Source organism: Monodelphis domestica, chromosome 2 (genome assembly GCF_027887165.1).
Source record: "Monodelphis domestica isolate mMonDom1 chromosome 2, mMonDom1.pri, whole genome shotgun sequence".
Taxonomy (NCBI): domain Eukaryota; kingdom Metazoa; phylum Chordata; class Mammalia; order Didelphimorphia; family Didelphidae; genus Monodelphis; species Monodelphis domestica.
The window spans coordinates 29273348-29549300 of record NC_077228.1 but is presented as its reverse complement, the minus strand read 5'-3'; the positions used below and the strand labels follow the sequence as shown (position 1 = coordinate 29549300).

At 42.4% G+C, this 275953-nt stretch overlaps 3 protein-coding genes across 3 annotated transcripts in view; 1 reads left to right on the top strand and 2 right to left on the bottom strand.

Annotated features, from left to right (window-relative positions):
- The window catches only part of SLC5A9 (solute carrier family 5 member 9), an 18387-nt gene extending 2129 nt beyond the window's left edge, over positions 1–16258 (top strand). Inside the window, 15 exon segments of the mRNA XM_056815179.1 lie at positions 960–1064; positions 1702–1722; positions 1724–1831; positions 1833–1868; positions 2262–2359; positions 3265–3322; positions 3324–3354; positions 3537–3742; positions 4416–4551; positions 7528–7635; positions 8886–9036; positions 10422–10590; positions 11228–11443; positions 11920–12085; positions 14433–16258. Of these exon segments, the coding sequence (XP_056671157.1) occupies positions 960–1064; positions 1702–1722; positions 1724–1831; positions 1833–1868; positions 2262–2359; positions 3265–3322; positions 3324–3354; positions 3537–3742; positions 4416–4551; positions 7528–7635; positions 8886–9036; positions 10422–10590; positions 11228–11443; positions 11920–12085; positions 14433–14641 (1818 nt within the window). The 3' untranslated portion in view covers positions 14642–16258.
- An 18437-nt stretch (positions 16259–34695) lies between these two features.
- On the bottom strand, positions 34696–175880 carry SPATA6 (spermatogenesis associated 6). Its single transcript, XM_007480209.3, has 14 exons — positions 175587–175880; positions 160959–161096; positions 159818–159866; positions 154785–154826; positions 152888–153012; positions 131545–131595; positions 108533–108616; positions 103689–103985; positions 93616–93703; positions 75408–75448; positions 61884–62065; positions 56378–56477; positions 46428–46519; positions 34696–34928 (listed from the first exon to the last, which is right to left on the bottom strand). Exons 1-14 carry the CDS (start codon positions 175635–175637, stop codon positions 34754–34756), a joined length of 1515 nt encoding a protein of 504 aa, XP_007480271.1. The 5' UTR covers positions 175638–175880; the 3' UTR covers positions 34696–34753.
- A 53414-nt stretch (positions 175881–229294) lies between these two features.
- The window catches only part of AGBL4 (AGBL carboxypeptidase 4), an 867059-nt gene continuing 820400 nt past the window's right edge, over positions 229295–275953 (bottom strand). The window contains 5 exon segments of the mRNA XM_056815178.1: positions 229295–231158; positions 234387–234483; positions 248577–248739; positions 252615–252767; positions 274172–274283. Of these exon segments, the coding sequence (XP_056671156.1) occupies positions 231044–231158; positions 234387–234483; positions 248577–248739; positions 252615–252767; positions 274172–274283 (640 nt within the window). The 3' untranslated portion in view covers positions 229295–231043.

Below are 275953 nucleotides of genomic sequence, written 5' to 3'. Positions count from 1 at the left end.
AAGAAAGAAAGGCGGAGACAGATAGATAGATAGATAATCAGATTTGTAAACTCAATTTTATCCATCTCTTCTCTTTTTAAAACTGAACACCTTTATTAGATTCATAAAACTCCCAGCAAAAACGTTTCCTCTGGCCTCTGGCTGGGTGTACCCCATCCCTTGCTAAGGGCATGCTACTCCTATATTTCAAGTTTAGGTTTTAACTTATATTTACTTGGTGTCCACTAATCGTGTCTAGACTCTGTGAGGGACATGAGGATGGACAAGAACCAGTCCCTACCCTCAAGATGCTTGTAGTCTGTCTAGTAAGAGAGAGAAAAAGGTTCACGATCTCTGACATAAGCCAGGATAGCCGTGTTATTATGAAAGTATAAACAGAAGGGTCTCAAGGGTGAGAGGATGGAGATTATTTCTAGTTGTGATATCAGACACCATCTTCTCAACCTCCCAAATCTTCTCTTCTGACACCCCTGCTTGTCGATGGGCAACAGTGATGAAAATGCCGCCTATGACCCCAATGGCTTCTGTTACTTGCCCAGGATGTCACAATCCTCAAGACAGAGGTGGCTCTCTGTTTCGGTCTTTCTCTTTGTGTCTCTCTGACTCTCTGTGTCTTTCTGTCTTTTTTTTTTAAACCCTCACCTTCCATCTTGGAGTCAATACTGTGTATTGACTAGGCAATGGGGGTTAAGTGACTTGCCCAGGTCACACAGCTGGGAAGTGTCTGAGGCCAGATTTGAACCTAGGACCCTCCCGTCTCTAGGCCTGGCTCTCAATCCACTGAGCCACCCAGCTGCCCCCTCTTTCTGTCTTTTTAAAGATCCTCGAACTCCTCTGTCCACAGGACTGACATGAGAACCCCTTACCTCCATTCCCTTTGGGCTCCCACCTCCCAAATCTAGTTACCCAGAAGCTCCAGCTTCAGTCCCTGTCCATGACCTGTCTCCTCTGCCTTTCAGATTGGTGCTTCTCTGATGTCCAGCAACGTGGGCAGCGGCTTATTCATTGGCCTGGCTGGGACAGGGGCAGCTGGAGGCCTGGCTGTAGGGGGCTTCGAATGGAATGTAAGTGGTCCATGGAGGAATTCCCACCCGAGGCTGGGAGCTCCTGATCTCCGGGGATCATGAATCTAGACGTTCTGAATTTAGTGAGTTGGGAAATGTTGGCCTGTGCCTGGGTTCCTCTCTAGAACTCACTACAAACTCTAGGCCACCTTAGAACGAAGGGTCCTCAGAATATGGATCCTGGAGCCAGGAAGACACCACCAAATCTGGCCTGAGATACGAGCTGGGTGACCCTGAGCAAGTCACCATTAGCCTCAGTTTCCACCTCTCTAAAATGAGCTGGAGAAGGAAATATCTCTGCCCAGAAAACCCCACACGGGATCAAGAAAATAACCTGAGTAAAACTTAAAAGACTATCAGGGCTATGAGGAAATTTAGAAACTGTCGGCTCTGCCTCCTTTTACTTGTGGGAAACTGAGGCACGGTAGGGAAGTAACTTCCCTGAGATCACAGAGAAGTTGGTGGCAGAAGCGAGGCTTGTGCTACACCCAGGACTCCTAACTTCTGAACCAAAGGACTCTTTCCAGCAGACCCTGATGCTTCCTCCCCACAGGCAGCCACCTCCTTCCCCTTTGTCTAGAGGTCAGCAAGAGAGAGAGCTCTGGCTTCACTGTTCCCCTCCCTCTGCCTTTGCCAGGCAACTTGGCTGCTCCTGGCCCCTTGGCTGGGTCTTTGTTCCTGTCTACATCGCAGCGGGGGTCGTCACGATGCCCGAGTACCTGAAGAAGCGGTTTGGAGGCCAGAGGATCCAAGTGTACATGTCCGTTTCTGTCCCTCATCCTGTACATCTTCACCAAGATTTCAGTGGGTACATGTTCTCCCTCGGGAGGCTGCCCTAGGGCATGCACAGCCCACTGCTAGGCACTCTGGGGGGAGGAGTACATACATACACTGGCCTTTCCATCATTTCTCTCATTTGGGCTTCACTCCTGATGAATTATGGCCCTCACTTTAAAAATGAGGGAACCGAGGTTCAGAGAAAGGATTTATCTACAGAAACATGGCAAGTTAGTGGTAAGTTCAGAATTGGAACCCAGGACCCCTTCTTGCTTTTTCTCTGCCTCCTTTCTCAAATCACCCGCAGACAAGCCAGGGCCCCTCTGAGTGGAGGAGGGGGGATCAGAGCTTGGGGTGCCTGAGCTGGGATGGAGTCCCCTCTTCCCTCAGGAGAGTTCTCTTCATCCTGTCTCACTGCAGACTGACATCTTCTCTGGAGCCCTGTTCATCCAGGTGTCCTTGGGCTGGGATCTCTACCTGTCCACCGTCATCCTCCTGGTTGTGACAGCCATCTACACCCATCGCTGGTAACGACCCTTGGAGCCAGGGATGGACACCCAGAGGGAGGCAGCGGGGGTGGGCGGAGAGGAAGAGAGGAGGAGAGAAAGAGGGGGAGAGAAAGGGGAGAGGAGAGAGGGGGAGAGAGACAGGGAGAGAGAAAGAGAAGGAGGGAGAGACAAAGAGAGGAGAGAGAGACAGAGAGACACATAGAGAGAGACAGAAACAGAGACAAAGAGAGGGAGGGAGAGACAGAGAGAGAACAAACAGAGACAAAGACAGAGAGACACAGAGAGACAGAGACAGAGACAGAGAGAAAGAGACAGAGAGACAGCAAAGAGAGACACAGTCAGAGAGACAGAGATAGACAGACAGAGAGAAAGAGACAGAGAGAGAGACAGAGACAGAGAGGGAGGGAGAGAGAGACAGAGAGAGATACAGACAGAGACAAAGACAGAGAGACACAGAGAGAGAGACAGAGACAGAGAGACAGCAAAGAGAGACACAGACAGACAGAGATAGACAGACAGAGACAGAGAGAGAGAGAGAAAGAGACAGAGACAGACGGAGACAGAGAGACAGAGACAGAGAGAGAGACAGCAAGACAGAGAGACAGAGACAGAGAGAGACAGAGACAGAGACAGAGACAGAGAGAGACAGACAGACAGAGAGACAGAGATTAGTAGAGAGCATGAAACAGTCAAGTGTGGAGATAGAGAGAATCAGAGATAGAACCAAATGGAGAAACAGAAAAGGACAGAGATGCATGGATCGGCAGAGACCGGAATGAAGAATGAGACACAGAGTCAGGTGGAGAGAGAGAGACAGAGATGGCGAGAGAACAAGTGCCAAGCATCCTCCACTGGACACACAGGGGCTTGGCCAGTCTTCTTGGTGGTAGAATTGATCCCTGCCCCCCCCTTGTATCCTCAGGGGGCCTGACAGCTGTGATCTACACGGATGCTCTGCAGACCCTCATCATGGGTGGGGGGAGCCCTGGTCCTCATGTTCTTGGGTAAGGTCTTGGGGGTGCTGGGGTAGGAGGTGGGGGGCAGGGGCCAAGCCTCCTCTTTCCTCAGTATCCCCACAGAGATTCCAGGGTGTCCCCCTGGCCCTCCCACCCTGCCAGTGGACATGGGGGGCATGCTCCGTTCCAGGGGCTCTGTCCCCCATGGAGTAGATGCTCTAAATTTGCAGGGTTTCAGGAAGTGGGCTGGTACCCAGGCCTGCAGGAGAAGTACAGCAGCGCCATCGCCAACGTCACTGTGCCCAACACCACCTGCCATCTGCCTCGGCCTGATGCCTTCCACCTGCTCCGGGACCCTGTCACTGGGGACATCCCGTGGCCTGGCCTCATCTTTGGGCTCACGGTGCTGGCCACGTGGTGCTGGTGCACAGACCAGGTACCCCAGCCCTCCCTGCCAGGGCTCCTGGCCAGACCCATCGCTTATGGGCCCTCTGAGAGATGCCAGCCTCACGGTGCCCACCTGCCAGGAGGCAGGCTGGTCTAGGGAAGCTTCGGATCAATGAAAGGTCTACTGCATGCCATCTCTTCAGAGATGGAGGTCAAGTAGCAGGACCTGGGTTCAAGTTCTGCCCCAACACTCATTGGCTGTATGACCTTGGGCAAGTCTCTCTCCCCCTTTATGCCCATGGCAGCTCCTTCTCTAAGAGTGACTGCCACCCACCCTGGTAGGAGAAGTTCCCTCACTGGGAGTGCCCTGCACCAATGAAATCACAGGCTCCTCCCTCCCTGCCCCTGTCCGGAGGGCAGCTCTCTGCCAACTCGTTTTGTGGCCTTGAATGAGGGACTTTAAGGCTGAGCCTCAGTTTGCCCATCTATAGGATGAGGATAGATGCTGCCCGGCCTCCTTCGCACGGCTGCTGTTGCACGTGTCAAATGAGACGGGAGCCGAGAGGCATCGAGAAGGGCTGCGTCTGTGCCCCGGGAGAAGGCTCAGGCTGGTCCAGGCCAGGAGACGGTGAATGGGAGCCGGCCCCATCCTGGCTGGAGTCTGTGCGGGCTGCCCAGTCCTTAGACCTCAATGACCGCTGCCCCCTCTGGTCCCCTCGCAGGTGATTGTGCAGAGATCCCTGTCAGCCAAGAACTTATCCCACGCCAAGGGGGGCTCGGTGTTTGGGGGCTACCTGAAAATCCTGCCCATGTTCTTCATTGTCATGCCAGGGATGATCAGCCGGGCTCTCTACCCAGGTATGGGCCCTCCTGGCTGGTCTCTGAGGGCGAGGAGGGATGGGGGGGGACGTACAATGACAAGCACAGATTCCGGGAGCTGACAGAACTCTGGGAGCCCTCTAGTCCCCCCACGGCTGAACAAAAGCCCCTTTATCCTCCCCTTACAAGAGACCGTCCTGCCTCCATTTAAAGACCTCGGAGAATGGGGAGCTCATTACCTCTTGGGGCAGCTCTCCTTGGGAGGATGCTTTTATTCTGACATCAAACCCAAATCTGTCTTTGCCTAGAGCTCTGACGCTGCCCCCGCCAGGTTTTGGCATCTCCCTCTGGTCCCAGCCTTGCCCATCTCTGTTGGAGGTCTTACCAGGAGAGAGAACCCAGATTCCCGTCATTAGCTGGTTTAGCAAACATTGATTAAGCCCCTTTCTGGGTGTCAAAGATCCATTTCCTGGGCTTGAGGGGGAGACACAAAGTTTGGATAAGACTCTTTCCCTGAATTCCTGGAGCTCCTGGTTTAGTGTGGACGAGGGGAGGGTTTAAGAGGCTTTAAAGACCACGGGGCTTCCAGGAAACCCTGGGCCGGACGAAGTTCGGCTACTAGCCACAGGCATCATGGGAGGACTCTCAGAGAGGGGAGACACTTGAAGGCCAGTCAGGAATTCTCCAAGGGAAGGGGCTGGCGGGGCTGGGCAGTGACCCGTTCTACCACCAACCCCCCAAGAGTCTAAGTCATGTCAATGGGCCTCAGCTCTGTTTCCTCAACTGTAAAATGGTTTCCAGAGTCCCTCGCAGGTCCCCAGGAAACACATGTTTTGTTTTTCATTCTGAAGTTCTATGTTCAGAGTTCCTTCTGACCACTGGTGTTCTGTGTTCTAAGGTTCCTCCAGTTCAGTTCTGACACCCTCTGTTTTAAGGTCTCTTTCAGCTCTGACATTATTTGGGCCAAGACTTCTCCCACTTCTTCTAAGCTCCCTCCTGCCCCTGACATTCCCTGTTCTGAGGTCCCTCCTGTCTCTGACAGTCTCTGTTCAAAGCTCCCTCCTGCCTCTGACATTCCCTGTTCTAAAGTCCCTCCTGCCTCTGACATTCCCTGTTCTAAGCTCCCTCCTGCCTCTGACATTCCCTGTTCTAAAGTCCCTCCTGCCTCTGACATTCCCTGTTCTAAAGTCCCTCCTGCCTCTGACATTCCCTATTCTAAGGTCCCTCCTGCCCCTGACATTGCCTGTTCAAAGCTCCCTCCTGCCCCTGACATTCCCTGTTCTGAGGTCCCTCCTGCCCCTGACATTCCCTGTTCTGAGGTCCCTCCTGCCTCTGACATTCCCTGTTCAAAGCTCCCTCCTGCCCCTGACATTCCCTGTTCTGAGGTCCCTCCTGCCTCTGACATTCCCTGTTCTGAGGTCCCTCCTATCTCTGACATTCCTGTTCTAAAGTCCCTCCTGCCTCTGACATTCCCTATTCTAAGGTCCCTCCTGCCCCTGACATTGCCTGTTCAAAGCTCCCTCCTGCCCCTGACATTCCCTGTTCTGAGGTCCCTCCTGCCTCTGACATTCCCTGTTCAAAGCTCCCTCCTGCCCCTGACATTCCCTGTTCTGAGGTCCCTCCTGTCTCTGATAGTCTCTGTTCAAAGCTCCCTCCTGCCTCTGACATTCCCTGTTCTAAAGTCCCTCCTGCCTCTGACATTCCCTATTCTAAGGTTCCTCCTGCCCCTGACATTGCCTGTTCAAAGCTCCCTCCTGCCCCTGACATTCCCTGTTCTGAGGTCCCTCCTGCCTCTGACATTCCCTGTTCGAAGCTTCCTCCTGTCTCTGACATTCCCTGTTCTAAAGTCCCTCCTGCCTCTGACATTCCCTATTCTAAGGTCCCTCCTGCCTCTGACATTCCCTGTTCTAAAGTCCCTCCTGCCTCTGACATTCCCTATTCTAAGGTCCCTCCTGCCTCTGACATTCCCTGTTCTGAGGTCCCTCCTGTCTCTGACATTCCCTGTTCAAAGCTCCCTCCTGCCTCTGACATTCCCTGTTCTAAAGTCCCTCCTGCCTCTGACATTCCCTGTTCTAAAGTCCCTCCTGCCTCTGACATTCCCTGTTCTAAGCTCCCTCCTGCCTCTGACATTCCCTGTTCTGAGGTCCCTCCTACCTCTGACATTCCCTGTTCTGAGGTCCCTCCTGCCTCTGACATTCCCTGTTCTGAGGTCCCTCCTGCCTCTGACATTCCCTGTTCTGAGGTCCCTCCTACCTCTGACATTCCCTGTTCTGAGGTCCCTCCTGCCCCTGACATTCCCTGTTCTGAGGTCCCTCCTGCCTCTGACATTCCCTGTTCGAAGCTTCCTCCTGTCTCTGACATTCCCTATTCTAAAGTCCCTCCTGCCTCTGACATTCCCTATTCTAAGGTCCCTCCTGCCTCTGACATTCCCTGTTCTGAGGTCCCTCCTGTCTCTGACATTCCCTGTTCAAAGCTCCCTCCTGCCTCTGACATTCCCTGTTCTAAAGTCCCTCCTGCCTCTGACATTCCCTGTTCTAAAGTCCCTCCTGCCTCTGACATTCCCTGTTCTAAAGTCCCTCCTGCCTCTGACATTCCCTGTTCTAAGCTCCCTCCTGCCTCTGACATTCCCTGTTCTGAGGTCCCTCCTACCTCTGACATTCCCTGTTCTGAGGTCCCTCCTGCCTCTGACATTCCCTGTTCTGAGGTCCCTCCTGTCTCTGACATTCCCTGTTCGAAGCTCCCTCCTATCTCTGACATTCCCTGTTCTAGCCCCCCACCTCTAGCTCTCACTATTTAGCCTCCAGAGCCTTCCCCAAACTGCTGATGACTACAAAGGGTTCAGTGGGGTTTGTTTCCCCAAAGGGCTGGTGTCTCCCACCAAAGCAGCAGGTTTCTGGGAATGGGAGGCTGGGCCTTGGGGGACCTGGAGAGGTAGGAGGTCTGCTTCTCCCCCTGTCCCCTGGCTCTGAGGTCCAGCCTCCCCTCAGCCTTGACTTTCTGCCTTTGCTTTTATAGATGTGGTGGGCTGTGTGGACCCTGACATCTGCCAGGCCATCTGCGGGGCTCGAGTGGGCTGTTCTAACATCGCTTACCCCAAACTGGTGATGGAGCTCATGCCTGTAGGTGAGGCCATTAGAGCTGGGCTCTGGGGGGATGCTGGAAGGGAGGCATTGGGAGAGGTGAGGAATTGCACCCTGGGACACCGGAGGGGAAGGAACTATTCCTCCAGGAGCAGGTGTGGGAAAGGGGGCTCAGGTGGATGAAGCTTGTGACGGCCTGGCAAGGGAAGCAGGCTTCCTGTCTTGGCTAGCTTCTGCCGCTGCCACCTATGAAGAGCCCCCCTTCCTCCTCACACATTGCCAGTACCCCTAAGTTCTTTACCCTGGGACACAGCGCCAGCCAACATCCCTAGTTATGCCCATGGTGGGATGGGCAGTGCCTGTGTTGTATCCCCAGCTCTTGGCACATTGTCTGGCACATAGTAGGTGCTTCTGACTGATTTGGGTCACTTTGTGACCTGAGGCAAATCCTGTCCCCTCTGTGGATCTGTCTTCCTCTTCTATAGAATGAGGGTGATGAGCGCCCAGGGCTCTCCCTGACATTGAGCGGCACGAGGAGTAGAGTGAGCCTCCCATTCACAGAGGGGGAAAGCTTATCCCCTGGCAGAGTGGAAACCTGGGCATGGGCGAGGGCCTTTCTCCACTCCTGGACCCGCTTCCTCCATTGTAGAGTGAATGAGGTTCTGAGCCTGAGACAGCATCTCACAGTGCCACAATGCTGAAAGGCCAGGCAGAGACTTGGAGGTCACCAATGCCAAGCCCTCATCTGGCAAGGGAGAAAACCAGCCCAGAGAGGCCCAGTATTCTCCTAGGGTCACACAGCTAGGAAGTAGCAAAGCTCTGGAACCCAAGAGTCTCTTCAGCCCAAATCCAGAACCCTTTCCCCTGCCTCTGGGCTACTTCCATTAAGGTCCCTTCCAGCAATTCAGGGAAGAGAAAGAGAAAGATTGCTGCCCTCCCTTGGCCAAATGCTAATGCTTGGGCCGCCCCCTAGCTTCTGTGCATTCCCATGAGGACATGGAGGTCTTCCCGTGAGCCCTGAGGTGGGGCAGGGATCGGTCCCCCCCTGAGACACCAGAGAGGGGAAGCGCCTTGTGGCAGAGACTCCCATATGGTTCTCCAGGCCTGGCAAGTCTCAGTGAGGAGATTAGGGCTCTGGGGGCTTTTCCCCACACATTAGGACCAAAGTAGGCCTTAGGTGAAGCCCCCAGACAGCGCCCACTGCTGCTCCCTTTGCTTTGCTGCTTGGCCCCTAGCTAGTCCCTGTTGGAGCCTGGGGTGCCACCATCCCAGAGGCTGCTTGTCTTCCCCCAGGGCTGCGGGGCCTGATGATCGCCGTTATCATGGCGGCCCTCATGAGCTCACTCACCTCCATCTTCAACAGTAGCAGCACCCTCTTCGCCATTGACATCTGGCAGCGCTTCCGCAGGAAGGCGACTGAGCAGGAGCTGATGGTGGTGGGCAGGTCTGGGCTCTCCCATTCCCCTTGGGGCTGGGGGCCCTCTCACCTCCCCTCCTCAAATGAGAGAGGGCTGGATCAGATCCCTCTCCTTAACGTCTGTGGGTACCAGCCCCACCGACTAACTCTATGAGACCTTGGACAAGTCACATCCCTTCTCTGTGCTTCAGAGTCTTCCTCTGTCAGTGAAGGGATGGGCCCGGGGGCTCCTCCTCTTTCTGACCTTTCTGGGCTCCAGGCCACCATGCAGGAGGCTGAGCTAACCCTGTAGCCACCAGAGCATCCTCAAGACTTGACCAGAGGCTTCTTCTCCTGGGTGGGATTTGGGCCATTAGGAAAGAGGGGGAAGAAGGACTGGCCTGGGCAAAAGGATCAAAGCCAGAAGGAGCTCTGTGTGTCCAGGGAAAGTGAAAAGAACAGCCTGGCCAAGGGCGGGTGTGGGGAGCAGGGACCCAGGGGGACCAGACACAGAGAGAACAGCTCCGGAATGAAGAGCGCAAAACCCCAGCAATTGTCAGGGACCTTCTGGGGCATCCCTGGCCTGGCCTCTCTTAGGCTGATTCCATCCTTGAGGCGGGAGGGATGCAGCCTCGTCCTGGGGCTCAAAGTCACAGAAGCAGGACAAGGTGGCAGTCAGGAGCGGGGAGCTCAGACTTCCTGAAGGAGCCTGGCTGTGTTCTGAGACTACTAGACAGCCACTGTCATCCTGGGGGACGGGGGCTCATGGAGCATGGAGCATGGGGTGGCAGAACTGGGAGGGAGCCTAGAACATGGGTGTCAGGGCTTGGAAGGGTCTTAGAATGGGGGTGTCAGAGCTAGGAGGGGCCTTAGAACAGGGGGTATAAGGGCTTGGTGGGGCCTAGAACAGGGGGTATCAGGGTTGGGAGGAAGCCTAGAACAGGAAATTTCAGGGCTGGGAGGGGCCTTAGAACAGGGGTGTGAGGGCTAGGAGGGAGACTAGAACAGGCCTGGGAGGAAGCCCAGAACAGGGGTGTCAGGGCTAGGAGGGAGACTAGAATAGGGGGTGTCAGGGCTGGGAGGGAGCCTAGAACAGGGGGTGTCAGGGCTGGGAGGGAGCCTAGAACAGGGGGTGTCAGGGCTGGGAGGGGCCTTAGAACATAGAACGCTCGTTGAGAAGGACCCTGGAGATCATCTGGTCTAAATCTCTCATTTTAAAGATAGGGAAATAGAGATTTGTTCAAGGACCCACAAGAAGTTAGTGGCAGAGCTGAACCCATTTCTTAACTCCCAGTCTGGGGCTCTTCCTGCTGGACTATATAACTTCCTGGCCAAGACAGAACACGTGGGGCCGAGGAAGCCTTTGCACCCAGGCCCACCTCTGCCCCTCAGTCTGGGCCTTGGCCTGACCTTCGCTGTCTCTTCCTCTCTAGGGTCTTCATTGTGTTCTTGGTGGTCATCAGCATAGTCTGGATCCCCATCATCCAGAGTGCCAACAGTGGCCAACTCTTTGACTACATCCAGTCAGTCACCAGCTACCTGGCGCCCCCCATCACTGCCCTCTTCCTCCTGGCCATCTTCTGCCACAGGATCACAGAGCCCGTGAGTGCTCGGTGCTAGGGAAGGGGAGGGAAGCCTCCCAAAGTCCTGCACGACCCCCGGCCTGCGAGGAACTGTCATTTCTATAAAATCCGGTCCGGTGGCCGAGGGGGTGACGCGTGGCTTGGTGTGGGAGGGAGTTGATCACCACCCTCAGGGTGGCTCCCAGTGGAAAAGGGCAGACGAGGAGGCAGAGGGCCTTGGATCCCATCCTGGCTTGGCTGCTGATCATTCTCTCCTCTTCTGGTCTCTGTAAAATGAGGAGGGGGTCCCCAGGGTTTTTCCAGGCACCGAGTCTGTGATCCCATGATTCTATAATGCATCATGAAAACACAAGCCCCTTCCCTCCTCCGGACGTCGGCTTTTCCTGCAAAATGAGAACAAATGTTGTGACAGTAAGATCTATCCAACAGGCTTGGAAGGTCCGGAGCTCCCTGTCCCTAGAGGCTGCCTGACCCCCTGTCAGAGCAGCTGGAAAGCACTGAGAGGGACACTGGAGGAGAAATGCTCTGGGGCTCCTCTGGAATAGAAGGACACTGGCTTAGCCTGAGGGCGGGGGTTCTAGGCAGCAGGTTTGGGTGCTTTGCACCTTGGACAGTGACCTGGGCACCTGCCAGTGGCTCCTGCCCTTTTTTTGCAGGGAGCCTTTTGGGGCCTCATGTTTGGCCTGGTGGTTGGTGCCCTGCGCATGATCCTGGAGTTCTCTTATGGGGCCCCCTCGTGTGGGGAGAAGGACCCCCGGCCGGCCATCCTGAGCAACGTGCACTATCTCTACTTCGCTCTGCTCCTCTTTGGCCTCACGACTGTCGTCATCCTCGCCATCAGCCTCTTCACACCTCCCATCCCGGAGGACAAGGCAGGTTCTGGCCCCGGCGGGCAGGACTGGAAGTCAGCCCAGGGTTCAGCTCCCAGCTCTGCCACATGTGGGGTGACCATGCCCAAGTGACTCAGCTTCTTGAGGCCTCTGTTTCCCCCTCTGTAAAATGAGAGGATCAGGTTGGATGATCTCAAAGATCCCTTTTAGCTCCAGACCTGTGACCTTTGAACATGGAACAACAGAGGGAAGGGGGCTGAAGACATGTCAGCTAGGGGCAACCTCAGAACTGAGAGTATCAGAGCTGGGACAGGGGCCTCAGAGGGGCCTTAGAACAGGGAACGTCAGGGCTTGGAGGGGCCTTTGGATGAACGACCAAATGAAGAAAAGACATTCATTAAGGATTTGTCAGTGTTTGAGCCAGTCTGGCTGTTTGGGTTCTCTGTCCTCACCCTTCCTCCCCATGAGGCTTTCCCCCATTGACCCCTGACTGGAACCCCTGGATTGTCTCCCTCCAGCTCATTCCCCTAACCTGGTGGACCCGAAACTCCAGAGCACCCGCCCTGGAAGGGCACTATCACACCCACCCACCAAGGGACAGGGACCCAGACCTGTCAGCCCAGGAGAGTCAGACAGAGGAGAGTTGGAAGGATGAGATTGACCTGCAAAAGGAAGAATCTCCAGGTAATCTGGGGCAGAGGGAAGAGGCAGGCCATCATCCCCACAGAAAGATGGCCTCAGAAGAAGTCAGCAAGATCTGAGAGTTGACCTCCATTCTAGGAGGTTCACATTTGTTTCTGTGTCCCTAGAATGCAATTCTGTTTCTTGTATACAGTCAGTGCTTACTAAGAGTTGGTTGCATTTAAATGGAGTCAGGAAGCCTTGGTTCCTCTATCCTGGCTTTGCTATTTAGCTGTCCTGGGATGTAGGCAAGTCATTGCCATATTTGAGCCTTAGAAATCTCCTTTAAAATGGGGAGAATAGCCCTTGGATGCCTACATGAAAGCATAGATGCCATAGAGAAATTAGAACTTTGGACAGCAAATTCACAGGAAACAAAAGCCAAGAAAAGAACTAATACTTAAAACAAAACCTAAACTGTCTATACATACATATGTAGTACCCTTTCTGGGCTATCTCCTCAAGTTACAAGTTTTCAGGTTGGATTGAGGGATGGGTTGCAACTATTTTCTCTGGTTCAAGAGATTCTATGGATCTACACTCCTAAACCCCTATCAGTGAGCTTATTTTTAATAGTCAGACAGTAGACACAATGAACTCAAAGCAAAAGTATTTATTAAGAAAAAATATTAGACAGGACCTATGAAACACTCCCTGATCCATAAACCTCAGGGCACAGTCTCCCACATATAAATATATATATATATATATATATATACATATATATATATTATCAGTGGAAACAGAGTATATTAGCAGCAAAGCATATACATAAGGAACACAGGTGGCCAACATAACTATTACTGCAGGACACAATATAATTTTTCTTCTTGAGGTAACTCTTGCTGGGCAATGACTGTATTGTGCAAATCACTTAAGTGCCTTAAGTCTCTGTTCCTCTCTGCAGCTCTACTCTCCACTGCCAAGGATAGTTTTCTCTTGAATTCACAATCAGCTCTCTTTTATTCTGCCATATGCCATGCTCTATAAAACTGCTTCCTGCTCCCAGCTTTTTGTGTCTGTCACTCTCTCTGTTCATTCCTAGCTAGATAGAGCAGTCCCATACTAAGCAAATAGTTTTGATGCATGTCAGGGAGTAAATAAAATCTTTCCTCCTCCATCTTCTCTTAGAGTCTCAGGGGCTATACTCCCCCTGAACTGCTTTCTGCTTTTTGTATCTTGATTGCCCATGGCATTGGCAAATTCAACTTTTTTAAAGGCCACCATAGGTGTAGCCAATCTTTGGTCAGTCAATGGCCAACTGTCTTCTTAATGCTATGAGAGAAAACCCCTTCACCCTTCATGAAAGGATAACCATTTAGAAACACATTTTTGTACTTCATTTTAACATTTTTGTAGCTCATTCCATTTTCTGCCTCCTTCATTGCTGTGATTACATCAACTATACCCAGAAGCACAAAGAGGGAACAACAAATGAAAAGAGCTAAGAAAGTGAAGAGAAAGACATCTTTTGATCTCATTTAGATCACCAGACTTGGTGGGGGGATATCCATGCCTAGACTCTATGAGCAATCACTAAGCACACTAACTCTGTGCCTCCTATGTGCCCAGAACCAGGCTGAATGCCAGGGATACATAGATCAAAGTAAAACAGCCCTTACCTTCAAGGGACTTTCATTCTAATGGGGAAGCCAAAAACGTAGACAGATAAGACAGATATAGACAGGCAGACAGACAGACAGACAGACAGATAGATAAATAGATAGATAGATAGATAGATAGATAGATAGATAGATAGATAGATAGATAGATAGATGGATAGATGGATGGATGGATAGATGGATGCATGGATGGATGGATGGATGGATGGATGGATGGATGGATGGATGGATGGAGGAAGGGAAGGAGGGAGGGAAGAAGAGAGATAGTACATGGGTGGGTGGGTGGATAGATAGACATAGACATAATGAATACAGAATGAAGATAGGGTAGTTTTGGAGAGTGGGGCATTGGTCATTGTAATGGGGGCCAGATATCAAATCAAAGAATCACAGATTATGAGAGTCAGAAAGAACTTTGTGTGGAAGGTGGTGCTTGAGTTGGGTCTTAAAGAAACCAGGGATTCTAAGAGGGGATCCAGTCCAGACCTGGGGAACTGAGGCACAGAGAAGAAAGATGGAACACCATGTATTTGGGACATTAGGACCAATATGCGTGTGTCTCAGAATGTGTGGAGGGGAGTAATGGATAAGAACTCTAGAATATATTCTGGGTGGGTATCTATGATTCCAATGGTCAGGGCTCAGCCTAGGGCCAGGAAACTAGGGGCAGCTGACTCTTCCCCATCTCTACTAACTCTGTTCTTCACCTTGGTGTCTCTCCTCCCCAGTTTCTACCCAGTCTTGTTGGCAGAAATTTTATTTCTGGTTCTGTGGGCTTTCCTCAACCCCCACACCTATCCTGAGCCCTGAAGAAAAGGCTGCAATGGAAAGAAGACTGACAAATATTGAGGAGACCCCTCTGTGGAGGCGCGTTTGTGACATCAATGCTATCCTTCTACTCACCATCAACATCTTCCTCTGGGGCTACTTTGCCTAAGTGACTGATGTGGCCCCCCATCAGTCTAGGAGGACTAGACACACTCATATCACCCTGCCTGAAAGGCTACCATTGGATTTCACAGAGGAAGATCTTGAATATGAACCATGATGATCACAGAAGACAAATGGTCAGTTGGAACTGGATAGGACTTGAGACCATCTCCGCCATTCATTTGCCTACCCACCCTTATCTCTGCTGATTGGTAGCCTACTAGACCAGCTCAAAGGACAGAGCATTAGACTTGGTACTTGAAGCCTCATCCATGTCTTCCTTGCTCAGATACCCACTAGTAGTATGACTAAAGGCAGAGTCATTTTCCCTCTCAGTCTGTTTCCCCATTTGTTCAGCCCTTGAAGGTTTACAAAGAGCTTTCCATCCAAGAGCCTTATAAGGTAGAGAGTACAGGATTACTATCCTCTTTACAGATGAGGAAATTAAATCTCAGAGAGGAAAAGTGACTTCCCCTCCCCAGGAGGACTGAGTGAACCAATGAGAAGGTTTCCAAACCACCCTTCTGCCACTCTGATCTGAGACAGCAGTCATGGACCTGTTCTAGGGAAGATATTTGCTTTTCTTCTTTAAACAGGGATTTCCTCATCATCTCTTAAGTACCCTCTCAGGAGGTCCCTATGGGCTGCCAGGGAGCCAGGAGAAGATGGAAAGGGTTGGGTAGAGGACTGTCAGACTAGTGAGGTTTGGCACTGTCTCACTCCCTTCTCACTTTCCCTTTTGACATTCCCCCTTCCATCCCTTCCTGGGGCCCTAATAGCAAAACCTTGCTAAGGTCCTACTATGACCATGCTGTTCTACTCTAGAACCATCAGTGGTTCCCTACTGCTGAAGACTCTTGGTCCTTCAATCTCCTCCTGCCCTATCTGTTCTCTGGGCTTTCATTCCTACTACCCTCCCCCATTCTTAGAAAGAACTCCTCCTCTCTCCCATGCCCATTTATACCTGTTGAAGTTCCTTCCATCCTCCAAGTCCTAATCAAGGGCTGCTACCTTCAGGTAGCCCCACCTGCTACCTCTGATAAAAGTAAACCCCCTTCCAAGTCTATATCATTTGGGGAATAGCTGAACAAGTTGTAGGAAATGGTTATAATGGCTTACTATTGCACCATAAAGAATAATGAATGATGAGTTCAGAAAAACCTGGACAGACATATGAACTGATGCAAAGTAAAGTGAGCAGAACCAGGAAAACACTATATACAATAACAGAAATATTATACAATGGTCAACTATGAAGGACTAAACTAGTATCAGCAAAACAGGATCCAAAGATGGTCCCAAGGCACTCATGATAAATGGAACTGTTAGAATCTGGTTGCAGATGAAAGCATGTCATCTTTCACTTTATTTCCTTCATGATTTTTTTATCATATGTGTGATACATGTCTTTTCTCACGTCATGGAGAATGTAGAAATATATATTTTATGGAAACACTAGTATAATCTATTTTGGATTATTCACCACCTCAGGGAAGAGAGGAGGGAGAGAGGGAGAGAATCAGAAGGGCAAAATGTCAGAAAACAATTGTCAAAAATTATTTCTGCATGTAATTGAAAAGAAAAGAAAGAAGAAAAAGTAAAGCTATTTCCTTAAACGTTTCAATGCTCTTTGTCTGGACCTTCCTCTCCATTCCCCCCTCCACTATATCATTTGTCATCTTAGAAGTCCTATTTTTGGGAAGCCCATACTCTGGATGGGGAAGAAGAAGAGGGTAGGGGCATATGGGGGAAAAGAAATCATTGAATTGAGAGCTCAGGTAAGAATTCAGTGGATGAGTTAAGGCTGAATTCAAAGTGGTGGGTGGGTGGAGGGCACAGAGACCTCAGGCTGCTAAGAACAAGGCTACTACTGATGATTGATGGGCCCTAAAGTCCACTTACTGCCCCATTCTTCTTCAACCCTTTATTTCACCTGAATTCTGGCAGGCAGAAGGCAGGACCACTCAAGAAAATGCAGGAAGGAGATAAAACTTAGTCATGAATGTCAGAACTGGGAGGAATACAAGAGAACATCTAATTCAACCCTCTCATTTTATAAAAGGGGAAACTGAGTACAAGAGAGGAGATATGGCTTGTACAGGCAAGTTCACATAGTGAGCTGCCGAGCAGGGATTTGAACTCATATCTTTGCTCCAAAATCAGCACTTATTCTACCTCATGGAATATTGGCATGAATCAATAACAGTGTCTATTTAAAATATTAGCATATATAAAATATTTAGTAGCTGCTTGAAAACTTCCAATGGCAGGAGCTCATTACCTTTTGAGACAGTCCATTTCATGGTTAGCCAATCAGGAGGGGGCAGCCAATACAAAAACAGAGGCAAGTGATGGAATGTCATATATGAGGAACTATAAGCATGTAACCCTTTACAGAGTATATGAAGGGTTATTAGGGTTTCAATTCCCTAAAGAAATGTAATGTTTCCCAAGAGAAAGGTTTATTAAATATTAAATAAATATTAAATATTTAAAATCTCCAGCCTCTGGGGTTGGAAATAATAAGTTTTTAGATACCCTAAATATATCGCTTGTATGTCCAGCTGATTTGGTCAAAGGGTTAACTTTAGTCAGAGGTCAATGCAAGCTTCTCCTGTAGGAGGCGGAGTCAAGAGGGCAGCCTAGACACAGCAAAAGTACAGACCTCTAAAACCTTTCCACACCAATCAAAAACAAAGTAGTTTGAGGGGACAGAAAACCAAATCTAACAACAGGACATAGCTGGGGGACCCTCCTGCTGGATTCACCTTAAAAGGGCAGATAAGAAGCCTTCAGAGGTCAGGCAAGCTCAAGCTCCAACACCCCTCCCCCTTAGACTGCGCTGATAGTAGCCGTAAGAATCCAGCTGACTCCAATCCTAGGGCAAAGGCTGAAAGCATAGCTCCCTTCAACTACACCTTCACCTACACTCTCAACTTCTGCTACCAGTTGGGGAAGATCTGACCTCAGAGCTCATCAATACCATAAGCCAAACCTTGTCAATCAACAGAGCAGTGAAGAGGCCATTCAGGGCAGAATAACCCAAATCCACAGATCCAGCAAATAATCAGAGGAGCAAGATTACAGTCAATTATGGGGGGGGGGGAGAGAGGGGAGAAGGAGAAAATATGAGTAAACATCAGAAAAAGAAATTACAATTAACAGCTTCTATCCAGGTAATGAACAAAGAGCAAATGGAACAGAGGAGGACCAAGGAACACCAAGCAAAAACCCAGAAACTCCAGCGAATTGGACACAGGCTTTGGAAGAATTCAAAACACAATTCAAAAAACAATTAAGAGAGGCTGAAGACAATCGGGAAAAGAACTTAAAAAGCAAAATAAGTCATCTGGAAACAGAAAATAGTGTCTTAAAAGCCAGAATTGACCAGCTTGAAAACAAGGCAAAGAAGATGAAAGATGACCTACAAAGAAAATCAGACCAGAAGGAGAAGGATGACCAAAAAGCCAGGGAAGAAATTCAATCTTTAAAAATTAGAATCCAACAACTAGAAATAAATGACTTTACAAGGTAGCAAGAATCTATAAAACAAAATCAAAAAAATGAAAAAATTGAGGAAAATATGAAACAACTCAATGACAAAAAATCAGACCTTGAAAACAGATCCAGGAGAAACAATTTAAGAATCATTAGACTGTTGGAAGATTGTGACAAAAGAAAAAGCCTGGACATCATTCTATAGGAAATTATCCAAGAAAACTTCCCCAACAATCTAGAGCAAGAGGGAAAAGTGGAGATTGAAAGAATCCACAGATCAACTCCTGTATTTAATTCCCAATTGACAATACCCAGGAATATTATGGTCAAATTCAAGAACTACCAGACCAAGGAAAACACAGGATCTGACTGCATCTACACTGAAGAACCAGAAATCATGGAATATGATATTCTGGAAAGCAAGGGAACAAGGTCTACAATCAAGAATCAACTACCCAGCAAAATGGACTATATTCTTGCAGGGGAACATATGGTCATTTAATAAAAACAAAAGACTTCCAAGGATTCATAAAGAAAAGACCGGACTTAAACAGAAAATTTGATGCCCAAACACAGAACTCAAGAGAATCACCAAAAGGTAATTAAGAAATGGGGGGAAAAAACCAACATGTTTTTTAAGGGACCCAATAAGCTTTTTTAAATTTGTATTCCTATAAGAAATGATGATATTGATAATGTTTAAAAATTGTTACTATCACTTGGGTAGCTAGAAGAATTATACTTAAAGGAAACAACAGAAAGTAGAACAGAATTATCTGACTGAAGGTAAGGGTTTTCCAAAAAAATGCTATTGGGGCAGCCAGGTAGCTCAGTGGATTGAGAACCAGGGTTCAAATCTGACCTCAGATACTTCCTCACTGCATGACCCTGGACAAGTCACTTAATCCCCCATTACCCAGCCCTTTCCACTCTTCTGCTTTTGAACCAATATATAGTATTGATTCTAAGATGGAAAGTAAGGGTTTTTTTTAAGTGCTATAACAAATATATTGTTATAGGGGCAGCTAGATGGATCAGTGGATTGAAAGCCTGGAGCAGAGACAGGAGGTCCTAGATTCAAAGATACTTTCTAGCTATGTGATTCCTGGGTAAGTCACTTAGCTCCCATTGCCTAGCCCTTACTGCCTTTTTGCCTTGGAATCAATACATAATATTGATTCTAAGACAGAAGGTAAGAGTTTAAGAAATCCAAATATAGTTGGAGGGGATGTGGCAAAGTAGGGACATTAATGCATGATGGAATTGATCCAACCATTCTGGAGGGCAATTTGGAACTATGCCCAAAGGGTGCTAAAAGACTGTCTGCCCTTTGACCTAGCACTGCTGGGTTTGTACCCCAAAGAGATCATAAGAGAAAAGACTTGTACAAGAATATTCATAGCTGCACTCTTTATGGTGGCAAAGAATTGGAAAATGAGGAGATGCTCTCCAATTGTGGAATGGCTGAACAAATTGTGGTATGTGTTGGTGATGGAATACTATTGTGCTCAAAGGAATAATGAACTGGAGGGATTCCATGTGAACTGGAAGGACCTCCAGGAATTGATGCAGAATAAAAGGAGCAGAACTAGGAGAACATTGTACACAGAGACTGATACATTGTGGCACAATTGAATGTAACAGACTTTTCCATTAGAGGCAAAGCAATGATTCTGAACAACTTCGAGGGATTTACAAGAAAAAACACTTTGCACATTCAGAGGAAAAACTATGGGAGCAGAAACACAGAAGAAAAACAACTGCTTGATTACATGGATCAATGGAGATATGATTGGGGATATAGATCCTAAATGATCATCCTAATGCAAATATCAACAACATGAAAATAGGATTTGATCAAGGACAAATGTAAAACCCAGTGGAATTGTTCTTTGGCTATGGGAGGGGGGTGGGAGGAGAGGAGGGAAAGAATATGATTCTTGTAACTAAGGAATAATGTTCTAAACTGACGTATTAAATAAATTTTTTTAAAAAGAAATCCAAATATATTGTAATATGAGGCTTTTCTGTCTGTTTGTGAACTATTTGAGTACTCTGCCTAGTAATGAATGGGGTTATTGGAACAAAAGATACGAACATTTTAGTGGTTTTTTCACACAGTTCCAAACTGTTTTCCAGAATGATTGAACCAGTTCCCAGTTCTAACAATGTATCATTGTACTTGCCCTCCGACATCCTTTCCAATGATGATTATTTCTTTCTTTGTCGTCTGAGACTCAATTTCCACATTGCTTTTGATATAGACTATGCTCAAGTCCAATGGTCTATATTTACAGATAAACCAAAGGCCAGAGAAAATTCTAAGACAAAATAAATAAAAGCCAAACATAGGCAAACCAGAGGAAAAACTACCCTTAATTGATTAGGACACAGTGGTTAACATGGAAAATCTCTGAGCATCAGAAAAGAAATGAGTCGAGGCAATTAATTGCTTCAATAAAGTAGTAGAATGCAAAATAAATCCGAGAAAAATCCGTAGCATATCTCTAGTAATAACAAAATCCAAGAGGACAAAACAGAAAGGAAAGTCTCATTTAAGATGACTACAAAATATAAAAATACCTTGTAGTCAATCTACCACGTCATATTACAGACTCCTACAGATACAAGGGCAAAACACTCTTTAAAGAAACAAGGAATGAATCAAATAACTAGAAGGGCATTCAGTGCTTGTGGCTGTGCTGTGCCAATGTAATAAAAATGGAAAGATTGCCCAAACTAATCTACACATTCCGTGGTATACCAATCAATGACCAAGATAAAATAATAACAAAATTTGTGAAATCCAAAGGTCTAGAATATGAAATGAAGTAGGAATGAAAGGAGAATTACATTTCAGGTCTTCAAATTATGCAAGAAGGGAGTAATCATTGTTAACTATTTGGTTTTGGTTCAAGAATAGAAGTCTATCAATTGAATAGAACAGGATGAATTTGAAACAACTCAATTCAATGACCCAGTTTTTTTTTTTTAATCTGGAAAATTTTATTTAATTAATTAATTTAGAATATTTTTCCATGGTTACAAGAATAATATTCTTTCCCTTCTCTCCTCCCACCCCTTCCCGTAGTCGACATGCAATCCCACCACAAAGAGCACAGCTATGAATATTTTTGTCCAAGTCTTTTTCCTTATTATCTCTCTGGGGTACAAACCCAGCAGTGCTTTGGCTGGATCAAAGGGCCGACAGTCTTTTAGCGCCCTTTGGACATAATTCCAAATTGCCTTCCAGAATGGTTGGGTCAGTTCACAACTCCACCAGCAATGCATTAATGTCCCAATTTTGCCACAACCTCCAGCATTCGTTACTTTTCTTTGCTGTCTCAAATGACCAAGTTTTGAATAAACTTGAGAACATAAATTACTGGAGGGATGTGTGTTGGAGCCAGCTCACAATGGTTCACAAGAGCCAATTGTTAAACTTTCAGTATGAGGGCTTACATCTTGGAAATCAGCAAATACTAAAAATCAGGTTTTGATTTATTAGTTTTTATTTTCTAAACTTAAGAAAGTGATAAAGAAAATGTTAATAATAAAGATTAAACTTAAAAGCATGTTATATGTTTTTGGAGAGCTGGTTGTTAAAACATTTCTGGCACACTCCAGGGAAGAACTGCTTATCTACGAAAACTAGAAAGATGTTTGGCAGAAATTAGACTCAGAGCAGCCTATCACACCATATACTACAATGAGGTCAAGATGAATATGCTTCCTGAATATTAAAGATAATATTCAACCTATAAGAAGTTAGAAAGGAAAGAAATCAGGTATTATTTTACAGATACAGTTACAGGAGACTTCTTAACCAAACAAGCTATAGAGAAAACCACAAAAATAAAATGGATTATTTCAATTAAATGAAATAGCAAGTGTTTGCATGATACAAAAAGAAAAAAAACCCCACACAACTTAGGATAAAAAGGGAAGCATTCCATTCAGATGGAAAAAAACATTTGAATAAATATCTCTGATAAGTGTCTGATATTCCAGATAAATAGAGAGCATACATTAATGTAAAACAACAAAAGCTATTCCCCAATGGGCAACTGGCCATCGAAGAATATAAACAAATATTCCTCAATCAAAAACCAGCAACCTGTTAAGAGGTATGTGAAAATTTATGGATCACTAATTATAAGAGAAATGTAAACTGAAACAAGCTTTCCATTCTGCTCCATTGCATGCCTCCTCCAAGTAGGCCATGAGTTCTACCTCCTCCCCAAGAGTAACTTGGATTTTGTTCTTGGGTTTCCTGACTCTGAGAGCTGAGTTTTATTTCACCTTTCTGGGGCTCAGGTCTCTACACCATCTCCTGGCCCAGTCTATGTCATATTACCACACAAATACCTCCTGACACTGGCTTTGTTTTCTATGTCCCATTTAACTGTTGCCATTAGAACATAAGCTTCTCAGGGGCAGCTGGGTGGCTCAGTGAATTGAGAGTTAGGCCTAGAGATGGAAGGTCCTAGATTCAAATCTGGCCTCAGAAACTTCCCAGCTGTGTGACCCTGGGCAAGTCACTTGACCCCCATTGCCTAGCCCTTACCACTCTTCTGCCTTGGAGTCAATACACAGTATTGACTCCAAGACAGAAGGTAAGGGTTAAAAAAAAAAGAACATAAGCTTCTTGAGGGCTCAAACTGTCTTGCTTGCCTCTCCTTATTTCCCCAGCACTTGATACAGTTCCTGGCATATAGGAAGTGCTCCATAGAAGCTCTATGTCTCTATCTCTGAAATGTTATCTTAGCAAGTAACTGAAATGTCTCTTCTTTGACTCAGAGATCCCACGACCAGGCATGCATGCAAAGGAATGAAAAGGCAGAAAGGGTCCATGTAGGCCAACATGTTTAGAGCAATGTTTTTATAGTAGCATAGCACCAAATGCCAAGTCCACAGTTATTTGGGAAGGCTAAACAAATTGTAGTGCACGGATATAATAGAATATTCCTGCTCTCAATAGAAAAGAAAGATTAAACCATGTAAAGCTGAACCATCAATCCTAGGTAATGTATGAGTCACAAGTAGGCAGATTTAGATGGTGGAAGAAGCCTTGGTAAGCACCTTCTTCCAAAGCAATTAGTCTTGGCTAATTATACTGTCCCCCCAGTCAGTTCTAATAACTTCAGCAACTTCTCAGTGTGGAACAGAGAACAGAGCTAAGAGAAAACCAGCGTCCTCTCCTTCTTCCCTCCTTGAATTAGTAGAGAAAGAGAGAAGAAAAGGAAGGAAGGAAGGAAGGAAGGAAGGAAGGAAGGAAGGAAGGAAGGAAGGAAGGAAGGAAGGAAGGAAGGAAGGAAGGAAGGAAGGAAGGAAGGAAGGAAGGAAGGAAGGAAGGAAGGAAGGAAGGAAGGAAGGAAGGAAGGAAGGAAGGAAGGAAGGAAGGAAGGAAGGAAGGAAGGAAGGAAGGAAGGAAGGAAGGAAGGAAGGAAGAAAGGGAGGGATGGAGGGAGGGAGGGAGGGAGGGAGGGAGGGAGGAAGGAAGGAAGGAAGGAAGGAAGGAAGGAAGGAAGGAAGGAAGGAAGGAAGGAAGGAAGGAAGGAAGGAAGGAAGGAGGGAGGGAGGGAGGAAAAGCTGGATTTGAAGTCATCAAGCTTGGATTTGGGAACTGGCTAGGCCATGGATTTGTGGTTATGGCTTTCTATAATTCCCTTTTCCCTCTCTGGGTTTCAGTCTCTGCATCTCTGTAACAGTGGAGTATGGCAGATCCTTCCTAGCTAGGTGGAGCCATGCTGGATAAGATGCTGGACCCGGAATCAGGAAGACTTGCATTTAAATATGGCCTTAGATACTAATAAGTTAACTCAGTGACCCTGGACAAATCTTTGCCTCTGTGTGCTTCAGTTTCCTTATATATAAAATGGGCATGATAATTGCTTCTGTTTCCCAGGTTGTTGTGAGGATTAAATGAGCAACCCTGCATGTGCCCTTTCCAGAGCCCCCTCCCCAGATGCGAGGAGAGCAGGTGCCCAGCCTGGGCACTGTATCCGCCTAGCAAGGCAGGAACATCTTGAAATGCACAAGCCACATATGTGTTTCCTGGGGAAGAGGGAGGTGTTTCACAATAAAAACAGGAATGCGTGGCTGGGGAGCGTGAGCTCCATTTGTCAGGAAAAGATGGTTTCCATCCTTCAATGGGAAGGAACAATATGGGTCCCAGATGGGTGCTGAGTGGCAGCATTAGCTGAAGGATGGAGTGGGAGATGAATGAAGCCTGAGACTAGTAGGAAACGGTGGAAATGTGGGCAAAAGGCCAAGGAGGCAGAGCTTGGGGAACGCTGGGACAGGAGGGGGCTCTGCTGTCACCCCACCATGGTTCATCCTCACTGGGCCCTCAGAGGGTGGCCTCCTCAGGGCTCATGCACCCCCCCCCCCGCCCCACGACAGGGGCTTTCCCTAGAGAAATATGTGCCCTCGGAGGTTGAAGTACAGCCCCGACACCTCTGGGGGCAAAGGCAAAGACTTCAGGTTGGGCAGCCCTTTGTCAGAGGTCTTAAAGCAGTGGCTGAGGGACCACTTGTTGGCAGTCCTGGTAGAGGAGATTACTATAGGTTGGATGAGATGCATCCCTTCTAGGCTGTGCATAAGAGCCCCTTCCCAGCCCTGACATCCCCCAGTCTAAGCCCTTCCATCTGTGATGTAACAAGCAGAGGGGACACTTGACTGCCAAGTTTCCTTCCAATTCTGGGACTCTGTGCCTTTCTCTCCAGGCCCCTCATTTCACTAGAAGGATGCATGTTGTGGGCAAGGCTATGGGGTGGGGGGAGCCACTGTAATAGCTGAGGACCTTTAAGATCCCTGAGGCTGTCCAGGATGTCAGGGGCCCTCAAAGAAAGCTGGAGCTAGAAGCCCTGAATCAGGTTTTCTCGGCTCTGTCCCTTATGAACAGTGGGGTTTCCAGCCACTTACCGGGTGACCATTAGCATGTCCCTTCCCTGAACATATATGGGGGGTGGAGTCAAGATGGCGGCTTAGAAGCAGCAAAAGTTCAGATCTCTGAAAACCCTTCCTTACTGATCACAAACTGAATGCTCCTAGGGGACAGAAATTCAAACTTAACAACAAGACAGAGGTGGGGAACCCTCCTTCTGGACTCAAATCAAAAGATATGCCCCCCAAAAGACAGAATCCGAGAACACTCGGGTTGAAGGGGAAGGCAGAAGGAAGATCCCAGGACCCTTCCCCCCAACCCAGAGTGCTGAGCCCCCAGCGGCAGCGGGAACCTCTGGGCAGGCAAAGGTGCTGGTCTGGAAGGTGTACCTTGAGAGCAACCTGGGCCAGGCTCAGAGCATCCAACACAGGCAGCAGGGAAGCAGCCAGAGAGAGAGACCGAAGAGCCTGCAGCCCAGTGGCTGGGTCCTTCCATCTGGCTTCAGTCTCCCTGGAGGTTTTTGCCTCGGGGCACATCCAGACCAACGCAGTTGAACCTAATCCCATCAGGAGTCCCCAGAGCTCAGGGAGGCCAGGACCCTCCCCCCCCCAAGTACAGGGCCTCCCACAAGGACAGGAACCTCTGGGCTGGCAAAGGCACTGGTGGACCTTGCGGACAGTGCTGTGCCAGACTCAGAGTGTGGAACGCTGACAGTGGAGAAGCAGCTGGAGAGAACCGGAGAGAGCCTGGGAGGCTCCAGCCTTCCAGGAGTCTTTGGCCTCAGAGCACATACAGCCCAACCCAGTTGAACATAATCTGATCAAAAGCCTCCAGAGGGCAGGGAAGCCAACATTCCTCCCCCAGAGACTGTACCAAGAGATCTGACAAAGCTCCAAGAGGGGAGACTGACAGCCCCAAAACAAAAAAAAATGAGAGGAGCAAGAGCACAGACAAATACGGGAAGCAAAGAAGGGGCAAACACAAGCAAACAACAGAAAAAGAAGAAAGAAATTACAATATACAGCTTCTGTACAGGTAAGGAGCAAAGAGCAAACGAAACAGAGCGGGAGGGATCAGCAAAGAAAAATCAGAAATCCCAGCGAATTGGATACAGGCCTTGGAAGAACTCAAAATGCAATTCAAAACACAATTAAGAGAGGCTGAAGAAAATTGGGAAAAGAACTTAAAAACTAAGATAAATCATCTGGAAACAGAAAATAGTGTCTTGAAAGCCAAAATCAACCAGCTGGAAAATGAGGCAAAAGAGATGAAAGATGAGGTGAAGAAGATGAAAGATGATAAAAAGGAGATAAAAGACAAGGTAAAGAGGATGAAAGATGACCTCCAAAGAAAATCAGACCAGAAGGAAAAGGATGACCAAAAAGCCAGGGATGAAATCCAGTCTTTAAGAACCAGAATACAACAACTAGAATTGAGTGACCTCACAAGGCAGCAGGACACTATAAAACAAAACCAAAAGAATGAAAACATTGAGGAAAATATGGAGCATCTCATTCACAAAACAGAGGATTTAGAAAATGGTTCAAGGAGAGACCATTTAAAATCATTAGTCTACCAGAAGATCATGACAAAAGCAAGTCCCTTCCCTTCTCCTGGCCCCAGCCTCCTCCTCTGCATAACAAAAGGATCACATAGTCCCCTTGGGGCAGCTAAGTAGCACCAAAGTGCATGGAGCCCTGGGCCTGGAATTAGGAAGACTCAGCTTTATAAGTGCAAATCCAGCCTCAGACACTTAATAGCTATGTGACCCTGGGCAAGTCACCTTACCCTGTTTGCCTCAGTTTCCTGATCTGTCAAATGAGCTGAAGAAGGAAATGACAAACCACTCCAGTATGTCTGCCAAAAAAATCCCAAGTGGGGTCATGTAGAGTCAGACATGACTAAAAATTAACTCCGTAACAACAAAGAGTCCCCTCCAGCTCTAATACTCTAATATTCAGCACAGCCTTCTTTCTAGCCTCTCCATCACCTAGAGGCTGCAAAGAAAAGCATTGTGTAAACCATGAGAACCCTGACTAATGGTAGTAGGGTCACGGGTCCCAATCCATCCCCTTCCACCAGTGACATCTTTCAGAAAAGAGGCAGCCTAAATGGATGCTGAGCCACATGGAGGTCTCCTGGCCCTGGAAGGATGCTACACAGACACACACACAAGAAACTGGAAAAATAGAATCTGGATTCCACCTTCCTGGTGCCAGTCTTCATTAAGACAAAAACAGAAAGCTGAAAGGAGGTCCCCTGAAGAACCTCTCCCTCTAACCAAAGCCTCAGCATTATTCCTGGAGGGGGCGATTTTCTCAAATCAGTGGCACCCACCTCCACACACAAACATACCCCCCAGGCCGGCTACACACACACACACATTAGGTTTAAAGGATTTACAGGGCATTCGAATCACAGCAGACAGAGCCATGGTTTTCCCGACTTGGGCAACCAGGTGGCACTGCTCTCTCCTGGCTCTCCTACCTGTCCAACGGCTCTTCTGTGGTCTTGTTTGCCGGATCATCTCCCATAATTCACCCTATACCCATGGATGTCCCCCAAAGCTCTAGCCCGTGCCTTCTCTCTTCAAGGACTATCCCTGGCCCTCTCCTCTTTCCTGAGGTTCAGGACCGCTGGTTAAGTACATCAAGAAGACTTTCCATATAGGGACCGGTTGGGCTAGATGCTCTCTGAAATCCTTTCGATAGCTGAGACTTTGTGACCAAATGACTCCTGGGCCCCTCAGGTCCCTTCAGGCTCTGGGTCTTCTGATCCTAAGTTCTACCATTCAGACATTTAACACCGAGACATTCTACCCATGATATGTGGAGGAAAACATCTGTTCTATTTGGGGATTCCAGATCCTCAGATCCCAACGGTTCTCCACCCAGAAACAGCCCTCCCGACTCAGAGGAGGTTTGGGAGCAAACTAATGATTTTTTTCAACCCTTTCTGTCTTAAAATCAATAGTATGTTTTGGTTCAAGGCAGAAGAGCAGTAAGGGCGAGGCATTAGGAGTTAAGTGACTTGCCCAGGGTCACACAGGACGTGTCTGAGGCCAGATGCAAATGAACTTAACCACATGAAGAGCCCAAAGTGGGGGGTCCGGAGGGTAGGCACAATTTCACTGGGTTAGAGAACGTTCCATAAGGTAGCCCCTGGGTCCTATGGAGTTGCCTCCAGGCCTGGAAAATTCTATGATTTGCTCAGGGTTGCCCAGCTAGCATGTTTCAGAGGCACAATCTAAATCTAAATCTAAATCTTCCGTGAAGGGAGGCTTCCTCTTTTTGGTAGTGACACAGGGCTGATGTCCAAGGAGGTCCCATTCTCAAAATGAGATAGAGGTCCACAATAAAAAAATGATGATGTGAAATGGCCATATTAAAAGAGATTCATTGTGCAAGTTAGCAAGCTTTGAATGTTTTTGTTATTGTTCAGTTGTTTCAGTTCTGTCTTTCTCTCCATGACTCCATTTGGGTTTTGGGGGGGCAAAGATACAGGAATGGTTTGCCATTTCCTTCTCCAGTTCATTTTACAGATGAGGAAACTAAGGCAAACAGGGTCAAGTGACTTGACCAAAGCCACACAGCTTCTAAGTGATTGAGCCACATTTGAACTCGGGCCTTCCTGGCTCCAGGCCCAGAGAACCTGTATCCACTGTACCATCTACCTCTTTGCATGTTTACACATTCAAATGAAGATGTTCTTATTTTCCTCATCACACCTCTCTGTCCCAGTCACCATTGCTCTCAGAGTGCCAGGGAAGGCTCTCACATCCCTACTAGACAGACTGCAGAGGGGCTGATGGATTTCCATGCAGACACGGACTCCATCCGGCTGTTTCATGGCTTCAGAAGCCGGAGAAGAATCAAAGAAGGGGCAGGACCCCACACGCTGCTCAGAGTGGGTGGGATGGTAGTGATGACAGTGAGAGGGCATCCACTCTTCAATCCCAGCCAAGCTCCCCTTTTCTCTGCCAAGGACAGTGACCGTCCCCCAGGGGAAGGGGAAACTGGTCTGCCATGCTGTCCCAGGCTCCTGAGAGAATGGATGGATGCGGTAACAGCGATATTGTCTGATGGTCACCTGTGAAAACCCGGCTACTCCCAGCACTGCAATGATCTGGGACAATCCTAAAAGACTCCTGACTAGGGAAGTCTCTCCACCTCCAGAGAGAGAACTGTTGGTGCCGCCTTCCACATTGGTGTATTTATGGCTTTATTGGGGAGGCTGGTTTTGTACGAGGCTGCTCCTACAACAATGACCAATATGGAAGTGAGCTTTGCATGATAATACACGTATGGCCCAGATCAAATTGCTTACCTCCTCCGAGTCGGAGAAGGGAAGGAGAAGGTTTGGACCTTATAATTTTGGAAAATGTACGTTGAAAATTATTACATGTAATTGAGAAAATCAAATATTTTTTAAAGGTAAAAAAAAATTAGGGGGCAGCTGGGTGGCTCAGTGAATTGAGAGCCAGGCTTGGAGATGGGAGGTCCTGGGTTCAAATCTGGCCTCAGACACTTCCCAGCTGTGTGACCCTGGGCAAGTCACTTAACCCCCATTGCCTAGCCCTTACCACTCTTCTGCCTTGGAACCAATACACAGTATGTGTATCCAAGACCAAAGGGGAGGGTTTAAAAAAAAAAGTAAAAAAAATTAAAATGAGAGAAAAAAGAATTGGTGGATGTGAAAGTGGATGGGGCAGCGACCTCCAAAAAGACTGCGGTGAATGGGAGCAGGGCCACAGGTCTGGAGGCCTTTAAATGCTCTAAATCTGGAGACAAGGAGAAAAAGGTAGAGTCTGCAAACTACAGCAAGTGTCGTTGGCTTGGATTTCTGGCAACATTCTAAAATGGATTAAAAGAGGTTTTACTGAACATCTGGAAAAGGAAAATAATCACACAGCCAGAATGTCTCCATCAAGTACAGACCATATTGTGCAGCAGCCTAGGGCTAATCCTAGTTGTTTGGGGAGGCTCTCCATTTGGAAAGAACTTCTAAGAAACCCAGAGAACTGTTTGGAGACTAGAAAAGGGTTTAGATGAACATCTGGGTCTTGTTTGGGTCCCAACCTGTCATTTCATCAATTTGGCAAATTCCCAATAGGTGAACTCCATCTGCTGATGCAGGTCAATCCTGAACTAGAGTGTTGGGCCATTGTTCAGAGGCACCAAGAGTTTAAATGTCATAACAATGACCACGTAACCAGCAGGTGCCTGATAGAGGACTCGACCTTAGCCTTTCCCAACTCCGAAGCTGGTTCTCTAGCCATTACACACATTGTCTCTCATTCTTCCTTACCCATCACAATAAATTTCAAACGAATGAACAATCTAAATATAAGGGTCGCATCATTACAAAAAAGAAATAAGAATGCAATGCCATTACCAAGATATTAGATGTATGTCTATATCTATTTATGTCTCTGAAAACTATGGAGAGGGAAGAAATCATGATACGATATAGAGGAAAATATAAAGAAGAAACAAAATAGATCATTGATTGTGCTCATGTAAGATTAAAAAGCTATGGAAGAGGGGGCAAATGTTGGCATCAAACAATTGTCCAGTCTGATATCTAACAGCAACATTGTATTAAAACAAATATAATACTTCATCCCCCAATAAAGAAGTGGTCAAAGACTGTCAAGTTTTCAAAAGAAGGAAAACAAACTTTATTATGAAAAAATGCTCCGGGTTATTAAGAGCAATGTAATCAAAACAATTCTGAGGTTATCATTTCATACCTCTTAAATAGGCAAAGTGGGAAAAGATGAAAATAGTGTTGCAGAGACAAAGTATCACCGTTGGTAGAGCTATGAATTGATCCAACCATGATGGAAAACTAGCTGGAGAAGGAAATGCAAACCATTCCAGTATCTTTGCCAAGAAAACCCCAAATGGGAGCACAAAGAGTCAGACCCAACTGAAGTGACTAAAGAAAAAAATTCCATTGGTCTGATTTTTAAAAATTTCTTTTCAAAGTTCTATTAAAACAGCCTGAAAGCTTGCATTTATTTTTTAAAATACAAGAAAAATTACTGAATTGTTTCTGCCTTTTGATCTTGTGATCTGGGTTTATAATCCCAGGAAGCAAAAAATAAAAAGATCCCACTTGTACCAAACAATTCATGACAGTTACTTGCAGGAGCAAAAAGCTAGAAATGGAATAGGTGCCTGATGACTGAAGAAAAGCTCAACACTTGTAATATGTGAATATGGTGGAAGAGTACTTTGCCCCAGAAAGAATGACAAAGGAAGAATTCAGAGTATTTGATTTGTCAGGATTTTGGCAAAGTAGAAAAGCAGAATTTACAAACAACTCCTCTGAAGACCAAAGGGATGGACCAAACCCAACAGCCAATGTTGCTTACGGAGGACTAAGATGAAAACCCACTTCTTTCTTTTCTGGGAACAGATAGAAGGCTCAATGGATACAGAGTCAGGCTTAGAGATGGAAGGTCCTGGATTCAAATCTGGCTTCAGATGTGTCCTAGCTGTGTGATCCTGGGCAAGCCATTTAACCCCCTTTGCCTAGTCTTTACCACTCTTCTGACTTGGAACCAATATAGAATATTGATTCTAAGATAGAAGGTAAGGGTTTAAAAAAAAACAAGAAATGGTCATCTCTGGGAACCGAAGGCATGTGGGCTATTAGTCACAATTGCTTGATTAGGCAGTTTGATGGGAAGGTACTATGGCAAGGGGCTGTTTATTGCGCTGTAAATCATGCATCAATTAGCTGTAAGAACAAATCATGGCAGACAAATTCCCTTTTTCTGGGGACAATGTTCTCAAGTTACTATGCCAATACCATTCCATAGCCATAGGAAGTGACTGGGATATGCTTGTATGAAGTATCCTTGTAGACAAGATGGACAAAAATGTGACTGATAATGGTAAGTGGCTTTGGAAATAGTTGAATGCCTGGACCCAGGAGTCAGCAAAAATGGGTCAGTGTTGACTTAGAGGTATGTCTCTAGTAGAGTGTTCCGCTGTTCTGTAATCTTCTCAGTGCTAGTCAATATTTTTATCACAGTGACAGAAATGGCATTCTCAACAAACTGGTACAATACAGGAAGTGAGGATGGATAACAAACATGATAACTGAGCCAAATCCCAAAAGATCTTGACAGGCTGGAATTTAATAAAGCAAAATTTAATGGGAATAAATGTAAAGACCTAAACTGGGGACCAAGAAGTCAATTGGAGAAGGGAAGCATGGCAGGACCACAATTACTATGAAAAAGATTAGAGATCCAAGTGGATTGAAAGCTCAAAAGGAGTCAACAGGAAGATAAGGCAATCCCAAAAGCTAAGATGATTCTAGGCTTAGACACAGTTTCCATACTGATGGAGGTGAGGGCCCCTCTATATTCTGTCTCAATTAGATAACATCTAGAGTCAGGTACCATATTGTTCTGGGTACCACATCTTAGGAAGGAATCTTATAAATAGAATAGTGTCTATGGGATGACAATCAGGATGGTAGGACATATAGAGATGCATTCTATATGATAAATGTATCCCAGCTATCAAGTTAGACTCCATTAAAAGAACCAAGGAGGATTTTCCTGTTTTGCATTCTACCTGCATATCTAAGCTCTTTTGTGTCATCTTCATTTTTTTTAATGGTCATTCTTTGATAACTTCACATCCAGGAAAGTTGTCTCAAAGTTTACACTAAAAAATTCATACTTTAGAAACATCCCTTGGCAGAAAGATGTAGGCCTGCATCATTTCATTATAGAATTTGAGTAATTTTAATTTGGCCTAATATTAAGCTGGGTAATGAGACTCCCCAAATGACACTGCTTTTACTATGTGTATATATATATATGTACAGTTACTGACTAGGAGTCCATCGGTATTCTCATTTAAATATGCTACCAAAATCTAAAAAATTGTCTTTGGTTAAAAAAATAAAGTCATTTCATTCATTATCATTTTTAAATTTTATAATATATGTTAAGACAAATGAAGTTATATGTAACAACAAGTAAAACCTCTATTATTTTTATCTTTAAAAATGGTGGGACAGCTTGCTGAGAATTTGTTGAAGAAAATGGTGATGTTTAGCCTGGACAAAAGAAGATTCAAGAGGCCATGATTGCTCCTTTGGGTATCTCATGGACTCATAAGAACAATGGAAATAAGTAGATGCTGAGAAACAGAAAGATATAATTTTGTTGTGTCTCACTCTTTATGACTCCATTTGGGATTTTCTTGGTAGATATTGGACTGGTTTGCCATTTCCTTCTCTAGCTCATTTTATAGATGAGGAAAGTGAGGCAAACAGGGTTAAGTGACTTGTCCAGGATCACATGGCTAGTTAAGTGTCAAATCCTCCTGACTTCAGGGCTGGCACTCTATTCACTGAGCCACCTTACTGCCCATATATATAAAAACTTAAAATAATAATTAGAACTTTCCACAAGTAAGATGGGCTGCACTGGCAGATAAGATTCCTTATCACTGCTGGTCTTTGAGAGGAAGTTGATCATCTATTTTCAGGACTAAATGACTTCTGGGATCTTTTCAGCTAAGATTCTGTTTTCCTAAAGGTTATGTGGAGAGGATTTGTTAGACATATGCTCCATCATAACTTTATTGACTTACAGTGAGGAAGAAGCTCCTGGAGGAGAACATGTCCATTGTCATTCCATTCAGGACTTACTGGAGAGGAGCTGTTGAGGAGTGTGGAAGGGGGGCAGCTTCCCCTTTGTGCTGACCCATCCCCTCTCCAGGGACCTGAACCTGTTCTCAGGTTTCTTATTTGTCCTCAGTTCTGGGGGAAGAACAAGGGGATATTCCCTTTAATAGGCTTAGTTTGAAGGAATGGCTCTGATCTCCAACAGCCTGAATGAATCAAGGCACCCCAAGAAGTTATGAATGGGCTGACCAATGGATGTGACCACATCTTCCACAGGGAATTCACTTCCATAGAACCTCATCTAGATGACCGAAGATCCACCTACAAAGTGCCCTAAGACACATGGAACCCTTAGAGATCATCCAGCCCGATTCCTTCACTTGGCAGATGAGCAAACTTTAGCCCAAGAGAGGAGGTGACTTGCCCAGGGTCACACAGAGAGCAGGCAGAATGGACTTTGATGGAGTTACTGGCTCACACGGATCCCATCAGGCTTTCTGAACCCTCGCTAATCCTGGACCCCAAACTCCAGCTTTTTCCACCATCCTTGTTGCTTCTCACTAGGAAATGGAAAAGCAGAGAGGGAGATAGATGCAAGGTTGGGCCAAGAGGTGGACACCATGTTTCCTAGGGATGCCCAGGGAATCGTGCAGGGCCAAAAAGACAAGAAGGGAGTCTGCAGGCCTGTGAGTGTGTCCTCGAGGGACGACAGATGCTAAGAGCCAGGAAGAGCAGAATGAGCCCCATGGAGGTAAGCTCAGATGCCTGACAAGACCCAGCCCTTCCTTCTTACCTGGAGGTCTTTTCCTGACAGTATCCAAGCAAAGGCAAGAGAGCTTTTTCACAGGCCTCTACACCCAGGCAGCCACACAGAGGAGGGCGCACCGGCCTCCCCCGTGATGGAGCACGACACCCTGGAGCTTGGCCCTGGCTTCACTGTCAGACCTCCCCCTCCACATGGGCTGCTGGGGGTGCCAGGAGGGATGGGGAGAGCAGAAAATAGACACAGAAAGTGATTCTATTAACAGATTTCATTGAGAAGCATGCCTGGGCAAGTACAGTTTGTCGTAGGTGTTATAAGCTTTCCTGTGTGCTGGAACCACAGGCTTTCCTGTACAAGTTCCTATAGATTTTGTCCATGCTGTTCTCAAAGTTGCCTCGATGGGACTTTCCTTTATAAGCTGCTGCTCGGTTGGACCAGTATTCACCGTTATCCAAGTGGACCAAGGGACGTGGCCTATATAAGGAACTGCTAAGAGAAAGGGGTGGGGGGAGACATTAAAAATGTTAACCCAAAGGTTTAAATCAATTATTATTATGATCAATAATCAACAATCTATGGTTATTAGCATTCATTTATTCATTCAGCCACCTGACCAAGGAATGTTTCTTTATTCAGCAGCTATGTGGTTCAATGGACTGTGATGGATCTGTAGGAAGACTGGAAAGCGAGGTACTGGTTGTGTGATTGTTGGGCGAGCCACTTAAATACTCCCAGCCTCAGTTTCCCCATCTGTAAAATGGGGACGATAATAATAGCCCCTCCCTACCAGGGTTATCATGGGGATTAAATGAGACAATATCTGTAATGTGCCTTGTAAACCTCAAAGTGTTATATAAATGCCATCACTATCATCATCATTATTATTAATTATTGGGTACCAAGCACTGGGCTGAATATATTGGGAGAGACAATGGTTGGGGGTACAAGCCCAGAGAACTCTCCTCCTAAGTAATCAATCACAGAGAAGCAAATCAAGGGCTAAAAGGAGGGTGGAAGTCCTTCCTGACCCTGAGGACTAGGGATGACTGACAGGAAGCTCAGGGACCAAGGCCTCCACCAAAGTCTTCCTTCGCATTTCTCTGTGACTCGCCCTAAGGGAGCCCAACAGGGGCAGGTGACTTCAACATGGCCTCACTGCCTTTGAGGGCCAGACACACGCTGAACCACATGTCTGCTGTCCACGGACGAGTGATCCAAATCGGGAGGCTCAGCCAAAGCCCCTAGGAAGGGTTACCTTTTTTAAAATCAATTTTTACTTAATGTTTCTATGTAGTTCCCCATTCATTCATTGTTAACTAAAATGTCTTTGCATTCGTACAACTGACTTTGCATCTTAAAAATGAAGCACCGTTTATTTTAGAATGAGGAATTTTCTGATTTAGCTTTTACTTATACCTTCACTGAACTCAGGACCCTGGACCATGACCCTGGTCTGATTCTGGGCCAAACAGGGAGAAGGTAGAAATAGTATAAGATTCACACACAAAAACTATTTTCAAAGAGAATGGATTTTGCAGCAGACCCATCTGAGCAAAATGATTCTTTGGTTCGGGTGGTTGAATTGGTAAAGGACCTTCAGAGGCGGGATGGAGGCCTCCCCTGAAACAGTCATGAATTTCTCTAAATAGTAAAGTGAGCCCAGATAAAGGAGCAGCTCAGAGAGAGGGGGCCAGTGTGGGCTGGGCTTGGAGAAGAAGGAGGGGATGAGGAGGGTCCCAGGACTGAGATCAAGGAGGCCTTTCTTCAACCCCCACATTCCACCCTCTTCTCTGACTGATCAGAAGGAATGTAAGTGGCTGCAGGTTACACAGGCAGGAAGCGGAGAAGCCTTTAGGAAAGGTTCCTGGACTCCAGCCCCATGAGTTAGTTCCTCATTGCTGAATGAGGAACTGAATGATGCTATTATCCACTCAACCCAATTGCCTTCGCTCAGTCCTAACCTCAGCCTTGGAAACTGTCTGTCCCCTCTCACCCTGGCTGCTCTTTTTTCCTTGCTTCTCCGGCCCTCTTTTTGATGGATCCTCATACTCCTTTGATGGACCATCCTCTGGTCCATTCCCCGCAGATCTCAAATACCGCTTCCTGCCTCGTCCCCCAGCTGCGAGAGCCCCCAGCCCTTTGCTTGCCGTTTCTTTTGCATTTACTTTTCTGCCATGTCTGTCATTTCCTCCAGCTGATTGTAATCTCCTTGAAGTCAGGCCTTTCAACTTCTGTCTAGTACGTAGCAGGGCCCTAATGAATGGTTGTTGAATGAATAACAAGAGAGAGCAGAGAGGAGTAGAAAAAACACAGTGACTGAGGTTGGACGAGGCCTTAAAAGCTGAGCAGTCTGGGCAGTGACAAACGCTGGACACCGATGAAGCCAGCTATACTTAGAGGACACACGTCTGCTCACAGATTTATAGCCAGTGGACACAAAAGCTCATGAATAAAAGTCTTACTAGGCCCAGTTTATAGATGAGAAAACTGAGGGGAAGTGACTAGTTAGGAGCTTGTCATAGGAGCTGCTGAGCTCCCAGATGAGGGGGTGGCTGGGCCAAGGGAGGGGCAACAGAGATCTAAAGGTTCAATAATACATTTTTGAGGCTTCAGGATTCAATTATGTAAAAATTCCTTGAGCTGGAAGCCCAGATGGGGAATCCTTTGGCCAGAGTGTGAAATGCGCCAGCGTGGGCTGGGTGGAATGAAAAATCACTGACTTAAAAGAATAAAAGGAGGGAGAGAGGACCCGGGGCCTTCCCCAACATCGCCTGGTCATCAGGAACCCCAAGGCTCTGGCTTCACACCCTTTAATCTTTACTCACAAAGGCAGACATAATTCTTTCTGGCCTGACACCCACAGCCACTGCAAGCTCTTTGCCATTAGCAGCAAGCACAGAAAAGAGGAGAACTCTAAAGAGGGTCAATCTGCTATTTGGCACGAGGACCATCTACCCAGGAGTTTAAAAGTCTTAGATCTTCCCCGGCTGTCATTAACGTCTTCTAAAACCTCTTTGCAATTTAATGGTCTAATTAAAAATTGACAGGGGCTGCAGTAGGTTCTCTATCTCAGGAGGCCATAATCAATGAGACTTCAAAGTTGGCTCCAGTTTTCCTTTGTGAAACTTTCACTAAGTAGGCTCAGAGGATCTGAGGGCTGGGAGCTGCGGAGACCTCGGGGATAATCAAGCCCAGGACCACCATCTCATTAAAGAGGCACCTGATGCCCATAGTGGTTAAGTGACTTCCCGAAGGTCACTCGGGCATCGAGGGACAGATTGGGCAGTTCTATGGAGGATTAGAAGAGTGATTCAGAATGGAAGGGACATCGGAGCTCATAGTCCAGGCCTTCAGAACCTCTTTGAGGCCCTGCATTCCTTTGCAGGCAGTCTGGGGAAGCCTATGGACCCTTACTCACACCTATTTTTAAATGCATTCAAGCCAAAGGAGCCCAAAGGAAACCAGGGATCGACATACAGAGATCCAACAACTCCATTTACGTCACAAGGCCCTCAATAAATGGCCCGATCCAGCCCAATGACCTTATTTGGGGAAGATGAGAAGCAGAGGAGAAGTCACAGAGGCAGAATTTCACCCCAGATTCAGGGTTGCTTCTTCTGCAATAGCTGGAGGGGTTCTTGAGACCATCTACTTCAATCTCTTCTCTTTATAGCTGAGCAAAGATAAGCAAGGTGGTAAGACGTGTGCCTCTCTGCCTTGGAGGAGTTCTGGCCACCTGGACCGCTGTTGGATGGATAAAAGTAACTCAAGTGATTGCTGAGCCATTCTTGGGGATCTCTGAAAAACTGCAGAAAGGGAGCGGAGTCCTCAGTGCGGAGAAGAGTCGGAAGAAGAGGCAGTCTGTGCTGAGGCTGGGAGCAGAGAAGGGTTGCTCGAGGTTCCGCCTGGGGAAAGGCCGCCCCTGGCTCAGGAGTCCCCTCTGAGTGCAGTGCAGCCGGTCAGTGTGCATTTAGTAATGACCTCTGAGGTGCCAGGTGCTGTGCCAGGCGCTGTGCCAAGGGCCTGGCCTCAAAGAGCGAGGAGGGTGTTGGGTGCCACACTATGGTGACGGGGGAGAGCTCAGGGAGGAAGATGTCCGGCTCTGGGGTAGACTTGGTTCGTTTAAGATGATGGCAGCTCAAGATCAGAGGTCAGCAGAGAGGTGGGGGTAGGACAGGAGATCTGCGGTTCCTCCAGGGAAGCCCAGGGGCCAAGGGAAGGAGCCTAGAGGCAGAAGAGAAGGCCCGGAGCAGGACCTCGAGGGGCACCCATGGTGAGAGGGTGTAATCTGGAGGATGATCCAGCTTCCGAGACTGAGAAGGAGCACCCAGAGAGGTAGGAGGAGAACAGGAGAGACCAAGAGAGGAGATGATGATCAACAGTATCCAAGGCTGCAGAAGAAGAGGAGGAGGGAGAAAAAGCCACTGGATTCAGGGACTGAGATCACTGCTACGTGACTCAGTGGAGACAGAGACAGGCCCAAAGACGGGAAGTCCTGGGTTCAAATGTGACCTCAGACTATGTGAGTTTGGGCAGCTGCCTCGCTATTGCCATTCTTCTACCTTAGAACCAACACTTACCATTGATTCTAAGACAGAAGGGAAGGGTTTCTTTAAAAAAATCAGTGTTACCTTTAGAGAGCAATCTGGCTGAATGACAGGCTCAGAAGCCAGACTGTAAGGGGCCAAGACGGCAGGGAGCGTAGGGAAAGTGGAGGTACCTGTTGTAGATGGACGGCCTGGTGAGGAGACGGCCTGGTGAGGTGGGGACGGAAGGATCGAGCGATGGTTTTTCAGGAGGGGGGAGGTGGGCATATTTGGAGGCGGCAGGGAAGGAGCCAGCTGGAAGGGAGTGACGGACGATCGGTGAGAGTGGGGATGGCAGAGGCGATGATCTGCTGGAGGAGAGGGGAGAGAACGGGGAGAGGGGTCAGCCCTGGTAAGGAGGGAGGCCCTGGGGGATGGAGGCGAAGGAGGACAGGAGGCCCCAGGGTGATGGGGGAGGAGAGGGAGCTCACAGCAAAGGGGAAGGGGGAGGCTATGGGAGGTTGGAGAAGGGACACAAAGGTCTGGAAGAGCCACTAGAGAATGGGACGGAGTCGATAAGAGTCTAGTAGGATGGCTAAACAGCAGCGAGGACCCGGGTGAGGTTGTGTACAAACTGGTAGAGGACCTAGGCAGAGCGGCTGAGTGATTTTCTCCAGTTTCCACGTGTGTAGGGGAGAGAAGAATGCTGGGAGTGAGCCAAGGCTGAGGCTTAGATGGGCACAACTGGTGATATGAAAAGGGTCTGGGGACTCAAGAGAGGAGGACAGCGGAGAGCTGAACTGACCCACCAAAGAGTCAAGATGGGGGGAAGAGGAGACAGTGGCTAATGGCTACATTTTCCCAGGGTCGCACAGCTACTACGTGTCTGGGGACTTAAAATTCACTCTTCCTGCCTTTTAGTTCTATCCACCAAACCACCTAGAAACACGGTGGCCAAAGACTGACAAGACTGGATAAATGACTGGACGGGGGGGAAGCGAGAGAGTGGAGACCTGGCTCTGCCCTCCTGGGCTCACAGTTTAGTAGGGAGAAGAACTCTGTCTACAGAAGACTAAATAAGATCCCACTAGACAGAACAACTGAAAGGCACCAGTGAAATGTGGAATGAGCTCGGAGGGAGAGCCAGTCCCAACGATGACTTGACTCTCCGTCCAAAAGGGTCCCCGGCTGAGGTACCCTTGGGTTTTTTGCTCAGTAGCCCACATGGGAAAGGTGCCAGCAGCCCAGAGGATGGCAAACAGAGCTGGGAAGGGCCTCAGCTCAGAGAGGAGGCGCCGCTTCTGCCCAAGGCTTCTGGGCTCAGCAGGCCAGGCCCTTGGACTCCCTCTCCATCGGATGCTCCTTCTATTGTTCCACACTTGTCCCCCTATTTGATTTAGAGCCAGAGGGATGTGATCCTGAAGGTATTGGAAGGATAGAGGTGGGATTTGAACTCAGAGTCCTTCTTCATGGAGCCTGGCTGCACATTCTTCTCCCTATCTCAGAGGATTGCTGGGGGGAGGGAGGGAGAATACCTTGGAAGCCTGACGAAACAGGGGTTTGGATCCCTTCTCTACATCAGCCTCATGACTCAAGGAGGGAGGCTGTGTGGGTGCGAGGGCCAGGCTCTGGCTCCAACCTCAGGGTGAGCCTCAGTGTCCTCTCCCCCCAAATGAAGGCGGTCGGCCCTCCTGGCCCCCAAAGTCTCCCTCCAGTTCCGCCGTTGGAGGGAGGGGAGGTAGTACGGCAGTCTGGCTAATGTCATTACTGCAGATGATTTGAGGGCGGCTCGGGAGGCAGCTTCCCTGTTCCAGCAGATGGCTGGCAGGAACAGGGCTCTGCTGATCCAGTTATGGCCACTGTGATTCAATAAAGCCTTCTGCAGCCCAGATGTCCCTGTGAGCTCTATCCAGGTAGGAGCGAGCGTCTGGATGAAGACATCACTTTGGGGGCTTATCGCCAGTCACAGAAGCCCAAAGGAAAACACAATAGAAGGTGTGCTTTTTGTAAAAGGTCACGTTGGTCTCTTCTAGCCAGGCTGGCACTGGGCAGCCCCCGGGAGGGCCTGATCAGACCTTGTGAGGGACCATCAAGTGGCTGAATGGTGGCTCGTGCACACAAGAATGATAAAGGCTCCGAGTCCTCGGGAGCCTCTGTCCAGTCTGCTGGGGCTTCACCCCTCTGGCCCGTTCCGGGCTCTCCTCTGTTCTTTCTTCACTACAGCCTCTCCCTGCTCAGATCCCCCAGAACCTCCAATTTAAGGCCAGCCGCCTCCTTATTCCTCTCCAGGCTCCCGCCTTGACCCTGGGGACTTTTTCTGCTCTGCCCTGTAGAGGGGGACCTTCTACTTCCCCCAGATTTTTAGCTTCCTTTTACATAGACTCTGAGGCTGGGACTGTCTTCCTTTGGTCAGTGTTCTCCACACTTAGCATGGAGACTGGCACGCAGTAAGCATCTGGTCCTGTTTGTTGGCCGATTACTAAAACGTCCCTGGTTTAGGGATCAGGGGATCTGGATTCGGGTCCTGGGCCAACTCTGCACCTCAGTTTCCTCATCCGCAGCACTGGCCTTCGTGGAGCCTCCAGGTCGGTCCTCTCTCTCGGGGTTCCTCACCTTCCCCTCACCACCGCAGACCTTCTGCAATGATTGTAGCATCCGCATTACTTCAGAAACAGCAGGAGGAGGCCAAATCGGATTCCAGTGACTGCCCGAGAGGTGGCTTTGGGCAAAGGGCCAGGAGCAGCCCGGGGGATGCCCCTGCTGCCACGATTCCCAAACACCATCTACGTCACTGGCAGCGAAGGGCGGACGTAACCCTAATGGAATCACAGATACCGCCAAGACCAGAGCATGTGAGCGAGCGGGAAGCGGGCTGGGTACAGAGCCCAAAGATCTGGGTGGGAGGCCTGGCTCACAGCCTCGAGAGGAGTGTGATCTGGAGAAGGTTCTTCACCTACTCTGGGCCTCCATCTCCTCATCTATAAAATGGGCAGGATGCTGTGGCCACCACCCTCCTCATAGTAATTCTAACAGCTGAGGGAAAAGGGGCTAAATTGGCCTCACAAGACATCCTTCGGGGTGCTCATGCCCACCCTGAGAGCTGGGCGGTCAAAAGACTGTTGCGCCCATTTTACAGGGTAGGAAGATGAGGCATAAGCAGGTCAAGTGGTTTCCTCAGAGGCACATGGCAGGCAACTGACAAAAATGTCTCTGGCTTAGGTATGTGGGAGCCTAGCAGCACTGGAGCTCAGAAGTCCACCAGCATCACGATGGGCACAGAAAACTACGTGCGCCATATCACAGAGACCTAAATTCTCCTGTGAGGCCCGGTCATTCCTGCTCCCTCTCTCCTGGTCTTTGCTCCCAATGAAGGCTGGCCTGTTGCCAACAGAACTCTCAGCCCAACTCCATGCCTCTTGCTGTCCCCCAAGCCCTGGTGGAGTGACTGCACAAGGGGCCTTCCTAGCACAGCGCGGATAGGTGAGCCCCCCAGCGTCACACACTAATGGAGGCCACCCCTGCCTAACTCTCCTCCAGCCTCCAGGAGCTGCTGCTGGAATCCCCGGGGCCATCTTGGAATTCACCATTCCTTTCAGCTCAAGCCCAACAGGATAGCTGTGGGGGCTCTTCCCTACCCACAGAGGCTCCCCACCTCTCACAAGGGCTCTCCACCCAAAGGGGCTCCCCATCCACAGAGGCTCCCCATCACCCGCAGGGGCTCCCCACCACCCGCAGGGACTCCCCACCCACGGAGACTCCCCGCCATCCACAAGGGCTCCCCATCCAGAGAGGCTCCCCACCACCTGCAGGGGCTCCCCACCACCCACAAGGACTCTACACCCATAGATGTTCCCCACCACCCACAGGGACTCCCTACCCACAGAGGCTCCCCACCACCCACAAGGACTCCCTACCCACAGAGGTTCCCCACCACCCACATAGGCTCCCCACCACCCACAGGGGCTCCCCATCCACAAAGGCTCCCCATCTATAGGGACTCCCTACCCACAGAGGCTCCCCACAACCCACAGGGGCTCCCCATCCACAGAGGCTCCCCATCTATAGGGACTCCCTACCCACAGAGGCTCCCCACAACCCACAGGGGCTCCCCAGCCATAGAGGCTCCCTACTACCCACAAGAGCTCTCTACCACCCACAGGGGTTCCCCACCCACAGAGGCTCCCCACCACCTGCAGGGGCTCCCCACCCACAGAGGCTCCCCACCTGTAGGTTCTGTCTGCTCTGAGGCCATTGGGGACTGGCTTGGATTCCTGGGCCCTGGGAGGCCCATCCCCAGTGCTGGAGGCCATTATTCAAAGACATTGAGTGCAGAGGGCCCAGCTTTCACCCAGAGTGGCCTACCTCACAACCACCCTCTGAATGTGGATACCAGAAACTGTGGCCGAGTCTCAAGTGTGGGCACAGTGGAAGGAATGCTGGGCCTGGAGTCAGGAGACCCCGAGTTCAAATCCTGCCTTAGACGCTAACTAGCTGTTTGATTCTGGGCAAGTCACTTAACCACTGTTTGTCTTGGTTTCCTCATGTGTAAAATGGGAATAATAGCCCTGACCTCCCAAGGCAGTCAGGAGGATCAAATGAGATAATAAGGGGACTGACTGTAAGAGGCTCCAGTGGAGAGCTGAACTGGTTCATCAAAGAATTAAGATGGAGAAGAGAAGGAGAGAGTGGCTGGGCTGGGGGTGATGGCCTGGGAGAGAGACCACGGTGGGGGGGTCGGTAAGAGGAGGCGCTGGGATAGGAGGAAAGCCATAGATGCCGGTCAGACCAGGACATTTCAGAGTTCTTGAACGTGGAGGCGGGACACGTGCCAAAGCTCTGGTAGCAGCCCTTTGTGTGGTGGTGTGAAAAGGGAATTTATCCTTTTCCCTTTTTCGAGCTGAACTTGGGCCAGAAGCAAAGACTGTGAGGAACATCATTGGATAAATTTAGTCACAAGGGCAGAACAACAGTCAGAAAAATGGAGCAAGGCAGCACACGAGGAGGCAGCCGAGCGGTTTCCCAGGCAAATTAGAAAACTAGGATTGGTTCTCGAGATGTGGTGAGGCGGAAGCAGGGTCTTGGCGCGCCTTGGAGGATCTGACTGGACCAGTGGCAAGTGTAGCGAGGAGGCCCAAGATGGCGGCCACAGATGAGCCAGTTAAGTATCTCATATCTTTTCCCTCTTTTCCTCCTCCTCCTTTTGATTTAATAAAACCATGATTCTAAGAACCAGTCTCTCAAGTTTAATTCTTGCAGTGGCAAACTGGGGAGTGGGTGGACAAATCCCAGCAGAAGAATGATGGCGTGCTGCTGCATTGTCGAGGAGACGGAAGTCCTGTAGGAAGTGATGCGGAGGGAAGGAGCCACAGGCCATATACTACAGCACGTTCTGGAGAACCTCTCAGGACAAAGAGGGGACGGGCTGGCCGTGGCCAGCAGAGGGCTCTACTTATTTGTTATGTGAATTTTGTATTATTTTCTCCCCTGGGGAGATGGAAGGGAGAAAAAATAAATGCTTCATAAGTGAAAAAAATAAATTTAAAAAAGATTTGGAAATCACAGACTTAGAATCTGATGGAATGGCTGGGCCAGAGGCTAAGAGGCCTGGTGGGAGGTCTGGGATCAAGGCTCGCCCCTGGACCACTGAGCATGTTTATCAATGGCTTTGATAAAGGCATGGCAGGCAGGCTTGTCAAATTCACAGATGACCTCCAAATAGAGGGGCAACTAACGCGGGATGACGGAGATCTCAGCAGGTTTGCTATTGGGCCAAATCCAATAAGACAGAAGCATAAAGTTCTCCAGGTGGGTTTGAGACCCTCACAAGGATGAGGTCGGGGCGGTCTGTCTGAAAACTACATGGAAGGGAACTCAATGGGAGGCAGGCTATGATCAGAGAGTTGGGCTGCTCTGAGACAAGGAAAACGTGTAGGAATAAGGAGGAGGCCCAGAACTGGCTGGGGAGGGCCATGGATACAGCTCTGGGCCTGGGGCCAGGGAGACCTGAGTTCAAATCTAGCCTCAGACACTCACTAATGGGGTGATCTTAAGCAAGTTGCTTAACTTCTGTCTGCCTCAGTTTCCTCAACTATAAAATGGAGATAGTAACAGCACCCCCCTCCCAAGGGTCAAATGAAGTGATACTGCGCTGAGCAGAGCCTGGCACATAGTCAGTGCCTAATAAATGTTTATATCCTTCCTTCCTTCCCTCTCTCTATTCCACCTTTGCTCTCCAGAGCCATTGGGCACATGCTGACATAGTAATTGACTGGCTCACTAATCCCCCCTCTCACAACTGCTCTGAATATCCAGCTGGGAAAAGCTCCACCATTCTGAGAGGTTGAGTTCTCTGCCCTCAGGTATAGATTCCATTATAGGATCTATATTGTATAGCCATGAGTTATACCCTATAAGAGTCATTGTCCCTGGACCAGGGAGGGATGCTGCAGAAAGAACAGACCTTTTGGGAAGAGGCTTCCCTCACTCTGGGGAGAAGTAAAGCCTTGGGCAGCCTGGGCTTCCACTTTATTTTTTTTTAATTAAGGAAAAAAAATTAAACCTTTACCTTCCCTCTTAGAATCACCAGTATACATTGGTTCCAAGGTAGAAAAGCAGTAAGGGCCAGGCAGTTGGGGTCAAGTGACTCACCCAGGGTCATACAGCTAAACAGTATCTGAGGCCAAATTTGAACCCAGGACTTCCCCTCTCCAGGCCTGGCTCTCAATCCACTGAGCTACCCCACTGCCCCTTTATCACTTCATGAATTCCCAGCAGACCCATCTCTGCCATCTCACCACTCAAACACCTCCATCATTCTAAATCAAGATCGGACTTAAAGGCCGAATGCTTGTCCCTCGAAGCCACAAAGCCCGGGAGGCCAGGCAGTTCTCAAGCCTTGATTATGTCTCCAAGGTGTAACAATTTACAAAACCTTTAACTCACAACAGCCCTGTAAAGCGGACAAGATGAACACTACTGTCCCCATTTTACAGATGAGCCAACGGAGGCTGCCCACGGTGAAGTAACTTGTACACAAGTCACAGAGAGTACAGGAGAGCCAGCACTCTTCACTACTCCCACAACACTAACGTGATTCTCCATCATATGAAAACATACTGCCTTGCCAGCTTCTCTTAAGCAGCAGCCACATTTCTGAGGTTTAGAGGTGGAGAAAGAGAAATGGCTTTTCTTTTTAGGAAACACATTTTTCTCCTGGGCTAAAATTCTGCCAATGGGGCTTCCGCCCATGAACATGTTCATGTCCCCAAAAGAAAGCTGTGCAGGGCGGCCACCCACGCTATGGACCACGGCAGCACGAAGGGAAGCTCCACAACCTATCGGTCGCCGTGTTTCCCTGCCCTACATCCCAGGGAGGAGCTCAGACGGGACACCCCCAGGGCTCCCCCCAAGCAGAGCCCAGCCTAAGGCCAGGGCTGCTTCTGGGCCCACAGGTGCATACCTGTACTCTGGATCACTGTCACAGAGGGAGTCTTTATATGCAAAACTTCTCTTCAGGTCCAGCTCCTCATCTTTTTCCTGGTCTCTCTCATCCTGAAAGGAGGAAAGAAATTAATACGTTGTTGGGGGGCGTCCCTCCTTCTGGAAACAGTTTTTATTTCATAAAATATGACTTAAATGTTCAAATGTCTTGACAAAGGAAAAGAAAAGGGTATAAGACCATTCACTGACCATTAGTTTTGTTTTGTTTTTAATACTCACCTATCTTATTATCAATTCTAAGACCGAAGAATAGCAAGGACTAATCCATTGGGGTTAGTGACTTGCCCAGAATCACACAGCTAGGAAGTGGCTGAGGCCAGAGTTGAACCCAAGACCTCCTGACTCCAGGCCTGGTGCTCTCCGCATTGCGCTACTATGGATACAGAGGCCTCTACTTACCAGGAGTTTTAATTTTAATGAAGTTTTCATCAATCTTGCTAACCATTTTTAGCCCATCAATTGGCAACAGTTTACTCAAGTTCTGGGATGCTACCCACCTGGGTGGAAGGGAGGTACACTAGGAAAAACAATGGATTTGGGGCCAGGAGACCTGAGTGCAAGTCCTAACTCTGTTACTTATTCCATGAGGGACTCCCCACTTTAGGATCCATTTTCCCATCTATAAAATGACACCAGGTGACCACGAAGGTGCCGCCAGCTTCCCCAGGCAAGAAGGCTCGAGTTCACCTGGGGATACCTAAACACAGGTAAACCTCAAGGATCCCACACATGTGCCACTGCCACTACCACGTTTCTGACTCTTGAACCTTGGCTTGAGCCTTAGATCCTTGCTTCCTAGGAGGAGGAGAGCCATTTGTGCTGTTAGTTAGGGGGAAATAACAGGGCCCAAGAGCGGGAGCTGAGAGTTAAAATGGAATTGTTCCACGGCGTCAGTAGAAATGTCGAGGAAAACAAGACACCGACAAGGTGACAAAACAGCACCCGCCTCCTGCTCCGTCTCCTTAGGCTTGAGCTGCCCTGATATGGGCTCTGATGCTTAGAGTCCAACCTGCTCTCCTCAGACCTTCTGGAACCTCATAGACTGGACACTTCAGGGGAGGCATGCTGGGAAGATCTTTGCCTGGGACTTCCTCTCACCTCCCTGAGTTTCGGGGCATCTTCCCTCTGGGCTCAGGGCACTCGTGGCACCCATCCAGAGGCCTCCTCCCTCAGGATCTTCTAGGCCCAGAAGGCCACTCCTGGGTCAAGGCAGCACTCCCCAGAGCCACAGAATATCTGGTCCTTGAACTTAAGCCATGGATAAGTTAAGAGTTGGGGTTTGCTTCAGCCAAACAGAATTCCCTGTCGGCCTGGGATCAGTCCTCACAAATACAACCATCTTATCACAGCTGAATAATAGGGAAAGAATACTGAATGGGGCATCCCAAGCCCAGCGCCTGAATCCTGGTTCTGCCATTCCCTGGCTATGCGGGCAGGGAGGCTTCAGGTTTGTAATTGGTAAAAATACTCCAAGGTTCATGCCACAGCGACATTCTGTGTGTCTGAACCAAAGAGAACAAAACAACACACCAGTGCCATTAGAAGGGCCTCGATTCCTCTTCTTACTTTCCCAATTAGTATGACACAAGTTTGTAAAGACAGGGAGAGCAAGGGATAATTGGTAGCTTGGCCATTGCTCTGGTACCTGAGAAAACCTGAGGAAGGTCCATGTGCTGGATGGATCTCTTTTGGAAGACTCATGGAAGCACATAAAGAAGAATTGCACAGAATGAGGAGGTTGCAAGGAGCACCAGTGGAGGGGTGCCTGAGGAGATCCTGGAGCTACTGCAGTATCATGATGAGATACCCAGCAGAGGTATCTTTCCTCCAATAGGAGACCTTTTTCAAGAGGATTTTACAGAGATGAAAAAGTATATATGTGGGTAGATAGTGGCTGACATTTCCATCATTTTTTTAACCCTTACCTTCTATCTTGGAATTGATACTAAGTACTAGTTCCAGAGCAGAAGAATGGTAAGGTCTAGGCAATTGGGGTTTGGTGACTTACCCAGGGTCATGCAGTTAGGAAAGTCAGATTTAAAGCCCAGGACCTCCCATCTCTAGATCTGTCTCTGTATCCACTGAGCTCTCTCGTTGTCCCATGTATTCTTTTTTAAAGTAAATTCTCATTGATGTCTTCTGTTTCTTACATCATCATAGTTATCCCCAGTATGCCTCTCCCTATCTCAAAAAAGTAATTTTTTCAAAAGGAAGAGAAGTTCACACAATTCATTACTGATCGATACTTTGAAGAAAGTAAAAACAAAAACAAAAACATGGGGTGTCTTCTCATCTCTTTCCATTCAAGTCTGACTTGATCTTTATAATCTTGTAATAGTAACTTTGGAATTTGGGGAGTGTTCTTTTTCTTTCCATTTATATTGTGGTGGTTACTGTGTATATATTGTTTCCTTGGCTCTGCTTTCTTCATTCTACATCAGTTCATACAGATCTCTCCATATTCTCTGTACTCAACACATTCAATATTTCTTACAGCATAATAATATTCCATATCATTCTTATCCCACAATTTGCTTATCCATACCCTGGTAGGTAAGCATCTACTTTGTTTCCAATTCTTTGCTATCATAAAAAGGGCAGCAATAAATATTTTGGTGTATATAAGGGTCTTTTTTCCCTTGGCACTCATATTTAATAGAAAAGGTTCTAGCATATCCCCATTGTATATGTTAACTTTTTATTTTTAATTGATGCTTTTCATGATATTAAACAAGATTCTTCTATGCCTGTACTTAACAGGGTTTTTAGTATAAAAGTTATGTACTTTGTCAAAGGCTTTTTATGCATCTATTAAGATGATCATGTGATTTTGGTTTTTAATGTGATTAATTTTATTGATTGTTTTCCTAATATTGAACTATCTTTGCATTCCAGGTATTAATTCCATTAATTCCATAATGAATGACTTCTTGAATAATATAGTTTCCTTGGTTGTTTCTATTTTTTTAAAACCCTTGTCTTCTATATTGGAACCAATGTTCCAAGACAGAAAAGTGGTAAGGGCTAGGCAATGGGGATTACATGACTTGCCCAGGGTTATATAGCTAAAAGTATCTGAATCCAGATTTGAACCGTGGTCTTAGACCACGGAAACAGCTGAAGTTGCTTTCTTTTTGGCATATGATTTCTGACTTGGAGAGGTCTGACAGGTCAAGGGAATCAGAGAAAATTTCCCATCCACCATCTTGTTGTCCCAGAAATCTGCTCTATCACCTATTCTTGCCAAGGACACTTTGGCCTGGCAGATTTGGGGGAATCTTTTTTCCCTCCAGAGAGATCTTGAAAATTGATTCTTATATGATGCCTTTAAAATTATGTTACCTCCAGCATATGTTTCTGCTGCAATCATCATCACAAGAGTCCATTTCTGTCTAAGTTCAATCTTGAGGTTCTGGGAAGATATGTACTTGGCAAACTGAATTCTGCCTTTGTGTCCCATGAGGGAATTAAATGATTGGCAATTTGATCTGGAACATAGGTAACTCAAGAGGCATCTGATTTTTCCCAAGCTATGGCAGTGATACTTAATCCTTGGATAAGAGGGTTCTTAAGACAAAAAAGAAGAAAAATATTGAAGATCCAGAAACAGACTCAGGGATTTGAAATATGGCACCTACTTGTTTGCTATTACTGAACATTTAGCATCTTTTTCATGTGTCAATAGAGGCCACAAGTGCCCTGAGCCCAGAGCCCTGCACAGAGAAAAGGCAAAAAAGAACATGGAGGCCTAACACCGAAGAGAGATAAAGAGGAAAAGATTCCTCGTGGGTGGGGGCTAGGGAAAAGGGAGGAGTGGAAGTGGTCAAGAAAAGCCTTCTGGAGAAGGTGGCTGCAGTCAAGCTGGTAAAAAAAAGAAAAGAATTTTATAGTTCTCTGGGGAGCTCAAAGCTTGACCACTCATATCCTAAGATGTATACATAGGGATACTGGGGCCATGATAAAGGTGTGAGGAAGAGGAATGAAAAAAAAAAACAAATGGAAAAGAAACTTATAAAAGATGGCAGCCTGCAGTATAGCAATGACAAGAATACTTGCCAAGCAGCAAGTGGCCCTTGCCCGAGGAAGATGGAACAGATTGAATGCCATTAAGTACAATCAATAATTATTACCTATATGATTAGTTCTCAGAATCTTAGTTTTAGAGGCCTTGGAGAGGCAGGGCCATTCCATTTGGGAGATTAAAGGAAAGGGCAGCCCCTAAGTCTGGAGAAGGGGTGGCAAGTTGAAAGGAGGGCCTTTGTCTCCAGAGGGCACAGATACAAAATTATGGGGAAGGAAAGCCCTTATTAGTCAGAAAACCCAAATACAACAAGTGCTTGGGAGCTAACTGTTTGGTCCTTCCTTATTCTCCAAAGCCGTGGTCTTTTCATTGTGGCTAATAAAGAATAGGAGAGAGAAGGAAAAGCTCAGAGATGACTTAAAATGTTTGTCTGGCTTTTTAAGCAAACAGAAAAGGAAGGAGTTAGGAGGAAAAAAAGGCTTTAGGGAAAACTGATGAATTCTATGCAGGGTTGTTGAGTTTGCCCAGCCAGTAGCACGCTAAGCAGCAAAGAGGGGCTGAATTATCTCACTCTTCTTCTGATTCATTCTCATCCAGAAGGAGAACATCTTTCGAGCTGAAAAGGGGAAAGCAGAACTACCTGAGAGGGTAACACTTGGGCCCTGGGTTGCCTGACGTGGATATATAACATTCCACAGACTGGGGAAATCATAAACAGGAGAAAGGATGCCAGTTAAGAGAAGCTGAGCAAATGAGATTCCACACTTCAACAACTCCAAGCAAGCAGATGGCCACAGCCAGAAGAATGTGGACAGGGCTAATGGCCAGCTTCTGCCTCCAGAGCAGATCCTATCACTTCAAAAGAAAGGTCTGTCCAGACAGAGAGAGCCAAGCCAAAGTCTTCTTTTTCGGATGAGGTACTCCAGAGACATCGTACATGGGTGTATATATGTGATAGTAACTGCAGGATCACCCCCATGAAGTCTCCATTGATTTCTCGGATGACTGGGATCTGAGAAACCGCCTCCTCACCCCAAGTCCTGTCACAAGCCAGGGCTCTGAGGCCAGGAGAGTTGGAGCAGATCAAATACTCAGTGAGGCTCAGAGCTGAAGCTCAAAGCCGGAATGTCAGGGTCTCCATGGCAAAAGCAGCTGGGCCATCTTGCCCAATAATTCAAGGTCACTCTTCCACAACGTCCCCATCAAGATTCATTCTGATCTTCCAGCCGTTGCTCAATGACCCCTCAGGGACAGCCTGTTCCATCCCTGAATGGATAGCTCTAATTATTGCAAGTTTTTCTTAAACACAGCCCCAATCTGCCTTTATGCATGTTCTTTGTATGGATCCTCCTTTGGGTCAGGCCCCACACAGCCAATGCCTCATTCGCACGTGCTGGCCCTCCAGTTCGGTGACTCCTCTCTTATCCATCTTTAATTGCCTGTCCTTTGGGCTAAACCCATTCAACCTACCAATCAACCAATCAAAAAGCAAGTATTAAGAGCCTACTTTAAGGACCAGACTGTGCCCAATTAGGAATGATGACATAAAGAATGAAAACTTTTTTTAATCCTTGTATCCCTGGTGCTTGGCACAACGCCTGGTACTGAGTGAGAGCTTAATAAATACTTTTCATTCATCCATTCAAGACCCATGATTTCATATATATGGGTCACTCCCCACAAAACACAGATCCAATTCCCTCCAAACCTTAGTAAACAGTCTTTATCCGTTCCTATAACAACCAGAGGTGGTCACTCTGGGGCCATGCTGCCTCGGCACTGAGCCAGGCTGTAGGTAACAGGCACACAATTCAACAGTCCGCCTTTACTACACACACGCAGTTCACCATTACTATCACCCTAAATCTGTTTTGCCACAAGAATAAATACGAGGCAGGAAAAAATCAGGATTTGATCTCCAACTCCAAAAGAGACATGTTTTATAACCCCTGAGGTTTAGCCTGGGATATCATCTGTAAACTAGAGCTTCTCCCATTCTTAAATCAATTAGGTTGTTGTGAAGATGGGATGGGGGTTAACTTAAGAAACCTGCTGCTCCCCTAGGAAAAGTCAATGCTGAACTACAGAATGAAGACTATTTCCTTGGTGGCGCAGTGAGACCTTGGGCCAGGACATTCACAGCTGGCTGACCTCTCCATGGGACCTCCCTCCACCCCAAACCTCAGCTCCCTTGTCTAGTCACAAAGGAGTAGAAGTAACACTAGCTCTGCCTTCCCTGACATACAGATCTGAAGAGATGACAATCTGGGTTTGTGTCCACATTCCAGCATCTAGTGGACTCCAGGAGCCCACACACAGCAAGGGCTTAACAAACATTGACTGAATTATACAGAATGGCTACAAGGTACTGGCTAAACATCCACTGAGCTCACCATTTTATAAACCCTTAACTTCTGTCTTAGTAACAATTCTAAGGCAGAAGAGTGGCAAGGGCTAGGCAACTGAGATCAAGTGACTTGCCCAGGGTCACACAGTTGGAAAGGCCTGAGGCCAGATTTGAACCCAGGACCTCCTGACTCTAGGTCTGGTGCTCCATAGTTGCCCCAAAACATGTATCTTCTAATGTCACTGATCTTTACCATAGATTTTACAAGTTAATAAAGTGGATTTTGAGAGATAAAAAAAACTGACGTGGAGACGTGGTCCAGATCTGGAGTCCAACTCTCCAGGCACACACGGGCCATAGAGAATCGATGAGAGATCAGCCACTCATGACCAGACAAGAGGTGTGGAACGAGGCCCACGTGTTCAAGTGTGGCCAATGTGTGGACTTGTTTGGTGTGACTACACTTACTTGTTACTAAGGCAGGTTTTTATTTTTCAATAGGGTGAGGGGAAGGTTGTGCCAAGAAATATAGGACAGTAATTGTGATACCTTAAAAAAGCAGAAAAATTAGCTCACTAATGAGTTACTAAAGAAAAATAAACCAAAGGAAGCAGAAAGGAGTTCAGAAAAGGACATGGACAAGTTGAGCAATATTGGTGCTGCCACGCTATCTCTGAAATATCAAAAAACAACACTGTGGCCTCATGAAGATAGGCACTTTTTCTATTCTTCATTGTACAGAGAAATGTTCATATTTATTGCTGTTCATAATGATAAAAATATATACTCAAGAACTTTAAAAAACATCATCAGACTCTACATGCCTGGATAGGGAAGTGAGCTAGTCACAGACCACTAGTACCCACAAGATGGACAATGATCCAATGGGGGCCTTGAATCAATTTGGCGTAAGATTTCTAGGACAGAATGCTTCCATTTCATTTGGTCTCAAAGGTTTGCTTCCCTGTGAGTTAGGGAATTCCACAGTGAATATTCTCATGTTACAGAGAAGGGCCCAGTGCATAGGGTGGTCCTTTAAGTCAGGCACCAGGATACCATATTAAGTGTGTCACACTCAAGGCTATCTGCTGGGTAATTTAAAGAAAGGCAAGAGTCAGGGCCCTGCCTTCAATAAGCTTCCATCATAATAGGGGCTGAAGGGTATGGAACGACATGCAACTAGGTGTATATCACCCAAGAGAAGGCCCTAGGAGGAAGGCCTCCTGTAGGAGATGGGGCTGGTGCTGGATCTTGAAGGAAACCAGGAGGTAGAGATGAAGAGGAGGGCATCCCAGGCATGGGACACAGCCAGGGCAGATGTACAGAGGCAGGAGATAAGCATCATGTGTAAGTAATAGCAAGGTCAACAGGGCTGGACTATAGAGTTCTTGGTGGAGAGGAAACTGTAAAAAGAATGGGAAGGTAGAATGGGGACAGGCTGTGAAGGGCTTTAATAGGCTTAATGATTTTATATTTGATCCTGGACATAAGAGGGAGCCAATAAAAATGCTCCTCTCTTCCTTCTTCACTAACTCTCCCATAATTCTTTCATCCCTTCCCTTTTTTCTCTCTTTTTTAAAATTTAGACTAGTTTTCCATGGTTACATGATTCACAATTCCCCCTCCCCCTTCCTGGAACTGATGAAAAATTCCACTGAGTTATACATGTATCATTGTTTCATGTTATTCATATCTGCAGCTGAGTGATCTTTTAACATCAAAACCCAAGTCATATCCCCATTGAGCCATGTGATCAAGCAGTTGTTTTTCTTCTGTGTTTCTGCTCCCACAGTTCTTTCTCTGGATGTGGATAGCATCTTTCTCATAAGACCCTCAGAATCATCCTGGATTACTGCATTGCTGCCAGTAGAGAAGTCCATTACATTCGATTGTACCACAGTGTATTAGTCTCTGTGTACAATTCACATGGAATCCCTCCAGTTCATTATTCCTTTGAGCACAATAGTATTCCATCACCAACATATACCACAATGTGTTCAGCCATTCCCCAACTGAAGGGCATCCTCTCATTCTCCAATGTTTTGCCACCACAAAGAGTGCAGCTATGAATATTCTTGTACAAGTCTTTTTCCTTATGATCTCTTTGGGGTACAAACCCAGCAGTGCTATGGCTGGATCAAAAGGCAGACAGTCTTTTAAAGCCCATTGGGTATAATTCCAAATTGCCCCCAGAATGGTTAAACCAATTCATAACTCCACCAGCAGTGTATTATGTCCCAATTTTGCCACATCCCCTCCAACACTTATTACTTTCTTTTGCTGTCATATTGGCCAGTCTGCTAGGTGTAAGGTGGTACCTAGAATTGTTTTGATTTGCATTTCTCTAATCAAGAGGGATTTAGAACACTTTTTCATGTGCTTATTGATAGTTTTGATTTCATCCTGTGAAAACTGCCTATTCATGTCCCTTGCCCATTTATCAATTAGGGAATGGCTTGATTTTTTGTAAATTTGATTTAGTTCTTTATAGATTTGGGAAATTAAACCTTTGTCAGAGAGTTTTGTTATAAAAATGTTGGCCCAGTTTGTTGCTTTCCTTCTAATTTTGGTTAAATTGGTTTTGTTTGTACAAAAACCTTTTAATTTGATATAATCAAAGTTATTCATTTTATATTTTGCAATGTTCTCTATCTCTTGCTTGATCTTAAATTCCTTCCTTTCCCACAGATCTGACAGGTATACTATTCTATGTTCACCTAATTTATGATTTCATTCTTTATATTTAAGTCATTTACCCATTTTAAATTTACGTTGGTATCGGGTGTAAGATGTTGATCTAAATCTAATTTTTCCCATACTGTTTTCCAATTTTCCCTGCAGTTTTTGTCAAATAGTGAATTCTTGCCTCAAAAGCTAGGATCTTTCCTCCTTCCTTTCTTTTCTCCTTCCCTTTCTTCTTTTACTCTTTCTTCCTCCTTTCCTTTCTCCCTTCCATCCTTCTTCCTCCCTTCTTTCCCTCTTTCCTTCCTTCTTCATAAGCACAGGGATAATATGGTCAGGCTTCAGAACAATCCGTTTGGCAGCTGAGTATAGTAGGTTGGACTAGAGATAAGATGTGAGGTGAAGCCAACCAGAAAGCTTTTGCCATTGTCCAGACTGGGAGGGTTGATGGTGGAGGCTATGTGAGTGGAGAAATATAGAAGAGACAGAAAGAGACAGAGAGAGATAGATGGATGGATGGAAAGAGAGAGATGGATGGATAGATGATAGAAGAATAAACAGATGACATATGACAGTAAACAGACAGATGGATAGATAGATGGATGGTTGACAGGTAGATAGATAGAATGACAGACAGATAGCTAGAAAGAAAGATAAATAGATAGACAGACGGATGATAAACATAGATGGATAGGGTGAGCAACTGAGCATTTATTAAACCTTTAATTTGTGCCAGTCCACAGATGTTGTGAAGGTAGAATGACATGAGAATAACATTTCAGAAAGAGAATTGCAGATTTTAGGCCTCTGTACCAGCTTTAACTCTGTGAATGTGCCCCAGGAAGCTTCATACACTTACATATAGACATCTTTGATGAGTCCCGTGTGATTTCAATACATTCTTTACCCGCTCGTGTATTTCATCTGAGTTTGAAGGTGAACACCAATCTGAATGATACCTGCAGACATAAATGACAGGGTGGTGATAGGGAGACAGGTGAGGAACCCTTTCCCATCCCCAAATGTCTGTTACAGACAGCTATTCCTTCCCAGCCCCTGTCCACAACTGATAATATAGTCAAGATTCACAAAGACTGCAAAAGCCTAGTATCTGTGCAAAAGATAAACTCTAATTTAGATCAATTTTCTACAATTGGATTATATAAAATCAAATGCAGCTAAGTATTTTGAGGGGGGACTAGCCTTGCTCCAACTCCCAAGGCAGCACATCCTCACAATTACAACTCCCTCCTATTGGCTTGACAGCCTCAGGAAGTAGGGGGCTCCCCAATGGGGACTCAGGTACAATTCAGAGCAGAATGCCATGGAGCTTCTGGGAGACAGTGGTCAATATGGAAAATATGGGCAAAGGAAGGGGCTGTGCATTAGAGTGTGCACAAGAGTGTGACATGGCAACCAAGGAACAGCCCTACACAGTGCTCAGAAGGGGAAGCTAGAGTCGCTGTCCTCTGGATGACTGTGTTCGGTTCTGGGAGCCACATTTTAGGAAAGAGAAGGACTAAGAAATAGGAGAGCAGCCAGGACAGGAAGGAACTTGAGCCCATGCAGTACAAACATTAGGTGAAAGACCCAGGAGAGTTTCCTCTGGAGAAGAAAAGGCCTAGACAACTGGCTTAGAGCTAGGCCCTGGGCTGGGCCTGCTCTGGGCTCCCAGAGGCTTCTGGTCCAGGACAAAACACATCCTGCCTCCTCTCCCTTGAGGTTTCCCAACCAGACAACAAAGCAAATGCCACAATAAGGCCAGCCTTGTACCAATGACAATACATGGGAGGGCCCAGCAGGCAGCAGAAGGCTGTTTGGGTATGAGTGGATGAATATGAACAAATCATCTGCTTTTATCTGCAATCCTTGCTCTGCTGTTGCCTGGCCCCATTCTCCAGTGGTCAGCACACTCCCATTCTCTCCTATTTCTCCATGCCTGGAACTCCAGCTTCCACAGAATAATAATAGTATCTAGCATTTGTAGAACACTGTGTGTTTATCTCCTTTGATCTACACAACAACTATGAAAGGTGGATACTCTTATTTACTTCTATTTTTACAGAAGAGGAGACTGGTGCCAAGAAATCTAGTAACTATTACCCAGCATCACATAGCTAGAAAGAGTCTGAGGAGGGTTTTGAATTCGGGTCCTCCTGACTCCCAACTCCAAAACTTAGCTCTACAACAGCCCATGCCCTCTGGAATGTTGCTCCACAAGGAGCACACTGACTTTCACACTCCTGCCATCTTCCTGCCCTTCTGAAACCTGAATCCCTCCCTCCAGATGGCACTGCTTCCCTTGTTTCCTCTTGGGTCCTGGTTCCATTTTCATTCATGCTATTGATGATCATGCTTTGCAGAGGAGGTTAAGCGATTTGCCCAGGGTCACACAGTTAGGAAATGTTCGAGTCCAAATTTGAACCCAGGTTCTCCTTCCTCCAAGCCTGAGGCTCTATCTAGAGCCATCTATCTGCCCCTAGTACTGGGGGCTTTTTACTGGAGAATACTTGGTATATTTCATTTAGGCCATGTTTCAACCACACATATTTGCATATAAGAAGGAAAGAGAAGAACAATCACAAATCATGAATCTTCTTGCCAGGGCAGTTGCCAGTAATTCATTTGTAAATGAGCCAAATTAATAATTGATTTCTAAAAGAGAACTTGGAGAAATCTAGCATCCACTGTGTGCTAGGTCCTTTGATGGACTCTAAAGACAGGCCAGGGTTTCCAACAGCCCCTCGATGTCACCCATCTGCATGGGGGAAGTAGGTGCTGGTGTATCTGTGGCCATGGCGCTCATATATTTGGGGAGGTTCTCCTGCAAAGCCCAGCACAGACCATGAGAGAAGCCACTAGTCTGCGCTGTGGGATAAGGGATGCTGGAAAAGGGTGTGAACCTTTCCCAAACCCCAAGTATGGCTGAGAAAAGTCTCGGCTCCTTTTTAATTCATTTTCCCAGTATCTTAGCTGTCTGATTTTTGTAATAACTATAAAGCCATTGCAAACTTTAAGTCATAATGTTAATATTTAAACCACTTCAGGGGATCTTGGGGAGAAAAATAGCTTCTGAAATTTGATCTCATGATGCTGAGAGCATCTAAGGTTGTATCTGCCCACACCTAGTGGAGAGATTTCCTAAAGCAGGATCGAAGAAGGGCATCTCATTTACAAGGGCATGTATTTCATTGGCCCAAACCCACTAAGTTATCTTTTAAAAGCAATCCCAGCCCCGGAGGTTTGTGCCTGATGAGTGTCAGCTATTTCCTGCAGCATTTCAGTAAAGCTCATTCAATTTCAGTCCCCGTGTGCCCAGATAAACAAAATAAACTTCTATCCCTGCATTCTTGGTCATACTTCCAATTTTCCTGGGGACACAGACACATTCGACAGTTACATCAGTTTAAATTGTTTATCGATTCCAATAGATTATATAAACACTTTGGAAGTATTGCTCAGTGACCCAGAAAAAGTCAGATTAATCAGAGAATAGCTTATAATTCATTTTAGAGATGCCAGCCATGTTGAGGCACGATCAATGGAACAAAACAATTTTTCCTTCCCTGGTAATACAACTAAAGGCATTCTTTTTTTTTTTGTTTACTGAGGATAGGGGGCGAAAAATTAAATTCTAGTCTAAAACATAGGCAGTCCACTGTGGATACACACACACACACACACTCATGTGGAGAGTCTACCATATGGTAGATAAATAAAACTCTGATAGCTCTCTCTGGTTATCACAGACTTTTAGAAATCCAGATAGGTGATGCCTCCATCTTTACGTTACTTCACAGTGCAGGAAGCCTGGAACTTTGCAAGGTGTTAGGGATTTGGAGACAAGGTGAGCCAGGCTGTGCCCTGAGGATGATGGAGGCAGCCCATCACAGCTCCCATGAGTCAGCATTAAGTCAGATTCCTAATATCAGAATCCGGAGCCAGAAACACAGGCATAGGTCACCGCACTCCTGCACCTACTCTTCCCCAAGATGCCCAGGGATCGTGGGCACCCAGCAGATCAATCGACCCACCAAGAAGCACTGACAGCTTACTCTGGGCCAGATTCTGTGGATACAAATCCCACATCCAACTGTCTCCATCCTCAGGGAGCTTTTGTAGTGGGGAGAGGAACATGGACAAACACACACACATATCTGATGTGTGTGTGGACATGGGAGGACTTTTGAGGAAGAAAGTGCCAGCACCTGGGGGGAGAGGGAGAAAGAGATGAGGGGCCTGAGAGCAGAGGTAGGAGGGTAGCCAGTAGGAAAGCCTGGAGGTGGGGAAGTGGTGAAAGGGTCAGTGTGGCTAGACTGTGCCATGAGGAATAGGGTGAAGCCCTTGGAATGGCCAGCACAGATAAGCTTCCCAAGTGGAGGCTCTAGGCCAAGGCCAAACTATACCAAGGACATGCTATCCCAGGCCCTGGATCTTTGGAATCTTGAGGAACATTCCCACCATCTGTGGCTCTGCACTTGGCTCTATAGCACCTACTGGGTTTACAAAATGGTACCTGTGAGTAAGTAACATGGACCTTACTTAACAGGTGAGGAAGCTTAGTGTCCCAGAGGGGACATGATCTGCCCAAGGTCACCTAGCCAGTCAGCATAGGCTGCAGGGGCTGTAGAGATCAACTCATGTGCCTCCGGCCCCTGGTAAGATAAGGACACTGAGGACCAGGGAGTACAGAGATGTGCCCAAGGGCCACAGAATGAGCAAAAGGCAGAGGGGTCACTTGAGGATGGGTCTCCACACTCCAAGTTGAGACTCAAGAAAAAAAAAAAACCACCTTTCCTCGAGAGATTTTCTTTGAGGATCAGTCTCCTAACTGGGGTCTGCAAAGTTAGTTTTCAAAAATGTTTTGATACCAATCATTTCCCTATTCTTGGTTTCCTCTGAGCAGGGGTCTGCGCTGAGGCTTCTTCCTCAGCATGCCAGCTGGCTGCCAACGTGGGAAGGGGCAGGGAAGGGCAGCACCAGAGTCCCTTCTCTAGGGTTGCACCAGGTAAGCTCTGCCTCAGAACAGAGATGCTTCATGTCCAAGGGGCAGGAGGCATAGAGTCCATTTGCAATCCTGTCCTTGGTGGTGTTTCCTCTCCTCTCCTGAAAACCCCTAAAGGGAAAGCAAGGTATGGCCTCTAGAGGGGCTTGGGTACAATACCTTAGTCCTGCATATCCTCTCCTGATGTGGCTGTAGCTTTTTCTTTTTTAAATCCTCACCTTCTGTCTTAGTATGAATTCGAAGACAGAAGAGTGGTGAGGACTGGGCAATGGGGGTTAAATGACTTGCCCAGGGACGCACAGCTAGGAAATGTCTGAGGCCAGATTTGAACAAAACGACTCTTTCAAAATATTCTCCACTGAAGGCAAATCAGAGCAAAAACAAAGCCCAAAGCACTCTCTTCCCACCCCACTCCCCAAGCACTCACACTGCTTTTCCCTTAAAGAGGTGAAAGCTGCGAGGGGCTACAGGACTGTGGGACAGACACATGAGGCCCATTCAAAGGAGGCCTCTGTCCGTGCGTCAGTCAGCTGAAAAAGTGGGATCCCACCCCCCACAGGGGGATTTTCTGACTTGCAGAGGTTCAAGGAGTCACACAACATGAAAGATGAATGCAGAGATTAGAAGAGGCTGGCCTAGCCTTCAGCTCTGATGGCGCTGATGGTACCCCCTTCCTAGAGGCTGCCTGTGCATTTGTGAGGCATTGTACAGGGGCTCCTGTGCAGAGGGGCTGGGGGAGGCCTCTGAGACTAAAAGGCCCGAGGTCCTCTATGGCAGCTGGATGGGACCTTAAACACAGGGAACACCAGTGCTTTACTGTTTGCACTCAGGACTCCCAGTGTGATGAGCCTTTCATCTCCCTGGCTCTGGCCCACCCTGCCATCTGCCATGAACTGGCCAACCCCCTCACACTCAGATGCCATCCACCAAATTCTTTTTCCCGTGAACTGTTACTAAGCCGGGTTTGCTAGAGAAGGCCTGTAGTAGAAATAATTACTGACCATTGTTGAGGTCCCTCCCTCACTCTAAGACCTTCAGCCCAAGTGCCACATTTTACTGAAAACAACAACTGGATTTTCTGAGCACCCTTAAATTCACAGAGCTCTTCCCCACTAATAATAATCCAGTGAGGCTGCCGGGGCCCCAGGAAATGGAGTGACTTATCTGGTCTCGTGGCTAAGTGGAAGGACTAGAACCCAAAATCAAGTATGCTAAACTGAAATCCATTGTCCCTACCATGGACTACCGTGGCTTCCCCAGAAACTACAAATGAGGTAAACTGAGGTTCCAAGAGTTGGGTGATTTTCCCAAGCTCCCCTTATGAAGCCTGCTCAGAAAGGGAGAACACAGGTAGCCTCACCTTTCCCTGAGAGATGAGTGATTGAGCACCGGGCTAGGAGAACGTTTCTGCATTGTGGAGGGTGCTGAATGGACCAAGAGATTCCTATCTGTGTTATGTGGCCTAGACTGCCTCGAGGCGAGATATTCTTCACACCGGTCGAGAGAATCTTCACGGTCTCTCCCATGAGAAGGCTTAGTAATCTGTTAAAAGACACATTAACAAAGCATTTAAGAACCCAAGGGTCAGAAAGCCCATGCCCCTGCTAGGACAGAAAGTCATGAGTTCCACTGGAGTGTCCTAGATGGTCAGTCCTTCAGCACTACAATCATTTGCACAACTTGACTAGGAGTTTTCTAAGATCATATTTGAAGAACAAAAGCCAAAACTCTTTCCTTAAGGACCCAATAGCTAGTGAGATGGAATGCCCACAGAGAAAAGACCCCAGCCTCAACAAACCCAGGAGGTCACCCAGAGAGAAAGGAGAGGGTGGCCCCAGAGAGAGTGAGTGTGCCAGAGATGAACCAGTGGTAAAATCTGGCCAAAAGAAGAGGATTTCTGAGATTCATTCTGGCTCCAAGATTCTACAATTCTGCAGTTCAGGGACTGGCCCTGACTCCATGGAACACAGTGTATTATAGATTCTCAGAGATCCTGTAGTATATGTGGTTGGGTCAAGGCTGCTTCTAACTTTAAATCTGTGATCCTAATTTGACAGAGCAGGAAACTGAGGTGGAGACTTCTACCAATGGGGAACACCTGCCTCCCCAAAAAGCCCTCCATTTCAATATAGGAAAGGCCCAATGTGGGTATTTCCTGGCTCTAAGACCTGCTATTTGTCAGGAGTGACTGAGGGCAGGCTGGCTGGGAGTGGATCCTACTTGGTGTCCAGCTTGTAGTTGGAGGGAACCAGTTGGTTGACAACCAGTGAAGCCAAAATCAATTGGAGTCAACAAGCAGGACAGAACGGCAAGAAGGAAACTATCTTAACTCTGTCTATAGAAAACACTACAGCAGGGGAGTAGGGACCATACATGTGGGCAGGAAGGGTCATTTTGCTTCAGCTTAGGAGCAATGGGAGAATGGGAGCAACGGGGGAAGCTTGATGAGACAGATTGCAGATCAGCATGGGAAGAGTATCTTAATAATGAAGGCTGGGCCTGGGGTAGTGAAGAGCTTCCCATCACTGAGCTCCCAACGGAGGCTGCTGGATGAGGACTGGTCATTCAGGAAAAGGCTGTCCTAGCTGACCTCAGGCCTCTCTCAGCTCTAAAGAGTCTGCTTTCACCCATCTGTACTCCGATTCCCAATCCCACCCAAGAGAACTTAGTGGAAGAAAGAAAAGAAAATCTTACTATGTGATTAACGTTTGATTCTCCCTACTGGGCACAGAGATATTACATTCATCCCTAAATTGCTTTTTAACAGGGAAAGAAAAAAAGAAAATAATTGGGACAATTAGGAATCAATAAAGGACCTGTACCAATTTGGGGGGGAAATGCAAACAACTGACTTAAACTCAATGAGAGTACAGAAAGGAAATGTCATCATTCTCCCTACACCCCCCCCAGGCTCTTTGTAATCCTGACTCCCCACATCCCATCAGGCCCCCAATGCTTGAGATTTTCTTCAGCTCCTTTTCTCCACTCCAGTTCTTCTAGCTCCAGGCTCTCATTACCTTTCACTCCAAGGAACTAGCTCAAGAACCGCCTCCCAGACAAGGCCTTTAGGGATCTCCCCAGTTGAGAGGAACTTCTCCAACCCAGAAATGACTTTGAATTCACTCTGGATAAATGTTGGGTTGATTTGTTTGCATACATAGTTTCCTCCCAAGCAGAATGTGAGGACCTTGAGGGCAGGCCTATTTCATTCCTCTCTTTGTAATCCCAGGACCTTGCATCCTCAGCAACTTCTCTGACTTGAGTTTCTCCCCTCTCCTAGACTTAAGTGGACTCAGTGAAGCAAACAGGTCCAGGTCTAAGGAGGGCATTCCCCTGCTCAAATCTCTGCAGATACCTGCTACTGGCTCAAGGAAAAATAAGAAGTACTGATCCCAGCACTTGATTCCCTCTGTAACCACCAAAATAAAAGTGTTTGGCATTGAAGGCTCTTTCGCAACCTGGCCTGGCCTCAATTTAAGTATATGTTCCTTCCATGAATGCATGCTAACCTCTAGCATATTGACCTCCCTATTTCAGACATCCATGAATCTCTCTCCATGCTTTTGCACTGACTGGTGTGCCCTGCCTGGCATGTTCTCTCTTCTCACTCCTGCCTCTTAAAATCTCTAGTTGCTTTTTAAAAATGAGCTCAAGATCATCATTTCTTATAGCACAAAAGTATTCCATCCCAATCATACATCACGACTTATAAAAGCCATTTCCCAATTGATTGGCATCCCCTCAATTTCTGATTCTTTGCCACTACAAAAAGCAGTGCTAGAATATTTCTGTATAGCTAAGTCCCTCTCCTTTTAAAAAATATCTTTGGGCTACATTCCTAGCAATGATATTGCTGGGTCAAAGAGAAGGCACAGTTTTAAAGGCCTCTGAGCATACTTCCAATGGCTCTCCAGAATGGTTGAATCAGTTCACAACTTCTCCAACAGTACATTAGGATTCAAATTTTCCTACACTCTCTACATCTGTTACATGAACGGATGCAAAATGAAATGAGCAGAACCAGGAGAACAGTATACCCAGCAACAGCAATATATGATAATTGTCTGCGAATGACTTAGTTATTCACAGCAATATGACTCAAGTCTGTTGCATGCTATGTGGGGAGAGAGACAGAGACAGAGAGATTTTTTTTTTTTTAACCCTTACCTTCCGTCTTGGAGTCAATACTTTGTATTGGTTCCAAGGCAGAAGAGTGGTCAGGGCTAGGCCATGGGGGTCAAGTGACTTGCCCAGGGTCACACAGCTGGGAAGTGTCTGAGGCCAGATTTGAGAGATTGATTATTTTTTATTGGAATTCAAGAACTAAAATAGCAGAAGAGGGAATAAAGGAAAACCTTTTGAAATGTTTTTTAAAAGTGTTACCTAAAACTACAGAATAATTTATCTGTGTTGTGTGCCAGAATTTTATTTTGGGACATAAGGCAGGATTTGACAAAAAAAAAAATGAAACTGATGGATTACCCACTAATGAATTGTTTAAATGAATAAAGAAAAAGAACTTGATTAAAAAAACCGAAACTCAGAGACTAAAATTCCCCCTCAGCTGCTCCCTCCTCTTTCACAGCCTTAGCAAAGAAGATAAGGGGAAGATCAAGCTCTGGCAGAAGTTTGTAAAGTAATAAAGAAAAGGATTTACTGACCACAAATAAATCTAATTATTTATTGGAAAGGGATTCCACTATTAGCTTTAATGTATGAGAATTCACATAAATTTAGAAATGGTCTCCCAATGATTTTATACAAGTAAATCTAAGCTATTAAAAATTGTTTTGGGGAGAGTAAAATTGTTTCATCACTCTCCCTCTTTATAATACATTGTAATAGGTAGGAATAAACTAATTTTAATAAGAATTTAAGACAGGGCAAATAAATAAATAAATGTGGCATAAATGAATATATAGAATTGGCATTTATTTTATAGAAAATTTTTTTTTATTAAAACCCTTACCTTCCGTCTTGGAGTCAATACTGTGTATTGGCTCCAAGGCAGAAGAGTGGTAAGGGCTAGGCAAAGGGGGTCAAGTGACTTGCCCAGGGTCACACAGCTGGGAAGTGTCTGAGGCCAGATTTGAACCCAGGACCTCCCGTCTCTAGGGCTGGCTCTCAATCCACTGAGCTACCCAGCTGCCCCTTATAGAAATTTTTAAGAGAAGTATATTCAATTTTTAGATAAACTTGAAGTAAGATTTTAAAGCCATTAGAATAAGTAAATAAATAAGTAGCTTATTTAAAATTTTAGATTTTGAAGAATGAAATTGAAATATTATTAATAATGTGTAGGAATATCTTAAAAAGCAAAAAGGGGGAATATGCTTAGATAACCCCCGAAGACAATGTCATATTCACACTCAATTTTTTAAATCTTTGATGAGAACTATCTAAATGCTGCTATGAGGCACTTTCATGACTCCAAAAGGAGTGAGAATTATGTTATATGGAAGGACCTCTTAACTAATCAATGGCAAGACCCTGATCCACTATTAAACTGGAGCAGAGGGGTCAACTGTAGTTTTCCAGAATCATCTGAGAAGCCAGTGTGGGCACCCCAGAGGAATGCCTGAGCCTGTACCTCATCTTACAGAAAGACTGAGGAGACTCAAGCTGAGAGACAGCAGCCAGTAAGAAGATGTCAGAGACCAGCAAGCAAGAGGATGAAAGAAGCAGATTCCCACCTGGGACCAAGGCAAAGCCCTAGCACACAGAGCTGTACATGTGGTACAAACTCAAGGACACAATGTGACACCTAAAATGGTGTTTGGGGCAATGGTGGTGCTGTTAAGCATGCCAGGGACACAAGTAGCTCTGCATTGGGCTTACCTACCTTTTCCACCTTGGGTGAGACCCCTGACATATTTTGACAATATTGGAAACATTAAGACTAATAATTCTTTACTACTATGAGGTATACAAATTAATACACTGTATAATAACTCAACTACTATGTTATATAATCTATCAGCTTTAGCCACCAAGATTTCCTATTTGATTAGCTGCACAAGAATATGTGCCAAAACCTTGTTTAAAGTGAAGCCCAGGGCAAAATGGGTCAGTGATAGAAGAACTGGAGCTGGAATATGGCGGATGGTTTATACGCTTCCTATTAGAGAGTATGGGTAGCCTTTGCTGCCATACTCCATTCTAGAACTATTGGAAAGATATTAAAGGCCATTTCAGTGGACATACAGATTTATTTGCAGTAATCCACTTTATTGAAGATAGTAAGGTTCTTAATGCAAACCGGAAAGCAATGGCAGATTCTCTGCTCAATACTTAGCCCTTTTGGAAACCTCTCTGTCTCTCCTCTGTCTCTGTCCCTGTCTCTCTTCCTTTTTCTCTCAGTATCAGAAGCCTGACACTCAACACATAACATGCAACACAAGCCAACTCCAAAGGACTCAAAATGAAAAATGCTATTCACTTCCAGAGAAAGAACTGATGGCATCTGAGTGCAAATCAAAGCATCCTGTTTTGTTTTTATTGTTTCAATCATGTGTAACTCTTCATGACCCCATTTGGAGTTTTCTTGGCAGATACTGGAGTGGTTTGCCATTTCCTTCTCTAGCTCATTTTACAGATGAAGAAACTGAGGCAGAGTAAAGTGACTTGCCCAAGGTCACACCTTTAGAAATTGTCTAAGGCCAGCTTTGAACTCATAAAAATGAGTCTCCCTTATTCAAAGGCCAGTGTTCTATCCTTTGGTGGTTTTTTGGCTGTGTTTTCTTTTATAACAATAACTAAAATGGAAATGCGTTCTGCATGACTAGGCACATGTAACTTCCATCAAATTGCCTGCCTTCTCTAAGGGGGGTTGGAGAGGAGGAGAGAATTTGGATTTCAAAATTGTAAAAAAAAACAAATGTTAACATTTTTCTTCCTTGTAATTGGAAAAAAAAGAAATTTGAAAAAAAGCAGCAGCAGCAGCAGCTCAAGCTTCCTATTAGAATACGAGGTCTCTCCTAGTCCCTTGGTCATTAGGGCCTCCTTTGTATGTGCTCAATGTATACTTTATGTTTCTTCACATACGTTCGTGGGTATGTCTCCTCTACTCAAACAGAAGCTCCAACAAGGCAGGGCTTCTCAAACGTCAGCACACAGTAGACACTTAATAAATGCTTTGCTGATCAGCTGAAGTGAAGGTGAATTCTTGCAGTTTGATTTGCCGGCTCTTCCTAAAGCACTCCTTAGCCTCAGAGATGGAAAGAGCCAGGAGACTAGCAGGTCCAACCGTGGCTCCGGGGCCGAACAAAGCTTTTCTTTTCCCACTTACAACGGCTTAAAGCCAGCTCGTCTGCCCTTTGTCCATGCCAAACACCCTCATTTCCTTCAGCGAGCCCCATGTGGCAGGCATGATCTCAGGGTCCCTCAGCCTCCAGGCTGCCTTCCTCTGCCCAATTTTCCATCTCAGTCTGTGGGGCCTGGAATGGAATTCAATCTTGCAGAGGCAGCCGGATGCATGGATTGTGGGTGCAAAGGCAAACACCAAGGGAAGGAAAAGAAGGTGTGGGGGTGGGGTGGGGGGTTGGTTAGGGTAGGGAGTCAGACACAGGTTCCAAACTGCAAAGAACCAAATAATCAGAGCTGGGCACCTGCGCATTCATCCAAGGAGCCTAAATAGCCATAAGATGCATTTTTCATCTGTGCCCGTCATTTCGCCTTCCCATGTCCTTCACCAGACAGAATCAGGCGGTCGTCTTCTTTTCTAACACTGGAGAGAGCAGAGTGAAGGGGAGACAGTCCAGGCTTTGGATCCAGAGGCCTCGGGTTCAAAGACTCACCGGGACATAAACCAGGAGAGGTCTAAGGGACCCTAGAGGTTAAGGCCAAACACCTCCACGTAAGAAAACAGAGGCCCAGAAAGGGGGTGACCTGTTCAAGGCTACACAGAGTTGATTCTCAATCTCTCTGTCTGGAAGAACAAACACTTACTTTGGCTGTGTTACACAGGCAAGCCACTGTCCTCTCTGACCTTTTGTTGACGTTCCTCTAAAATGAAGGCACTGTACAGCAAGATGCATTTGAAGGGCCTTCCTAGCCCTAAAGTCCACAGGAGAGGACACTATGAATGATCACAGGGTTTAGTTAGAGTGGGAGGGAAGTCTGGAAGCATCTCTCTGATTTTACAGAAAAGGACTCTGAAAGCCAGAGAAGGGAAGTGATTTACTTAAGGTCACACAGATGCTGGGCCAAAGACTGGAGTCAAGTTTTCAGCCTCCTGCTGCAGAGGATTTGTTTGAGAAATGTTTGCTGAATGCTAGCTCTTTTTGTATTTGGCCCAAGAGGGTAGAAGCAGACCCAATGGAGGACGAGGGGCCAGGAGAGAAGGAATGGAAAAAAGCAAATGTAGGCTTGGTGTCAGGAAAGACTTCCTAACAATAAGCATTATCCCAAAGTGGCCTGAGCATCCTGATAAGGAGGTGGGTCCCCTACCCTGCAGATCTCCAGGCTAAGGCTGGAAGTGATAAGTGAGGCTGCAGAATTGCCTTCCAACTCTCAGAGTCTCTAATCTCTAAATACAGTTTGCTAAAAAATAGTCATGCTTAAAGGTTTGGGGAATGACTAATTAATTAATTGTGGCTATACTACCTAGATAGCACAAACAAGAGTTTTCTCCAATAACTTTTTTTGTTTTTAGAAAAGAAATCAATTTTAATTAAAATGTCCAAGATAAAGAGTCTTTGCACCATGAACACACTTCAAGTTGGTGGCTCGCATGCACAGGAGCTCTCCAAGGAGACTCCAATATATTTCAATTGGCACAAATGTTGATATTTGTTAGGTTCAATGTCTAGGAACCATTGAGATGCCAATAGAAGTCATCTTGTACCCAAGTGGCTCAGTGCTTTAACAATAATGTTTCAGTCCCTTCCCAGCCCTGCCACCAATTCATTAATAGGAAAAGATGGTCCCTCCACAGTGAGTCGTCTACAGAGCATTTCTTCTTCTCAGAGTGAAGACTAGACACAATGATTTCTGGGTCCTGGAACCCTGACAGAATATCTTCCCTCTGAAGCCAGACCTTTTCATTTTCAGAGGAGAGGGAAAGGACTGGCTCAAGATCACTCAGGGTCTAAGTGGTAGAGCCTTCTGACTTTCTGTAAAGTCTTTTAACTATATCAGAAAGCAAAATGTTGGAACTGAACCTACCCAGGAGAATTTTCAGGGGAAAACACACAAAGGAGGGAGGGATAAGCTTGGATATCTCATCTAAGACCCTCCTCCCTTTCTAGAAGCCTCAAAACAATATGGATTCATTGGAAGTTGATGGGTCAAATCCCCCAGATCCTTACAAATAGCATAGGCAACCATTTCTTTTTGCCTGGGCCTGCATGCTCATATAAAAATTAAATAAGAAAGCTGGATTTAGTGACCACTAAGAACCCTTCTAGCTATACATTTGTGAAGGGGTTAGAGTAAAGAACTGTCCCATTAGACCCTAAACAGGACCTTTAGGCATAGTCCTTCCAGCCTTTCCATTAACCACCTCTGTAAATTCCAGGTTGCCCTTCCTCTAGGACTAACATGCACCTCCCACCTTTGGAAAAGCATAGACTCCATCTTCTAGGCCCATTGTTTTAAGCATAAAGCTCTCCCTCCTTTGAGGATACCCAACCTCCAATTCATCCTAGCTCTCCACCTGCTCTCTTCTTACCATATTCTTTGAAGGCTAGTGTCTGACCTCATCACTCAGCTCTTCTAAGTTACCCATGACCTTATCATGGCCCTATTTGATTATCCTTTCTCAAGCATCAATATTCCTGACCTCAGCACCACTTGACACTACTAGCCATCTCTTCCTATGGGGGCTTTCTCCTCTCTGAGCTCTTTTCACTCTGTTCTGTCTTGGTTCTGCTCCTCATTGGCTGACCACTCCTCCTCTGGGTCCTTTTCTGGATCCTTCTTTATGTCATTTCTGTACTGTACTGAATAGCTCTGTCCTAGGCCAATCTCTTAATTGGTGTGAAGCCTCTCCTTACTGCAATCCATCTTCCACATAGGTGCCCAGAGAATTCCCTAAAACACAGGTCCAGCCATGTCAATGCCCTTTTTATATATGCCCCAGTGACTTCCCACTACCTCTAAGAATAAATATAAACTCCTCCATTTGGCATTTCAAGCTATTTGCATCCTGGAACCTTGCTCCTTTTCCAGCCTTATTCTACACAAATCCCTTTCTCCTTTGCTATAGTCTAGCCAAAACTGGTCTACTTCCTTCCTCTCAGATGTGCCACTCCATCTCTTACCACCATGCCTCTGAAATGACTGTCCACCATCACTAAGATGCACTCTCTACTCAACTCTTCTTCTTAGAATTCCTAGTCTTCTTCAAGGCTCAGCTCAAAAACTGCCATTGGGGGCATGAAGCCTTTCCTCATCCACTTCCTACCCTGATGCTGGGGTTTTTCCCCCAAATCACCTTGAATCTCTTTGCCTATCTAGGTACACATCTTCTTTGGCTTGATGGGAAGTTCTTCAAGGACAGAGGCTGTTTCACTGTTGTCCTTTTACTTAAATTCAATCAAAATAAATTAATTTATTTTGAAGAGGCAACAGGATGGAAAGCCTTTGTATTCAGATTACCATTTTCCCTCCAAGCCTGACAATCTGGATTTCTTATTCCTTTGGAATGTACCTATTCAGAACTCAGCTCTCCAACAACTCTGCCTTTCAGGAACATGACTGAAAATCAGGAAGGAAATGAAAAATCTCCTGAGTGTTCCAAAAATTTGTCACAAAGTCTGTACCAAAACTGACACACTTAACTGATAGGGAAGCCAACCCCTTACCCTCATTTAGTCCCTATTAACTCTTACTTCACACAAAATGTAAGCAATTCAACACATTTATTAAGTATCTAAATACATATGTGGGTGCCCTCAGTATCCTTTCCACCTTCCCACTTTCCATTTTTTTAACCACTATGACCATTGCTCCTGGGAAAAATGTCTACTTGCCAATAGATTGCCTAGATGTTGTTCCCACCATTTTAAAGCCCCATGAGGGCAAGGGCTCTTCTAACCTCCAAAAATAATCTTCCCTCTTTCTCAACAGCCATCAAACAAGAGTTTCTCTCCACTCTTTCTGAATTCTATATAGATGCCTAGGTAATCTCCCAAAGCATAGGGGTATTCATGTCCCTGCGCTCTTTATATACACCTCAGTGATTCCCTAAAACCTCTAAGAGCAAATATAAACACCTCCATTTGGCATTTAAAATAATTTGCAACCTGGGTCCTTCTTTTCCAGCCTTATTATATACTATATGCACACAATAGCACCCAAATTCTTAAAAGAAAAGTTAAATGAGTTACAAGAGAAAATAAACAGTAAAATAATACTACCAGAGGACTTCAATTTTCACCTCGGGACTAGATTAACAAAAATGTAAAAGGAACCAAGACTTTTAGAAAAGTTAGATATGATAGACTTCTGGAGAAAATGAATGGAAATAGAAAGGAATATACTTTTTCTCAGTGGGACACAGCATCTATACAAAAACTGATCATGCATCAGGATGTAAAAATCTCAAAACCAAATTCATAAATAACAATGAGGAAAAATGGGATTCTTATAAATTGACTCACATGTATACACAGAGAATTCACCAAACAATTTAGCTTCTTAAAGGAAATGTAGAAAAAATGGAAGCAAAGGCAAGTGATGGAGGATGAATATAACCAAAAGGCACTAGACTAGATTGTGCCTGATGTGTTAAAATTCGGAATAAGTTAAAACTAAACAAGAATGGTGTGTGTGTGTATGCAAATTTTAAATATCAAATTGACCAATAGTTTTTTCATAAAACTAGATTTTAGTTTTATTTACTAGTTGAATAGTTTTCTTACTTTCAATTATATTAATCTATCCTTTGATTTTCAGGATTCCCAATTTTGTGTTTAATTGAGTATTTTTAATTTGTTCTTTTTCTAGTTTTTTTTTATTACATGCACAATTCATTGATCTGCTCTGCCACTTAATTTTTTGATGTAAGCATTTAAAGAGATAAATTTTCTCCTAAGTACTACTTTGGTAGCATCTTATATATTTTGTTTTCATTCTCTTTAATAATGAGATTATTGAATATTTCTATTATTTTTTCTTTGACCACTCCTTATTTAGGATTAGATTTAGTTTACAATGAATTAATTTATGTTTCCATGGTCCTTTAATAAATGCAATTTTGTTACATAATGATCTGAAAAGGGTGTATTTAATATTTCTGCTTTTCTGCATTTGGTTGTGAGGTTTATATGCCCTAAGTAAGACACAGTCAATTTTATATAAGTGCAATGTACTAATAGAAAAGGTATATTCATTTCTATTCCCATTCAATTTTTTCCAAAAGTCTATCATATCTCATTTTTCTAAAATTCTTAACTTTTTAATTTTTTTAATAATTATCTAGTTCTGAGAGGAAAACTTTGAAGTCCCCACTAGCATAATTTTACTGTCTACTTCCTCCTGTAACACATTTAACTTTTCATTCAAGAACGGATGTTATTGTATACACATTTTTTAAGCTACACTGGGGAAATAAGAGATTCCAAAAAAGGATAAGACCACTTCTTGCACTGGATGTGACAGTGATAACCAACAATACAGAAAGAAAAATTTTTGTAATTCTTTTCTCTAACAAGGAGTATTGGGAGCCAAGGGATTAAATCCTCCCAAAACACTTTTCTCCTTCCTTCCTGGGATTCTTGAGAAAGGCCAGAAGTAACCTTGGGAAAGAGATACTGAGGTAGGGAATTTGCCCCTCTCTTGTTTCAGATGTCCAAAGTGTAAGAAAACAGTTAAACAGTTTATAGTCAAAATTATCTTTTTTGACTATCTGACTCCCACAATGGGCTAGCTTGGTTCTCATGGTAGAAGGGATATATACACTTTACTTCTGGGTCTTCCAGAAGAAGAAGCCTGATGGAGAAGAAACATGATGGAATAAATCAAGACTGTTAAAAGTCTGTTGGCATTGTCTCTTTTTAACCCTTCATTATATTCCACCACTGTCTTATTTGAGACCCCTCACACAACACTCTGGCCCACAATAAAGGAGAATGACCAGGTAGTAAGGAGTCAAACAAGATTCTTGAACAAGGGAATGATATGGTCAAATTGATGCTTTAAGAATATAAAGGTGATGTTTGTATGGGAGGGGAAAGACTAGATGGCCATTGAGAGCGTACAGATTAGAGGTGAAAAGGGTTCCAATTAGGATGGTAATATGCATAGATAGAAAGGGATAGAGGTGGGATAGGATGAAGCCAACATGGTAACTCATTAGATAAAGGGGGTGAGAGTGAAAAACTGAGAAATGCTGAATGTCAAACCTAAATGAATGAAGAATGGTGGCTAGAAATGACCTTGACAGAGAGAACTTAGAGAAGGTGGTTATGGGAGGAAGATTAGTTCTATTGAAGAGACATGGAATCTGAGATGTCCAAGGGAAGGTTTTTTTTACAGGTAGGATGAGAGCTTTCAATCTTCTCTCACCCTTGACCCCCATAGCTACCCAGTTTCCAAGTCCTATTGACTCTGCCTCCCTGATTTCTTCTGAATCTGTCCCATCCTCTTGGTTCTTGCTTGCCACTATTGCAGGTGTAAGTCTCCACTGCCTCTCCATAGGAGTACCATAGCAGCTTTCTTCCTGGTCCTCCTGCCACCAGGCTTACCCTATCCAATCTGTGCTCTTGCACTAATCATCTCCCCAGACCAAAGTTCAAGTACTGACTTGGCTATTTACTACCTCTAAATGTGACCGTGGGCACATTCATTCCTCAAACTGAGCCTTAGCTTTCTCATCTGTTAGAGGAAGGGGTTAGACCAATGACTTCAAAGCTCCCTTCCAACTCAAAATCCTTTTGTCTTCTAATTCTCTACTCTCATCTTTGCAGCCCCAGCTAAGACCTCCAATGAAGGCTAACTTGATACTGCACTGTCTGAATACACCCTGTACACTGTCAACTCCTAGAAGTTCCCTTCTCTCTGGCTCCCTAACTACTCCTGGCTGTGCGGTTCATCAGCATTTCTCTGGCCCACTTATTCCAGCATTTACTTCCATACTAGAGGGTTAATAAAAATGAGAACAAAAAGAATCAAGTGATCAACAAATACTTTTGGAATGAATGAATAAAAGGCTAAAAATGTAGAGTGAAGTAGTGCAACTAGAAAGATGCAGGCTAGGCTGGGGATCAGAAGGTCTGAGTTCAAATTTGGCCCCAGAAACTTACTAGTCATGTGACTATACAAGCCATTTAACCTCCGTTTGATCAACTGTAAAATGGGGGAAACAATAGCACCTACCATGCAGGGTTATTGTGAGGATCAAATAAAAGAATATTTGTAAAGGGCTTGGCACAATGCCTGGCACAGAGGTGGCACTATGTGAAGGCCTATTCTCTTCCCATCTTCTACTCATGAAAAAAAATACAATGTCATTTGTATTTGAGAGGGCTTCATTTCAGTGCAGGTGGAACAAGGAGCTGAAATAATAAAGAAATATGCAAGGGCCACTGAACTGCTATCATCACTGCCAGTCACATACAGACACCTTTGAGCAGTAATTCAAGGAACCTAGAGAGAGCCCCACAGCCACTAGGGGACATCTCTAACAACTGTCACCAGCCTGCTCAAGGACAGGGCCAGAACCATGGCACATCATGGCTTCACAAAAAGTCTCTCTGGCTCTCCATGGTTGGTGGTCCTTAGAGCAGGTATTTTATGCATTTTTATGCATAATATGCATTTTATATTGATGCATTTTTGCATTATGCATAAATTATGCATTTTATTTGATGGGGCCACACATCCACATCCTCAAATTAGACACCCAACTTTCATTCTATCTTCTCTGACCTTTTCTACACACCTTATAATCCTTGGGTCGGTAGCTGCCAAGATGAGTGTGATCTGAAAAAGGATGTTACAAAAGAATTAAAATAAAAATATTTGATAACATAAAAGAAAAAGATCATCAATTTGGCTTTAGTTGTTATCTTTATTGCCATATTGTTAGACATTCCACTTCTAACTCAAAATTCCAAAAGAGCTCAGTACTCCTCAGGATGATGAAATGGTGCAGAGATCAAACCTATCCTGGACAGAAATGAATAGATAATCAACTTCATGTCCTCATGAAGAGTGGGGAAAGGGGAAAGGTCCTTGTCTTGACCTGAGAAGGTTTGAGACCTGGCTCTGTTGGTTCCACCATCCTTGGATTGCTTTCTTCCTCATCTCTGCCCTCTGGCCTCCCAGGCTTTCTTCAACCCAAATCCTGCCTTTCTATGGGAACTTTCTGATCCCTCATATTTCTAGTGCCTTTCCTCTGTTACTTATCTCCAATTTATCCTGCATACAGCTTGTGTGTACACAGTTGTTTTTACATGGTGGCCCGTCCCGCCATCAGATTGGGAACCCCTTGAGGGCAGAGACTATCCTTACCTTTCTCTTTTTTCCACAGTGCTGGCTTACAGTAGGTACTTAATAAATCTGTCCCCAATACCACTCCCTTTATGAACTGGAGAACCAAGTCAAGTGACTTCTCTTGATTTTCCTTATCTTAAAATGAGGGGATTGGAATACATACTAAATCTTCCCTCTACTGGGAATGTCCTACCCAGCCATCTGTCTAATGAATGTCTACTTCCCCCATCAGCATCCACCTTCTCCAATGCCTTTTCTGATTCCTCCTGCAGCAGAGTTAATAACAAAGCTCCCACTGCACACTTTTCTGTAATTTTCTAATATACTTACCAAGTGTGATTATATATGATAATTATCTATATCAGAGTCTTTCCCTTTATCAGACCATAAGGCCCATGAGGGCAGGGCCAAATCTTACGTAACTTTGTGTGTCTCCCAGTATCGAGTACAGTGCTAGGCACACTTTATATATTTCTTAAATGTTGTTGAATCTTCATAGTCCCTTTTAAGTCTAATATTTTGATTGTCTGGAGATCTTTAAACAAGCTGGATGACATTCTAGGGAATGTTGCAGAGAAGATATACAGGTTGGCCTAGATGTCCTTGGAAGCTTTTCCAGCTCTGAGATTTGAAGGGGGAAGAAGAGCAATCTGGAGAAGTATCTATGAAAATTATATCCAAAGCACTATTTGTGTGACTTAATCTGAGATGAGGAAATGTTTGCCATTTCTAATCATAATTCAGAGCAAGTTTGATTTCCCCCTATTAACTACCACCTGGTCTTTGGGTTGGTTATGACCACTCTGTCAAAAGCAGGCCAGTGCCATGACACTAACTAGAGAACCACTTCTAGCTGTTTCAAATGCCATCCAGCCAATCTCTACCAAAGCCAGCACTCTCTACACAGGACTTGATATATGGGCCTAAATCCCTAGGTTTTCTAGAATTTATGCCCTAGGCCCAAGTAAAGCTAATCAACTCACTTTTGGAACTCTAGACTAGGGCCTTGCCAGACTTACTGAGCCCATGATTAGACCAGAATATGTACAGGTTGGCCCCAGACACCAGACCATGCTTCATCTTTAAAGCCTGTCTTGTCTTCTTTATTCGCAATTCCTTCCTCAGCCCTAAAGCAAAGTTCTCAAAATGTTTGGTCTCAGGACCTCTCTAATCTCTTAAAAATTGCTGAGGACCCCACCTTTGAAGATGTTTTGTTTACATCTATTATATCTATCAATATTTATCATTTTTGAAAATTAAAACACCTGAGTATTTTTACAAAAATAGTTTTGACTTCTCAGACCCACTGAAAGGGTTTTAGGGACCCTCACAGGTCTATACAAAACACATTTGAAAGTTATTATCTGAAAGAGTCATGTAATTTTTGTGGAAAATCCATTTTCTTTCTTTGAGTTGCTGCAGTTGTTAGCCATTCTTTTTCTTCAGGGATTTCTAGGTTTTCCATGGTCTTTTGTACTAGTTGGTGTTTTCTTTTGTTTACTCATCTATCCAGCTATAGTTTCTGAATTAGGGCTTTGTACCAGGTTGTACCAGGTTCAGCCTTCTGTTGCATTTTTGCTGAACTTCTTGGTAGGGTACACAGGTCCAAGCACACCTGAGGTTCCCTTGGTTCTTGCATGAACTATTTCTCCAGAGGTTGCCTCACTCTAGCTCCAAGTTTCAAGATGTTGGATCTTCAGGGCTCTATCTTATATCAGCAGATAGGATATTGGGAACCTCAGAGATCCCAGACCTGTTCTGGTCTGAACAATGAGGAGCTTACTGACCACTGCAGTCTTAAGGTCTTCCAAGCTTCCAACCCTAAGGTTTTCTCATGGAAGCTCTTCTCTCTTGCTACTTTCTTGCTGCTTAAGACATAGATCCTTGCAGGTGGCATCTGTCCTTGGCTCATCTTTGGTTGTGCTGGGAGGCTAACCTGCACTGGGGCTAGCCTCGCTAAAGGATTCCCTTCCCTATTGCCTATGAGCTTCATGATGAATTTTTCTGCAGTTTTAGAATAGAAAAACGTCACTCACTAAGCTTCCTCAATGGATTTCTTGATTGTTATTCAGTTTGCTGCATGTAGACTTCCAGGCTTTGTTAGAGTAAGTATATTAGAACAGCCTGGTCATCTGAGGTGGTTATTTGGGTTGGAAGTCCAGAATTCCCAGGTTAACATTATTTATATTATCCATATTCCAGGGTTGTTTTATAATTTTTTAAAGTATTATATACCTCCTGATTAGAGAAATGCAAATCAAAACAACTCTTGAGGTACCACCTCACACCTAGCAGATTGGCCAATATGACAGTAAAGAAAAATAATAAATGTTGGCGGGTGTGTGGCAAAACTGGAACATTAATACACTGCTGGTAGAGTTGTGAATTGATCCAACCATTCTGGAAGGCAATTTGGAATTATGTCCAAAGGACTTTAAAAGACTGTCTGCCCTTTGATCCAACTATATCACTACCAGGTTTGTACCCCAAAGGGATAATAAGAAAAAATACTTGTACAAAACATTCATAGTTGTGCTCTTTGTGGTGTCAAAAAAAATGGAAAATGGGGAGCGTGTCATTGTGGTATCTGATGGTGATGGAATACTATTGTGCAATAAGGGACCATAAACTGCCCAATTTCTATATGAGCTGGAAAGACCTCTATAAATTGATGTGGAGCAAAATGAGCAGAACCAGGAAAACATTGTACACAGAAACTGAGATATTATGGGCTAATAATACATAATCAACTTTACTACTAATAGCAATGCAATGATCCAAGACAATCCTGAGGGACTTATGAGAAAGATGCTCTCCACATCCAGAGAAAGAACTGTGGGAGTGGAAACACAGAAGGAAAACATATGATTTTTCACTTGTATATATGGGTATAGAATTTGGGATTTGGGTTTTAAAAGATGACTATTACAAAAATGAATACTATGGAAATAGGTATTGTGACTGTTAATACATGTATAACCCAGTGGCATTGCTTGTCAACTCTGGAAGGGGGAGGGAAAAGGGGAGGGAAAGAACATGAATCATGTAACCATGGAAAAATACTTAAATTTAAAAAATAAACTAAAATAAAGTACTATGTAAATGTGAGCTATTATGATTAAGTGATTGGTTATAGATAACCTTTCAGTCCACTGGATGCTCCACCCAGAGTGCTCTTAATTCTCCTCATGTTAGCATTCAGCCAGTTCTACACATAGATGGTGAGGCTTACTCTAAATCAGGTGCTAGACCCCCTTTTTCTTGGGCCACTACTACAATAGTCAGAGAGCAGCAAGGGAGGATCTCCTTCCCCGTCAGTGACCCTAAATGGCCTCTATAACAGTATCTCTGGATGGCACACTTTATGGGGATGAGTTCATACATCAAGAACAGTCAATTGTTGGGCCCAGAGTGGAAGACTGGGAAGGCAGGGCTGCAACCCTAGCTTGAAGGACTAGGCAGAACCAATCTTAGCTATCTTTCTCTCCATATCACTAACAGCCTCTCACAAATCACTGTGGCCATAACAATGGTAAGTGGCAGGGCCCAAAAAACACATGATAAAAATGGGATGCAGCCACTAACAGGCCAGTTATCTCCGCAACCTCTTGCTCTATAACTATATAAGGATGAAGATACAGGAGGGAAGGACACAGGGAAAAAGTGAAGCAATCTCAAGGGCTAACCAGGGCCATTATTTCTAATTGCTACAGGGCTGGGCCTTTCCTTTCTCACTAAAAGTTGACTGATAGGGTATTATCTCTGAGTCATCAGAGCTAACCACAATGATAACAGCCTCTTCTCCACCAGAACCATTGAAACTCTTCATAACAATACTTAATTTTGTCACCTTCCTTCTAAGGTACTCTGAATGCTTGAGGAAACCTTTGGTATCCTTAATGTAACCCTTACAACATGGCTTCCTGGTAAACAAAGAAAAGTTATTATCTGTAGTTTGCAGGTGGAAGTGGTAAAGGACAGAGGGAAGAAATCCCTTGACCAGAGTGAAACAAGCCAAGATTAGAGTCAGGAATAACTATTATTATTTTAACAAATAATGTACCTGTATATATTTTTATAGAAATAAGTATAATGTAATTATATAAGCATAAAAATAAAAATTACATAAATATATATTACTACTACTAGCATTTCTATATTACTTTAAAGTTTACAAAGCACTGAATAAGCATTATCTCCTTTTATTTATCTTTAGAATACCCTTAGGAAGTAAATACTATTATAATTTCCATTTTACAGCTGAGAAAACTGAGACAGAAAGCAGTCAATGATTTGTCCAGCGTCTCATAGTTGCTAAGTGCCTGAGATGGGATTTGACTGAGTCTTCCTGAATCCAGGTCCAGCCATCTCCAGCACTGCTCCACCTTGCTGCCCTCACAAGAATGGATAGCATTTATATAGTGTTTTAAGGTTTTGGGGGTTTCCTCCTACAACTCTGAGGGGTAAATGTGATACTACTGTCTCCATTAACTCTAAGGAAACAGATTGACAGAGGTCAAGTGACTTGCCCAAAGTCACAAACTATTAAGCATCTGAGGCAGGATTTGAACTCAAGTCTCCCTGACGCCAACTCACGACTCCCCAAAGCATTGCTACCACCAGGACTGATGAATGAATTAGGGCTTATCCTACAAGTAGAGGAACGTGAACCCCATGTGCTCCCTCTCCCAGACTGACTGAACTCCCAGACTCCCATTTACCAAAGAATGGATTCAAATAGTTGCTCAGTGTCAAGCTCTGCCCAGAGTCTGTGGGAACAGACCAGATGGTGAATGTGCCTGATTATCTCAAAAGATACCTCTGAGAAGGAAATTCCATCTGCCCTGAACAGGAGCCTCTTTCTTTTTAATTTAATTTTTTAAAAATACCTTTACCTTCTGTCTTAAAATGGATACCAAGTAAGGGTTCCAAGGCAGAAGAGCCATAAGGACTAAGCAGTGAGCTGTAAAGGATGTGCCCAAGGTCCTACTGCTAGGAAGTAGCTGAGACCACATTTGAACCCAGGACCTCCCAACTCCAGGCCTGGCTCTCCATCCACTGAGCCACCAAACTGCCACATGGAGCCTCTTCAGGGAAAAGAACACCAGACCCAGGGCCTGGCACAGATATTCCTTCATGTAATGATCTCCTTTCAAGGCTTCTCCATCAGTAAAATGAGGTGCTGCTAATGGAAATGCATTATAGTTTTAAAAGTGGCAAAAATAATGACTATTAATGATAACGATATATATGTATACATATATAAAATCTTCAGGTTGCAGGTGGAAGTGATAAAAGACGGGGAAGACATCCCGTGGCCAGAATGAAACAAGCCAAGGAAAGAGTCAGGAATAATAGCTATTATTATTTTTATGTATGTGAGTAATACATGTGACTGTAGTTTATACAAATAAGTATGATGGAATTATACAAACATAGAAGTATAAATTACACATTGTCATTATATAAATGTAAAAATAAATATTATTGATTACTAGCATTTCTAGTTTTCATTACATAGTTATATATTAAATATGCTATATGTTATATAACATATTTCTATAATGAATTTCTTAAAATAATTAATATAAATTATTATTGATATTAATGACACAGAAGACGCTCTGGGGTCAGAGGACAGCTGGTCTCAAGACCCATTCTTTAATTATTACTTGGGTGGTATCGGAAGGTTGAGTAAGGCCTCTGGTGCTCAGTTTCTTTTTCTATAAAACAAGAGAAGGCTGGACTCAACCACTTCTGAGGTCCCTCTGGGTCTAGATTTAGGATCCCCTGAAGTTTTAGCAGGCCCCAGGCTTTCTGCCCAGCTCAACTCCTCCAAAGTGTCTGGAGGAATGGAAGAACCTATCCCTGTATGGGAAGGTCCATCACTATAAAGTTCACCAGGAGGCAACTGACTCTTTGGTCATGGTGTAGCATACCAGGCATCTTAGCATCTGGGAAGTATGATTGATGTGTTGATATTGTATCCCGTATATTCATTTACCAGACACATGGTGTGGAAAGGGACAGTCCAAAGGACTAGCAAAGGACGGGCAAATTCACAGGCTGGGCCTTGACAGTCACGCTGCCCTGGCTCGGAGTACATTCATTTGCAAAGCGTGGGTTGGATTAATCTCCACCTCTATGATCTTGTCATTGTCAAGTCAACCAATGTTAAGACCTATGCCATGTTACCTAGGCGTTGATCTCCTCCTAATCCACATTCCTAAAACCTCCAATAAATACTGGGGAACAAGAGCAAACTCCCTCTCTTACTTCCTCTTCTCTTACAGCTCGTAATTCCCGGTATCTTCTAAGTGCTCTGTCCTATCTTTTCCTGCTGATCCTTGCAACACTGTCACCCCAATGCTTCCTATGAATGCTCAGACTCTCTTGTCCATAGGAGGCATTAAGGAGTTGTGACTCCCCACGTATTTTCTTATTCCTCATATTTCCCTTTGCTCTCAGTGGGAAATACTATTGGAGTTCGCGTCACTCTCCATATCTTCTAACTTGTTGTCTCTGAGTCTTTATTATTCACCCATTTCCTTAGTCTCCCTTCTCCTTCTCAGGTTATTACCCACAGGTAAAAATCATATAGGGACTCCAGGCCGGGTCTCCATACATGGTAAGGTAATAGGGGTGCACTGGCCCAAGGGAGCACATTCCTTGCCTCATCTCAGTCTAAGCAACTCAGAAGCTGGTACTTTGGGATGATGAAGTGTTCTAATTGGCTACCGTTATGATAGGATTTTTGATAAGGCAAACACAAGAGGAAAAAAACATATAAAAATCTACTTTATTGTTTTGGAAGGGAAAGGAATAAGAGCCAGAAAACCTCATGACCTGGGTAGCTAAGCCAGAACTGTGTGCATATAAGAGGAATAACCAACCTATTGTTCAAACTTCTTTCCTTTGAATGAGATCAAATATTTGTAAAGCATTTAGCACCATGCCTAGTACACAGAAGGTGCTTAATAAATGCTTATTCCCTTCCCTTTCTCTTCCCTCCTTTGCGTTGCAAATAAGACAGGACTACTTGGAACTGATTCCAAGAGTCAGGCTGGGGTGCAACACCACGTCCATCCCTCTCCCTATCCCCTGGGAGCTTCAAGCAAGCACGTGGCCACTTCACGGTATGTTAGGTCTTTCCTGCTCAGAGATTAATGAATATCCAAGAGATCTCACCAGCAGAAGAGCTGAATGGAAGGAGCCACCAGATTAGGAGAGGCTGCAGCAGCATAGACTAAACTGGGCTGGCCCTGTCCAGCTCAGTAGCAAACAGACCCTTATTCAGCTGAAATGTTGTATAAGAGCCAATTCAGCTGGATTAGAAGGTAGTCCTTTGGCATTTGTGTGATCTACATCATGTGTCTCGTTACCACTATATTTTATGCTAGCATTCCCTTTCCCTATGGATTCTGTGTCTATTTGTGGAGAATGTTCCCAAGGGTTTATTATACCTTTGAAGAAATTTTTTTCTGAAAACTAAAGCATGAGGCAGCTAGGTGTCTCAGTAGATTGAGAGTCAGGCCTAGAACAAGAGCTCCTGGGTTCAAATCTCACCTCAGAAATTTTTCCTAGCTGTGTAACCCTGGGAAAGTCACTTTACCCCCATTGCCTAGCTCTTACTGCTCTTAATTGCAGCTAGGTATCTCAGTAGATTGAGAGTCAGGCCTAGAGCAAGAGCTCCTGGGTTCAAATCTCGCCTCAGAAATTTCCTAGCTGTGTAACCCTGGGAAAGTCACTTTACTCCCATTGCCTAGCCCTTATTGCTCTTAACTGCCTTGGAACTATGCAAGCACCTGTCTTATTATCCAATCTTCTAGGTGTAAAGTGGTACCTCAGAGTTGTTTTTATTTGCATTTTTTTATTGGGAGGGATTAAGAACACTTTTTCATGTGATTTTTGATAGTTTTTATTTCTTCATCTGAAAACGGCCTATTCATATCCTTTGACCATTTGTCAATTAGGGAATGGCTTGATTTCTTGTACATTTGACTTAGTTCATTATATATTTGGGAAATTAGACCTGTGTCAGAGAATTTTGTTATAGATTTTTTTTCCAGTTTGTTGCTTCCTTTCTAATTTCAGTTGCATTGGTTTTATTTGTACAAAAAACTAATTTAATATAATCAAAATTATTAATTTTACATTTTGTAATGTTCTCTATCTCTTGCATGGTCTTAAATTCTTTCCTTTCCCATATATCTGACATGTATACTATTCTATGTTTACCCCCATTTATTTGTGATTTCATTCTTTATATTTAAGTCAGTTAGCCATTTTGAATTTATTTTGGTATTGGGTATAAGATGCTGATCTAAACTTAATTTTTCTCATACTGTTTTCTAATTTTCCTAGCAGTCTTTGTCAAATAGTGAGTTCTTGTTCCAAAAGCTGGGGTCTTTGGGTTTATCAAACACTAGACTGCTGAGGTAATTTACCCCTACTCTATTCTACTGATCCACCCTATCTCTTAGCCAGTATCATATTATTTTGATGATGACTGCTCTGTAGTACAGTTTTAGATCTGGTACTGATAAGCCCACGCCCTTCATATTTTTTTCATTAGTTCCCTTGATATTCTTGGTCTTTGGTTCTTCCAGATAAACTTTGTTATAATTTTCCTAATTCTATCAAAAGTCTTTTGATAGTTTGATCAATATGGCACTGAATAATTAAATTAATTTAGGTAGGAATTCTTTTATTATATTAGCTCATCATACCCATGAACAAATTAATGGTTTTCCAATTGTTTAGATCTAGTTTTATTTGTGTGAAAAGTATTTTATGGTTGTGTTCATATAATTCCTGAGTTTGTCTTGGCAGATAGATTCCCAAATATTTTATTGTCTAGAGTGATTTTAAATGTAGTTTCCTTCTAACTCTTGCTGCTGAATTTTGTTGAGTAATATATAGACATGCTAATGATTTATGTAGGTTTATTTTGTATTCTGAAACTTTTTAGTTGAATTTCTAGGATTCTCTAAATATATCATCATATCATCTGCAAAGAATGATAGTTTAGTTTCTTAATTGCCTACTTTGATCCCTTCAATTTATTTTTCTTCTCTAATTGCTACTACTAGCATTTCTAGGAGAATATTAAATAAAAGAGGTGATAATGGGCATCCTTGCTTCACTCCTGATCTTATTGGGAAGACTTTTAATTTATTCCCATTGCAGATAATACTTGCTGATAGTTTTAGATATATTCTGTTTATCATTTTGAGGAAAGGCCATTCTATTCCTATACTTTCTAGTGTTTTTAGATAGGAAGGGGTGTTGTATTTTTGCCAAAGGCTTTTTCTGCATCTACTGAGACAATCATGTGATTTCTGTTTGTTTGATTATTGATATGGTCAATTATGTAAATGGTTTTCCTAATGTTAAACCAGCCTTGTATTCCTGGTATAAATCCCACCTTGTCATAGTGAATAATCCTTGTGATGACTTGCTGGAATTCCTTTGATAGTATTTTATTTAAGATTGTTGCACCTATGTTCATTAAGGAGATTGGTCTGTAGTTTTCTTTCTTGGTTTTGGTCTTCCTGCCTTAGGAATCAGGGCCATATTTGTGTCATAAAAAAGAATTTGGTAAGACTTCTTCTTTGCTTATTTTCTCAAATAGTTTATATAGTATTGGGATTAGTTGTTCTTTAAATGTTTGCTAGAATTCACTTGTGAATCCATCTGACCCTGGAGATTTTTTCTTAGGAAGTTCCTTGATGTATTGTTCAATTTTTTTTTTCTGAGATGGGATTTAAGTATTCTATTTCCTCTTTTGTTAATCTAGGCATTTTATATTTTTGTAAACATTCACCCATTTCACCTAGATTGTCATATTTACTGCCATATAACTGGGCAAAGTAGCTCTTAATAATTGTCTTAATTTTCTCTTCATTAGAGGTAAGATTGCCCTTTTCATTTCTTTTTTTTTTTAACTCTTAGCTTCCATCTTGGAATCAATACTAAGTACTGGCTCCAACGCAGAAAAGTGGTAAGGACTAGGCAATGGGGGTTAAGTGACTTGCCCAGGGTCCCACAGCTAGGAAGTGTCTGAGGCCAGATTTGAACCTAAGACCTCTCATTTCTAGGCCTGGCTCTCAATCCACTGAGCCACCCAGCTGCCCCTTGCCATTTTCATTTCTGATACTGTTAATTTGATTCTCTTCTCTTTTTTTAAATCAATTTACCAGTACTTAATCTATTTTGTTTTTTTCAAAGTGTCAGCTCCTAGTCTTATTTATTAGTTCAATAGTTCTTTGACTTTCAATTATATTAATTTTTCCTTTAATGTTTAATATTTCCAATTTAGTTTTTATCTGGGGATTTTTAATTTGTTCTCTTTCTAATTTTTTAAGTTTCAAGCCCAATCCATTGATCTCCTTCCTCTCTATTTTGTAGATGTAGGCACGCAAGATATAAATTTTCCCCTGAGTACTGCTTTGGATGCAACCCATAGATTTTGATATGTCATTTCCTCGTGAAATGAAATCATTGTTTCTAGGATTTGTTCTTTAAATCAACCAATTTTGTAAAATTGTATGATTTAATTTCCAATTAATTTTTGATTTGCCTCTCCATGTACCCTTACTAATTATATTTTTATTGCATTTTGATCTGAAAAGGTTGCATTTATTATTTCTTCTTTTTTGCATTCATTTGCAATGTTTTATGCCCTAGTACATGGTCAATCTTTGTATATATACCATGTACTGTTGAAAAGAAGGTATATTCCTTTTTATCCCCACTCAGTTTTCTCCATATATCTATCAACTCTAATTTTTCTAACATTTCATCACTTCCCTTACTTTCTTAATTATTTTTTAGTTCAATTTATCTAGTTCTGATAAGGGAAGTTGGAGTCCCCCACTAGTATGGTTTTACTATCTATTTGTTCTTTAGTTTCTCCTTTAGAAATCTGGCTGCTCTACCATTTGGTGCATAAATGTTTAGTATTGATATTACTTAATTGTTTATAGTACCTTTTAGCAAGATATAATTACCTTTATTATCTCTTTTAGTCAGATCAGTTTTTACTTTAGCTTTGTCTGTTATCATGATTCCTATTGCTTTTTTTTTACTTTAGATGATACATAATAAATTCTGCTCTTGCCTTTAACCTTGAATCTGTCACCCTGCCTCAAATGTGTTTCTTGTAAACAACATAAGAGTAGGATTCTGGTTTTTAATCCATTCTGCTATCTGCTTCCATTTTATGGGTGAGTTCATCCCATTCACATTCAGAGTTATGATTACTAACTGTGTATTGCCCTCCATCTTATTTTCCCCTTTGGATCCTACTCTATTCCCTTTCACTCTGTTATTCCTCACCAGTGTTTTGCTTTTTATCACCCCTCTACTTCCCTCCCCCTCCAATTACCTTCCCCTTCCCTTGTCTTATTCCCCTTCTACTTCTCTGTAGGGCAAGATAAAATTTTATACTCTAATGAGTATATTTGTTTTCTCCTCTCTGAGTCAGTTATGATGAGAGTAAAGCTTAAGCATTGCCTGTCACCACCCTTATCCTCCCCTCTTCATAATGATTTTCACACCTCTTTATGTTATATAATTACCCCATTCTATCTTTCCCTACCCTTTTCTCTCAGTGCCATCCTCTTTTTCACTCCTTGATTTTTTAAACATAGAATATCATATACATACATATCATTTCATATCATCACATATACATATACATCATATCATCATAATCAGCTTACTTCACCTCCTTCTTTATTCTCTACTACTAAGAGTAATTTTTGAGAATTACAGGTATCCTCTTTTCCATGTAGACATAAAAACATTTTACCTTGATTAGTCCCTCAAATTTTCTTTCTTATTTACCCTTTTGGGCTTCTCTCGTGCCTCATGTTTGGACTTCAAATTTTTTGTTTAGGTCTGACTTAGTATAACCTCAGGAATTCTTGGAAATCTTCTAGCTTATTGAGTGTCCATTTTTTTCCCCTGAAAGAATATACTCAGTTTTGCTGGATAGGTGACTCTGGGTTCTAAACCTAGATCTTTTACCTTCCTGAATATCATATTCCATGCCTTCCAATACTTTAATATAGAATCTGCTAGGTCCTGTGTGATCCTGATTATAGTTCCATGGTATTTGAACTGTTTCTTTCTGGCTGCATACAGTATTTTTTACTTGGCTTGGGAATTCTTGAATTGATGGATCTCTACTTCTCCTTGTTGCAAGATACTATTGTATGATCCACTGCACGCAACAGTCCTATCCCTTCTTCAATCTTTCTTTTCCTCAATTTACTCAAAAGCAACAAGAAGTCTTTGTGTCCTCAACAACCCCAGCTCATTCCTGAGCTTCTGAACTCTTAATTCTTCTACTAGAGACACAGTCATCTTACTGTGCTCATTCTCTGTGTTTATCTTTTAAAATTCATCACCCAATCCAGATCCTGGTGCCTATTATCTACCAAGACCTCTGTTAGCAAAGGCCAGGAAGGGCCAGCTCATGGCACAAGACCGGGACCAAAAGAAGAATGGAGGATGATGTTATAGTGAGATGAAATGTATAACTGGCTTATTATGGATGGCCTCAAGTTTTTCCATGAAGTACAAGATGATCCCCTCTGATGAGAATGTTGAGGATGGGGTGACTCAGGAGGCTTGAGAGAAGAAGAGGCACAGTGGCAAAGGAAACCTGAGTTCAAATTCTCTCTCAGATACCTACAAGTAAGGCACTTCGCCTATTTGTACCTGTTTCCCTCTCTGTAAAATTAAGGGTTTGAACTTAGGGTTCTCTCAAGTCCCTTCCACCTCTAAATTAGGATCTAATAAGCAGCTACATGGGGAGTAGAGGTGTCACAGGATAACCAATCACAAGGCCACAGGTCAATAAGGCTAGAAAAAGGTTTGGCAGGGAGTGACATAGATAACATAAATGTATAGTGGAGAATTAACCCATCGACACCTTCACATTGTCAAATCCAACTGATTTCCCCCATCTTTTACTTCTTCAGTATCATTTCTACCTCCTAAAGAAGCATCTTTTGGATGCTTCTTAGTAGCATCTGACTTGGAGAGTAAAACTGAGAGGTTCCATTGTACTTGATGGCTTAAAAAACAAAAGGGTTTTTGCTCTAAGAAATCTTACCTCACTTTCTCATTATTCTGTTTGCTACTCACTCTACTATGGTTCCCTTAAATGCCCTTAGGATGACTTTGTGGGATTTCTTTCCTATAGGATTTCTTTTTCTCCCTGCTTTGGGGACATAAGTGCTTCTTATGCTCTTCTCTCATCCCCTCTGAAAGATTTTACAAATGAGCAGACACTCTAAGCTGGTGCTGCCTTCAGCAGCTGTTATCCTTCTGGTTGGTAAATAGATCAAATGTTTGTTGACTGAAGTGTTTATGAGGTTCTTGGTCTCCATTTGATGACAATTTATATTAGTTAAACTCCTGTATAGAACTATAAATTTTGGTATTAAGATCTTTTCCCTCAACTATTTCCCATTAATCAAAATCAGTAACAAAGTCAGGTTGAATTATTTTAATTGCCTGAAATATTTTTCTTATTTCTTTTTTGTTATGTTTGCTCTTAATGCTGACCTTTTTCTCTAACAAAGGAGTGGTCTTTCTGTACATCAGCAGATGATTCAGGAATGACTCATACATCAAGACTGAATCATTTCTGGACAGTCATAACCAATTTTCTTTTGGAAGGATATTACTTGGTGCTATATCCAGCAACTCTCAAAACTTTTTTCAAAGAAAGCATCCATTATATTTAGAAATTATGCTTTCTTAACAAAAATTTAGCCTCTCTTCATTCCTCTCTACTAAGCTGTATTTTCTGACTTCTTTTTTGACTCCTCACCTATTCACAGCCCTTTTACTGATGTCATTGAGTATCAAAATATGTTCATTTGATTTGGAAGACTTCAAGTTTTTCATAGATGTCTAAATCTCTTTATCCTCTGGAACAGACTGGTATATACACGGTAATTATTTTCCATGTGATCCTTTTACAAATAACAAATTTCTTATGAAATGGTATTTTATAACATTGCTTAGCCCCTCATGTTCCTTCACCCCATAGAGCCAAGCAATTCCACCTTCACCACATCTCTCCCATCCAGAAAAGACTCATGAAGGGGGAACTCATCACCTCTAGAGGAAACATATTCCTCGCTGGGGCAGCTCTCTTGGTTTCTTTGCAACCTGAACCCATTATTCCTGGTTCTGCCCTCAAGCCAAACAGAACAAATTTAATCACTCCTTCACATGACAGTTCTTCAAACTCTCATGTCCCTTTTCCACTCTCAATTCTTTTCCTTCTACAGGCAAAACATGCCCAGTTCCTTCAAACTACCCCATGTGTCATGCACTCAAGGTCTTTCACAGGAGAAAACCCATGTTTGATTCTCTAGCAATTTCATTTTTGTCTTTCTATCCTCAGGCCTAGCATGGTACTTAATCAGAATTGGTTGATTTTTGATGTCTACAAATTCATGATAAGCCCAACACCACCAACTCCTTTTTGCTGCCTTTCCAAAGAAGAACTAGGAGCCATACTTTGATTTTTCTAAAATTTCCTTTTGGTCTTGGTCTCCTTGATAAAATGTCAAAAGATAATTATTCAGTTCTGCCAAGAGTACTGGAAAGTCCCTCTTCATAGAAATTTGAATACTGTCTGAGTCTTTATTAACTCTGCATCTGTTCAAACACTCTCCTCCAACTCTCACTGAAGAAAGAGTGGAGGCAGAGGAGCCTTTTGTCAACCGATAAGCATTTCTTAAGCACCTCATATGTGCCAAACACTGTGCTGAGCACAGAGAACAAAAACACAGGTAAATGTCAGTCCCTGCCCTCAAAGGGCTCACAGTCTAACAGGGGGGTACAATATGAAGATATCTATGTACAAACAAGCTAGAGAAAGGATAAACTGGAGATAATCATCAGAAGAAAGACACTACTATTAAGGGATAGCAGGAAAGCCTTGTTGGAAGCTAGGGTAGTTGGGAGGCAGAGAATACTCCAGGCATGGGAGACTGTCAGTGAAAATGCCTAACCTGGGAGATAGGGTATTGTCTGAGGCATAGCCAGGAGGCCAGTGATCTTGAATCAAAAAGTGTGTGGGTTAAGGAGTAAAGCATAAGAAAATAGGAAGATCAAGGTGGGCCAGGTGATGAAGGGCTTTCAATGTCTAAAGCATTGCAATCCAGTCTAACCAAGTATCCCATAAAATGACATTTCCTGTTGATCTAGACACAAAGTGGAACCAATTCCATCAACATGTTTTTCACATTCTTCCCAAGAACAAGTGATCTCTCCTTCCACTACCCTGTAACTCCCTTCTCTCTTCTGCCTTCATTCATACTGTGAATGTCAAGGCTGGTATGAGTTGGCTCCTCCAAGAGTATGGCTTTTCATTGGCCACTGGCCAAGGATTCAGTTAAAGTTTATCAATGGTCTAAACACTGTATCATCATTCTTTGACACTTTTCTGCCACTGCAATAGATGAGGAAAAGGTCTGTGAGACATTTGTCACTTGTATTTCTCTTTGACCAGAATGTGGTAATGGGCCTTTCTGAATCCACCTAGCTGCCACTAAGAAAAGTAGACATAATTTGTGGCTGAGTCCAATTCAGAGCTTTCTGAGCTCAGTAGAATCTAGCCATAGTTTTACTTGGCTGGCGTAGCCAATGAGATATAAAGTCCCCAATGAGATCACCAAAGACAAAAGTTACAGTTCCAAAGCATGGCTTTCAATGAAATTCAGGCATTCATTCATCATAAATAATTCAATCTCTACTAATCCTCCAGCCTTCTTCAATGATGTAGGGCAATATGTAAGACTCTTACTTTTTTTTAAACCCTCACTTTCTGTCTTAGTATCAGTTCTCGGTCAGAAGAGCAGCAAGGGCTAGACATTGGGGGTTAAATGATTTGCCCAGGGTCACACAACTAGGAAGTATCTGAGGCCAGATTTTGATGTCCCACAAACCCTGTCAAGTAGCTGTAAACAATCAAAAGAACATGGAAATAATAACTAGTTGATTAGAATGGGGCTAACCTTTCATATAAGACATATGAGTTGCTTAGATTTCCAGTTATGAAAGAACTACTGACTCAATCTTTAGACATAAGCTATGTCCTCAGTTGAGGTCTCTGGACCACAAGTATAGGTGGTTTGGCTTCCAAGGACTAGGTTCAAACAATGCTCAGTTTCCACATTCTGCACAGAATCAGGCAAAAGCAAACAGAATGAACTGTGGTTAAGCTACACAGACCAAGTGGGCTATGAATAAAGTGGCATCAGTTCCCTGGAGACACCGGGCAACAACTGCCCAAACAAATGATCCCTTCCTTAGTAATCAAGATGAAGAGCATTCCTGAGAGCCCCTACTTAGCACCCTTCACTCTTAGCTTTCATACTCTTTACTCTCTCACTACCTCTACTTACCTCTTTTCCTTACCCTAATTACTTACTTGCTATATTAACCATTCTGTTACTATATTCTCTTACAACAAAGCGTGTTTCCTGCCAATGGAGTCAGTTGAGTCATCAACCAGTTCTTTGAACGAGACCCAGTAAGCATTAGCCCCATCAATTTGAACTCAGGTCCTGCCGATTCTAGCCAGGCACTCTATCCACCGTGCTACCTCCTAGCTCCTTGACAGATGTGGTGATGGATATCAAGCTCTGGCATGTCCCAACCATTAGGAAAAGTTTGGTAACACATTATATGTCTCTCATCCTGGGCCCAAGTGAATTAAAAGGGAGGAGAGATGAAGTTTTTCAACCTCAATACCCAAGACCAAGCATTGATAAAGGGGTGGCACGTTTGCAGTATATGAAGTTATAGAGTCTGACAGAGGCCAATTTGGAGCCATGAGACTAGATGTGTGTTCAGGGCCTATCAGCTCTTCAAAGGATGACAGTGGGCCAATCATAGCTTCTCTGCATTTTAGTTCATTCCTTTATTACAAAAACTATATTGGAGTGTAGGAATAGCACCGAGTCTGAAGACAGAAGATCTTAATTTTGGAAGCTGGTTTTCCCACTGCCTATCTATGGGAATGGGCGAGGTCTCTATTTGGGTTCTGCCATTTGTAAAATGAAGAGGGTGGCTTAAATCTCCCTTCCAGCTCTGGGTGCTCTGAGAGCAGGGAGCTATGCAACAAGGATACTCAGACTTAAAGTAGTTTTCCCCACAAGTCAGTGGTGGGCAGAGGGTGTTCTAAGTGCTACAGACAGGGGAGCCCACAGCTATTAGCTATTTTATGTATAATGAGGGTTCTAGAGAAGACACCTGCTGGTCCTTGACCCCAGTTCTTAGTTCCTCCCTCCAGGTGGGTCCACATGATAAATGCACTAGAAACATTGGTCCCTGTGGCACAGAAACACTGGTCCTCCAGAACCAGGGAACAGGAAGGGAAGGAACCAGATAGCCACCGAAACAACCTCTCTTCCTAGTGATTCAGTGTGATGCAATGGTTAGTGCTGGACTTCAGGAAGACACAGGTTTGACACCTGCCTTTCATATAGCAGGCACTTGATAAATATCTGTTGGCCTGGCCTGAATTCCTAATTATGTGATCCTGGCCCAGGTAAGCATAACCACCCCCCTGCCCTCCAAAAGAAAAGGCACACACACATGCATGTGCCCCAGCTCACCGTTGTGCATTTTGCACCATCCTTCTCTTGAAGATTCCCTGCCAGAATATCCAAGAAGAGCCTCAAGCTTGGGGTTTGGGGTGTCAGCCTAAGGGGGACAGAACCCAGATGTTAGAACCAGGTGAGTAACAGTAGAACAGCAGTCATAAAAGTCATGTGGTATTGGTCAAAGACAGGGAGCCACGTTAAAAAGGGCATGCTAGGAAAGGGGGAGTCAGGAACACACGACTCAATAAAGTCAGCATGTAGTACACCAGGAAAGAACAAGGTCCTGAAAGCTGGGAAGCAGCCTAAAGAAACTAGGCTGAGACCAAGATCAGAGACCTTCTCCCACAACAAATTGAAATGGTTATGTGATCTTAATATTAAAGATAATACCACAAAAATTAAGCATGGCTTACACAAGTATGGGTAGGGGATAGATTCCTTACAAAATAACGTATGCAGGCAATTACAAAAGAAAATATATACCTCTGATTATATAAAACTAAACAGATTCTACACAAATAAAATTAATGTTGCCATGATAAGAAGGGAAGCAGTTAAACACAGGAGAAAAAAACATTTGTATCAAATTTATCATGTAAGGGTTTGGCATACAAAATATAAATACAAAATATATAAACAACTAATTGATACATACACACACAAAATAAAGTCATTTCCCCACAGATAAATGGTCAAAGACTACAAATGGATAGTTCTCAAGACAATTGCAAACTATTAATGGCCATATGAAAGAATGTCCCTCATAAGAGCAGTGTAAATATAAACAACTCTGAAGTTTTACCTCAAACTGAGGAATCTAGCAAAGAGGACAAAGGATAGGAATAGTCAGTGTTGGAGGATCTGTAAGAAGAAAGGCATCCTAGTGTAATTGTTGGTGGAGAAATGAATCAGTACAACCCTTTTGGAAAGAAATTTGGAATTCTGTAAATAAAGTGAATAAAATGTCCATATCCTTTGACAGAGGTTATACTTCTTGGCATATATCCTAAAGAGTTCACTGATAAGAATACACCCAAATATGTATGGCAGCACTTTGGGTGGTAGTGTAAAAACAAAGTAGATGCCCATCAATTAGGGAATGACTACAGAAATTAAGGTCCATGATGTAACAGAATATTACTGTGATACAAGAAATGATGAACACAGAGAAACATGGAAAGATTTACACAATCTGATGCAAAGTGAAGTAAGCAGAGGCAAGAAAAAATTACACATAATGGCAATATCAAGGGAGAAGGAAAGACTCACCACAAAATAATGCAAAGCAAAATGACAAAGAAAAGCCTGGACCCAAAGAATATGTAAAGAAGCATTCCCACCTGACTTCTTTGATAAGGTAAGAGGTGAGAGCATTTATTGGTTAATTTTGCTGAATTTTGTCCTTACAAATATTATCATTATATGATATGGCTCTCTGGGTAGGGACAAGGGAGAGATACTGGAATGAATTCTGTTGGAAATATAAAAAACAAAAGCTCCCATAAAAATGTTGGTAGTTCAAGGACCATAGCCCCATTGTGCAGATAAGAGATGCCTCCATACTAACTCCACTCAGGGGCTGGGGGGAGGAAGAGTACTGGAGCCAGAATTCTAGCCCAGATCTCAGAACCCCAAGTCCAGTGCCCTCTCCACCAGAACATGCTGTCTGGAAACTAAAGGTAAAAGTCCTTCTTTCTAGTGAGCTCTGGGGCAGTGTGTAGTGACAGAAAAATAATTATGGGTTCCAGGTCTGGAGGGTCAGATTTTGAATCCTCCTCTGATTCTGACTATCTATGTGACCCTGGGAAAGTCATAGAGCTTTCCTTGACTTTGATGTCTGCCCCTATAAAACAAGGAATCTGGATTCTGAGGGCTTTTATAACTTCAGATTCAGGGTCCCCATTAAATGGATATCTGTAGAACTGAATAGAAATGTAACAAGAAATAGGAATCAAAACTCATGGTTGAGGAACAATGGAATTGCAATTAAAAACAAAAAGGTTGATGGTCTTAAAAATCAGAAACCTTGAGTACCACCCCCAATTCTGCCATTTATTAATTGTGTATCACTGGATATTTTATCTCTCTATAGATCTGTTTCCTCCCCTGTGGCATAGGGATCATAATCTATACCCTATGGCAGGCACAATGGGAAGTGTTAGACTTGGGAGGCAGAAAGGCCTGGACCTGGGTTCTCTCTGACACTCATTAGCTATTTGGTCAGGTCTAAATTCCTAGCTTCTGAGCCTCAGTTTCCTCATCTGTAAAGTGAGACTAACAATATCCATAATACCTATCTCACAGAGTTAGTACAAAGACTCCTGTGAGATTACAGGAACCTAGATTCAGAGCTAGTAGTCAAGATGACTTAAGTCACCTACCATAAGCTTCTCCTTTTACACAGGCTATATTTAAAGCACTTTGCAAACTGTAAGGTCATAAAGGTTGGTTCTCATCACCACCAAAGCTACTCCCTCATTGAGTGGCTAACAGGAAAGTACTCAGTCTGACCTAAGGTCCCAGGGAAATGTGAGTTGTTGTTATTATTATTATAATAAAAATGTGTAGGAAAGCCCTCCATACTCAGACATAAAAGAATCCCTTTATAGGACTAGTGAAGGTTTAGTTGAGCTAACAAGTCTAAAGTCAATTGTAAACTGCTATAAAAAGTGAGCTTTTAAGATGATTATTTATGACATGGATTGAGAGTGGTTATATTATTGTCCAAGTGAGGTAGAAGGAAAAAAGGGTTGAGCCAAAATAACTTTTAAAACTGCCTTTAGTGAGCTAGGTTAAAATCATTTCATGTCAAGCAACAAAGTGAAATATTAGAAAATATTAAAGCAAAAGCACTTTAAAAGCCTTATTTCCCTGAACAATATTTAGGTGGCTAACACTTAATCAAAAACAATTCTGATGATTATTTTCCCCACTCAAGCATTTTAATTAAATGTGCTCCTATATTCTTTCCAATTAAAAGTCAGACTAGAGTCTGATCTCTATTTGCAATTTAATGTCAGACAGAAAATGTCCAACTGTGGACTGCCATTAAAGTTAAAGACATTTTAAAAGTGCCTGCCAGTCAAAGAAGCAGCTAAATACCACCCAGGAAATTTGACAGAGATGGGGCCAATGTAATCAGAGAAGCCCATAATCAATAATTAGCATTTTAAATGGTGGCAATTATGCATTATGTGCCCTTGTCCAAGCAGGACAATGCAAATGGAGGATGAGCACCTAAGACAAAGAAAGGGAAGAAAGAATGGTCGATGGATACTAGAGCAAACTATGTGATGCCTGTCCAAGAGATACAGAGGAAGAGGGCATCAAGAAACGAGTTCTAGATAATGGCACCAGTACCAGGTGAATAGTGACTTGCCTACATGAAGATCAGGAGAAGATGAACTGTAATTGATTCTCAATAAGGTGCCTCTGAACATAACTCTTTAAGGCCACCAGGAAAAACATGCTGTGAATGGAGCCATGATGACAGAGAAGATAAATTCACTCATGAAAAGAACTCTATAAAAAGGTAGGGTTGGCCAAATGGAAAAAAGATGTGAAAGCTCGTCAAAGAAAACAATTCTTGAAAAATTAGAATTGAGCAAGTAGAAACTAATGATTCCATGAGACATGAAGAATCAATAAAACAGGATAAAAAAATGAAAAAACTTAAATATCTCATTGGAAAAACAACTAACATGGAAAATAGATCCAGGAGAAACAACCTAAGAATTATTAGACTACCCTGAAAGCCATGATAAAAAAAAAGGGCCTAGACTTTATCTTTCAAGAAATTATCAAGGAAAGCTTCAGGCCTGATACCCTAGAACCAGAGGGTTAAGTAGAAATTGAAAGAATCCTCCAATCACTTCCAAAAGAGATCCCAAAAGGAAAACTCTCAGGAATATCAGAGCCAAATTCCCAAACTCCCATGTCAAGGAGAAAATATTATAAGCAGCCCCAAAAGAAAAGAAATAATTCAAATATTATGGAGCTACAATTAGGATAACACAAGACTTAGTGGCTTCTATATTAAAGGATCAGAGGGCCTAGAACATGATTTTCCAGAGGACAAAGAAGCTAGGGCCACAACCAAGAAACACTTACTCAGTAAAACCGAGTATAATCCCTCAGGGGAAAAAAAGTGAGTATTCAAAGAATTAGAGGACCTTCAAGCATTCTTGATTAAAAGACCAGAGCTCAAATATAAAACTCAAGAGAAGCATAAAAAGGTAAGAAGAAAAAAGGAATCATAAGAGATCCAATAAGGTTAAATTGTTAATATTGATACATGGGAAGATGAAAGTTGTAACTCTTAAGACCTTTATCATTATTAGGGCAGTTAGGAGTAGTATATATAAACAGAGAACAAGGGTATGAGTTAAATATGATGGAATGATACCTAAAAAAATAAAATTAAGGCATGAGAAAGAGGAATGCATTGGGAGAAGGGGAAAGGGAAAAATAGAATGGGGTGATTTATTTCATATAAAAGAGGCATGAAAGAGCTTTTACAGGGGAGGGGAATATGAGGGAGGTGGGAGGGAAAGCATAAGAATTGGCTCAAAGAGGAAATAACATACATAGCAGGGTTGGCTAACATTTTAGAGATTGTGTGCTCAAATTTCACCTTCAAGTCACCTATGAGCCCCCAGAATTACCCCACACAGTGGAGGAAGTACTTGCACTGGGCAGCTGGAAAGAAGGGTGGGACATCTGAACATTGTCCTCAGGTATACTAGAATAGCCCCCTCTGGCACACCAGGACACGTGTGCCACACCTTTGCCAACACAACTCTATAGCAGTGATGGCGAACCTTTTAGAGAACTAGTGCCCAAACTGCAACCCTTATGTGGCATGTGAAGCCCCCATCACCACCTTACCCCAGTTGGAGAAGGGAGGAAGTACTCCCATTGGGCTGCTGGGCAGAGGGGAGGGGAGCAGCCTGGCCCTGTGTCCCTCTGGCTTTCTAGTAACAAACTCTGTCAAACTCTGTGCTTGAGAGAGGCAACAGCATGTGTGCCCAAAGAGAGAGCTTTATTTCTCAAATACATGGAGAAATTAGTCAAATATAAAAGAATATAAATCATTCCCCAATTGATAGTCAAAGGATATGAACAGGTAGTCCTCAGACAAAGTTATTACAAAGTTATTAAAGCTTTCTATAGTCATGTGAGAAAATGCTCTAAATCACTATTAATTAGAGAAATTCAAATTAAAACAACTCTGAGGTACTCTGATCTTAACATCACTGATAACCATGATGGAGAGGTTACTGACCTAGAGCCAGATATCCTGGAGAATGAAGTCAAGTGGGCCTTAGGAAGCTTGTCTATAACAATAAGGCTAATAAGACTAATGGAGATGATGGAATTCTAGCTGAGCTACTTAAAATCCTAAAAGATGATGTTGTTAAAAGTGTTACACTCACAAACACACCAAAGGGTTATTCTGGAAGGCATTTGAACCTAAGCCCACAGAGCTACAAAAAGGTATATATCCTTCAACACACTACTAGGTCTATATCCCAAAGATATAAAAGAAAAGGGGAAAGAATCTATTTGTACAAAAATATCTATAGTAGCTTTTTATAGTAGTAGAGAATTGGACATCAAGAGGATGCTCATTATTTTGGGCAATTGTTGAACTGGTTGTGGTATATAATTGGAATGAAATACTGTTGTGTTATAAGAAATGATGAACAGGAGGATTTCAGAAAAACCTGGGAAGACTTACATGACTGATGCAGAGTGAAATAAGCAGAAGAAGAATACTGTACACAGTAACAGCAATACTATACAATGATCAACTGTGAATGACTTGGCAATTCTCAGCAATATAATGATCCAAGACAATTCTGAAGGATTCATGATGAAAAATGCTATGCACCTCCAGAGAAAGAATTGATGGAATCTGAATGCAGATCAAAGCATATTATTTTTCACTTAATTAAAAAAAAAATTTTTTTTGTCTTTTACAGCATGACTAATATGGAAATGTCTTACATGATTGCACATGCATAACCAATATCAAACTGCTTATTGTCTCAGGGAGAAGTAGGGAGAGAGAGAATTTGGAACTCAATTTTTTTTAAATGAATGCTAAAAATTGCTTCTACAAGCAATTGAGAAAAAAATTAAGTATTTTTTAAAAAATCAAAATCAAGTACTGCAGTAAGTATGCCAGAAAATTGGGAAAACTCAGTAATGGCCATTGGATTAGAAAAGACCAATTTATGTCCCAATTTCCCTAAAGAAGGGAAAGGCCAAAGAATGTTCAAATTATGAATCAATTGTGCTCATTTCACAGGCCAGCAAGATTATGCTTAAGATTCTGCAAGCTAGGCTTCAGGATTATTTGAAACTAGAATCACCAGAAGAGCAGGCCAGTTTTTGAAAAGGCAGAGGAACTAAAGACCAAATTATCAACATTTGTTGGATTAGAGAGAAAGCAAGATAATTCCAGAAAAAACATCTACTTCTGCTTCACTGCATACACTGAAGCCTCTGACTGTACAGATCATAACACAATGTGAAAAGTCCTCAAAGAGATGAAAGGATCAGATCATCTTTCTTGTCCACTGAGTAACCTGTATGTGGACCAAGAAGCAAGAGTAGGAACCAAACATGGAAGAAATAATTAGTTCAAGATGGGGAAAGGAGTATGGCAAGGACATATATTGTCACCTTATTTATTTAACTTATATACAGAATAAATCATGCAAAATGCCAGGATGGACAAATCAAAAGCTGGAATTAAGGTTGCCAGGAGAAATATCAACAATCTTATATGCAGATACCACTCTGTTGTCAGAAAGTGCAAAATTAAGCATCTTGAAAGAGGAAAGTATAAAAAAGCTGGCTTGAGGCTTACCATTAAAAAAATACATATATCATGGCAACTGATCACATCAGTTTCTGGCAAATGGAGAGAGAAGATATGGAAGCAGTGCCAGATTTTATATTCTTAAGCTCAAAGATCACCACAGATGGTGACTGTAGCCATAAAATTAAATGATGTGTGCTCTTTAGAAGGAAAGCTATGGCAAAATTGGGCAACATGCTAAAAAGCAGAGACATCACTTTGCTGACAAAGGTTTATATAGCTAAAGTTATGGTTTTTCTATTAGCAATGTGTGGCTATGAGAGTCAGACTGTAAGAAAAGCTAAACACTGCAAAACAGATTCTTTCAAATTGTGGTGCTGGAGAAGATTTTTGAGGGTCCCTTGGACAGCAAAGAGATCAAATCAGTCAATACTTAAAGAAATTAATTCATAACACTCACTGGAAAGTCAATACTAAAGCTGAAGTTTAAATACTTGGGCCACATAATGTGAAAAAAGGATTCACTGGAAAAGACCCTGTTGTAGGAAAAGATTAAAGGCAAAAGGAGAAGGGGATGGCAGAAATAAGATGGATAGTGTCATGGAAGCAACAAACATGAGCTTGGACAGACTTAGGATGATAGTAGAGGATAGAAGGATCTGGTGTGGTAGACACAAACAGACACAACTGAATGACTAAACCACAAGATCTCCATGGAAAGCTCTAAGATTAAGGTAGAATGGAAAAAGACTTCTTGCAGAAGGTGGCACTTTATCTGAGGCAACTTGAAGGAAATGAGTTAAGCCAGGAGGCAGGAATAAGCTGAGAACTACATTTATGGAGGGTAGTCAGTGAAAATACCCAGAGTCAGGAAATAGTGTCTTGTTGATGGAAAATCAGGGAGGCCAGTGTAACTGGATCCCAGAATATTTAGAGGGGAGTAAGGTGTAAGAAGCCTGGAAAGGTAGGGAGAGCAGTTAATAAAGAGATTTAAAATACAGAGGATTTTGTATTTCGTTCTAGCAGAGAGATAAAACAAATGGAACTGAATGAATGGGGAGGAGGGCCTGGTCAGACTTGCACTTAAGGAAAAGCAGTCTGACAACTGAGTAAAGGAAGGACCAGAATGGAAGGATTTGAGGCAGGACCGGGATCAGGAAGACCAAGTAGCAAGCAACTGCAATAGTCCAGGCATGAGGTATTGAGAGTCTGCACTTGGTGGCAATAATGTCAGAGGAAAGAAGCAGACACAAATGAGAGATAATGAGAAGGTAAAACAAGACGGGCCTTGGCAAGAGATTGGATATAGGGAGGTGAGTGAGAATGAAGAGTTGAAGACACTTGGGTTTTGAATCTGAGTGCCTGAAAATATGGTGTCACCCTTGACAATAATACAAAAATTTTAAAGAGGGGTGAATTTGAAAAAATTATGAGCTCCACTTTGGACATCTTGAGTTTAAGATGTCCAATAGGCAGCTGGAGATGTGAGTTTGGAGGTCAGGAGAGAAGTTAGGGCAGGATAAATAAATATGAGAATCATCAACATAGAGATGACAACTGAATCTATAGGAGCTAATGAGATCCCCGAGTGAAACTGTATAGAAGAAAAAGAGAAGAGGGCCTAAGTGGAGCAACACTCACCATTAGAAGGCAAGAGCTAGATGAACATCTAGCAAAGGAGACTGTAACAATCAGACAGGTAAGGGGAGAATCAGGAGAGAGGGATGTCAAGGATGTCAAGGAAACCCAGAGAGAAGTATCGAGTTGAAGAGGATGATCAAAAGTGTCAGAGGACAAGAAGAAAGAAAGTTGAGAAAAGGCCATTATAGCTTGCAATTGAGAGATCATTGGTAACTCTGGAGGGAGCAGTTTTGGTTAAATAATGAGCTTGGAAACTCTTAAAAATCAAGAAGTCTTTTTGAAGAGTTCAGCCAAAAGGAGAGATACGGGACATATAGAACAAGTATGGAATTTTTAAGAATGGGATTGGGTTGGGGAAGGTACAAGCAAATAAATGTGGGCAATAAATAAGGAAGCAGTCAGTAGACAAGGATGGAAGATTAAGTGAGAAAGGCAAAATGATAGAGAGGAATCTGCTGGGCAATATGGGATGGAATGGGATCACTTGTCCATGTGGAGGGGTTTGTCCTCACAAGGAGAAGGATCACCTCAGCAGGTAAGATAGGGTGGAGGAGAAGAGGGACCTCTTGGCAAACAGCCTCAATTTTTTTAATGAAATATAAGCCAAGGTTCTCAGAAGAAGGTTCTGGGGGGGCAGAGAAACCATGAGAGGTTTAAAAAGGGATGAAAAGGTTTGGCAAAAGCTCTGTGGTGAGTGGGAAAATGAACTTGATTAAAGGATAAAAGGATTACTTCACAAGATGGTTGTGAGGATCAAATGAATGGATATGAGGGGAGGGCTCCACCAATGCTGTGTGCATCACTCCTGGAGTCAGTCATGTCTGCCTTCTATGGCCTTTCCATCGGCCATCATTTCCACAGTCTGTAACCTCAGCAAGGTTGGGGACCTCTCTTTTCTATGCTTCACATCTTTCCCAACCCCCCACACCACAAGGTTTTGTGTCATTGAGAGAAGTATAAAAGAGCTGATTCTCTTGGCCTGGATCAAGGACTCCATCCACTAAAACATTCCCCAGAGACTAATAGCTAGGGAAAGGTGGAATGGAAAGAGCAATATAAGTATGACCCCAGCCTACAGAGCTGTTGGGAGGCATCCTTTCCTTCTCAATGTGCTGGTAGTGAAGACTGTTAGCTCCACTCTAACCTCAAGCCTTCTCCAAGGTCCTCCCATGCACCTCATGAATTCATTTTGTTTCAAAGATCCTCTATTCTTTCAGAGCTCACCCCAGGGACATATACTGTCAAAGGCAACTTACTTTCCATTATCCTTTCCTGAGGAGTCCTTAGTTTTCTATCCCCGTCCTTCTTAGCTCCTATGAATACTAATGTCATTACTCCAGAGATAGGGTAGGCTGCCCTCTGTCAGGAGGCAAGGAGTGGACACACAGAAGAGCTAAGCATGGCATTACTAATGGAGCTTGAATTCTGCCAGTTACAAAAGCAGACCAAAGGAGATGTGCTCACTCTAATGGCTTTCCACTGAGCATGGCTGGGCAGGGGAGCAGCCTACATAGACGGGGCAGAATACAGGATAAGCAGCTTAGGAACAACCTTTCAGAGAAAGATTCAGACCCAAGAGAGTGCAGGTGAGAAATGCTGTGCAGAGAACACATACATGTCTGATGACAAACGGAGGTTTGTCAGTGTCTTTTTTGAACTCGTAGGGTCCCAGGTTGAGATGAGCTAAGCGCCGCCTGGTGTCTTCCGACAGCTCGCACATCCGCCTCTTGGTGTATGGGGATGGAGAATGGCACTTGGATGAGATGGTGGGCTGCTCATAGTTCCGTGGGTTTACGCAATACTTGTGTCTCTCAGGGGACCTGGACTTCTTCTTGGAAGGTCTTGCTGCCCCCCTCATTTGCATTCGGCCATGGTTCCTTTCAGCAGGGTTGGCATGGCATAGCAGTTTATCCTGAGTCAGAAAAAGAAAACTGGGGTCACCTCACAATGGTGATGGAGAGTAGGAAAAAAAGTCCAAGGTACAGGAAGTCCTGGGGGTGGGTGGTATCCCTTCCCTCTTTTGTTACTTTGACCTCTGGGGAACTGAGGCAGAAGACAACCCTTGGACTTAATGGAGCACCTGAGAATCACTCAAGCTGTCAAGTTCATAAGCCTATGGCCAACTTTGTGAGGAACCTTCCTGAGACATAGGGTCCAGGAATCTCAAGATTCTTACTCAGAGTCTTTCCTTCTGGTCAGGACTTGCTAACAAAAGCTCTAGTGAGCCTGGAGTCACTTTTATCCAGTGCTTCCTTCCTCATCACATGGGGACATTGGTGTGGCTTATTCAATGTTCTATCTGTGGAAATCTCCCTTTTCATCCTTCCCCCCACTAGACAAGGAGTTCTGTCACTAGCTGGCTCATTTGTACTTATGCCTGCATCTTCAGTAACTGCCTAAGGCCACCCTTACTGAGATCAACAGAATTAGTGAAATGACTTGACTTGGAGTCTGGAGCCTTGGCTCTGAGGCCCACAGGAGGCAGCAGAAGCTAGCCACTCTGGTCTCTCCAACTATGGTTCCCCCTCCACAAAATGAAAATAATCCCAAGCCTTAGAGCATTCCAGACTGTGGGATTCTTTAATAGATTTCAAAACCTCCATAGATGTGTGGAAGCAACCAAAGGCTCTTGGAAGCTATGTGATCAAGGCACAAGCTCTAAGAGGTCCTCTATGAAGATGGAAGGCTTGGACTTTTGCCCAGCCACAAAATGAATATTTGGAAAAGGAAAACTTAGCCCAGCTCAGCTACAGGAAAAGCAGCTCCTCAACTAGCTATTCCCAGGGATGGAAGAATGTTTTAGGCTCCAGCAACAACTCCAAGTAGGAATTTCCAAATTTCCTAGCGGAAAAGACTTCGGGCCATATTGGCCAAAGGTAGCCTCACACCACATACCCTTAATGAACTTAAGGAATGCTGTCCCAACATCATTAATTTGTATAGATGTTTGCAGGCAAAATCTAGACATTTATAGACATATTCTATTCCCCCCCATTCATAATAATTCCCTTTTTGAACTTCCACACCTTAGGAAGAAGCCCCAGATAATGCCTCCACCTTCCATGCCACTACTCTCTCCTGGGTCTCCTACCTGAAGGACCACTACCTCAGTCTCTCTTCATTCAACTCACAACCAACGAAGGTGAGTATACCCCAGGACTCTGTGACTGGCCCTCTTCTCTTCTCCCTCTAGACCTGTGTGGGTGAAGATGTGGCATGTGTACCCCAGTGGCACAGAGGGGGCTGCTTTGTTCCCCTTCTCCACCGTGCCTAAGGACATCTTTGCATGCCCCAATTCTCTGCCCAGTCACCCAGTGCAAGCCCTTCCTCCCTCTGCTCTCTGGGGTAATTCGGGGAGGGGCTCACAGATGCCTGAAGGTGTAGTTTGAGCACATGATCTCTAGGTTTGCCAACACTGCTCTAGACTGTTTCAGTTCACTGGCACTTTCACTTTCACCAGAACCCCCATGCCTTCAATTATCATCTCAATGCCAATGGCTGCCAAATATACTTATCCAGCCCTTACCTCCCTTCTAAACTCCAGGTTCACATTTCCCATTGCCAATTGAACCGCTCAAACGGGATATTCCATAGACTTCTTAAACTCAACATGTTCAAAACTGAATTCATTCTCTTCCCCCCCCAGACAGTCCCCTCTTTGTAACTTCACTATTACTAGAGGACCTCCATCCTCCCAGTCCCCCAAGCTCCCAACCCAGGCATCGTCCTTTCTCATCTCCCATATCCTAACAGTTACCAAATCCTGTTGATTTTACCAGTTTCCTTCCTATGACACTTCCGCCACCCTGATTCAGGACCTTCTCATCTCCTGCCTGTTGCTCTTCTTATCACAAGTCTCTCTTTTTTCTTTTTAAATCTTTACTTCTGACTTAGAATTGATCTTAAATATTCATTCTAAGACAGAAGAGCAGCAACCGCTAGGCATCTGGGCTCAGTGACTTACTCAGGGTCACACAGCTAAGAAATATCTGAGACCAGGTCTTCCTGACTCTAGGCTATGCTCCCCAGCTGCCCCTACACAAGTTTCTTTCCCTTCCAATCCACCTTCACTCAGCTGTCAAAGTGACTTTCATAAAGCCCAGGTGGGACTATGTTACTTCTCACCATTCAGTAAACTCCACTGGCTCCCTAATATCTCCAGGATGGACTACAAAATGCTCTGTTTGGTCTTTAAGATCCTTTCTAGCCTGGCCCCTGCCTACCTTTCCAGTCTCATCACACCTTATTCTCTCTACCAGGGACACTGGCCCCCTGGTTCCCTCAAACAAGACTTTCTATCTCTCAATGATGGGCATTTCCCCTGGCCTTGCCCTTGTCTGAAATGTTCTCTCCTCATTTCTGCATCCTCACTTCCCTTGGCTTCCTTCAAGCCTCAGCCAAAATCCTATCTTCTCTGAAGAGAAGTCTTTTCTGCCACCCTCCCTCCCTGTGGTCCTGGCACCTTCCTTCTGATGATTGCCTCCAATGATCTTGTCTACATCTTGTTCATACCTACATGTCTGCGTGTTGCCTCTCATCAGATGGAACACCGTGAGAGCAGGACCTGATTTGGGCCTTTCTCTGCACCCTCCATGCTTCTCATTGTGCCTAGCACACAGTAAGTGCTTAATTAATGCCTAGTGATTGACTGATCTCCAAGAATGAAGGACTGTCTGCCTCCTGAGGCAGCTCCCTAAGCTTTGAAGAAGCTCAAGTTACTAGAAAGCTGAAATCTGTTTGAAATCTTTGCAGTTTTCCCTCACACTCTTTGTTCTGACCTCAGGGGCCAAGGAAACCAAAGCCTCCTCCACATGACAGCTAGTGAGGTCAAACTCAAATAGAAATAAATCCTACAGGTTCCATGTTGACTCGGAAAGCCACAAATTAACATCACCTATTTTGTATTGTATTTTTGTCAAACATTTCCCAAATCCCAGATCAGATTCTTCCCCTCTGGGATACCTTAGGGAAATTATTGTACCTCCTCTGGGCCTTACTTTCCTGATCTGGTTTTAAAAAAAAAAAGAAGAGAAAAAGGATATCATTAGGCAGTTGGAGGTACAGGGGAGAGAATATCAGGACTAGAGTCAGGAAAACCTGAGTTCAAATTTTACTTCAGACACTTACATCTGTGTGCCCTGAACAATCCACATAACCTATCTGCCTCAATATTCTCATTAGCAAAGTAGGGATAGTAACAGCACCTCAACTGAGATAATATTTGAAAACACTTTATAAGCCATGAAACATCCTCTAAAAGCTAGCTACTAACTATAATAATGAAGGGCTTGGACTCAACCATCCCCAGTGTCCCTTTAAGCTTTAAATCAGCGGTTCTCAACCCCGGCAGGGGTCGAACAACCAAAACACAGGGGTCACCTAAAGCCATCGGGAAATACCCACTGAGAAATCGCACTACTTTACAGCAAGATCTCAGAAAGAACGGGGACCCTGCTGCCTGCACATTGTACTAATATTAGTTACCTATCAGCAGCCCTCCCCCTATAAGGGGCGATGGATTTACCCTGTTGCCTGGAGACTGGACTCAAACAGAAACCCAGTGAGAGCACCCAGGTGCTAGCTCTGGAGGGGTTAAGAATGAGTCCTGGAGCTGATAACTCCTGGAGCGGATAACAGAGCCAAGTAACCCCAGCAAAGTGAAGCCTCAGCTCGAGCTGGAGGGAGGCGACAGGAAGAAGAAAGCAGCCTCTGCGGACCCCCTCTCCAGGCAGGACTTACCTCCTGCCCCAGCACTCAGGCTGCCTCCTGCTGGATTAATATTTCTCAACATATAATTAAATATTGTTTTTGTGATTAATCACTATGCTTAAATTATGTTTGATTTGTAGCAATGAGAATACATAATGCATATCAGGTATTTATATTCAGAATCATAACTGTAGCAAAATTACAGTTTTGAAGTAGCCACCAAAATAATTTTTTGGTTTGGGGTCACCACAACACAAGGAACTGTATTGCGGGATCATGGCATTAGAAAGGTTGAGAACCACTGCTTTAAATCCTCAGATCCTACCCCTGTGCTCCTGCATCCCACAGTTAAGAAGAAAGTATCTTCCAAACCTTAAAGCTCCAGGATTGAGCTCTTAGCCTTTCTTTGGAAAACCTGCTAGCTGCACATTGTAGGTTTCCAGTGGAGAAGAGGACCCCTTCCTCCTCCTATTACTTTTCCCTTCCATTACAGCAGTCACCAGATGATTCCTAAGAAAGAAACTTTCCAGCCCATCCCCTACTGAGTAGAAGATTTTATTCCAATCACGTTTGATTCAATTTAATCAAGCTGTCAGCCAACCCAACAAATGATTTATCCAACTAAATAACAGAAGTGGGACCATGCAAACGGATTAGGGGTGGGAGATTTGCCAGCAAGAGAAGCAAACCCCCCCAGTCAGAGGCATCAAGTCCCAGATGCTTTTAGAGTAACTATGCCCCATTCATTACCTGGACTCCTCGACACTTCCTTGAACTGATCAGACATTCTGTAATCACAGATGTAGTAGAAAATTCCAGTCTTGGGGCAAGTCCCTGAGAAGGGGAGAAAAGAGAAGGTCATTTCTCAACATCAGGATTTTTACCACATGATAAAGATATCAAAGCTATAAACTGGGGCCTAGATATAAACTACTTCCCTTTTTTTAACTCCAGCCTTTTCTGGAGATAGTTAGAAAGGCAGAACTTTGTCAAAATGTCAGCAAGACAGTACTGGCATAACTGCCTATTGGATTACAGATGATTCAAGTGCTTGTGGAAAACAGTAAGAGGTCTGTTTTGTTTGGCTTTCAATTCAATCCATTAAGCCATCATCCGTTTTCTTTTTTTAAAAACCCTTACTGTGTACTGGCTCCAAAGCAGAAGAGTGGTAAGGACTAGGCAATGGGGGTCAAGTGACTTACCCGGGGTCACATAGCTGAGAAGTGTCTGAGGCCAGATTTGAACCTAGGACCTCCCATCTCTAGGCCTAGCTCTCAATCCACTGAGCAACCCAGCTACCCAGCTACCTTCCCCCAATCATCCATTTTTAAGGTGTTTCCTTACAACTAAATATGAGGGGAGGTGTTTGAGGAATTTCAGATGTTTAGGTTCAGACAGCTGGAGGATTTATCCACAGAAGTCCAAGATAGCAGCTGTTTGGTGTTTCCATCACTTCCAGCCTAGCTAAAGTAGCTCCCAAGACAGCACAGAGGGGACTCTGACCATCCAATGATCTCCTCCCCAACTTGGCCTACTGACATCTTGCCCATCCTTGAAGATTCAACTCAAAGGCCACTTCCTCCAGGCAGCCATCCCTGATCCCCACCCCCCTCACCCTGGCCAAAAGACTGCCCATGTACAAACTGTTTCTATACTTCTAATGTACTTAAAAAACAAACAAACAAACACTTTTACCTTCCATCTCAGAAGCAAATCTGTGTATTGGTTCCAAGGCAGAAGAATGATAAGGCCTAGGCCCATGGTGGTGAACCTACAGTATGGGTGCCAGAAGGAGTACTCAGAGCCCCCTTTGTGGGCATGTGCACCATTGCTCTTGTCCCAGTACAGAATTTGCCAGAGTTCATGACAAGAAAATGATAATACCCAACAACAAAATATAAGAAATGGAGCTCATCCAAAAAATAGTCGAGGTGCCCTTTATCATGATGATAAAGAACGTTCTTTATCATTGGAAGTACCAGAGGAATCTTTAAATTTACTCCCTGTACTTCTCTCGGAAAACCAAGAGGCAAAAGAGCCTTTCACTTTTGAAATACCTAAGGATATACCAGAGTCTCTTTGGGCCACATCTTCTTCCAATGTAGGCTTACTTAAATCTGCTGTTCCTGTGCAGATAAAATCTAAATCTAGCCCACCTCCTTCCATCCCTCAGTATCCCCTCTCAAAGGAGGCAATTGAGGGTATTACACCAGTTATTAACTCATTAATAGAACAGGGAATAATCATCTCTTGCAAATCTGAATACAACACACCCATCCTGCCAGTTAAAAAAACAAAAAGAGGGCCCAATGGCAAGCTTGATTCGTACAGGATCTGAGGGCAGTGAATAATCACGTTATAAAGAGACACTCCATAGTTTCTAACATAAATACTATTATTTCCTCTATTCCTAGCACAGCTACATACTTTACAGTAGTAGACTTGTGTTCAGCTTTCTTTTCCATACCTATACATGAGAACTCCAGGCATAGTTTTGCTTTTACCTGGAAGGGCTCACAATATTCATGGAGTCGGCTACCACAGGGTTATGTGGAAAGTCCGAGTTTATTTGAGCAAATTTTGAGCCAAGACACAGACAATATAACATTTAAAAATAGTAAATTAATCAAATATGTAGATGATCTACTCTTGGCTTCAACAGATGCAAAAACATGTCAAGAAGATAGCAAACACCTTCTTTTGGAATTGTACAAAAGAGGACATAAAATCTCGAAGGATAAAGTTCAGTGGTGTCTCCCTAAAGTAGAATATTTGGGATTCATCCTGACTGCAGGTGCTCGTTATATTTCTCCAAAACAAATTGAGAATATTCAAAAATTGAGTGCTCCTACCACTAAGAAACAGCTGAGAGCAATTTTAGGAGCAACAGGGTTTTGCAGACAATGGATTCCTTGCTATGGGGAAATTACTAAACCCCTTACAGCATTAACAAAGGATTCGGTTCCTGAACCCCTCAAATTAGAGCCTGAACACCTGTCAGCTCTATCAGATCTAAAAAAGGCTATCATGTCTGCCCCTGCTCTAGGCATCCCAGATTACAACAAGCTATTTACTTTGTATGTGCATGAGCAAAGAGGAGTAGCTTCTGGCATGTTAACTCAGACTTTGGGACCTTCTCAGCGCCCAATTGCTTATTATTATGCTCAACTAGACCCAGTAGCAGCAGGAGCACCACGTCTTAGAGGAGTAGCTGCTACAGCCTTACTAGTTACAAAAACTGTTGATTTAGTATTGGTATGTCCATTAACAATAATGTGCCAACATGAGATAGAAGCATTATTGATAAAACATAGAACACAGGCATTCTCAGATCAGAGAATTGCAAGATATGAAATAACCTTATTAAATAGTGAAAACATTACTTTAAAACGTTGTACTACTCTTAACCTTGCCACCTTGCTTCCAGATTTACCAACTTCAGGAGAACCATTACACAATTGTGAAACATTAGTGTCCATGGCAGAAAAGCCTCGAGATAATCTCTTGGACACTCCCTTAGACAATGCAGATCTGATTTTATTTACCGATGGTTCCTCTTTTATGAGGGATGGCATACGTTACACTGGAGCTGCCGTAGTCTCAGAATTTGCCACTGAATGGTCAGCTTTACTACCTTCTAACATTAGTGCTCAAGGAGCAGAACTCATAGCTCTGAAGCAAGCTTGTATAATTGCCAAGGATAAAAAGGCAACAATTTATATGGATTCTAGATATGCTTTTGACATTTGTCACTCAGTCGGAATGTTATGGCTCCAGAGAGGATTCTTAACCTCAGCTGGAAAATCCATAGCTAATGCAGAAATTATTAATGAAGTTCTTTCTGCTCTCAAACTGCCTAAAGCCCTAGCTGTAGTTCATTGCTCTGCCCATACAGGTGGCTCTGACCCTGTCTCTAGAGGAAATGATCGAGCAGATGCCGCTGCAAAGCTAGCAGCCATAGAAGGTCCTGAATTAATTTTAACATTAACAACTATTAATGATTTAAATTTACCGCTTTCCTAAAGTGAAAAGGAAGTGGAAAAATGGAAACAAAAATTCAAAGCGAAACAGATTAATGGAGTGTGGGTGTCATCTGAAGGAAAACCCCTGCTCCCTAGAAGTTTCTATCACCAAATTTGCCAATCTATTCATTAAAATGGTCATTTTGGCACCCAGGGCATCATGGACTCTGTCAAGAGAGTATGGATAGCCCCTGGTATAACTACTATAGCCTCTAAAGTATGTTCAGCCTGCTCTACCTGCCAGGCATATAACCAACATGCCTTTTGTGGCAAAGCCTTTGGTGGATGTCCTCTGGCTTACACACCTTTTGAACATCTACAGATAGATTTCATAACAATGCCAAAGGCTGGACGTTATAAATTTTGTCTAGTAATTGTAGATCAACTAACCAGATGGCCGGAAGCATTTCCTGAGACCCGAGCCACGGCGGATTTTGTTGCAAAGATACTTTTACAGGAAATTATTCCTCCTTTTGGCCTGCCAGCACATATTGATTCCAATAGGGGGAGTCATTTTACTGATTCTGTTCTAAATCAGATATATTCTTGCTTGGGAATAACTCCCAAATTTCATGTTCCATATCATCCCCAGAGCTCAGGCCAAGTAGAGAGGATGAACAAAGAACTTAAAACTATGATTGGCAAATTATGCACTGAGACCCATTTAAAATGGCCTGAAATTCTCCCTCTGGTCCTATTTTATCTTAGAAGCAGGCCTAGAGGAGACTTACATATTTCACCATTTGAGATGCTTTTTGGACATCCACCTATATAGGCTAAGCCTTTCTCCCCGGCATATACCTCACTATTAGGGGGAGATATTACTATTGCTTCCTATATACAGGAGTTACAGCACAAACTACATGAACTTCATGAATCCGGAGCTGCAGTACAAGCTGGACCACTAGACTTTTCTCTGCATGACCTGAACCCAGGAGATAAAGTTTATATTAAGAATTTCAAGTGTACTGGAGCAACTCAGCCTTCGTGGGAAGGACCATTCCAAATATTGTTAACTACTCCAACATCCATAAAGATTGGAGAAAAGGACTCTTGGATTCACTGCTCACATGTGAAGAAAGCATCTTCTGCTGAGACTGATTGACTGAAACCTATCGCATGCATTGGAGATAATAATCCTTAGACAAGCGGATGCTGGGTTTTTTTTTTTGAGAACACATTGAATTACTGATTTTTTTCCTTATTTTTATTATTTATTTTCTTTATTTTGATTAGAATATTTGATTTTTTCTCATTTTTGTACTGAAGGTACACATAATATTAATATTTTTCCTGCAGTAATAGAAGTTAATATATATTCTTGCTATAATATCAATATATACCTAAAAGCTTTAAACTATGGGAACCTGCCATTTATTGATAAAATATTATAGGACTGGAATTAATGTTCGTGTCTGATTCCAGAAAATGGGATAAAAAATAAGGAGCACAGACTTAATCTGAATAGTGCCAAAAAAAGAGCACACAGGAAATACTAATGTGAGACTCGAGGTGCGACGCTTGACATACGTTAAGTCGTAGGACTTCCTTGTATCTACACTCTCTGTGAAGTACTCATACAAGTACAAAATTTGACTATCTTGCTAGCTCCTTATATCCCTGAGAATGAAGAAAAAAATCATACGAGGGAATGGCATTTCCCTATCAAAATAGAATTCTAATTCTTCTCTTCTTATATTATGGCAACTTCCTGTAGTCTTGGCTACGAATGGCTAAGTGAAATATTACTGCATTCTGTCCTACATACTTGTGGGATAGAAATTACTTTAAATTGGACCTATACAAGGACCTATTTTGAATTTTCCCTTATGTTTTTGATTGTTTTTCTCTTCTTTTGATAATTGACTCATACACCCCCATAACTCAACATTGCATTCTGAGTTGAACTAAATGTTTTTTAACACCTACTTCAGGGGAGATTGTATTTTAATTTAAAATCTAAGAATTTTTGAAGTTTGAATTTTTTGTTTGAGATTGTATTTTTATAAAAATTCAAGAATTTTGATTTTTTGTTTAAGATTGTACTTTTATAAAAATTCAAGATTTTGATTTTGTTCGAAAAAAGATCTTCAAGAAAGAAGCTTTAAACTTTTATATCCAGAGAATGAACTGTTGCAGAAAGATGCCGGAAAACCTACACTTCATCAAGAAGATCAAGAATGAACTTTGGATATGATTGATTGAACTGAACTTTGATTGAACATTTATTGTAAATGTACACATTTATGCCAAAAGGGACTGCCCCTAATTTGGTTTTCTGTCAATGCACCTAGCAAAACATTGGTTTTGCTTTCTTTTCTTTACTATTCCTCTCTCACTATTCTAATTCCTTTTAGAAATTTGAATATCGTGTATATCTATAGTTAGAAGTGCATTTAGGATTACAAATTAATTATGTTAAATGATCAATGGGGAGACTAGTCTCCCAATGATCATCAGGGGTGATTGTAAATCTTGAAATCTCTCAGACTTGTGAATGTTAAAAATTTCCCCATCAGGGAATTCTTAATTGGAACAAATTCCCTACTGAGAAACATTCCCCATTTTGATGTGAGGACTCGCCAGGGTCAGAAATGGGAGGACCTCTACTCCAACTGTACTTAAGACTGCTTTAGGAGAGAAAACTCCTTGCTATGGGAGGACCCCTACTCTACCCGTACTTAAGACTGCTTTAGGGGAGAAAACTCCTTGCTAAACAATGAAAGTTCTTGGACCCATGCTTATAATAAGGCAAGGAGTTCTTTGAGCCAGGCCTGTTTTTAGAATTGATACAATGGGATGCTAGGTACCTAAAAGGGTCAGGCAAGTATTCTCTTGATGAGATTAGTTGACTCGGCTGTGTTTTCTCTTGTTCAGACTTACTGAGGAGATTGGTCGACACAGCAGCATTTTTTCTGATTCAGACTTTCTGAGGAGATTGGTCGACTAAGCAGGAATTTAGATGGGCAGTCCTTTGGAAAGCATCTACAGTGATTGGTAGATGTAGGGACTTAGGGGAGGTGACATGGGAGAAAAATCCCTATATAAGAAAAAGCAGAATCTCTTGAGGAGATATCCTTTTGGAGGATCTCTGATGAGGACCGCTTGGGAAGAATCTCTTGAGAGAGGCTCTGGAGAAGGGAAGCTCTTGGAGGACAATCTCTAAGGAGGTCTCGCTGGAGCTCCTCTAAGGGGACTCTGTCCCTCTGGAGGCTCTGGAGAGAGGCCTTTTGGAACAGTCTCTGGCTGGAAGGCTCTCTGGTGAAGTCAGCTGAGATGGAGCTGGCCTGGTGTCACTAGAATCCTTGTTTAGGCAGACCTTGTGGTGAGTGTTAAAAGACTGACTGACTGATTCTCTCTCTTAAGACTCAGGTCTAGGCCATATTGGCTTGAGGCCCTTCATAATTATTCCTTTCCTACTCTTTCTCTAATTCCTCATTATATTATTAATTAGAAATCTCTATAAAACCCAGTTGACTTGGGTATTTGTATAATTGAGAATATTTCCCTGGCGACCACCTTATATTTGATTTAAAACCAAGACACTGTAGTGAAACATATTTTCTGCAGTCAAATTTACTCACCCTCTCTTATATCTATCACAATTTATATCTTCCACCATTTTAACTCACTACAGTTTAAGACCTCAACCATTTTAATTATAACATCACCCAAGTTCAGGCCTTCATCATCACCAGCTTAGATTATCTGAGCAGCCCCAGTTTGGGTTCCCTGCCCCACATCTCTCCCCACCACAGTACATCCTACACTGCAGCATAAATCTGACTGGGTTTCTCCCATACTTGGACAACTCCAGTGTTTTGTCCAGGATCAGCTAGAAACATCTCTATTTTGTTTTTAAAGCCCTTCACAACCTGGTTCAAATCTACACTGTCCAACACAGCTACCCTGGACTGCTTGCTATTCCACACATCTAATACTTCATCTCCCACCTCTATGCCTATGTATTGGCCCTACCTTCCCATTCTCTTATCTCTGCCTCAAAGAATTCATCTCTCCAAGACAAAGCTTAAGCACTATAAGATTAAAATTAATATCCAATAACTCCAAGTATATTTTATAAGATTTATTAATAATCACTTGAAGTAGAAAAAATAAAAGGACAAAAGTAAAAGCCTGAGTAAAGAAAACTTTCCTGACCACATTGGAAGGAAAAGAAAGAGGGGAGGAGGTCACACACAAACTTTATCTCCAAAACCCTGAGAAGGAACATGGGAAGCTGGGATTTAGGGTCCTGGGGTTCAAATTCTATTATACAGCACCATCTTCTACCTGTAGCCTTTCCTAATGCCCCTACCCCAATTGCTAAGCCTTCCTCCCAAATGGCCATCTATTTAGGCTCTTTATATTCATTTTGGGCTTTGTTTGTATTTTTCTCACTCATTAGAAACTCCTAGAGAGGAAGGATCATTTTGTTCTATTTGTACTGGCACTTCTGAGCACAGTGTCTGGCACACAACAGGCACTTAGTAAATTTAACTTGTGGTAGTTGTTGCTGATGAGTTACCTAAGTAAAAATGAGCCCATTATACATAGCTGCCTCCAGCCTATCTCAGGTGGAGGAGTCAATCTATCACAGCAGACCTCATGCCTCTCTCTAGAAGAAGAAAAATACATTTCCTTCAAGTGCCAGTTCCCCACTGTCAGGAAAAAGGCCAATCACTCATGTGTTCCTTTCTCCAACTACAGTCTATTCTCCCTCCATCTCTCCCTCTGCTTTGCAACCATAAATCATGTTCTTTCACAGTCCAATCTTTCAAGCCTCCAATCCCTGAGTTCTTTCGGGGCTAAGGCCCTTGCCCCTATTCCTCATCTAGGGCCAACCAGTTGAACACTCTATACTGTGCTCCTTACTTAAGTCCATTCCTCCCTTATTATACTTCCGATTTTGCCCTGCCTACCATGAGCCTGGAATCACTTCCACCATACATCATCTTTGTTCTAACACATATGCTGCTGAATGAAGCTGGAGAAAATCACAAAGCCACATGGAACACCTGGGTCCATGAGCCATTTGTCCTATTATTTCAGCTGGGTCCTCAGTTCAGCAAGGCAAAGGTTTTCTGTCTCACTAAGTGACTTGGTCTCACTCATCATGAAGGCTTTTCCACACCACCCTCTCAGCTGACAACCCTGCCTCACATTTCACTATAAGCCACCTTCTTCCCACCTCCTCATCTCCTATCCCTCAGATACCACCTTCTACCACGATCTCCTCTTCACCTCTTATCTCCTTGCCAAGGCAAACACTTTTCTTAATGTTCTGCACTTTTCATTACACTAAAATGGCTCTCTCCAAAGTCACTGATCATCTCATTTGCCAGATCTCATAGCCTTTGCTCCATCCTCCTTCATGACCTCTGAAGTCTTTGACACTCTTGGTCACTCCTCTGTGATACTGTTTCCACTCTAGGTTTTTGCAATACTCCTCTCTCTTGTTCTCCTCCTAACTGTCTGACTGCTCCTTCTTCTCAGCCTGATTTGCTACTCTTCCTCCAGGTGACTCCTGCTAAATGTTGATGTCCCATAGGGTTCTGTCCTAGGCTCTCTTTACTTCTCCCTTTATATCATTTCCCTTGATAAACTTTTTAGCTCCCATGGACTGATTATCTCTGTGCTAGTCAGTTCTATTTGTCCAACCCTCACTTCTTCCCTGATCTCCAGTCTTGTATCTCTATTAGACATTTCAAACTGGTTGTTCAACAGAGATCTTTTTTTTAACCCTTCCCTTCCATCTTAGAATCAATACTGTGTCCCAAGGCAGAAGAGCTGTAAGGGCTAGGAAAGGGCATTTAAGTGATCTGCCCAGGGCCTCTAATTCCCCTCACTATCCTTAATGAATTTTTAAAAACCCTTATTTTCTGACTTAGAATTGATTCTAAGGCAGAAAAGTAGTAAGGGCCAGACAATTAGGGTTAACCGAATTGCCCAGGGTCACACAGCTAGAAGTATCTGAGGCCAAATTTGAATCCAGGACCTCCCACGACTAGGTCTGGTTATCAATCTACTGAGCTGCCTAGATACTTCCATCCCATAAATATCTTAACCTCAACAGGTCTGAAACTGAACTCTATCTTTCTCCCAAAAGGTTACTTCTCTTTAACTTCCATATTACTGGCAACACCATCCACGTAGTCACTCAAGCTCATAACCCAGATATTATCCTTGTGTCTTTATTCTTTCTCACCCTTACTGTTGTTAAGACTTATAGATTTTGTTTTTGTAAGGTCTCCCAAATACTCTTTCTCTGCTCTGGCACTGCCACCATCCTGTTGTAGGCCCTCATACCTGTGCTACTATAATGGCTTACTAGTTGATCTCTCTGCCAAAGTCCTCTAGTTCATCCTCCACCACAGCTGTCAAAGGGATCTTTCTAACGTGCAGTTATGACCACGTAACTCACCTGAGTCCCAGCCACTGCACTCAATAAACTCTACTGGCTACCTATCACCTCCAGACTCAACTATAAAATCCTCAGTCTGTCCTTTAAAGTCCTTATTATTATGACAGTGGCCTTCTTGCTGTTCCACAAACAAGCCACTCCATCTCTTAGCTCCCAGCATCTTTGGTGGTTGTCCACCATGTTTGGAATATACTCTTCACTCATTCTCATCTGCTCCAGCTACTGGTCTCCCTGGCTTTCTGTAAGTCCTGATTAAAACCCCCTATTTTTTATTTTTATTTAATTAATTTAGAATATTTTTTCATGGTTACAAGATTTGTGTTCCTTCCCTGCCCTCCCCCAACCTCCCTCCCATAGTCAATGCACAATTCCTCTGGAACACCCCATATTCTACAGGGAGCCTTTTTCTCAATAAAACTTTGGGAACAACAGTGCTTTACGTGTGTATTTTTCTATTTATTATATGTATAATATTCTATTTAAATTATTTTTTTTTATTTGATTATATTTGCCTACTTGTTGTCTCCCCATTAGACTGTAGCTCCTCTAGAGCAAGGACGGCCTTTTGTCTTTTTGTATCTCCAGCACTTAGCATAGTGTCTGGTACACAGTAGATACTTAATAAATATTTAGTGACTACTGACTACTGAATTCATGGCCTGCTCCCTCATCACCTTTCCAGTCTTCCTACACTTCACATCCCCACTCCTTCCACATACATGTGTACTCTACAATCCATTGGCATTGGCTTCCTGGCTGTTCCTCAATCAAGACATTCCATTTCCTGACTCCAGGCATTTTACCTGGCTGTCCTTCATGCCTGGAAGTGTTTCCCTCCTTATCTTAGCCTCTTGGCTTTCCTGGCTTTCTTCAAATCTCAGATAAAATTCCATCTTCTAGAAGAAGTTTTAATTCTAGGGTCTTCCCTCTGTTTGTTATTTTCTATTTTATGTTGTATACAGTTGGTTTACACATAATTTTTTTAATCTCTCTCCTATTAGCCTGAGCTCTAGGAAAGCAGGAATTGTCTTTTGTCTTTCTTTAGATTCCCAGCAATTAGCACAGTGCCTGGCCTCTCTTGATCATTCAGTCATGCCCAACTCTTTGTGATCCTGTTTCCTTTTTGCCCTTAGTTTGCCATTTCCTTCTCCAGTAGATTAATGCAACAGATTTTAAGTAATTTGTCCAGGGTCACCCAGCAAATGAGTGTCTAAGGCTTGATCTGAACTCAGGTCTTCCCAATTCCTGCCCAGTGCTCTATCCACTGAGCCACCTAGCTGCCTATAGTAATAGTTTAATCAGTGTTTATTGACTGACTCCTCCAGTAAGCATTGGTACAGTTCAATTCCTCCAGGAATATGTCAACTCATTAATCACTGCACGAGGAACTTAAATTTAGAGTACAAACAGCTAAATGAATGCTCAGTAACTATGCAAAAACTATCATTTTGGGGAACTCACTCGCCACCATTACAAGGTGAAAGGGGATCCCAGAGCAAATTTATTTTGTTCTATATTCTCTAAGCCATAGTCTTTGTTCCATAAATTTCTGGAGCTAAGAATTTATCAGCTGTTGGTCACCCTAATGATAATGAGCCTCCCCCATATTTGATTTTTCATGGAGGTGCAGAGGCGGCAAACAATAGAAAAAGGAGTTTAGGCTTGGGATAGCTCCACCTTCTTTTCCTTATCTTTTCATTTGGTTCTAGGGTGATCTAAAATCTTCCATGGTGCCCTCCTCTTATACTGTGTTGAGAGCAAAGAAGTGATTCTGAGTCATCAAAGGACAAATAGTAGGAGAGAACCTTAGAGAACACAGGGTGGGTCACGACCATACCATAATGAGGCACTAGAAGGACAATGCCTGCCAATATTAATGGGACCTTCACATCTCAGTGATTCTGAACCACTATAAAGGTTATCATCCAAACCCAATTCCTCATCCCCACCTTATTCTCATCCCTCTAAACCTCCCATTCCTAAGTTCTAATCAAATACCACCCAACCTTTCCACTGTGCCTTCGGGAATGCCTGTTCCATAGACAACAAACTTCCCTTCATCCTAAATCCTTTCCTCTCTCACTCTTTCCATCTACTAATTATTACTGAAAACTGAATCTCTTATGATGATGCAGTCTCCCTGGCTCCCCTTTCTAATACTGTAATTTCCATCACTCATTTTCCTCAGCTTAATGGCAGAAGTGGGGGCATTGGAATAGTCCTTGCTTCCCACTGATACTACTATCTCCTACCTCCATCATTGAGTAAGCTCTTCACTTTTGAGATTCATGCCATTCACATCTACCATCCAATAAAATCCTGGTAGCTGTTGTCTACAGACCCCCAGGAATCAGATTTCCCTTCCTTCCTCAACAAGTTTACTACATGGCTCACAATTTTTCTCTTGTCCTCACACTAGGGGACGTCATTAGACATAATGACTTTCTTTTAAACACCATAACCAAGAGGTTCTTCAAATGACTCATTTTCCATGATTCACAGTCACAGTGACCCACAAAAATGGTCAAACCCTTGATCTTGTCATCACTTACAAACATACCACCGCCATGTTTAAGAATTTTTAAATTCCCTTATCTGAGTATACTCTATTAGCTTTTCACCTCTCCCATTGCTTTCCCTTACAAAACCCTGCTTTTCATCTTAAATCCCTTAACCTCAGTTGTAGCAGGAGGCCTCCCTTGCACTAGCCATTCTCTCCTCTATTCTCCATCTTGACCCCATGATGAAACAATTCAGCTCTTTGCTAGCCACTTCTCTTTCATCCCTAGACCTTTCATCATATTGGCAAATACAACCAGCCAAACCTCAACCTTGGATCAGTCCCACTATCCACTGCTTTCTTTGCCATCCACATATTGGTCAACAAAGGTAGAGAAACCACACAACTGTTCTGTGTCTACTTCAAATTTATATTATACAACCTCACATGGGTCCTCAGTGCTGCTAAGCAATCCCACTATACCTTTCTTCTCAACTCACTATCCACAGGAGCAATTCCAAACCTTTTCATCCTTCCACAAACCTCCCATGGCTTCCCCTCACCTTTCCCTCAGCTGAAAGGTTTATTTCCCATTTCACTGGCAAAATTAAAGTCATTTGCTGCAAACTCCCTCATCTCCCATAACCCAGTTGCCTCCTTGCCCTCTGCCTCCCATGATGAAATGGCCTCACTATTTACCAAGGCAGACTCCTCTATGTGCATGTGATTTCATACTCCAGCAGATCACTTCTGTCATCCCTATTCATCACTTATTGTCAATCTCTCCCTACCTGCTGTTTCATTTCCTGCTCCTGTTACAAACATGCCCATGCCTCTCTTCTCCAGTTAAAGCCTTCACTTGATCTTTCTTTTCTTCCTATTATTGTTCTCTATTCTTCTCCTGGAGCTAAACTCCTTGAAAAAGCTGTCTACAATCAGTGCCTCTGCTTCTCTCACTTTCTTCTTAACCATTCCACCAAAACTGACCTCACCCAAGCTTCCAGTGATTTCTTAGTGGCCAAATCCAAAGGCCTTATCTCAGTTCTTCTTCACCTTGACCTCCCTGAAGCCTTTGCCACAAGATAGATTACTCTCTCCTCCTGGATACTCTCTTCTGAGGTTTCAAAATATCCCTCTCTCCTGGTTCTCTTCCTATCTCTCTGATCACTCCTTTTCAGTCTCCTTTGCTGGATCCTCCTCCATATCATTCTCTGTAACCATACGTGTCCCAAGGGTTCTGTCCTAAGCCCTCTTCTCTTGCTCTACTCTCTCACTTGGTGCTCTCATCAACTCCCATGGGTTTAAATATCATCTCTATACCAATGGCCCTTAGATCTACCTGCCCTGCCCCAACCTCTCTGCTGATCTCCAGGGCTCACATCTCCAACTGCCTTTCAGATATCTCAAACTGGCTGGCCATTAGACATCTCAAACTCAAGATGTCTAATACAGAACTCATGCTTTTCCCTCCCAAACTTTTCCCCACACATCCCTCTTCTCTATTACTATATGTTTAATGATTGATTAATTAATGAGGGCAATTCTGGCACCGTGGATAGAGCACTAGGCCTGGAGTCAGTATGACTCATCTTCATTAGTTCAGGTCTGCCTTCTGAGACTTCGTAGCTGTGTGACCCCGAGCAAGTCACTTAACTCTGTTTTAGTTTTCTCATCTGTAAAATGAGCCAGAGAAGGAAATGGCAAAATACTCCAGTATCTTTGTTAAGAAAACCTCAAATGGGATCTTGAAGACTTGAGCACCATCAAAAAACAATGACTTACTGATTAGATTGCATTAAAGAATCCAGCATGAAGGCCTATTGATCTTTGCTCTGCAGATTTTAGCTAGATTGAAAAATAGAACTAACTTTCAAGTAGTCAATCAGAGTCAGTCAATAAATATTTATTAAGAGTTTAGTTAAATTCAGATACTGGGATAAGTCCTGGAGAGATAAAGAAAGTCAAAAGACAGGCTCCATTCACAAGGGGCTCACAAATTAACAGAGAGGAAAACAAGTAAACACACACATACAAACGAGCTATGGCCACAATAAACAGGAAATAATTAACAGAGGGAAGGCACTAGAATTAAGAGATTAAGAAGGTGGTATTCCTGTAAAAGGAGGGACTTAAAGGAAGCCAGGAGGTAGAGATAAGTTAGAAGAGCACTCTGGGTATGAGAGGGACAAAAAAGAATTCCCAAAGGTGAAAGATGGAATGGCTTTTTCGAAGACCAGCATGGAGGTCAGTGTTACCTCAAAGAATGTAGGATATAAGAAACCTAGAAAGGTGGGGGAGGAGACAGGGAAAGCCAAAGAGAAAATTTTGTATTGGGTCCTAGAGATGATAAGGAGCCCCTAAAGTTTACTGAGTAGGAAGGTGATATGGTCACACCTGTACTTCAGGAAAATCACTTTGGCAGACAAAAGGAATTGTCTCAAAGTGAGGTGAACTGTTCTGGGAGATAGTAGGTTCCTTATCACTAGAGCACTTCTCCTGGAACATGGATAATCAACGGATTACAAAAGGTGTTAAAGATACCCCACCTCAGGCAAGCTTGTCATGAGAGGCCTCTTCCAACTCAAACATTCTAGGACACAGAATGGAGGAGAAAAAAGTACCCCACCTACTCTATAAAAAAAAATAATAATTGTAAAAATCCAAGCCCTAAAGGGTACTAAAATCCCACAGAAGAAATCCATTTAAATTGCATGGTCAATCCACCAAGAAAGGCAGCCTGATATGTGAAAAGACATCGTGAGTAACATGACAAATATTGGAGGAATATCCAACTGAAACATCAGTAAAAGTAACCGCCATACTCAAAAGAGAAAAGGAAGAAGGTTCTCAGAAAGAATCTCACACTGACTTCATATTCTGCCTCTATTTGGCTACTGACAGTGACATTTAACTGGAGATATTACCTATCAAAAGCACATTCTCATTAGGTGGTTGGATTCTTTATATTCTCTAGCTACCAGGTAAGGTTTGTTAATCAGACCTGGCTTATTAGTGATTATTTGAACTTCACAAGATTAGGTCTGCTGTTCCTATCATTAATTTTATTAAAAAGCATTCCTTTAGGGGATGCAAAGCAATAATACAACCTGCCTTCTGGAAAAATATACTGTTCTGCTACTAATAATAGAATTGTGCTATAGCAGGAGAGAGCAATGAGTTTAGAACAGAGCAGTCAAACATGTGGCCTACGAGGTCACATACAGCCCAAAATACTCCCCAGTGTGGTCCAAACCAGAATAAAATGTAACTGGAAAATACTCAACAAAATAAATAAAAATATAATAAAGCACAGATAACATTTTAAGCCATGCAGCCTACAGGGATTCTAATGTAATATTTTATGGCCCCCATTTCTATTTGCGTGTCACACTAATGGTCTAGAGGAGAAAAAAAAAACACAGCCAACAAGCCATAAACTACCCAAACTGAGACCCACAAAAGTTTTGAGTTACAAAAGTCACAGATTGAAAATTCTGAAGGACCTCAGTGGTTCTCAAGTCAAAATTATATCTAAAAAGGAATACCTCCCTACATTACAACAGAAGAGATCACAGTCTTTGCTTGAAAATCTCCAAAATATAGGGAAGTCCTGGGCCTCTTGGGGCTAACCATTCCACTTTCGAATGATTCTCATAGTAAGCAGTTATTCCTGGCATCAAGGCTAATTAGGCCTCTTTGCAACTTCCACCCAAAGCACTTAGTTTTACTGATAGAACTAAGGAGAAAAGGGCCCAATCCCACATGGAAGCCCATCTAGTATTTGCAGGGAGATCTTCTAATTCCCCCTGAATCTTTGCTAGATAATCTCAGACTAAATGTCAACAATTCTTTTCTTCAGGTAGCAATGGAGAAACTTCCTGATGAGGTCAGACCTCCTTTGGGCACTCTTCAGCTTATCATTTGTGGTCCTAAAAATTAAAGTCTGAAATGACCAAAACACCCCACAGAGTGTGACCTAGGCAAAGTAAGTGAGCAAAATAGTCAATTCTTCCCTGGTGCCAGGCTCCACAATTAAGAACACATTAATTTTCTTGGTTGCCAGATCAACTTGTGTGATAACTCAAGTGGATTAAGCTCAGAGCTCCTTACCATCCTTAAATCTTTTTTGTTTGAATTGTCTCCTAATGACTCCACTTTTTTTACTTGTAGAGCCAATTTTATGAATTTTATGAATCCTAAGTGTAGGATCATTATTCCTATTAAATTTCATCTCATTTGATTTGGACCAGTATTCCAACTAATTAAGATATCTCTGGAAAACCAGTATGTCAACCAGTGTGTTACCTGAGCCTCCGAGCTTTGTGGCATCAAGAAATTTGATGGGCATGCCACTGATGCCTTTATCCAAGTCACTGATAAAAACTTTTAATTCCCACAGGGCCAAACACAGATTCTGAGGGCACTCCCTTAGGGAATCTTTCCAAGCTCAAAAGGAGCCATTAACAACTCTTTGAGTTGAGTCTAACAATTTCCAAATTCACCCAACTATAGTACTCACTATCTAGCATCACATTTCTCCATGTTTTTCACAAAAACAGCATAAACAACTTGGTCAAAAGATTTGCTAAAATTTCATTAAATGAGGAATGCCATCAAAAGAGGAAACAAGATTCATCTGACCTATTCTCTTCATGTCTGGGAAACCTGAAACAGCATTTACCTTTTCCAACTGTATATAGTACCTCTCCAATTTTTCAGGACTTTCAAATGTCTCTGAAAATGGTTCACCTATCCTATCTGCCAAATCCTCCAGAATTAAGTAGTCTGAGCTCATTAAAGGTGGCTAAGGTAACTCTCCTCATTTATGTTGGGTGTCGGTTTCTTCTGGCCAGTCTTGTTCTCTCCTCAATCCAAGGAATTTGCTCTTGAAAGAATCAGCAGAAACACAGAGATATTCTTTTCCCTCTTCTGTAATCTTAGGTCAACCCCTCTGTTAGATTTTATGGTTGGATTTGAATATTTAATTGGTGGTCACCAGGGATTTAATTTCTAAATCCCAAAATGAATTACTCAAGTAAATGGAATTTATGGTAGTTTATTTTTACAATAGAGGGAAGATATTAAGGAAGAGAGAAAAGGGGAGAGAGAGATAGTGAGCTCTGGCTTCCTCTGAACTACTTAGAAATTCTAAGGCACCAGTCAGGGGAAAGGAGTTTCAAGACTATGGGCCTTTCTCAGAGGTTCACACCTCCAGAAAGGGCAAGGAACTAAGTAAGTCAGCCTTTACACTCACCACAGTGACTGGCTAAAAAGAAAGCAGTCTGAGGTCAGTACAAGCTCTTCCAGGGGTCCAGTTCCACAGCCAAGTGTCTTCACTCCAAGTTTGAGTGTCTATCTTCCAGTCTCCACAAGTGTCTGTCTTCCCTCCAGCTCCAAGTGACTTTCTTCACTCCAAGCCCCAATGAGTCTCTTCTAGACCAACACCAAGTGACTGAATGATCTTTGTGTGTCTCTGTTTCTACTATTTAAAGACCTTTTTCTCTTGTGTCACCTCCCCTAAATTTTACGTCTACCAATCACAGCCAACGCTCCTCTCCAGGACTGCCCACTCTTTCACACATGGGTCACAGACCTCCCACTCAATGTATGAAATGGGTGTTCATACCTTTTTGTGGTTAGTTCACAACTTTTTGTAGTTAGTTCATATCTTTTTGTGGTTAAAATGGGTAGATCTATTTTAAATACTGGGTTTACACTTTGGGGATTAAAATCTAAAAATAAACAGAGGATTACAATTTAATCTTCACAATAAAGGAAGAGCTAAGTACCTTCATTTTTACAATCAGGGGAAAGCCAAATCTGATTGTTACACCTCTTTGCCCCAAACAATTAGTCCCTAAAAATCACACTGAGACTTTAGGACTCTTTGCATGGTTTAGAAATGCTTTTCTTTTTCATTTGTTCCAAGTGTTCTTTGGCAGTTTCAGTTACTGAATTGCAGTACTCCAGACCTCAGTATCAAGTTGATGATACCACATTGCTGTTATTTATCCACTCTTAGCTGCCCTCCCTTCATCTTTTCTTCATGTCTTTGCTAATCCTAAATTAGTTGGTGATCCACATCAACTTCTTTAGGTAACTTCTCTTGTGTCTCTTCACTGAAATGTTTTCCTGCCTGTCTTCAGAAGTTCATGTTCAAGAGGTTTATATTACATGTTGGATTTCTTCTGGAGAATTTCCCCCTAGGAGATGCTCCCAACCCATCCCCTAAAACCTTCAAATTCTCAAATTTATATCTAAAACCAGGCTGCATCATATGAATCCAGCATCCCTCTCCTTTATATATCACAAACTATAGTTATGATGGAATGGTCATTTCCACCAGTTCTCCCTGCTAACAAGTTCTTTCTTGGAGTCCAAATCTTTTACTTCACAGATAAGGGGTATGTTGAGGAGCCATTCAAGTAAATTCAACCACGATTTACTATTTTTCATATACTGTTGAACCTCAACAGTCATGGGTTTGACTTTTGTGAACTTCAAGCATTTGTATGATTTTATTGGTGATCTCATTTTTACTTTTGCATTGGTAACTATGTATATCCATGGCTATGCACAGTAGAGAAAATATGAGAGGCACAAGTAAGTTCATGGAGAGGCAGGCATGCTCCATATGGGTGCTTCACTGGTTCAGTGTACCGTGTAGTTGTAAGGAGCTCACTTGGCATATTTTCATTGTTTGCCTTTAAAACTCAAGTACAGTGACGATTCCAAAGCACAGTACAAGTCCTTTGGACTTTCAATCCACATGGGCAAAGTCAGTATTAAGGTTCATTGAGAAAATAAAGGTGCATGGTAATCTTCATGCCAGAAAGTTTGCTGCCATTGCCATCTGAAAGTTTCACATTAACAAATTGACAATTCATTATATCCACCAAAAAAGAGGGAAAGTGTGGTCCTATGGATTTCATGGATTATGAAAAGTGAATACTGTTTGAAATCAATGTTTTGTTCTGTTTTTTTTTTAATTGAGATGCTAGCACAAAAGGTCACAGAATTCTAGGTTACCAGCAAGAAAAAATGTTTTGCAAGTTACCAATTTTATTTAGTATGCTGCATTTTATTAACTATTTCAAAGTTACTGGGTTAGAAAAGGTACATAATATCAGAATTAGTTTTGTTATAAAGAATTATATACAAAAAAAGTATATTTTCAGCAATCTCTAGCAAAAGAGCATAGTTTTTGGTGGTCTTGGGAACCTAATCCCCTATTTCCCATAAATTAAATGTATCAGTATTCACATTTTTTACTTTCATGTCATTTTCTAGGAACATTACTAACCCCATGAAAGTTAAAGTCTGACTATCTCTCTCTAACCTTAAAAAAAAAAAGATATACGGCCAATCTAAGGCAACTGAAGTAGAACCCACAGAAAGACAAAATAATGATAATCATAATTAATATTTCCATAGCACTTTAAAATTACAAGTACTACATGTATATAAATCTACATATGTATATATGTACATAGGTGTGTGTGATATACATATATATATACACATACACATACACATACATACTCTCCCACATAAGTAAATCAATACCATTTTTTCTGAAAGGGAGAAATAAAAAGGGTTTTGAAAAGGATAAGACTTGTATAACCAAGAGGAAGTTTATTAAGCAAGGAAAGAAGATACAGAAGAAAAATAAAGACACATTCATACTCAAGTTGACTATGAGCAAAAAGGAAATAATCATTTTCTTATAGTCTCAACAAGAATTGGGGACAATAGGAGAGTAGGATAAAAACAATGAAAAGGAAAGAACTAAGCTGATGGAGGGAGGAATTAATGGAAAGGGTCTGCCCTAAGAGAGAAAATGAAAAAAACAAGAGATGGTAAATACCAGGGGTACTAAGAAGGCCATAGATATATTGGTTTTAGGAGCAAAGGATCATGATAAAAACAAGGGATGGTAAAAACAGGTTTCATGATAAAGAACACAGGATGACCACCATAATACAATATGGTTTTCATCATATATTAATATATCTAAGAGTGAAGGAAAATAAATAATGAATGGATAAATGAACACACAAATGAAAAATAGGTTAGAGTAATATATACAAATGGAGTTATACAGAAATTAAATAGGAGGAGGCAATATTTAGAATCCCAGAAGATCTACCTCTTATGAGGGAAAAGTATATAGACTATGAATGGGAAACCAGAAGAGGATCTGCAATCTCTGCAACTCAGGGAGTCTAAGGATGGTGGATCATTTGAATTCAGGAATCCTGAGCTGTGGTAGACTAAAGTCAATCAGGAACCTGTACTAATTCCAACATCAATCTGGTGAATCCCTGGGAGTAGAGGACCACCAGGTTGTCTAAGGAAAGACAGACTGACCCAGGTCAGTTTGAGCAAAAAAGGAGACTCGGTTTTAAAAAAATAAAATGTCTTTTTGAGAAGAAGAGAAAAATATTAAAAAAGAGATAGCTTCTTAGAAAAACAAAAAGAATAGTACTTTAGCTAAGAGGCGGGGGAAGAAGGGAGGCGAGTGGAAATGTTAACCCACATAGGACAGCTAGGTGGCTCAGTGGATAGAGAGCCAGGCCTGGAGTTGGGAAGACCTGGGTTCAAATCTGGCCTCAGATACTTCCTAGCTGTGTGACCCTGGGCAATTCAGTTAACCCTAATTGCCTAGCCCTTACTACTTTTCTTCCTTAGACTCAATTCTAAGACAGAAAGTAAGAGTTTTTAAAAATTCAATAAGGCAGGGAATTAGAGATATGTGGGGAAAGGGTCCCCAGCAGCCCCCTAGGTCATCAGCATAAGGGGATAAAAATCAATATAAAATTATAAGTGGGAGCAAACCCACTAATCCTAACAATGATAACATAGCATGGGAATAGTTAAAGAATCCAATAAAATAAAAAAGAATAAGAAAATGAATTAAAAAATAAACCCCAATAATTTTTTACATACAAGAAATACATCTGAAAAATAAAAACACAAAAGGAATGAAAATGTAATTACTATGTATCAAATGATTCTTTAAAAAAAAGCAAGAGTTGAAATTATGCAAAGCAAAAAAAATTTTTAATCACATATACAGAGATTATACATAGAATGTGGATTATGCTTAGAGCTACTCTACACAATAAAACACTAGCAATATGAAACATGCAGTAATTTTTTTAAACATCACTCTAAGAATAGTAACTCCCAATAATGCATTTCCTGCTTGATTTTAATGAAAGACATATTTGTGGGATGGGAGTGATTTCATCTATTCCTAACCATTTGGGTTTTTGGTTTTTGTTTTGGTTTAGGTTTTTTGGCAAAGCTGCTAGAGTGCTTTACATTTCCTTCTCCAGCTCACCTGGAAACTGAGGCAGAGTTAAGTGACTTGCCCAGGGTCACATAGCTAGTGTCTGTGGTCAAAATTTACTCATTAAGATGAGACTTCCTGATTCCAAGCCCTGTGCTCTATCCACTTTGCCACCTAGCTATCCCCATCTTTTTTTCCTAAATGATAACTTTACTATTTAAGTCAGAGGTCCTGGATCAACTCTTCTCAGGCACCTGAATTCATAAAAGAAAAGTTAACCAAAGTAGAGAACAGCTTGGGGTCAGGGTGTCCCACACCCCAGTGAGATCATTTCCCCTGGTGCGCATGCCAAGATACCAGTCCCATATTCTACGCCCATGGTTCTCAAATGGCTTTTTACTCACACAATAGTATATATAAACTTTGCTGTGAGAGACATTTCCACTGACATTAAGAAAGGGCTGTACTGAAGCAAGGTTTCTTGACCCATCACCTGGAGCTTGGGATTCCTCTACTGCTCAGCTGTTGATCTAGCACTTTCTTTCTTTCCTCCTCTAGTACTTACCATAGGCATCGAGGTTTTGTGCCTCCATGGAGAGAGACGCTAGTATGATTTTCCTGACACCAGGAACAGGTAACAAATGGCACCTGACAATAGGGGCTCAGTAATGTGGACATCTTAATGGTGGGGAAGAATATGTTTTCACCATGTATTAAACAAAATTCTTTGGTCTATCCTTTGAGAACCAGGGCTCAAGGCACAATCATGATAAAGACAAGTTATCGACTTTCATATTTTTTTCAAAAATGGACAAATGTAACCGAAAGATAAGCAAAAATGAAAATAGGGAACCAAACAGATTGTTGGAGATTTGAAAAACCTACAGTGTCTTAGAACATGAAAGAATCTTCATATTTCTCAGCACCATATGCTTTAAACATACCTTTACAAAAACACCATGTAGGGCATAGAAAAGTTATAAATAAATGTAAAAAGGAAAAATGTAAAATATATCCTTTGAAGACCTGTTTTAACAAAAAAAAAACACAGCTCACGATTTTGTGCTTAGGTCAGAGGAAGCTTTATTCAGAAACATAACTATGGGGTAGCACTAGTTCAGAAGGAAAGATTCTTCCAAATTAATCATACAATGGACTTTTTTATTTAATGAAAACAACTTGGTTTTATCTCATTAGCCTTGAAAATGAGGCAAAGAAACTTCATTGTCTTAGCAGTTAACCTAACAAGAAGAGCAGAGCAAATTCGATTCCACCACCTTTGAGTTCAAATTTAGACATATAAGTGACTTTTTGTGTTAGATTTATCAAAAGAGAAATCATTAATACAAATCCTTTTTCTCAAGAATCCACAGATCATAAAACAATAAGTATAATTAATAACAGAGAACAAAAAAGATAGTGAACTAGAGAAAATAATGACATTCTGAATACTGAGTATGTAAAGGAACAAATCATCAAAATAATTAACAGAAAGAGAATAATAACAATGAGAAAACATACCAAAATTTCTGGGATGCAGCCAAAGCAGTCCTTAGAGGTAAAATTATATTTCTGAAAATATACATGAACAAAATAGATGATTAATAAACTGTGCATATATGTATTTAAACTAGTGAATTGACATACTAAAAATTCAAAATAAGAAAAAAGGAGATATTTTGAAAATGTAGAACTCAAACAAAAATATAAGAACTAAAAATGGCAAAACTAAAAGCTGGTTTTTGAAAGGACAAACAAATCAATCACATTTCACTAACCTAATCAAAAAAGAAAGGAAAGCCATATTACTGAAATAAATGCACAGGGTGATTTCATAGCACACAGAAGAGAAATAAAGAATGGTCAGAAACTAATATATATGTATATACACATACATACATACACACACACACACACACTAGCATGAGAGTATTACAAAAGAAAATAGATAATTAAATATAAAAATATAAAATACCCAAATAAGCAGAACATAAAAAGGTCATAATCTTTTTTGAAGGGGATGGGGAGAGAGGTCATAAAGGAACTTCCAAAAGCAAAAACAAGGGGAGAAGATGTTCAGGTGAATTTACACACAAATTTCAGCAAAATGTAAAGATCAATTAATAAAAAAAAATATTCTCAGTAACTGAGCAACAAAGAATTTTGCTAAGCCTTCTTAAAAACTAACACTGTTCTAGAATCTAAGCCAAGAAGACTAATAGAGGGGAAAAAGAAATGTAGCCCAATATTCCTAATAAATATTCATGCAAAAATTTTAAATAAAGTACTAGTAAAAGGACTGTAACAATGAATTCAAAAAATTATTCACTATGACCAAGTTGAATTTATACCAAGTATGCCTCAACATTAGGAAAATAATTAATAATTTATCATATTAAAAATAAAAACAACTAGATGATTATATCACTAAATACAAAAAAAACCTTTAAAAACATACAAGTTAAAAACAAAAACCTCTAAAAAAGCCTAATTACAGAAAGTCCATTAAAAATATGATTTATAAGAATATAAAACTAAAGGCTAATATTTGTAGTGGAGAAACAACCCAAGATTTCCCAATAAATACAAGCCTAAAGCAAATATGATCCCTCTACACATTAATATTTAACACAGTTTTAGAAATGCTAACAATAACAATGAAATAAGAAAACAAAATTAAAGGCATAAACTTTGGCCAAGAGGTGACAAAATCATTCCTGTTTGCAGAAGGTGTGGTGAGTTTAGAAAACTCGAGAGAAGCATCACTGTATGGACACACCATTTTTCCCATACATAGAAAGTATTTCTTCCTCACCTCTGCCTTGGGCCTATTTCCTTCAAAGCTCAAATATCAAAACCCATTTGCTACATGAATTTTCGCCTGGTCTTGGAATATGCTAATGCTATTCCATCCCTCTTCTGCCAAAAAATACCCTTGTGTTTACTATGTGTATGTTTTGTTAGTGCTGATGTATGCCCACACTGTCTCCCCTGACAGTGCCCAGATAGGTACTTATCTTTCCATTTTTGTTACAGGCCATTTCTTTGGGCCTCGAACAGTGTCTGGATGATTGAGTGGAATATTTGAAGGACTGTTAATAAGAAAGGCAATAAGAGGAATTAGGCTTGTTCTGTTTGGCTCAAAGGAGAGAACTAGGCACAGCAGCCAGGGAGGCCAAGTAGACAACTGAGGCCTGATGTTTATAAAACAAATACACTTCGTCCTCCCAACAAAGAGAGTGATTCTAAGGATGTGAGTTATCTCAGGAAGTTACCACTTTCTTTTATTGTTGGTCTTTGGACAATGGCTAGATAAGTCACCATGGTATTCCTTATCAGGTACAGGCCAAATTAGTTGGCTGCTAATAACCTTTGAGCCTCTGAAATGTGTCACAATTTAGGACAGAAAGCAGTCCAGTTAGCTAGAACATAGCTCGATAAAACTTGTAATAAATACACTTTGGAAGGGAAGAGCAGGCAGTTGGCAAGGAAGGCCTATACTAATGTAGAGGCACCTCTCACCCTGGGGGTCCCCTGTGGTCCACAGAGGAGGCCATGACCAAGAGGCCCACAGGAAAGGCACACTGCATCCCTGCTGCATCACTGAAGAGGACATCCAAATCAAGGACAGCAAAGTTCATTTGAATATTGGGTTCCAGGGAGAATTCTGAGGTCATTAAAAGCTCCGCGTATTTCCCAAACGCGATGTATTTTGTCCTTTTTCTCTTATTCAATTCTAGGCCCAATGACCATCTTCAAAATATTATACATTGAGCTGAAATGAATAAAGTATGAGAATTTATTAATATACTGTATAAATTCCTATGTCAGGGTCCTGGATTAGAAAGGTCCCAATCAATTCCTGTGTCAGGCTCCTACTTGAGAGGGGCTCCAGCTACTCCAAAGATTTTTATAATTCCTTTGTTTTTAGGAATTCCTAGGAATATTTTACAATGATTCTCTTCATACCTACATGAACTCATCACTTATGGGTGGGTGTGGGGAAGGGCTCAGAGCCTGATGAACCACCTCCTAATTAGCTATTTACCAATTAGAGATGTCTTGGGATGTTCAAGGCAAGAACTGAATAATGAGCTCCCAAAATTGCATATAGGTATCTGAACCAGGGAGGTAGGGGTTGATTGTCAAGAGAATTTGACCAGATTAAAATGTCATGTCAGATCAATTAGTAAATTAATTTTAAATCCAGAAATACTGCTTGTCAAGAATTTTAATAAATACAGAAGGCATGCAATCTGAGGACTGGATAACATCACAGGCAGGTAGATTTATAGATGTTTGGAAGGAAGGAAAGAAGGGAGGGAGGGAGCAAGGAAGGGAGAAATGGAGAAAGGAGAAAGGAAGGGAGAGGAAAAAGAAGGGAAGAAATGGAAGAGAAAAGGGAGAGTGGTAGGAAAGGGGGGAAGGAAGGAAGGAAGGAAGGAAGGAAGGAAGGAAGGAAGGAAGGAAGGAAGGAAGGAAGGAAGGAAGGAAGGAAGGAAGGAAGGAAGGAAGGAAGGAAGGAAGGAAGGAAGGAAGAAAGGAAGGAAGGAAGGAAGGAAGGAAGGAAGGAAGGAAGGAAGGAAGGAAGGAAGGAAGGAAGGAAGGAAGGAAGGAAGGATGGATTTAGTAAACACTTACTATATACTAGGAACCATGCTAAGCTATACTAAGTGTTGAACAAATATCATCTAGCTATATCTTAACAACCCTGGGAGATTGGTATTATTATCATCATCCCCATTTCATTATGGAGGAAAAAGAGACAAACAGAGGTTAAGTGACTTGTCCAGGACACACAGATAGTAAGTGTCTGAGAAAGGAATTGAACTTGGGTCATCCTGACTCCAAACCTGGTGCTCTATCCAATGACCAGCTACCTAAATATCATAATTTTAAAAAATTTATTGGCATCCATTAAGTGTCAACTTAAAAGGAGGCTTCTAATAGTATATGTGTGTCCAAACTTTCTTTAGACAATATTTTTATCAATTATTTGACAGAAGACATAGGCTATGTTTAAAATAAGATCATAGTATTAGAATGAAAAAGAATCTTAGAAATAGATCATCTAGGCTTAAGGCCACCATTGTTCATTAAAAAAAAAAACAGAAGTCAATATAATGAGTACAATGGTATTCTATTTTCATATACCACAACTTGTTCAAACATTCCCCAACTGATGGATATCCCTTTAGTTTCTCATAGACAGAATATTGAGGGATTCTGGCTTTTCAACCACTCTGCTATCCTCTTCCATGTTATGGGTGAGTTCATCCCATTCATCATCACAGTCATGAATATTAACTGTATTTCCCTCTGTTGTATTTTCCCATCAATCCTTCTCTTCCTTGCCTTTCAGCCTTTCTCTAATCTTTCTTGCCATGTTAAAAATTTATATGTCCCTTGAGATTCTTGACCTTTTGTTCTTCCAGGTATATAAAATTATTTTTTCTAATTATAATTTTTCAAAGTTTTACTTGAACAACACTGAATAAGTAAACTGGTATAAGCAGTATTATAATTTTTATTGTATTTGGGTAAACCTATCCATGGTCAATTAATATTTTTCAAATTATTTATTGGAAATTTTATTGTCTTTATTTGTAGAAAAAGTTTTGTATTTGCATTCATATAATTGCTGTGAATATCTTGTTAGGATAGCAAGCATTTTATACATTCTTGTAATTATTTTAAATGGAATCATTTCTCTCTGCCTGATGTATTTTGTTGGTGATATTCTATGTGGGTTTATTTTATATAATACAATTTCTTTTCAAGGCACCTGGTGGCTCAATGGATAGAGTGTTGGGCCTAGAGTCAGGAAGACCTGAATGCTAAACACAACCTCAGACATTTACTAGCTATGTGACCCTGGGGCAAATCAGTTTACCTCTCTTTGTCTTTGTTTCTTCATTTTTAAAAAAAGGGTATCATGACAGCATCAACCTTCGATTATTGTGAGATCTCAAATGAGATATTTATAAAAATGAATAGCATAGCACCTGCCACAAGTAAGTATTATATGAATGTTAATTTCTCTTCTCTTTGCTAAAGTTGTTGTTTCAATTAGTTTTTCAGTTAGCTCTCTAAAGTTCTTCAAGAAAATCATCATGTCATTTGTAAAAAGTGATCATTTTGTTTCCTCTCTGATTATGCTTACTCCCTCGATTCCCTATTCCTTATATTATTACTAGAGCTAGCCTTTCAAGCACTATGTCAAATAGCAATGATAATAATGAATACTCTTTTACTTTACCATTGATTTTACTTAAAAGGGCTCTAGTTTATCCTTATTACATACAATGCTAGCTCTTAGTTTTAGACAGAGACTACTTAATAAAGTAAGATATACTTATTCTGATGTTTTCTAATTTTTTAAGAGAAATTAGAACTGTATCAAAATCTTTTTCTGCATCAGTCTATATAATTATATGCATCCTGTAGTTTTATTATGTATACTATTACTATATAGCTTATTTTCCTAATATAGAATGAAGGCTACATCCTCAGTATAAATCTAACTTGATCACAGTATGCAATCTTTGTAATATGTTCCTCTAGTCTCTTTTCTAAAAAATTATTTCAATTTAAATATTTAAAATGTTTTCAGCTATGTTCATTAGATATTAGCTATTAAGTTATCTTTTTCTGGTTTAATTCAATATGTTTTAAGCATAATATCTGTACCATATAAGAAATTTTGTAGGGTTCTTTTTCCTAATTTTTCTTTAAAAATAGCTTATATAACATTAGAATTATTCTTTCACTGTGGGAAGGAATTCACTTATAGATCCATCTGGATCTGGTTTGGTTTTTCCCTTTGGGAGCTTATTTATAGCATTTACAATTTCTTTCTTCTGAAAGTAGGTTAAGTTTTCTTGTTCTGTTAATCTGAGCATTTAAAATTTTTTCAAATATTTATCTATTTCATTTAGACTGTCAGTTTTATTGACACATAATTAAGCAATTAGTTTCTGATAAGCCTTTTTATTTCTTCATTTGTTTTTAATTCAACTTTTTAATTTCTGATATTGGTTTTCCTTTTTCAAAATCAAATTAGTTGGGGCGCCTAGTTGGCACAGTTTATTAGAGCACCAGCCCTAGAGTCAGAAGGGCCTGAGTCAAAACCTGGCCTCAGTCATTTCCTAGTTGTATGACCCTGAGCAAGTCACTTAGATTGCCTAGCCTTTGCCACCACTCTTCTGTCTTAGAATTGATATAGCTAGAACAGAATGTAAGGGTTAAATAGAAAGAAAAAAATAAAATTTGTCTTTTTTTTAAGTATTTTATTTTTTTGCAATTTCATATGGAAACAATCTTTAACATAAATTTTTTGAGTTCCAAATTCTCTCCCTCCCTGAAACAGCAAGCAATTTGATATGTTATATAATGCAGTCCTACAAAACATATTTCCATATTAGTCTTGCTGTGAAAGAAAAGACCAAAAAAGTGAAAAAAATAAAAAGTAAAAAAATAGTACACTTTAGTCTGCATTCAGACTCCATCAGTTCTTTCTCTGGAACAACATTTTTCATCATAAGTCCTTTAGAATTATCTTGCATCTTTGTACTGATAAAAACAGCTAAGTCATTCACAGCTGATCATCATACAATAGTTATATAATGTTCTGGTTCTGCTCACTTTACTTTGCATCAGTTCATGTAATTAAGTCTTTTATGATTTCTTTTAAAAAGTTTCTAATTTTTGTTGTCACTTTTGTTCATTTCTTCAATATTTAACATTTATTTTGGCGTTTAATTCGGGTTTTAACATTTTTGTTAGTAGTCTAGTTTTTTTCTTGATCTATTCTCCATTTTATTGATGAAATGTTCTGAGACAAAAAAATCTTCCTTAAGAACAGCTTTTCCCATGCTTCATTATCATCATTATATATACACATATTTTTTAATGTTTTTAAACTATTATCTTCCAAATTAGAATTAATACTGTGTATTGATTTCAAGGCAGAAGAGTGGTAAAGGATAGGCAATGGGGTTAAGTGATTTGCCCAGGGTCACAAAGCTAGTAAGTGTCCAAGGCCAGATTTGAACCTACAACCTCCTGTCTCTGGGCTGGGCTCTCCCTGAGCCATCTAGTTGCATTCCATCATTATCTTTAAAGAAATTATCTAAATTTATTTTATTTGTTCTTTGATACATCATTAGGTTTAAATTACTCAATCTCAAATTCATTTGAATCATTTCTTCAGTGGCTCTTCATTGCAGGTATAGAGTTATTATTGACTTATAGTCCATAAAAGATGTGTTCAATGTCTGCATTGCTACATTTGTTCATCAGGGTTTTATGGTCAATTTTTGTAAGGGTACCATGCAGTTGAGCCATATATATACTATATATACTCCTTCTTATCTCCATACAACAATTGCCAAAGTTCTATCATATCTAACTTTTCTAAAATTCTATTCATGCACGTAACATTTTTCTTATTTATTTTTGGATAGATCTAACTAGATGGAAAGGATACATCAAGATCCCTCATTATTAAAGTATTGCTATCTATTTTCCCCATTCTATCATTTAACTTTTCCTTCAAATACTTAGATGTGATGATATTCACTGCATAGATATTTGGTCTACATATTGTCTCTAATTATTTATCCTCATAATGGAGTTCCCCTATTCACCTTTTAGTCAAATTTTTTTTTGCTGTTACTTTGACTGAGATCATGATTGCTAACCCCAGAATACCTTAATCTACTCTGCATATATCTTTAATATACTAAATTATTTAGATGGTATCTGCCCCATTAGAAAAAGCATTCCTAAACTGGGGTCCAGGGTTTAACTTTTTAAAAGATATTTTGATAATTTTATTTTAATACAATTGGTTTTCTTTAAACTCAAATATATTTTATTTAACTTTTTTTTTTTAACCCTTACCTTCCATCTTAGAATCAATGCTGTGGATTGGTTCTAAGGCAGAAGAATAGGGCTAGGCAATGGGGGTTAAGTGACTTGCCCAGGGTCACACAGATAGTGTCTGAGGCTAGATTTGAACCTAGGACCTCCCTTCTCTAGGCCTGGCTCTCAATCCACTGAGCCACCCAGCTGCTCCTATATTTAACTTTAAAATATTATTCTAAAAAGGAAACCACAGGTTTTGCCAGATGACCAAAGGGTTCCATGACAAATAAAAAAGGCAAAAACTTCTGCTTTAGTATATATGAGTATATATTTAATATATATGTAAAATATATTCATATATAGTTAGTATATATAAAACACAGGGACTATTTTTTATTTGCTTTATGGTTTGATTTGGTTTTGATCTTTTCTTTGTATTTCCAGCACTTACTAGTATTTATTTAGCACATGGTAATTGCTTGCTTGTTAATTGCTACCCTTGGTTTTTTTTTTTATCTCTATTGAAGCATAAGAAATTTTGCTCCAGCTTCTTAATCTGCAGAGATCTTTACATTTTGAGTGTATTTCTTGTGAATAATGCATTGCTGGAATCTGTTTTTTAATTTATTCTGTTATCCTCTTCTGTTTCATGGGTAAGAGTTCATCTTATTCTCAATCATTAATATGATCATTAATTGTACATTTCCTTGGACTTTTCCCTCTCTGTTTACTGTCCCCCTCTTTATAAAGAAGGTGGTATGCTCAACACCAGTGCTCTAAATTTGATTCAGTCGGCTTCTTCCTTTCCCATTTCTCTTCTCTCTCCTAGAGCAAGTTCTTACACTTTCTTTCCTTTTATATACTTCTTCGAAAACCACTCAGTAGTTAACATTTATTTTTCTTATTACTAATCACTCCCTGAATCTACCTTGCCTTTTTTCCTCCCCTCTTTCTTTTCCCTTTGCCATCCTGTTTCCTTGTTGAAAATTATTGCTATGCCCAACTGACCATGCATTCCTTCCATTTTTGATGAATTCAGATGAAAATGTTTAAGAACTTCCCATTCCCCACAATTCCTTCCTCCTCTACTCTTTCTCTATTTCCCCATCTTCCTCAGTACATAGCTTTTCCTTTCTTCTAAGATCATCAAAACATAATAAAACCATCTCAGTATTTGTCATTAATTGATTCCCTCTATTTAGAGTTCTGATGGCACGCATGATCTCCTCTGAATACATCATTGTTTAGTTTCTTATGACTGTTCACTCATGTTTATTTTGTTTCTTTTATCTCATATTGAGAGTTCAGAATTTTGACTCAGCTCTTATCTTTTCATTACAAATGCTTGGAAGTTCTCTATTTCCTTAAAAGTTTATTTGTTCCTCTGTAGGACTATACTCAATTTTGCTGAGGACTTTATCTTAATTAAAAGATTATATGTTTTGCCCTTTGGAAGTATCATATTCCAAGCTCTTTTTCCTAAAATGTGGTTAACTACCAAATCTTGTATGATCCTGACCATGGTTGGTCCTTCAGTACTGGACCTTTCTTTCTGGCTACAGGCAGCGTTTTTCTTTTTCTTTGATCTGGTAGCTCTGGATTTTAAATGTGCCCAATTTATCCAGTAATATCTACTTTGTATATAATTTACTTGTCTTCCCCAGTAGACTATGAGTTCCTTGAGTACACAAGCTGTTCTTTTCCTTTTCGTGTAGACTACAGCACTATGCCTGGCACATAGTTGGAGTGTATATACTTACTAAAGAAGTATATTGTTCCTGGTAGTCTTCATTTGGAGAAAATGTTTTAAGAAATGACCAATGGACTCTATTTTCACTTTCCCATCTAGCTTTAAAAGACTTGGGCAATTTTCTTTTGTGATTTCTAGGCTCTCTTGTAATAGCTTTCAGATTCTTATTTTCTCTCTTTTTTACCTGTTTTCCAAGGAATTTGCTAATAATAAGAAATATCTTACATTTTCTTTTTTTCAGGCTTTCATCTTTCTAAAAAAGTATTTCTGAACTCATTCATTTCTATTTTAATTTTCAGAGTATGTAGCCTGAGTGAGGTTTAAGTACCTTTTGAGCTAGCAGCTAATTAATTCTCTTTCTAAGACTTCCTTTCTTCAATAACTCTCATTTCTTTTCTAATTCTTTTCTCTAAGATTAATCTCATTTCATTTATAATTTTAAAACTTTTTTTGAACTCTAGTTTAATTTCTTCCAGGAATTCTAGTTGAACTTGGACCTTCACTATGTTTTTCCTTAAAGGCTGTGCTTATAGATGTTGTGATATCATTCTCTTCTTTTGGGTTTGTGTCTTGAGTGTCCATATCACTATAAAAATATTTTATGGAGATTCTTCTTCTTCTTGCTTCTAACTTTACTTCCTGACATGAGACATTTTGCCTTAAAGCCAGGATTTGCACACATATCTGGACTGTATTTTGCCCTATTTGGGGGTCATGCTTCTGCTTTGTCTGGGTACTATATTATATTCTTTAAAGATTTCAGGAAAGTCAGGCTAGGGACCTATAGGTTTTTAGATTGCCCAAAGCAGTCTGATGTTGAATAAAATCTGATTGCTTCCTTTTTAGTCAGAACTTTGTAAGCTTCTGATCTGGGCTTGGTTCTGAGCAAAACAGCTATGCAAATGCCCCTGGTTAGAACTCCATTGAGAGAGGCAGAGTAGCCTCAGAATAGCAGAATCTTTCAAGTTTTTCTTATAACCAAATCACTATAAAGCATCTCAAAAGGACAAAAATAAAAACCAGACAAGTAAAGGGGCCCTCCCACAGTGAGCAGCCTTAAAGGTAGGCAGTGTTTGGGAATTTCAACTCTATAAGGGGGCAAAAATACACTTATCAAAGTGTGAGCTAATCACCCCTCCCCCATACCACCTACCACACCAGAGTCAAAGCGAGGGTCAGGTAATCTCTAAATTCTCAGGGCTAACTGAGGGCACCACAGACTTACCCCCTGAGGGCAGTGCAAGGCCTTTGCAACAAGACTTGGGACCTGAGGCTGAAGAGCACAGAGCCTAAGCAGCAGAGCACAGAGCTTGGGCAGAAGTGAGGCTGGCCACATAGAAAGCAGCTGGGACTAGAAAAATAACCTGAGGACAAACTGCTTTAAATTGAGTAACACAAAGAACTGCCTAGAAGATACTAGCTGCCTGGAAGATATTATCAATGCAAAGTGCTGGGAGATAGCTAAGAAAGCTATGTCCACCAACATGTAGGAACCTCAATCCACAAGTAGAAAAAGAAATAAGCAGCAATAGAACAAGCTTTTGACCCTGGATAATTTCTATGGAGAAAAAAATAAAAATACAGAAGCCACAGCAGAGTGATAAACAACCAAATACATCCAAACTTTCAAAAAGAATGGAAACTGGTCACCAGATTTCAAAGAACTCAAAATGGAGATCAAGAACCAAGTAAGAAAGATAGCAAAAAAATGGGTCATCAAAACAATATGGTACTGGCTAACAGACAGAAGGGAGGATCAATGGAATAGACTTGGGGTAAATATCCTCAGCAAGATAGTGTGCTATAAACCCAAAGATCCCAGCTTTTGGGACAAAAACCCACTATATAACAAAAACTTCTGGGAAAATTGGAAAACAACACGGGAGAGATTAGGTTTAGATCAACATCTCACACCCTATATCAAGATAAATGCAGAATGGATAAATGACTTAAATATAAAAAAGGAAATTCTAAGTAAATTAGGTGAAAATAGAATAGTATACCTGCCAGATCTATGGGAATGGAAAGAATTTAAGACCAAGCAAGAGATAGAAAACAATACAAAATGTAAAATGAATAATTTTGATTATATTAAATTAAATAGTTTTTATACAAACAAAAGAAATGCAATCAAAATTAGAAGGGAAGCAACAAATTGGGAAAAAATCTTTATAACAAAAACCTCTGATGAAGTCTAATTTCTCAACTCTATAAGGAGCTAAATCAATTGTACAAAAAATCAAGCCATTCCCCAATTAATAAATGGGCAAGGGACATGAATAGGCAGTTTTCAGATAAAGAAATCAACACTATCAATAAGCACATGAAAAAGTGTTCTAAATCTCTCCTGATAAAAGAAATGCAAATCAAAACAATTCTGAGGTACCACCTTACCCCTAGCAGACTGGCCAATTTGACAGCAAAGGAAAGTAGCAAGTGTTGGAGGGGATATGGCAAAATTGGGACATAATACATTGCTGATGGAGTTATGAATTGGTCCAACCATTCTGGATGGCAATTTGGAACTATGCCCAAAAGGCATTAAAAGACTGCCTGCCCTTTGATCCAGCCATACTACTTCTGGGTTTGTACCCCAAAGAGATAATAAGAAAAAAAATCTGTACAAAAATATTTATAGCTGGGCTCTTTGTGATGGCAAAAAAATTGGGAAATGGGTTGGGGAGGGGGTGTCCATCAATTGGGGGATGAACAAATTGTGGTATCTAATGGTGACAGAATACTACTGTGTTGAAAGGAATGAAGACCTAGAGGAATTCCATGTGAATTGTAATGACCTCCAGGAACTGATGCAAAACAAAAGGAGCAGAACCAGGAGAACATTGTACATAGAGACTGATACACTGTGGGACAATCAAACATAATATACTTCTCTACTAGCAGCAAATTCTAGACATTTTTGAGGGACTTATGAGAAAGAACGCTATCCACATCGAGAGAAAGGACCATGAGAGCAGAAATGCAGAAGCAAAACATATGATCGATCACATGGTTCCATGGGAATATGATCGGGGATGTTTACTTTAAATCATCACCCTATTGCAAATAGTAATAATATGCAAAATGGGTTTTGAACAATGATACATGTAAAACCCAGTGGAATTGCTTGTTGGCTCCAGGAGAGGAGAGGAAGAAGGGAAGGGAAAGAACATGAATCATGTAACCATGGGAAAATATTCTTAATTAACTAATCTTTTGAAAAGATGAGATTGAACAACCCATAAATGGGGGGGGGGGGGAAGAACTCCACTGACTTTTGTTAGACCTAGTCATTGACTGGAAGGTTCTAGAGGTCCAATAGAACAGAACTTCAGGTTCTCCTTGGTCTGCCGCCATGCCAGTGATCCTGCTGCTGGCTTTCGATTAGGCATCCATTTCACTGGATCCAAGAAATCCCACTCTATTCCCAGGATCAGGACTACATAGCTGGTCCTAGCTTGCAGTCCTACACCTTACTGAGAATACAGATACAACCACCACCCACCCATAGGGGCAGCTTTTCTTTTTAGTCTTCATTGGATGTAGGACCAAGCCCTGGTGTATGAGCAACTAAGCTGCCAGATGGCACCATTTCCTGCTCTCTGCCCAACATCAAGTCTGATGAATCTTTGCCCTTCTGGCCTTGGCTCCAAATGCAGAAAATGCCCTGTAGCAAGCCACTGACAGTTAGTTGGAAGGTATAACATCATCTGAGCAGTCAGTTAAAAAATATTTATGAAGCAGCTACTGTGTCCCAGTTACAGTGCTAAGCACTAAAGTTACAAAAAGGGGCAAAAGATAGCTCCTGCCCTTAAGAAGCTCACAAGCTACTGGAGTAGACAGCAAATAAAAAATGCATACAAGCATGCTATATATGAGAAAAATGGTAAATACTCAAAAGAAGTAAGGCATTAATATTAAGAGGTGATAGGAAAGGCTTCCTATAGTGGAATTTGAGTTGGGACTTGAAGGAAGATAGGAGGCAGATGGGGAAGGACAGTGCTCTAGGCCTAAGGAATAGCTAGAGAAAATGCTAAGAGCTGAGAAATGGAGAATATTGTGGAACAGTCAGGAGGCCCTGCTCACTGCATCAAGGACTAAGTGATGAGGAGTAAGGTTTAAAAAACTCCAGGTTCTTCAAAGCTCTCGAGATCTTTCTTTGGTCAAAGGGAGTAGAAGAGGAAATCAAGCCAGGACCCAAGCTGAAGCCTCTACCCCAGGTGTGCTAAAAAATTAAACTTGCTCCAAACTTTCAAATGACTTCAGAGCTCTAGCTAAATCATTTACAGATTACCCGCCTAGCCAATTTTTGTGCAACATCACTACAGTTCTAAGGACTTTAACTTTGACTAAGTCTTTGAGTGGACATGGTAAGCAATGAAGAGATGAGTAAATCGATTAGTCCCACCTTGCTATCCAAATTACACAACAGGGAACTGTGAAAGGGGTGGAGCAATAGCATTGGGGGAATCCTGTAGGAGGAGCACCCAACTGAGCTCTGAAGGAAGCCTGAGAGGCTAAGAGGCAAAGCCTATACAAAGGCAAGAAGGACATGGAGATGAAGTGTGTGCAAGCACAGCAGGGAGGCCAACATGGCTGAGACCCAGAGCATGGAAAGACAGTCATGTGTAATAAGCTTGGAAAGGTCCATTAGACCTGTTTGTGAAGCACTGCAAATACTCAGTGGAGGAGCTTGTATTTGAGCCTTTTTTTAAATCCTACCTTCCATCTTAGCATCAATACTGTATTTTTGTTCCAAAGCAGAAATGATAAGGACTAGGCATTAGGGATTAAGTGACTTGGCCAGGGTCACACAGCCAAGAAATGTCTAAGGCCAAATTTGAGCCGAGGACCTCATCTCTGAGTCTGGCTCTCATCCACGGAGCTGCCTGGCTACACCTTTGATTATAAAATCAATAGGGACCCACTAGAGGTTACTGAGCTGGGATGGTCACACAGAACTTTAGCAATAGGAATGTAACAGCTGAATGCTAAAGTGACAAAAGATGGGAGAGGAATGAGGCAGTAAGACCACTTAAGAGGTGATTCTAAGAAAGGTTGAAAGCCTTGGAGAGTTGTTGTGTTAACAGAGGGAAAGGAAGGAGGTGAGGGATGCTGACGAATAGAATCAGTTCTTTCTGGCTGACTAACCAAGCAGGGAGTAACAGTAAAGCGCAGGATGCCTAGGTGGTTTCCAACCTGGGTGCCTGCAAGGATAGGAGCACCTTCTCCAGAAAGAGGACCATCTCCCTGACAGGAGTACTCTCTCCCACAAGCAAAGACAGAACATAGCCCAACTGTGCCTGCCTTGCTTTTTCAGTAAGTGACCTACTGTGAGGAGCCTTTGTGCAGGTTCTCCTGGTATTGACATGACACCATGAAATTTGGTGGCCCTCACTCTTCCCAGAGTACCAGTTTCCTCTTAGGTTTCTTTAATGGCATCCACTGCCCACCTCCTCATCTCCTCTATGATTCCTTGCTTGTTAAGCATTTCATCATGTTCATGCCTACTATCTGCTAGGTTTTGTTTTTAATTTTAAAGTGTAAAAATTAGAAATCTATACTATGGATGCCACTGGAATGATTCAGATGAGAATTTGTAAGAAGTCTGTTTGCCACACTGAAAGATGAATACAGCAAACACAGCACAATCTCTGGACACAGGCTCCACTGCAATCTACCCAAGAGACACAAACTTTCTTTAAGATTTTGAAAACCCAGTATCTCACTGGTGGGGTGGGCCCCAATAGCCCCTCCACTATGAAAGGGCACCAGAGAAAACGCATCTCGTCTCCTGAAGGCCAACCCTCTGGCAATGAGCATCTCAGAACTGACTCCTCTGGCCAGTCTTCATGGAAAGATAGCAACAGAAGAGGCAGGCCCACCACCTGGGAGAAACAAGCATCTTTCCTTTCATTTACTACAGGAGAATATAAACACACACACACCACTGCTCCTAAGAGAGGAATGAGGAGTGAGCTCTTACAATACTCCATCTCACCACAGAGATACTGTATGAAATTATGGGGAGAGTTCTCACCTATTCAAGAAAGGCTCACCAAGAATGGGTGGAGGACACAGTTAAAGCACTACCAGGTCTCAGCCATCCAGCTCCAGGCAGCCTCAGGCCTCAGGCCCTTACCTCCAGGTCCCTGAACCTCCCATATGTGAAGATAGGATTAACTCTCTCCTTGCCTATTTTTAGCTAAGCAAATCAAGAACTCAAAGTACCCCTACTTGACACTAAGTAAGAGCATTTGCAAGTCACTTGTTAAAGTAGGTGACAACTCCAGAGGCTACTGTTCTGCCCCTGGACAGTGCTAGGCAAACTGAAAGACTGCAATTGGTTCCTGTAAAGTGGGGAAGGGACAGGAAGTGACGTGGAAAATGACTATAAAAAGTCATGAACTTCCTGTCCAAGGGACTTCTCCTTTGGACTTCTCTGAACTTCTTCTCCTTTGGAGTTCATCTTTGAAGACTGCATCGGTGAGCTGGACTGAAGAAGGAGACTCTTTCCCTGGATCTTGCATCAACTTGCTGGGTGAGTAGCTAGCCTTCCTCTCCTGGCTTCTGGAGAGACTGGTTCTGGAGAGGCCTTCCTTTCCTGGAGGAGGCTGAGATGGTGGAAACCTTGCTGAAGACACCACCAGGACTCCTGGCTTAAGAGACTACCATGACCCCACATGGAGATCAAGACTTAAGAGCCCTTGCCAGGTGGTGAGTTGGACAGAAAATTATAGGGTATCTAGCTAGACAATACTTTCTACTTACTCTCTATCTCTATTAAAATAAATTGTTAATAGCAGCTAACAGACTCATAACTTAAGAGTTAATTTTTTTAATAGGTGACCACAATATTACTTTAGAATGTTCATATTTAGTTTAAAAACTTAAATTTAAATTTTTACAGATACCAGACCTCTCAAGGACCATATGGCTGAGGCACCATGGTCCCCCTCTCCAATAAGTCAACATGAAGGACCATAAACATTCTTCACCTTTTAAAAAGAACTACCATATCCTCTTGACAGTCTCAGGCTTGAGGGAGAGAGCCAAAAGTTCTCGCTGAGCCACCTTTTCCTACTTCCACTTCTGATGCCAGATCCCAGGTTGCCAGAGCAAAAGCAACCCCTGCACTTCAGCCCCCCTTCTTCCATTTCCAAATCCAGCTCTGCCTCATCCTTCCATGGTGCCCTCTGGAATCCCTTCCTTGTAGCCCTGTTCCCCTTATGCTCCTAGTTTTTTTTTTTTAATTTCTTCAATTCCCATGCCTTGCTCCTTCATTCCACCATAGCCCAACAAATAGCAGGGCCAGAACCTTTATTTTTAGACATAGCTGGTGGTGCAGTGGATAGAGTGCTAGGCTTGGAAACATGAGTTCAGATCTGACTTCAGACACTACCTGTAAGGCCCGGATCAAGTTACTTAACCTCTGTTGGTCTTAGTTTCCTCAACTATAAAAAGAGAATAATAACAGTACCTACCTCACAGAGTAGTTGTGAAGGTCAAGTGAGATCATATTTATAAAAAAAAAAGCCAATTAGCTTTTTAGAATTTAGAATGGCCCATAGTAGTAATATATAAATGCTTCTTCCCCCTAACCTCCATCTTAAACTCCCTGTCAGTCATGAATATTGTTCTTCCATGATAAAGGTTGAAATTCTTTATTTATTTATATCCATGACCTCTGTGATAAGACAAATGGGAGAATTTCCCCACCTCCAGCTGCCCCCACCCACGCACCACAGTGATAGTAGTCTTAGACAAATGCCCATCAACCCCTAGTAGGGATTAGTTTTTCCTAAAATATGACAAAGCTGTCACCCCTGACCCCTGCTTGGCCCCTGTCTTCCTTAACTGGCCAAGGGTTCTTCTAGACTATTACACCATTAGGTTTCCCTTTCCTTCCCATCCTTGGTCCCATAGGTAACTGGTTCAACATAGTAGCAATCTCTTCTCTCAAATTCCCTCCCCTCATTCCCCTGTCCTATTTCGACTCATGCCCGGCCAGATCCCTCTGGCCCACTCCCATGATGCTGAACGGTGCTAGAAGAAGTCACTACTGACTAGGCCCACTACAAATTTCTGTGATCTCAATGCCAACAAGACAATTCCTTTAATCCTACCTAAGTACTCTATCACATTCCCCATTACAGCTATTTGGAATGTTCTCTTCTTTCCTCAAGCCTCAGGCAAAACCCTTCCAACCCTCTAGTAGCTTAGAAGTTGTGTGAGGAAACTGGAAAACGAGGGGATGCCCATCAATTGGGGAATGGCTGAACAAACTGTGGTATATGTTGGTGATGGAATACTATTGTGCTAAAAGGAATAATAAAGTGGAGGAATTCCATGGAGACTGGAACAACCTCCAGGAAGTGATGCAGAGCGAGAGGAGCAGAACCAGGAGAACATTGTACACAGAGACTAATACACTCTGGTATAATCAAACATAATGGACTTCTCCATTAGTGGCGGTGTAATGTCCCTGAACAACTTGCAGGGATCCAGGAGAAAAAAACACCATTCATAAGCAAAGGATAAACTATGGGAGTGGAAACACCGAGAAAAAGCAACTGCCTGAATACAGAGGTTGAGGGGACATGACAGAGGATAGACTCTAAATGAACACTCTAATGCAAATACCATCAACAAAGCAATGGGTTCAAATCAAGAAAACATCTAATGCCCAGTGGACTTACGCGTCGGCTATGGGGTGTGGGGGGGAGGAAAAGAAAATGATCTATGTCTTTAACGAATAATGCTTGGAAATGATCAAATAAAATATATTAAAAAAAAAAAAAGAAGTTGTGTGAGGGCCTAGCCTCATATTTTACTGGGAAAATAAATGCTATTCACTCCCACTTCTTAATATCCTACATCTTGAAATTCTTTGACTTCATCTCCCATTCCCTCTGATCCTGTACTCCTTGTCTTTGATAAGGAGTTGGTCATTCTCTCCACCATGGACAATCCTTGATCCCATTTCCAAAATGCACCCCCAAAACCATCCTCGCTCTTTCTCCAATTCTCAATCTCTCTAAACACACAGGCTTCTCCTTCCTGGCTATCTACAAACTCACCAAGGTCTCCCTGTATCCCCCAAAAAGACTTACTTTACCCTAAAGCTATTATCCTTCATTTTTCCCTCCTTTTTCAGTTAAATTCCTAGAAAAAGGTGTCAAGTCTCAACTGCATTCACTTGCTCTCTTTACTTATTCCTCAACACTTTGCAGTCTGGCTTCCATCAGCATCCCTCAACTTAACCTGTTCTGTCCAAAGTTACTAATAGTTTCTCTTTTTTTTAAACCCTTACCTGCTATCTTAAAATCAGTGCTGAGTATAAATTCCAAGGAAGAAGAACAGTAAAGGGCAGGAAGTTAAGATTAAGTGACTTTCCCAGGATCACAGAGCTAGCTAGGAGGTCAAATTTGAACCCAGATCCTCCTAACTCCAGGCTTTACTCTACATCCACTTGGCTACCTAACTACCCCTTAATGATCAATTGTCAGATCTAATGTCCTTTTCTCAATTTTCATTCTCCTTGACTTCTTCGCAGTCTTTGACATTGTCAGTCACCTTCTTTTCATGAGTCTCTCCTCTCTGAGTTTTTATCATATTGTTCTTCCTGGTTCTCCTCCTACCTATATGACAACTCTCTCTCTCAATCTCTTTTCTGGATCAATAATGGACTTCCGCCTAACACTTGATGTATCTGATGCTCTGAGGTATAAAAGGATTTGCCTTGCCAAAAAGGAGGACCCCCATTGAGATTATGAAACAAATTAGCAATAGGCCCAGTCATCATGGTTTCATAGCTTTATCCCCACTTATTTTGTATCTTTTTAAACAGTTCTTGAAGACAGCAATTGCTACTTTTGTTTTTGTTTCTTCAGTTCCTGACAAAATGTTTATTGAACATGTAACAGTGAATGCCTGAAAGATGCTAAAGGACAACAAAAAGTCTACTTTTAGTTGGCTTGGGACACAAGAATAAGAAGATAAGGGGTAGGGCTTCCTATCAGTGTGGCTGAGATTATGTTAAAGGACCATTCAGAAAAAGCTCAGTTCTCCAATTCTTAGTTTGCTTTGTTTCTTTTCCAAAGAAAATGATCTTAAGTTATAATGAATAGAACTAAATAGAACCAAAATTATTGGAGGAGAAGAAATCCAAAAGAGTCAATCAATTGATTAACAAGTATTTATGAAACCCCAACTCTGTGCCAAGTACTGTGTTAGACATGGGAAATATGAATGCAACTGGCTCCTAAAGAGAGTACTACATGCTAATGGAAGAGACCACAAGGACATCTATCTACATAAGAGCATAAATGTAAAGTTAGTAACTACAAAGAGATACTAAATAATTCAAGACAAGGCAACAGAAGAGAGAAGAGTACCAGGAAACCCCTCCTGCAGCTAAAAGGGCTAGAGTCACGTTTTAAAGGAAGAGTGGGGCTCTGAGATGTGGAAGTGAGGAGGAAGGGCATTCCAGAGAAAGAATGGCAAAAACTGCTGGCTCACCACAGTCAGTTCCAACCATCATGCCCTATCTCTCTAGTAGTCTATTCTTTGCACTGTCCTTCCTGTACCTTCTCCCCTAATTGAATTCCTGACCCTTGTATCATTGGCATTTCACTCAAAATTCCTCCACTGAAGCCTCCTCCAATCCCAAGCTCCTTTATGTGCCCTTGTACACCCTTGTCTATTACTCTTACCATGTAATACTATTAAAGGTATTGATTATAGTATTGGTATGTAATACCCCATAATAATAATAGCTGTCCATGTCTGTTGACATGTCTGTGTGCCCCACAAAGACAAGGCCCATGGCTTAATTCTACCCCAGTGCTTGGCAACAAAATGGAAAATGAGGGGATGTCCCTCGATTGGGGAATGACTAAACAAAGTGTGGTATATGATGCTGATGGAATACTATTGTGCTATAAGGAATGATGAACTGGCTTGATTTCTACATGAATTGGAAAGAACAACTGATGCAGAGTGAAATGAGCAGAACCAGGAGAACACTGTACACAGAAAATGAAACATTTTGAGATAATCAAATGTAATAGACTCTAGAAGCAAAGCAATGATCCAAGACAATCCTGAGGCACTTATGAGAAAGAATGCTTTCCACATCAAGAAAGAACTGTGGGAGCAGAAATGCAGAAGAAAAACATATGATTTATCACTTGCTTAAATGGTATTTATATGATTTGGAGTTTGGGTTTTAAAAGACTACTCTATTATAAAAATGAATAATATGGAAATAGAATTGAATGATAATATATATATATAACCCAGTGGAATTGCTTGTCAACTGTGGAAGTGGGGAAGAAAGAAGGGAAGGGGAGAAAATGAATCATATTTTAAAATTAAAAAAATTGTAAAGGGAAAAAAATTCTACCTCAGTGCCCAACCCTGCCAATCTCTGCTCACAGTTGACACCCAATAAATATCTGCTATATTGTAATATACAATACAGGGAGTATAGCATAGTGGCTAGAGTTGCCACCTCATACTGGCTGTGTGACCCTGGCCAGGCTGCTTAGCCTCCCAGTGTCCCAAGCAATACTTAACAATAAAGAAAGGCTATTCTCCTGCTTTGGGAGAGGAAAATTCTTCCTGAGAAGTCTGTGATTCCAATAAATCTCAGATCCAAACCAAAAGCAAACAAAAAACCTGGATGGAGAGATATGTAGCCTGTAGATAGCACTGTACTATCAATGATGCCTTACCCTCACAGAGAAATTTAAAGGAGAACCTTAAGGAAATATGTGGCTGAAAGAGGATGTGAGATGCTCAGGTTCCAAAAGCAACAGACAGCAAAGATAGACCGAATGAGTGCTCCCTGAGTCTCCCACCCACACACTGAGTGGACCTTTGGAAAAGCCCAAAGGAAAATCCAAGGAACATATCACATTGGAAGAAGAGGAAAAAATGAGAGCTGCAGGTAACAAGCACATCTCTATAGTAACACATCTGTCCATGTAGACTAGAGAAGGAAAGACTGACGAGAGAATTTTCTAGTATTTCTACAAAGTTCCATCATCCCAAAAACTGCCAAGATTTTAACTGGCACACATCAACAGGGAAGAGCCGTCATATTAATTAGAGCCCATTTCTTACAAACATGGTCTATCCTCTTGAAGAGCAGCCTTAGAGGACTGGCTAAGAGGTCTGGCTATAAGCCACCAGGCCCCATTCCTACTCACACCATAACTAGGGCCTCTGATGTTTGGCACTTACTCTGATACCAGAAATCCTCTGCATCGTAACTTGGCGGTTTGAATCATGGTGTCCAGACATTTGCTTTGGACCAGGGAACATGAAGTCTCTCGTGTTCTCCTCATATGTAGAGAGTGTTTCACCCACTGCAAGGAACAGATTTTAGGACTAAAAATGGATCAAAATATCAATATATATTTGTGTGTCCAGAAACAATGGCATCTTCTACAAATTGTCCTGCCAGATTCCCATTGTACTTGGTCAATTTGAGACAGCTGCCCCAGACTGAATATGGCATCCTTTTTTTTTTTCAGGAAGAAAACCCTGAATGGTGAGAGCTACCATTTTTCTTTTGAAAATTTAATCCAGTACAGAAGGCAAAAGACACCCATCAATTGTTCCCTACACTTCTCCCCTCCACCCTACTCCCAGCCTCCATGGCACAGAAACAGTCCTGAGGCTAAGTGGTCAGCAGAGCAAGGATATGGTTGGAGTTACCAAAAGGGCTTTTAGGACAGACTTGGTGACTGACCATGATCCTGTCAACTGGGGACAGGCCAAGAAAAGTTCTGAGAGATTCATCACCAGAGGTATAGTCATGAAGTGATTCATCTTTTTCAGGCATTGCTAAATATGAAACTATCTAGTAAAGTGTGAGGGGATGGAAACCTGAGTCAGTTCAGAGAAAACCTACATCAATGAAATCAGAGTATCAAAATTTTGATAATCAACAATTATGACCCACTTTCTTATCTCTAAAATGGGGATTTTAGAGATCACACATTCAAGAAGTAATTTCAGATGGGGTAGCCAGGTAGCACAGTAGATAGCGCTCCCAGGGTAGAGTAAAGAAGACCTGGGTTCAAATCTGATCTCAGACACATCTTATCTGTGTGAGCCTTGGCAAGTCACTTAATCCCATTTGCCTAGCCCTTGCCTTTCTATCCTTAAGTTGTTTCTAGGACATAAAGTAAGGGTTTTTTTAAAAAAAAGAAGTCATTTAGGGTCACAGGAGAATATTTTCTTTAAAATACAACATTTGTTTTATGACATGAAGACATCCTATTACCATCAACAAAAAACCCAGCAGGTTGTGGTGGTACATGCCTATAATCCTTGCTACAGAGGAAAGCTAGGGATGGTTGAGTCTAGAAATTCTAAGCTACAACAGGGCTAATGCTGGAACTAAATCCAATATGCCAATGGTTAGCCCCTAGATGTAGAAAGCTACCAGGATGCCCAAGGAAGGGTGAATCAGCCCAGGTCAGAAAAATAGAGCAAATTAAAGGATCCGTACCAATTAGTATTGGGATTGTGCCCATTAGAAGCTGTTCCAGTTCTAGTCTGAGTGAGACAAGAGGACCCAGTCTTAAATAAACCAAGATTCCCACTCCTCCCCAAACACACACACAATGCTTTGTTTTTCAATAAAGCAAGAAGCAGTATTTCCTGTTCTCTCTACACAAATAACATGATGATGCAGAAACCGTCATTTAGGGGTTTAATAGTTTCTATGATACAGTTAATGTATTAATTGTGGCTAATTAACTATTAAAATAGTTAATGCTCCATTTTCATGTCATCCTTTTTATAATGGTCACCCTTTATAAAAAGCGAGGAGAGTCAGTTATGGGGAGGGCATATGAACAGATGAAGAGAAGGCTGCCTTTTTAGGAACTTCACAAAAACTGACCCTGGCATTTTGATGGTTAGAATAGTCAACAGACAGCATGTTCCATATCACATTGGCCAAGTATCTTCTGGATCTATTCAGCACTGACCAAAACTGTTCTTAAGTAAGAAAGGGGCTAATAATAGGGGTGACACTGGGGTGGGGGAGATGGAGGAGGTCATTCCTCTGTGAACTGGCTCCCCACACACACCCCATATTGTCTTAGGAACAGAATCTATTTCATACCTGGCAGAACAAGCTGTATCAACTCAAACACTGCTGTGTCATCTGCAAAGAAAGAAAACATTTTTTATGAACAAAACCAAGCGAGATCAATCTGAAGGCATTTTCTCAAGAGATTAGAGCAATCACCAGGCAGAAAGGCAAAAGTACATCATTTCTACACATTCAACAGGTCCCTGGTTAACCTTTTCTGTCTCAAATAATAGGTTCCAAACATGAGGAATTCAGAGAATGCTGGGAAGATTTGTGTGAACTGACTAAGAGAAATCAATAGAACTAAAGAAGACAATATACACAGTGGCAATAGCTATGTAGCCCATTGTTAAAGGGAGCTGAACCATCAGTTTGGAACAACTAAGGACAATCTCAGAAAAGGAGTAAGGAAACATCTAGTTCCTCTCATTGGACAAGGCAGGCGCTCCCAGGACAGAAGGCCATCTATACTCCCAAAGAGTCATACTAATGAATATCTTTGTTTTGCTTAATTACTTTTCCTTGCCAAAAGGGAGTCAGTGAATGCAAAAACAAAAGAAATAACACATTTTTAAAAGGTGAGGGGCCTGATTAGGGGAACTCGAGAAGTTTCATAGGATCTGGGCTCCAGGAAGGATGCACATGTTCTCAAAGGCAAGAAGCATAGGGCAGGGTAAAGAAAGGGAAGCTAATCCATTTCATCAGATTACAAAGGAGTTCTAAAAGGGCACGGTGAGAAACAAGCCTGGAAGGGGTACAATTCCCTCAGATTGGCTGGTTCAGGAGGAAAGTGAAAAAAAATGACCAAACAAAAATAGAATCCATCATGAGAAGCTATTTTGATGACAGGAGCACTAAGACATAAGTCCTAAATGGCTCCTAAGCATTTATGAGCAAATCTCAATGAGAAATATATCTTAAGCACAAGGTTCAACTAGAATCCCCAGAAGAAATTAAACAAGAATTTTTAAAAGATAGTAAAATAGGGGGCAGCTAGGTGGCTCAGTGGATTTTTTTTCTTAATTCCCATAATTTTTAGTGATTAATTTTTATATGGTACATGTTACTACATTAATCATTTGTCAATTATAAATTATATGGCAATTCAAAGAAGTTTCCACATATATATTAAGTTCTAAAGAAAATATTACAAAACTACCAACCATATCTTATGGTGCAATATCATTTTTAAAAATTAACAAAGTGAAGGGCAAAACAGCTTATCGACTAAAGGTTTTACGCAAGTAAATGACAGTTAAAATATTGTACAGTAGAAATGCTAAGCTAAACAGTCACATTTCTATATCATAAGCATTCTTGAATTTAAGTTGAACAAGTATATTTCAAAAAATTGTAGAAGAATATACAGAAATAAAACAATACAATGTGAAATAAGATAAATCCAAAGGAATGGTACACAATTATTTCTACAGTATTTGAGAAAAAGGAGAGCTGGCTAGAAGGGTTTCATAATACAGTTAAGATCTGAGCTCACCTTCTGATTAAAGATAAAATTTTCCTAAATGAAGACTTGGTAAAATAGCAATTGAACTCCTAATGATAGTTCATTATTAAGAAAATCATTAGAACTATAAACTCATTTGTTTTAGGGGAAAGACCAGCACAGCCAGAGTTTTTTTCAAGGCTTTGCCAAAATGAGCTTCACTCATTCTACCCACTGTACTGCCATAAGTCTTAAAATTTAATTAACAGTTTAAATTAACAGAAATGAAACATCTATATGTATTGGGGGGGGTCCATTTTTAAGAATAAAATTTTCATACAGCATTAAATGCCTATTAACACAATTAGAACTCTCAATTGGCTAGATTTTTGTTTAAAAATTTTTTAAGGTTGCATTCCATTTTGATAAAAAGAAGCAAATAGCACACAAACACAATCCTTTATCAGGGATTTATTTTAAAACATACCAACAAATAAAAATTCAAAACAACTTACAAAGCAAGTCCTGGGAAAGCTGGAATTACACGCGGGTAAAGTAGCAGCAGTCTAGAACCCAACATATAAGGCACAACAGAGGGTACTTTTCCATATTACTTTCTCATAAGTGCACATATTTTTAGTGCCATAAAATTTCACTCTAACATATAGGTATTTATTTTTGGGTATGTCAAGTTGTGTGTGTGTTAAGAGTTAACCTAGTATCTTGGGGAACAATAGAAATGTATTGGAGAGAAGAGGGTACAATTTTCAAACCTTGCAAAGGGTAAAGAAATTTTGTACCAGGCTTTGGCCCTGAAGTCAGTACACATTCATTCCCATTCCAGTGGATTAAAAGCCAGGTCTAGAGATGGGAGGTCCTAGATTCAAATCTGGCCTCAGACACTTCCTAGCTGTGTGACCCTGGGCAAGTCACTTAATCCCCATTGCCTAGCTCTTACCACTCTTTTGCCTTGGAGCCAATACACAGTATTGACTCCAAGACAGAAGGTAACAGTTTAAAAAAAAGATAGTAAAATTGTTTTATAAATGAAATGAGAGTACTAACAGGGTGAAGGGAGGAATAGAGAAGAAATGAGAGCTATGGAAGAAAGAATTGGAAAGGGAAATACCAGCTTTGCACAAGAGGTAAAATACTTTGCCCAACCAACCAACTCTGAAAATCAGAATGGACCAAAAATAGAATCTAAACACTCCATAAAATAACAATAGTAAAAAAAATAGAAGCCATTATAAGATATCTCATAGCAAAAACAACTAAACTGGAAAAAAAACAAGGATAATTTAAGGATCATTGTAATATCTGAACAAAGAGGCCAAAAAGAGCCTGGACATCGTATTTCATGAAGTCATAATAGAAAAGTTCCCAGATCTCTTAGAGCCAGAAGACAAAGGGGAAATAGAATCACCAGTCATCTCCTGGAATAAACTCCAAAATGAAAACTCCCAGAAACATTAAAGCCAAAATCCAGCGCTCTCAAGTTGGAGAAAAAAATGCTGCAAGCAGTTGGAGAGTAAGAATTCAAATTGGAAACAAAATCAGTATCACACATGATTTAGTAGTCACCACTATAAGAAACAGAGAGCTTGGAATATGGTATAAGAAAAGGCCAAGGATATAGGCTTACAGTCAAGAATAACTTACCCAGGAAAATTAAGTATAATGTCACAGGGGAAAAAAAAGATCTTTAATGAAATAAAAAACTTTCAAGCAATACTGATCAAAAGACCCAACTGAGTAGAAACAATAAAATAAATACAAGAGTCAAGCAAAATAAATGGGCAAATATAAGGGACTAAATATTGATTAAGAATTTACATTCTGCCAGGGGAAGATAATATAAGTATTCCCACAGAACTCTAAAATCAGGGCTTATAAAAGAAACCAAATATAACACAGAAGGCTTGAGAAGGATTTCATTATTTGAGAGGGATTTCATCTTCATTCACAATGATCTTAAAAGAAAAAAGGAAAGAGAGGGAATGAGAGATACATTATTTCAAGTAACTGGGGTACATGAGTAGAAGTCTATACAAAAAAAGAAAAAAGGAATACAGAGAGGCGGGATAGGATGCTTGAACCACACTCTCATCTAAACTGGTCAAAGTAAAGAAGAATACACACAAACATAGAGTTGGATACAGAAATGCATTTCACTCAACAGGAAAACAAGGGGGAAAGGGAAAAAGAAGGAGTAAGAGAGAGAGTAGATTAAGGAAAAAATTAATCCTAAACCAAACAAATCTCTAAGGATATGTAAAAATATTTATTGTAGCTCTTTAGGCAGTGGCAAAGAATTGTAAGCTGAGATGACCATTAAATGAAGAACAGCTAAACAAGTTATGGTATATAAATGTGATAGAATATCATTATGTTGAAAGAAATGATTTAAGGAAGTTTCAGAGAAACCTGAAAAAACTTGTATGAACTGATGCAAATAGAAGTAAACAAAACTAGAACAATTGATAGAATAAGAAAAATATTATAAAGGCACACAACTTTGAAAGATTTAAGAACTCTAATCAACTCACATACTACCACAATTTCAGAGGGCTCATGATGAAATGTGCTACTTACTGCCTGACAAAAAGGACTCAAAGTGCAAAATGAGACATTTGTGAGGGGAGGGGAAGTGAGGATAACAAAGTTAATAAATTTTTTTTTGCTTCCCCATATATGCTTGTAGAGGAGTTTTCTTTTTCTTTCTTAGTTCAGAGTGGAGAGACATAGGAGGAAGAGAAGGTAGATTTTGGTTGATTAAAAACATTTTAATTTTAAAATTTCATCATATGAAAAAGTCTAGATTCTCAAGGAAGATAAGGGGTGTGGGGGGTGTAGGAAGTGTGGGGGGAAGAGCAGGATGAAAATCTAGTAGTACCAGATCTCAAATTATGCTACAAAATAGTAACTGTCAAAATAATTTGGTGCCAGATAAAATATATAGAAGTCAACCAATAAAACAGATTGGCTAATGCAGACATAATAAAGTAGTGTCCAGAAAAACTGAAGATACTCAACTATTGGGAGGAGGGCATAAAATTGGTCAAAAAATACTTGGAAATGCTACAGAGGTCCAGATCTGGACAAAACAAGGCAAAATTGCCCTATCAAAGCCCAGCGTGATTTCAGGAGTAGAGTTCAATTTTCTAGTGGGAAAGAGGTAGCCTGAGTGAAGACCACATGTTGTGGAGATGGCCAAGAGTTATTTGAGTGCAAGTTCCACCTCTGACCTAGACAATCCACCAAATCCTTCTCAGTCTATATTTAAGTCCTCATCTATAAAAATAGTGCCACTTGCACTACCTACAACCTGGGGAAGTTTAGAAAACCATACTTTTTAAGCCTTAAGTTGTTGTAACAACAAGAAACAAGGGAAAGAAATAAAAGGTCTGGTTTCTGATCCAGAGACTGGGTCTGTGATCTGGCTTGGTCACTTCTTTCATTCCACAAACCTCGGCTCCCCCCCATGTCAAGCTTCAACAGCAATACCACAGGTGGTGAGGAAAGCATTGAAAGGTCAGCCTTCGAACCCCTGTAGAAAAATAAGGAATCAATGGACAATCAGAAACCATGAAATAAAAATAAATCAAAGGAAACTTACATTCGAGCTGTGCTACTACATCTCCCGGATCTATGGCGTCAGGGAACACCTGGTGAGAAAAGGGGCAGAGAGAAATGTGTCAGCTGGCATTAAAGGCTAGCTCCGCATGAACCAGGCCTGTGCTCCACTGGGAACAAAAAGACAATGAGTTCAACAACATCTACTTGAACAAGGAACATCATGAAAAATGGAATTTGCTTTCCCTTCAGCCTCACAGAGTCCTTCCTGTCCTATCTAGAGAAACTCTCATATCTTGTCTCCACTGTCACTTTGTCTGTTTTTTCCATAGGCCATTGTCAAAGTGCTTGTTTGATATAAATATTGGCTACCCAAGACTAGGGGATCATAAATAAACCCAGCACACAAGTAGTAGAAAGAAAGGAGCTGCTAATGCTGAGCTCTAAGGTATGCTTCCTGGCACTTGAGGGCAAGGCCAGGCATAGAGACCAGACAGAATAAGAAATAGCTCTAAGGCTCCACAAATCAATAATTTCTTCTTATTAATCTTAATCGTGTTTCAAAGAACAATTTAAGGAATAAACTTTTGCCCTGAGAACAAGATGACTGAACATTAAGGGGAATGACTCCTAAATTCAGTAGTTGTAATCAAAGATTTTTCTAAGCTACTAAATCTCACTCCAGCCACACCTTCAGTTTAATGAAATAAAAAGCCCACAATATCCTCATTGTGAGTTGGACTCTTATAAACTACAATCCAGAAGAGAAGGCCAGATAAGCATCAGCCTAGTGTGGGACACTCACAGGTGTGACAAAGAACACTTTGTTTTATGAATTTTTTAAAAATTACTCATATTTTTAATACCAGAAAATTCTGACACATAGGAATCTATTTTGGACTGTCAAGTCACAGGTATAATACTGAAGGGACATTTCTGAGCAGTAAAATTAGATTTATATTTTTCCTGGCAATGGTGAGGCCCTTTTCACATTTCCCAATGCATTTGAATGTCTTTTGTTCCCTAAGCCTGGGAACTCTGGAATAATCACAAATATGCCTTGCAGGACATGTAAGCATGGCCTCTACAGGACACACAGGGTTAAATTATACTCCGTATGAGAGAGTAAGAGAGTAATGTGACTTTTTCAGGACTTGCAGGGCTGAATTCATGCAGGAACATACCTTTTCAAAAACCATTCTGGCATTGAAGACCAGTGGGAAGATAGGAGGGACGCATTCTGTCTTTTTGTACTGGCCAAATACACAAACGCTGAGATAAACGTCTTCTTTGTCTTTCAGCTGTAGACGTGGACAAGTTATCTGGAAAGTGGGGTAAAGAGGGGGAAATGATGAATATTTTGATTATATAAATATGGCTTACAAAATGAACTCATATACTAGAGAAAAAAACTGGAGAATCTTGCTAAGCACAAGCAGGAGCAACCTTAAAAATTAAATTGGGAGGTGGGGTGGTTTGGGAATCAAGATGGGAAAGAAGGTACATGGACCTTGCTGATCTCTACAAATTCCCATCCAAATAACTTTGACAGAATGCCTCAAAATGAATTCTGGAGCAGCAAAATCTATAAAAGGATCAGCTGAAACAATTTTTCAGCCAACGCTAATTTAAAGGGTCCCCAGAAATTGTCTATCACAATAGGATGGGATTGGAGCACAGAGCAGTGTATCAAATCAGGCCCCACTTCAGCAAACCCACACAGACCTTGGGGGAAGCTGAATCAACAGCAATGGCTTCCGGAGCTCTAAGCCACAATTGATAAAGGGGTCAGCCAATTGCTCAAAAGGAGATTACAGGGGTCCTTTTGCTGGCTCTGGGTACAGGATTCAGTTATGCTGCTCATACACAGATCCAGGTCATAGTCCCAGGTCACAACCCTACGGGGAGAAGGGGCACTAGTACATATCAATGCTTGTAACCAAAAGGGAGCAGGTGACCCTAGTCACAGTTCAAGGATAGAAAAGAGTATACATGTTCACTCAAAGACCAGAGCACAGGCCAGGAGAATATTAAGCACACCTCTCATAAGATGGAAGAACTTCCATGCTAGAAGAACTAAAAACTTACAGATCACTAGAGCTAGCACTGAAGGCAGCTGCATAAAGAAATTGAAGGGCCTCCTTTCACAATGGGAAGGGAGCCCATCTGTAACAGTTTTTCTTTTAAGTTAAAGGACAAGAAAAAAGGTTAGAAAATGAAAAAAAAAAGAAAATCATCAAAAAAAAGTTATTTCAGTGAAAGGGAAGATCAAAATATAAACTCAAAAGTAGACAACAAAGTCAATATTTGCATCCAAAGCCTTCAAGAAAAATAAGAATTGTCTCATGGCCAAAAAGAATTACTAGAGGAGTTTGAAAATAACTTTAAAATCAAATAATAGAGGTAGAAGAAAAATTGGGGAAAGAAATGAGACTGATGCAGGAAAGTCATGAAAAAAAAGGAACAGATAACTTAGTAAAGAGGCTCAAAAAATACTAAAGAAAATAATACCTTAAAAAATAGACTAGGCCAATTGATTTTCTTTAAATGGCACAAAAATGCATGGTAGAGAAAAACTACTTAAAAAGCAGAATTGGCCAAATGGAAAAATTCACTGAAGGGAATAACTCCTTAAAAGTTAGAATTGGCCATATGGAAAAAAGATATACCAAAGTTCACTCAGGAAAAGAACTACTTAAAAGGTGGAATTTGTCAAATGGGAAAAGGAGGTACAAAAAGCTCATCAAAGAAAATAATTCTGAAAAATCAGAATTGGACAAAAAGAAGCTATCAATTCCATGAGACATCAAGAAACAATAAAATAAGGTCAAAAGAATGAAAAAAAATAGAAAAAAATGTGAAATATCTCATTGGAAAAACAACTGGCATGGAAAATAGATCTAGAAAAGATCATCTAAGAATTATTGGTTTACTTAAAAGCAATGGTCAAACAAAGAACCTATGAATTATGAATTATCAAGGAACACTACTACCCTGATAGTCTAAAATCAGAGGGTAAAATTTAAATTGAAAGAATCCACCAATCACCTCCTGAATGAAATCTCAAGATGATAATTCCCAGGAATACTAGAGCCAAATTCCAGAGCTTCCAGGAGATCAAGGGGAAAATAGTGCAAGCAGTCAAAAAGAAACAATTGAAGTACTATGGACCCATAGTTAGGATAATACAAGATTTAGCAGTTTCTACATTAAAGGATCAGAGAGCCTGGAATGATATTCCAGAAGACAAAAGAGCTAAACTACACCACAGAATCACATACTCAGCAAAACTGAGTATAATCCTACATATGGGCAGGGAGAGGGGCAGAGAGAGGACAGACAGAGGACTTACAAGCATTCCTAATGAAAAGACCAGGGTTGAATAGAAAATTTGACCCTCAAATACAAGACTCAAGAGAAGCATAAAAATAAACAGGAAAGAGAAATCATAAGAGATACAGTAAGGCTAAATATACATGGGAATATGATATTTAGAACTCCTTTTTCTTTTCTTTTTTAAATTTAATTTCATCTTTTCAATTACATGTAATTTCTGACAATTGTTTTCTGTCATTTTGAGATTCAGAATCTCTCTCTTCTTCCTCCCACCTAGATGTTAAATAGTCATGGGTTATATCAATGCTTTCATATTGCCCATGTTATGATTAAAGATACATGATATTTGTAATTCCTAAGAACTTCATCATTATTAAGGTAGTTAGAAGCAGTATACATAGAAAGAGGTCAAGGATGTGAGTTGATTAAGATAGGATGATATCTAAAAAAATAAAGTCAAGAGGGTGAGAAAGAAGAATGCATTGGGGAAAAGGGAAAGGGAGAAATCAAATGGGATAAATTATCTCACATAAGAGACATGAAAGAATATTTACAATTGAGAGGAAGATGTGGGGCATGGAGAAGGGAGCACTTGAATCTTATCCTCATTAGATTGGCTCAAAGAGAACATACTCAATTAGATATAGAAATCTATCTTATCCTAGAGGAAATTAGGAGGGGAAAGGGATAAAGTGGGGAACATAAAAGGGAGGGCAAATTGGGGGAGGTAGTTACCAAAAGTAAAACCCTTTTAAGCATGAAGAGGTTAAAAGGAGAGAGGGTAGGATAAACAGGGTGGAGGGCGGGGGGGAGAAGAAACAGGATAGAGGATAATATACAGTGATCATAATTATAGAGAAAAGTATCTCTAATAAAGGCCTCATTTCTCAAATACATGAGTCAAATGTATAAGAAGACAAGTCATTCCCCAATTGATAAATGGTCAAAAGATACAAACAGGCAGTTCTTAAACAAAATTATTAAAGCTACCTATAATCATTTTTTTAAATGTTCTAAATCACAATTAAAGAAATGCAAAGTAAAAGAACTCTGAAATATGTAAATTTTAAAATACTCCACCCTACTCAGACCATACTTTAGAAGATCTGATTTAGCTATCTCTTGATTGTAACAATGAAGACACTCTCTTTAACAGAATCAGGAATGTCTTGTAGTACTCTACATTACTCCACCCTACTTAGACATACTTTAGGGGATTGAACAATGAAGGTACTTAGTTCTTACCTTATAGTAAAGCTAGAACTGTTAAGCTAAGTCTATTTTTAGATCTTAATACAAAAAGGTGTTAAGTAACTATAAAGGTTAAATTAATGATAAAAAGGTCAAGTAACTAACAAAAGGTGAACTTAACAAAGAAGTGTGAAGTAGCTCAAAAGATATAAACTAACCAGAGAAGGTGAGAACTAAAGAGTGGACAGTCCTAGAGAAAATGTCTGCTGTGATTGGTAGAGAAGAAAATTTAGAGGAGACACAAGAGTGAAAGGTCTATAAACAGAGGATGAAAAGTTCAGTTTGAGAGATTTGGATTTTCAGACATTCAGAGAAATTCGGAGATATGGGCAGTTTGATCCTGGAACTCAGCCTGGAGGAGCTCACTCAGACAGCTTCCTTGAGACGGTCTTGTGGTGAGTGATAAGACTGACTTCCTTTTCCATTAGGCTCAGGGAGGCCACTTTGGCCAAGGCCTTTAACTCCTGCCTGGCTCAACCTGAGCTGGAGCAGTTTAGATTAACTCTTTCCTCTCCCTCACTCTTCTCCTTAATTCCTTCTCTCTATATTAATTAAAATCACCATAATTTCCAGCTGACTTGGGTATTTTATTATTTGAGATTTTCCCTGGTGACCAATTAATTTAGATTTTAAGTCAAAATGCTAAAATTATCCTTTACAAGTACCACCCCATAGCTATCAGATTGGTTATAATTACATAAAAGGAAAATGACAAAGGTTGGAAGAGATATGACAAAACTGAGACACTAATGAATGGTTGGGGATGTTGGAAGCTGATTCAACCATTCTGGAGAGGAATTTGAATCTATGCCCTCTAACCCTAAGGATTATAAAATTGAACATACTCTTTGATCTAGCAATATTATTATTAGGTGTGTATCTAAAAGAGATTTTAAAAAAAGGAAAAGGATCTATACATAGGAAAATATTTATACCAGCTCTTTTTGTAGTGACAAAAAAGTAGAAAGTGAGAGGATACCCATCAATTGGCAAATGGCTAAATAAATTATAATATAGGATTGTAATGGAACACTATTGTGCTAAAAGAAATGACAAGCAGGAAGTGCTCAGAAAAACCTGACTCATTTATAAACTAATGCAGAATAAAATAAATAGAACCAAGAAAACATAACCCCCTAAAATTCTTATGGCCCCTTTCTTCTTTATCATTTTATCATGTTTATACAATCATCCCTCACCATAATGCAGTTCACTTATCATGGCTTCACTGTATCACAGGTTTTATATATATATATATATATATATATATATATATATATATATATATATATATATATAAATTCTGTTTTCATGGAGTTACACTTATCATAGCATACTACTGGCTGATGGAATGAAAGGCAACAAACCAAAATACTCTATTTTGAATTCCAGGGTGCCAATTGGCTCAGTGACTGTAGGTTAATAAGTGTGGAATGGAAAAGGGTTATAAGAGAGCAGGAAGGATCTATAAAGCCTTAAAATATATATAAATAAAAAATAAAGAATTTTCATCTATCATGGGGGTTTCTTGAATGTATCTCCCTGCAATAGGTGAGAGACCATTGTACTTTCAAGTCAACAAGCATTTGTTAAAGATTCATGTCTCAGGCATTATGCTAAGCACCAGGATTACAAAAAGAAAAAAATTCAAAATAATTCTTGACTTCAAAGAACTTCCATTTGAATGGGGAAAACATTATACAAGTAACTAAGCACATAAAAGCTATGTACAGCATATAGGGAAGGCATTACCATCTGGGGAGCTGTCTACTCCTAGAGTAGACAGGATTTAAGCTGAAGTTTGGAAGTAAGGGGGCTGAGCATTCTAGACATGGAGACCCCTTATGGACAAAGGAATGAAGGGAGATGGAGGGTCACATTGAAAAAAACTAGTGTAGCTAGCATGTAGAGTTCTTGGAGAAAAGAAAGGTATAAGAAAATTTAAGGTAGGGTGGAGCCAGTTTAGGAAGCATCTCCAATGCCAAACAAAGGAGTTTATATTTGATCCCAGATGCAGTACACTGTGGTACAATCGAATGTAATGGACTTCTCTACTAGCTGCAATGCAATGATCCAGGACAATTCAGAGAAACTTATGAGAAAGAACACTATCCACATTCAGAGGAAGAACTCTGGGAGTAGAAATGCAGAAGAAAAACATATGATTGACCACATAGTTGGATGGGTATATGATTGGAGATATTGACTTTGAATGATCACTCTACTGAAAATATTAATGATATGGAAATGGGTTTTGAACAATGATATATGTAAAACCCAGTGGAATTGCTCCAGGAGGAGGGAGAGAGTAGAGGAGGGGAAAAATGTCATATTTCAAGATAGCTAAAAAGTAAAGTCCATCAAAAGTAGGAGCAATAAAGGAAATGACTGATAAAAATCACAGAATACACCTAGAGAAGAATCTTTGGCTTGACTCTCCCAGAATTAGTTACCAAATTCCTGCATTCCAAGGTAAAAGAAAAAATATTCTAAGTCCCCAGCAAAAGAAGATCAGGAACCCCCCCAAAAAAATGGAATATAGTATACCAAAAGGCAAAGAAAAATTATTTATACTCAAAGATAATGTCCTGAAAAGTTGAGGTTAGTCTTAAGGGGGCGGGGGGAAGACTTTTAACAGACCTGATGACTTTTGAAAAATCACAGTGATTTTTTAAATACATAGATAAAAGGAATTTAAGAAAGGTAAACAATTATAAATGGCTCAAAATGATTAGCTGATGATTCAGTGTTTATATAATGAAAGAGAAAGAGGAAATGTCCTTTGGAAGGAAAAAATACAAATTCTAGGCTTAGGTATACCAAAAGAAGTATCCTAAAGGAGAAAAGGATTTAGTACTTCTTGAAACTGTGTCACTGGTTGATATATTGGTAGGATTTATTAAACTGCTACTTTATCCTCATTTCTTTGTCAAATCTAACGGTGACACGATAGTTAAGTATGTGAGACAGGATTTGAATTCTGGTCTTCCTGATTACAACCCCCTAGACCACTGAGCTATTGGCTAGTGGATTGTTTGAAATCCGCTTTCCAAGTGGTCAGCAAAAGAAAATCCAAAGCTGGGAGGTAGAGCACCCACACAGGCAACAGGATAAGGGGTAGATCCAGAAAACTGAATATGAGATGCCTAGAAAGTGTAAGTCATATTTCTTTCTTCATCTTTGCCCTTCCAAGCCTCCTACCTTCTATTGCCTTCACTCCTACATACATGCAATTAAACAAACAAGAAAACCATACATCCATTTTGACTGGGTCCTCAACTGGGCCCTCCCTGTTTTTTGGCAATCCTATTTTACTACCTCCCTCAACCCTTCCAAACCTTTGTGTCCCTCTTCAAATTTCCAATGGCCTCTCCCTCAGCTCTCTCATATTGCTTCATATTTCACAGAAAAAGTGTTAGGAATAAAGAGGGGGGGGGGGGGAAGGAAGGAAGGAAGGAAGGAAGGAAGGAAGGAAGGAAGGAAGGAAGGAAGGAAGGAAGGAAGGAAGGAAGGAAGGAAGGAAGGAAGGAAGGAAGGAAGGAAGGAAGGAAGGAAGGAAGGAAGGGTAGGAGGGAAGCAGAAAGGGAGAGAATATAAAGGAGAAAAAAAAAGGAGGGGGAGCTAATAAAGAAAAATTGGTTTTCTAGAGTACATTTACAGCTATGCACAGAACAGGAAAGTTCCTTAATCATCTTGATAAATTCCCAGGGTAGTAAGTCTCAAATTGGATCTTTTTACTTTCTTCTCAGAAGGGAATGGAAAAGGTACTCTGTACCCCTTTTAAGAGCAGGTCTATGGCTCCCCAATATCATAACTTGGACCAGTGATGACAAAACTTTTAGTGATAGGAGTGCTGGGCCCAACATTCCCCTCCTAGACTAAGTGCCATGCCTGTCACCCACCAGAGACAGAGTGACATTTCCCTCACCCGCCAACCAAGTGCTAGGTGCACCTTGCCCCCCCTTACCCACATAGGGGAAGGAGGAAGCACTCATATTGGGCTGCTGGACAGAAGGGTGGGTGAAGTGAGGAATGTCCTCAGTGAATATAGAGAGGGGGAGTGGAGTGGCCCGAGAACTCTGCTCCCCTCCAGCTCTGCCACTATGAGCTGCCCACTTTACCCCCTGTGTACTCCCATTGGGCTGCTGGGCAGAGGGGCAGGGGATGTGAAAAAAATGTTTTCAGACCCAAGGGAGAGGGGAGCAACTCTGCCCAAGTCTCTCTGCCTTCCTAGTAACAAACTCTGAGGGGAGATTGAGGGGGCAGCTGCATGGCCACAGATAGAGCTCTGAGTACCATCTTTGGCACCCGTGCCATCACTGGCTTAGACTCTCCTGAAACTTCTCTAGCTTTGAGGGTAGATTATATGCAGGCCAAGGTAGCAAAGAATATTTTTGCTTTTCAGGTGATATGTGTCAAAAAATATATTATTCTAGAATCAAAAGGCAAGAACACTTGACACTACTTTTAAAAGCAGGTTATGAGGCACAACACATAATTCTCAAAAGGGATCACTGAGAAAATGCATATATTCCCACTGGCAACAGATTATTTTCTCCTAAACTACGCATCTCTGCTTGTTGATAGAGGTACTACAGGGAGTTCTATGTCAAAAGGTAAAACCTCATTCTAATTTCTGAAGTTTTCATATTATCACAATACTACAATAGGAAAAGCTAGGTCAGACTTTCAATAAGCAGCATGCATAGGCTGGAAGGCAGGGCTGAAAGGATTCCAGGGCTGACAGATGTGAAGTCCCTCTGGATCCCCAATGTTGCAATCCCATCCCATCGCCACCCAAAACAAAAGAACAGACTCAGATATAAGTAAAATACGCCCAGAATACTACATCTAACTCATAGTAATAATTTGTTGAGGACACTCATTTTGAAAATATAATAGAAATGTCCTTGTAATATGGACTCAAAAGAATCCTTCTTTGGTGCTTCCTGCAGGTGGCCCTGGGAGGTAGCAGATAGTCAGTCATGGAGTCACAGAAGTATTGATTCTTTTTTTAAACCCTCACCTTCCATCTTAGAATCAATATTATGTATTGGTTCCAAGGCAAAAAAGTGGCAAGGGCTAGGCAATGGACTTGCCCAGGGTCACACAGCTAGGAAGTGTCTGAGGTCAAATTTGAACCCAGGACCTCCTGTCTCTAGGCCTGGCACTCTATCCACTGTGCCACTTAGCAGTCCCAGAAGCTGTGGTTCTGGAAGCATAAAGACTCCTCACCAGAAGGCTCACCTTTAGAGAATTAACTTATCTTCAGGCATCCCTTATACAGTACAATAAAAGCCCCCCAGTGCAGGTTCCAATTCTGCTAGAACACTGTTCTAGTACTAGAAGGGGACAAGAGACAAAAAAGATTTTACTCAAAGAACTTATGATCTATTGAAAGAAAAAACGAGTGCTGTTTCTCTACTATGTAATTGCAAAAAAGAAAAGGTGCTTTCGCTCCTAGCACAATGGAAGTTTAGGGGCTCATCTTGTGCCATACTAGATGGAAACTAGATCTGAAGAATTCTAGATTTCCACATAATGCTTTGCATCCCATGCAGCTTTCCACTCCTCCTGGCTATCTATCCCTATGCTCTATCTCTAGGCAAATGATTCACCACAAGTAATTGTTTCAGGCTGGTGTAGCCAACTGCAAAGAAATTGCAAGCAGCAATGGATTTCCTTTAGATGAAACTGGAATTATCCCAATGGGCTGCTCAAACTTTTACAGAATCAGTGATTAAGATCCAGCTAGCCTAAGTATTCCAAACAAACTCTTATGGCATCCTACATTTGCTCCTTTTTTAAAATAAAGCTCACACATATGAAAATATCTATCTACATTGCTAAAATTCAGAAGGCATGTTTACATCTTGTGCATTTACTCATCTGTGTATGTGTCTGAACATGTTTCATTAATATTGCCTTACATGGCCAAGGAAAATTCAGTGGAATTTTACTCTCAAATACCCAAATGTTTTGTGATTAAAGCAACAGCAAACCCCTTAGCATTGGAAACAACTCAAAGTATTTTCCACTCAAAATGTCTTGAACATTATTTTTTAATAGTATGTATTCTGCCAAGACACTATTCAAAATAGTCAGAGGAGCATCAGTCAAATGCAATTTTTTAGGTACTTCAAAATTGTTTCCTCCCCCATCCCCAACCCTACTGGATATCTCCCCCACAAGCCAGCCATTTCTGCTGAGGGTACAATTTAACCTTTCAAAGTCAGCTAGTTCAACCCAGTCATTCTACAGAGGAGTGAGTCAAAGGCCCAGAGGCATGAAGTGCCACAGCCTGAACCCATGTTTTACAATTTGGCAGCCCAGGCTCCTGCCACGATCCCATGCTTCTCCAGGCACTGGCTCCTCTTTTCCTTTATGTTTTATCAATTGCCAAGTCCTGCCAATTTTTCCTTCCCAAAGTCTCGTCAGGAGATACAAGTGTCAAGAGATAAAAGAGGTAAAGAAAGTCTGGAGTCAAAGCAGTCACCTGCTCTGGGCTCAAGAGGAAAACCAAGTAAGGAACAGGTGGATTACTCAGGGCAGAAGGTATGATGATAAGAAAGACTGACCAAAGGCAAAAATGTTCAACACTAATGTTGCTACTGAGAAGGTAAATTAATTTGAGGGAAACAAAGGTGAAGTCACTTGGCTGGAGTCTACCAGTTAGGAAATAACTAAAGAATTTGAACAGAGCATTCTAGAGAGCCTTGCCTTTTCTGTCCTGTTTCACCCCCTTCCCCTTCCCCCCCTCCCCCCATGGAATAAAAGCTCCTGAGGGTGAGGAGTGTTTTCAGTCCCTTCTTCATGTGGTCAGGCCAAGGTTGGGATGTTTGGGGAAGTCCAGACCTATCAGTCTTGCATTCCTACACCACTCAACCTGTCATTTCCTGGAACTCAGAAACCTTGATCTCCTCTTTTATCCTCCCCACCCCACCCCAACAGTACAGTCCAGACCACCAAGCTGAGGCTGCCCTCTCCTCAAACTTCCTGAAGGTTCTTCCCCTGGGAGGGAGCTTGTTTTCTTTTTAAATCCCCAAACTTGGCAACAACTAGCATCACTTCCTAACCCAGAAAAAGCAGAGAATCAAGATGTTCTGGTGGTTCCTTCACAGCCCCTTGGGGGTTGGAATGATTTGGTTTTTGTCTTTGTATTGTCAACATGGAATCTAGAAGCCCCCAGGTTTGTAGCCTAGAAAGATTTTGTGATTCCCCAGTTTTTTTTATTTAGCTCAGAGGTGAAAGCCTCAGGTTTGAGCCTTGTTACAGTGAGAAGCCACAATCCACTTCAGATGGGGGCTAAGCCCAAGTCAAGTGACTCTTTGGTACAGTAGGCAGTGCATCAGTCTGGCAAGCTGGAGGGGGGTGTGATATACTGGGAGAGGCTTCTGGAGACTAGATTCCATGTTGACAGTATGCACAGAGCCTGGCACCTAGGAAGTGCTTAGCAACTGGCTGCCTGGTACAGATTCCTGAAACTTCAACTGACCTTACCCCATCCAGTCAATCAAGGGAAGTGGGGTAGATGTGAAAAAACTGAGAACAATGGAAAGCCCTCAATGGGGCAAGGAGTCCTGCCTCTGGCACTATCTTTGGGAATAACTTTGGGCCAGTTATTTCCCAAAGAGTCACCTCCTAGACTGCCCTATGGTTCTGTGATTCTGATTCTAGAATAAGGCGACAGTCTAAGAAGCAGTCCGTCAGAAGACAAATCAAGTCAGAAACTACAACAGATATGTCAGATACTCCCACTTAACCCCCATAACTTAGCCCTTACCACTCTTCTGCCTTGGAACTAATATTTAGTATTGTATAGTAAGGCTTTAAAAAAAAAAAGGAAGCTAAACAGGTGGCTCTTTGAGAAGAGCTTGAGAAAAAGGGGATAATTAATCTCCAACAGCAGGACTGAAGCTTGTGTACTGCCAGTGACCTCAGAGATCACCGAGCCAAAGCAGCTATCAATTCAGCAAATGCAGGACTCTGGTATACTTCCTTCTGGCTCCAGGCTCCCCATCCAAGGGAAGGAAGACTGGAATTGCTCTTCTCCTCCCACCTTTATGTCAATGCCTCTTTCCTGGCTGGACAAAGACCTCTGAGGCAACCTAGAAGCCCCTGCCCAGGGACCCTCAGGTGCACTACCCACTTCCCAACCATGCCATCTCCCAATAGAAATGACTGCTCACATCACTTGGATGAGCAGGAATTCAACATCTCCAATCCTTCTAATAAACTGAAGAACCTCCAGACTTTGCCATCTGCCCTGCTATGCCCTCTAGGTCCCTAGGCAATGCCATCTGACCTGCCAAAGCAATTAAAGGAATCTTGGGGACTTTGGAAGAGTAGCATCTTCACAATTCATCTAATCCAATGAGCCCCAACTTATTCAATTATTAGCCAAAAGTTCATTTAATTAAATTCAAACAAACAATGCCTGACATAAGAAGCACATAATAAATGCCTGTTGACCAGTTAACTGACATTTATAAACTATGAGTCTGAGGGAGGGAGTAGGTGCTTGTGCTGAACCAAAGGAGATCCATGGATCAGACTTGCATGTCACAATCCCTCCCTCAAAGTGCGGACCATCCAGAAGAGAAAACACTAATACGAAGAATCATCATAAAAAAGACACAACATCAGGCCCTCCAAATGATCACAATTTTTTGGTTGGGGCCCCAAAGGGCAGCCAAAAGAAGTATGGATAAATAGCCTGCATGTTGGACCACTGATGGCTGAGCTCAAAAAGTATCCTGATAGTTATCACCAGGCAAAGAAGACAGGCTCCCGACTCTTTCATTCAGTGAGTCAGCTAGTCAGTCAGTCATTTGTTCATATAAGAGATGAGCACCACAACGATGGAATAGTAAAAGATCTATTTACTGGAAGGCTGCTAGTATGCTGGATAAATAGGTATGGGAAATTTACAGGAGGATGAGGGGTAACTAGGTGGTTCAGTAGATAGAGCACCAGGTCTGGAGTCAGGACCCAGGTTTAAATCTGAACTCAGATACTTCTTAGCTGTATGACCCTGAGCAAGTCACTTAATTTCAATTGCCTAGCTCTTACCACTCTTCTGCTCTGGAACCAATACTTAGTATTGATTCTAAGACAAAAAGGTGAGGGTTTAAGAAGAAAAGATGAAAAAAGAAATGGAAGAAAAGAAAAAGCAAGACAAGAAAGGAAATGGGAAGGGAAGGGAAGGGGAGGGGAGGTAAGGGGAGGGGAGGGGAGGCCAACATAGGGTGAAAAGTAATTCAAATGATTAAGCATGGGTGGTTGGTTTCTCCACCCAGAGGCCAAATGCCTACATGAATGAAATTACTGAAATATAGGACACAAATTGGAAAATTAGGCTCATAGTAAATGCTGACTGGAGCCTAATTCCTGGTTCCAGTGACAGACACTTCACCTGACCCCCAACTTCGGACTCCTGAGGAAAGGACAACCATGAGGTTGGGGGTGGGGGTGGGTTTAGGGCTAAGGGAGCTAGGAGAAAGGCAGAAGTCAGATTTCAAACAAGATAAAGGAGAAGGGGGTACAGCATAGCCCTCCAAGAGAGAGCTGACCTCAGCACCTGGGACATGGGAGCTCAAGAGCTGTCTCTGGCAATTTCTGGGAAAAATCACTTAATCTCTCTTAATATCACCAAGCAATTCCATGAAGCAATAAGTTGCAGTACAGAGGCAGGTCTAAGGTTCCTCAGAATCCCTAGACCAATGAAATCACAAGTTCTGATCCCCCAAAAGGTAGGAGAGCAGGAGTCTATCCCCAAGGTGTGAGCTAAAAGGGAGATGAGAATGAGGACACCTCATTAGCTGGACAAATTTTCCAGGGGGGCAGGTCATGGAAAGATTTCTTTGCATTCCTCTGCAGCAGACTACTTGTTACTTCCCTTGAACTGGCTCAATATTGCTACTCAAATGTCAAAAGCAAGTAGCCCCTGAGCTGCCAACTCTCCCTGGATTGGCTGGGAGGAGGACCCTGTCCTCACTCTAGGACAGACAAAGGAAGAGCTGACATTATGGAGGGAAATACCAAATGGTCCTGGCCCAACCAAGTTTTGGTGTTCAAAAAGTTGTCTTCAAGGGAGGTTATAAGAAAATCCAGTGAAAGATTTGGGTACTCCCAGTGGCAGATGCTTTGTAAAGGCTCTAAGTCAAGTCATTCACCATCCCAATTCACCCAGCCTCAATTTCCAGTTTTAAAGCATAGACCAAAGAGGATATCAAAAAAGAGAGGGTGGAGTGGGGAGAAAAAAAAGAGATGGATAATGAAAGAGCCACAAAGATTTACTCTAGAAGGGCTGGGAATCATGGGGGGAAAGGGGGTGGAGCTTCAATACCAAAACAAATATTAAACACAAAACAAACCAACTAGCCTGGGGCTCAAGGAGCTGACTTTAGGGGGTTCTCCCACAGCTTGGAGCAATCCTGAAATCCCAACAAGGGAATATCACAGAAGTCATTCCAAAGTAACTAGGGGGAGGGGGGTCTTTCATTTCTGGGGACAGGAGACAGATCTCCAGACACTAGGGAGGTTTGGGAGAGGCTCTTCCCCTCCCCAGGTGAGAAGAAAGGGAGAGGTGATGGGAGTTTCTTTCTGAAGAAGGAAAAAAAAAAGATAATTCCTTGAAAGGGGGACAATTTAGGGACATGAAGGGACCAAGTGTAGGATTAGGAAACCCCTATGCCTCTGTTTTTATCTCCGTAAAATAAGGGCCTGGGCTACAGGTCCCTCGAGTTTCCCTGCAATTCCTTAGGCCCTCGGGGTGCCTCAAGTTTCCCCAACTCTTGTCCTTAACTCATTTTTCTCCCTCCCCCTCCCCTGTGCCCGTTTCCCCCAGTTTGACCGCATGGTCCCTCCCCCTGCGTCTGTTTCCCCTCTCCCCATGACTCGGTTTCCCCTTACAACCCTCTTCCCTCATGCCTCAATTTCTCCTCCTACCCTCCCATCCCATGCCTCAATTCCCCTCCAGTTCTAGATCCATGCTCCCTTCCCTTCCCCCATGCCTGTTTCCCTTCATCCCATGCCCTCTGTGCCTCAGTTTCCCCTTTACCCATGCCTGTTTTCCTTCCAGCTCCATATATGTACCTCTCTCCCCCTGCCTCAGTTTCCCCTCCACCTCCATGTCCCTCTACCCCCCGTTTCCCAGCTTCTCCCCCTACCCCTCGTGCCTCAATTCCCCCCCCCCCCGCCCTCCTCTGGTCCGGGGCACTCACGGAGCGGATCTCCAGCGCCAGAGCGCACTGCAGCGCCTTCATCTTCGGCATAGGGGCGGCCCCCGGCCACGGGCCCGAGGACAGAGGGTATGGAGCTGGCGGCGTCGGCGGTAGAGGCGGCGGCGGCGGAGGGCCCAGGCCGGAGCCCGCGGTCCTGCCTCGGTCCCGCCGGAGCAGCAGCTGCGCCTGGGCTGCGCCTGGGCCGCGGTGGACACTGTTGTCATGGCAATGCGGGCGGTCCGGCAGCGAGGTCCTTCCGGGGCGGGGCTTCCCAACGCTCCGCGTGGCTGCACGTGACTAATCCCTCCTTCCTCGGGGCGGGGCTGCCCGCCCCTGCCGGGTAGAACTAGGGGCGGGACACGAAATCCGCGCCCGGGCTGGGCGGCAGGACCTAGGGGCGTGGCCTATCACCTCTCCCACCTTCCCCTCGGAGAGGAGGCGGGACCATACGAACTCCAGGTACCGGGCTTCCACCACGGGGGACCAGACGAACGTTTGGAAGGCGCCTGTGACGTCACCGAGGGCCAGGAAAGCCCCTCCCCTTCTCCAATGTCCTGGAGTATTAATTTGATTTTAGTGTACTAAAATTATCCCAGAATTGAATGACCTGAGACCCTGCCTCAGACTCCAGCTCCATCAATATCCCAACGAGGATTTATTAAGCGTCCACTGATACCTGCCTTCGGGGAGCTTCCAGTCTAGGCTATCCAATGGGGGTTGGGACTTTAGAGAGACAAGAAAATCCGAGAAGAGGAAACTCTTGGTATTGGTGCTGGTGAGCACCTTCTCGGAAACTCCAAACCTTGGGTCAGGGGCCCTTCCCCTTTCATGTGTTCTAAATTCCCGGGGCAATCTCCTGAAACCTAGGGAGCCTTTCTCTAAAGAACGCTTTTAAATACCCCCAAAACGAAGGTTTGCAAATGAAACCAATTACACTTAGAATCCAGTCGCCAAAATATCTTTTCTTTTTTAATTTTTTCAATTAGAAGTAGAAATAATTATTTACAATTGTTTTCTGATATTTTGCGATTCAGATTCTCTCCCTCCCCCACTCCCCCAGGCAGTAAATGATCCATTATGGGTTATGCTGGTGCTTTCATGCAATACATATTTCCATATTGCCCATGCCATGACAGAAGACATCACACACAATAAAAAAACTCGTGAAGGAAATAAAGTGAAGGATGGCTTGCTTTAATCTGCAATTAGATTCCACCAGTTTCTTCTTTAGCTGTGGAAAGCATTTTCATGGAGTCCCTTGCGGTTATCTTGGAGGCTTGCTTTGCTGAGCTTAGTCCTTCAGAGTTGTTCATTATGTAATATTTCTGTTACTGAATGCAGTGTTGTCCTGGTTCTGCTCACTTCATTTGGCATCAGTTCATATAAGTCTTTCCAGGTTTTTCTGAACTTATCCTGTTCATCGTTTCTTATGGCACGATAGTATTCCATTACAACCACATACTTCGATTTGTACAGCCATTCCCCAAGTGATAGACATTTCCTCAGTTTCTAGTTCTCTGTTACTACAAAAAGAGCTGTGAAAAATATTTTTTTGCAAGTAAGTTTTTTCTCCCCCCTCTCTGATCTCTTTGGGATATAGGACTAATAATGGTATTAATGGGTCAAAGGGCATGTATGCATAGTTTTATGGTACTTTGGATATAGTTCCATATTGTTCTCCAGAAGGTTATAACAATTCACAGTTCCACTAACAGTTTATTAATGTCCCAGTTTCCCCACATTTGCTCCAACATTTATCATTTTCTCTTTTTTTGGTCATATTAGCCAACCTGACAGGTGTGAATGATATCTTGGAATTGTTTTAATTTGCATTTCTCTAATCAATAGTGATTTGGAATGTTTTTTTCATATGACTATAGTTTTAATTTCTTCATCTGCAAACTGCCTGTTCATATTCTTTGGCCATTTATCAATTGCAGAATGCTTTGTATGCTTATAAAATTTTTAAACCCTTACATTCTGTCTTAGAATCGATAATGCCAAGGTAGAAGGAGTAGGCAATAAGAGTTAAGTGACTTGCCCAGAGTCACACAGCTAAGAAATGTTTGAGATCAGATTTGAGCCCAGGACATTCCATGGCTAGGTTTGGCTCGATTCACTGAACCATATAGCTGCCCCTGTATTCTTATACATTTGCCTGGGTTCTCTAGATATTTGAGAAATAAGGCCTTTTGTTAGAGTCACTTGCTATAAATTTTTTTCCAAATTTGTTATTTCCCTTCTAATCATGGCTGTATTGATTTTGTATAAACCCTTTTAACTTGATATAATCAAAATTATCTATTTCATTTTTCATTATGTTCTCTATGTCTTATTTGGTCATAAATTCTTCCCTTATACCAAAATATCTTTTCAAATAAGATCATAGACCCCAGGTTAAGGACCTTTGACTTAGAGAACTGCTTAAAGCATGGAAAAGTTAAAAAGGCAGCCTAGTCTAGTGGATAGAATTGCTAGGAGAGTCATGATGACCTTGCCTGGGCTCATTATCCCCATGATTAACTGGATAACCTTCAGAAATGGCAGAAGCCATTAGATCATAGATTTAAAGGCTGAGGGGCTTGGGAGCTCACCTATTTCAACTCCTTCATGTTACAGAGGAGAAATCTAAGGACCAGAGAGAGAAGTTAGTGACATCTTTTTCAAATCTGCAGAAAGAAGACTTTGGCCACGCCACCAAAAGGAGGAGAGATACAGGCTGATGATAACTAGTGAAGATGGATATCAAGGGAGGGTTTTTGGAGGATGGAAAAGACATGGGCATGCTTGTAGGCAGGAGAGAAGCAGCCTATAGACAGGGATAGGAGGGGAGTTCATTACTGGCATCTAAAGTACAACCTATGTCTGAATAGTTTTGTTCATTTGTTTCAGTCATGACCCCATTTGGAGTTTTCTTTGCAAAGATTCTAGAATGGTTTGCAATTTCCTTCTCTAGCTCATTTTACAGATGAGGAAACTGAGGTCAACAGGGTTAAGTGACTTGTCCAGGGTCACACAGCTAAGATATTGGAATGGTTTGACATTTTTTCTCCAGACCGTTGACAGATGAGGAAACTGAGGTAAACAGGGTGAAGTTGCCCAGGATCCCACAGCTAGTAACTTTCAGAGGTCAGATTTGAACTCAGGAAGATGAGTCTTCCTGATTCCAAGCCCAGTGTTCTATCCACTGAGCTATAACAACAAAAATGAGGACAGGATTAAAGACTGAGAAAATTGTAGTCGAGGCACTGTCCTACTCAACGAAATAAGAGAGTGACTTGTCAGTTTACAGAGTAGAACAACAATTCCCTAGACCTTGAGATACCTCAGAGAGGGCATGTTGTTGGGTGAGGTTGGAAGATAGAGAGGGTTTAGAAGCAGCAGTGAGAGCAAAGAGTATGCTAAGTATTCTTCCTTGTGACCTAGCATCAGGACAAGATACTAAGTCTTCAAGAGGGAGCCAGCCATAAGATGGAAACAATGAAAAGAGGAAATCTAAGGTGAAGAGGAATTTATTCATAATAGAAATTGAGTTTCTATTCAGAAGGCACCATGGAAGGAGAAAGCAGAGGAGGAGGAAAAGCAGAGAAATCAAGCTGGATAGGCACACGAATAATGGAACTAGGAAGCAAGGAGATGAGGAGTGGCAGATAATAAGTCTGAGTTAAAAGAATTAGGAGAATTGGAAAAAAACAAGTTTACTAGTCATAGGAATTGGGAAGGTGATTGGTTAGCTTCCAACTCCCAGGATCTTGTGCTGCTGGAGTAGGATTTGGGGTTGGGTGCTCTTATATAGACCCCCAGGAAACTGGGGAGTTTGAGTTTGACTCCACTGAATTTGAGTCAATAAGAAAACAAGTCAACAGAGGCTAGTCTGAGTTTACATATATCTTTAGTTCTTTTACTCCGATTCAAATCAATAGAAGATGAACCTGGACAGAGAAAGCTGGAGAGTCAGGAGTGGCATGACAGCAAATAAAACCAATATGATCTTGGGCTTTTAAAGGAGAGGCATAGCTTCCAGGAATAAGGAGGTTCCATGGTCTTTTGCCGTGATTTAACATCTGAAGTATTGTGTCCAATTCTGGGTACCACAGATCAGGAAAAATCTTGGTAAGTTCTATCCATCTCTGGCTTTCTATCTGTATCTCCTTCTATGCCTCTGGCTCCCTTTGCCTCTAGATGACTGTCTGTGTCTCTGATTCTCTCTTACCTTAAACTTAAGTCCTTTACATTTTCCTTCTTCAAGACTTTCTCATTTTTCCTCCTTTAGCTTCTTATTCAACCTGTCCAGATTTTCCCTGCACACATTCAATCTTTTCACAGTTCCAAAGCTGCTCAAAATCCCCTTCAATACCATCTCCATGTTCTCTTCCTTCTTTTTCAGTTCAAGTCCTTCCTTGGTCCTTCTATATACAACCTTCTTCGATAGAAGTAGATTCTGTCAACATGGAATCTAGACACCCCAAACTTATATCCTAGTAAGATCTAATGAACCCTAAGTTTTAGGACTAGTTTGTAAGTCGGAGACCCCAAATTTTGTGCTTGTTTCCTGTTCCTATGAGAATCCACCCTGAAGGGAATCTCAGGCTAGCAGTTTCAGACAGAATAATAGACCCCAAGGTAAAGACAATCCACTTCAGGTGGGAGCTAAGCCCAAGCCAAGTGACTAGCGCAGTAGGCAGTGTGTCAGTCTCAAAAGCTGAAGGTCCCAAGTTCCATCCTCAGAGGGAGGGTGTGATATACTGGGAGAGGTTTCTGGAGACAAGAAGAGTCACTGGGCTTGGGCTTAGCCTCCACCTACAGTGGATTGTTATTTACCTTAGGGTCCATTATTCAGCCTAAAACTGCTAGCCTGAGATTCCCTTCAGGATGGATTCTCACAGGAACAGGGAACAAGTACAAGCTTTGGGGACTCTGACTTACAAACTAGTCCTAAAACTTGGGGTTCATCAGATCTTACTAGGACACAAGTTTGGGGTTTCTAGATTCCAGTTTGACAATTCCATGTTGCCATATATTCCCCAGACTATGGCATGCAATTCTATCTCAGATGAACCCTGGACACTGAGTGATATTTAGGTTAAATAGAAGAGGCAGAGGAACAACAGTTAGGAAATTGTGCTTTGGGTTCAATGCTGCCACAGTGTAGATTTTTCCAAGGGAGAAGAATGTCTTTTCAATCCCTAACTTCTCCAGGTGATGGAATATGGCTGCAAATCCTGAGATACCAAAATGTAAAAGGCTTTAAGATTATAGTGTCTCAAAGAACAGAAGAGAAACAAAACATGGGCTTCGATAGGATCACCAAGAACAACTTGTGTCCAATAAGAATGTCAAATATTCTATCTGGGACAGGATGACTAGACCAAGAGAAGGATGAGAAGAATGGAAGAGAGAGGGGAGCACACACACCAAGGAAATCATGGCCCTTTTGTTTAGCAAGGTCCTTTGCTAAGACCTAGGAGAGAGAGAAATAAAATAGAGGCATTGACTTCTCTGTTTAACAGGGCAATTAAAACTAGAAAAGAAAATATCTAATAAAATCACGTAGTCCATGTAGTATGTGTGTACATACACAATCACACTCTCAAACACACAGAAACTGCCTGTCCCATTACCTGTCCCGGTCCTAGTTATTGTATGCTTCAGAATCTTTTCCAAACTGGAGCTCATGAACCCTACAGTGTGTCTTACCTTTCCTGGCCAGCCAGGGAATACACTTAGATAATAAAGGTGTTATAATTAAATAGCAACAGAAAAAAAATACATTTCTTCCTGGCCTCCAATACAAATTCATATATGCACACCCATTAGGAGGAGTGGTCCCACTTTAGGAATTATTTATGGAGCATTCATGGGGAATGGAAACTACTCATAGGAAATATTTCATCTTTAATAAATGCTTGTTGGCTTGATCTGATAAAGTGATGCTCACAGATACATGACAAGGAAAGGTACATGTTGTCTCCCCCATTATATTGTAAGTTCCTTGAGAATAAAGGACTGTCTTAGAGTGGTTGGCCATTTCTTTCTCCAGTTCATTTTATAGATGAGGAAATTGAGACAAACAGGGTCAAGTGACTTGCCCAGGATCACACAACTACTAAGTGTCTGAGGAACGGAATATTATCATGCTATAAGAAATGATGTTCATGATGTATCCCTCTGGCTTAGCACAGTGTCCAGCATTTAATAAATCCTTAAGTGAGAGCTGTTCCCAAGTAGAGTGGACTATCTGAAGAGTTGAGCACTTCCTTCTCCCTGGAGATTTTTTGGTCTGGTACAAGATAAATAGAATTCCTCTTCAAGCACACTTTGGCCAAGGAAAATTATATGTGCATCTCCAAGTTGTATATAAACTGAGGGTACAGAGTACCTGGGAAGTATGAGAGAGAGAAATGAAAGGGAGGAGAATAAGGGAAAAAGGAATAAGAAACAAGAAAAGAAGCAGAGAAAACAGACAGGTTCAGAGAGGAGAAAGAAGAGAGAGGCAGAAAGAGAATAGAAAGAAAAGAGGAGAACAATAAAGGGAAAAGATGAAGGTGAGAATAAAAAGAAGAAGGGAATAGAAGAGATAACAGAAAGAAAAAGAAGGGAGAGATGACAGTAGATACAGAAAGAGAGATTAGAAATTAACAGAATGAATAGTCAAAGATTGGGAACTAGAGAAAAACTAAACTGCAGAGTATGACATGAAAAATGCTCTAAGTCATTAAAGAAATGCAAATCAAAAGAATGCTGAGGTTTCATCTCAAACCTGAAAATTGACAAAAATGACAAAAATTGGCAAGTTATTAGTGGAGGGATTGTGGAAGGATAAGCACATTAATGCAGTATTGGTGGAGCTGTGAATTGGTATGACCATTTTGGAAAATAACTTGAATTATGCAAAGAAAGTGATTAAAATATCCGTACCCTGTAAACCAGAGACTCCACTCCTGGCCTTATACCCCTAAGAAAGCCATTGACCAGAAGAATTCCCCATAAACTCCAAAATATTTATAGCACCACTTTTTGTTATAACTAAATCTTGAAAAGAAAGTGAACGCCCATCCATTGGGGAATAGCTAAATAAATTGTGGTTAAAGAATGTAATAGAATATTTTGTTGTTGTTCAGTCATTTTTTAATTGTTCCCCATCATCATAACCCCATTTGGAATTTTCTTGGCAAAGATATTAAAGTAGAGGCCGATATATGGCTCAGTGGATTTAGAGAGAGGCCTAGGGATAGGAGATCCTGGGGTCAAATCCTACTTTATTATTTTTAATTTATTTATTTAGTCAATTTAGAACATTATTCCTTGGTTACAATAATTACAATATTTCCCTCCCTCCCCTCCATCTACCCTTCCCACTCAAATCCTGCTTTAGACACTTCCTAGCTATGTGATCCTGGGCAAGTGTGAGATTTAAAATAGTGAAGCCCATAAACTGTAGTGAGTTAAAATGGTGGAAGATATAAATTGTGATAGATATAAGAGAGGGTGAGTAAATTTGACCGCAGAAAATATGTTTCACTACAGTGCCTTGGTTTTAAAATCAAATATAAGGTGGTCACCAGGGAAATATTCCCAATTATTCAAATACCCAAGTCAACTGGGTTTTATAGAGATTTTTAATTAATAATATAATGAGGAATTAGAGAAAGAGAGAAAGAGTAGGAAAGGAATAATTATGAAGGACCTCAAGCCAATATGGCCTAGACCTGAGTCTTAAGAGAGAGAATGAGTCAGTCTTTTAACACTCACCACAAGGTCTGCCTAAACAAGGATTCTAGTGACACCAGGCCAGCTCCATCTCAGCTGACTTCACCAGAGAGCCTTCCAGCCAGAGACTGTTCCAAAAGGCCTCTCTCCAGAGCCTCCAGAGGGACAGAGTTCCCTTAGAGGAGCTCCAGCGAGACCTCCTTAGAGATTGTCCTCCAAGAGCTTCCCTTCTCCAGAGCCCCTCTCAAGAGATTCTTCCCAAGTGGTCCTCATCAGAGATCCTCCACAAGGAATTCCTCCAAAAGGATATCTCCTCAAGAGATTCTGCTTTTTCTTATATGGGGATTTTTCTCCCATGTCACCTCCCCTAAGTTCCTACATCTACTAATCACTGTAGACGCTTTCCAAAGGACTGCCCATCTAAATTCCTGCTAAGTCGACCAATCTCCTCAGAAAGTCTGAATCAGAAAAAATGCTGCTGTGTCGACCAATCTCCTCAGTAAGTATGAACAAGAGAAAACACAGCTGAGTCAACTAATCTCATCAAGAGAATACTTGCCTGACCCTTTTAGGTACCTAGCATCCCATTGTATCAATTCTAAAAACAGGCCTGGCTCAAAGAACTCCTTGCCTTATTATAAGCATGGGTCCAAGAACTTTCATTGTTTAGCAAGGAGTTTTCTCTCCTAAAGCAGTCTTAAGTACGGGTAGAGTAGGGGTCCTCCCATAGCAAGGAGTTTTCTCTCCTAAAGCAGTCTTAAGTACAGTTGGAGTAGAGGTCCTCTCATTTCTGATCCTGGCGAGTTCTCACATCAAAATGGGGAATGTTTCTCAGTAGGGAATTTGTTCCAATTAAGAATTCCCTGATGGGGAAATTTTTAACATTCACAAGTCTGAGAGATTTCAAGATTTACATGACCCTGGGCAAGTCACTTAAGGCCAATTGCTAAGCCTTATTGTCCTTCTGCCTCAGAATGGACATGCATTCTAAGACATAAGGTAATAGTTTTAAAATATATATTGGAATTGTTTGCCATTTCTTTCTCCAGCTCATTTATAGATAAGGAAACTGAGGCAAACAGGGTCAAGTGACTAACCCAGGATCACACAGCTAATAAGTATCTGAGGAATTGATTATTAATGTGCCATGAGAAATGATGTTTGTGATAAATACAGAGGAGCATGGGAAGATCTGTATGAACTGATGCAGCATAAGTAGAGCCCAGAAAATAACATATATAGTACCTACAATAATATAAATGTGAAGAATAGTGACACATTGAAAAATCCAAAGTAAACATAACAAAATTTTATAGACCACACAAGACTCAAATGAAGAGAAGGGAGAGGAAATCCCCAACCTAATCCTTTGTAGAGGTGGAAGGTGCCCAGGTACTACCCATTGAGCCTTTTTTCAGACTTTTTATTGAATTGATCAGTCCTGCTCAGGGGAGGGAATGGTCTTCTCTAAAAACAGACTATTTATCATATGGGATGGCTCTCTCAGAGGAAAGGATACTTAGGGTAAATATATTAATGTAAGAAATTAGATGTGAATAAAAATTTTTAAATAAAGAGAGACAGAGAGGCAGAAAAAGGACAGCCCTTGGGGAAGTCTCTTCTCTTTGGACTTCACTTCCCTTGTGCATACAATGTAGGAGTGGAAAAGATGATCTCTAAAGTCCCTTCTAATACTAGAACTATTAACACACTTAAAGAGATAAAGGAAATAGAAGAAAAAAGAGAATAAGGAGAGACAAGAGGAAGAAATAGGGAAGGCAAAAGGAGATAGGGTAGGTTCATTTTCATATATGACCAGTGATGTTGAATTCACAGAGCACTATTTTTCAGACATTATTTCATTTGTCCTTCTGACAACTCTATGAGATAGTATTATTTTTCTAATTTTACAGGTGAGGGAATAGATGTTTGGAGAGGTTAAGAGACTTGCCAAAGATACAGCTAGTATGTGTCTGGAAGATCCATACCCAAGTGAGTTAACTAACCATATACATTTCATCCAGATAGAGGAAAAACAAAAAAGAGAGGCATGTGGGGGGGGTAGACAGAATGAGACCAAAATAGAAGGATTATCTCTGCCGGAGTGAGGAAGAAAGAACAGAGTTCTTATAATCACTCTAAGGAATCTAAGACATAGAAGACTGTTTATGGTGGATACGTTTTAATCTCATCCCAGCATTAACCTCAGCAGTGGAATTATGCTAGCTTTGCTGTGAGTTGGGGAGAGAGACAGAGAGCAGGGAAAGGAGGGGTACTATATTTGCTTCCCCACAGCTGAGGGCTCAGTGTTCCCAAAAGAGGCTGGTTCTGGGATTCTTTGGTAAGCTCAATGGGCATAAGAAGGTACACTAGGAGTCAGGCAGGGAGGCGTTTAAAGTTCATATCTCACAATAGAAGTCCATCTCACAATAGAAGTCCAGACTGAACCATCACTGCTAGCTTTAACCACAGAGCACAGTTGGAAGCCTGAACACATTGAACCTAGAAAGCTTTTCATCCAGTTCCAACAAATGAACTTGTACTAAAGGAGCAAAAGCACCCATTTCTAATGAAATGTCACATTAGGGCTGAAGTGAAGGCAAACAAGCTCATGATGATTGATTACCCAAGCTTCAGTTGGAAGAAATCTCAGATGTACTGAGCCCAGCCCCCATTTGGGCAGGAATTCTCTCTGCAAGATCTCCAATAAGTTATCATATAGGATCACTTGAAGACCTACATTGATGAGGAGCTCACTACTTCCTTTAGTAGCTTACTCTTCTTTGGCCAAAACTCTATTTCTTGATTCCAAGATTAAATCTGGTTCTATCCCCAGGGGCTGAGTAGAACAAATATCATTCTTTCACCATTCTACAATCGCTCAAAAACCTGAAAACAAAGATGAATAGGAACTTATTGAGTTCTACTCTTTGTCCGTCCATGTTGGGGAAGCCAGTGGAGTGAGAGTGGGGAGGAAGAGGAATGGCATCAGTAATACAGAAAGAAATGAGAGAATAAGTATAAATAGTTCCTTAACATGGGAGAGTGGAAAGATCCTCTTCTTTTAAGACAGAATGCTTGGGTTTGAATCCTAGCTCTTGTGCCTAATATCTTGAAGACCTTGAACAAGTCCATTCCCCTTCCTTGATCTGAGTTTCCTTCTTTGTAAAATGAGGAGGCTGGATTGGATCATCACTAAGGATTCTTTCAACTCCAAAGTCCTATACTTCTTTGGGATCTCCCTGAAAGTACTCTCTTTTCTTCTCCCACACTTGTGTGAGTCCAAGGTTTCATTCATTCAACAGATATTCTTTAGAAATGTCTGTGTAGAGCTTTGGGCTAAGGCAACAAGGAGAGTGGAAGATGATACAAAATTTATATCAGATCCATTCCCTGCTCCCATGAAACTCAAAGTCCATAAGGGATAATTGGGATAGAAGATCCAGTTTGTGCTAAAAGATAAACAGTTTATGACCAGAAATATAGTTTGAAGACTTGTGACAACAATGCATCTGCTATGATGAAGACTACCAGAGAAAGTCCCCATGGGTAAAATAAAAGAATGAGCAGCCAATAGAGGGAAGAGCTACTGCTGGACACAAAGTGTAAAATCCATTCTTCCGGGTACACTAGAATAAGATGCTGGTGATAAATAAATTGAAGAGGCATCAGAAAGCTGGGAACTCTGACTGGAATCAGCACTATAGCCAGGGACAGCGGCAAACATCTCATGTGCTATGGAGGATATTTGTTTAATATTTAGTATGAATTGATAAAAAAAAAAAAACTTCCTGAAACCACCCAATATTCATACTTTTGGAAGTATAGGTTACCTGGCCTGAGGCTTTTCTCCTCCAACCTCACAATTAGTTTAAGATCCATGGATTCCCTGAGAAGCCACTGACTTTTTTTGAACTATGTTATAAGTAGAACAGTTTTTCTGTGTCAAGGAGAGTGGGATTTCTGTTGGACAGAGATTGTTGAAGAAGACCTCAGGAACAGTAAGATTATAGTGCCAAGGACCAGCATTGAATAGGACTAGACTTGCTCAATATTAACATCTTCAGGTGAGATTATTCACTATATACTACGGGCAGCCTGGGAAAGAAAAAAGCAAAGAGGGCTAAAACACCAGATAGTAAGTGGCTAATTTCTAAAGAGATAAGATAGACATTGAGTAGATGAGTTCAAGAGATATTGAGTTGCCCTATAGAGTGTGATGGGATTGCTGGACTTCACATGCCCTGATTGACCTCCTTACATTAACTTCTTTTTTAAAACATTTAATCTTTATTTTTTTCTCAATTACATATAAACAAAAAATTTTAATTCATTTTTTAAAAATTTCAAGTTCCATATTCAATCCCTCTCTCCTCTTCCTCTTCCTTGAGAAAATAAGCAATTTGATGTATATTATACAAATGGAGTCAGGCAAAAATTTCCATTTTTGCCCTTACATTAACTTCTTTAAAGTGTTTTTTATTCTCAGACATGTTCAGTTCAGACTAAGAAGGATCTCACTCAACTCTGTAAGCTATTGCTCCTTCCAGTTTCATGTGAGTAGTTTCAGATAATCACATCATGTAAATATGGTTTGAGCCCCCACTCAATACCATCTCTACCAGCAGACAAAGTGGGGAATATAAATCAAATTGAAAAGTAAATAACAAAAGAAAGATCAAGTGCTAGAATTATCTTTTCCTCCCCTTCTGCCCAACATAAATCAAGGGATGCTGGCTAGAACACCTATGGGAGAAGTAGCCTATGTTTATCTCATACTTCTAGGAAAAAAGGGTTTGTATAATCACTGGATCGCCCCTAGAGACTTCATCTCTCAGCAATGGATTGTGCCTCATCGATGCTGCTCCATTCTGCTCCCATCATGGCTGCCTTTCTTCTTTGAATCCAAAGCTGTAATATAAATCTTTTCTGCAGCTTCCATCTGCTACAGCTATTGTCTGCCTTAGCAGTTGCTGCTCCTGCACCAAGCTACTGCTGCCATCTGCTGCTACCCCAACCTCATGAAACTCAGAAAGAAGAAGGAAATATTACCAAGAATTGTAAAAATCTTAGGCAAAAAGCCCTCAGGTCCACAGACTGTGACCCATCCAAGAGATTCAGATAGGAAAAACAGACATGGAAAGTAAATTGTGAGTCAAGAAGTAAATGCCTCAAAATTAAGCAAGAATGTGAAAAGTCTTTCCTCAAGTGCCAAGTGCTATGCTAGATGGAATAAGTTTGAGATTTCTCAACCTCACATTAAAATAATGAATAAAGTACTCCTAACAAGAACTGGTTATTTACACACACACACACACACACACACACACACACACACACACACACACACACACATACAGAGCTCCCCTGCTCTTCCAGGATGGAGGGCTGCACCAGACTAGGGTCCCTGGGGGATGAGAAGAGTGGCTTCCAGAAGGAGTGGTCTGTCTGCCTGCCTTCAGGGTAGAAACTATGGGACAGGATAGGGATCACCCAGCTATCTGGTCCCTGCTCCTGCAATGAGGAACCCTTCCCTGTCCCTTTTTCACCTCTTCCTTTACCCTCAGCCTTCAATGTGTGTGATTTATTGTGTCAATTGTATAGTTTTACTTTGTTCCTTTTTTCCTTTTCATAAAGAAATAAATGGATGGAAAATGTTTTAAATGGAGTTTGACTTGTGTAAATCTAATCAAAGGGGGTAAACTGAAAAGGGAAAAGACAAAGAGAAAATAGCACTAACAATTCACATTCATATAGTACTTTATTATCTCACTTGATCCTCACAATCACTCTGAGAGGTTAAGTGCTCTTATTACCCCTATATTGCAAATGAGGAAACTGAGGCAGACAGGTGAAATGGCAAGCCCATGTTCATACAGCTAACATGTGTATGAGATAGAAATTGAACTCAGGGCTCCCTGATTCTAATTCTAGCACTCTAGCCACTGAGCAATCTCACCCAAGCCTCAAACTTACCCTCCTTCCAGAGAGTCAAAATGGAATCCTCCCAGACTACAATTAGTCCTCTTAATGAAAGCTCATTGGTGCAGTGAATAGAGGGCTAGACCTGGAGTCAGGAAGATTTAAGTTCCGATACAAATACTTACGTCGCTGTTTGATCCTCGTCAAATCACTTAACATTTGCTTACCTCAGTTTCTTCATCTGTCCAATGGAGATAATAATAACTCCTACTTCCCAAAGTTGTTGTGAGGCTCAAATGAGATACTATTTCTAAAGTATTTAGCACAGTACCTGGCATATAGTATGCCCTAACTTAATGTTAGCTATTGTTGTTATTATTAGACATGACTTTTTCCTCTTGTAATCCCCTCCCTACCTCCATTAACTTATAGATTTTTTCCCCCAGGGCCATATTTCCAACTCTCTCCCTATCATCTGGATTGAAAATTTAATGACCTACATCCAAATTATAAAAATGGGCTCATCTTGAAGCAAAGAGGAGCCTCAGATTCAGTTTAAATTCTGCTTCTAGAAGTTTATAGAACTATTAACAAAATAAGATAACAGTTTGTCATGCTTCTAGGTGGCACCTCCCCACCAAGCTGAACAGTAACTTCCCAGCCACTTAAATTTGGTATAGTGAAATAGCCAAAAGCTTACCTGATTATATTATCCAAATGCAATTAGACATACACTCAGAACAATTAAAATAGATTTCATCTTTTACCTGGAGCAAACTAGACTAAAAGAACTAATGAAACAGTTTTTAAAGGAAATGGGGGATTTTCGATTTAATCTCCATCCTTTCCGATGGAATGAGGGAGGAATGCAAATAAAAACATCTCTGAGGTTTCACTTAATACCCATATCAAAGATGGTAAAAGATAAAAATCAATTCTGAGGTGCTTCAGGAAAACAAACATTCTGCAATGTTGATGAAACTGTGAAAACTGCGAATTGGTCCAATAATTCTGGAAAATAATTAGAATTCTAAGATAAAAGCCACTTAGCTATTCCTATCCATGATCCCTTTACTAAATTTCATATAACTCATGTAGGTCAATGACAGAAAGGCCTCATACATCACTAAAATGTTCTCTGCAGGATTTTCCATGGTAACTAGATGGATATGAAAGGTGAGAAAAAAAGAACCAAAGAGAGCTTCCACATTAAGAGCAAGAGAGACTGGATGAACATTGGAGCCGCAAATAGAACAGTGAAGTTAGAAGGAAACAAGTTTAAAGAGAAAGAGAATAAACTTAATTTTAATTAGAAAATCTACAAATAAAATCTAAAACAAGCGCAAAAATATTAAAAATTAAAGGAGAGATATATAAATTTGATACAAAAAACTGTTGAAATAGTAAATAAAACTAAAAACTAGTTCTTTGCAAAGATTGATAAACCCTTAGCTAATTTGATTGAAAAGAAGAGAAAAAAATCAAATAAATAAAATGACAAATGAGCAAGGTGAAATCACAGTAAAACCAGAATTAATAAAAAGAATGAACAGAATATATTATTGTAATAAATGAAAAGTGAAATTATTAAATGTAATATTAATAAAATATTGTGGTCACCATTATAAAATTTACTCTCAAGTCAGGAGTCTATTACTAGCTCTTAACAATGTAATTTTAATAAAAATGGAGATTTATGAAAAAGAAAAATGAAGGAAGGGGACATAAAATTCTCACCTACCTAGAAAAATATCTAAACTGAAATCCCAAGGCCATCAAACCAATTAAGCCACAAAGCCCTTGACTACCTACAGAGAGAGAGAGAGAGTTCCACCCCATATCTTTTATTCTCCAAGCCCCTACCTCTTGCTCCATACAGAAGCAAAAAATGGGGTTGTGGTAGGACAAACTTGGGGAGTGGTTTCTATCATCACATTATATAGTACAGTTATATGCTAACAAAAGTAAACACAAAATAAATAATGGAATACCCTCAAAAATATAAAATACTCAAATAATCTGAAGACAAAGAGATCTTTAACCCAGTCTCAAGAAAGGAAATCTATCTAGGAATAAAGAAACCTCTTGATACTGATGGATTCACAAGAGAATTCTATCAAACTTTTAAAGAATAGTATCCATACTTCATGAATCGTTCTCAAAAATGAGAAAGAACGCGCTCTCCTAGAATCTTTTATAAGACAAATATGATTCTAAAACTCAAACCAGGGAAAGATAAAACATGGAAAGAAAATTACCAATATCATTAATTAACATCAATCAAAAAATTCTAAGCAAAATTCTATCTAATTTATTCAAAAAGTCATCACAATGAAGAGGGATTTATACCAGGTATGCAAGGATAGTTCAACATTGTTGTCCTTTGTTTTCAAAGAGGAACAAAGGCATCATAAGGTCTTGGCTTGTTTGTAAACTGAATATCAGTGAGTCAGAGTTGTATAATGTCATCAGCCTCACTCTCACTTCTAGTCATCAATGTTGAATTACAAGACAAAAAAATCAAAACAGATGACGATAGCCCAGGATACAGTGGATGACCTTGGTGTCTTCAACATCTGACCAAATTCTAAGTCCTCCATAACACCTGCTTCAGCCACTTTCATGGCCCTATGCCTATTCACTTAGTCCAATAAATGAAATAGTTAGGATTCAACATCTAAATTTCAGTTCTTTTTTAATCTATATTTCTCAACAACCCCTCACACTTTCAGATTCAATCTTTGACAGTGCCTTGGCAGGAATAGAAATCTCAAAGCACATTCACCAATTGGTAGCATTTTTTTGAGTATGTTATCACTGAGAGTATCTCACAAATACTCTCAAAGAGTTTAATAAAACCCTTTTTAGGAAAATGTAAAGGAAAGCTACCCATCAATTAGCTCAAACCCACCATAAAATAGGAATCAACATTAGGAAAACAATCAGCATAACCATATAAAAAACCAAAACACTCAAAGCCACATGATCATTGCTGTGGGGTGGGCCAGTCTCCCACAGGGGATGGGGTCTTGAAGGTGGAATGGTGTCGGCAAAATGATGGATGGGACACAGCTTTTGCATTCAATCTACAGCACAGGTTTCACACTATAAACTGCTCTGCCTTGGCTGGTGCCTGGCTTTATTTTATACCCTCATGATCACACATCTACTTGGCACACAGTTTCATTCTCAACATGCATGTTTCCATGGAACCTAACAGACAGGAAGCCTAGGGAGATAGTCAATGAAACATTGTTGCCAAGTACAGATCAATGGTAGAATCAACATGAACCAGATATAAGTTAGGGAATTCAAAGCACAGATTTGCCAGGAGTTTTTATGCCTAGAAAAGAGGGTCCTATCTAAGTATCCTTAAATTTAATTTAGTAAGTGGAATCTCCTGGTAATATCCTGGGGAGACAGAGTGGGACATCTGTATTAACCCTGCAAGCATGTTGCTCTCATCTATTTTTCCTGGGGCTAAGTAAGAATAATAATCATAGCAATTTCAATAATAAGGGGATGGTAATAAGGAAAGTCACTTAGTGGGGTTTCAGTGTGTGTTTCCATCTTTCCTGGGGGCTGCTTTGCAGTCCCTGGTTTCCACATGGACCGTGTCAAACAGTGTGGTCTTTGATGACTCCTGGCAGATCATTTCAATAGATTCTGAGGGAAAAAAGGCTTTGTGAAAGCACAACAAAGTACAACAAAGTACAAAGTACAACACCTTTTTCTGCTTAAAATCCTACAAAATATAGGTGTAAAAGAACCTTTTAAAAAATATAAAAGGCATCTATATAAAATTGAGCAAGTATCAATAGAAATATACTAAAATCTTTTCCAATGAATATAGAAGTGAAACAAGGATGTATATTCTTTAAAAAATTTTCTATTTAGAATATTTTTCCATGGTTACATGATTCATAATTCTCCCTCCCTCACATTCTCCTCCCCACTCCCAAAGCCAACAAGCAGTTCCACTGGGTTATACATGTATCATTGTTCAAAACACATTTCTATGTTATTCATATTTGCAGCAGAGCAATCCTTTAACGTCAAAACCCTAATCACATCCCTATGTGATTGAGCATATATTTTTCTAATGCATTCCTGGTTCCATAGTTCTTATTCTAGATGTGGATAGTGTTCTTGCTTACAAGTACCTCTGGACTGTCCTGAGTCATTACATTGCTGCTGGTAGAAAAGTCCATTCCATTCAATTGTACCACAATGTATCAGTCTCTGTGTACAATGTTCTTCTGGTTCTGCTCCTTTCAGTCTGCATCAATTCCTGGAGGTCTTTCCAGTTCACATGGAATTCCTCCATTTCTTTATTCCTTTCAGCACAATAGTATTCCATCATCATCAGATACCACAATTTGTTCAGCCATTCCCCAATCGATGGGCATCCCTCCATTTTCCAATTGTTTTGCAACCACAAAGAGTGTGGCTATAAATATTTTTGTACAAATCTTTTTCCTTATTAACTCTTTGGGGTACAAACCCAGCAGTGGAATGGCTGGGTCAAAGGACAGGCATTCATTTAAAGCCCTTTGCACATAATTCTAAATTGCCCTCCAGAATGGTTAGACCAATTCACAACTCCACCAACAGTGTATTATTGTCCCAATTTTGCCACGTCCCCTCCAACATTGATCACTTTACTTTGCTGTCATATTAGCCAATCTGCTAGGTGTGAGGTGGTACCTCAGAGTTGTTTTGCTTTACATTTCTCTAATCAGGAAGGATTTAGAACACTTTTTCATGTGCTTATTGATAGTTTTTATCTTATCCTGTGAAAATTGCCTATTTCTGTCCCTAACCGTTTGTTGAAAGGGGAATGGCTTGATTTTTTTTGTAAATTTGACTTAGTTCCTTATATATTTGGGAAATTAAACCTTTGTCAGAGAGTTTTGTTATAAAAATGTTCTCCCAGTTTGTTTGTTGCTTTCCTTCCAATTTTGGTTGCATTGGTTTTGTTTGTACAAAAACTTTTTTATTTGATATAATCAAAGTCATTCATTTTATATTTTGCAATGTTCTCTGTCTCTTGCTTGGTCTTAAATTCCTTCCTTTCCCACAGATATGACAGGTATATAAGAGTTTAAATTTAGGTTTTATGCTAAATTTGAAAATTCTAAGGTCTCTTGCTGTCTCTGATTTAAAAATATTACAGCTTAAGTCAAAATGACTTTTAGTAGCTTTATTTATAAAGAGGTGAAGTGAAAGTAGGAAAAGGTAGATAAAGAGACAGAAAGTACTGCCTAGCTACAAATACCCTGAGTTTAATCCTAATGTCTCCAGACCGCAAATGTAAATCCGAAAGCGAATCTCATGAGAATCCAAAATCCTAATTAGGAAGTAAAAATCCAAGGAACCAAGGAAGGAATGACTCCACTTATCACCATAAGATTCAAGGAAAGAGCCTCCTCCTCCAACCCAGCTCACCAAAGCAGAGTGAATCAATGAATTATCCAGTTCTTTTCAAAGCAGTTTTCTTGACTGTCACTTCCTGTCACTCTCCCACATTATGGGAACCAATTTCTTGGTCTTTTGATTTGCCTAGTAATGCTCAGGGTTGGGGGGCTGTGGTCTCTGGTGTTGTCACACAATCTAGCAAGTGACTTGTGAACTCATACTTAGTGACTGGTAAAGTACTAAGTAGGGGTACTTAAGTATTTGATTAATTAACTTAAAAGTTGCTGATTTTTAGACAAAGAGACTTTGATTTACTCTTCACAGGTATACTATACTATGTTCACCTAATTTACTTAGAATTTCTTTCTTTATATTTAAGTTTTTTATCCATTCTGAATTTATCTTGATATAGGATGTGAGATGTTAATCTAAACCTAATCTCTCCCATACTGTTTTCTAATTTTCCCAGCAGTTTTTGTCAAATAATGAGTTCTTGTCAAAAGCTGAGGTCTTTGGGTTTATCAAACACTAGTTTATTAAAGATTCCTAGTCTTTTCCATTGATTCACCCTTCTATCTCTTAGCCAGTACCATATTGTTTTGATGGCCACTGCTTTATAGTACAGCTTAAGATCTGGTACTGCTAGGCCCCTATCCTTCACTTTTTTTTATTTGTTCCTTTTATATTCTTGATCTTTGTTCTTCCAGATGAACTTAGTAATATTTTTTTCTAATTCTATAAAAAAGTATTTTGGTAGTTTGATAGGTTTGGCACTGAATACATAGATTAATTTGGATAAATAGGATCATCATTTTTATTATATTAGCTCATCCTACCCAGGAGCAATTAATGTTTCTCCAATTGTTTAGATCTAGTTTTTTTTTCTTTACTCTTCCCTTCCATCTTGGAGTCAATACTGTGTATTGGCTCCAAGGCAGAAGAGTGGTAAGGGCTAGGCAATGGGGGTCAAGTGACTTGCCCAGGGTCACATAGCTAGGAAGTGGCTGAGGTCAGATTTGAACTTAGGACCTCCCATCTCTAGGCCTGGCTCTCAATCCACTGAGCTACCCAGCTGCCCCCTAGATCTAGTTTTAATTGTGTAAAAAGTATTTTGTAGTTGTGTTCATGGGATTCCTGTTTGTCTTGACAGAGAGATTCCTAAATTTTTTATTGTCTAGAGTGATTTAAATGGATTTTCTCTTTCTAACTCTTGCTGCTGAGTTGTGTTTGGAAATATATAGAAATGCTGATGATTTATGTGGATTTATTTTGTATCCTGCAACTTTACTAAAGATGTTAATTATTTCTAGTAGTCTTTTAGTTGATTTTCTGGGGTTCTTTAAATATACCATCATATCATCTGCAAAGAATGTGTGAAGATTAAATTAAATCTCTCCCCTGGTTGTGAAGATTAAATTAACTCCTCTGCCCATTTTTAGATTTAATCTCCAAAAGTAAACATCCCACTTAGTCACTGAGTTGGAGAGGTCTATGACCCACGTGTGTAATAGTGGGTGACGAATCAGAATCAAACTGACTTCCCCCTGGGCAGTCCTAAGCAGAGCTTCAACTATAATTGGTAGACATGAAAGTGGAGGAAGGCAAAGCAAATGATGCAAAAGAATGTGTCTTTAAAAAGGGAGTTACAACTTCCTGTGTGCAGTTCAGCTTCTTTGGGAGTTCTGAATTTGAGATGGAGGCTGGTGAGGACTCTGCTGACTGGATGTGAGACCCTGTACCTGGTGAGGCTGTCCTTGAATCTCTCCTTTGGACTGACAGGTGGTGAGTGAAAAGAGCTGCCTCCTTTCCTGGATTTTTTTAAGAGACTAGCCTCAGGAGAGACCTATCCTCTTGAGAGAGGCTCCCTGCATTCCCAGGTCCTCGGATCAAAGTTGAGGCCTCTCTGGCTAAGGACTAAACTTCCCTGCCTGGGTTGAGCCAGGGGCCAGAGCAAAATACTTAGTGGGTAGGCTAGATATCTTACCTTATCCTCTCTCTGATTTCTTACTTCACTCTTTCTATATTTTGTAAATAAATTGTTAAATAATTCTCTTTGGAATTAATTAAATTCCTGGCGACCCTATTTTAAATAATCTAGTCCAACCTTTTATTTAAAAAAAAAAAAACCTTTCTCCCCCTTACAAGTGATAGTTTAGTCTCTTCATTACCTCCTTTAATCCCTTCTATGTCTTTTTCTTCTCTGATTGCTACTGCTAGTATTTCTAGTAGAATGTTGAATAAAAGAGGTGATAATGGGCATCCTTGCTTCACTCCTGATCTTATTGGGAAGGCTTCTAAATTGTCTTCATTGCAGATGATACTTGCTGATTGTTTTAAATATATACTGTTTTATCATTTTAAGGAAAGGCCCTTCTATTCCTATACTTTCTAGCTTTTTCAATAGGAATGGGTGTTGTATTTTGTCAAAGGCTTCTTCTGCATCTATTGAGATAATCATGTGATTTTTGTTGGTTTGATTATTGACATGGTCAATTATGTGGATGGCTTTCCTCATATTAAACCATCCTTGAATTTCTGGTATAAATCCTACCTGAACATAGGGGATAATCCTCGTGATCATAATCAAAAAGATTAAGTCTTTTTGCTAGTATTCTATTTAAGATTTTTGCATCTATATTCATTAAGGATGTTGGCCTGTGGTTTTCTTTCTTGGTTTTTGGTCTGCCTGGCTTTGGAATCAGTACCATATTTGTGTCATGAAAGGAATTTGGTAAAACTCCTTCTTTGCTTATTTTGTCAAATAATTTGCATAGTATTTGGATTTGTTGTTCTTTAAATGTTTGATAGAATTCACTTGTGAATCCATCTGGCCCTGGGAATTTTTTCTTAGGAAGTTCCTTGATGGCTTATACGATGGCTTTTCTGAGATGTGATTGTTTAAGGATTGTATTTCTCCTTTTGCTAATCTAGGCAATTTATATTTTTGTAAATATTCACCCATTTCACCTAGATTGTCATATTTATATCCAAAGAATTGAGCAAAGTAGTTCTTAATAATTCCCTTAATTTCCTCATTAGAAGTGAAATTGCCCCTTTTATCTTTGATACTGTTAATTTGATTTTCTTCTTTCTTTTTTTATTAGATTGACTAGTACTTTATTTATTTAATTTGTTTTTTTCAAAGTACCAGCTCCTAGTCTTATTTATTAGTTCAATTAGTTCTTTTACTTTCAATTTGATTAATTTCTCCTTTAATTTAATTTAGGATTTCCAATTTAGTTTTTATCTGAGGATTTTTAATTTGTTCTTTTTATAATTTTTTAGGTTGTAAGCCCAACTCATTGATCTCCACCCTCTCTATTTTCTTGGTGTAGGCACTCAGTGCTATAAATTTTCCCCTGAGTACTATTTTGGCTCTATCCCATAGGTTTTGATATGATGTCTCCTCATTGTCATTCTCTTTAATGAAGTCTGTAATTGTTTCTATGATTTCTTCTTTGACCTACCTGTTTTGAAGAATTAGATTATTTAGTTTCCAACTAATTTTAAATTTACCTTTCCATTGACTCTTGTTAATTACAATTTTTACTGCATTGTGATCTGAAAAAGTGGCATTTATTATTTTTGCTTTTCTGCATTTGTTTACAATATTTCTCTGCCCTAGTACATGGCTGATCTTTGTATATGTACCATGTATTGTTGAGAAGAAGGTATATTCCTTTTTATCCCTGTTAATTTTTCTACAGATATCTATTAAGTCTAATTTTTATAGCATTTAATTTACTTCCCTTACTTCTTTCTTATTTACTTTTTGGTTCAATTTATCTAGTTCTGAAAGGGAAAAGTTAAGATACCCCTCTAGTATGATCTTACAATCTATTTCTTCCTTGAGCTTCTTCGGTTTTTCCTTTAGAAATCTAGATGTTATACCATTTGGTGCATAAATGTTTAGTAATGATATGACTTCATTATTTATAGTACCTTTTAGCAAAATGTAATTTCCTTCCTTATCTCTTTTAATCAGATCAGTTTCTACTTTGGCTTTGTCTAGTATCATGATTGCTATTCCTGCTTTTTTTTTTTTTTGCTTTAGAAGATGTATAATATATTCTGTTCCAGACTTTTACCTTAATTTGTGTGTGTCACCTGGCCTCAAATATGTTTCTTGTAAACAATATATAGTAGGATTTTGGTTTTTAATCCACCCTCTATGCTTCTGTTTAATGGGTGAGTTCATCCCATTCACATTAAGCTTTATGATTACTAACTGTGTATTGTCCTCCATTGTTTTATCTCCTTCAGGTCCTGCTCTATTCCCTTTTACTCTATTCCTCCTCGCCAGTATTTTGCTTTTTGTCACACATCCCCAATTCACCCTCCCTTCAATTACCCCCTGCTTCCCTTGTCTTATTCTCTGTAGGGTGTCAGATAATTTTAGGGTTGTGACTTTAAATCTAGATTTAAATAGTCACCAAATAAAATACCCAAGTCAGTCTGAAAATTTATGGTAATTTAATTAATATAGTGGGAAGGAATTTAAGGAGAAAGAGGAAAGAGGATATAGGATTTCTCCTACCTGGTCTATGCCAGGGGGAGTTTTAAACTCCCCACCTCTAGGTCTCTGAAGAAGATTAGAGGCTTCTGAGAGGAAAAAGTTGGAAAGTAAAGGAGGAAAATTCAGCCATAAACTCACCACCGAACCACACAATAGTTTGTAGCCATGCTAAGATGCAGAAAGGCTCAGCATGCAGTTCTCAGCTAACTCTCCACCACCAATCATGGAAAGAGAGAGAGACTGTCCTTGAGGGACAAAACAATTCAAATATATAGACCTTTCATCCTTGTGTCACCTCCTCTAAATTTTCACATCTACCAATAACATTAAAGACCTTTTCTCCAGGATTGCCCATACTTTTAGTTCTTACCTTCTTTGATTTGATTATATCTTTAGAGTTACTTAACACTTCTTTGTTAAGTTCACTTTTTGTGAGTTACTTGACCTTTTTGTGATTAATTTAACCTTTATAGTTACTTAACAACTTTTTGTATTAGATCTAAAAATAGACTTAGCTTAAAGTTCTAGCTTCACTATAAGGTGAGAACTAAGTACCTTCATTGTTCAATCAAGAGATTACAACTTTATCTTCCCCTAAAGTATGGTCTAAGTAAGGTGGAGTAGTTTTTAAAGTTCACAAGGGTAAGATAGAATTCTATGCTCCACTGAATATACTTGTTTTTCCCTCTCTGAGTCAGTTACAAAGAGAGTAAAGTTTAAGCATTGCCTGTCACCACCCTTATCCTCCCCCCTCTGTTTTCTCACCTCTTTATGTTATATAATTTACTCCGTTCTTTCTCTCCCTTCCCTTTTCTCTCAGTGCAACGCTTTCTTTCAACCCTTGATTGATTTTTACATGCCATTCATATGCACACATATATCATACATACATACATATCATTCCATATCATCACATTTACAAATATATCATATCATCATATACATCATATTATCATGATCAGCTTATTTTCCACCCTCTTTCTGAGTAAATTTCTTCTATCTTCTCGAATACTGAGAGTAATTTTTGAGAATTATAGAAATCCTCTTTTCATGTAGGCATATAGACATTTTTTACTGTAATGATTTCCTTAAATTTTCTCTTTCTTATTTACCTTTCTGGGATTCTCTTGCATCTCGTACTTGGACTTCAAATTTTTTGTTTTGGTCTAGCTTGTGCCTCAGGAATGCTTGGAAAATCTTTTATCTTATTGAATGACCATTTTTCCCCTTAAAGAGTATACTCAGTTTTGCTGGATAGGTGACTATGGGTTGTAAACCCAAATCTTTTGCTTTCTGAATATCATATTCCATGCCTTCTGATCTTTTAATGTAGAAGCAGCTAGGTCCTGAGTGATCCTGATTGTAACTCCATGGTATTTGAATACTTTCTTTCTGGCTGCTTGAAGTACATTTTCCTTGGATTGGTGACTCTTGAATTTGGCTATTACATTCCTGGAAGTTGTCAATTGAAGATTTCTTTCTAGGGTCAATCTGTGAATTCTTTCAATTTCAATTTTATTTTCTTGTTCAAGTATCTCTGGGCAGTTATCTTTGATAATTTCTTATAATATGATATCCAAGGTTTTTTCTTCATCATAGCTTTCAGGTAATCCAACAATTCTCATATTGTCTCTCCTAGATTTATTTTCTAGGTCTGTTGTTTTTTCAATAAGATATTTCATGTCTTCCTCTGTTTTTCATTTTTCTAATTCTGCTTTATTGTTTCTTGATTTCTCATGAAATCATTGGTTTCTAGATGGTCAATTCTGATTTTTAAGACTGGTTTTCCTCTCAGTTTTTTAGTCTCCTTTTTCAGTTGGTCCATTTCTTCTTGCATCACTTTCATTTCTCTTCCCCACTTTTCCTCTTCCTCTAATAATTGGGTTTTGAAGTCTTTTTTTATCTCTTCCAGACTCTGTGTCCAATTCATATTTTTGTTTTGGACTTTGGGTGTTTTTCCTTTGCTTTTGCTGTCTCTTTCTGTGTCTGCATTTGCTCTTTGTCTCCATAAAATGGCTTTAGAGTTAGGTGCTTTTTTGATTGTTTGCTCATTTTTCCTATCTAATTATATGTAGGCTCTGTTTTCTGGGAAGTTGGGGACATTCTTAAACTTCAGTCCTTCCTTGATGTTATTTTTGGCTTATTTTCTGGGTTGTTACTAGTTGACCAGATGGTCTGAGTGTGGAGAGCTCTGAGAGTCCCCTCCCACTGCTGATTCAATTGACCCTTGAGATGCTGATGGCTTAAAGACTTTCCTCAGGCTTGGGTATAAGCTTTTGACCTGAGTCTCAACTTGATCAGGTCAGGTTCTGATCAGATTCCAGCCTCAGGCTTAGGCTTGCCTTTTTTTTAGTCTCAAAGTGTTCTTGATTCAATCAGGCACACCCTTGATTGCCCTGTCCTTGAGCTCTACCCTTAGTTTTGGGCAAAAAGACCCCAGGGAGACTCCCCATGAGAACTGTGTCCTCACCCAAAACTATGAATTATATCCTTACCCCAAACCCAGACTGGAATTCCTGGCTTTGCTCTGGGCCCACATGAATTGGCCACCTTCAGCCCAGATTGCCTTGGACTGGGACTCTGGACTTTTCCACAGGTTTGCAATTTCAAGGGGTATGAGTTGGCATAGACCATTAATTGCCTGGCAGGATCTCAGAGTCTGACTTAGTTTAGACTTAAGTTCAGAACCTGTGAGAGCAGATATGTGGGATAGTGGGGGTGTGGTTTATTCTTGGCTTACTCTTCACTCCATGCTATGCCCCTACTAGCTCTGATATACTCTCACCTCAGTTCCCCAGATGGTCTCTGCCTACCTTTTGGGTTTTTCTTTTTCTGAAGGTTGTTTCCCTCTGTCTCTATTGGTTCTTTCCCTCCTGTATTTGTTTTGTGGTAATATTTTATTACCTTTGGTCATAGAGGATTTTCAGGGTGAAATAGGGAGCTGCTGCCCTAGTTACTCCTCCATCTTGACTCCACCCAGAAAGGGGATGTATACTCTCTTCACTCTTATTTGATATCATTCTGGAAATGCTATTCATAGCAATAAGACAAGAGAAAAGAATTAAAAGGATAATGATAGGTAAAGAAGAAATAAAACACTCCATTTGCTGATGATCTGATGGCTTACTTAGAAAATCCTAAAGAATTAGCAAAAATACTACTTGAAATAACTAACAGCTTTAGCAAAGTTGTAAACAATAAAATAAATACTGAAAAAGCAGCAACATTTCTATATAATAATAACTAAATACAAGAAGCAATAATAGAAAGAGAAATCCTATTCCAAATGCCTATAAAATATATAAAATGGCTGGGTATCAACCTCCCAAAGCACACAGAAGACTTGTGTAGATTAAATTACAAAGCACTACTTAAGGAAATAAAGTACAGCTTAAATGGGGGAATTGGGTGCTCATGGCTAGGCCAAACCAATATAATAAAATTAATAATAAGAGCAAAGTTAATTTATGCTTTTAATATTATGCCAATTAAATCACCAAGGAAATACTTTACAGAATTTGGTAAAATAATGAAATTCATTGGGAAAACCAAAGATCTAGAATACTGAGGGAAATGATGAAATAAAGTAAGGATGGAAGGATGGAAGGAATAGCACTTCTAGACCTCAAACTATATTATAAAGGAGCAGTCATCATAACCATCTGGTATTGGTTTTAAAAAGAGATATCATTTTAAGTTTGAGGTGCTGATAGAATATCCAGTTCATTAAGTCGTATAGGCAAATATAGATCCTAGAATTAGAATGACCTTAAAGAAACCTCATTTTAAAGATGAATAACCTGAGGCACAAAGTAGGGAAATGATGGACTCAAGGCCATATAGGTAATAAACGGCAGAGGCAGGTTCTGAACTTGGGTCCCCTAAATCTATCCATTACTTTACATTTAGGCTGTTAATAAAAATCCTGGTACTCAGAATAAGCTGAGTAATGCTATAGTTATCTTCTCTCCTCATCTAACTATATCTGGAGTATTTTATTCATTTCTTGGAGACAGATTTGAGGAAGGAGGAAGAAAAGTGGCTAGAATGGAGAAAATGAGAAATTATGTCCTATGAATATGGAAGAAAATGGGGATTTTTTAGCCTACAGGAAAGAAGACTTAGCACGAAATCTGAGAACTATTTTCAAATATTTGAATGATTTCTCTGGAGGTAGTATTTAACTTGTCCTGCTTGGTCACAGAGAGCAGAACTAGAAAGCAGGGGATGAAAGTTTCAGACAGGCAGATTATGGACTGATATAAAGCAAAATTTACTATTGGAACTGCCTAAAAATGAAAGAAGTTGTGTCATAAGGTAGTGAGCTCTCTGTCACTAGAAGTCTTCAATCAGTAGTTTAAAGATTCCTTGCCAGGGAAGTAGATTTCTTTTTTCTTGAATCAGATAATAATAGTATTTAGATGCTCAAAATACTCAAATGAGTCTGTGACTTCTTCAACTTGAATGTTCAACTTGAATGTGCCTACTTACTCTCTTTTCTGGCAGTCACTGAGGGGGAGGATGTTGGATCCAAAAAGAACTGATCACTGAGGCATGAAGAGCTGCCCACTTAAGTAGATATATCGTCAAGGAGTGACTCCTCTCCTATTCAGCTTTCTTCAACCTCTCTGAATAATGTGGCACTCTCTCTGTCTCTGTCTCTGTCTCTGTCTCTGTCTCTCTCTCTCTCTCCTCCCTCCCTCCCTTTCTCTCCCCACCTCTGTTCCTCTCTTTTTCTCCCCCCTCCCATCCTTTCTATGAATTGAGGAGAAGCAGTCCTCTCCCTTGCCCCTTCACCTTCAGAATACACAGGCTGCCAAGATAAGCCTGGGTCTCAGCCCTCAACCTTCTCCTTTTTATGTTTCTTTTCCTGAGCACTGAAGGTTCCTGAGATGGACATTTTCAAGCCTGGAGGCTACATGATGACTTTGAGATATCAAGCATAATTTGTATTTGGAATTTAACTTCAATATCTCAGGAGAATACAGTAGGAGTCATATTTACTGGCACATACTTTAAGTCTTTGTCAATGTGTGCTTATGTGTCTTTTTGTTTCTTTTAAGCATTTCTTTTGTATGGGGAAAGTTAAGAGCTCTTCTGTACCTAAATTACATTTTACACTGAGTACTATCCTCTTCTCTTTAGGGAAATCCTACACCTAAACCAAATCTAAAATTTAATCAGTTTTTCTTGGGACTTTGGATCTGAGATTTGGAGGGAAAGAGCAGAGTTTGTGAAAATAGCCCAGTCTACTTCTCCAGAACTGAGAACTGGCGTGTGATTAGAAATGTTGCCCTAAAAAACTACATTTCCCTGGAGCCCACTGACTTCCCATTGTTATGTACTTCCTGTATACAGGGGATATATTGAGTGGGGTTCCTGGCCTCCCTCTCTTTGCTTCCTGGCTTGTAACCTTGGTGGTAAGTTTTTGAACAGGTTGATTAGCCATGGGCATGTGGTTTTATTTTGTTACCTTTTTTATTCCTTTATTTCTAATGATCATTAATAAATCTCTTAAAGGGAGCAGCTGGGTGGCTCAGTGGATTGAGAACCAGGCCTAGAGACGGGAGGTCCTAGGTTCAAATCTAGCCTCAGACACTTCCCAGTTGTGTGACCCTGGGCAAGTCACTTGACCCCCATTGCCTAGCCCTTACCACTCTTCTGCCTTGGAGCCAATACACAGTATTGACTCCAAGATGGAAGGTAAGGGTTTTAATAAATAAATAAATAAATAAATAAATAAATAAATAAATAAATAAATAAATAAATCTCTTAAAATATAATATTTTTAAGTATTGTATATTAATTTTAATTTTTATACTGGGACCTCTATTCATGTTGGAAAATGGTATCTTGCTGGTTGCATCAAGCTGCATAATATTGTAGAACTTCAAAGAAGAGATCCATAATGAATCAAAAGAGATTGGCCAAGCTAACCATTCAGACTTAACCAAGTAGATGAAGAATGCCTATTGTACCGATTAGGGGCAGGTGGGTGACACAGTGGAGACAGCACTGGGCCCAGAGTTAGGAATATCTGAATTCAAATCTGGCCTGTGATATTTACTAGCTCTGTAACCTGGGCTGAGTTAGTTAATTTCTCTTTGTCTCAATTTCCTTTTTTTTTTTTACAAAAAGATATTTCATTTTCTCAATTAAATGTAAACACATTTTCTATGTAAGTTTTCTGAAGTTATAAGATCTAAATTGTCTTCCATTCTTCTTTCCCTCCTGCCTCCTGTAGATAGTAAGTAATTCGATCTGGAACATAAACGTATTATCATGCAAAACATACTTCCTTGAGGAAAAGAAAATGATCTTTGTCTTTAATGAATAATTCTTGGAAATGATCAAATAAAATATTATAAAAAAAAACATACTTCCATATTGGTAATTATTGTAAGATGAATAAAAAACAAAACCCCCAAAATAAAAACAAGTAAACTAAAGTAAAAAGTAGCGGGCCTTGATCTACATTCTGATTCCAATAGTTCTTTCTCCGGAGGTGGAGAACATCTTTGTCATAAGTCCTTCAGAATTGTCCTGGATCATTGTATTGCTGAGGATAGCCATGACTTTCACATCTGATCATCTCACAGTATTGCTCCTACTGTGTAGAGTGTTCTCCTGGTTCCATTTATTTCATTCTGTATCAGTTCAGGAAGGTCTTTCCAGCTTTTTCTGAAATCATTCTGTTCATCATTTCTTATAACACAATAGTATTCTATCACCACCAAATACCATAATTTTTTTAGCTATTCCCCAATTGATGGATATTCCCTCAATTTCCAATTCTTTGCTACCACAAAAAGCTGCTACACATAAATATATATATTATATATAAATAAATTATATAAAACAGAAATATATTTATAAAATAGAAATATATTAAAATCTATAAATAAATATTATATATACATATACATATGTGTATATATATATATATATATACTCTTACTTTCCATCTTGGAATCAATATTGTATATTGGTTCCAAGGCAGAAGAGTGGTAAGGGCTAGGCAATGGGGGTTAAGTGACTTTTCCAGGGTCACACAGCTAGGAAGTATCTGAGGACAGATTTAAACTCAGGACCTCCCATTTCTGAGTCTGGCTCTCAATTCACTGAGCCACCTAGCTGCCCCCCTACAAATTATTTTGTACAATTGGATCCTTCCCCACCTTTATTTTTATCTCTTTGGCATACAGACCTAATAGTGGTATTATTGGATCAAAGGGTAGGCACAGTTTTGTAGTCCTTTGGGCATAGGTCCAAATTGCCCTCCAGAATGATTGTATCAGTTCACAACTCTACCAACAATGCATTAGTGTCACTGTTTTGCCACATTCCCCCTCCAACATTTATCACTTTACTGTTATATTGATCAATCTGATAGGGATGAGGTGGTATATCAGCATTTGCATTTCTCTAATTAGGAGCAATTTAGAACATTTTATCATATGATTATTGATAACTGATTTCTTCAATGGAAAACTGCTTGTTTATATCCTTTGACCACTTGTCAATTGGGGAATGAGCTGTATTCTTATACATTTGACTTAGTTCTCTATAAATTTGAGAGATTAGATCTTTTTCAGGGAAATTTGGTACAAAATTTTTTCCACTTTGTTGCTTCCCTTCTAATCTTGGTTACATTGCTTTTATTTGTACAAACCCTTTTTATTTTAATATAGTCAAAATTATTCCTTTTATATCTTGTAATACTCTTTGTCTCCTTTGGTCATACATTCTTCCCTTCTCCGTGGATCTGACAGGTAAACTATTCTATGTTCCCCTAATTTATTTATGGCATCACTCTTTAAGTCTAAATCATATCCCCATTTTGACCTTATCTTGGTATAGAGTGTGAGATTCAATTTCCTTTTTTGAAAAATGGGAATCACAGATTTGTGGTGAGGATCAAAAGAGCTAATATTTGGAGAGCACTAAACACAGTGCCTGGTATATAGTAGGTGCTATATAAATGTTAGTTAAGATGAAACCATACAGTTAGATAGAAAACCTAGAAACTCCATCCACTGGTAAGTGTTCCTTGGCTATGATTTTACCTAGTCCTCAGTTTCATTGGCATAGGCAGATCCTTCTCTCCTAATGCAGATTTCACCTTGGAATACCTGCAAGCAATCATGTGATGACCAGTAGTTGGTGTTTGAGGTTTGCAAAATGCTTTCCATGCATTAGCATCTTTTATCCTCATGAAACAACTGGAGGGGGCTGCTAGAAGTCTTTTCAAACTCTCTTCTGGGAAATGACAAAGCTGGGCCAGTCCATCTCGCAGGTCTCTTCCAGCTCCAAATTCTGTGAATTGGTGATAAGGGATGATTTAATCATGACCTCCTCCGAACAGCCTGAAGGAGAGAGACTAGAGGAGGCTGGCACGAGAGGTAATTAAAAACAACAATAATCATAATGATGATGACAATAAAAATAGCTAGCATTTAAATATCATTTTAACGTTTGCAAAGTTCTTTACAAATATCTTCTTTTGTCTTCCCAGCAACCTGAGCAGTCTGTACTATTAATACCATCATTTTGTAGAGGAAGAAACTGAGGCAGACAGAGTTACAAGGTTTGCCCAGAATCATACAGCTAGTCAATATCTGAGGCGAGATTTGAACTCAAGTCTTCCAGAATCCAAAACCAGCATTGTGCCACCTTGTTTATTCCAATAGGTTAGTCCTCACCAGAAAACATCAGGAGCATATTATGATTGAGTCTAGATAAAATACATTGGAATACTGACCAGGATGATAAAGGGACTAGGAGCTCTGGAATACAAGAATTAAGTTGAAGGAGTTGAAAATGTTTAGCCTGGAAAAGAGAAGGCTTAAAGAGACACAATAGCTGGGTTTAAATATTTAACATGATACTAATAACACATTTATAAATAACATTAAGGCTTGCATTATCACATTTGGTCCTCACAACTCTTGGGAGTTGGTGTTATTATCATGATACCCATTTTGCAGATGAGGTAACTGAGATTCAGAGCAGTCAGGGGGCTTGTGAAGAGACCCAGCTAGCAAGTATTTGAGGCAATATTCAAGCCCAGATCTTCCTTACTCCAAATGCCATACTTCCTCCTCTGTGCCATGCTTCTTCTCCCTATGTTGTTTTGAAGGGCTCTCATGTGGCTAAGGGATTTGCCTTGCTTTGATTGGCCCCAACAGGCAGAACCAGGAGTGAAGAGGAGAATCTCACCAAGGAAACTGAAGTAAGGCCACACACAGAATGATGGGATCTCAAAGCTAGAAGTGGGCATTTGGCCCAAAGTGTCCTTGAACAAGAATCCCAAAGCATCCTCATCAAGAAGAACCATGAGACTGCCCGGGCTGCTCTTATTATCAGCTAGGAAGACCACCCCACCAGCCATACACTGACCCATCTGTCCAACCCAGTAGCCTAGACGATAAAGATGGAATCTGGAAAAAAAACTGGAACAAAGTGACAGTGGATGTCCTCTGGATACCAGCTGATTGGGTTCATGGATTAGAGCTTCAAGCACAATGCTGCCACCTTATAGACAGACAGTCTGTTAGCCTTGGTGATGGATTCATGGGGCATAAAGGAAGCATCTTAGCCAGAGAAGATACTATACTCTAAGGCTGTGTTGACCGATGTGAGAAGCTAAAGAAGAGCTATAGCCAAATTGTCTGCTGGGTCCAGGACACTAGGGTCCCTCTGACAAAAGTGCTCCTTCCCTAGACTCCCCTTCTTCTGTTAAAACTAATGAGTCACGATTGGAAGAATGTTTTTCTGTGCCTCTAAAACCATTTTGTTTAATGAGGTACTAAGTCTTTCTAATTAGGCCCAGAAGGAACCCAGTACGTGCCCCTAAAGAGCAGTAATGATTCCGGTTATTTATGGCAATAAAAAATGGAAAATAAGAATTCTCCAGCAGAATGTGTCCATTTATCCTCACACATTGTGCCTACCAGGCAATCACCCTATTTAGGCCGAGGCTTTGTTGCTAAAGACATTAATTGAAATGTAAATTCAATGTAAATCGGCTAATTAAATTGATGTGTAATGAACTCATCACACAGGCTGCTTGGATCAGATGCATTTTGCTAATAAACACATAGTATCACAGCCCTATGGAACTATAGTTTGGGCAGACTTTTGCCCTGATATCAAAGTGGGGTATTGGTCCAGGAATGGAAGGAGCTGGGCAGCAAAGGATCCTTGGGTAGTATCCATAGTGCCTTAGAAAGTTCAGACACTCCTCTGAGTGATTTAATGACATAATTCTTCTCAAGGCCTCAGTTTCCTCCCCTATGAAATGGGGGTAATTAGTCCTGTAGTGCCCTCCCTTCTCCCAGGGCTGCTATGAACATCATATCAGGAGATTTATGGAAAGAGAGTGGAATAGGAAGTGAAGCTTACTTACCCTTCTAATACCACCCCCCCCCCCAAACAACCAAAAAGAACTCCATAGAATCAATGCTAAAAGTGACAAAAATAGGAAGGAGTTGGGAGTGAAGCTGAATAGCCAGGAGTAAATAGGGAGGAGCATTTCAAAGACTTCCCAGGCCTCAGTCCCCACTGTAAGCCCTGGAGGCAGGAATAGAGTAAACAGTGAAATCAACAAGGTAGTCCCTGGGGAAGGATTGGCATTCTCACCTTATTTACTGAGCCCTGGAGCTATCCCTCAGGATCCTCCTGGAATCTTGGGAGAAGCTGTGTCTACAATGGCCTCAGCTCCAGAGACCTACATTGGTCCAGAGCTAGGGATTGAAGGTGTGACCCCCACTGGGTGCTAGGCCCTAAGGGCAGGAACTCAAACCTCACTACTAACAAAGGAGGGACTTTGAAAGCCTGAAAAATGTGGACTGGATGCCTGCTCTGTCCCAGATTAAAGTAGTAGGAGAGTTGCAGTGTATACTGGTGAGTGTGGTTGTTAAGGGGCCCCACCAGCTGTGACCAGGCTCAGTAGAATGGAGTCCCTGGCTCCTGCCACAGAGGGAGGTGGATTGTCTGCATTTATAGTGCCAGAACTGCCCACTGCCTCTGTTTGGAGCACCTGAGGTCAATCATGGATTGGGGTTTGAGCAGAGGAGTACATCTGACCCTGAACTATAAAAACTGGAACATGAAAAACAGGACCAGGAAAAAACAAACATACACAAAAAAATTCCTGAAACCTAAGGTTAGATATCCCAACACACTGGGACCGCTGGGATTCAAGGAAAAGCCCATAATTACGTTTTTGTCCTGGCTGTTGAAATTTAAAAAATAAACATAAATAAAAGTGTACAAGCAAAGGAGAATCCAACTATTGATAGCTACTATGAGGACAGAGAAGACTTCAGCTCAAACTCAGAAAACATCTACTTCAAAAATAGCAAAGAAATAGAATAAATGGCCAGAAGCTCAAAAAGAGCCTTTGGAAGAACATGAAAAGGACCTCAAAAACCAATTGAGAGTGAATGAAGAAAAATTAGGGGGAAAATAAGCAATGTAAAAAAATTATGAAAGAAAAATCACCTAAAGGAAGAAGAGATCCAGACACTAATAGAAGATAATGTGTTGAGAACTAGAATTGGACAGGAGGAAGCGAATTATTTCAAGACAATAAGAAATAATAAAGCAAAACCAAATGAATGAAATAATAGAAGAGAATGTGACAAAAACAACGGACTTGGAAAGAGATCAAGGTGAGACAGTATAAGGATAGTTGGACTGTTAGAAAGTATAATCCAGAACAGAGCTTAAACACTCCTCTACAAAATCATCAAAGAAAACTGCTCACAACTCAGCAGAAAAATTGATTTATGAGAAACAATCAAATGTAATGAAAGACTAAACATAAGAACCCAGAGGTCAAATTGTTTGATTCCTGTTTGGGAAAATTTCATTCATGGCCCCTGGGAATGGTGTCATAGCCTGGGTGTTTTGAAGAGGTGAATGGAATGGAATGAGATGAAATGGTAGTGGCATAGGCCAGGAGAACGTAGGGTAGAATGGCTATCTCATAAAGAGAAGGGATAAGTAGAGGAACTGTGGAGGACTGGTAGTACTAGAACCCTAGAACTAGAACTCTTATCAGATCTGGGATAAATAGAAAACAACATGCACAATTAGAAAGGCAAATTTTTTCTTAATGTACAGAGGAACAGGAGGAAAGGGGAATGGGGTAAGGGAAAGACTGGGGGACTGAGGGAATAAGAGGAGAGGTGGGTTAAGAGAAAGAAGGGCAAGGGGATAAGTAAAGAGAGGGATACCTAGAGGGGAGTACATATCAAGAGGTAGGGGGAAAAGTTGAGGGTATAAGGGGATCTTGGGAGAAGATAGGAGAGGGATTTTTAGAATCAAACTCATATCAAGAACTAGGAAGGCACAATTAGAGGGATAAGGAAGGGATTTTTGGAAAGGTGGATAGAATAAGATTTAAAAGATAAGGGAGCTGGATAGCTCAGTGGATTGAGAGCCAGGCCTACAGAAGGGAGGTCCTAGGTTCAAATTTGACCTCAAAAACTTCCCAGCTGTGTGACCCTGGGCAAGTCACTTGACCCCCATTGCCTAGCCCTAACCACTCTTCTGCCTTGGAGTCAGGAGGTCCTAGGTTCAAGTCTGACCTCAAAAACTTCCCAGCTGTGTGACCCTGGGCAAGTCACTTGACCCCCATTGCCTAGACCTAACCACTCTTCTGCCTTGGAGCCAATACACAGTATTGACTCCAAGATGGAAGGTAAGGGTTGTTTTTTTTTAAATAAATAAAAAAAAGATTTAAAAGATAAGGGGAAGGACTGTTGAAAAGGCGAGCCAATTTGGAACTAGGAGGGCAAGGGAAGAGGACATGGAAGGGTTTTTCAGAAAGGGTTTGAATTGAAGAGTTATTAGTTGAAGGAAATTGGACATGAGGAAGCATATGGTGGAAAGAAAGGAAGTGGGGGGTCAAACAATGGGAAGAATGGGAAGATAGAAATGCACACCTTGTAACTATGACACCAAGTGCAAATGGGATGAATTTACCCATGGGAAGAAAATGGAGAACAGAAAGTATTAAAAATCAGAACTTGACAATGTATTGTTTATGAAACATACTGAGAGAGACACATAGAGTGAAGGTGAAGGGCTGGCATAGAATACGTTATGCCTCAGTTGATCCAGAGTAGGTAGGAATAGTAGTCATGATCTCTGATAGAGTTGAGGATAAAATGGATATAATTGAAAGGGATGAACAGGGTAACTATATTATGTTGGGGATACTAATGATAATGAAGCATTATCAATATTTGGCCTATATGAACCAAGAATTATAGCATCCATATTTTTAAGGAAAAACAAAATGAGATATAGATAGAAATAACAAAAGAATAATGTAAGGAGACCTTAATTTTCTATGCTCAGAACTAGATAAATCTAAACAAAAATAAATAAGAAGTTAAGGCAATGAATAGAATCTTTGGTAAGTTAAATATAACAAATATCTAAAGAGCCTACACATACCTACATGAAGTTAGTAGTAGATCTGAGGATACTTATAATCCAAACATGGTTTCTGGTGGGACAACAATTGTTTAGAGAGTGTAAATATTCTGAAAAAGTCTTACTTTAACACTCTTGTGTAATTAGAATCTGTTACCCTAAAAGCTATGATTTCCAGCACCCCATTCTCCTTCTCATGTAATGTACTAACATAGGGAAAGTATAAATTTTGTGTATCCCCAGCTCTTGTGCTCTTGATCTGATCAGTTTGGTGGAGGTGGTGTGAAATGAGTGGCAAGAGAATCTATTCATGTGGCCTTATATTTTGTTAGATAATTACCTTTTTATTCTTTTACTTCATGTGATTATTAATAAACTTTATAAAATATAGTACTTGGAGTGTTGGACATTAATTTAAATCCTACATTTATGGTGACTAGAAGTGGGGTTTTGAACCCTTAATTCTCTCTAAGTGAGTAGATTAGTTTGAAAAGAAACCACCTTACTCCTGCCATGGCCTTTGGCCCCTCCATCCCCCACCCCACTCAGGGGAACTCTCTTTGGAGTTTTCCCAGTGCTACTGCTGCTCCTGTTCCTGCTATTGCCTGGGTGATTCTTGTTGAGCCTGCAGTCTCCATTCGCCTACTGCTGCATGTGTTTAAGTGTTTTTTAGTAGTCATAATAGTTACTAAGTACATAATAAAAATGGGGGCGGTGGGGGCATCTGGGTAGCTCAGTGGATTGAGAGCCAGGCCTAGAGACGGGAGGTCCTCGGTTCAAATCTGGCCTCAGACACTTCCTAGCTGTGTGACCTTGGGCAAGTCACTTAACCCCCATTGCCTAGCCCTTACTACTCTTCTGTTTTGGAACCAATATACAATATTGATTCCAAGTCAGAAGGTAAGGGTTTAAAAAATGGGGGGGAAAATCCACGTAAGTCATTGAAATAATGTAGAAGTCAAAAAGCAGACTTGAAGTCAGAGGACCTTGGTTTAAATCCTGGCTCTGTTTATTCCAGTGTCACATTAATCAAATCCTTTCTTTCTCTCTCCCTCAGTTTCTCCTATGATGGATTGAAATCAGATGGTCTAAAGCCATGTTGGTGAACTTGTGGAACACATGCCAAAGGAAGCTGCTCCTCTCCCCTTCTCCACCACATCTGAGGACATTTCTCACATCATTCACTACTCTTCCCAGCAGCCCAATGGGAGCTCTTTCTCCCTCCCTTGTCTGGGGTAAGGGGGCTACTCATATGCAGCATGAGGGTTGCAGTTTGGGCACTTGGTCTCTAAACAGGTTAGTCATCACTGGTCTGGAGGGTCTGTTTCAGCAATGTTGTTCTATATTCTTAGGGTTCTCCATTTTCTGATATTCTCAGTTCCTAGGTGTCATATTACAGATAAGGAAACTGAGACACAGAGAAATTAAATGAACAAAATAAGATTCCATCCCAAACCTTCCTGATTTTAAGTCAATAAAGTATCCCAATATTCTGCTAGGCTACTTCTCATTCATGGGATAAAACTTCCAAAAAAGAAAGCCTGTAATAAAACATAGAATGATAGATGTTTCTATACAAATGGCCCAAGTATAGAAAGCCACAAAAAGCAATCTGACAAAACTGGGGATTCTGGAGAGGGATGACAACAGAAGAATGAGAGAATTTATTTGAATATATACTGAATTATTACTGTATCTGGATTTTGAATTAGAGACTCTAATCAGTTCCTTGACCTTTGTATACATTTCCTTTGTCTTGAGAATTCCCCACTCAAAACCTGATTAATAGATAAGGGAGGCAATGAAGTTCTTCTTCTTCTTTTTTTTTTAAGCCCTCACCTTCTGTCTTGGAGTCAATACTGTGTATTGGCTCCAAAGCAGAAGAGTGGTCAGGGCTAGGCAATGGGGGTCAAGTGACTTGCCCAGGGTCACACAGCTGGGAAGTGTCTGAGGCCAGATTTGAACTTAGGACCTCCCGTCTCTAGGCCTGGCTCTCCATCCACTGAGCCACCCAGCTGCCCCCCAATGAAGTCCTCTTGCTAAATATGTAACTGCTCACCATCACCTATGGGAGGGGGGAGGAATTGAGAGTTTTGATCGATCACCTTGTGTAGATAGAATTCTCTCCCTAAGACTCATCCAACCCAGCTCATCTTACCCAGCATCCTATTTGTGTGCTTACACTGTGTGAATGGACATCGACACACACGCATGGGGGGACAGAGGATAATAGTTTTGGTGTGGCACTGCCAGCTCTCTCTTCTTCCCAGAATACAGCTGAGGAGGTTGAACCTGGAGTTACTGATATTAACTTAAACTTTACAGCCTCCCTATTAGCTATTTACCAATCAGAGATGTCTTTGGATGTCCAAGGGAAAGGCTGAATAATGAATTCCTCAAACTGTATTTCTGGACCTGCGGCCAAGGGACTCCAGGGTTCTTGATGACTGAGAGCATCATTTGACCAGCAATTTGTCTTGAGCACTTAATAAATTAACTTAATGCCCAGAATCCTCAATTGCCACAAACCCTATAGAAAGAGGGCATTTGACGGCTATCACTGAGACTTGGAGTGGGACCCATTACTGGAATGCTGCCTTGAACTTCCACCAGGAGCAGCTACCTTCTGAGGCCCCAAAGAACAAGTCAGATCTCTCGTTCACGTGTCATTTATTTGAATTCCATTATCACATGTGATGTGACTGCAAAGAATACTCACCATCAACTTGGATTTTTACATGCTACCCATGGAAGATGGTTGCCAACGTAGGTAATAGAATGACTAAAGGAGAATGATGTGTTCCTGCAAGATTCCTGGCAGATGGGGGGAAGCCCAGAATGGTCTGGAAAGCTGCTTCAAGGACAACAGAAATGCTTCTTGTTTACTTTTTGCTTTTCAAGGCAAAGGGGAGGATCAAAGAAGGGCAGGGAAATGATAATGGATGAAGGCAATAAGACTGAACCAAATGTTTATTTCAGTTCTGCTTTCTCAGCCAAGGAGAATGAGCAGTAAGTCAAGAAGGAGCAGAGAAGATGCTGAGAGATGACCTCGATGTGCTTGATGGGTTCAGTCCCATATTGTGGGATACTGAAAAACCCGGCATTTTCAGTGATTCATGACCTTGAATACATGGCTTCCTGCAGAATGGGGAAAGAGATCCCAGAACTAGAGAGGAGCAAGCATGCTTGTGTCTATAAAAGAGAAGAAGCTCGGACCTGCCAACGGAAGTCAGTGTGCTTGGCTGCTTAGCCAAATCCTAGAACACTTTAGTAAAGGATTGGGGTATGAGCATTTTCAGGAAATGATCATCACTAAAAGCCAGCATGGATTCATTAAGTATGTTTGGATATTCATACCAAGCTCACCTTGTTTTCTTTCTTCTTTCTTTCTTTCTTTCTTTCTTTCTCTTTCTTTCTTTTCTTCTTCTTTCTTTCTTTTCTTTCTTTCTTTCTTTCTTTCTTTCTTTCTTTCTTTCTTTCTTTCTTTCTTTCTTTCTTTCTTCTTTCTTCTTTCTTTCTTTCTTTCTTCTTTCTTTCTTTCTTTCTTTCTTTCTTTCTTTCTTTCTTTCTTTCTTTCTTTTCTTTCTTTCTTTCTTTCTTCTTTCTTTCTTTCTTTCTTTCTCTTCTTTCTTTTCTCTTTCTTTCTTTTCTCCTCTTCCTTTTTTTCTCTCTTCCTTTCTTCCTTTCTTCCTTCTTCCTTCCTTCCTTCCTTCCTTCCTTCCTTCCTTCCTTCCTTCCTTCCTTCCTTCCTTCCTTCCTTCCTTCCTTCCTTCCTTCCTCTTCCTTCTTCCTTCCTTCCTTCCTTCTTCTTTCTTTCTTTCTTTCTTTCTTTCTTTCTTTCTTTCTTTCTTTCTTTCTTTCTTTCTTTCTTTCTTTCTTTCTTTCTTTCTTTCTTTCCCTCACCTTCCATCTTGGAGTCAATACAGCTCCAAGGCAGAAGAGTGGTAAGGGCTAGGCAATGGGGGTCAAGTGACTTGCCCAAGGTCACACAGCTAGGAAGTGTCTGAGGCCAGATTTGAGCCCAGGACCTCCTGTCTCTAGGCCTGGCTCTCAATCCACTGAGCTACTCAGCTGCCCATCTTGTTTTCTTTCTAAGGCAGCTACTTGGAGCAGTGAGTAGAGTGTTATAAGTAAAATTAATATATCTACCAGTTATTATTTTTCATAAAGTTTATTAAAGTTAAATCTCGCTGCCTTACTCTAAGTTCTCAGGCCACGTGTCCTCTCTTCTCCATGAATCTTTCTCCCTCCCTCACCTGTCTCTCCCTGCCAGAGTCCATCCAAAAAGCTCAGGTATGCCCCACCTACTTTCTTTTATTGATGTTTACTGATGCAAACTCTGATATGTGGGGAATGTTGACAAACTGGGTTGGCTCTCCAGGAGGGGGAGGAGATAAGATCTTACCCTGGACACAATAGTAATGGACTTAGGGTAAGAAAGGGCTGGCTTTGACTCCTGCCCCAGATGGTTACTTAGCTATGTGACCTTGGATAAGTCACTTAAATACTTAATCTCAGTTTTCCCATCTGTAAAATGTAGATAATACAGGCATCTCCCTCACAGGGTTGTTGTGAATATCAAATGAGATAGCAAATGTCTAGTGCTTCACAAACTTTAAAGCACCAAATAAATGTAGGCTATCTTGATAATAATAAAGATGATAAGATAGGCTGGAGTAAGGTCAGAGAAATGTTGACATTACAGTTTACCTGGATTTTTAACAGACTATCTGATAAAGTCTTTCATGCTGTCCTTGTTGACTAAATGGTACCTGGTTAAATGGATGAACCCAAAGAATGGGTTTGATGTCAATTTGGAAAACAGCCTCTAGCAGAGAGCGCCAGGATGTATGCTTGGCTCCTTCTTTTTTGACAATTTCAATTAACTGATGAAAAAATAGATGGTGTTCTTCTTTTGAGGCATTTTGGGTGTTTTTTTTGGAGATCAGCTCAGGCAAGCTCAGAACATTCATTCCTTAGCCTGCCATCTTGGTTCCTAAAAGTGGAAGATCCATACTTGTTGTCTATAAAGATGACAGAAAGCTGGAAAGGACAAGTGATCCTTTGAACGACAACTAGAAAGATGGGATGTTTTAATAGTATGTAATTTAGAGTTCCTTTGGATATTTTTACAAACTCAACTTCTCCGGGAGCAGCTGGGTTGCTGAGTGAATTGAGAGCCAGGCCTAGAGACAGAAGGTCCTGGGTTCAAATTTGACCTCAGACACTTCCCAGCTGTGTGACCCTGGGCAAGTCACTTGACCCCCATTGCCTAGTCCTTACCACTCTTCTGCCTTGGAGCCAATACACAGTATTGACTCCAAGAAGGAAGGTAAGGGTTTAAAAAAAAATCAACTTCCCCAGTACAGAATAGGGGCGATGTGGGGCTCATGTTCATGGGGAAAACATCTGGGAGTTTTAGAGAATGGTGAATTAAATATGAATCAGCAGCTTAACATAGCAGCCATAATACTGGTACTCTTTTGGGTTATATTGAGAAACATCATGCTCAGGACATGGAAGTGGACAGCTAGATCCTAGTCAGAGGAGACTGTGCCCAGTTCTGTGCATGACAGTTGATGAAGGACACAGACAAGCAGGAACGCAGATGGAAGCAGATCATTTGCCGGAATGTCTCATGTTTACTTGGGGAAGTAGAGAGTTTAGGTATTTGAAAGCCTATCTTGGGAGAGAGGGACTAGGCTTTCTAGGTGCAGCCCCGGCAGCAGAACTGCATGTTTTGGGGGAGGGGGGGGGATTTGCAGAGGCAGATTCAGGCTAGAGGTCTGGACAAACTTCTTAACTATTAGAACTCTTCAAATGTGCAATGGGCTGTCTCGGGGGGGGGGGGGGGCAGGAAGTTCCCTTTACTGGGGATTTTCACATAGAAATTGAGTGGCTATTTGACGGGAATGTTCTTGGAAGTATTACTGTTTAGACATATGTTGAACAGGGCCTAGTATATGGTGAATGCCTGATGTATTACCTGTTTATCTGTCTATGTATCTATCTACTTCTCTTTCAACTACCTGCATCTATTCATCTATTTATTTCTCTATTATCTATCTACATCTACCTATCTACTTCTCTATCATCTAGCTAGCTAGCTATGTCCATCTGTCTGTCTGTAGTCCTGTGCTTCAAAGCTGGAGGGGTTCAGATTCCCAGACTCCAAGATACCTTGGACTCATGTCATCTGATCGGTACCTAAACAGGAATCTTTCCTTCAAGATCTTTCATCACCTGATCATCCAGCCTCCTCTTAAGTAGCTTGAGTGTTTGGGAACTAAAAGCAACCCACTATATTTTTAGACCTTTAGGTATGAGAGAACAATTGAGAAAGGCAGCAGAGTGTACTGGATAAAACATTGGATCTGAATCCAGGAGGAACCGGGTTCGAATCCTACCTCAGACACCTGTTAGGTCCCTTAATGTCTCCGTGCCTCAATTTCCTCATCTGTAAAATGAAGGGGTTGGATTCCATTACTCTGAGGTTCCTTTCAACAATAAATCTGCGATTTTACATTTTGGCTGTTGAAAAGACTTTTGCTATGTGAACTCCTCGCTACAAAGGATTAAGGTTGTAAGGAATGGGATGTTAAAATGCAAGAAGGGAGCTGGGCACTTTCCCTGGAGGAATGCCATCTGAGCATCACACTTCAGTCCTCATTTCACTGAATAGAGCAAGGGTTGAATGAGCCTACTTTCTTCAGAGACGGTGACACCAAGATTGAAGGCAGAAAGAAACTCAGTTCATAGAAGTCTAGTGATTTTAATTTCTAAAACAACCCACAGGGGGAAACACCAAAAACAAACCCAACAAAGTGAAAGGTTTAAGGGAGACGAAAGAAATCACAGTTACATTAAACATCAAGAGAGAGCAGTTTAAGTTTAGTCAAGAAGATCTTTAACATACACATCACAAGACTTCAAAAGGTCTCTGATTTTGGTGATTTGTGCCTCTCAGCAATCCCTGTGGGGTGGTGGCTATTAGTATCCTCCACCACCATCCCCTTCCCCCCCGCCCCAGTGCAAAGTCAAAGGAGGCACAATAGCCCAGGACAAGAAAAAGGAATATAAAAATCAGCATTTATTAAGCTTCTACTACACGCCAGGCACTATGGCTTTTGATTGGCATATGTGTTATCCATGATCCCATTTGGGGTTTACTTGGCAGATACTAGAGTTCCTTCTCTAGCTTATTTTCAGATGAAGAAGATGAAGCAAACAAGGTTAAGTGACTTGCTCTGGGTCATAAGCCTCATATGTGTTTGAGGCTGGATTTGAACTCAGGTCTCCCTGACTCTAGGCCCAACCCTCTCTCCATTTCACCACCTGGCTACCTGTCTCTAAAGGCTTCACAGGAAGCCCACTTCCAGGAGCTCATGCTAAAACTGCCCTCCCAGCTGATACAATGATAGCTATAGACACTGGGGCAAGACGAATGCCCAAGCTGGTAGAGATCTCAGCAGTTATCCAGTCCACTCAGGCCTGTCTGATTACAAATCTCCTCTACAAAAATCTACAAGAAGTGATTTTCCAGTCTTCACAGTCCTCCACTCCTTCCCTTTCCTGCCTCCCCCATCCCAGTGTTCCTGGTATTGCCCTTTGGGGTCCTTAGAACAAATCTAACCCCTTTCCACAAGATCGCTCATCTGAATCTTGAAGACAGCTCTCACGTTCCCAGGGGGCTTCTTTTCTGGAGACCAAAGTTTCTAGTTCCTTAAACCAATTTTCATGTGGAATGGACTTAAGGGCACTCACCATTCTGGTGGCCTGCCTCTGGGGCTTACTACCTGGGAGACCTTGGACAAGTTTTAATCTCCTTAGGCCTCAGTTTCTTCATCTGTAAAAGGAGAGGCTTGACCCCAGTCCCTCTCTCCCCAGCACTGTATCTATTGATCCCATGAATCTTTCCTTTACATGCCTCCTTTAGATGCTTACATTCTCCATGACTTTCTGAACTGCAGTGCCCCTCTACCCCCAGCTTAATAAGAATAAGCATCAAAGGGGGCAGCTGGGTATCTCAGTGGATTAAGAGCCAGCCCTAGAGACGGGAGGTCCTAGGTTCAAATCTGGCCTCAGCCACTTCCTAGCTGTGTGACCCTGGGCAAGTCACTTGACCCCCATTGCCTAGCCCTGACCACTCTTCTGCCTTGGAGCCAATACACAGTATTGACTCCAAGACGGAAGGTAAGGGTTTTAATAAAAAAAAGAATAAGCATCAAGTTCTGCACTTGGATTAAAAAATACCCATTTCAAAATGTACAAAATGCTAGAGAGTCATGAACCAGAAAACGATCTGTCAACCTCGTGCTTGATATCAGTCAACGGTTGGCTGCATCTTCTGATGCCATGAAAAGACTAAAGAAGAAAGAATCCACAAAGCTTCTCTCGGTCTCTCTGAGCTTGGCAAGCACGCACGCATTTAACGGTAATCAGAGGTTTGGCCAGTCTTCTGCCCGACAAAAGGGGGCGACCCCTCTAATTCCATCAGGGAAAAATACTTCCTAGAGGAGAACCAGGGAACTTTTTCTTTTCTTTCTAAAAAACAGATTTTTATTGATTCTTCTTTGTTTTTACATTAGTCATATTTTCCCTGGAATCTTCCCTTGGAGATTCATTCTATAGCACAAAGAATTTTAAAAAAAAAGGAAGAAGAAGAAAATGGGAGAGAGAAATTGATAAATACCTTAATTTTTTTCTTACATGCAATATTGCATAACCACGGATGCTCCACCGCTGCAAAGGAGGAGAGGGGGAAGGAAGAGGAGATATCTCCTAATGGCTCTTCCACGGGACCAACTTCAGTCTTTAGAATTTACCAACACTAATCTTTGCTTGTTTTGTGAGGGCTCTTCTTTCCGTCATTGTCCTCACTATGCATATTGTTTTCTTGGCTTTGCTGACGTCACCCGGCATCGGTTCACCCAAGCCTTCCCAGCTTTCAATTATTCTTAGTCATCATTCCTTTTGGCAGAGTGAAATTCCATTACATTCCCATATCACAGTTTCTTCAGGCAATCCCCAACTGATGAACAAATACTTACCTTTTTTCCCAGTTCTTTGCTACCACAAAAAAGTGCTGCTATGAATATTTTGGTACTGTAATAAGTTATTTGTTAATTAGGTAAGCCATTAGAGACTTGATAAATTGGAATAAGTGATAGAGCTCAAGACATGTTTTTGAATAAGCTGGACACACTTTCAGAGTGGAATCCTAAAGGGATGATGGGAAAGAATTTTCCCAAGGAGTCTTGGGAAAGGTCAGTTAACCAACGATCACTCTTTGGACAGTCCTGGTTAAGGAAAGGTGTCCAAGGAGCTTGCTTTGAGAGATTTGGAAGATGTAGACAGAAGATTAACTTGAAACATCTTTTTATTTTTTTTTAACCCTTACACCTTCCATCTTGGAGTCAATACTGTGTATTGGCTCCAAGGCAGAAGAGTGGTAAGGGCTAGGCCATGGAGGTGAAGTGACTTGCCCAGGGTCACCCAGCTGAGAAGTGTCTGAGGTCAGATTTGAACCTAGGACCTCCCATCTCTAGGGCTGCCTCTCAATCCACTGAGATACCCAGCTACACCCTAACTTGAAACATCTTGATACAGTTGCTGTGTAGTTCGTCTGGAATTTCCACCAGGGGGCAGTATAGAACAAAAGGCTGGAGTGATTCTGTGTGAAGGAGCTGACCAGCTAAAGAGTATCAGGTTGTGGATTTCTGATTAAGGAGATTAATAATTAGTTTGGGATAGTAAGTTAGATATTAGATATTTTAGATAGAATAAGGAGTTAAGCCAGGCTTGAGGAATCAAGCAAGAAGCAGTCTCGTGAGGGACAGATGGGGGCGGGGGGGGGGGGGGTCTGGGATTTAGCTAGTATTTGTTAGATACAGGGAAATATAGCTCCTAACTTTCAATTCAGTCTCTACATGTCCTTTCTCTATCCCTGTTCCTTTAGAATTTAATATAAATAAATACTTTTTTGTATAATAGATCTCTAGCTGATCCTACTCCATCAACTAGTTCAACCATCAACCCCCCAAAACTGAATCTCCAATAGTTTATCAATAGACCGTCAATAGCTACCAATTAATAATGGATCAAATTCCCTACAACAGTATCCTTGGAGCTCTTCCCTTTACCAATGACCTCTTTACGGTAGATGTCTAATAACAGAATCTTTGGACCAAAGGGTATGGACAAAGAATATGAATAGGCAAGTTTCAAAGGAAAAAAAATCAGAACTATCAATTGCCATGTGAAAAAAATGCTCTAAATCACTAATAATTAAAGAAATGCAAATTAAAATAGCCTCCCACCCAGGAGATTGGCTAAGATGTCAGAAAAAGAAAATGACAAATGCTGGAGGGGATGTGGGAAAATAGGCAATGAATGCATTATTGGTGGAGCCATGAAATGGTCCAACTATTCTGTAAAGCAATTTGGAGCTGTGTCCAAAAGGTTCTCAAACTGTGCCTACTCTTTGATTCAGAAATACTACGACTAGGTCTATACTCAAAAGAAATCTAAGAAAGAGGAAAATGACTCATATGTACAAAGATGTTTATTGCAGCTCTTTTTGTGGTACTGAAGAATTGGAAATTGAAGGGAAAGGCTGAACTAGTTAAGGTCTATGAATTCAATGAATACTAATGTGCTATAAGAAATGATGAAAGGGATGGCTTCTAAAGCTTCCCGAGGGGAGAGAAGCTTTAAGGTAGGAAGATAGAGGAAGGATAGAAGTTTTGGATACCACGAGGGGGATGGCGGAGCCAAATTATAGACATGAGGTGGCAGGAATGAGTCAGAAATGCAGGCCTTATTAATTATCAATGAGCCACAGCAAAACTCCAATCAGTGGACTACTCAGAAGGCTTGTACCGTCTAGTGATCCAAACTTAATACTACACAGGTCGGAGAGATGATAGAGAAAAGGAAGTGCCTGGCCGAAGGCCAGGTCCCAGGTGGGAGAGATAGAGAAGGATTAAAGATGGAGCTTGGCCAAGCTCCAGCAAGGACAGGCATCAGTGAGTGCTGAGATCCAAGAGGAAGAGAGGAAGAGAGGAAGAGAGAAGGTGGAGCTTGCTGCGGCTGTATTTAATCTCTTTGATATGCAAATATACACAATACATAGGGATGATTATCATTGGTTAACGACAAGGTATAGGTGTGGTTTCTCTTAACCAGGTGAGCACAAAGAAACCTGTGTTCCCGCCTAACCTGGGGGAAGCTGGGGTCAAGGGTCAGAGGCTTTCCCAGCCATGTGCAAGACTGAGCATGCTCAAGACTGAGCATGCTCTCTTCTAAGACAATCTGTACATATTAACTGTTTCCCTTGCCCCTAGACAGGTGTGGACTGCTACAGCTTCAGAAAAACCTCGGAAGACTTGTATAAACTGATACAAAGTAAATGAGCAGAATCAGGAGAATAATTTCTATAATAATCTAATGTTCTTTAAATATATATAAGCTATGTCTTTTGTGTTTTTATTTATCACTTCTTTCTCTAGAAGACATTTACAATTTATTCTTCAAACATTAGTTCTATAACTGTATATGATATTCTTTTGGTTCTACTCATTTTCACTTTTCATAATTTCATGTAGGTCTTTCCATGTTTCTTTTTAATTAACTTTTTCAGCATTTCTTATGGCACAGTCGTGTTCCATCACAATTGTATGCCACAGCATGTTCAGTTATTCCTCGATTGATAAGCATCCCCTCAATTTCTAGTTCTTTGCCATCACGATGAGAGCTGCTATCAATATTTTAAGACATTTTTCTTTTCTTCTGATCTTCTTGGGAAAGAGACGCAACAATGGTATTGCTGGTTATGGGGGTAATAACAACTTTAATGACCTAAATTGCAAAGGTAATTTAATTTTGAAAGATTTACTAACTCTGATAAGCACAAAGACCAACCACATCTCTAAAGGACTCGTGATGAAACATGTTATCCACCTACAGAGAATTAATGGCCCGAGAGTATAGATTGCCTTATATTTTTGTCTCTTTTTCCCCCTGGAACATGTCTAATATGGAGATTTGTTTTGCATGATTTTACATATACATACATACGTATATATATGTATACATAAATTGTTTTTCTTGTCTTCTCACTGGGTGAGGCAAAGAGAAGAGGATTTTGAATTGAAAATAAAAATAAAATTGAATTTAAAACTCCCAACGATTATGGACATTTTAGCCACATTATCGACATGATTCCAAATTGCTTTCCAGAATGCTTGTACCAATTCAAAGCTACACCAACAATGCTTTCGAGTACTTATCTTCCCATGACCCTCCACTAGTAGCTTCATCCTTTGCCATCTTTGCCAGTTTTCTGGGAGGTGGATGAAACCTCACAGTTGTTTTGATTTGCATTTCTTTTCTTATAAGTGATTTGGAGCATTCTATCATATAGTTGTTAATAGTTTGTAATTCTTTTTATTTTAAACCCTTACCTTCCATCTTAGAATCAATAATATGTTCCAAGGCAGAAGAGCGGTAAGGGCTAGGCAACGGGGGTCAAGTGACTTTCCCAGGGTCACTGAGCTGGGAAGTGTCTGAGGTCAGATTTGAACCCAGGATCTTCCATCTCTAGGCCTGGCTCTCCATCCACTGAGCCACCCAGTCATCCCCTGTAATTCTTTTGAGAATAGTTTGTTCATAACTTTTGGCTGCTTATTTCTTAGGGAATGGTTTTGGGTTCTATATGTGCATGCATCAATAACCAAATAGTCCTGTGTGTATACTATCAAGAATAGCAAACTTTTATTAGAGAAATTTGATAGAAAGATGTTTATCTTTTCCCAAAGTCTGCTTCAGAATTGTCTTTGCCTTTTTAATGTCCCCAGAGCTTAACACAATGCTTGGCTTATAGTAGGAACTTCATAAATGTTTACCAATTGATTATCCTAGATGCATTAATTTTGTTTGTGCAAAAACTTCAATTTCGCATAATCAAAGTTGGGGTAGTAGAGTGCTAAGCCCTTGTTAATACCTGCTCACCTCTGCTGCCCCCTCCTTTACTTTCTGGGATTATTGTGGTCTTTTTACATTTAGTTTAACACCATCTTATCTGTGGCTACATCCTGGACTCTCCCTTTTCCTGCCCTACCCAATAGCACTCGCTATGACATTAGCAAGGAAAGTGAGGAGCAGCCAGGAACAGCCCCCTTTGGTAGTTGGTGAGTTGATCATGTGGATCATTGTGCTCTCTTTATCGAGGGAGGAAGAAGCTGAAGATCCCTTGGAACAATATTGACAAGTTAGTTTGTCAAGAGAAGGGTTACCATGGACTTCAAGATCTTTCCACATGCATCTGTTGAAGGAAATGAGCATGTTTGTCCTGGAGAAGAGAAGACTCAGGGAGGAACGCAAGAGCTGCCTTCACACTTAAATCCTGCCATGTGGAAGGAGGGACCAGCCTGGGTCTACTGGACCCCAGAGGGCAAAACCAGGAGCACCAGGGGTCAGTTGGCAGAGGCCAGTTTAGGCTGGATGTCAAGAGAAACTTCCTCTCCATAATAGAAGTCCCAGACTTGCATGGGCTGCCTCAGGCTGCGGGAGGCTCCCTTCCTGGAGGTCTTCCAATAAGTAGCCCACTCATCAGGTGTGTTCTAGGAGAGATTCTTGTCTCCTTCTGAGTTGGACTCAAAAACTCCCTCCATCTCCGATGACTCAGAAAATCTGTGATGGGAAACTAAAAAATATAGGCCAGTTTATTGACTGACCAAAAGAGAGTCTATGAAGTGAACTGAAACATCCATGGTGACAACTAGTCATGCAGAACTTCAGATCATTCTCTTTGTCCTTCAGATTCATGTTCTTTTTTTTTTTTAACCCCTCACCTTCCGTCTTGGAATCAATACTGTGTATTGGTTCCAAGGCAGAAGAAGGGTAAGGGCTAAGCAATGGGGGTCAAGTGACTTACCCAGGGTCACACAGCTAGGAAGTGTCTGAAGCCAGATTTGAACCCAGGACCTTCCATCTCTAGGCTTGACTCTCCATCCACTGAGCCACCCAGCTACCCCCCACCCCAAATTCTTGTTCTAAGAGACCTTCACATACAATTCTCTCGTGGGCCCTGAATCTTTTCTTCCCTTGACTACCTACCTCCATTTCCTTCATCATCCACCTTCATTTAGAGAACGCGATGCTGGGGAGGCACCCCATGCCTAAGGAAGGTTTCTGGAGCCCCTGTTTTCTCACTGGCCTCCTGATAGGTCTTGCTAAATGCAAACACAAAGGGAGAGAGTACCGGAGAGAAGCTACTGCTGGAAGCTTCTTCTGGGAATGAGAGGGATCCAGCTGGGCTCCCTGTAGCTGTCGCTTCATAACCAGCATCAAATATTTATCATCTTGTCGGTCTCTGGGCCATGTACTCAGGCAGCTGTTAATGTAAATGAAACGGTCTGGCTGGCAACTGCCCAAGAAGGAGAAGCGAGTTCATCTGCTTCATCGGGGTCTCCCCAAGGCTTTGGGCTCCGGTTTGTAACCTTCTCACAAATCTTCTTACTTCAAGAGAGATTGGAGGACCCCGAGGGAGTCCTGAGACCCTCTCGTTGCCCTGAGACCCTGATCCATGGGGGTCTGTGTGGGCTTACTAATAAAACACACTCCCAATTCCATGGCTGCTAAAGTTAAGCCACTTTTCTCATGACCCAGTACTCCTTCTGGATAGGAAGTAAAGGAATATTATCCTCACTTTACAGAGAAGAAAAATGACTGGCTCAAGGTCTTCCAGTGACTAAGGGAGAGGAGCAGGATTTCAACCCAGCTCTCTTCGGGGGCTCAGTCCAGCACTCTGATTGACCCATGACCCAAGAGACCCAGGACAGCTGAACTGTGGGAGCTCATGGGAGCATTAGCCCTGAGAAGGGCATTAATCCGATGCCCTCCTATTCTAGAACTGCCTCAGCGAACAGAGAAGAGTCCCAGTGAAGCTCTGGGCAGGTGTTTGTAAGGTAGGAGAGCAAGGGCTGTGCTTCTCCATAGAAGAGCAGGAGCATCTTCCATTCTTCTTCTGGAGCTCTCCCTGGATCTACCTCCCTCTGTGGGTCCCTAGGAAGTCCTGTGTCTTGTCCTGCTCTGCAAGCTAGCTGAGGTCTTGAACCCGGGGCACAAAACGAAGGGCTGGACAAAGGCAATGCTCACACTGATCTTCACACGCTACGTCCCAGCCCACCTGGTCCTCTGGGATTTTTGTCTTCCTTCAAGATTCCACTCAGCCATCACCTCCTCCATGAAGTCTTCCTTGTTCCTGCCAGTGGATCCCTCACTTCTCAGATTTTCTTAGAGGATGGCGACAGCTCTCTTACCCCCTTCCCTCTCTGCCAGATCTCTTTCATCCATGCCTGTGATTATAGTCTGATAGAAGGTGAGCTCCCCCAGGGCAGAGGCGCCATCTTTTTTTGTCTAGCAGAATTCGGTGTACAGAGGATGCCAACTCAGTGTTTGCTGGATTGGTAGAGTTATGTTATAGGTCAACCACGCGCTCTGAGCTCATCTCTAGAATCTGGAGCCATCCTGGGTCAAAGGTTCTGGTCTGACTGAGCAGCCAATGGGCTCATGATCGAGTAGAACATGCAAACCATTGGTGGGGGGAGTGATCGGGATACCAGGTCAGGACGTACCCCAAAGGCAGTATTTAAGGATGGGGCAGAAGGGGGGACTCGGGGCACACCAACTCAGGGCAAGGACTTAGGATGAGGCGAAGGGGTGATCTCCTGGGGCTACTGGCTGGGGATGCTTTTGAGACCGCTCAGATCTGGGTGATCCACAGAATCCCTTCCAGCTTCGGAATTCTGAGGTTCTTTGAGAGAGGGGTCGAGACTCGAGCTCAGGCTAGAGAGAGTCGGTCTGGCCAGGGACCCCCAAAGCAGGAGCTGGAGCAATGGGGGCGAGCCTTGGACTCTCACTTGGTTATATACAATTGTTCCTCCCACTTAGCCCTGACCAGTACTGGGCCAGAGCTTATCTTCCTACCAGCATGTGAAAGCCCCACAGCAGGATTCACAGGTCCAGGGTTTGCCCATGGTCAGCAGAGGTATGGGAGGAGGAGGCTGGGTCCTTTTGTGGCTGAATAGAGGCACCTGGACATAGGAGCACCTGTGACCCCTCGATTATGAGAACGTTCTTCACTTGACGTCTACATTGGCCCTTTGGCAGCATCCTTTAGCCTGACCTCCTGGTTGTCCACAGGAGTCCTCCCTTCTGTCCATGACACCCCTCCCAATACTTGCACACGACAAATGCTTCAAATCCTCCCAGAGTCTTCTCTCCTTTAATGGAGCCAACTAATCTCTCCGTCTGATCCTGTTATAATTAGACTAAGTTTCTCAAGAGTGAGGCGCACCACCTAAACGTGGAGCCTCCCTCAGCGTCCCGTGTGGAATTCTGAACACAGTGAATGTTTATTGAATGACTGGATGGATGGACAGATGGCTGATGGCTAGATGGAGGGATGGGGGGGGGGCGGTTCGAAGGCTCCTCCCCTACATCATGGATCCTCTAGCTGAACGCACTCCTCCCCAAATGTGGGGCTCTGAATTGAACACAGTACCCTAAATCGGGGCTGTACAGAGCCTTTGGTAACTGGGGGCTTACTCTAAATAGGCGTGGAGCGCTTGAGGGGCCAGTGAAAAAAGGAGGTGTGAGACGAGAGAAGGAAGAGTCATGGAGAAGTTGCTGGTGCACAAACCACTTTAATTCCACTTCCTCCAACCAGGGCCCCATGAGAAGGGGCACACAGCGAGGTGCTTCCGAGCCCACAAACGGAGGGCTCTTGGCATCCACGCTTAAAAACCGTCATGCAAGAAGAAAACACGGAAATTTCTTTCTCAATTTCTATAGCCAACTTTGAACAATATTCAACAGAAACATGGGCCGTGGCCCAACAGGAGCTGTCCGCGAAGGCAGCATGAATTCAAAGGACACCTTGTCCCGCCTCCACCCTGCTGGCTGGCACTTCTCCTCATCTGTGTCTCTGCGAGGTCATTTTAATTATCGGCTGTCACAGTTACTCAGCTTGCTGCTTACCTAGACAGGGAGCCGCCGGCAGCCGTTGAGGCCACATTCATCATACTAAGGCACTTTCCTCTGCCACACCACCCTGGGACGGTGGATGAAAGGAAGGGGCGCCGGATTTTTGTGGCCCTCCATCTCTCCGCCAGACGCGGCCAGGAGGATTGGATCCGTGGGAAGGATGGTTCCTCTCCCTCTTTTCCAATCTTTTCCTGTGACAATCACTTCCCCCCACCCCAAACCTGCCCTGGATGTGGCCCATGAGGTATGGTCAAGGCAGGCATTGGTGCCAAGCCTCCATCTGTGCAAAGGGAGCTGGGGAATAAATGAGCAAGAAGAGACCTGTTGGAAGGATCCACCAACCCTGAGCCTAAGCTGCTCAGGGAATGCAGGAGCAGCTTTTGGGGAGCACTTATTGGGGGGAGCTTCATGCTAGGGTGCTCAATATAGAAGTGAACAAAGCTGCGGGAACCAGAATCCTTTGCTTAAAAAATGGCGGTTCCTAGCAAAGCAGGCAACTTATGAAAGCTCTGGAATGAAAGGGGAGAGTCTCATGGACTAACCATTGTACAGCTGATGGGAGGGACGTGCCCCAACACCAGCTCTTTTGCCACACTAAAAAAAGAAAGCCATATGAGCTGAGCTGTGAGAGGAGATGGGCAGCAGCAGCTATCGCCATCAGCCCTGAGGAAGGGCATCAGCCTCCCTCTATCTCCACTGATGCCTGCAGGAAGGAGACAAGAGCAGAGAAAGCCAGAAGCTCTCCAACAGTATTTGGGTTGGGCTGAGCCGTTATCTTGTGACCGTGGAGCTGATCCTTATGGAAAGGGCAAAGACCAGAGAGTTGGATGGGATTTCTGTGTGCAGCTCTGGGAATTCTGGGTCATTCTGCTACAGAGAATATCATTTGAATTCTATTGGCTCATCAGCAAATGAGCTCAAGGTTTGCATCCAATTTATTATGGGCGAAAGGGAAAGTCGGGAGTAAACTGCCACCATATTGGTTCAAATGTAGCCATCATCCGGCTTATATAAAACCTGAGTGTGACGTGTAAACACATTATCTTTCAGTGTCTGCTTATATGATATAGAAACATATATGCATATGTATGTATGTTTATATAAATAGATACACATACATATATGTATATACACACCCAACACCTTTCTTGGGACAGGTATATAACTCATCTTTTTGGTTGGCCAATATTTGGATCCATAGAGATCTTTGTGTGGCCTTTCTCCATCCCCTCCAACTCTCCCCTCTCTTTCCAAGCTACTTATTATTTCAGAAATCCCCATGTGGGAAAGGAAGGTGGGCCTCTGCTTGTGGACCCTCCTTTGTGACTCTCTAGCCTCTGCTGGCATTGGAAGACGACCCTTCTCCCAGCCCCTGCCAGCATCCTCTGGGTCTTTATGAAGACTGTGACTGGTCTTTGTGATTGAAAGAGCTCTTCTTCTCTCCTTTGATGTGGGCACCTGGGGGGGCCCGACCATGTGGGCACTTGAATGGAGGTGATCTTTCCTTCCTAAAAAGGGGAATAAACCAGAGAGAGAAAAATGACACAATGATTGAGGGCATTAAGCTGAGCCTGAAACCAGACCCCTGGATCTGCAGGGAACAATGGTCTGCAAACAGGCTGCATTCACAGATCTCTAACCTGGGACAGCTCTGAGCTGGAAGAGACCTTAGAACACAGGTCTCTTTTGACTAGTGAAATAACCCAGTGGTTGGCCTCTCTGCTTCAAATCTCTCCTCACGCCTGTCCACCTCACACTTTGTTGTCCAATTGAACTTCCTAAAGCATAGGGTCTTATCATGCACACACCCTACTTAATAAATCCTCATAGTAAACGCTTAATCAACGTTGATTGAATAGCTGACTTAACAGAATATAGAAAGTCAAAATTGATGGGGACACTAAGTCACAAAATATGAAATGTCACTGAAATATTCACAGATCTTTCTGTGTTTCCTTATACTGACCTGGGAAGGAAAAGTGACTCACTATGACTTTTTCTAGGATTTCCCCAGTCAATATAAGAAACTGTGATTGGGCTCTGGAAAGAGAAGAGGATCAAGCAAACGGAAGCTGATTGTACCAAACCTGGAGCACATTCTTCTATCCTTGCCCTTTTTTTCTTTATTAAGTAGGAGTAAAAAACCAAGAGGATGGATGAAAAGTATGATAGAATACAGAAGAGAAACATACAATGAATGGTCATAATTGTAAATGTGAATGGAATGATTCACCCACAAAATGGAAGAGGGTAGCAAGAACGGGTTAGAAAGCAGAATCCAACAATATTGTTTACAAGAAAAACACTTGAAACATAAACATTTACACAGAATTAAAATAAGAGGATGGAACAAAATCTATCATGCCTCAACTGAAGTAACAATTTAGAAGAACTCTAATCTGTCTAATAATCAACAACAATTCCAGAGAGCCAGAAAAAAGCAAGCTAATCATTTCTTAGTAGAGAGGCAATGGAGTGAAGGTACAGAATGATATATATATATATACATATATATATAGAAATATATATATATATATGCATATATAGGCATATATATATTTATGCATGGTCAATGGTAAACTTTGTTTTGCTTAACTATTTTATATGTGTTAAGGAGTTTGTTTTTCTTTATTTTTTCCAATGGGGGAGATGAGAAGAAAGAGTTAATGCTTGTTAATTGACAAAAGATAAAATAAAAGTTACATTAAAATTGGGTTAAAGTACTAAAATCTCAGAATAAGCCATGAGGCTGGTCATGGGAACTAGAGACAACAAAAAGATTTTGAGCTTTTAAAAAATCTATATTAGGAGGCTCAAAGGAGAGAGAAGATCTTTAAAGTAGGTAAATAAGACGCTAACAGAAAGAAGAAAATGTTGTTCAATTCTTCTCCTTAGCTTTTCTCACCAAGGAGAAGGGCCTTTGTGGTAGAAAGATAACAACAAAACTCACTAACAAGGGAAATCCCCAAGATAAGGAAAGAAAAGGTAAGAAGGATCCAGCTGTCCTTGATAAATTCAAATCATCTGGCCCACATGAGCGACATTGATGGTTTCTAAATAATTGGCAGATGGGATTGCTGACCCACTTAATGATACTGAAAAGGTCATGGGAAATAGGAGAGGTACTACAAATTTGGAGAAAGGAAGATTTTCCTTCCAAAAGGGTTCAAGAGAACTGTGCCTGAAAACTCTGAACTGGTGAGCTTGGTGTCTTGGGAAGATCCTAGAACAGATCATTCAGGAAAACAGTTCACAAATCTTGAGAGAGTAAATAGGGATTACAAAGAGCTCTAAAATTTGTCTGCAGAGTCCCCTCCTCGTAGGATTTGGAGAGAGAGAGGCTCATTATTCCCATCTTAATTATCATAGTTATAATTACAATTGTTGTTATTATTTATGGAGCCTTGTAAGGTCTGTGAAGCACTCAGCACGCTTTATCTCTGTGGACTTGTGGGCCCTTAGGACAACTCTGCAAGGCAAGTGTTGACCCAGTTCAGAGATAAAGAAACTGAGGATCTGAGGTTCGATGGCTTGCCCAAGCCCCAGGGTCAGGGATAAGTTTCTAGCCCATGTTTTCTAGCTTCAGGCTCCATTTGCCTTTTCCATCCTCAGAGGAGGTGGTTGAGCGACCTCATGTCATCCTTGCCCTCAGTGCAAGGCTGGTTCTGTCTACTCCCTGAAACCTTCCCTGATGGCACTGAGTCCTGGCTATCTTGTGATGAGTCCTTTTCTCTTTCTTAGCCTCAGTTTCCCCATCAGTGAAATGGCTGATATGCAAGGCTCCTCTCAGCCCTAACATTCTCTGTTCTGGGTTCTAAGGTTCACCCTGGCTTCTACGGTCTATGCTCTTCAGGTTCTGTGAATGAAAACTGGAGCATAAGTTGGACCCTTTACAACGTGCTTCTCTGCAGAGGTGGGGGAACCAGAGGTAAAGAATACCAGGCATGACGTCAGCCTTTGTTGATATTTGGGTTCGTTTTGTGGAGCTCCCCCCACCCCATTCTTCTTCCCCTTCCTAAGTATGGTGCTCCGGAGGAGGGCAGGGGAATCACGCAGGAGGAAACGTAGGCGATCGGAAAACAAAAGATAAAGCAGATCCATAAAATAGATTTAAGAGAAAAAAAATGATGGCGGTGCCAGCCCAATGATTGCCCCTCTCCGGTGTTGGTCACGGCTGCCCCCGTCTAATCACCTCTCGTCATCTCCTACGTTCATGCCTTTGCATTGACTGATCCCTGTGCCTTTTTTTTAACCCTTACCTTCTGTCTTAGAGTCAATGTTGGGTCAGAGCGGTCAGGGCTAGGCAATAGGGATTAAGTGACTTGCCCAGGGTCACACTGCTAGAAAGTATCTGAGGCCGGATTTGATCCCAGGATCTCCCGTGTCTCAGCTTGGCTCTCCATCCGCTGAGCTATTCAGCTGCCCTCCATCCCTGTGTCTTGAGTGCCCTCACCTCCTCTTGCCTCCGTTTCCCTGGCTTTGTTCAGGACTCCGCTCAAATCTAACCTTTCTCAGAAGGAAAGGGGCCTTCCTAAGCAGGCCTCTGAGATTGCCTTCCCCTGCTCTGCACTGGCCTTGTCTGTATGGCCCCCCCCATTCGAAAGAGAGTTTCCCGAGGGCACATCTTCACATTTTTGCTCCTCTGATGCCCTCAGCCCTTCGCACAGGAAGGGTTTCACCAGTAAAGGGGTCGGGGCTAGAGCAGGCCAGGCGGCCCCCCGCCACACTCTCCTTACCTGAGCCTGGGGACCGGAAAGGGAACTTTCTCCCCAAAGGGGTTCAAGCGATAGTAGTCCATGAAGGTCCGAGCCACGTTCCGCCCCAGCTTCATATCTGAGCGTTCTCTTGTTAAGGAGCCTCCGTGGAAAAGAGACCTTAAAGCCAAAGCAGAGTCACAGACAGGGTCGGGCTGCCCACACCTTGGGGGCACAGTCAGACGAAGCCCAGACGCCCAAGGGGGCTGCTGCTTGGTCAGAGTCACCCACAGAAGCCCAAGCGCCAGAAGGTGCCTCCGCAGCCTCCACTCTAAATCATCTCCCAAAGGAGGTCCTGCTGCGGCATCCTTGACGAATGGTCATCCATGTTGGGCTGAAAAGCCTCCAGAGAGGAGGCACCGCCTTCTGCCAGGCACCCTCTCCATCTGGGGCCAGTCCTGATGCCCCGCAAGGTCATCACACTAGAGGAGGCCACTTTCTCCCTAACCTCTTCCCTAGCCCACTGCCTCTGGCTCTACCCTCTGGGGCTAGGCAGAACAGCCCAATTCTTCTAGCCTGTGCCAGTCCTTTAAATACTCGAAGGTACCCAGAGTCTTCTCTTCTCTGTCCCAATTCCTTCAGCCTCGTGTGTCGTGGACCCAAGGCTCTTCGCCATCTTGGTTATCGTCCTTGGGTCCTTCTCCAGTTTATCGACATTATTCCTAAAATGTGGCGCCCAGAACTGGATACAGACATCCAGAGGAGGCCTGGCCAAGGCAGAGGACAGAACAACTGTCACCTCCTCCTCCCTGAGACATTGTATAAATGCAGCCTGTATTGTTAGGGAGTGAGTTCCCTGTCACTGGAAGGTTTTCCGCCCTTCTCCAAAGCTACCCGCAGGGAAATGCATCCAATTCTGAGGATGAAGACTCTGGGATTGATTATTGTCTCATCTTCTTCCCCAGATATTCTCCCCCCCCCCTTTTATCTTGAGCTTTTCTCATTACAGGCTTAAAAGGTCCCCTAGTCACAGAAGCCACGGCCGCCTTCTGCCTTGTATCTTAAATCTTTTTCCAAAGACAGGTTGTTTTAATTGAAAATGTTCCATCCGTCCCTCCCCCTCGCTGCCCCCACTTTCCCCAACAAACAGACCCATTTGCAGTAAATCATTTTGTGTGAGGCTTTCCAAGCGGCAGGAATAAATAACAGGGGGCTGGGGGGGGGGAGGTTTGCCGTGGCAGCGTGGTAGTTGGGCCCGACACCTTCACTTCTTGTACTAAGCCCAGCCAAAAGGGCGGCCCTCCCCCAAGGCAGGGCTTGCTTGGAAGCATTCTGGCGTCCAAATGGGCGCCCAAAGGGGGGAGATCCAAGGGCAGGTGGGTAGATATTTGGACTGGTGAAGGAGGGCATTTCTTCTGGACTGGAGGGCAGAGAACCCTGGACCTAGAATCAGGGGAAACCTGGGTTTGAATCCTGTCCATGTCCTATGGTTATCTCTGGCCTCAGGTGAGCCCCTTAGCTTCACTGAGCCCCAGTTACCTCATCTGTAAAAATGAGAAGAATTAGACAGATAGATAGATGGATAGACAGATGGATAGACAGATAGACAGACAGATGGCTAGATAGATAGATAGATGGATAGACAGACAGATGGATAGATAGATAGATGGATAGACAGATGAATAGATAGATGGATAGATGAATAGATAGATGAATAGATGGATGGATGTTTAAATAGGTAGAGAGATGGATGGACAGACAGATAGATAGATGGATAGATGGATACATGATAGATGGATAAATGGATAAACAGACAGAAAGACAGACAGACAGACAGATAGATAGATAGATAGGTAGGTAGATGGATAGACAGACAGACAGACAGACAGATAGATAGATGGGTAGATAGATGGGTAGATGGATAGACAGACAGACATATAGATAGATACATAGATACATAGACAAATGTATAGACAGATAGATGGATAGATAGATAGATAGATAGATAGATAGATAGATAGATAGATGTTTAAATAGGTGGAGAGATGGATGGATGGATGGATAGACGGATAGATGGACACACACGGCCAGGGTGAATCAGAGATCTGGGTCTCGCTGCCTCCAAAGACCAGCTCTCAGAGTACTGTCCTGTTACCACTCATCAATTAAGTAATTAATGAAAAACATTGTGTCTGATACAAAATTGTGTCTGAAACAGTAACAAAAGGCCCTCAGATCAGTGATCGGCACATAGTAGGGGCGATGGAAATGCTGATTCTCTCCCTCCTTCCCTGATCCACATCGTACACTGTACGGTGTAGGAAGTGCCTATTGGCCCATGTTGTTCTTCTGTTTGACCCCAGAGGGCAGCAGGGACACCGAAATGGGCCCTGTGAAGCTGGGCGCTCCCTCACTGGAGGTAGCCATGCAAAGGTCCCTGCATTCTGGTGGGGGCTCCTTTCTCATATGGGGAGGACTGGATGGCCTCGGTGGTCCCTGCAACTCTCAAATTCTGTCACTCTGCAACTTCTCTCAAGTGGCCAAAGCAGTCTGGGGAGGGAGTGAGCTCCCCATCACTGGACATCTCCAAGAAGCTGGCTAACGACCCATCAGAGATACTGTACAGGGGATGCTTGGCCAGTGGTCAATGGCGTGGGATGCTTCTGAGGCCTGCCTAGCTCTGGGCCTCTTTGTTGTCAGGCTCTCAGCCCACAGGGCTGCTGAGAATCACTCTCCTTGTTTCTTGTTCTCCCTCAAAGAAAATGGAAATATAAACTGGACCCTGAGGAGCTTGGAGAGTGTGTCCAGGTCAGAGGGTTTGTACTGGAAGGCACCCAAGATTTTAAAAGATGGAAACTGAGGCAAATGCTTTGTTCAAGGGTCCAAGGCTAAAGTAGCAGAGGTTGGGAGGAAGGCCTTGGATTTAGAGTCAGAGGTTATTGAAAGCTCTCAGGTGTCACCTCCTCCTTGAAGCTTTCCCTGATCTCTCCTACGTCCAAGATTCCTCTCTACTTGAATCTATCATCTCCTTCTGCCTTGCATCATCCACATCCCAACTAGGGGAGGGAGAAGTTGTCTTCTGGCTCCTGTCTCTAGCTGGATCTTAAGACTTCACAAAGGGAACCTTTTCCTTCTGAGGATGGGGGCACGAGGTATCCAAAAGGCGGTCAAGGGTTCTGTGCTCAAAGGTTCGGCTCTGCCATTTGCTATATCTCTGACCTTGGGCAAGGTCTTCTTTCCTGTGCCAAAGGAGGGGGTTGGACCATTGGCTCTCACAGTTCCCCACCTTCTGAGATTAGAATACAGTCCTGGCCCACACCTGCAGCCCATTCCAGCCTCTGAAGGCATGCAGTGGCCGTCCTACGCACTCCCAGAAGCCGCTACCTTGCCCTGGCATGCAGGACCTGCCCGTGTGCCAGTGCCAGCTGCCTCCGCTGCCAGGTGTCCTTGGGGTGGAGACAGTATTCACAGCCCATCTGTCTGTCTCAGAGCCACGTCTCACACAAGAGGGACATCCATCTCCCTCTTCCTCGTTCTCCAGGGCTCCCCCCACCCTCTGCCACTTGCAATTGGACACCCTCCACTAGTCTCCCATCGTGGTTCTCTATGACTTCTTTGGAAATTCACTCTGTCTTTCCACTTGGGCCCTGGCCTCAGAACGGATGGCGGATGGCAGCGCTGGCCTCCCTCCTGATGGCCTGAGGCTACTCCCCTGCTGGGGGAATATATTTTTAGAATTTCCAACTGATATGCAGGAGGGAAAAAATCCAAGAATAAACACTAGATAAATATTTGCCCATCAGCACAGTGGGAGAGGCCAGGGAGAAGGTGTGTGTGTGTGTGTGTGTGTGTGTGTGTGTGTGTGTGTGTGTGTGTGTGTGTGTGTATGAGAGACAGAGAGACACAAAGAGAGACACAGAGACAGAGACAAAGAGAGAGACAGAGAGAGAGACAGAGAAAGGAGGAGGAGAGGAGAGAGAGGGGAGGGAGGAGAGAGAAAGAGGGGGGGGATGGGGAGAGGGAGAGGGAGAGAGACAGAGAGAAGAGAAGAGGAGGAGAGGAGAGGAAAGGAGAGGAGAGAAAAGAGGGGGGGAGAGGGAGAGAGAGAGGGAGAGGGAGAGAGAAAGGAGGAGGAGAGGAGAGAGAGGGGAGAGACGGTGGAGAGAGGGGGGATGGGGAGAGGGAGAGGGAGAGAGAGGGAGAGGGATGAGGAGAGGAGAGGAGAGGGGACAGACAGAGAGACAGAGAGAGGGAGTGAGAGGGGAAGAGAAGAGAAGAGAAGAGAAGAGAAGAGAAGAGAAGAGAAGAGAAGAGAAGAGAAGAGAAGAGAAGAGAAGAGAAGAGAAGAGAAGAGAAGAGAAGAGAAGAGAAGAGAAGAGAAGAGAAGAGGAAGAGGAAGAGGAAGAGAAGGGAAGGGAAGGGAAGGGAAGGGAAGGGAAGGGAAGGGAAGGGAAGGGAAGGGAAGGGAAGGGAAGGGAAGGGAAGGGAAGGGAAGGGAAGGGAAGGGAAGGGAAGGGAAGGGAAGGGAAGGGAAGGGAAGAGAAGAGAAGAGAAGAGAAGAGAAGAGAAGAGAAGAGAAGAGAAGAGAAGAGAAGAGAAGAGAAGAGAAGAGAAGAGAAGAGAAGAGAAGAGAAGAGAAGAGAAGAGAAGAGGCAGAGACAGAAAGAGAGGGGGGGAGAGGGAGGGAGAGAGAGAGAGAGAAGGAGGGAGGGAGGCAAAGAGAGAATTGAGTCTACTACTTTCGAAGAAGCCAGTTTCCTCCTCCCTCTAATTTGTTCCATCAGAATCTGAGACAAAGGATCTCTGATATAGAACATCTTATTAGTTAAATTTTAGAAATGAATTTTAGAATCCTAGATTACCATATCTTAAAAACAGAAATGCAGATTAATGAAATCTAAGGAACATAAAGCCGTTGGCTCATAGACTCCCATATTGTAAAACACGGAATCATTAGAATAATGGAATGCTGAACCTTAGAATGACTTGGAAGGGTGCCTCTCTGATTCTGAGTGCCTCCCTTTGGCAGAGCTTCCTCAGGTGGAGAGGCTGAGAGCCCATTTTGGGAGATTTATAAGGATCTGGAATAGAAGTACCTCAGAGAGACTGTGGAATGGGAATATCCTGAAACCAGTTCCTTTTGGCTAAATGGCCCAGTGCATGGGAAGTTGGTGATTGATTTTGTTGTTGGAAATGGGGTATCTTCAACAAGACTGAGTCATTCTTGACTTTGGCTCTTTGGCCATTTTCTTTATTGTCTACCCTTATGGTTGGATTTCTTCATTCATGGCCCTTGATGAGCGGGGATGCTACAAGTGAAGTGGTTGGGGTCTCCTCCCCATCAGGGCCATTCAGTCTGGAGAAACAGGCCTTAGTCCTTGGCCTCTTCACTTATTCTTTCCCATTATGGATGAAGGGATTAGAGTGAGTTCTGAAAGGTCAGAAGGGTGCTTGGGCATCTTAGCATCTCAGAGGCTCGGTTGGTATGCATCCAGTGAAACATTTGACATGCCAAGGAGCAAGCAGTCACATTCAGGAAGCCTTGTGGCAGCTGCAAAGAGAACTCATCTCAAAGTGATGCTGCTGCCTTTGGACTCAAACTTGGTGGCATCGATGCCCTGTAGATATTGATCTAAGCTTGATCCTACTCCCTCCAGAGAAGGAGACGGCCTAGAGGAGAGTAGATTCCCAAAGTATTGGGAGGAATGTTCTTCTTCTTTTTGTGCTATATGTTTGAGGCAGATATCTCTTTGTAAAAGCTAATTGATGTTGTGAGATTCAATGGAGCCTTGGCTTCAAGTACACTAAATCATTTCATTCTCATAATGGCCCTCAGAAGTCCCCATTTTATAGATGAGGAAATTGAGGCAAATAAAAGTCAAGTGATGTGCCCAGGGTCTCATAGCTAGTAATCATCTGAGGCAGGATTTAAACTCAGATCTTCTTGATTTTGCCAGGCACGCCATCCACGGTGATATTAACTAGTTACATCTCTCTGCATTTTCACATGGAGTTAACTATTTTGTTCAACTGCTTTTAAAAAAAAATTATTATTGCAAGAGCTTAATGGGACTTGTTAATGCTGAGAAATAGTTACCATGTGATGATAAGTGTTGTCAGCAAAAACTTTGTAAAGCTTTGTAAAAAGTAAAAGTATTGATTTACTGCTAAGTTTATAAATGTGTTTATAAATCCAGTTGTTCCTGAGTATTCCTACAATGAACTGTCTATGTTAGGAATCAGGAATATTATCTGTGTGGGAGCCCCTTGATGAATCAAGGTTTGAAAAATAATTTTATTTTTTATAGTTTTATTTGGTTCATCATTCCCTCCCCCCACCAAAAAAAAAGTTTCTTCCTCCAGGAAGTCTTCCTAAAGCATTAGTAAAATAAGGCTAATGATGCCTAGTGGGTCTACCTCTCAAGACTACATGAAGACTAAATAAAAGAATGATTCCAAGTGTTCTGCAAAGTTTTAAGAGTCATTATGCCAGCAAACATCGTCATCATCATTTTCATCATTGTTGCCATCATCAACATTACTGTTATCATCATCACTGTCATCATTGCCTTCGTCATTATTATTGCTTTCGTCGTCATCATTATTGCCATCATCATCATAATTCCCATCATCGTCATTGTCTTTGTCGTCATCGTCATTATTGCCATTATCATCACTGTCATCACCATTGCCTTCATCGTCATCATCATTATTGTCTTCATCATCATCATCATCATTGCCATTATCATCATAATCCCCATCATCTTCATCATCATTATCAGCAACAGCAACAGTAGCAGCATCATCTTCATCATCTTTGTCGTCATCATCATTATTGCCATCATCATCATAATTCCCATCATCGTCATTGTCTTTGTCGTCATCGTCATTATTGCCATTATCATCACTGTCATCACCATTGCCTTCATCGTCATCATCATTATTGTCTTCATCTTCATCATCATCATTGCCATTATCATCATAATCCCCATCATCTTCATCATCATTATCAGCAACAGCAACAGTAGCAGCAGCATCTTCATCATCTTTGTCGTCATCATCATTATTGCCATCATCATCATAATTCCCATCATCATCGTTATCACTGTCAGCAGCAGCATCGTCATCAGCATTGTCATCATTGTCTTTGTCATCATCATTATTGCCTTCATCATCATCATTATTGCCATTGTCATCATCATTGTCATTGTGATCATCACCATCATCATCAGTGGCTGTGGCACACAGGGGTTGCACTTTTAAGTTTGGAAGGTCCAAGTTTCAAGTCCCACCTTCAGTACATGTTGTCTGTGTATCTCTGGACAGACCACCTAACCTCCTGGAGCCCCTGGTTTTTCTCAAAGCTGTGGGTGGCTGATTTGCATTGGGAGAGGGAGTTTCCATACTGGAAGTTTCCTTTGCTGATTAAAGCCAGGAAGAATTAAAAAAAAAACGATAGGGAAGACTATGTGCATGGTGGATACAAAGACAGAGGGGCCTCTGTCCTCCCTAAAGGAGCGTACCGTCTCCTCTCACACAGAGCATTGTGGGCAGACTAGAAGCAAGGCCTCCTGCCCCCCTCAGCCCCCTCTCTCAGCTCTCGCTCCGGTGCCAGGGGCCGGATGCGAATGGGCTTACTGTGAGCACGGCAGATGATTCCAACGACGTCTTCCAAGACCGCAAACATGGGGCTCCCTTGGAAGGCGAGCCATTCTTGCTGCCAAATGCAGAGATAATACTGGCTTTCCAAGGGAGAAGTTGGATGGTACTGAGTCCCTTCAAGGATCAAAGCGTCCAATTACCACAGCTAATTAACAGAGCCAACAGCAGGCAAAAGATGGTTGCGGAGGCTCAGGCCAAAGCTACGCCTCTCTTGCTGCTGACAGGAAAGTAGACGGGCTCATCCATCATGCACAGCAGTGCTCGCCAGTCACCTAGAGAATGGGGCCAGGGAAGGCTGAGGGCAGAGAGCAGGCCAAGCACCTTCCATTCCTGGCAAGATCCTGCCTTCTACTGGTGCAGCTCGATGCACTCACCTCTGTCTTGATGTCTCAAATCTGTAAAATGGACCTAGCGCTGCTAAAAGCAATTCAAAATCCAAGAAGATCCAGGAACATGTCTATGACCACAATTGAGGGCTGGATGGGGGAGAGGGACAGAGGCACAGCATTGAAAGAGACTGCGGTGGGGCCAGGGAGAGAGAGGGTAAGCTAAGTGGCTCGGTAGATTGAGAGCCAGGCCTGGAGAGGTGACATTTGGGGTTAAAATCTAGCCTCAGACACTTCCTAACTGAGTGACCTTGGGCAAGTCATTTAACCCCCACTTTCTAGCCTTTAACACTCTTCTGCCTTCTATTGATTCTAAGGCAGAAGGTAACGGTTTACAAGAGAGGAAGAGAACAGGCTTCAAAGACCGAGACAAGGGAAAGAAAGAGAGAGTGAACAGCCAAAAAGAAGCCACAGGAAAACAAGAACTTAGACGAGGGGGTAGAGAATTTGGGGACCATCAAGTCCAAATCCTTCTTTTTCCCAGATGTGAGGAAACTGAGGCCCAGAGGTGGACACTTGCCCACTATTGCAGAGGCAGAATTTGGACATCCTTGCCTCCGATTCCATCCTGAGTCAAAGAATCTCAAAATGGCAAAGTTGGAGGGGAACTCGGTGTCTAGCCCAGCCCATGCTTGAACTGGAATCTCCTTTATGATATCCTCAACGGGGCGTCATCCGGCTTCTGCTGATGCCACCCAGGAGGGGAGGCCGCCGCCTGCCCCGGCAGTCCATTTTTCTTTAAAAGCTCCTGACTGGGTATTTTCACCAGCTCTCCCCATCCTCCTCTCCACCTTGTGCTTCATGCCCTCAGCTCAAGGCTTTCCCGATCCCTCTTAATACCAACCCCCCCCATGATCTCTAGTGAGCCTGAATCTACAGCCTGGACTCAGGAAGACCAGAGTTCAAATCTGGCCTCAGACACTTATTAGCTTTGTGACTCTGGACAAGTCCTTTAACCCTGTTAGTCTCCATTTTCCTCATCTGTAAAATGAGCTGGAAAAGGAAATCCCAAATGGGATCCCAAAGAGTCAGCAGGGCTGAAAAACTCCACCACAACAAGGCTCTTCTTTTTACCTGCTTGTTTCTAGGTGTCTCCCTCACTGGTCCCTGAGCTCCTCGCGGGCAGAGACTTTGTGTGCTCATTGCCCCTGGTTCTGCCTTGGGAGGCCAAGAAGAGCGCAGCTCCTCTTTCTTCCCAGACAGACCATGATCTTGGGAGCTTCTCTTCTCCAGGAGGAGCATCTCCAGGTCCTTTAACCAATACTCATTTGCCTTAAGATCCTTCATCATGCTGACAGCTCATCAATACCCCACATTGAGCCTGACCAGGATAAAGGACAGATGAGGAGGGGGCAGGAAATCAGTGCAGGGGTAGAAAAGGGCTGAGGGGGCTCCCCAGGGGACAGGGATAGGGCAAAAATGGAACAGCCAACCCAAATGCGTACAAAACAGGAAATGGCAGTTCTAGGTGGGGTCTTAGAACAAGACATTTCAGAGCTGGGAGGGGCCTTGGAACAGGGAATAGCAGAGCTGGGAGGGGGTCTTAGAATAGGGAATGTCAGGGCTCAGAGGGAGCTTAGAACAGGGAATGGTAGAGCTGGAAGGGAGCTTGGAACAGGGAATGGCAGAGCAAGGAAAGAACTTAGAACAGAAAATGTCAGAGCTGGGAGGGATCTTAGAACAGGGAATATCAGGGCTCAGAGGGAGCTTAGAACAGGGAATGGTAGAGCTGGAAGGGAGCTTAGAACAGGGAATGGCAGAGCAAGGAAAGAACTTAGAACAGAAAATGTCAGAGCTGGGAGGGATCTTAGAACAGGGAATATCAGGGCTCAGAGGGAGCTTAGAACAGGGAATGATAGAGCTGGGAGGGAGCTTAGAATAGGGAATGGAGCTGGGAGGGAGCTTAGAACAGGGAATGGCAGAGCTAGGAGGGAACTTAGAAAATGTCAGAGCTGGGAGGGATCTTAGAACAGGGAACATCAGGGCTCAGAGGGAGCTTAGAACAGGGAATGATAGAGCTGGGAGGGAGCTTAGAATAGGGAATAGAGCTGGGAGGGAGCTTAGAACAGAAAATGTCAGAGCTGGGAGGGATCTTAGAATAGGGAATGTTAGAACTTGCGGGGGTCTTAGAACAGGGAACATCAGGGCTTAGAGGGAGATTAGAACAGGGAATATCAAGGCTTAGAGGGAGATCAGAACAGGGAATATCAGGGCTCAGAGGGAACTTAGAACAGGGAATAGTAGAGCTGGGAGCAGTCTTAGAATAGAGAATGGCAGAACTGGGAGGGAGCTTAGAATAGGGAATATCAGGGCTCAGAGGGAACTTAGAACATGGAATGTCAGAGCTGGGAGGGAGCTTAGAACACAGAATGTCAGAGCTGGGAGGGAGCTTAGAACAGGCAATGGCAGAGCTGGGAGGGATCTTAGAATAGCGGATGTCAGAACTTGGAGGGGGGTCTTAGAACAGGGAACATCAAGGCTCAGAGGGAACTTAGAACAGAGAATGGCAGAGCTGGGAGGTTCTTTGAAGAAAGAAAGCCACAGCTAACAGGGGTCTAAGAACAGGGAATGGCAGAGCTGGGTGGGTCCTTAGAGACCTGAGCTCATTCTCCCTCCTACAACAGCCCCATTTTATAAAGGAATAAACTGAGTCCTGCTAATAAACTGAGGTAAGCATTCATAAAAAGGGATGAAGTGAGCTAGCTCCCAGAGTCAGGACTCCATCTCTGTGACTCTTGGTTCCGTCACACTCCATGGCTTGATGCAGCTTGACAGCTTAATAAAAGACGCTCGTCACCAAAGCTGTCTAGCTGGAGCCCTGCGTTTGGGGCATTTCCCACAGAAGGCCCTATCATCATCCCCTCCAAATCTGCATGTGCCCTTGTTAACTGCACGTTAATTGAACCTGGGTTGCCACAGATTACAATTAATAAAGCTGGAAAGAGGCTGCCAGTCCCCTTGTACACCTTGCCCAGGCAGGCCATTATTAATCAGCATTTTAACAAAGCCTAATTATAGCTGCTCAAGGCTCCCACCAGGAAAGGCCCTCATTACCCGATCATCCAACAAATGGATGGGAAACTATCACGTCGGCTGGGGCCTGAGGGAGGTGGCGAGAACACCAGTCTAGGAGGCAGGAGATCTGGGTTTGAGGCCGGGCTCTGCCCTACTTTGCTGGGTGACTTTGGGCCAGCTCACCTCTTCCTTCACAAAAGGGGATAATGAGACTTCTATTAGCGGCCTCAGGCAGTTACTCTCTGAAGATGGAATGAGATGACTTTGGTAGAGTGTTTTGCAAGCCTTGAAGGACATACAAAGGACACTGATTCTCACTTGAATCAGAGACCAAGAGGAGGGAAGAGAAATGTCCTCTCCGTTTCGCAGCTCCTCCAGGGCAGCACCCAGCTTTACACACACAGCAGGCATTTAATAAATGCTTGTGGAACCAAACTGGACTGAACAGAATAGAGCAGAACAATCATTACTTGTTCTCAGACCTTTTTGGGTCCCAGGAAGAAGGCCCATCTTGCTTATCTACTTCCAGGTTTTCAACTGTCCAGCCCAACCCACTGGAAAGCCATGTGGGTGATGGGAAGGGAAGGCCTCCTCGCTGGCATCCCCGCAGGCTGCTTGTCTATGGGGCTTCTCATAGATCCAGGCTCCATGCTGCTACCTCCTCAGAACATCATAAACCCAACAGGTCCAAAACAAAACTTGTATTTCTTCCCAAAAATTTCCTCTTCCTGATCCCCCATTCTTTTCAGGGGCATCCTCATCCTCCCAGTCCCCCAGGTGTGCAACCTGGGCGGCATCTTTGACTCCTCACTCTGGATCATGCCAAGGCCTGCAGATTCTGCCTCCTTCCTTCTCCTCATTTACAGTCATCCCCAAAGGGAGGGACCCTAGAATATGGACAAGAGAGCCAGAAAGGACCTTAGAGACTCCCTTAGAGATTCCTTTGTCTTTGTTATCCATGTGTGAACTTTAGATTACTCCACCCTACTTAGTCTAACAAAATCAGGAATGTCTACACCCATACTTAAGGATTAAGTATTTAGGAGGATGGCCTATGACAGACATGTGCTAGCAAATGACAAATCAGAAACTGACAGACCCCTGAGCTGTCCTAAGTCAAGCCTAAGATATCATTGGTTCATGTGAGACACAGGAAAATGATGTAAAACCATCTATATATTTTGCATCACTTCCTCTCTCAGGCTTCTTTGAAGGTGGAGAGGTGGCTGGTGGCAGCTTGCTAAGCGTGTCAGCATTTTGGCGTGGCGGCTGCTATTGTCCAGGTTTAGGGGTGAGTTTTTCCTGATACCATACTGGAGGAAGCCTAGTAACCTAGTTCAGTGAGGCTCTTCTCTGAGATATCTCAGAGTTTAGGCTGATTTCTCTCTCTTTTACCTTCCAAACACTATACTCTTAGAGAAGCCTCTAATCCTCAAGAACCTCATGGCTCACCTGGCACAGGTTGGGTGGGAGAAATCCTATACGTTTTCCCTCTCTCTTATCCTTGATTTCTTCCCTATATATTGATTATACCACCATATATTTCCAAACTGACTTGAGTATTTTATTTGGGATATCTCTTGGCGACCAAAAATCAAATTTGATTAGGTCACAACCCTAAATTATCCTTACACATGGAAACCAAAGGCCCAGAAAGAGAAAGTCGACTATCCAAAAGCCATATAGCCAATTAAGGTGAGATAGCCAGAAATGTGACATTTAGGGCCATTGCTCAGCCTCCTGTCCTCCCAGGCCCTACGTGTGGTAGAGGTCATAGATAAGAGAAGAAGAACTGATTGTTTAAAACCTTTTATCTGTCTTAGAATCATTACTAAGTATTGGTTCCAAGGCAGAAGAGTGGTAAGGGCTAGGCAATGGGGGTTAAGTGACTGGTCCAGGGGCACACAGCTAGGAAGAGAACAAAGCCAGATTCCAACCTCTGACCTCCTGACTCTAGGCCTTGCTGGCCACCCAGCTGCCCCCCCCCCCCAACACCAATCTATAGCAATAACTACCTGCCTTGATACCTGTGCCTCTGGCTGCCATGAAAACTCTGCAGATGGCCAGGGATAGAGAGATTTGCTGAGCACTGAGGCTGTTAGTGGGTAGCCTGTAGGAATGAATATTTGATCCTAAATTCATCCTGGGTTTAATATGCCCACAGGTGTCATATTGCATAATTGTATCTATGGATCTGACCTTCCTTTTTTTTACAAAGGAGAGTGATAAGCTGGAGAATATCCACAGGAGAGGAGCCTGGATAGTGGAGGACCTTGAATCAGATTGTGGTTGTTCCTATACAGGTACAGCACAGAGTCTGCGATCTGGCACTATGCCCCCCAACAAAGAGAATACAAGTTCAAAATGTCAACTTTGCAAGCACAGGGTGGGAGAGGGAGCCAAACAGCAAGTATCTGATAAAAATCTGGGGGCCATTGTGGGTTGCAAATTCCCCATGAATCAATAGTGAGACTGGGCAGTCAAAAAATGCTGATTTGATCTTGGGTTGCTCTGAAAAAAAGTCTTTAATCAGGCTGAGTTAGAGTGGATGGGATGGGGCTAGAAGACCTCTGAGCTTTCTTCTAGAGATGAGAGTATAAAGGAAGATGGAAGAGAGGAAAGAAAGGAAAATTGGGAGAGGAGAGTGAAGAGAAAGAGAGAAGAAAGAAATAGAGAAGAGGAACAAGAAAGAGGAGAAGAGAGGGACATAGGAGGGGAAAAGAGAAGAGAAGAGAAGAGAAGAGAAGAGAAGAGAAGAGAAGAGAAGAGAAGAGAAGAGAAGAGAAGAGAAGAGAAGAGAAGAGAAGAGAAGAGAAGAGAAGAGAAGAGAAGAGAAGAGAAGAGAAGAGAAGAGAAGAGAAGAGAGGGAGGAGAGGGACATAGGAGAGAAAAGGGAGAAGAGAAGAGAGGGGAGGAGGGGGACAAGAGAGAGAAATCTCCAGTGTAGGGAAGTTAGGGATGGAGCAACTCATGCCAAGTTTAGTGCCAAGCTCAGCCAACTTTCACGAAAACACAGTACTTTTTCAGATCACCACTGGGTGGGCTATCAGAACCTCTCACAAGCACACTCTCCTCCCAAGCTCAGTCCTTTCCCCAAGTGAAATATGGGGTCAATTTGATCCTGGTCCATGGTCCTGCCCACAGACCTGGGCAGTCCATCAAAGGATACAGGCCTCCTCGGTGTAGGGCACAGTTGCTGCAGTACCCCCAATGATGTAGCTGAAGAAAGACACCTCAAGGGTGTAGCAGTAGGACGTGTGGTCCAGCAGGCCTCCCAGGAAGCGCCGGCCAGTTCCTGCTTTCACTGCATCCCGGTTGAAGGATGTGCTGGACTGTGGGGAGACAAAGGGAGCTGATCATGCAATGTAGGGCTGTGAACTAGGAGAACTGGGGGCTGGGGGCATGTGTGTGGGTGCAAAATAAACACAATTTGGAGGACCTGAATGTGTCATGTACTAGCTGTATACTTTAGGTATGATCCTTCCCTTCTCTGAGACTCATCTCTTCATCTATAAACCAACATGATGTCTAATTTTCTTCGAGATGCTATTACCACAGAGAGAAAAGGAAGGATTAACAGATTTGGGCTTGGACCTGCAGAAATTAGGACATGGTTGAATATGGGGGAAAGCAGGTGTTGGGAAAGTATGTAACCTGACCTATCCTTGGTCTGGAGGAGGTCCCATCTATCTTTTGGGTGACAGAGTGGCAGAGAGTCAAGATGAGGCCAAGGCCTCCAATTCCTGGTCTGCTTTTGGATTCTTTTTTCCCAAAAGTCAAAGTCAAGTCAACCAGCATCTTTAAAGCACCTACTATGTGCCAGGCACTATGCTAAGTGCTGGGGACATGGAGAAAGGCAAATTGCAATCTCTGCTTTCAAGGAGCTCACAGTGAGGCTACCATGAGGGCAATGACTTATAAATGACTTCACCTACTGTGGTCCTCGGAGTTCATCGATGTGGACATTTCCTTTAGTGACACAGATCTTGACCCACCCTTACCTGCCCCTTTCCATTATTCTCTGTGACTCTTGACCTTTTTTGTCACAGAGGGTACAGCCATCAGTCGGGGGCTCTCTCTGCTTCCTCTTGCCACTGGAAGGATTCCAATGGAACATTTGGGCCCCCCACCAGTCATCCCTTGCTTTTCCTATATTTCTAGCTGCTCATCATTCTCTTTCATTCATTTCTTTTCTAGCTCTCTTTCCTCCACTTTTTCTCATTTTAATGCATCACAGCTCCTCATACCACCATGTACCTCCATTGCCCCTTTTCCATTTCAGTCCTTCAGAGATTATGGTGCTCCATCACTGAGCCACTGAAGAAGATTGGACCTTGTTTCCGAGAGAAGCTTAGCATCTTTCAACGAACTTTGCCATTTCCCAAAGGTAATTTATACTGATAGACAAGCTCTAAAGATGGCCCAGCTTGTACACCCAGGCTATAAACATTCTTTAACCACTTGGTTTTTCCTGATTAAGCCAAACGCATTAGAATAACTTTGGATATGGTTCATTGGATTGAGAGCCAGGCCTGGAGATGGGAGATCCTGGGTTCAAATCTGGTGTCAGACACTTCCTAATTGTATGACCGTGAACAAGTCACTTAAGTCCCATTGCCTAACTCTTACTGCTCTTCTGCCATTGATTCTAAGATGGAAGGCAAGAATTAAAAAAAAAAAAAGAAAGAAAAGAACCAGGGATCTCATTCAGGAGTCTCTAGTGTTCTAGGATTTGATAAAACCAGGACAAAGGCATCTTCTTTTTTTAACCCTTAGCTTCTGTCTTGGAATCAATACTGTGTACTGGCTCCAAGGCTGAAGAGTGGTAAGGGCTAGGCAATGGGGGTTTAAGGGACTTGCCCAAGGTCACACAGCTGGGAAGTGTCTGAGGTCAGATTTGAACCCAGGATCTCCTATCATCTCCAAGCCTGGCTCTCTAGCCACCACCAAACCTTTAGCTAACCCAGAACAATGTCAACTAAACAGAAACATGAAGCATCTAATCCTCACTATTTATATACAAGAATTTTGAGTCGTGGATCCCTTGGGCAATCTGGTAAAGTATATGGGTTGCATCTCAGAACAATGTTTTTAAATGCATAAAATAAAATAAAATGCATACAAAAACATAGATTTCAAAAGAAGCCACTTATATTGATAATATGGTCACTGAATTATTTTTTTACAGTTCAGAGACCTTAGGTTAAGGACCTCTGATCTACAGGAAATCATTCTTCGGCTTTGACTCTACACTATCTCTGCTCTGGGTCAATAGCAGGCAAATAGCTTGGGTGAACATCTTCCTATTGATTTGTCTTGCTTGATATTAATGCTCAGAAGATCACTGAATAAGGTCATGATGAATTGGAAAGTACTCAGAAGGGGACAACAAGGTGGCAAAGGAACTCAAGACCATAGTTATAAGGATGATTGGTCTGAAGAAGAAAAGATTCAGAGAGAACACGACAGTGTCTTCAAGCCATTGAAGGGATGTCACATGGAATAGGGATGAGATTTGTTCCATCTGGCTCCAGAGGATGGAATCAGAAACAGTGAGTGGTGATTACAGAGGCATGACGTCAGGAAAAATCCAACAGTTGAAGGTATTCCAAAGGGGAATGGGTGGCCTCCAGAGGAAGTGAGTTTCCTCTCTTTAAGAGTCTTTGGGAAGAGACTGGATGACCATTTGATGGGTATCTCATACTGTGAACTCATCTGTGTACACTTTGGACTCGATGGATGCTGACATCCCTTCCAACTCTTGAAATCTGTGATTCTGTGGAGTATCTCAAGAGAAAACTTGCCGGTTCCTTTCTAATACCTTTACTAAGAATGTGTTTGATGCATACACAAATTATTGACATGAAAAATGTACAAGTAAGAAAGCAGGCATATGGGTTCATCATTACTGAAGTTCTTTCTCTTAGTTTTGTTTTTTGTTACTAAAAAGATCGGAGATTTTTTTTCTACACCTTTGGTATTCTTCCAGTCTTCAGACACCTTGAAGATCAATCCCTCAGCGTTCTAACAATTGTATCCTCTTCGGTGTTTATGTCTTCTAATTGAGCTATTTTCCTTCTCCTTGTTTTTTTCATTGCCATTTCTATCTCAAGATGCACGTCATTCAGGGCTGTGGTGCTGGAGTTCAAGTTTGTTGACTCCGCTGTCCTTGATGGTGAAAAGAATTTCTTATAAATATGTTTGCAGATTTTTTCCATCTTTTGTTTGTTTGGGCAGCTTTCCGTTTCATCCTTAAATGTCCTGTGGTGACTTTCCTTAGGCCTCTCAGCAAGCTTTTTTTTTAAAATGACTTTTTTGTTCTTTCCATTTTATGAGGTGACACTGTGAAAAATTTTCTATCAGCTTTTAAAAGATATTACAAATGACTTTATTTCCAAACCAGTGTCTAAAAACGTGAATTTAACAGCTGAACTCTTTATTATGTACCTCGATTTAGAGTGAGAAAAGCCTTTAATATCCACCTAATGTCCTCTTCATTGTACATATGAGGAAACTGAGGTCCAGAGAGAATAATAGTCATAAAAATAATATTCTATATAGTGCTTTTCAGTTTGCAAAAAGCTTTAAAGGCATTATCTCTCAATTATCATAGAGAGCACATGAAGTTTGTGCTCTTCCTCTTCCTCCTCTTCTACCTTCTCCTTGTGCCTGTGTCTTGCTTTTTCAATGGCCTTTTCTCCTTAGCTTATTCTCTTCTCCCACAGTAGATTCCCTTTTATAGGATTCTCTCCTGTTCCCCTGGATTTAATGACCACCTCCATGCAGATGCCCTCCTAGGTTTAGATCTCTTAACTTCTCTTCCAAGCTCCAGCTCCGCATCTCCAGCTGGCTCCAGAATATCTCCTCCCGTGCCTCTTAGCTTTCTCAGAAGCCAAAAACAATTTTCATCTTTTTTCTTACAAAACCTGTTTCTCCTTCTGGGCTGGACTTTGAAGGAAGATGAAATTGCAATGGCTGTTCAGGAGTACCAGGGCTCTCCCTCCTCCACCCCCCCCCCCCCGACTCATCCTCTTCAACAATATTTCCTCCATCACTTGCCAGAACCCATTTTTGAAGGCAACAAGGTGGGCTTTAATACTTGTATGAATGTGAACTGAACTGAAGAAGAGAAAAAGGAAGGGAGTAAATGAGCTTATCAGTAGGGACCTTGGGGTAGGGCAAGGCAGGGGAGGAGAGCATAACTTACAAAGGAGAAGTCTTCAGCATTCTGGCACAGGAGCTTGGGGAAGATGGCTTGTCTCTGGAACCTCTCCTCATCTTCAAAGATGTTGCCATACATGAAGCCATTCATCATGGTGGAGTGTGCATGGATATCAATGTAGAACTCCAGGCTGGTTTTCTGGAGAGAGAGACAGACAGACGGACAGACAGACAGATGGGGGGGGGGAGGGAAACAGGAGCAGACAGATAGTCAGAGAGACAGAGAGAGACAGAGATAGAGACAAAGAGAAAGAGAGAAGGGGGGAGGGAAACAAGGATGGAAAGACAGTCAGAGAGACAAAGAGAAAGAGAGAGAAAGAGAGGTGAGAGAGAGAGACAGAGAATGAGAGAAAGAGAGGAGGGAGAGAGAGAAAGAGAGAGAGAGAGGGAGGGAGGGAGAGGGAGGGAAGGAGAGAGAGACAGAGAGAGACAGAGAGACAGAGACAGAGACACAAAGAGAGATAGAAAGAGAGAGAGAGGGGGAGAGAGAGAGAGAGAGAGGGAGAGAGAGAAAGAGAGAGAGAGAGGGAGGCAGAGGGAGGGAGGGAGGGAGAGAGAGAGAGAGAGAGAGAGAGAGAGAGAGAGAGAGAGAGAGAGAGAGAGAGAGGAAGAGGGAGGGAGAGGGAGGGAAGGAGAGAAAGAGAGAGACAGACAGACAGACAGAGACACAAAGAGAGAGAGAGAGACAGAGAGAGAGGGAGGGAGAGAGACAGAGAGAGAGACAGAGACAGAGAGAGAGAGGGAGAGAGAGAGACACAAAGAGAGATAGAGAGAGAGAGAGGGAGAGAGAGAGAGAAAGAGAGAGAGAGGGAGGGAGAGGGAGGGAGGGAAACAGGGATGGACAGACAGTCAGAGAGAGACAGAGAGAGAAAATGTTAGAGACCTGGAGGAGAACTATGGGCTGTGAAGAGCCAGGAGTCTAGAAAACAAGAGGGGTGGAGAGTGCTGTACTCCTCTATCTCATGCATGGAGGCTGTCCTCATTAGAGCACCTTCTTAGGAAGACATATGTAATTTTGCTGGGTTGAGACACTGGTTACTAGAAAGTATTAATAGTCACACAGCATATAATGTAAAGAATGGGGTTTTATATTGATGAAGGCAGAGAAGAACAGAGAGTCGGTTAGGAGAGGCATCAGTTGCTGGTTCAAGTGTCCACTCCAACCTGTCTGGATGGCTGTCCTCTGCTCTTAGCCTCCTCCACACTCTACCCTGGCCTTCAATGCCACTGTTCCTTCAGCTCTCAAATGAGGTCCTCTTCCCTCCCAGCCCTGACATTCCCTTTCTTCTGTTCTAGGGTTCCTTCACGTGCTGACATTCTCTGTTCTAAGACCCTTTCTTTAAGCCCAGATTCTATGCTCTCAAATCCTTCTCAGCCCTGACATTTCATGTTCTATGTTCTAGGGCCCCCCCAGCTCTGGCATTCTTCATTCTAAGGCCTCCTCCCATACCTGACATCTTCTGTCCAAAGCTTGATGTGACCATCTGAGGAGTTTGATCAGTTTGAACTAAAATCCAACCCCCCTGAGAATGACACACGGCCACGGAAGGAAGGCCTGGTGGCTGTCAATTCATCCCCCCAGACCATTGTTAGGTGGCCAGTAATGAAGGTCCAGCTGGCCATTTCTCAGTGGCGCTGGCTGTGAAGAGACTTACAGGATGCCACCCACACTATGAGGGAAATGAAAGCCATCATTTTGAGCCTGAGAGGTGAAAGGCAGCCTGATTTACCAGGAGCCCCATAAAAGCCGCCCTTGCTTTTTTCACTTCTCTCAGTTGCCTGTCTTTGCTCTGAGCTTTTGATAGCGGGGAAAAAAAAGGAAAAGGGACAGAAAGGATCCGGTGAGAGATGCTTGTGGCCAAACTGAAATTAGGATCATAGACTGAAGAGAGCTTGGAGGTGGTCCACATCATCGGGATCACCACGGTTGGCTTAAAGATGGATAAAAGAAGGTCCAGAACTAGATTTGGAAGTAGGAAACTTCTGACTGCTTAATCTATTTTCAGTGTGATCTTCCGTGCGGTTCCCTCTTCTGCTTTGGCTTCCCATCAATATTAAGTGGGGAAATTTGAGTAGATAATGTTGAGTTCCCGTCTGACTCTAACTATTATTCTGTGGCCTGTGTTCTAGGTATTCTCTAAAGACCTCCAAGCTCTGACGTCCAGCATCCTCGTTTCTAAGTTCCCACTCGGTTCTGACGTTCTCTATTCTAAGGCCAATGTTCCCCTTCCCCAGTCTGATAGGGCCAACGAGGGCTGTCTCCACTGTGCCATTTGTTGTGGTGGTGGCTGTTTTTTGGTCACGTTCAACTGTTGGTGACCCCATTTGGAGCTGTCTTGGCAAGGATGCTAGAACGGTTGGCCATTTTCTTCTCCAGTTCATTTTACAGATGAGGAAACTGAAGGGTGAAGTGACTGGCCTCGAATCACACAACTAGTTCTTAATCTGTGGCCAGATTTGACCCAGGATCCTCCATTTCTGGGCCTGGCTCTGTATTGACTGAGCCACAAAGCCTCTCCCAGGTCTGACATTGTCTGTTCTAAGATCCTTCCCACCTCTGACATCCTACGCTTTAAGGTCCCTTCCAGCTCCGCCATCCCGGATTCTAAGGGTCCTCCCATCTCAAACATTCAATGGCTTCCTCTAACCGGATTAGAGCGCAGCTAGCCTCATTCTCTAGAGAATACTGGGCCAAGCTTTGCTTATGACTTGTGAACAAGAGCATGAACAAAAGGTATAAAACATATCCCCTTTGCTTCCTCCCTACAGCAGCCTGACAATTTTAATTAAAGCCCAGAAACAAAGTTAGGGCCATTGCCTCACCAGGCCCACAGCTCATCCTGTAATCAGGGACTCGAGAGGAGATTAAAATCAGTGCCAATAAAATTAAAACCACCTGGGGGCATATTTTCAATATAATTGAACTGTGGAGTCAGTTTTTTTCCACCCCTTCCCCCCACCCCGAGCCCAGGGAGGAAATGGGTTTTCCATTCATCTCTTGAGACGCTTCCATCCTACTGTATTGTTTAACAGAGCCCTGAAGTCCAAGCTGAGAGTCCAGGTCTCGGGGCTGCCACTCGCTGCTTCTCTATGTGACGGAGGTCAGGGCTGGGATGGTTATTGGTGTTTTCCTCTCTCTGAGAGGCAGCCAGGGGTGGCAGAGGCAGCATTTCAGCCAGAATGGAAGCTTCTCAAGAGCAGAGATTGCTTCATTTTGTCTTTGAATGCCCAGCGTCTAGCGCATAGTGATCCATCCATTGACAAGTGTTCATTCAGCAGCAAAGCAGTAGTTATAGTCACTGCTTTAATCTTTGTCGACCTGCGTTGGTGAGCGGTTCATGTTTCAAGCACTCCCTTTGGGGGGTGGGGAATAAATAGCTGTCCCATACCTGATCTGCACTGTACACTCAGTGCCTTTCTACTCCTCTTTGGGGGGAAGACAGTAGGCATGAAGCAAACCTAAATTTTAAGTGGTTCTCCCTGGGCATCTGTAGAAATAGAAAAATCCAGAGAATCTGAGAAAAAGCTTGAACCCAGGCTGCAAACATGCATCTAGAGCCAAGGTTTTAAGAAGGAAAGTTTGAACTCTAGCCCTCTGGTGCCGAGCTCGCCAGTGGTCTTACGTCGTTAATCTTTTCTTGCTCCCTTGTGATACGACTGATTATACCCTTTCCATCTTGAACTCGAGGCCATCCACGATCTTCTCCTCTGTTTCTACTTTCTAGCAGTCGGTCATTGCAAGAAGGAGCCACATAACTATGGCTTGGCATCCACTACAAATGGCTCCTCTCAACTGGCCCTCACATACCAGTCTGTTTCCTGGTTGACTTTCTTATTTATTTATTTTAAACCCTGACCTTCCATCTTGGAATCAATACTTTGTTGTTTCCAAGGCAAAAGAGTGGTAAGGGCTAGGCAATGGGGGTTAAGTGACTTGCCCAGGATCACATAGCTAGGAAGTGTCTGAGGTCAGATTTGAACCCAGGACCTCCTGTCTTTGGCCTGGCTCTCAATCCACTGAGCTACCCAGCTTCCCCCTCCCCCTTTCTATTCAATTCTTCTTACTGGCTGCTCCAAACCTTTTCTTCTCCTCTCAAGCTTCTTAGATCGCCCTGGCCAAAACCCTTGAAGAAGAACCAGTGATCTCCTCCAAATGGAAGTTCTTTGTGATGGCATCCATGGTGCCCACCCTTGTACCCCTGCCATGAATTGCATATGCTTACTGAATTGGACAGAATCCTCCCATTTACAACCTGATTTCCTGAGCTTCTGACCTGGACAGCCCAGCCTGCAATGTAGGATATTACCTGATCCCACTCCCCAGCCCCTTCTTCCTTAGTCTCTTAAGGGATCAACATGGCGGCACTTAATGGGAAGCAGAGATTGGCGACGAGCACTGGCCTGGGTTCCTCTGCTCCCAATAGGGTGAAAGGGGGCAGATGCACCCGGAGGGGCAATCAGACAGAAATATAGCCTTTGGGGAAGGGGGGCAGAGAGATACAGAGTGAGGGAGAAGGAAACAGAAGAAATAGAAAGAAGGAAAGAAACTGCCAGAGATAGTGAGATTGGAAAAGATGCCGAGTCAGAAAAATAGAGATGGGGAGACAGAAGGAAGGAGTGGAGAAGAAGGTCAAAGAAAAGGGATAACGAGAGAAAGCAGGTGCCCACACAGATGTAGAGGAGGCAGGCAGAGCTGGGCTGACAAGAAGGATGAGAGGGGGAAAGTGAAAAAGGTGATGGGGGCTGACCGTGGGCAGCAAGGAGCTGAAGAGGAACGGGACCCTCAGGCGCGGAAAGCTTGCATTCCTCACTAGTTAGCCCTGGTTAAACATCAACTGCAAAACCTGTTGTTTCCACATTAGTCAAGCATGAGTTGCAGATTGTTCAGTTACCCACTCTGTGTGCTGGATCTGGAACATTCTATGCTGGGCATCCGCTTTGTGCCTTCTCTGCTTTATTAATTACTTCTGTTGTCCTTAGGAATAATTAATGACCTCGAGTGGTCCCCAGTGAACCGCATCCCCCCCGACATGTTCTCATTCCAGAAGGCACGGACCAACGATGACAAGGGCTGTGCGCCCTGGGGCTCCGGCACTCCACAGGGCAACAAACCCTAAAACATGGCTCCACCTGAGTAGGGAAAGGGACATGCGAAGCTACCAGACCCCAGTGAATATGCCAACCCGGATCCACAGAGCGGGGAAGCTGCCACTCCACACCTGGAGGGCTGCTATTCCGTCGGCTCCACAGAGGCTCCTCTCCTCGCCCGTGGCTTGCCCATCAGCCCCCAGGAGACCCCATTAGCCACCAGCTCTTCGACTGTGATGCCACCTTAAACGTCTTCAAATAAGATTCTTTTCTTGCTTCTGGACTGAGTGGAGTTCGAGCCGCCCATTCTTGGGGCCAGACTCTGCTACCAACTTGGGTGTTGGAAGTAGACAAAGAGAAGCAGAGACAGTTCTCCTGGCCGTCTTCTCCGCCGAAGGAAGTCAGTGTGAGGGCACAGGCCGGAGCAGGTCCCTTCCTCTTGCAGAGCACACTTCCTTCTGGGAACTGGGAACAAGAATCCTTTCCCTGCCTCCCTCACAGGCCTGGTGTAGGACTCCAATGAGCTAAAGGATGGAAAGCCATTTCCATGCCACAGGCCCCTGCTTACATCTGAGCTATCATTGCTTTTCCCAGAAGACCTGCTCATAGTGGGGACTGGAGCATGTCCCCAGCCATGGCTGAAAGGAGTCTCTGGCCTTTGTGTGACAACATGGAGGATATAAGGCTCCCTGGACTAGAGCGATTTTCTTTTCCTTTTCTTTTTTTTTTAAACCCTCACCTTCCACCTTAGTATTGATTCCAAGGCAGAAGAGTGGTAAGGGCTAGGCAATGGGGTGAAGTGACTTGTCCAGGGTCACACAGCTAGGAAGTGTCTGAGGCCAGAAGACCTCCCATCTCTGGGCCTGGCTCTCAATTCACTGAACCATCCAGCTGCCCTGTAAAGGGATTTCTTAATTGTCTCCAGTATGCTAAGCACCGTGTCAGGTTCTGGGGGAGATAGATAGATAGATAGATAAATAGATAGATAGATAGATAGATAGATACATACATACATACATACATATGTGTATATAGTAGTAGTCTCTCTCTCTCTCTCTCTCTCTCTCTCTCTCTCTCTATATATATATATATATATATATATATATATATATATATATATATATATATATATATATGTAGACATTGCCCCCATGGAAATTACAGATAAGTTGGGGGATGATATTCAAACATATGTGTGTGTGTGTGTAAATTCACTATATTACATGAAAATGCCCCCCCCCCAGTTTATTGATGACAGTATCATTTCAAGAAAATGGAATAGGATTGGGAATGAGAGAACTTGGAACCAAATCCTGACTGTGCTACTTCTTGGGTGGCCTTGGATAAGTCACTTAACTTCCTCTAAAATAAGGAGAGGGTTAGACTAGATGGTTCCAATGTCCTTTCAGTCTCTAAATGTTATGATCCACAAAGCTTCAAAGACCTAAAGATGAAGATGAAGTTGAGTGGAGATGAGCCTTTTGACTGAGGCTCCTACTGCTGAGGAGAGAATGAAAAGGAAGAGAGAGGGAAGGGAAGGGAAGGGAAGGGAAGGGAAGGGAAGGGAAGGGAAGGGAAGGGAAGGGAAGGGAAGGGAAGGGAAGGGAAGGGAAGGGAAGGGAAGGGAAGGGAAGGGAAGGGAAGGGAAGGGAGACAGGCAGAAACAGAGACAGACAAACAGATAGACAGAGTACTTTGATACAGAATTTTGGTTACAGATCCAGTGGGTTCTGGGAGGATTCAATTAGGCTGCTAGCTGTCACAGTGACAAGGTCCTTTCTAAGAGTAGGAAAGGTGTCCCGTTGGACCAAGGTGTTTGTGTTCCTTTAAAGCTTGCTTGACTTCTGAATCCTATTAAAATATTGGCCCTGACACTGTTCAGTGTTTAGGATTAGGATTTAGAGTTCCAGGCCTGGAGTTAAGAAGACTGGAGTTCTTGGAATGACCTCCAGGAATTGATGCAGAGTGAAAGGAGCAGAACCAGGAGAACATTATACCCAGAGACGGATACACTGTGGCACAATCGAACATAATGGACTTCTCTACTAGCAGCAATGCAATGATCCAGGACAATCCAGAGGGATTTATGAGAAAGAACACTATCCACATCCAGAGAAAGAACTGTGGGAGCGGAAACACAGAAGAAAAACAACTGCTTGATCACCTGGGGGATCACATGATCACAACATGGAAATAGGTTTTGATCAAGGACACATGTAATAACCAGTGGAATTGCGTGTCAACTATAGGAAGGGTGGGGGTGGGGTAGGGAGGGAAAGAATATGATTCTTGTAACCAAGGAATTTAGAACCAAGTTCTAAATTGACTAAATAAAATTTTCTAAAAAAAATAGACTGGAGTTCAAATTTGGCCTCAGACTCTTAATAGCTGTGTGACCCTGAGCAAGTCACTTCACCTTGTTGGTCTATTTCCTCATTTATAAAATGAGCTGCAGAAGAAAATTATAAACCTCTCCAGTATTTTTGCCAAGAAAACCTCAAACAGAGTTGGTCATGACTGAAAAATGATTGAACAACAAAGGAAGACAGAAGCACTTCACAGAGCTGAAGACTAGTATCAAAGAGTTTGCACAAAGAGCTGTAATAGTGCTAAATGGGCAGGGCAGTTAGGTGGCTCGGTGCATATGGAAGGTCTGGGGTTCAAATGTGGCCTCAGGAACATGCTACCTGTGTGACCTTGGGCAAGTCATTTAACCCCAATTGCCTAAACCTTACAGATCTTCTATTTTGGAACCAAAACTTAGTATTGATTCTAATGATGGACAGGCTAGAAAGGGGAACATAAAGTGTATGTGGGTGTTTGTGTGTGGGTGTACATGGGTGTGCACAGCATGGAGGCTGGATTAAATGCCCTTAAAGGTCCCCTTATTATACAAGATAATAATATTTGATGATTTGAAGACTGCAGTTCTCCTCTCTGAATAAAAATTCTAAAAGCCCAATTGGCTTTCCATTCAAAATATTAGGCTTTCCTTCTTGACTCCTTTACCTGTTTCCTGCCTATAACAAGGACAGATTCAGTTGTCCAGGGCCAGCTGCATTCTCCGCCCCAGGAGGCTGGATGCCCATTTGTTAGATGGAGAATTCCTTTGGTCTCTGGGTTGGATTGGACGGCCGCTGAGATCCCTCCAAACTCTTAAAATCTGTCAGTCTGTGGTCTCGGGGATCAAGGGAGAAGGTTCATGTGTTTGCCTTGAATTTCTTAAATTCAGGCTATTTGAACATAAAAACCTTGAGGATGGATACAAAAGTTCTGGGTGAGAAACTGATGATGGGACAGGCACTGTTTCCCCTGGTTGAAGGTAGAAAAGAGGGAAGCTTTACACAGCGAACAGATAGAGAGTTGGGTGGGCAGGTGGGCAGGCGGTCAGAGTTTGGAAGCAAATGGGCAGGCGGTCAGAGTTTGGAAGAACAAGGCAGAGAGAGAAAAAGGGACCAGAAGGGCTGATGAACATCTGGTAGTAAGGAACAGGGCGGGTGCTTTTCCTATGGATGGTAAAGCCGGGTCCTCGGGTGCTTCCTGTGTCCCAAGGAATGATGGGGACTGTGGATGCATCATGTCACGCTCACACACAGATCGTCTTTTCCATCCGAATGTAAGCTCTGAGGACGGGGGTGGTTTTTGCTTTTTCTTTGTATCTATAATCTTTAGAACAGCTCTTGGCCCATTGAAGATGCTCAATCAGCATCGGCTGAATGATTGATTGAGGTGGTATCTGGGGAGACACCCTAGAATGATGTCAGAGGAAGAAGAGCTACAGGTGGTGGGAGCTGGTGCCTCCCTTCTAGGGGATACGGAAATAGGAGCTTTTCGTGGGTCGGATAGAAGCACCTGAGCCTTCTGGTGGACGTGTCTGCGATGGGATGGAGGGCTGCCTGAGCTCTGCCAGAGACGATGACCGTTTCGGATTCTTGGGGGATTCCCAGGAGAGCACGTGGTTCCTGTAGTAGGAAGCCAGAAAGCCTTGGTAAAGCTCTGGGCAGGAGCTGAAGAATTTACACAAGGCCCAGATGGTGTTTTCCTCACTATTCTGGGCCCAATGCAGGGATATAAGAAGAGAAAGGAAGTTCCAGGAAGTGAACAGTTAGTTAAGAAAATGGTAGCTGAGAAGGAAGCTTGGATTTCTGCCTCAAGGCTTAAAAGAGATGCACAACCTCTTGGCCAGGATGGAGTAGATCTAATGAGGGCTGGGAAATGTGTATTTATCTGGAGTCAGCAATTGGATGGAAGGAATTTTAAGCTGGGGGGGGGGGGACAGAGACAGAGAGACAGAGAGGGAGAGAGAGAAACAGAGACAGAGAGACAGAGACAGAGAGGGAGAGGGAGAAACAGAGACAGAGAGGGAGAGAGAGACAGAGACAGAGACAGACAGACAGACAGACAGACAGAGACAGAGAAACAGAGTCAGAGAGACAGAGACAGAGAGGGAGAGAGGGAGAGAGAAACAGAGAGGGAGAGAGGGAGAGAGAGAGGGAAGGGGAGAGAGAGAGAGGGGGAGACAGAGACAGAGAGGGAGAGAGAGAGGAAAGGAGGGAGAGAAAGGGAGACAGAGACAGAGAGGGGGAGAGAGAGAGAGGAAGAGAGAGGGGGGAGAGGGAGAGAGAGAGAGGAAAGGGGGGAGAGAAAGGGAGACAGAGACAGAGAGGGAGAGATAGAGAGAGGAAGAGAGAGGGGGAGAGGGAGAGAGAGAGAGAGGGAAGGAGGGAGAGAAAGGGAGAGACAGAGACAGAGAGGGAGATAGAGAGAGGAAGAGAGGGGGGGAGAGGGAGAGAGAGAGAGAGGGAAGGAGGGAGAGAAAGGGAGAGACAGAGACAGAGAGGGAGAGAGAGAGGGAAGGAGGGAGAGAGAGGGAGAGACCGAGACAGACAGAAAGAGAAAGAGAATGACTAATATGCTAAGGCAGTGATCACAGAGAGGAGCCTGTACATCATAGGAAAAGGATCAATAGGGAGGGCCAGTAATTCACAAAAGACAATATCCAAAAAGAAAACAAGGAATCACCTCCAGTCTCAGGTGCTAGTGTGCAAATGGCCCAAGTCTGGGGCAATAACAATATTAACCAGATGCCTTAAGACAAGATGATAACTGAAGAGGCTGGGTGGGCACAGGGCTCAGGGCTAGACTATAGCTTTGGAAGGAATTTTAAAAATGAAAAGGATAGAAAGAAAAACAGAACAGAACAGTAGCAATAACACTCTACTATAGGCAGTCAGGTGAAGAAATCCAACAACAAGAAAGGAGAATTGTGATGGAAAGGATGGGAATGAGGATCAATGGAAGGAGAAATAGGAATGATCTTATCTGGGGAGTTTTCTAAACTAATAATAAAGACAATGAGTATTTATTTAGCATTTACAGTAAAAAAAAAGAGAGAGAGAAAGAAAGAAAGGCAAAAACACTCTCTCTGCCTTCTGCCTTCAGGCAGGTCACAGACCATTGGCCTAGAAAGGAGGAGGAAAGAGATGATAAAACCTATCATGGAAGTCTGATGTAGTGAGTTTTGACTAGCCATCTGCTGCAGTGCTTTGTCTCTCTGTCACTCTCTCCCTCCTCTCTCTTTCTCTTTCCTCTCTCTCTCTTTCCCTCCCTCCCCTCCCTCTCCCTCTCTTCCTTTGTCTTTCCCTCCATCCTTCTCCCTCTCTTCTTCTCTGTCTTTCCCTCCCTCCCTCCTTCCCTCTCTCTTTCTATCTCCTCTCTCTTATTTTTTCTCTGTCTCTCTTCTTTCTCTCATGTTTTCTCACTTTTCCCTTCTCTTCCCGTCCATCTTTCCTTCCTTCCTTCCTTCTTTCCTTCCTTCCTTCCTTTTTTCCTTCCTTCCTTCCTTCCTTCCTTCCTTTTTTCCTTCCTTCCTTCCTTCCTTCCTTCCTTCCTTCCTTCCTTCCTTCCTTCCTTCCTTTTTTCCTTCCTTCCTTCCTTCTTTCCTTCCTTCCTTCCTTCCTTCCTTCCTTCCTTCCTTCCTTCCTTCCTTCCTTCCTTCCTTCCTTCCTTCCTTCCTTCCTTCCTTCCTTCCTTCCTTCCTTCCTTCCTTCCTTCCTTCCTTCCTTCCTTCCTCTAAGTGTTTGATATGCATGTTCACAAGTGTTTGATATGCATTCAAGATAATTGCATTCTTCAGGAGATGGAAGAAGATGGAAGATATAATGTGGGAAAGGATTCTGACCAAATTGGGAAGAAATGAATGTTGGGGGTTAAAGTGGCATTGACTTGGGGAGAAAGTGATCCATCTACCTTAGAGTTCCCTCAGAAAAGAGGCAAACTAGGCATAGCTTGTTGCACACTTCCTGAGGGAAAGGATATTCTGGATTCCATGGCCTCGAGTTCTTCGGGAAAAGTCAACCTGGGGAAGATGGGAAGCTCTTGAGAATGATTGTCTGAAGTACAAAGAGAAATAATCCAGTGATGAAGAAGGAAAAAACAAACAGGAGTTGTTTAAAAAAGAGGGGTGTGGATGCCCAGGGTAGGAAACAAGGAAACTAAGAGGGAAAGGGGAGGGAGGATGGCATTTCATGGCAGTGGGGACAGTCAGGGCAAAGGAGGAGAGGCCTGGATGAAGAACAAAAAGAAAGCCAGTGTGGCCACCAGATGGCTAATCCCCTTAGAGACAATCTAGGGAGTTATGGATAATAAAATGGACAGTGATGGATAACAAATAAAAGGTAAAGGTAGGTTAGGGCCAGGTTGTAAAGGGCTTTAAAAGGTAAACAGGGGAGCTTTGACTGGCTTACTTTGTTTTATTACACTTTAAAGATACTGTATATTTTTTAAACCCTCACCTTCCATCTCACAATCAATTTTGTGTATTGGTTCTAAGGCAGAAGAGAAGTTAAGGTTAGGCAATAGGGATTAAGTGACTTGTCCAGGGTCACACAGCGAGGAAGTGTCTGAGGTCACATTTGAACTCAGGACCTCCCTTCTCTAGGCCTGGCTTTCAATCTGCTGAGCCACCCAGCCACCCTGATATAATATTTTTACAAATTAAAGGAATGTGGCAATCCTGCCTCGAGTAAGTCTGTTGGTACTATTTTTCTAATAGCATGTGCTCCCATCATGCATCTGTGTCACATTTTGGTAATTCTCACCATATTTCAGACGTTTCCCATTATTATTAGATCTGTCATATTGATCTGTGATCAGAGATCTTTGATGATACTATTATAATTGCATGAACCGCATCCATCTAGCAAACCTAATCCATCAATAAACGCTGTACTTCCCTGACAGGCTGTTCTCCCTCTCTCCTCGAGCTTCCCTAGTTCCTGAAACACAATAATTCTGTTGAATATTGAATGGTGAATTTGTTGAATGTTGAATAATATTGAATTCAGTAGTGAATACTGAAATTAGGCCGATTAATACCCTCTTATGGTCTCTGCATTCAAGCGAAGAGTCAATCAATGAAGCCAACTTTGCTGCTGTGTGTTTTAAATTGCCACCATCCCCCTAACTTTGAGCCCCCACCACCGGGACAGTCGACAACCATCCGCATCAAGGCAAGACAGCAAAGAGATTCCAATTCACCGACGTCTCAGGGGCAGCAAACATTCTTTTTTAGCATTTAAGTGTTTTTAAGAAGGGCATTTATTTGGATTTGTTTTTGGCAAAATGCTTACTAGACTACAATGCAGTGTTTGTATAAGCCCTGGGAAGCCAAAAACGTTGGGAGAGGGATCTGGACTGAACACAGAACCGAGGCCTCGATGTCTCTGAGGTACGCCTGTAAGTGTTTCTCGAGGCAATGAGGAGTCTGGAATGGATTGTGTAGGGGAGCAACATGGGGAGAGGCCTTTGGAAAATCACTTTGACAGGTGTGTGTGTGTGTGTGTGTGTGTGTGTGTGTGTGTGAGTGTGTGTATAAGTGAGAGTGTGAGTGTGTATGAGTGTGAAAGAGTGTGAGTGAGAGTGAGTGTATGAGTATGAATGAGCGTGTGAATGAGAGTGTGAGTGTGTGAGTGTAGAGGGCAGGTTGGAGGAGGAAGAGGTTTGAAATGGGGAGACCAAGGAGGGGCTGCTGGGAGGGTCTGAACCCAGGTGACTGAGGAGCAGGAGGACGGTGACGCACAGGAGCATGTTCCCGTGTTCTCCATGGACTCCCGCGATCCCAGAGGGCAGACGGAGCAGCCTTGCTGCGAGGAGAGGCCGATTCGGGTGCTCTAGACGAGCGAGTCCTTATGGGGTCCAGAGCTTCTGCCTGGGCCTGGCCTGCTCCAGCACCGACTGTAGGCCGGGCTCCTGTCAGCGTCTCTGCTTTCTCGGTTCAAGCCTGCCCCCTCCCTGCGGATTTCTCCTGTTTCCAGGTTCAGAGAGGCTCCGCACGGCTGCTGCTCCACCCCGGAAGGGCTGCCGTACCAAAGAGGGGACTCTTGTTCTGGGGGCCCCCGACGGCAGGGCCCAGCAGCGATGGGCAGAGGCTGGGAGGCTGACTGGGTTCTGAGGGAAGCTGTTCCTAAAAGGCCTCCATTTCATGGGCTGGGCTGGGTGCGAGGTGGAGCGAGTCCCTGCAAGCCAGCGTCGCCTCCCGGGGATTTCTGTCTGAGGGGACAGTTAGACTCGAAGACCCTGAAAGGCCCTTCAGTGCCAGGAACATCGGCCCAGAAGCTCTCATGCAGCGGCTCCATGCTGGGATTCTTGGGAACTGGGTTCGAATCTTGGTTTTCTGCTAACTAACGGTGACCCTCCTTTATCTGAGCCTCGGCTGGTTCGGGGTGAAAGGTTTATCCTGGAGGGTGACCCGGGCTTCCTGGCTCTAATAATGCCAGTAGGAATTCCTCAGTCCTCTCCTCCTCTGCCCTCCTCTGTCTCCTCCCCCAGGGAGCTCGGCCTGTCCCTACTGAATAGCTGCAGCAGACGGTGGAGGCCCGAAGATGCCGGGGCTGAGCGCAGGCACAGGCCGGCCCCATCCAGAATCCCAGCAGCCAGAGACAGCAGGACGCAGAGGCAGGCCGGAACCTTGTTGAGATTCTACTCACGGCCCAAGTCCCTTCCCAGCCGGCCACCTGCTGTCAGCCTGAGGTTTGTGTGTGAAAAATAGACAGTGTGCCCGGCTGCTGGCAGGCCCTGTTAGCTTCTTAGGGAGGGAGGGAGGGAGGGAAGGAGGGAGGGAGGGAGGGAGGGAGGGAGGGAGGGAGGGAGGGAGGGAGGGAGGGAGGAAGGAAGGAAGGAAGGAAGGAAGGGAGGGAGGAAGGAAGGAAGGAAGGGAGGGAGGAAGGAAGGAAGGAAGGAAGGAAGGAAGGAAGGAAGGAAGGAAGGAAGGAAGGAAGGAAGGAAGGGAGGGAGGAAGGAAGGAAGGGAGGGAGGGAAGGAAGGAAGGGAGGGAGGAAGGAAGGAAGGGAGGGAGGGAGGGAGGGAGGAGGGAGGGAGGAGGGAGGGAGGAAGGGAGGAAGGAAGGGAGGAAAGTAAGGAGGGAAGGAGGGAAGGAAGGAAGGAAGGAAGGAAGGAAGGAAGGAAGGAAGGAAGGAAGGAAGGAAGGAAGGAAGGAAGGAAGGAAGGAAGGAAGGAAGGAAGGAAGGAAGGAAGGAAGGAAGGAAGGAAGGAAGGAAGGAAGGAAGGAAGGAAGGAAGAAGGAAGGAGAAAGGGAGGGAGAGAGAAAGGGAGGGAGGGAAGAAAGAAGGGCTGGAAGGGCTGGGCTTGCCCAGGTGGGACCTAGCAGATGTGGGCCTGGGGTTGCTGTGGCCAGAATGCCTGCGCTTATAGCACTTATAGGAGGGCCCTAGCAAATTTGATGATTTTTCCAAGAATGACCTCCTGAGCTCCTGAAAGAATACAGCCCTGCAGAGTGACTGCCATGGAGGTTGGAAAGAGCATGGAAAGAGGGCAGCTCGGTGGCTCAGTGAATGGAGAGCCAGGCCTAGAGAGGGGAGGTCCTGGGTTCCAATCTGACCTCAGACATGTCCCAGCTGGGTGACCCTGGGCAAGTCACTTGACCCCCATGGCCTAGCCTTTACTCTCTTTTGCCTTGGAAGCAACACACAATAGTGACTCTAAGATTTCCGGGCGGGGAGGGTAGAAAGACAAAAGAAAAGAGCATGGAAAATGGCAGTGGGAGCACAGAAGGAGAGAAGGGCAAACGCCATCCCAGTTTTCAGAAAAGGAAAGCAAAAATCTGCCAGCTCTGGGCCAATGAGTTTGATGCCGATTCTGGGAAAATTCCAGAAAGGATCATTCAGGAGATGGCTGGCAAATATCTCCAAAAGGAAGCAGCGACTGCAGAGCGCCAAGGCTGGCTCCATCCACACAGGCTCCTGCCAGACTCTCCTCATTTCCCTTTTTGACAAGATTATTAAATGGATGGATGAGGGGAATTCGATGGACGGGGCTTACCTAGATTTTGGCAAGGTGCTTTTAAAAAAAAACCCTTTGCCTTCCATCTTAAAATCAAGGCTGTGTATTGGCTTCGAGGTAGAAGAGCGCTGAGGGCTAGGCCATGGGGATGAAGTGACTCGCCCAGGCTCATACCACTACAAGGTGTTTGAGGTCAGATCTGAACCCAGAACCCTTGTCCCTGGGCCCGTTGGCAAGACTTTGGTCAAAGATTCAGACCTTTCTTGGGGAGGAGGCGGAGAGACATGGAGTAGAAACAATACAACCAGGTGGATTTGGAACTGGCTCAAAGAGCAGTTGTTAAGGATTTGAGGCTAACCAGGACGGAGGGCTCTGGTGGAGCATCCCTGGGATCAGTGCTTGGCTCTGAATGTTCCCCACTGGTACTGGTGACTTGGATAAAGGCCCAGAGAACGGAGGTGCCTGTTCTAGGCCTGGCCTTCTAGGAAGGCATCAAGGGTTAGAGTCCAAAAGAGGACAAGGCGAAGAACCTGGCTCATTGTGCCTAATGCTTTGGGACCCTATTTGGGGGGTTTCTTGGCAAAGATCTCCTTCTCCAGCTCATTTTATAGAAGAGGAAACTGAGGCCAGCAGGGGAAGGGGCTTTCCCAGGGTCATACAGCTAGGAAGTGTCTGAGGTAGATGGGGGAGGGGGGAGGGTCTGGCGCTCTAACCACTGCACCACCCAACAGTCCCAGACCTGACTGGGAAGGTCTTCAATAACACATTTAATAAGTGTCTCTGTTTGGAGGGCATTCACGAGAGAGAAAACCTCTCCGGGCTGCCCCTTCTCCCTTGCACAGCTCTTACTGAAGATAATGATCATGCCCGACTGGCTTCTTAATTATAACCAGAGCTCCATTCTTTAGATCCAACCTAAATTGGCCTCAAAAGCTCTAATAGCTAGAAGGCAACTAGATGGTTCAAAGGGGAGAGCATCAGATTGAGTCAGGAAGGTTGAGTGTCTAGAACTGAGCTCCACTACATATGGCATAAGCAAGCCACGGTCAGTGGGACTGCCACCTCCTTCAAGGCTATACTTTTGGCACAAATGAGGATAATGTCAAAGGCATTTTCTTCATTTATTGGTCACCTATCTCTTGGGTTGGTTGTGGATTTCTTTTGAGATGGCATATATGCAGCAATTTCCAATTTCCAAGCTTGAATCAGTGTATAAATGCTAACTTATCGATTTTATTATTCTTATTAAAACATCTACTCTTTATATACTCTTTGGATACCAATATGCTTATTTCTCCTCTAATTTTTAACATCTATTTTGTGTTTATTTTAGGTTTGCCTATTTGATGGCTTTCTAATTTTGTAAATGCATATTCAGCTCATTAATCCTTTCCTTTCTTATTTTGTTAATGCATGTTTTTAGGGTAATAATTTTTCCCTGGAGGACTGCTTTAGTTGCATCACAAAAAATTCTATAATTTGGTATTTTGGTATAATGATTTCATCATTATCATTTTATGTCACATAATTATTCATTGTTTCTATTTGTTCTTTGACATAACTCATTATTTAGGATTTTATTATTGAGTATCCATTTGGGTTTATGTCTTTTGTATGTGTTACCTGAATTCATTAATTCATTAATATTTTTATTTTATTGTGATCTGTAAAGGATGTGTTTGCAATTTTTGGTTTTTTTTAATACTTGTTTCCATTATCTCTGTGCCCTAATATATGGCCAATTATTTTCTAGTTCCACGTGGTGCTGAGAAATACATATATTCTTTACCAGTTCCATTTAAAAAATTCCATCAGTCTTTTAGTCTAATTTCTACAGCAATTCGTTAAATTTTCTATTTTCCTTTCTGTTTATTTTCCTGTTAAAATTTTCCAAAACTTAGAGAGAGAGACATCAAAGTCTCCTGCTATTATTATTTGTGTCTGTTTTCTTGTAATTCAGTTAAATTTTTCTTCCTTAATTTAGATGTTAAAGCTTTTGAAGCATAAAAGTTTATATCATACTGATAATTAGTTTGTATTCTATAGTTTTGCAATAATGTAGCTTCTTTGTTCATCTCTTTATGTTGTGAATTTTCATTTTTTGCTGTCTCACAACATTTTTGTAACTCACTTTTTAAACTCATGTGATGCCTAGTAAATTTTACTTACTGCCTCCTCCCCTCAATTTTTTCTGTATGTGTTTTTGCTTTTTAGATAAGTTGCTTTTAAGCAAAAGATGGTGGGTTTTAATTTTCTTATCCAATATGCCACTCTCTTTCATTTTACTGGATTGTTTAACCCGTTCACATTTAAAGTTATGAGACTTAGGTTAAGTTTTCCTCCATTTGTCTTTAATACTGTTCTCCCCTGCTCCCTCCCCACCCCAAATTAGGATTCTAGTTGTTTCTCTTTCTCTGTAAAGATAGTATTTTGTTTATTCAGTTATTTTTGCTTTAAGGCAGGTTCTCTTGGCCTTACCTTTTGGTCACATACTTATACCACCCCAAATTCCTATTTGTCTTTCCTTTCTTAAGTTTCAGAATTTTGCTTAACTTATTCTTTTTTTTTATTTAGTTATCTAATTCTTTCCATTTAAAAAAGAAATTTCATTTAAATACTCAAGTAAATTATCCCTTTAATTTCCTTTGCTTATTAGTTTTTTTTAAATTTCTGAACCTTTTTCTAAAAAGAATTTCTTTCCTAATTTTCTTCAGTAATTTTCTTCCCTTTCAGGATACTCTAGACTTTTATTCTTTGATTAATGGTTCTCATACTTACTTATTTCTTCCCTAGTCTCTGTATTCCTCCTGGAATTAAATCTTTGAGGCACTTATTTTGAGTTTCTTCTTCTAAACAATTTTCTATATTATTGCCTTGCAGATTTTTCCCCTTGCTCCTTTATCTCTATTGTACCTGGAACTATTATCTTCTTATCCAGGTAACTCTGCTTAGAAGCAGCTGGTGGCACAGTGGACAGAGCATTGGGCCTGGAATTAGGAAGAGCTGAGTTCAAATCCACCCTCAGATAATAGCAAGGCAACCCTGGGCAAGTTACTTAGAATAATAATAGCACCTACTCCACAGGGGTGTCGAGAAGATCAAATGAAATAGTATTTGTAAAGCTTTTAAAGCAACCTTTGGCACAGAGCAGCCACTTGTAAATGTTTGTTCTCTTAATGGAACCCAAGAAGGGATGCCCATCAGTTGGGGAATGGCTGAACAAGTTGTGGTCTATGACTGTGATGAAATACTATTGTGCTCTAAGAAATGATGAACAGGATGATTTTAGAGAAACCTGGGAAGACTGACATGAACTGATGAAAAGTGAAGTGAGTAGAACCAGGAAAACTTTGCACACATTAACAGCAATATCGATGATCAATTTCAAAAGACTTAGCTAATATGATCACCCTAATGATCCAAGACAATTCCAAAGGATCCATAATGAAAAATATCATCCACTTCCAGAGAAAGAACTGATGAACTCTGAGTGCAGAATGAGGTGGATTAGTCTCATTTTCATTTCATTTGTCTCATTGTCTCTGAATTTTTATTGTTTTGTGTTTTGCAATGTGGCTAATTAGGCAATGTTTTGCATGATTTCACATATATAATGGGTATCATATTGCTTGTCTTCTCAAGGGGTGGGGAAAAAAGAATTTCACACTCAAATTTTAAAAATTGAATGCTAAGGGGGAAGCTGGGTAACTCAATGGATCAAGAGCCAGACCTAGAAATGGGAGGTCCTGGGTTCAAATGTGACCTCAGACACTTCCTAGCTGTGTGACCCTGGGCAAGTCACTTCACCCCTATTGCCTAGCCCTTACCCCTCTTCTGCCTTTGGAACCAACACACAGTATTAATTCCAAGACAGAAGGTAAGGGTTTTAATAAAAAAAAATGAATGTTTAAAAAATGTAGTGTAATTGGAAAGATTTAATGAAATAAATAATCTATATATTTTTTAAAACACATCCCAAGATCATATTCATTTTCTTGGTTCCTATATCACACTAACAGGGCCAGGAAAAAAAAAACATCTACTAAGTTCCTGGTATGTGCCAAGCCCCTGTGCTCACTGCTCTATAATTGTTGTCTCATTATTATTACTTTATAGTTGAGAAAATGGAGGCAGAGAGAGATTAAGTGATTTACCCAGAGCCACCAGCTAGTAAATAGGCATCTGCATCTGGATTTGAACTCTACTCTCCTGACTCGAGGGCACCTCCTAGCTACCTCTAAATGGGCACTTTCTTTGAAACCTGTGAGATTTAAAATGATTGAGGTCTTAAACTGTAGTGATTAAAATAGTGGAAGATATAAATTGTGATAGATATAAGAGAGGGTGAGTAAATTTGACCACAGAAAATATGTTTCACAACAGTATCTTGGTTTTAAAATCAAATATAAGGTGGTCGCCAGGGAAATATTCCCAATTATTCAAATACCCAAGTCAATTGGGTTTTATAGAGATTTGAATTAACAATACAATGAGTAATCAAAGAAAGAGAGAAAGAGTAAGAAAGGAATAAGTATGAAGGGCCTCAAGCCAATATGGCCTAGACCTGAGTCTCAAGAGAGAAATCAGTCAGTTTTTTAACACTCACCACAAGGTCTGACTAAACAAGGATTCTAGTAACACCAGGCCAGCTCCATCTCAGCTGACTTCACCAGAGAGCCTTCCAGCCAGAGACTGTTCCAAAAGGCCTCTCTCCAGAGCCTCCAGAGGGACAGAGTCCCCTTAGAGGAGCTCCAGCGAGACCTCCTTAGAGATTGTCCTCCAAGAGCTTCCCTTCTCCAAAGCCTCTCTCAAGAGATTCTTCCCAAGCGATCCTCATCAGAGATCCTCCAAAAGGATTTCTCCAAAAGAATCTCTCCTCAAGAGTTTCTGCTTTTTCTTATATAGGGGTTTTTCTTCCACATCACCTCCCCTAAGTCCCTACATCTACCAATCACTGTAGACGCTTTCCAAAGGACAGCCCATCTAAATTCCTGCTAAGTCAACCAATCTCCTCAGTAAGTCTGAATCAGAAAAAAATGCTGCTGTGTCGACCAATCTCCTCAGTAAGTCTGAACGAGAGAAAACACAGCTGAGTCAACTAATCTCATCAAGAGAAAACTTGCCCGACCCTTTTAGGTACCTAGCATCCCATTGTATCAATTCTAAAAACAAGGCCTGGCTCAAAGAACTCCTTGCCTTATTATAAGCATGGGTCCAAGTACTTTCATTGTTTAGCAAGGAGTTTTTTTTTCCCTAAAGCAGTCTTAAGTATGGTTGGAGTAGAGGTCCTCCCATTTCTGATCCTAGCGAGTTCTCACATCAAAATGGGGAATGTTTCTCAGTAGGGAATTTGTTCCAATTAAGAATTCCCTGATGGGGAAATTTTTAACATTCTCAAGTCTGAGAGATTTCAAGATTTACAAACCTAAAGTCTTAGAGATTTTCTTTCCTGGCTTACTATGTGTGTGAGTGCCACAGAGAGCCAGAACATGGGCTTCTGGCCCTCAGCTGAGGCTGGCTCTCTACCCACTCTCTATTTCTCACTGATAATAAAAATAGTGATGATAATAATTAGCATTTATAGGATAACTTTCAGGTTTATAGAATGGCTTATACATGATCTTATTTGTTCCTCACAATAACCCTAGAATGTGGGAGGGGGGATAGATACTACCATTATCTCCATTTTGGTGGTGGAAAGTGAGGCAAATTAAGGTTAAGTAACTTAAGTGTCTGAATCTGGATTTGAAGTCAGGTCTTCCTGACTATTCATTGAGCAGCACAACTGCCAAGAATGATGCCCACTGAGCTCCTAGTCCCATTCTTTTTTCAAACAAGCTTGTTTCTGCTTGGCTTAGGAAAGGAGAGCTACACCCAGTGGCACTAGGGGGGATGGGGGAAGGGGAAGGAATAGAAGGGAGATTACCCATGGAGGGGTAGATTTTGATTCAATATTAGAAAGACCTCTCCATCACCTCACCCCTAATATGTCTTTGTTTCTCCTGACGGGAGATCTGAGGCCTCTCCCAGATGTCTCTCCTTCCCCCTCAGCGGACTCTGCCAGCTTGCCGGGGTTCCTGGGCGTAGTTTCCTCCCTAACCCATCCCCTTGGCTCTCGAGGCAGAGGGAAGGGGGCCGGGTGTTAGCATCACTCACCGGGTCGTTGTACATCTGGATAATGAGCTGTTTCACCCCATACAAAGTCGGGTGGGCCCATGGGGAAGGGTCCAGCCAGTGACGATTCAGATCAAACCCCATCAGGGAGCACCTGGGAAAGACCAAAGAGCAGCACTGTGAAGACTGGATTTATCTCTCTCCTGATTGTAACAATGAAGGTACTGAGCTCTTCCTTTACTGTGAAGATTAAATTGTAATCCTGTGTCTAGTTTTAGATTTTAATCCCCAAAGTGTAAACCCAGTACTTAAAGTAGATCTACCCATTTTAACCATAAAAAGGTATGAACTAACCACAAAAAGGTGTGAACACCCATTTCATACATTGAGTGGGAGGTCTGTGACCCACGTGTGAAAGAGTGGGCAGTCCTGGAGAAAAGCATGTGCTGTGATTGGTAGATGTAAAATTTAGGGGAGGTGACACAAGAGAAAAAGGCCTTTAAATAGAGGAAAGAGAGGCACACAAAGAATCATGCAGTCACTTGGAGTTGGAAGACACTTGGCTGTGGAACTGGACCCCTGGAGGAGCTTATGCAGGAGACCTCAGACTGCTTTCTTTTTAGACAGTCACCATGGTGAGTGTAAAGACTGACTCAATTTCTTGCCCTTTCTGGAGGTGTGAACCTCTGAGAAAGGCCCATTATCTTGAAACTCCTTTCCCCTGGCTGGGGCCTAGAAATTTCTACCTGGCTCAGAGGAAGCCGGAGCTTTCTCTCTCTCTCTCTCTCTACCTCTCTCTCCCCTTTTCTCTCTTCCTTAATATCTTCCTATATTATAAAATAAATGACTATAAATTTCATTTACTTGAGTAATTCATTTTGGGATTTAGAAATTAAATCCCTGTCAACCACCAATTAAATCTATTCAGTCAAACCATATTAATCTAACAGCAGTCAGGCAGGGCCTGGGAAGAGGTCAGGTGGCCCAGAGCAGCATAACCCTGGAATCTCAGGAGAAACTGAGACACCAAGAGAGGACCTGCCCAAGGTCCTGTTGCTATTAGGAGAGAGAGGCAAGAGTAGGGCCAGGGTGCTCTAATTCCAAGTCCTGGACCCCCTCCATGACCAGAACTAACATGAAACCAAGCATCAGGGAACCTAGATTTTCAGTTCAATTCCATTCAATTTGGCTCATTTCAGTTAGTCACTGTGCTCACCTGTAGGGATACAGAGAAAAAGCTATTCTGAGGCAGCACCTGCCCTCAGGGAGTTAGACACTCTACCAGGGAGACTCACCATCACCCCAAATTAGGACAATATAAGGATCGGGATGTGGGAACAGCTTATTCTTTGCTGAGCCCCAAAGCCTTTGGGGAAGCAGCCTGGTTTCTATCAGCACCCCCCAATGCTAAATGTAAGGGAAGGGTACTGGGGGCAACTGATTTCTATGACACTGCTCCATCTTGGTTTTCCTCCAACCTGTGTGATCGCTCCTTCTCAGCCTCCTCTGCTGGCTCCCTAACTGGGTGTTCTCCAAGGGTGCCTTTTCTTTTTCTGACACTCACCTTAAGGCTATATTCCATACCCGAAATATTCTCTCTCCTTTGGTGGACTACTGACCTTCCTGGCTTCTTTTAAATCCCAGCTACAATTCCACCTTCTCCAAGAAGCCTTCCCTCTGCTAATTCTCTCCTATTATTCCTGTCTAGAGTTTGTTTTGTATGCATTTGTTTGCATGTTTTCTCTCAATTTAACCTGGAAGCCCCTTGAGGACAGGGACTGTCTTTTGCCTCCATATATCCAGCGATTAGCATAGTGCCTGGCA

Coding starts and splice junctions, on each gene's coding strand:
- SPATA6 (XM_007480209.3), bottom strand. CDS start 175,637: ATGCCGAAGATGAAGGCGCTGCAGTGCGCTCTGGCGCTGGAGATCCGC. Junction 161,097..175,586: donor TGGCGCTGGAGATCCGCTCC/GTGAGTGCCCCG, acceptor CCCACTTTCCAG/ATAACTTGTCCACGTCTACA. Junction 46,520..56,377: donor CTCATCAAAGATGTCTATAT/GTAAGTGTATGA, acceptor TCCTCCTTTCAG/GATGAGAGAGACCAGGAAAA.